The 203,810-nt window shown below is 43.2% G+C and overlaps 4 protein-coding genes, 1 non-coding gene and 1 pseudogene across 9 annotated transcripts; 1 reads left to right on the top strand and 5 right to left on the bottom strand.

Moving 5' to 3' along the window:
* Positions 1 to 11,009: 11,009 nt before the first annotated feature.
* On the bottom strand, positions 11,010 to 17,242 carry ponzr1 (plac8 onzin related protein 1). The gene is made up of 4 exons (XM_086166492.1): positions 16,998 to 17,242; positions 15,599 to 15,940; positions 13,430 to 13,575; positions 11,010 to 11,402 (listed from the first exon to the last, which is right to left on the bottom strand). Exons 2-4 carry the CDS (start codon positions 15,936 to 15,938, stop codon positions 11,268 to 11,270), a joined length of 621 nt encoding a protein of 206 aa, XP_086022618.1. The 5' UTR covers positions 15,939 to 15,940; positions 16,998 to 17,242; the 3' UTR covers positions 11,010 to 11,267.
* A 1,143-nt stretch (positions 17,243 to 18,385) lies between these two features.
* ankrd46b (ankyrin repeat domain 46b) lies at positions 18,386 to 23,800 on the bottom strand. Its single transcript, XM_086166256.1, has 4 exons — positions 23,680 to 23,800; positions 21,669 to 22,011; positions 20,782 to 20,940; positions 18,386 to 19,549 (listed from the first exon to the last, which is right to left on the bottom strand). Exons 2-4 carry the CDS (start codon positions 21,977 to 21,979, stop codon positions 19,333 to 19,335), a joined length of 687 nt encoding a protein of 228 aa, XP_086022382.1. The 5' UTR covers positions 21,980 to 22,011; positions 23,680 to 23,800; the 3' UTR covers positions 18,386 to 19,332.
* Positions 23,801 to 26,128: 2,328 nt separating this feature from the next.
* Positions 26,129 to 27,186, bottom strand: LOC147223469 (homeodomain-interacting protein kinase 3-like; annotated as a pseudogene).
* Positions 27,187 to 30,595: 3,409 nt separating this feature from the next.
* col4a6 (collagen, type IV, alpha 6) lies at positions 30,596 to 148,885 on the bottom strand. Of its 5 annotated transcripts, none has more exons than XM_086165364.1 (49): positions 148,855 to 148,885; positions 148,475 to 148,626; positions 148,263 to 148,308; positions 81,689 to 81,766; positions 62,639 to 62,773; positions 62,232 to 62,276; positions 61,807 to 61,926; positions 61,643 to 61,705; positions 61,232 to 61,267; positions 60,987 to 61,049; positions 60,396 to 60,431; positions 60,209 to 60,250; positions 57,466 to 57,555; positions 55,336 to 55,389; positions 55,155 to 55,214; positions 54,956 to 55,000; positions 54,816 to 54,869; positions 54,031 to 54,100; positions 53,824 to 53,934; positions 52,716 to 52,862; positions 51,961 to 52,008; positions 50,891 to 50,980; positions 49,711 to 49,868; positions 49,447 to 49,629; positions 49,180 to 49,363; positions 47,851 to 47,895; positions 46,141 to 46,212; positions 45,715 to 45,822; positions 44,083 to 44,301; positions 43,843 to 44,001; positions 40,830 to 40,997; positions 40,612 to 40,755; positions 40,408 to 40,530; positions 40,015 to 40,196; positions 39,879 to 39,942; positions 39,720 to 39,794; positions 37,703 to 37,810; positions 37,502 to 37,609; positions 37,341 to 37,412; positions 37,045 to 37,164; positions 36,839 to 36,955; positions 36,510 to 36,671; positions 36,284 to 36,382; positions 36,062 to 36,208; positions 34,773 to 34,889; positions 34,499 to 34,690; positions 33,471 to 33,642; positions 33,272 to 33,386; positions 30,596 to 33,161 (listed from the first exon to the last, which is right to left on the bottom strand). In XM_086165364.1, the coding sequence occupies exons 2-49, from the start codon at positions 148,483 to 148,485 to the stop codon at positions 32,901 to 32,903; spliced, it is 5,118 nt and encodes a 1,705-aa protein (XP_086021490.1). In that variant the 5' UTR covers positions 148,486 to 148,626; positions 148,855 to 148,885; the 3' UTR covers positions 30,596 to 32,900. The 5 variants fall into 5 exon arrangements, with proteins under 5 accessions (XP_086021490.1, XP_086021488.1, XP_086021489.1 ...); XM_086165362.1 differs by lacking the exon at positions 57,466 to 57,555 and adding an exon at positions 56,000 to 56,092; XM_086165363.1 differs by lacking the exon at positions 57,466 to 57,555 and adding an exon at positions 56,000 to 56,092 and having other exon boundaries at positions 148,475 to 148,587; positions 148,855 to 148,884.
* A 1,838-nt stretch (positions 148,886 to 150,723) lies between these two features.
* col4a5 (collagen, type IV, alpha 5 (Alport syndrome)) lies at positions 150,724 to 191,030 on the top strand. Its single transcript, XM_086165361.1, has 49 exons — positions 150,724 to 151,009; positions 169,733 to 169,789; positions 170,234 to 170,323; positions 170,766 to 170,810; positions 171,134 to 171,178; positions 171,305 to 171,367; positions 171,483 to 171,536; positions 171,638 to 171,664; positions 172,061 to 172,141; positions 172,381 to 172,443; positions 172,528 to 172,563; positions 172,654 to 172,695; positions 172,816 to 172,908; positions 175,828 to 175,881; positions 176,071 to 176,127; positions 176,484 to 176,528; positions 176,631 to 176,684; positions 176,769 to 176,810; positions 177,073 to 177,166; positions 177,268 to 177,549; positions 177,726 to 177,815; positions 177,918 to 177,988; positions 178,152 to 178,343; positions 178,422 to 178,590; positions 178,670 to 178,762; positions 178,864 to 178,968; positions 179,158 to 179,255; positions 179,365 to 179,515; positions 179,597 to 179,710; positions 179,826 to 179,993; positions 180,136 to 180,225; positions 180,315 to 180,461; positions 180,540 to 180,638; positions 180,719 to 180,808; positions 180,978 to 181,117; positions 181,192 to 181,318; positions 181,651 to 181,830; positions 181,949 to 181,999; positions 182,074 to 182,259; positions 186,481 to 186,614; positions 186,698 to 186,770; positions 186,864 to 186,935; positions 187,009 to 187,137; positions 187,691 to 187,789; positions 187,881 to 188,093; positions 188,181 to 188,358; positions 188,458 to 188,572; positions 189,035 to 189,207; positions 190,467 to 191,030. Exons 1-49 carry the CDS (start codon positions 150,920 to 150,922, stop codon positions 190,546 to 190,548), a joined length of 5,043 nt encoding a protein of 1,680 aa, XP_086021487.1. The 5' UTR covers positions 150,724 to 150,919; the 3' UTR covers positions 190,549 to 191,030.
* Positions 181,498 to 181,580, bottom strand: trnal-uaa (transfer RNA leucine (anticodon UAA)). The gene has a single exon. It is a non-coding gene; the product is annotated as a tRNA-Leu (tRNA).
* Positions 191,031 to 203,810: the final 12,780 nt, after the last annotated feature.

The raw sequence follows: 203,810 nt of genomic DNA, 5'->3' as shown, positions 1-203,810 counted from the left end.
ACACACACATTGTCTTTCCACACCGTAAAATATTTGGGGGAAACTGACACTATCTGCAATCTGCTTTCTCCGGCCAGCTGACACAGAGACCGAACCAGGCCGTTTCCTAATCGTAAAAGAATCCTCCGACAAACGGCCAGGAGCCCAGATTCGGATCTCCGAAAGCGCCGGCCCGACGGGTCCTCATTACTTTCGCTTCCATTTGGGAGCCGAGGCGTCGCGTCTCGTGGGGGGGGAAACCCTCCAGGACAGATGCGAGAGCTTCTATTTGTCGGGTGATCGTGTTTTGGTTGAAGCCGAGTCGCCGGTTGGCTGTTAGAGCCGGCGATTGGGAAAAATGGAGGGAGAAAGAGACTTGCTGAGTGATGACCTCTCAGTGGGACTGATCATATACTGCTCACTCTGTGTGTGTGTGTGTGTGTGTGTGTGTGTGTGTGTAATGCTTGAGGCCCCTCATATTCCTTTTTTTTTTCTGTTTGTCTTTTCAACAATGACCCCCTGACCTCGAGAAATCCATTTCGAGTCGACTGCTTAGGGACTCGCGCTAATAGGACCAGAGGAATGAAGATTATCTTGTAAAACTTTTGAGGCAAAAGTAAAACAAAAGCGATCGTGGGAAAAGTCTGACCGGGATGGAGCACTGCAAGAAATGATCTCTTTTCCTGTTTTCGTTAAATGTATCTTTACCTCGGAGATAAAGTGGATAAGAAAAAAAACAAAAAAAAAACATTTCCAATCTTGAAAGATGACCGATATTCAGGTGACATTGCGGAACCGGCAGAACCAATGAGAGACGTTCTTATTGGGATGTGGGAAGCAGGGTTACACGTCCAGCCTCACGTCCGCGCAAGTATAACCCTCAAAAAAACAGTATTACCCAAAAAGTGCGGGGGGGGACAATGAGAGTATACATGTCATGCTTTGGAGACAAAGTATCTGCCCGTGTGTGTGCGTGTGTGTGTGTGTTTGTGTGTGTGTGTGTGTGTGTGAGAGAGAGAACGAGAATGTGAAGCACCTGCTACACGCTGCAGGAAGCACCTGTCAGCAGTCGTCTCAGCTCGCTGCCTCTGTCGACATGAGGGTTTGATCCCAAAACTCCCCTAACACACACACTTACATTCACACTAACAGACAACTTAAGCTGGAGGCCGCTCGCGCTCCGGCTCCGCGAGCGACGGGTCTGCAGCTTTTTTTTCTGTCGCATTTGTTCACACACACACACACACTCGCTTAACCGCAGCTGAACGAAGGCAGGACTACTGTTTTACTGTTTTTGATGGAAAACAGAGCTGGCGAGCTTCTTCTTCGGTTTGTATGTGTGTGTTTTTGGGTGTGTTTACAACCTGCTGACGGGGTATTTTATGAGAAGACGGCGCTTCTGTGCTGTTCCAAAGTCAGCTAGACCTCTTATCACACACACACACACATACACACAAACACACACACACGCATCAAATTCTAATTCTGTTATCCCGTGAGGCTTTTTTTTAATTTTTCTTCACACACACACGCACACTTTCACATTCAAACCCTTTTGTCCACCGCTGTAGTCCAAGTTCAGCAGGTTACCCCGTGACGCACACACACACACACACCAACATACACACACGTGCATACACACACGTGCATACACACACACACACACACACACACACACACACAGACACGCACACATCAAATTGCGCTTTTATCAACCTGTGAGGCTTTTTAAAATTTTTCTTCCCACACACACACTTTCACACTCAAACCCTTCAGCAGGTTTTCCCATGATCCACACACACATACACACACACGCATACATACACACACACACACATGCATCAATTTGCGCTTTTATTAACCAGTGAGGCTTTTTTGAATTTTTCTTCACAAACACTGTTGTTTCACAGTCAGACCCTTTTGTCCAGAGCTGAAGTCCAAGTTCAGCAGGTTTCCCCATGATACACACACACACACACACACACACACACACACACACAGGGCTTCTGTTAACCTGAGAGGCTGAGGGTCAATCCTTGCGATCCGCTGCCTGCATGCCTTCCATACAGACACGCTGCCGACACCGGCAACCCTACTCCCGGCTAGATTAGGACTAATCAAGCATAGCGCAGCTCTGGGCAGCGACGCCATCCCATAACACACACAGTCTCAACACAACACCGACATGCAGCGAAAATGCAAAATGCCTGTCAATTACTGCGGGGGGGAGGGTTATTTTTACTGGTCGTCCAGAAGTTAGTCGTCCAGAGTGTCACAGCTGGCGGCCGCGTGAATCTCATGGTTCTATAACGGCGGATTAACGGCATCATTTATACGCGGGGCGGGAAAAACGTTCATCCAGCACTTTACTTCTAATCTGCATCTGTAGGATTCTACTGTTACATAAACATTTGTTTGAGTCGCTCCGTTTTCTGCTCAATGGTATTTGGGTTAAAATAATATATTTTACGTGCCTGTTTGCTGGCATTTTTTTTGTGAGCGAAAAAAAATGAATGGGAGTCAATGTGAGTTTGGTTGTTTTCAGCAGAGTTGGGTCTTTTATCCCGTGTTTTTCTTTTTTTTTTTTTTTTTTTTTTAGAGGCTTTTTTATTGCATTTTGGAATTAACGTCGCAATGGCTAGCGCGACGGTTAGCGCTTCGGGCTCACAGCGGGTTCGATTCTGACGAGGGGGGAACTTTTCTGTGTGGAGTTTGCATGGTTCTCTCTGTGTCTGCATGGATTTCCAAAAAGATGCAGGTTAATTGGAAAAAATTGGGAAAAATTGCCCCGAATGAGTGAGTGGCGGCTGGACTCTGAGTGCAGGACAAGCGGCGGAGAATCGACCGATGGATGTTTTCACAGAACAGGTATAGGGAATATAGCGGGCTGAAGGATGATAAGATAAGATAAGATAAGAACAACTTTATTAATCCCGAAGGAAATTGTTGTGCCAGAATTACAGAAAATATAACAGTAATAAATAATAAAAAGAAAAGGGCAGAATTAGAAATAAAAATAAACTATAAACTATAAAGTGTCTCAGTGAAACTATAAAGTGTCTTAGTAAACAAGTGATAAAACTATAAGTGTCTTAGTAACAAGTGAGGTAAGGAGTGCACAATAGTATGATAAAAGGAAAAATTGTAGTGTAGCTGTTATGAAATGAAATATTGCACAGTTCTGAATATCGCACAGTGAAATGGAATATTGCACAGTTTTTGTTTTTTTTTTTAGGTTAAAGATAAGTTTGATGCTGAGGTCGGAACACCACGGAGCCGGATGTCGAACCGTCAGATCCGATCTGCTTTTATAATTGAGACAATTTCGGCACGATTTCGATCGTTTCAAATGCGAAATGACGGCGGCGAAGTCGTTTGAGAGACAGACAGTTTTTCCTTATGACATCCACTGGCGAGGCGGGTCACGGGCGCCAACGAGTAGGAAGTCCGGGCTCGGCAAAGACCGTCTGGTTTGCGGGAATCGTCTTTTTTTTTTAACGCGAGTCGTCGTCCCGTCTCTGACACTCGGAGATTCTTATCCATCATGTGCGCGTCCGTCCGCAGACCCGCTCCGTCACACAGCCGGAATCTGAGCGCTAACACGTTCCGCAGGTGTCCGTTCGGGGGCCTTCCTCGGCTCTGCGATGGGAATCTCATTTAGTCTCCGCTGTCGCCGGGCGGAACCTTATTTTGGCAGCGACCGTGTTGGAGGGGACGGGTGATTTATGACAGCTGGGGGCACCGGGGTGATCCCGAGGTTTTTTTTTTTTTTTTTTTTTTTTTAAAGGGGGGGCTTGTTCTGGACGCTGTTATGGCACACAGTGTGTGAGGAGCGAGAGAGCCGGGCCAGGATTAGCGATCAAAAGAGCGAGGCGGGGGGGGTAAAAGGTTGGAGGTAACACTAACCCGGCCATTCCAGGTGGTGTGTTTGAAAAGAGACTCCCATATGGTGCAGATGGGTCGATCATGGGTGGTGTGTGTGTGTGTGTGTGTGAGCTCGTATGACATTTATAGAGTGTACACTGGGCAGTGAACTCCGTCTTGTTGGATCTGAACCGTAACCAATCTGATTTCAGGCTCAGGATGCTGACCCTTGACCTTTTTACAACATCTGCAGGGTTGACTTTTTAATCACATTACTCTCTGTGACACCGACCGAATAATAAGACAAAAATGCTAAAATAACCTTTATGGCTTTTCTTCGGAAATAATCTTTCACCCGGGTAATGAAGCGGGTCTGGATTACTCGCTCGGTTTACCGCAATGTTAGTTTTTTGGTATTAATGATCTACCTGGTTAAGTGTTAATGAACCATAACAACAAAATGTGGAATGTGTTTACAACACACCAAAATATTAATTCAAATCTCTCCAGCCCTTATATGATGTACCGGATCAATTCATGTTATCTAAAGCTTGCTCCACTTACTCACATATGAATATATTTCATTTTCTGATAGATGAATACAATTTTGCCGTAATTTATTATCTATGCGTATGAATTTAGTATAAGATGGACGCAGATGGTGGTCTGAAATGCGGGTGGTCTCATCTTCAGCATCTGTGTCATGTGGCAGAGAGATCAGGGCTTTGGGGGGAGGCTGTTACAGGTAGCAGGAAATTAAGTGAACCTGAACACACACACACACACACTGAAAACACACACTTCTCTTACACCGCACATGAATCTGTGTTAAAGAAATGCTGTGAATCAAAAGAGAGTATTTTAAGAAACAGCGCCCCCTGTAGGTGTGAGGCAACACTGCACTTTACTCAAAAGCGCAAAGTTTTGACGTGAACGACCGTTTTTGAAAAGGAGAACATGGAAGAAACACGTTGAAACTTGCAGCGCATGTTCCTCAGAGACGTGTCCTTCCTGCAGTGTGATTCATTGCATCCAACGCCCGTTCCTCAGGCCGCCCGAGTACTCAAAGACATAGAGAGAGGAACTATTTCTGTTTTTTTAAATATCACAGTGTAATATATGTTTGTGAACGAGAGGAACTGGAGATCAAGAAGCTGGAGGATTTCAGGTACTTTGGGTCAACAGTCCAGAGCAACGGAGAGTGCGGAAAAGAGGTGAAGAGACGGGTCCAAGCAGGTTGGAATGGGTGGAGAAAAGTGTCAGGGGTACGAAGGGATAGAAGACTATCGGCCAGAATAAAAGGAAAGGTGTACAAGACAGTGGTGAGACCAGCGATGATGTATGGACTAGAAACTGTTACAATGACCAAAAGACAGGAGGCAGAACTAGAGGTTGCAGAAATGAAGATGTTGAGGTTCTCTTTGGGAGTGACCAGGATGGAGAGGATCAGGAATGAGTCTATCAGAGGGACGGCACATGTTCGATGTTTTGGAGAGAAGGTCAGAGAAGAAGCCAGACTGAGATGGTTGGGTCATGGACAGAGAAGAGATAGTGAATATATTGGTAGACGGATGCTGGAATTGGAGCTGCCAGGCAAGAGGTCTCGAGGAAGACCAAAGAGAAGATTTATGGACGTAGTGAGAGAGGATATGAAGGTAGCTGGTGTGAGAGAGGAAGATACAGAGAATAGGGTTAGATGGAGAAAGGTGACTCGCTGTGGCGATCCCCTAACGGGAAAAGCCGAAACCAGATTTTTTTTTTTTTTTTAATTTACATTTTGACAGAATATTTGGTTGGCAATCCTGATTTCAAATTCAATGTTCATGTATAAATTATTCAATTTTAAAACAAAGATTTTGTGTTTATATTCCAATAAGGCAGCATCCTACTGAAAAACAAACAAGACTTCATTGTTTCAGACAGTAACTCTTTGCTTTCAGTTATGTTTCTCATAGGTTTCTGAATTGCCTCCCAACGGCCCGGCTCTATTATTAGCACATGAATTTTCTGCAATTTAACCGTTTTCAAAACCCAAGGTGATTATTTTCATAACCGGTCAAGCCGTCCTTCCGCTCTTCACCACAGGGCGGCGTGATACCGCACATGATGAGCATCATCAAGTACTTCTTGAATCCTACAGTGTTCAAAAAATGGAAAAAAAAAAGAATAAACATTATTAATGTACATGATATAAAAAGTTTTTTTTACTTAAAAAATGCTGACACAACAAAAAAGCCAAACTCAAGTTTCTCGACTACACTTGAAAGGAAGAACGTCCAAAAACATCACAAGGTTTTTCAAAGCTCCAACAGTCAGTGTCTACTGTCTAAGCCTGTCGTCCCCGGCAACCGCTTGGCCGTCGTATCAGTTTTATTGCTGCCGATCATGTTCAAAGTAGGGTGTGATTTGGATCTGTGGCTTCTTTGAGTTGAAACACAAAGACAGACATGGAGGATGCCGTCTAGACGAGTCATTAGCACTCCATTGTGCACATCCGGTCATGTCTGCTGTGTGTGTGTGTGTGTGTGTGTGTGCTGGTCATGGACAGTTTTCATCACTATCCCTGTTAAAAAGAAATGTTCTGAGATTCGGGACTTTACCTGAATTGGTCGCCTGTCGATCACAGAGTCACATGTAAGACATACAACTTTACTCAAAATCTAATCACCTATTTCACCAAATTTTTTTTTTTTTGCTATTTCAAAAATATTTTTTCTGTTTCTTCTCCTCATTTTTGGCACTACTGTTGCTTTTGTGGTATTTCTTTTTTTCTGTATATTTACATTCTTCCCTGTTTACTGATGCTCCGTTCTGCCTGAAAATTACAGTAATTTGTTGAAAATATCATGTTGAGGAAGTTTGTAATACAATGGACGGATAATGGCCGCATTGATTTTTGTCCCTTGGTTATCTGTGACAAAAAGTTTGTTTTTGCTTTAAACTTAAATCAACATTATTCTATATTTTGGGAGGAAACAAAACAATCCCATTAGCTTCTGCTACTCCTTCAATTCATTTTGAGGAATTTCATACATTTTTTTGGTGTGTTTCTGGTCAATGTTTTGTTTATTCTCACAGTAATTTAGATGTATTTTCCTGTGGCTTTGAAATAACTTTCTGCTGACTTTTAACGCAATGCCTTGTTTTACCAATGCTCCTGAAACGTGAGGAAAAAGGTCAAATGGTTTGTTTTTGATTACCGTATTTTTCGAACTGTAAGTCACTTTTTTCATGGTTTGGCTGGTCCTGCGATTATACTCTGGTGTGACTTATATATTGAAATATATCATTCCACATGTTGGTGATTTTCACATTGACAGCCACGAAAGTGCTCTCAGGGCTTGTTTCCCAATATCTGCTACTCCTATAACACTGAAAATTTTTAAATTTAAACATCAACATATAAAGACAACACAAATTCCCCCAAAAGGAAAATCATATTCTGCAGATTACAAGCTGCAAGTAGTGAAAAATGCGAGAAACTAGTGAGGGACTGGTGAAAAGCGAGGGATACTATAACTGCAATGAAGTAAACAAAAAAAGCTAGTCGTGGGCTAAAAGCTAGATGGCTGCCAAGGCGCCGAATAGAAATGACTTATTGTTCTTATAAAGTCGAACTGGGAAATCCCTAATGTTGGGCACGTTCGCTCGGACAGTGCGCTTATTATAACTTGCCTGTCAGGGTGAAATGTCTGTTCTTGGGCTCTGATTTTATAAAATAAATTTCCCCCAAAAAATTGGACTTATAGTCCAGTGCGACTTATATTTGTTTTTTTTTTTCTTCTTCGTAATGCATTTTTGGCTGGTGAGACTTATACTCCGGAACACTTTTTTTTTTTTTTTTAACCACATCTCAGAATTTAAAATCCTCCAGTGTCTTTTTCTCCTCTTCATGCACTTAATATACGCTGAGCTAAATACTACGAACAGTCTTAAAGTTAACAAGCATAGTTTTAGCGAGAGGGATAAAGAACAGAAAGAGAAATGCAGGATGTGGCAAGTAAGCTGCAGCTGCAAGCGTGTATGAGTTTGAGAGAAAATATAAACAGGAAATGAGATTCGGTCAAAAACATGATTTATTGTAAAGCTTGTCTTTGCAGCATCATTTCTATCTGATATTTAAATCAGTCGCTTTGGTCGTTTGGTCATCCTGTTGAAAACGTTTCAAGGATTTTATGATTTAGGTTGCCCTTGCTTTGTTTATTATTTGGGATATTTTAAAATTGTTTTTACTTGCTGACTTTATGTAAACATTTGAATGGTTGGGGAGGATTCAGAGACCTTTGGGTTTTTACCCCATTATTTTTACTATGATTATTATGATAATTATCATTACTATCATTATACAGAAATTATTATTGCTGATTTTATTTTCAAGCTTTAATGGTAATTTACAACCATCCTGTGAATATCAAATCAGAGTTCAGTAAAAAAAACAAAACAAAAAATTCAGATGTTTCACATTTTATACAATTCATGGGTATCTCAGCTTCAAAACATAAAAATAATAAAGGCTAATTTCTGGAATTCAACATTATTTTGTTATTGTTTTTAATACAATAAAATATATTCATAAGATATATTCAATTATTACTTATTTAGGGGAATTTCTTATAATATTTTAGTTTTCTATCTAATTTTGAGGATAATTCTTTCAATTTCTTATAAATGTTTTGTTCTGTTATCTGCTGTTACATTATTTTTCAAATTACCGTTAAGGAATTTATGTGATATTAATTTGTTATTATTATAATTAACCTTAGTTTTTGGATAATGTCTCCCTACTAAAACTAACGTCATAAATCTAGTGTCTTGTTTCTCCTTTGAATTTGAAGAAAATGCAATTTTGTTTTTTATGTCAGACACATATTAGAAATACATATATTTAAATTTTTATCCAATTTATTTTTATTTCAGGTAAGCAACAAATATAAGACAGGGAGAGAAAGGACAGGAGTTCTTATTGTCATGAAATATTAGTCACTAACAGATACATAGTGAGAAACATAGTGAGGAAATAGAAGACCGCAGGCACAGTTCTAGCTAAGGCCCGGAGTGGCAGGCCAAGAAAAATCTCAGATAAGCAGAGGCGAAGGATGGTGAGAACAGTCAAACTCAACCCACAGACCAGCTCCAAAGACCTACAACATGATCTTGCTGCAGACGGTGTCACCGTGCATCGTTCAACTATTCAGCGCACTTTGCACAAGGACATGCTGTATGGGAGAGTAATGCGGCAGAAGCCTTTTCTGCGCACACGCCACAAACAGAGTCGCTTGAGGTATGCTAAAGCAAATTTGGACAAGCCAGCTTGATTTTAGAATAAGGTGCTGTGGACTGATGAAACTAAAATTGAGTTATTTGGACATAACAAGGGGCGGTATGCATGGCGGAAGAAGAACACAGCATTCCAAGAAAAACACTTGCTACCCACAGTAAAATTTGGTGGTGGTTCCATCATGGTGCCGGGCTGTGTGGCCAGTGCAGGGACTGGCAACCTTGTTAAAGTTGAAGGTCGCATGGATTCCAGTCAGTATCAGCGGATACTTACGAACAACGTTCAAGAGTCAGTGACAAAGTTGAAGTTGCGCCGGGGCTGGATACTTCAACAAGACAAAGACCCTAAACACTGCTCAAATTCTACTAAGGCATTCATGCAGAGGAACAAGTACAACATTCTGGAATGGCCATCTCAGTCCCTAGACCTGAATATTATTGAAAATCTGTGGTGTGATTTAAAGCGGGCCGTACGTAATTGGAAATCATCAAACCTGACTGAACGGGAGATGTTCTGTAAAGAAGAATGGCCAAAAATACCTTCAACCAGAATCCAGACCCTCATTGGAAGTTATAGGAAGCGTTTAGAGGCTGTTATTTTAGCAAAAGGAGGATCTACTAAATATTGATGTAATTTTTCCCAAATTAGTACCCAAATTTATGCACCTGCCAACTTTTGTTTAAATAATTATTGCTCACTTTCTGTAAATCCTATAAACTTCATTTCACTTCTCAAATATCACTATGTTTGTCACTATGATATATGAAACTGAAATTGCTGAGACGAACAACCAATGACTTATAAAGGAAAATCTTGAAAATGATCAGGGGTGCCCAAACTTTTTCATACCACTGTATATCTGAATAACTGTATATACACAGACAGATTAGACATTTAGAAATTGAACTCCTATTTTAGAGAAGAAACACTCTAAAACTGATCTTTAATAAAGGCGGCTGTTTGTTTTCTGTCCCTGGAAGAAATCATAACCTTTACACATCCAGGGTCTTGCCAAGTCAAATCCAGGATATATTGATTCAGCCAAAGTTTATTTCAGTGTTTAGATCCATAGCCAAATACCGCGTTTAGTCACAGATTGATATTCATGTTTTAAAAAACAGCAGGTATTATGCCGCTATAGCATGTTAGCATGCTATTAAGCTAGATAGTTGACTTAATACCGCAAACACCTGACTTAGGAACTTTAATGTTACTAGAAAGTATCATCCCCTGAAAGAACTTGCTCTTTATTTTTAAGGAAATCATTTTCAGGAAATCAATTACATAGCGGACAAGGTCACCTTTGTTTCTGGCAACAATTATGCCTCACAGAGGATATTCAAATCAAAATTTCATTTCGGCCACCTGTCCGACGCGTGCGAGCAGAATGTGTGCTTCTGTCGAGCACGTTTAAACTCGATTAGCATAAAAACCCCGGTGAAGGATGTAGGATCGGAAGAACGAATGTCCTCTGTAGTTGTTGACAGTTTCTGAGCCCAACTGAAAACCCGAAACCATCAGCTTTCAAATTATAACAACAAAAAAGAGCAGTTGCAAGGTGGTAAAGAAGCGGTAAGCCACGCACCGTTGTTACACTTTTACTAGAGCTGCAATGGAAAAAAGCAAAGGGAATATCCCTTTCTCAAATAAACAAAAGAACAGAGGGGAATAAGCTCGCTTTTACAAAAGAAAAACATCCTCTCACCATTACTTACAAAAAAACAATTGAAATGAAAAATAGTTCACATGAGACTGAGATCAAGTGGATGTCGTGAACGAGTATTGACGGCAGCTCCCCGGATAATTTACACGAGAAGCCACCAGCACTCTCGTGACAGAATATCGGCTAAGTTGCAACTCAGCAAATAAGGAGTCTGAGGACGAGACCTTTTTTTACTGAGCAAATTTTATTTGAAAACTTGACTTGGTTTGAAAGTATTGAATTGAGTTGAATTACAAAAAAAGCTAACTTGCTAACTTGACAATGACATGCTAAAGACCAGGACAGAGTTGTTTATAGAAGAACGTCAAGGGACCAGCAAACTATATATTCTAAAGGAACAAAGGCCTTTTTTTTTTGAGTAAAAAATGTTTCATATACGAACTTGAGATTGTAACTAGAGGGTCCTCGCTCAGCGACCCAAATCTATCCGCTGATGACTTGCGTGGTGACGACGGTGCCGCTGAGCTGCCTGCTGCGCATCTTGACCTCTCGGTTCATCCGGCACCAAGACAGCTGATAGCACCAAATGACCTCGCAGCAATCGTCGCAGCACGACCCCTGGCAGATGACACAAAACATTGAATTGAATTAATCGTTCCACAGCGGCGTAATTTCAAGAAATTTCCGCTGCCTGTGTCGCGACATCTTAGCATCCCACACCCTCCCCCCTCCCACGCGTGCAAGTCTTCAAGTAAAATGTCTTTTTATGATGTAACGTCTTGCTTGTAATCATGTTGCTTATGTGCTTTTTGCTCAGCTCCATATTGTGCCCCCCAGTGGATTTTTTCCCTTCTTATTCCCCCTTGTTCTCCTTCCTATTTCTTGTCATTTCCTCACCATGGGATGATTCAAGGTGAATTTAGTTTGATTCAAAAGTGGAGGTTTGTAAAGGGAGGCGCTCATTAATTCTTTTTCTGCTCTCTTTATGTGTTTGCACACGAATTAATAACCAATTTCAAGGCTGCTCTTTGCTATCAAATTAAAAAAAGCAACCTTAAAATCAAAGGAAACCTGCCTGTGAGGACTAATTGGCATAAATACACTATAATGTTTGTCTCATACCAGAATGTGTTGTTCAATCACAATTTATAACACGTATTTTAACCTACGGGTGCAGCCGTTATTTTCCCAGTGCAATACATGCTGGGTTGATGACGTGTCGAGGTTGCTCGTGCTAACTTTGCCTTACCGCTAGCGTTACCTTTCACTTGGTACGGTAAAGTATATACTGCAATAATGCCACATTGTGCTGCTTTCCAGTCCAAGGGAAACAAAGGGACTGATACTAGTCTATACAACTTTCCAAGGGACAAGAAGGAAGAAAGGAGTGGGAAAAACCATGTGGACTCCAAAGGATTCGCGTCCGTGTTCTTGCTGCTTCTCACCAAGTGTATTTGACGCATCCAGCTGAAAAGTTGCTGAAAGAGCTCACAGGTGCTGCTAGTTTTAAACAGACACTAAAGTTGAACGATGTGCCAATAGTTTTCTTTCACAAGCAGGTAAAAGGACCTCTGGAAAGGCCGCAGGAAGGAGATGTTCTCCTGCGAGGATGTCAACAAACCGCTACTGCAGAAGTAGCATCTGATGACAAAAGACCACGCAAAATCATGGAGGAAGCCAGTCAGTCCGTCGGTAAGTCTACAGTGAACACCAGATTACAAATAAAGGCGGTCCTGACAACAGTCGCATAGCTGTTCACATGGCAACGCAGTGACTTTGGCCGTCTATTGCATCTTCGGGTCTTTGCTCGTCGTCATTCTGAATCTTATTTTGACTTCTGTGTTCATCGTTATCCATCCTCGCTTCCGTCTCTCTTGGCTTCTAATGGGAAGGGTTGCGCAGATAAACCTTTCAGCGCCGTACAATGAAATGGACAGGACCAAGACCAGGGGCCGACACTGTCACGTCACTACCCAGACAGCATTGCGCCATAAACAACAATGGCGGCCTATGAGTAAAACTTTTTTTTTTTTTTTTTACAATTTTATACAAACTAAGGTATGTTGAGAGTTTTTATTATCGCTTTTATGTAGCTGGCACAAATATTGATCAAATAGGACAATAAGATCTCAGTAACTGAATCCCTTTAGCGCTTTTTCTTTGTGCAGGAGGACAAGCGGGAGGACAAGCGGAAGACCGAAGAGGAGAATTATCGATGGAGTGAAGGAGGACATGAAGTAGAGTTGGTGTAAAGCAGAGGAGAGGAACAGGTGGCAAAAGATGATTTGCAGTAGCAACGCCTGAAAGGAGCCGCCAAAAGGAAAATGTGTCGCATAAAAACATTATTCGACAGGCGTGGTCTTTTAAGTGATTCTTTTGCACCTTTGAATTGGTGAGGACGGGTAAAGACGAGAGCCCTGATTTTGCACGTTTAATCGTCTGAGGTACAATAACTTGTTTTCGAAAGTGACAGTTAGATTCTGGCTTCTAGCAGAAGCCAGAAGCAAAGTGTGGGGCGCGGCAACAGCAAGGCAGAATTCCATCAGTGCGGTTACGCAACATCCAAAGCAGTCTATTCAACAGAAATTAGCAGTGAAACCAACTTCCTCTATCTGTATCCCCGACCCGCCCTGAACCATCCTTACAGGGATGCCATGGCGTTCTCTGATGGATGACCGCAGCGAGCACGACACAAGGCAGCAGAAGTCCAGGAGCGGCATGCAGCAGCACCAGCCATGTCTGCTGGCCGTCTGACACTGCATACAGGGGAAACAAAATAGACCACAGCAACCTTGGGAGAGGGGAGAGAGGAGAAAGAGAGGAAAAAACAGTCAGTCCTGACCCTGAATGCAACTGGAGCCTACATTTCACCAGTTCTACACAGATAAATCAGTTTGCAATGACTGTGCAGCTTTTAACACAATGGATCAGTTACGCATCACAACCCCTGAGGGTAACAGGAAAGTACAGTCATTACTTCTTTGTTAATTGATCCAGCGCATTGTACTGCACGCTATCTGCATTACGTTCATTGACAATTTGTTGACATATATCTCTAACCCGAGTTGATGTGATTTGTTTTTTCCCACCTGAGAGACAGAGGCAGAGATGACCCCAAATACATGAACTGTTGCGGTTTGTGCTCAGGCCGAGAACAAGAACGAGGGCAGGCCACTGACACCCCATGGTGCTGAAGGCTGGAGAAAGTTACTTCCTGTTTGAGTCTACATCTGCTTCGGCCAGTGATTCTCAATTATTTCCTGTTATGCTCCCCCAGGAAGAAGAAAATATGTGCCCACTCTTCGCCGTAACTATAAATAATATCACTTGTCTATAAAATTGTTACATGTACACCTGTTCACAGCATTGTATCCTTATTAACATTAAAGAAAAGAAAAAGAAATATAGATCAACTTGCAACAAAGAATAACTTCATTAACATTTATCAACATAACGGTGCCCACTGATTTACTGAAGTAGCTTTAACAGAGCGGGATGATTGTTGGCAAAATTCGGCATGTCTTAGCTGAAAAAACTCAAGCGGCTTATCAGTGTAACAGGGATATAATGTCTTTAGGTGACACCCTCATTTATTTGGCTTCCTGCTGTCCGCTGCCAACATTTTTAGACGATAAACACACCGGTCTTTCTCGTTTCTCATCGTAGTTACAGTGAAGCCAAGCCCTACGTACGTTTTGTCATAATTCCTCGTCCTAGCTTTCCGGTTCCTTTCATTTGTCTTGTTATCTCTGTCTCTCACCGCCTTTCCTATCATGCCTGTTTAATATTTTCCATGGTGTCTCTGAGGGTTTGTTCACAGCACCTCATATCTCCTGCTCTGTGCTGTGTGTACACATGCTTGGTGCAAAAAAAACGACACCATAGAGCTAATACTACGCCATTAGCATGTTCCCCAGGGTCACGACCCCCCCTGGCATCACACCGAGGCGTGCCCCTCTATTTGAGAAACAATGGCTTTGGCATAGGAAAGAGTTTTTTGGTTCTACTGTGAAAAATAACTGCTTTCACATTTACACCAGACCGAGATGCGATATTAACAAACAATCAATGCATTCGGATTATATTGATAATTTATCCTTTGTTAATTCCCCATGGGGAAATTCGTTCTCTGCAATTAAGCCAGAGGAGCAGTTAGGGGGTCAGCGTCTTCCTCAAAAACACTTCGACACACAAGAGGAGCCGGAAATCCAGGAATGTTCGGTACCAAAGAGGCTTGCTCTACCCCCAGCGCCACGCTGCCGCCAATTTCGTTATCTCGCTAGACAGATGCATCTGCAGCAGAAGCTTGCAAGATACAACCACGAAAGAGTCGAAGACCAAAAGGCAGAGTGGGATGGTGGAGGTAAGGGGGAAGTTGTTAATTTAATTGTATCAAATAAATCTTAAATTGCCGCTGAAAAAAATGTGCTGCTCCTACATTTCTATTTTCAATTTCTGTTGGAAATTTCAAAAATAGCCAGGCTCCTGCTAATGCCTGGAAGTTTTTTTTTTCAAAAATGCCAGACACTTCTTTACAGTGTTTTGATAATTCCTTGCTTATACACACATACGCTCACGCACATGCCACACACACACACACACACACACACACACATATATCTCATTCATTCATTAACAACTACCACACCTAATCTACACAGAAAGGAGGTTTAAGACTTCTATGTTTTGTTGCCAATGAAGAAAAATTTAGGACTGCGGGGCATCTCGAGAGGGTGATGTAGACTGTCAGCCAAACATAGTGCGATACAGTGTTAGTGCCAGAGAAGTCTGTTTCATTTTAAAATTCCACTCACAAGTCTCCATGTCGCTGCAGCAATCACACAGGTCGGTGCTCCATCCTGAAGGACCATGGGTGGATGACACCTGGGTGATCACCTGGGTTGGCTGCTGGGACAGGACCGGCATACCTTGGGGCGGCTGACCGTAAGGGCCCGGCATGCCCTGATGGGGCTGACCGTAAGGGCCCGGCATGCCCGGAGGGGGCTGACCGTAAGGGCCCGGCATGCCTGGTTGGTAATAGGGGCCCGGCATGCCCTGAGGGGGCTGATCGTAGGGGTCTGGCATGGCCTTGGAGGGACTGCTGTATGGAGGTGGGTCAATGGCCTGGGCTACAGGTGGCTGGTAGGCAGCCATGTCTAGAAAACACAAGTGGATAATGATTTGTTTGGAGACAATTTGTAAAAAAAAACAAAACAAAACAAGATAAAAGTTATGCCAGCTATGCCTCTATTATCGTTCCATTAAAAATATGAATAATAAAATATGATTTCACCTTGTTGTCATTTGGACAAGAATCCGTTATAGCTTTATAGCTAGCTTTTCCGGTGGCTGCTTCAACATTAGCATGACATTTGCATTCCATTTCACTCATGCTATGCCACCTTTCACGTATGAAAGGTGGCATAGCGTTTGTATTACAAACGTAATACAAACGTTTGTATTACAAACCAAACTGCGTGTAAATCTTTAGCTGACTTTATTTTCGAAATCACTATAACACCCATGCAGGCTTTTGATAATCTTTATATATTTTATCGCTTAAAATAAAGTGACAAATATGTTAATTGTATCTTCTTGCTATTCTGATTTCGACGCCCACCCTGTTTCTTGAATTTAACACAACCTAGATGCTAACTGGCTGACGTCAAGTTTTGGAATTTATTTTTATATATGTACATTTATAAAGATTAAAATGATAAAAATTGACTAAAAAAATGCATTTTCTTGCTCCTCTGAGTTCGACGCCCGCCTTGTTTCTTGAATTTAACACGACATAGATGCTAACTGTCTGACGTCAGGTTAAGGGATTTGTACATTTATAAAGATTAAAACGATGATAAAAATGGTTTATTACTTAAATTTCCATTATCATGATGATGTATCAATTTTTCGGGCTCACACAAGGCATTCTCTTGCTAGCCATTGATAGGTATGATAAGTGATATCATAGATTATAGAATGTTATATCTAGTCAATAAGTTCATATAATTAATTTTATTATCATCATTAATGCAAATGTCTCGTCAAATAATCACTGGATGTCATAAAAACTTTCTATGAGTGAACAGATGAGCTTTATCTCTATAACAACTAACACCAGAGAAGATTAACGCGCCAAAAAAGTGCATTTTTCTATTAAAGTGTAAATCCACAAGTGTAATAAATCAGCAAACAAACAAAAAAATGTCTTACCTGTTAAAAGTCGACTGAAATCTAAAAGCAGAAGTAAAACTCCGACCGACCACCTTGGTAATCCAAAGATTAGTTTCTGTTTTGCAGAAAAGCCAGCCCCCTTTTCGATGCAAACAGATGGTGGAAAGCTCCGATAGTGATTGGATGGGAAAAAAAAAGAAGGGGGGTAAAATTAAGCAATATTTGAACAGAAAAGAATAAAGTTGGAGTAAAATGCTGCGCTGGCGTGAGCTTTTAAAATACGGATCAATGAATAACAGGAAAGTCAAGGCCAGATAATAAAGTCCTGTTGATATTAAGCAGATACCAGAGCTCTTCGCTTTTTAGATTCTGGGACAGGAAATTGCTTTCTCTGACAAAACATCCCATGAGAAAAACATGTCATGCTGTTCCAGCAAACTACTTTTCTCTTGCACTGTTGTGCATTTTTGCTCGATGACGCCGTTGAGATTGTTGTGATCCTGCAGTAATGTTGCGAATAATGTTCGGAGTTCTGGGATTTCCTACGTCAGTGAATGTGTGTTGGGGGTAAGAGAGCGAAGGTAGGTGTGTGTGTGTGTTTGTGTGTGTGTGTGTGAGAGAGAGAGAGAGAGAGAGAGAGCAGGAGAGGAGCAGAGGTTAAATACAGCTGCTGTTGCAGTTGTTTTTGGCATAACTGTTCTATTAAACGAAAGGTTTGTCTGCATCTACCCTTTTTGCACTGTTATCACCTTAAAAACCACTTGCACCTTTTTTTTTAACTTTGCGATAACATGTCTTCCTTATCATAACTTCCTGTTGTCTGTGATATTATTTAGAATTTTTGTATTATTGCACCATGGGTCTATTTCTATTTCACGCCTCTTTATGTGTGAAAATATGGCAGTACGGCAGAATTGACTTCACCAACAACTCCTTGAACACGTCTGGTCAGATGTTACAATATTGTCACCTTGCACATTACATGATTATTATGATCATCATTATTGAAGAAAAATCGTTGATCCCTCTGAGGTTGCGCTGAGATATGAATTGCAGGAAACGAAAGTGAACCTGTGTGAAGACTGTGTCCTGGCAAGTCACTTTATTGAAACACTGAGAAAACAAGGATACAACATTCCCACTGCTGTTCTCAGAGCCAGTGAATGGGGGTTAGTTCCCTTCTAATAATAGTAGATGGTTGCTTAAAAATATAAGATAGAAAAACATCTTACTGAATTGTTTTAGTGCAGCTGATCATGGGTACTTGATTTCACTGTACTTGTAGCTAGGGTTGTACTGCTGCAGTGGAAGTACGACACAACAGAAGTGTAAACAAAAACAGGAGTGGGCGTGTAACGGAAGCTGAGCAGCAGTAGAGCTGATTTTTGAGTACCTAACTTAAATCAGTTAAAGTGACACTGTGATTAGGGTCATACATAAACAAGGTTTTATTCATTTGCCGCAGTCGTACAGGTTTTACGTCAAATGTATTATTGTACAAAGAAAATTGACTGTGGAAAGAGCTACAACGGATAATATCTACAAAATGGTTTACAAATGACTTGTAAAGGGGGGGGGAAGTCATGAATTTGCTGCCATAGTCTTAGTTATTGTATTGTGTCAACATGTGAGCGAAACCGACAAAGCTGCATGCTCAAGGGGGAATGTCTTTTCCATTTTGTAAATAACGAAGCTTTTTCTTGTAAGATAAAAGAGGGCAGTCACAGCACTTTTCTTATTTATATGCAAGCAGGAAAAGCCTCCACAAAATAACAGCTCCCGTTCAAAATTCAATATTCAAAGACACGGTTCTAAAAAAGGTGAGCGATTAAGGGGGAGTTTGACATAACATAAAGGAAGGAGAAATTACACATAATACACAAGTAAAATAATACAAAAGGGGCTTCAGAGAAATGACAAAATCAAAGATACAAAACATGAGCAATGTACAGCTTGTAACAGAAAAGACAGTGAATGAAATGAGAAGGCGTTCAACAGAGAACAGCATTAAACAGAACAGGTGGGCTATTCTCACACGGATTAAAAGTGACTCCAGTTGTCCATCTACTTAAAGAGGGATATGTTAAAATAAAATAACATTGAAATGATATCAGAAAAGGACTTTTCCTGGGCATCACTTTAATATTCGTTAAGCGACTTGATATCTACAAATAGGAACTTTATTTGGTCTTTTTTTTATGCTTTGATCTTTATTGTTAATGCTCCGTTTCCCTCGGACAAGAAAGAAAGAATTGACGAGAAAAGAATTGAACAGGGGCTGCTAAGAATCAAAAATCTGAATGAACGCTCTGGAATAACCACAGCCAAAAGAAGAACGGTGACGGCTGAGCTGTTCTCACCACACACACCCCCCTCAGTGCACCAGCTCCAGCTGGTTGGTGGAGAAAGGCAAAACCCCGCTGACGTAGTAAGCGATGCCCAGGGAGAGCAGGGCAATGACCACAAGCAGCAGCAGGACCCTCCAGAAGCCCAGGTCCTCCACAAACTCTTGCCAGGTGGTCCTGAAGCTAGACAGGACTCCCTCACTGCTCTGCAGGTTGGGGTTGAGTAAGGAGTGGCTCTCCATTGCACTGGGAGATAAAACATCAAGGTCACATCAAATCAACTTTGTCATGAAAAAAGGAACGGTGCGAATATGAAGTCAGATGATATCTTTTTTTTTTTGCCTCGCACCTCAAGGGCTGACATTCTCTGTCAACATGCAATCCAGTGTGGAGCACTGTGTTCCATGAATGGGGATCACCTTTCAATATTAAAAATTTACTTTTGCTTTCTGCAGCTATACACATAGAGCCCAAAAGTCTCTTTTTTTCCCCCAATTTTCATCCCCCAATTCACTTGCTTGTGTTCGACAACACTGGGACGAAAGAAAAAAAGTATGCAATTTGCTGCCTGAAAAGTACATATAAAAAGCTGCTGCGGGTGTAATTGTTGATGAAATTTCCAGGGAAATATCAACAAGAAAATGTCTAAAAATGTGTGAAAAATTGATTGAAATTGCATAAGTATTTGGAAATTTATCACCAGGACATTCTAAGCTAATTAGGAACACATATAATCCCATCATACTTATATATTTGATACACGAGAGTAATTACCATATCTCAAATATAATGGGTAGTTAGTATTCTCCATTCTCCAAAGAATTTACTCTATATTTTGATATACATAGATGTTAAGTAATTTCCATTACAGCTCCCATTTCACAACCTATCAGGATTGAAACAACATTCTCCATGCTGTGCAAGACACACACACACACACAACCTACACAACCCACACCCATACACAGATACATACAGAAAAAAACATCAATTCAACTTTCAGATGTGGCAGCAATATCTTTTTTTCCAACATGCTAAAGTTTAATGCAAACTGTTTTCGGGAAGGTGAGCGAGGTCGGCTACTCTGCTCTCCATCACCTCATTTCATGTGAAATTCATGCGCTGACATTTGTTCATCTTTTATAGGAAATAAAAACTCTAGGTTGCTCAGTTCTAATGTGGCCATCATGAAATTATGAAAAATTCCCAACCTTTGGTGTCACTTCCCACTTTTCAAGTTGCTGGTGGCCGACGCTCACATCCAACCTACAACCTCAAACCTACAACTTATGAGGTAACAAGTTACCGCTGGCTGATGAAGCTGATGAAGAGTTCTGCAGACTCCTTTGGTTTCCAGAAGTGTAAAAATGCTCAACACTTTCAAACATTTGGTTCATGTGGAAGAACAAAACCTGTTCCTTGTTGGAGGAAAAAGGACCCACATTTGTTGCCTATTTTACCATTCCTTCAGTGCGTACCTCTCGCTATCGGCCATCTGCATACTCTCCAGTTTGGAGTGGGGCCCCCTATTGAAGCCTTTCACTTCCTGCTCTTCCAGTCCCTCCAACAGACGAATAGCATCCTTGTTAACACCGCGTCTCTTTGCCAGGACCAGAGGAGTGGATCCATTGTGGTTACTGATGTGCAAAGTGAATAAACATAAGGGGAACAATTTTGTCAATAGTCAAAACCAACAAATCACATGAACCATATTTAGCTAACATGGAAAAGATAACATGAATTTTCAGTCTAGATTCCATCAGATTGCAATTACTGACATGGTGCAGATAAGCCGAGAGTATTGAGTTTGATAAAACGAAACAGGTTACAATAACTCAGTCACACCTGTATGCCGAAATAACTTCTTGATGCAAATTTGAGGTTTCGAATGCTAAGTTCCACATTTGACATGCTCAAAAAAGGATGTGACGGTGTTTGTGGCTGGATTAGCATGGGATGTGCAACGACCGTGGTGACTAAAGGGAAAAAAAAACAAAAATAGAAGTGAAACTATTTGGACTGAATGATCTTGAATTTCAGGTGCAAAGTCGTCATTACTTGGCAGCCCAATTTCTTTAACACCAACAAAGAGCAGGTTAGACATCAATCTGTCAGGTGTTGAACTCAAAAATCAAATCACCTGAAGTCAAAAGTCCAATTTTCTTCTCAGATTTCTGAAGAATATTTCAAAGAATATCAAAATTGTTAAAAAAGTTTAATAAAGTTATTAAATTGGGGAGAAAAAAAGAAAACATTGGATCGCTTTGTGTAATTTTTACATGAAATCATGAAAACACTCTCATGTTTCCATAAGAATGGTCCAGAAAACCATATTGAATCCCCCTGACAGCTTTTATTTCCTTACCAGATATCGATCTTCAGCCCGTTTGACACCAGGAACTGGATGGTATCCACATGTCCACACAGATGAAGTGCCGTATTCCCTTGATAATCCGTCGCCAACAGATCAGCGCCAAACTTGTGCAGGAGACGGCATATGTCCACGTTCCCCCGGGCGGCAGCTAGGTGTAGCCCAGTTCGGCCCCGGTTGTCACGGATGTTTGGGTCGCAGCCGGTCTCGAGGAGCCTCTTCGCAAAGGGAAGGTCTCCATCTATGCAGGATTGCAGTAGAGGCACACTAGTCTGCGACGAATCGTTGATGAAGACATAGGACATGTCCGAGTGGGTATCAGAAAATTCCAGCGTACCTGCATTGAGAAAACGTAAACAAGAATTTATCTTTTAGTCTAAGGTTCAAAAAAGCATGAGCTGAGACATGTTTAGATTTGTGCGAAAGGGAAAGTCCAGTCTTGAAATTTTACCTTTTACATCTACAAATGATCTCCATTATCCAAATACACTGCTCAAAAAAATAAAGGGAACACTTAAAAAACCCATCCAAGATCTAAATGAATGAAATATTCTTATGAAATACTTTTCTCTTTACACAGTTGAATGTGCTGACAACATAATCACACAAAAATGATCAATGGAAATCAAGTGTATCAACCCATGGAGGTCTGATTAGGAATCACACTCAAAATTAAAGTGTAAAAACAAACTCCAGGCTGATCCAACTTTGATGTAATGTCCTTAAAACAAGTCAAAATGAATCTGTGTTGCTTCCTGAGTGGACACTATGATTTCACACAAGTGTGATTGACTTGGAGTTACATTGTGTTGTTCAAGCGTTCCCTTTATTTTTTTGAGCAGTACATAATGTGATGTTATCCACTGACATGATGAGTGGATCTGAAATTGAGGTTTTGAATAAAGCAATAGATGATAAGGGAAATCTGGAAACTCACTTTTAGCAAATCGTGGTAAATCACAATGCATGCCGAATTGTGCGTAATCATGCACCAGACATGGTGCATGATCCGCTCCAGCACACTGAGTAGAAGAATGCCATTTCAAAATAAATGGCCGCTGACACAACTGTAAGAATGGGGTTTAAACACATAGTTGTTTTTATATAGCTTGCAGTTTACTTGTTCTTGGCCGATAAAAAGTCAGAGGCCAGACCGAGATGGTTTGAACATACACAGAGGAGGACAGTGAATATCTGGGTGGAAGGATAGAGGCCTTGAGGTCGGTGAAGAGAATTATGGATGTATTGCAAGACAACATGAATTTTGTTAGTGTGAAAGGGGAGGATGCAGAAGTTAGATGATGGGGACAGCCAACACAAGGAACAAGGAGGGACGCTGTTTTCTACTTTTACTTACTAAAATTTTGCTGACATGATTACAGGGAATTGTGCATGCATTGAGCAATATCATCGGGTATTATTGTCGCAATGATTGACATGTAAGGAGGATTATGGTGCAACCCACGAAAAACCGTGTTCTGGAAAAATCAAAACACCGTGAGACTTGTCCTGTTTTCTCTGGGGTTGTTAATAAGAAGCCTCAACAGTACCGTGTAACTTGCAACGTCTCATCTCTCATATGAAGTTATTTCAAGTATTTTGTGTAATTTTATAAAGTAACATATTGGTACTAAGCCCTTGTGTTTTGAAGAGGAATTTCACACGAACGCTTCTCTCGAGTTGAGGAGGGGGTTAATATCGTTGCGCATTCAACATCTGACCCGTTCAAACGGCCAAACGGGGGTAATTTCTGCCACACAAGGTCAAGTCTCCGTCACTTGGGCTATTTATTTATAAATGTATTAAACTTCGTAAAGCGCTGCTGCAGCCCAGTTTCTTTTTTTTTGGTTGTTTTCGTGCTAGGACGCCGGAGCTCTAGCGCTAGCTTAGATGCTAACGCTAGCCCCGTCCAAACTATCCGACGGTCGTTTACACTTCCGCGGGGACGGACACGAAACAACCTCACGGTTAAATCCACGCCGTGGCAGCCAGTCACGTTACCGACCTGCTAATGTGTCCCAAATTTGCAGAGAAAATAAAAAACACTCCGTGACCAAAAGCCTGACACCGTTGCTTGAGATGCGCCGACGTCCGGGCTTCTTCCTCTGCTGAACTGCCGGTGCTTTGTCGCCCCCTAGCGGTCGGGAAAGTCGCAGCAACTGTCAATCATTAATTGATAAAGTCTTCACACCAGTGCAGTTAGTAGAGGCAGGGGGAGGCCGGGCCTCACCTGGCATCATGGAAAGAAAAAAATGTAAAATGAAAAAAGAAATTAAATGGTTATATATATTCATCAATTTTTACTATAAAGTTATTTTCCACCAAACTTACCACATTTAGTGTTTAAATATGAAGAAGAGACTTGCGGTGAGGAGCCCACTATGGAGCGCGCAATGATTCTGCTCACTGCGCTGCCATGCTATGCGGCTGAGACCATATTGCTGTCTATGTGGGTATCACTATTATAGTTTTCAAACACATATAAGCACTAATATATGACCTAAATTTCCATACTTTAGCTGATTAAGGCTACAGGGAGTGGAGATCAAGAAGCTGGAGGACTTCAGGTACTTAGGGTCGACAGTCCAGAGCAACGGAGAGTGTGGAAAAGAGGTGAAGAGACGGGTCCAGGCAGGTTGGAATGGGTGGAGAAAAGTGTCAGGGGTACTATGTGATAGAAGACTATCTGCCAGAATAAAAGGAAAGGTGTACAAGACAGGGGTGAGACCAGCGATGATGTATGGACTAGAAACTGTTACAATGACCAAAAGACAGCAGGCAGAACTAGAGGTTGCAGAAATGAAGATGTTGAGGTTCTCTTTGGGAGTGACCAGGATGGATTGGATCAGGAATGAGTCTATCAGAGGAACAGCACATGTTAGATGTTTTGGAGAGAAGGCCAGAGAAGCCAGACTGAGATGGTTCTGTCATGTACAGAGGAGGGATTGAGAATATATTGGTAGACGGATGCTGGAATTGGAGCTGCCTCAAGCTGCCAGTCTTGAGGAAGACCAAAGAGAAGATTTATGGATGTAGTTAGAGAGGATATGAAGGTAGTTGGTGTGAGAGAGGAGGATACAGAGAATAGGGTTAGATGGAGAAAGTTGACTCGCTGTGGCGACCCCTGACGGGAAAAGCCGAAAGAAGAAGAAGAACAAGCTGATATGTATTATTTTTTTCCGTCAACAACTGTAATGTGTTTCTTGTGCCGAAAGATCGTACAGCGGTAGCGAAGACACTCTAAGTGAGGCACGCAGTGACGCTGCCTCATGGTAGGGGGCATTGGTGATCTCAGGGATCCTTTTTACCACTCGGCTAAAGAATAATAGAATTTGCAATAGCAAGCTACAGTAAACAGTTAGCCAGTAAAATGCAGCCATCCAGTTATTTTATCCTCTTGCTTGGCTTTATTTCCAAAATGAACTGAAAGAATTTTCTAAACTGGACTCTCAGGCGAAGCAGGAGATGATAAGTACGGGAAGATCGACGCCGGCGCTAACAGATCTGCTCAGACTCGGTCTTTTCAAACGGAGTGGTGCACACCGAAAGGCTGGCTGTGTGGATGTCCAGTAAGAAAGCGCCTTTTCTGCTTTTCCTGCATTCTTTTCTCAACTTCTGACAATGTCAGGAGTCAAATGAGATATTGTGACCTGAGGAATCTGCCGAAGGAGCCTAATCAAACATGAGCGGTCGGCCACTCACATTCAAAGTCAAATCGCGCTAAAAACATTTGGGATGTTTAGGATAGATTTGGCTTTGAATGAACAGCGAAGACTCAACATCAGCATCCACAATGCTAAGGTAAAGGAAAACCGAGAGATTTATTCTCCGCACTGAAAAGACTATAAACATACTGTCTTCACTGGCAGTGATTACTATTGAGACAGACAGACTTTTAAAAATAAGGAAAGATAAGGACGACTTATGCAAGCAAGTTCTCTGAAGGAGCGGCGCATGGAATTCATTTACAAGTAAAGGCAAGAGATGATAATGTTTTTTTTAAATGTGCTTTTTTCTATGCTACAGTTTATATATGTAAAGAATGCTGATATGATATTTTAAACAAAACACGTTAACTGCAGCCAATAAAATGGTGAATAAGCTACTCCGTAGGGTTCATATGTTTGTAAATCTGACTGTGATGACGTCAGTGCCTGACCAGCCATGAACCTCACCGCACGTCACTGCTTCACGCACATGTTTATTTTTATTTTTATTTTTTTTTAAATGAAGGAATTTATTGTATGCTCTTATCCAATTTAATCCTCAATTAACCAAAAACATGGATTTTGGCCTGATACAACAGAGGAATTTAGATTGCACTTCTTTGAATAGTTTTAGAACATGCTTTAAATTTTTGCAGCCCGAGTCAAAACCGTCGGTCTCCCTGGCTTCAGTGGAGCGAGAATCGAAGCGATGTTTCTGTTGCCATTCTTCCCCTGAACAGAAATTCATCATGAGCGTTGAGCTGCTGTCGGAGTCCGAGCCCTGCCGGGAGAAAAGGTGATGCGGGCCGAGATCCTCTGACTCCCATGGACATGCAGCAGCTGCTTCAGGAGCTCCACGAAGGCCTTCTTGTCCTCCAGCTCGGCTGCATCGCCATCGGGACGGACACGGACGAGGTCGTCCAGAGAGCTGGGTTGTTCAAAAGTGCTCACCCGGTCCTTCGGCCGCAAGTTGTTGACTGCGGCGTATTCTTCGGCCGATAGCCGCCGCCACTTTTACCCTTCGTGGGTGGCTTCCAAACAAAAGAATAACTCCGTGTACTCTCCTTCGCAAAGCAGATGGCTCCCCGGCTGGCCCAACATCTCCACCACGCTCTTCATCATCTGATAATCGCAGTCCACGGAGAAGAGGTTGTCGGCCAGGTAGAGGAGGGCCAGCACGCAGCCGACGCCCCAGACGTCGATGGTCTCGGTGACGGGGAGGCCGAGGGTGACCTCCGGAGCTCTGAATCCCAGAGGCTGTAACTACATCTCCGCCTCCGAGGCGAAAACGCTCATGCCGAAGTCGATCAGTTTCACCCTGAGGGGCCGGTCGTGTCGACAGACGACCGTGACGTTGTCCGGTTTGATATCTGTGTGCAGGATGCCGAGACGTCCCAGGGCTTCCAAGGCCGCGAGGAGCTGCTGAGCGACGGGGCGGATTTCGCTGACGGACAGGGGCTTCAAGCCTCGGTGCTCCAGCAGCTGGTAAAGATCCTGATCCAGCAGCTCGAAGACAAGGCAGAATTGTCCATCGTGGTAAAACGTTTCATAGAAGTGGATCACGTTGGTTCGGGCAGGATCCAGGACGCCGGGGGCCTTTGGGATGGCCGCCTCCTTCTCAACTTCTTCTTCTTCTTCTTCAAGATCTTTACGGCAACACCCTCCTTTGTGCTCGTATTTCTGCATTTTACAACCTTACCGAAGAGACCTTCACCAATAAACTCCAGCACGAAGTAAGAAGAGGAACCGCAGAGCACGTCTCCGACATCGATCGCAGGCAGGATTACTATGGAGGAAGGAAACATGTTCAACGCAACATCTCAAAGCATGCCCTTCAGGATTTGATTTTCTTTTCAAGAGCTCGCAATGAAGACGGATTGTCACTTGTCTGTTTGTTTGGGTGTTCGAAGGATGACTCAAAAAGCTTCACAATTTTGGTCAAATCTGTATAACATGGTAGAAACTATAAGATAAGATAAAGGAAGATAAGACTTTATTGATCTCCATAGGGGAAATTCATTGTTGCAGCTCAACAATAACAATATAAATAAATATGTATATAAATATAAATAGAAGAAACAATTGAAAAGGACAAAGACAGTAACAAGGATAGGAGCAGATAACAAAATGGTAAGGATAAAAATAGATAGGATGAGAATGGAATGACAACAACAACAAGGATAAAATAAATAGGATGAGAATGGAATGACAACAACAAGGATAAAAAATAAATAGGAGGAGAATGGAATGACAACAAAAAGGAAAAAAAAATAGTAGATAACAGAATGATAGGACCAAGGATAAGAATAAACAGGACGAAAATGGAATGACAACAATAGGGATAAAAAGACATAGTTAACAGAATGATAAAAGGATAAAAAATCAGGACATGACATTTGGACATGACATGTATGAATGAGTGAGATAGGGAGGTATTGATAGCACAGATAAAAAATTCACCCTCAGTAAAAGGTTTGCAGTGCTTTGGAATCAGCGTTGCTACCTCATAGCTTGCCCTTGTGGCATTTTAATTTCATTTCTCTTGATGTTGAATTTCTTGAAAAGAGCCACGGCCTTCTGGTATGTTCGGCAGACACAGTTGTTTTATATTTTGGTGGAAAAAATACTCCAATTTCCAGTTGTCCTGAAAGCAGCAACCCTTGCTGTCAGCTTCCCTTTTTTTTGTCACCACGGTCACCATTTTTGTAATGGGCGTGGCCACAGGTCTAGAGCCATCCTCTGGGGAAATACATCATAGTTTTTTGTGCAGTGTTTTATACTGAGATCAACAATGCCGGCGACGGCATATTATTCATTTTATGACAGAGGCTGCGGGCAGGTTTCAATTTGAACATGGGACGCTTTTGGCCCGCGGGCCGGACATTGGACGTGCCTATGATAGATGTTCTGGAGATAAAGTCAGACTGAAACGTTTTAGACATAGACACAGGAGGGGTGCTGAGGTTAGAACTGTCAGGCCGGGGGCTTAGAAGAAGACCGAAGAGGACATGAAGTTAGTTGGTGTGAGAGAAAACGATGCAGATGATTCGCGGTCGAAAGGAAAAGAAGAAGACAGCTAAACTGCGGGCCTCTTTACCTGGTGTGCCCGGAGAGTCGTTGCTCTTGCGCAACATCGTCCTCCCACGTCAACCTCCTCCCCGCCCGGCCGATACGAACATCAGGATCCAACTCCCAAATCCGGGATGAGGGTTTTTGTTTCTTTCCCTTGCGGTTGACATCCAGAGGGCTTCTTGAAAGCTCTTCAGATGAAAGGAGGAAACAAAGGACACCAGACGCAGGACTTTAAAGTGGCTACTGGCCCGAACTCCCTGGCAACTACTACTTAAAGTAAATATAACTGCTTTAAACTCCTTAGCAACCCGCTAATGTAGCTGAAAGGAAGAAGGTATTTCTAACAACAATGAAACGATGAAAGATTTTATCCTATTGTTCGTGCTAAAATAGAGGGCTCATTATTCCGGTTGCATCGAAATACAATTTAAGATTGAAAGCTTATTATTCATTTCGTGGCGGTCATCCTCTTGCTTTCTATCGCTTTCTACTTCAACCGGTCAAGGCAGAAGGCCGCCCACATTGAGCTGGGATCTGTCATTACATTACATTACATTTCAGTTATTTGGCAGACGCTTTTATCCAAAGGGACTCACAAGAAGTGCAATTCAGTCACAGAAGATCCGAAGTACCAGTAGTTGGAAGTCAGAAGTGACCACTCAACCAAATAGCCATCTCAGAACTATATACATACATATATACATTTAATTTTTTTTTTTTTTTGGTTTGGGGGTTGGGGGCTAAGTGCGATTAGAAGGGTAGTGCTTGTTGAAGAGGTATGTTTTCAGCTAAAAGGGAAAGATAGGCAGCGACCCCCAGCTGTTGTGACCTTTTTTGGGAGCTCTCGAAGAACCAAGACCGAGAAGAGCCAAGACCGGTTGGATCGGCTCTGAGTGATGGGGTGGACGGTCGCCCGGTGGTGGCAGATCGGAGGGGACGGGTAGGGACATGTGGCTCAACCACAACCCGGAGATAAGACAGGGCTGTACCATTCACCGCCCGGTAGCCGAGCACCAGGGACTTGAACTTGATGCGGGCGGCTAACGGGAGCCAGTGAAGGGACATAAGAAGGGGAGTTGTGTGGGAGACTTTGGGACGGTTGAACACCAGGCGGGCTGCCGCTTTCTGAATAAGTTCCAGAGGCCTGATGGTCACCGCCGGGAGGGAGTCGCAGTAGTCCAGACGAGAGATGACTAGAGCCTTGATGGGTATCTGCGCCGTTTCCTCCGTGAGGAATCTGCGGATTTTCCTGATGTCGCGAAGGAGAAATCTGTGCGACCGCTGCAACGTTCGCTGAGAATGACGGTTGGTCGTCTTGGACCTCACCCAGGTTTCTTGCAGTCGGGGTTGGCTTTACCACGGGGTAAAGCCAGCTCAGTCTTGTCTACGCCAAAAATGTTTTTGCCCGTAAAAGGCAGTCGTTTGCTCGCCGGCGTCGTCACGCAACTGTGTTATGATTTCACAATATTGACTTGTGGGATTGTGAGAAGCATCCTTTCCATTTCTCTGTATGTCCAGTAAATGTGGAGAAATAAAGCTGACTTGGACTTGGTGCAACTGATGGCTTGGGTGGAAATATAGCGAGCTTTTATTTTGTCACTTTTGCTGCATAGCTGAGTCTGTGCCCTGGTTAAGCAATTTATTTCACATATATATGAATATATAAAACTAACCCCTACGAGTGAATGTGAGCCAGGTAGGTAGTGTTTCAGTGTTGGTTCTCGGTCCTCCAGGTCAGTGTTTCCCAACATTTTTTGGGCAACGGAACATATTTTACATTAAAAAAATCACACGGCATATCGTCAAATAAATATATCAAAAACATTTTGAATGACATTTAATGAAACTGTAGTCTTGGGCTATTTTTTTAACAGCGGCAGGGCCGAGCAGATTTGCAGGCAGGTAGCATTCATGTCAGCTTTTCAAGAAATGAACCAAAATGGAGAAACAAATCAATTTTCCACCATGAGATTGTTCCCCAACGCAGCGTACGTGGTTTGTATTTTTCTTTTTTAAAGAAACACACGAAACCCTCAGCGATCCGCGATATTTATCGCCGAATCCGTGCCATCCCTGCAGGAACAGTTCCCTCTGACTCATCCTGTAACTGCCTCGCAGGCAATAAATCGGGTATTCGGAAAACCTGTTTGGAAAACTTTTATTTCAAAGTGTGTGAGCGCAGAAGTAGACATTACATGAACAGACATGTTATTGCTTTTATTTAGGTCCTCTTTGAGGAAAACGTTTCTGTCACTCCAGATCTGTGAAAGATTCCAACTCTTGAACACGGGGTAAAGACTGACCGGACAGAAAAACAGCTGTTATATCTGCTAAATCATCAGAGCGAATATATTTCTTTTTCCATATTAAACATAATCCTAAAGGCTTTTCTCGTAATATTAAATGTACACTTTATCTCCCCATCCCTTCCCATTTCAGTAAGTAAAACCAGGGCATAGTAGCATGACTTAAGTAAAATAATTACAATCTAGATTACAAAACAGGAAATGCAGACAAAAACAAACGCGACAAAAAAAAAAAAAAAAAAAAAAAAGAAAGAAAAAACTACAATGTGACATAAAATCAAGGCTACCAGCAGAGCGACAGAGCTATGTGCTGGACACGACGGTCATAGTGGTTACAAGTCACCCAGTTGCTCTCATTGTCCAGGGATGAGGCCATCGTTGGAGAATCATCTAAAAATGGAGGTAAAAATGAAAAAAAAAAGGCGCAACTCGGTTTTTATTTGTTCTACAGGTAAAGGTATGTAAAGGCAGAACACGCTTTCTTTTTTTTTTTTTTTTTTTTTTCAAATCCAAGGACAATGAAATGACAAAGAGACTGGAATATTGTTTTAAAAAAAAAAAAAATCAAAAAGGTGGAAACAGCTTAATAGATTTCACTCTGGCGTTCTTGCTGGGAAACACAGGCACAAGCACTATGTACAGCAATAATTAACATTCTATCAGACAGTGTGTGTGTATGTGTGTGTGTGTCGTGTTTCGTTCACTTGATGTTGGAAATGAAGAGAATGAAAAGTGTGTCGGGAATTAAATTGAAAAATTGTTAAATCCGGGAATGTTTGGGATAAATGCGCGCGGCTCTTAACTGGTTGAGGGGATTCACATCAGTGCAATACATTTGAAGTCATTCGTCGCTGCAGCTTTTTGGGAGCTTCATGAAAGAAAGTGCTGCTTTTTAATTTTATTTTTTAATTCACTGCAGTTTAAGACAAAGTTAATTTCACTTTTTATCTTCCAAATGGCACCGAGGAACACGTAGGATGTTGGCCCTGGAGGATTTCAGCCAGAAAGTCTTTCTAACGCCGCTGTGACGTCGATAAAGGCACATGCTAAGGTTTATGAGATTTGCCTATTTTCTATAACGCCTATGGTTAGATTAGAAGATTAAAACAATAAGACAAATGTCGGCAAGGACCAAAATCATGAAACGAGCGGGAAAGTGGTGAAAGTGTGAATTCCTGCTTTGTCATGTTTGTACACAATACGATGAACAACATTCTAAAATGTTTATATTCAGGATCAAAACATAATAAGAGTGGGAATGAATACATTTCTGCGATCTCATCATTTTCCACGATTTAAAATTCAGATTCTTTTTCGTTGAATTCAAAAAGATGAATGTAACAATTTCAACAATCTAATAAGTTTTAAAGGAATGACTTTGAGCCCTGTTTGGACGATGATTTTATTTCTTTTCACCGCTGCAAGAGAGAATTCTTCCAAAAGTCAAGCAGAGAACGGCACAGGGGTCGCAAGGGTTTAATTAATGCTCAAGTTAAATAACTGCGCTGGTTAATTCACAAGTATGGTAAATACCGAGGGTAAAAGAAACGCTGATGGTGTTAAGACAATACTATTCGCAAGCTAACTGCAGCTGTCGAGGGCAGGGGTTCGTCGCACAAGCAAAGAAACGCGTGTGCTATTTCACGACGTGAACCGGGATGGGGTTTACATCTACTGCGGCTGAATCAGTTCAGATAAGAACCCAACGCGTGCTCTGCGAACTGATTCGGCCGGAGGCGACGCGTAAAGCAGTCGGTGCTGTCCGGAAGGGGCGGCACTCTCCGAGGTAGCCGAGAATGATTCCCGCCAACATCGTCACACGGAAAAGACGTAGAACACACAAAGAACATAAACAATAGCACCATTGTCAGTGATAATGTAGAGGAGCGATCGCGCGAGGACTCCTCTCTTGCGAATTTCCTTGCTCCTACTCTTTTTTGCGTCTTTTTCAATAAGCCATTCATTCTCAAAACAAGCTGGACATACCACCAGTCGAGCCGAGGAGGGGCTCGTTTTCAGTCAGGTTCTTGTTTTTTTTTTTTTTTTTTTTATAGATTTTTAAAATCAACTCCGTCACGAACACTTCTTTATCTTTTCTTTGAGGTGTCGACCCACCGCCGTCCTCCATTCTTCACCTCCTCCTACAAGAGCTTGCTGCACACTTGGCAGCGGCTGACTTTGGAGCGCTCTTGGCCTCCCTTTAGGGTCTCCTGCGCTGGCGAATAGACAAACTCCTGGCCGGGATCCACGGTGGTCAGCCAGAAGCTGTACTTGTTGGCGAAGTAATGGCAGGTACCCTTGGCCCCGTTGCACTCGATGAAGGGCGTCGCGCGGAAATCCTCCAGACAGGAGCCGGGAGACACCAGGGACTGACCGCCGCCCTCAGCGCCAGCTGCTGTGTGCTGAATTGCGGGACACGCGGGAATTAGTCACGCTTGAACCTCAAACTGAAGCATACAACTTCTGCGCCCGAAAAAACTGGGGATCCGCCATCTGTTTATTGGTTTCCTACCATGAGGAAGGAGTATCCTATCCAAAGACTCCTCCAGCCAGGGGGGCAGTTGGGGATGGTCAGGTCCTGACTGTGGACCGCGACGGCCTGAGAAGGAGCTTCGCACACCGCACACCTGGATCGGAAAGGGCGCGAAATTAGACCTTCATCGTTCCATGTTTGGTCATCGAACCCGACGAGCCAAAACAGCGCTCAGCACCTGCTGATGTAGGGTCGAATCTGGTTCTGGGCCACGGGCATCATCGGTATGGGCGCGGTTGTGGAGAGCCAGTAGGATTTGTCGTTGCGGCTGGCATAATAACAGACCTCATTGGGGGAGCAGTAGAGGAAGGGGATGGTGCTGAACCTGGGGAGGCAGGACCCCGGTTGACCTGGAGAAACGTAGATGTAGATGTTAAAACAGCAAAACGGTGATTTTGCATTGTTATATTTGGAAAACCGACATTATTTTACATAGACTTAACAACAGCAGCCTGGACGGCACACAACTCTGACCGGCCTGAGGTGCACCTGAGCTACTTTTACAATCTCATGACCTCAACCATCCATGTCGTGCCCCAACTCCTTATTGGTCCCAGCCCGCACATACCCTGCCTTTTTCTTCTCCTTTCGGCTTTTCCCTTCAGGGGTCGCCACAGCGAAACAACCTTCTCCATCTAACCCTGTTCTCTGTATCCTCCTCTCTCACTCCGACAACCTTCATATCCTCTCTCACTATGTCCATAAATCTTCTCTTGGTCTTCCTCAAGACCTCCTGCCCGGCAGCTCCTTATCCAAAATTGCATTCCGCACACATCCTGCCTATTTTTGTTAATCAATTTTATTGTCATTGCTACTGTCACTCTATCTATATCGTCATTTTGTTCTGGTTGTGTATTTTGCACCCTTACCGTTCCTTTATGTTGTCCGTTATTATCCCTGATGTTGTTACTGTTGTTGTTGTTGCTGCTGTTTACTTATTCATGGATGTCTCACTCTCTTCTGTCTCTCTATGTATATTTATATTCATATTTATTTTACTTTTTTGACGTAACTGTGATAAAGGAATTTCCACCGATGGGGATCAATAAAGTTTACCATAGCAAGATAACAAAGGTGCACTGACTGCCAAATGAAAATTGACAAAAGTAAATTTGAAGGGTTGAAAACAGGCACGAGAACCAATTGCAATAGATAAATGGGAAAAAAACCAAAACATCAGAGACTGAAAAATAAATGTTCTCGTACCGAGGTCCTGGTTGTGAGCCTTCTCCTGTCCCTCAACGTACAGCAAGCTGTATCCGTCCCACAGCTTTGCCATGCCCTGAGGACACATGGGAACCTGAGAGTTCTGGCTGTGCTTCACCAGAGTGTAGCCGATGCTGATGCTGCGGCCGACGCCGCCGGGGCTACCCTGACGCCCCACCGCACCCGGGAGACCTGAGCGGGAATCGACGTCTGTGAGATCACTTATCTTTTTTTTTTTTTTTCCACACAACGGATGACTTTTTAAAGGACTTGCCTTGCTCTCCGTTAGGTCCGGGGAAACCGGGGGGTCCGGGGTCACCGGCTGCCCCAGGGAGGCCAGGAGAGCCGGTCCTGCCAAGTTTACCCACAGAGCCGGGACGACCCTTGGCACCTGAGGCCGAAGAGCAAATACAGACTTAAAATCCAGTTACGGTATTTTCACGACTGTAAGGCGCACATAAAAGATTTTCTTCAAAATGTGCGGCGCGCCCTAAAGTGCAGTGCGCCCTGTGTGTGTTGTTGTTGTAAGGCGGACGTAGTAGAGAACACCATGGGAATGCTAAAGGAGGAAGTGTTGGCGCTGATTGTATATAAAAGAACGGGTATGTGCGTTATGCAGAACGTCGTTGTTTTAACAACAAACACATCCAGCCCGGCCACATCGCCGACATGGACGAGGTGCCGCTCACTTTCGACATCCCGGTGAGTCGCGTTGTGGACAAGAAGGGGACCAGCACGGTAGCGATACGCACAACGGGGTACGAAAAGTCTTCTTGTAGACCACAGTTTCACTAAGAGTGGAGGGCAGCGCCGGGTGAGTTACGCCACAATTTGCGAATGGATTGTAGCTGCTCGGGCTAACGTGTCTGCTGGCACTTTTCTTCGAGCTTTCGCAAAAGCCGGCATCAATTCCGAGAAGCCGCGTGGCACGGAAAGTGACTCTGACAGTGAAGAAAGTGAACCTGGCATGTGGGATGGAGATTTAGCGCAGATGTTCAAATCGGAAACAGAGGATGAGGTCTTCCATGGATTGGATTGATGACATTTACCGGTAAAAAAAATGTAAATACCAAACTCAGTTTTGCTCCCGCTCTAGTTTTAAATACGCACACTTGTATGCTTGTGTGTGTGTTGTTGTTGTAAGGCGGACATAGTAGAGGACACCATGAGAACGTTAAAGGGGGAAGTATGGGCGTGGATTGTATATAAAACCTGCGCCCTATAATCAGGTGCGCCTTATAATCAGGTGCGCCTTATGTGTGTGTTAAATACAATAATGCTACACATAACTGAGACTGCGCCTTTTAGTGTGGTGTGCCTTATGGTCGTGAAAATACGGTGATTAAAAAGAGCATCCGATCAACCGCACTGACAGAGATATCAGGTTATTATTTATATTTTATAGGTTATTTGTTTGTGTATGCTGCTGCTACCGAGTTGCACAGGGGTCAATGAACTACCTCTACAGAAATACGTATTTTTGCACAGTTTCAGATACCCATACTTGCCATTGACTGATTTACTTGTCCTCCACATTGTCATATATATCTTAAAAACACTCACCTGGACGTCCAGGCAATCCAGGCTGCCCCGGTTCTCCGGGGGATCCAACAGCTCCAACTTCACCGGGATACCCCGTGTCACCAAAGCTCACCGGCTGCCTTTCGGGTTGCAGAGTGATGCCGCGGCGACCCTTAGGACCAGGTCGGCCTGGAAAAGAGATGCGAGCGATAGTGAAAAAGGCAAAACCAGATTTGTCGGACGCAGGGACTGAAAGTCTCCCACCTTGAGATCCCTTGAGTCCTTTGCTTCCGTAGTAGCCCGGGTCACCGGGATAACCTTTGGGACCAGTAATTCCGCCAAAGCCGGACTCTCCATTTGCTCCTGAGAATCAGCCAAGACACATTGTATATAATTATTTCCAGTCTTCCTTGTTCATGTTCAATTTTCCTCAAAACGCGTCAAAATTTTCGTCAGAACACTCATGAGTCTCATGGAGGATCTACTTCACCTTTGAATCCGGGGCTACCCGGGAGTCCGGGGCCTCCGGAGAAACCGGGTTCTCCTTTCCTGCCAGGAGATCCGGGGAAGCCCGGCAGTCCAGAATCACCTCGGTCTCCCTGGGCTGTGCCCGGACCAGGGGGGCCTGGAGGGCCTGGAGGACCACTGAACCCTGAAAGGAAGACAGCACAAGTTGAAGAATGGAATTGGAAGTTGACATTAAAGAAAGCTAAAGGTGACCAAGCTGGGCTAAGATAAACTAAGATTAAATTGGGTATTCTAATATGAGTTCAAGTCATGAAAAACAGAGGTGAGGAAGGTAACACAAAGAGCATTTACCATACTCTCCATCCAGTCCAGGCAGGCCAGGGTCTCCCAAAGGTCCGGGAGTACTTGATGTGAGGGCCGAACCAGGAGGTCCGGTGGGACCGGGAAGTCCCGGATATCCCGGACCACCTGACACGCATGCACAAATTATGATTATTTTCTTAAACTTTGATGAAATGTATTTGACAAAAAACTTGTGTCTCTTCGACATTTGTCACCTGAGTTGCCTCTCTCCCCCTTCGGGCCGGGATAGCCCGGTCCCCCCGGATAGGAAGAACCTCTCTCTCCCTTCAGTCCTGGAATACCAGGGGCCCCAGGGCGACCATCAACACCTCCACCTAGAACATAATGCATCAAGCCCTTTTTATTATTTGAAGAAACTTTTTGTTGAACCGCAATTTTTTTGAGACCCATGGTTAGCCTCACACAAGCAAGGGGGGTTAGTGTGCAATATTTCCCAAATGGTTCAAGCCATGAGGAGGACCTACTTGGAGATAATATTTGAAATTATTACCTGGGGTTCCAGGGAGGCCTTTAGCGCCAGCAAGGCCATTAAGTCCGTCCAACCCAGGGGCTCCAGACAGACCTGAACAAAAAAAAAAACAGAATGAGTGTCCCGAGGACTTCATTATCGTCCCGTCGAAACGCGCGATCGTGATGTTTTTTATTCTTCACCTTTGCCTCCAGGACCTCCGGGTCCTCCAGGCAGACCAGGAGTCCCATCCTGTCCTCTATTTCCCGGGTAGCCAACCTGACCCTTTTGCCCAGGGAAGCCAGGAGAGCCTGAGGAGGGAACAAGACAAGTAGGTTCATGGTTATCGGGTCAAAAACAGGCAGCCGGCATCGCCATGTCTTCGGCGCGATAATCTCTCTCACCCATTAATCCGGGTCGTCCGGGTTCACCAGGAAGTCCCTTGGTTCCAGAGAAACCCGGGCTTCCCGGAAAGCCGTTGTCACCAGGAGCTCCATCATTGGCACGTCCGCCTGGAGAAAGACAAAACAGGTCGGCAACGTATCCGTTTAGGGCAGGGACAACAAACTCAAAATACACAGAGGGCCAAAATTTAAAAATGGGTACAAGCCGAGGGCTGGGGTGGTTCAATGTTTCTTGAAAAATGACCTTATTCACCCTGAAAGTAACAAAGCTTTTAAAATGATTACCTCTTAAAACAACATTAAATCAATTAAAAATCAGTTGCAACAATCTCTTAAGGCTCTGTCAGCAGCATTTCCAGGGTTAATTTCTAATGAAAATATTTTTCCACAGCCCAAAAAAAAAATTCTTTTCAATACAAAACCAACATGCCTTGTGGTAACAAGAAAAAAGTACAAAAAGGAAACTTATTGCAGCTCAGTTTTCTGCTCTCTGACGTTCTCTAGTCAAAGCCAGAAACTTGAACCTGGAACTGACAAAGCTTATACGTTCTTACCTATAAATGATAACATGAAATACAAGACAAATCTCTTACGTTTATTTCTTTTGGCTCTACAAGCAACGCATTCTCAATCCCCTGACGAATAGCGAAGCTTCCCTCCGTGGCGCCTCTTATCCCTCATTTTTTGACCAACCTGTAGAAGCGTCTAATTTTTTTGTTAATTTTTCGAAGAAGCATCGCCATGCGTCAGGTGCCCCTTCCTTGCGATTTCTCATTTAGAACACAAATGTGCAGAATCCTAACTCTGCCTTTATTTTCGTCAGGTTTAGAGAGAAATACACGCGTGGATGTGAACATGATGCTTCAGGTACGTCGAAAAATGATGAGACAGCGTTTCCAAATGCGTCGGTGTGTGGCGCAAAAGGAAGCCGTCAGTTTCCGTCAGGCGTTTGACGCACTGGGATGAGGATGGGCTGCGAAAAGAAGCTTTTCCTGAGAAATTTCCTGAGTAATTCCTCACGCATTTTCTCCCGGATTCTGTCCACCAGTCCAGTTTATCCCAAAGCAGTGCCATTTCATTTGGGCATACCGCTTCAACGATAGTTGCCTCTCCCGTAGTTGAGCTTAACCCCAAAAGTTCCTGTGTTACACAACATCTCAGTCCGATCCACGGATAAAAATCGACAGTACCGCTGCTCTCTCCATGAACGTATACTCTGCCTCTCACTTGTCTTGAAACCCCCGTTTTCAAAGTCCAACTTTTGGGATTTGATTGACGCGCCACAACACATGCAGTGCATTGTGGGACTTGTATTAATTGTGCTTGCAATGTATCGACGGACCAGCTCTAATAGAAATTAAATATCCCGCGGACCAAAGGTAATCCCGCTGCGGGTTGGATTTTGCCCGCGGGCTTTGAGTTTGACATATGTGGTTTAGGATTTGAGAAGTTGAATAGCGGTTGGCTTAAAAAAAAGACAAGATCAGATGCTAATAGGACTGAGCCTGCCTTGGGGGGGAACGAAGCAGTATCTCCACGAGCCGGTCCAAAGCCCGGATAAATGCAGAGGGTTGCGTCCGGAAGGGCATCTGGCTTAACACTTTTCCGAAAACCAAACATGCAAATCAACCATAATAACCAGATCACATGGGATCGGTCGAGGACCGGGTTAACAACGACCGTCGTTGGTACAGATGACCTGCGGGGTACCTGTGGAAATTAGGCTACGGTGGGTCGAAGGTAGGATATGAAGGTAGTTGGTGTGAGAGAGGAGGATACTGAGAATAGGGTTAAATGGAGAAAGTTGATTCGCTGTGGCGAGCCCTGAAGGGAAAAGCCGGAAGAAGAAGAAGAGGATCAAGATCAGATGCTGTCCAACTGCCTCAGGTGAGCTGTTTTGACCAAATTATGCAGGAACCCAGGAAACTGCGGTGAGTCTCATGAAAGGACATCCACCCCATCCATCCATCCAGTGCCTTGGAACAAGTCTAAGTGTATTGACACATGATATGATTACCTGGAAATCCTGAATCTCCTGGCAGACCCTTGGCTCCGGGACGTCCGGGATACCCGTAGCTGTCTCCAGGTATACCTGGGGGAGAAAACACAAGTCAGCAAATAACATTAGCTCCCAACCGATTTGATTTGATACTTGTAATTTGAAATTTTGACGTACCTTTTGGACCAGAACGACCAGCGGGTCCAGGGTCACCAGAGAAACCGGGTGCGCCGTCATCACCCTGAAAAATCAGAGCGACTCACTGTGTTGACTTGTCGGCTACATTAATTTGTTTTTGTGAGCGTTTGCTTACCCTTGGTCCAGACATGCCGGGGAATCCCATTATTCCAGGTTCCCCTTTCGGACCAGGGAGGCCCGGAGCCCCCGGCGACCCAGGATACCCGGGTGTTCCCGGCTGTCCTTTACTCTGCTCCGCGAAACCAGGGAGTCCGGACAGACCCTGGCGACCAGGCTGGCCAGGCAGGCCCTTGTCACCTGTGACACAACAGAATGGACTTTTAGGAAAAAATGTTGCCGATATCGGAGCAAAATCTGTGAGGAAAGTACAGATTCCGCAGAAAAATACCCTTTGCTGAAGAGGAGGCTACCTTGTTTTTTTAATGGCTTCCGCCAAAGAATCAGCCTCAGTTGTATTCTAGACTCGAATGACACTCAAATAGCGATAAACATAAAAGAAGCACGTCACCTCTGGGTCCAGGGAAGCCAGGAAGACCACTGGATCCAGGGGTTCCGGGGTCTCCTTTCTCCACAGTGGATTGAGGATAAGGTGGAGCAGGCAAACCTTGCGGGCCAGGGCTTCCTCTCTCGCCTACGGAGGAACGTTGGAATAAGTCCGACTCTCAGGCAGAAGACCTCCGTACTCGTCCATCGACCAAAACCAAAACTCTACCTTTCTGCCCGGGGTAGCCTGTGCCTCCGGAGAGTCCATTTCGACCAGGCCCTCCGGACAATCCCTTTCCTCCGGTTGACCCCGGAGCACCAGGGCGACCCGGTAGTCCAGGGAAACCCATCAGGCCTTGGAAACCTCTCTCGCCTGTGAATAGAGAATAATATTGGAGTCCCCTTAGTGTTGGAATTGAACTGAAGCGATGCCTCGCGGCAACCTACCCTTCCGTCCTGGTATCCCTGGGACTCCCCTGGTTCCTGGACCTGCGCGTCCTGGAGGTCCGCTCGGCCCCGGGTTACCAGGGATACCAGCTAGACCTGGAGTTCCCTTCATACCAGCGGGTCCTGGAAAACCTGGGTCTCCACGTTCTCCCTTTCTACCAGGAAACCCTGGCGGTGGACGGTTGACGCAGGAGATCATTGACCAGAAAGACACACACGCACGCACGCACAGGCACACACACACACACACACACACACACACACACACAAAAAAAAAGACGGAAATTCAGTCAGATGATTTAAATATCCAACTGAAAATGAAAGACAGGAAAATAGCACTGATAACAATTTCGCTTTAAAAAATAAAGAGCAAAAAAAACAACAAATAAAAGTATCGCATAAAGGCTTCGTAATTGGCAACACAGATTATTAAGTGATAATCAAAAAAATTATTATTTTTTTTAATTAAAAATAGATTTCTTCTCTTCGTCAGCTGAATCAAACTTACCTTTCGACTTACCTCTGACAAAAAAAAAAAAAAAATCATATAAGGACTTATTAACCTATCTACTTCTATACATACACAGCTCACACGTTGGGGCAAAAGTAATCTATGAAAACACACTTTCTATTATATTGGTTCATTGCAAAGATCTGGCTGCAATTGCACTTTGATTTGGGATACGATATTTATCGATAAATGGACACATCCACGATGTGGCTTTTGAAAAATTCATGTCCAGAAACCAAAATGAATCCCTGGATCAATATTAAAAAATATCACTACATTTTTTAAAACCTATGCCAAATTCTGTATTCGCATAAAAAAATAAAAATAAAAAAAAAAACGGGAAACCCAAGTGCAATTCCAGACTTAATTAGCATTTTTCAACCACATTAGGTTTGTATGCGCAAGCTGCATTCTACCATAGCGTTCTTAAAAAGACGGCCTGTTTTCAACACACCCAGGGCAATTTGTCACACGTCTCTCTTATCGGGAAACAGGGAGGGATATGGTGAAAATGGCGGGTCCTTTTTAAGAGCGTGGAAAAAGCTTCTAAATTGAGAGAAGCAGATTGTTAAATTGCATTTGTATCGCGACCGGCTGCCACACAAGCCTCTTGGTATCAATCCATCTAGCGTTTACATGGAACGGGTAAATGGACTACGGGAGTTAGTGCTGCATAAACAAAAACCAAACAACAAATCGTGGCTAAAACGTCCATCTCGAGCGGTTACGTCGCATCTTTTTCGAGTAGCGCGCTCTCCTGCCGTGTTTCTAGCCCAGGGGTCGGCAACCCGCGGCTCTTTCACCTTTACACTGCGGCTCCGAGTGGCTTGAGAAAATAAATTATAAATATTTAATTGAAGAATATTTCATTTGTGTTAATTCCTTTTTTTAACTTTTAGTTCTAAGTTGGAAGATTATTGTGATCTTGAAATATTAAATATTAAATATTGAATATTGAATATTGAATATTGAATATTGAATATTGAATATTAAATATTAAATATTAAATATTAAATATTTGCAGATGCTGTGCGCGGAAGTTCAGGAGCAGAAGTCCCATAAACCAGGTAAAAGAAATATTTATGAAGATATTTTGCAAATACTTACTTTTTATTGTTCACTGACACAGTGATTTTTTTTCCCGATTTATTTTTAAAATTCTGGTCAAGGCTCCGCTAAACGCTCTGAAAGCCCAAAGCTCAAAATGAGTTCATTACATAAATAAAATTTAATTTTATCTGTAATACTTTGTGAATTTCAGAAGCAACACACTACACACTTATTTCTACACAGTGTAGAGGTAATAAAAAGCAATATACACAGTGGTACCTTTATTTTAGACGTCAAAAAGCAATTGCGGCTCCCAGTGTTTTCTTTTCCGAGGAAACCGGGTCTAAATGGCTCTTTGGGTGTTACGGGTTGCCGACCCCTGGACTGGTCAGTTTCTCCGCCGATAAGACGACACGATTCGGTGTGTCGCTTAGCGACGACAATGTTCAGAAATAAGGAAGCGCGTAGACAACGCGCATTCATCTGGCCAACAATGGCAATAGCGGTTTATTCATACAACGTCACGAGATGCGTTGTGCTGTGAGGAAATTCGTCTCGCGGCCATTGCGCGTACGTTGGGTTCACGTGTTGAGCGAGCTGGCGAAGCTGTTTTTTAAATATTATTGTTTCAACGATGGACCCCGCTTTGCGCGTGTCGATGACAACAAGAGTGACCTTTAACCTCCATGTAGACATCCTTCTTTTCAGTGAATCAGTCTAAAAATAAAAGCAAAATAAACGGGATTTTCGTTTGATACTTAACCAGCGGATCTTTCACACCCTGAGACAATCATCTAATTATGAACACGGCCTTTTTTTTTTTTTTTTTTTTTTTTTTGTGCAGCAGCAGGTGGAAGAAAACTGGCGAAGACTTGGAGAGACGTGAAGCGTTTGATGAAATGCACGTAGCGCGAGGATGGAGGGATTGGAGAAAGGATGGATGGTGGGGGAGAGGAGTGTCTCACCTTGGCAGCCTATCGAGAATGACCCGACACCAAGAAGAAATAAATGGTGGGATCAAAGGATGGAGATGATGACGGTGGTATGTGGGAAGGAGGGAAAGAGAGGAGGAGGAAGAGGATGAGGAAACAAGGAGAAATACAAAACAGGAGAAGAGGAGATTCTTTGTGTGATGCAGAGTTTAAATACACAACAAGAACAAAACAGGCAATGTCATGGCTACTTCATAAATGGAGGCTCGGGAAAGAAATACAGTGGAAAGGGGAGCGACTGACCCAAAATGGTAAATAAAAAAAAAAAAAAAAAAAAAAAGAAGGGATGGAAGATCAAGAGCCAAGGATAAAAATAATGTTTCATCTTCTTTTACAGTAAATCGGCTGCAAGATATCTACGATGAGACACAAACGCTTCTGGTGAGAGAATCTAAAATATCACATTTGCATCGACATTGATTCTGGGTACGACGGATCCAGTAGGAAGCTGTTCCCTCACCTGGTGGGCCCATCAGTCCTTTGCTGCCGGGAAGTCCAGGTAGGCCGGGAAAGACTTGACCGGGCTCACCTGGAATCCCGGGGAGGCCGACGGCGCCGGGGTAACCGTCCACTCCGCGCTCACCCTTGCGTCCGGGAACACCTGTGCGACCGTCGAAACCTAAAAGCGTAAAGAAAACGTTCAGGAAAATGAACGCGCCCGCCCCTTGCCGTTGTTGCCGGCGGCGACGCGTTCACCCACCGGGTGAGCCGAGCCCTCCCGGCGTCCCCGGCTGGCCCTTGTCTCCGGGGAGACCCGGGAAACCGTCCTGCCCTGGAGTTCCGGGCGTCGCTCCCAGAATGTCCCCGGGCTGGCCTTTGGCTCCGGGACCTCCAGGACTACCGTCCTTCCCTCTGCTTCCATCGAAACCCGCTCCAGGTCCACCAGGGAGCCCGGCGTCCCCTCGGGGTCCCGGGAAACCTGCAAGCGGGGGGCGAAACCATAGAAGGGATGAGCTGGAGGCCCTTGATTTAACATTTCCACATTTAATTGACTATTTTCTGAAGTAAAGAGAGGCCAAAAATGTCACAGTTTTCCCCTGAAATATGTGAAGAAATTCAAGTCCAGTTGCCACAAAAAAGTACAATTACATTTAAAAAAAGACAAAAAAAAACAAAAAAACATATATATAATATAATATATAAAAAATAATAATACATATGATATAATATAACATAATATATATAAAAAACAATAATATAATAAAAAATATATAAAAAATAATATATATATACACACACACACACATATATATATATATGAGCAGTATATATATATATATATATACTGCTCAAAAAAATAAAGGAATACTTAAACAACACAATCACACTTGTGTGAAATTAAACTGCCCCCTTAGGAAGCAACACTGATTCAGTTTGACTTGTTTTAAGGACGTTATGTCAAAGTTGGATCAGCCTGTAGTGTGTTGTTCAACTTTAATTTACTTTAATTTACAACTTTAACTCCAAACCCAGACCTCCATGGGTTAACACATTTGATTTCCATCGATCATTTTTGACTGATTTTGTGGTCGGTACATTCAACTGTGTAAAGAATATTTCATTCATTCAGATCTAGGATGTGTTATTTTAGTGTTCCCTTTATTTTTTTGCGCAATGTACACATAAATATATGTGTGTATATATATATATATATGTGTGTGATTGGACATTATTATAGACTCTATAGACATGTTTCATTATGAATCAATGAATCAATGCGTGTGTATATATAGGTATGTATATATACACACATATATGTTCATTCGGATCTAGGATGTGTTATTATTGTGTTCCCATTTTTTGAGCAGTGTCTATATATATATATATATATATATATGTGTGTGTGTGTGTGTGTGTGTGTGTGTGATCAGATATTCTTATAGATTATATATACATATTTCACTATGAATCAATGCGTGTATATATAGGCACACACATACATATATGTGTATATACACACAAACACAGGTATTTGTCCCAAAAAAATTGTATATTTAATAAAACTTTGTTCTCTGAATTCTTGTGTGTTTGATCAGATATTCTTATAGATTATATACACATATTTCATTATAAATGGATGTGTGTATATATAGGCACACACATGCATATGTGTATATATACACAGCAGATCGGGGCTCGGTAGCTTTTTCTCGGTAGCTTCCTCTCGGAAGACTTCGGCAAAAATTGTACGACTGAGACTCGGGGACTATCTTCACTGAATTATTCCGTGAGGAAAATAATGACGTCTATTTCATAAAGGGCAAAAGAAGCCGGCGCTTTGAGTAACCGATAAGAGCGGCGGTTTTCGCGGTCTTGATTCTGAACCCTTTACCTTGTGGTCCGAGCTGGCCTCCAAAGCCGGGCTCTCCTTTCTCTCCCTTGGCGCCGCCGTACCCCGGACCCCCGGGACCCCCTGGCCGACCGGGCTCCCCTTTAACACCTGAGGGCCATGATGTGGTGCGTTTAAAAAGAAAACATTGACTCACTTGCTGAAGAGAGAAAATGGGTGGTTGCAGAAAGGGGTAAAACTCCTCGGATCCGCGATATCGCCTTGCAGAAAAAAGTGAAAATGCTATCTAAGTTGCACGCTCCTGCATCGGGGCGTACGCTACACATTACAAACTCCTGTATTCAAATAAACCAGAGAAGAAACAGCCACAATCTGCTCCAGAGGTCCCATGCAAAGATCTCGTTTGCAAAAAAAAAAAAAACAAACAAAAAAAAGGACTAAGACATCGTAAAACACGTTGAAAGTTACCTGGATTTCCAGGCACGCCGGGCAAACCAGGATCCCCGGCCTCACCGGTAGTGGTGCAAGGCCGCACGTCGCCTGGTAGCATTCACAAACAGGTTAGCCAACAAGTTCACTTCGATGGATCCCCGAACAAACTCTTATTATTTATATGCTCATATTAGACTGATGTCTGATTTGCACACGGAAAAATAAAATACAAATACCCACCAATACAATACAATACACGCTGTCATATATAAGTAAACGTTTGTAATCCGTCGCCAGGCCATTGCAGATTATAATTCCAGGTTAATTCGTGAATAATTTTCTCAGTTCTACTACCTCAGTGGTGGAACAAACTTCCAGAAGCAACAAGACTAGCATCATCTATCTCAACCTTCAAGAAACAGGTAAAAACTGTTCTCTTTCAGGACTTTTTACTGTGCTGATGATGCCCCAGATTAGGTTAGGCAGCAAGTTAGGGTATGCAGTGTGTGTGTGTGTACGTTTGTGTATGTCTTTGTCAAAAAAAAAAAAAAAAAAAAACTAATCAACCCAAGCTTACTGTTCTGTATATTTCCTGTGCATCATATATTTGCAGTCTCTATGTCCTCTATTGCAAGTCGCTTTGGATAAAAGCGTCTGCCAAATGCAATGCAATGTAATGTAATGTAATGAATCATTTTTGTGTTGATTATCTATCATAACAAATGAATGGCATTTCAAATAACCCCCCCCACCTCCCTCCCGTCCCCGCACTGGTTAAAAGCGCTGCGGCAGAGCTTGAAGACATGCGGCAGGTTTTTTTTTTAGCAGCTTTGATCGGAGGAAGGGAGGAGAATCGATCCAGCGGGGCCGATGTTTCCGTACGTGGAGGAGGGAGGCCGACCTCGGAGCCGTCGATCATCGTCTGACTCGGCCACAATGGAAGCCCTGAGAGGCAGGGAGCGAGGGCCTTCCATCGGCTCCGTCACGAGCGAATGATTGACAGCGAGCCTGGTTTTATTTTATTTTCTCGGGATGTTATAAACCCCTTCAGGCATCCCTTATGGCTGGATACTATATTATTATATTTCATGGTATTTTATCCCTCACAGTCCCGTTCACTGTCTCTTACGTGTCAGCTACTTATTTCCACCAATTTGATTTTTTTTTTTTCACTTTCACATATATTTTCAGGTATAAATTTGCCATATATTTGTTATTATGTCATTAGGGGCATGCAATCATTTGGGGAAATTTACGATTTCTTTTAAACATAATGCACGCAAACTCCGCACGGAAAAGACCCGTGTCGGAATTGAACCGGGGACCTTCTTGCTGCAAGGAGGAAGTGCTAAAAAACTAAAAAATTGTTACATTAGTTGAATTTACCTTCTCGTGTTTTGGATGTCGGATCAACTACAGGTCAAAGGGACATAAATTTCAGAGGACTTTTTGCAATATTGGTAAAAATTATTTAATATCATTTAAAATCATTGAAATAGCAAAAAATAACTTTGACAGGCTGTGCTTTTCTGACAAAAAAAAAAAAAAAATTCTATTTGACTTTCATATGGGGGCAAATCACCTCGCAGGGGTTAATTTGGCTCTTAGGTCACCTGGAAACATTTTTTTTTTTTTTTTTTTTTTTTTTTACGTGTCCACCAGTTGCTGGAACACCTGAAACTAAAGCGTCAGATTCTGTCCCAGACGCGTTACTCTGACTGGTGGCTGAGAAACTTATTTACCCACCCGTTCCCTCTCCGGCGTCATTAACCCCTCCACAGCTGTTTTCACCTGGACAGATACAACATGCACAAGGAGGATCAGAGATGGAGCCATGGGAGGATGGACAGAGGAGATAGATAGATAGATAGATAGATAGATAGATAGATAGATGGATGGATAGATGGATAGATGGATAGATGGATAGATAGATAGATAGATAGATAGATAGATAGATAGATAGATAGATAGATAGATAGATAGAGGGGGGGGTAGAAGATGGCAGCACACAAAGCCAGTCAGGGTCATTTGCATGCGCCGATCAAGCAATTTAAATATTGTTCATCAAACAAGTATCAGCAAAATCAGCAATCACTTCCATTTACTCGGGAGGCTCATTCAAGTTAAGGCAAATAGCAAAATTAAAATGCTTGTTTTTAATGTAGAGGTGCTTAAAAAAAACGGGTTATTCCACGCCGCGAGAGGAGAGAGAGAGAGATGGAGGGTTCGTCCGATGCCAGGCAAAGGGATGGAGATCTCCAGCTTTCTCTCGGCTCCCGCGGGTGAAAATAACCGTTGTATTAAAGAGCGGAAAAAACAAAACAAAAGACATAACGGATCAGTCGTTTAGCATTAGCGTCACCGTACGAGAGCGCTCATTCACACTCTGTGTCGTTTAGTCTCAGAGAGGAAGAGACGTTCGCAAGAGGTGGTCGGCATCGTTTTTTTTTTGTTTTTTTTTTTCAACCGTCAACAAAATCGCAGGATGTTCCCTCCGGCTGGAGTGAACCGTGGAAACTTGGTCAGAAACCGCTAAAATAACAGGCAGATTTAAGAATCGTAAAAATAAATGCCGACGTTTCTAGCTGAACGTCGTTTTTGGGATTCGCCGACGTTGCGATGTTGCAGAATAAAATCTCAGCATCGCCCTCTGAGACTAAAGAATCACAGCAGGCTGTCGCACAATCGGCAATCATGAATTCTCGTCATTGTGCGTCAATCAGTCAACTACTGAAGCGGCTTGTGCGTCGTAGATCACAGAGGAAGTGTGGAAGCGCATTAATGGAGACCATTAATCATGTAGTTAACAGTTTGCGGCTGCAGCCGAGGCATGAAGGGGCGAGGAAGCTGCTTGGCGAGGGAAATTCGAAGGAGGCGTCCTCCTGAGTCCGCGGGAGCTCGGCGTGCTGAGCGTCCCCGGATATGTTAGGACGCGTTCGCTACGGTAACCGGAATATGGAACGAGACGGATGCTGCGGGATGATAAACGGCTAGTACGCGTTTTTTGACTTGGTCTATCTAGCGGAGTCGCTTACACGCACTCAAACGCACTCCCCGTACGCCGTCGCCACTTACCTCTCGGTCCTGGTAAACCCGGTTGCCCCGGCAATCCAGGTATGCCAGGTTCTCCGGGCTCGCCCCGAAACCCGGGCGCTCCCCCGTAGCCGGCGCCGGGCTCCCCGCCGGCACCGGGACGACCTTTAGATCCCGGGTATCCGGGGAAACCCTTCTCCCCGATGGTGCCGAAACCACCGTCGCCCTGGGTGGGAAACGGCCCCGATGACTTCCCTCCTTCCTTCGAGGAACGATTATAAAAAACCAGGATTGATCGATTTTACTCACCGGAGGCCCGGGGGGGCCGGGGAAGCCGGGACGTCCGTCCCTGCCGGGTTTTCCGGTTTCCCCCGTCGGTCCTCTCGGGCCGGGGTTACCGAGCACCCCTTTGATTCCCAAGCCGATGTTGGGGTAATAAGACGCCCCCTTTTCGCCCTTGCGGCCAAAGAAGCCCCTCTCGCCAGCTCTGCCCTGGTAAGGGGAGAAAACTGAGCTGGACGAGTCCCGAAGATGGCGCCGCAGAGCACGGGGGCGGCGGCGGGGTGTACTCACGGGGGGACCCCGAACCGCACCGAAGCCGGGCACACCGGTGTCACCGGGTTCACCCTTCGGTCCGGGTGAGCCGGGGTTGCCGTTGAATCCCGGGGATCCGGGGGGCCCCGAAAACCCCGAGGTGCCGCCTCCGAGACAGGCGCAATCGCCAGGATCCCCTGGTGGACAAAGAGATGGAGGAGATACGAGAAGGGAAGTTGTGGAAGAGGAGACGTTTAGAACAGAGGGAGTTTCGGATGTCACAAGACTTCATTTCTTCTTCTTTTCCCAAACTAACTTCATGTTCTCTTTCACTCCATCCAGAAATGTCCTCTTTGGTCTTCATCTCGACCTCCTGCCTTGCCTTTCCAACTTCAGCATCCTTCTACCAATATATTCACTATCCCGCCTCCTCCCGCCTTCTGACCTTCTCTCCGAAACGTCTGACATATGCTATCCCTCTGATGGACTCATTCCTGATTCTATCCTATCCTTCTAAAGAGAAACTCAACATCTCCATCTCTGTGACCTCCAGCTCTGCTTCCTGTCTTTTCTTCAGTGCCATTGTTTGTAGTCCATTGAGCATCGCTGGTCTCACTACTGTCATGTACACCCGTCCTTTCATTCTGGCTGATAGTCTTCTGTCTCTTCGTAACCCTGACATTTTTTTCCATCCATTCCAACCAGCTTGAACTCATTTCTTCACCTCTTTTCCACACTCTCGATTACTCTGGACTGTTGACCCTGAGTACTTAACATTCTCCACCTTCTTTATCTCCATTCCCTGTAGCCTCACCACTACACTTTGGTCCCTCCCTTTCACATTCATATGTTCATTTCTACCCTTTCCAGAGCATACTTCCATCTCTCCAGATTTTCCTCCACCTGTTCCCTGCTCGCACTACAGATCACTATGTCATCTGCAAACATCATGGTCCATGAAGATTCCTGTCTAACCTCATCCGCCAGCCTGTCCATCACTACTACAAACAAGAGGGGGAGTCAGGGCTGATCCCTGAAGTACTTCCACCTCTACCTTGAACTCCTCTGTCACACCTACAGCACCTCTCATCCCTGTATCACAGCTGGCATACATGTCCTGCACCAGACAAGAAAAATGTAACTCTTTGCTGTGATACAAACAGGTGTTGTTGCTTATGTCAATATGGTTCGAATCAAGAGTGAAAGGGTGCGTGGATACCTCTGGTTCCTTTGTAGCCTGGGGTGCCCGTCTGTCCTCTGGGGCCTGGCGATCCAGTAATCCCGATGCCGCTGGAGGGCTCGCGGGAATCTTCAAAAACACAGAGAATGAATCAACAAATAGTATATCACTCTAAGTGGCGCAAGCAGCCCTTAAAAGCGAAACAATATAGAAATTCTGTGGATTTTTTTTTTTTTTTTTTTTAGATTTCACACTGATTCTTTTTAGAGCTGGACTGCACCGACCACCTCGAAGAGATCATGTTTTTAAAAAAAATGTCATCAACAAGCAAATTGTTTTGTTTCAAATCATTGATTCGTTTCATTGTGACTTTTGAGCTCCCTTGCTATCCACGCAGCTCGGTGCAAGCGCAGCTCGGTGTCACAGTGTGAAATCAGGGTTAGTTTGCTCTGCTTGTCATTAGATTTGACAGATTTGAGCTGCTGCTGCTGCTGCTGCAAGATGACAGATGCTTGTTATCTTATCGAAATATAAAACAGCTTTATATTCGGCATGAACCGTTTCATTGATTTTACATGAACGCATACGGAGTAAGCGAGACGATGGTGGTGAATTTAGAAAATATACAGCTACATTTTTTTCCCCTCGCTGCTGGCAAACAAAACTAAAAAAAAAATTAGATTTGTATTTTCTTCAACAGTTATTTATGGAGATTTTTTTTTTTTTTTTTTTTAATATGTCGATTTCACACATTGTTTTGAGTGTACCTCCGCTATTTCTTTAACAGAATTCCTTTGAGTTTTTGTCAAAAACAAAAAGAATTCTGCTAGCTCCATGCCTCCATGCAAAATCAGTGAATCAATGTTCACAGGCGACACCTTGTGGCCAAAGATGGGAAAAGCAGCTTGGAGTAGAGAGGCCCTCCTATCCAAGTGTCAGGCTTTCAGCTGCAGTCCTCTCAGCGATACTTACCACCACAGCTCGCACAGAGTGAAAAAAAGAGCATTCTGGCAGTTTGATGTTGCCCACTGAAAGTTGTGTTTGTCGATTTTAATCTGCTTTAGAAAGCTGAATATTGCCTCGTCGCAATACAGCCACCTTAATGATACCTGGGTCGGGAGGCTCGGGGTGGATGACGCAGGGTTCAACGGACAAGCCTTGGAGAACAGTAAAGTCAGTCAACCATGATGCTGAAAAGCCAGTTTTCTATGTTGAAACTGTACCTCAAACTGGTTTTCATGGCTGATTAAACGATAAAATCCATTTTTAATATCGAGACTATCTTTTATGCCACCGCTCTACAGGTTATGTTACAACGGATCCCACTCTTTTTGATGGAAAAACACTCCCAAAAAAAATCAAAAAAAAAAAAAACTCCTCACTCTTCATTTCTGACCTCAAAGGGGAAGTAAACCGAAAAATAAATAAAAAAAATTAAAAAAAAAAAAAGTATTCAAAACTCTTTCTTGTAATCTCCCAGGGATTATCAGAGATGTAGGATTATAAAATGTTTATTCGGTATTTTTGGCTTGGTAAGGGTTGGTAAACAACAACATCTGGATGTGTTTTTCCAAGAAAAGCAGTGGGAGTCTGATGAAGAGGTTTTAATAAACTAACTATTCATTAAAATTAGTTTAGTAGTTAACTTTTTTTTTTTTTTAATGGAAGACAAAGAAATAGCAAACTACAGAAATGACATGGTTACTAGAGGTTATGAATGGTACATGTATTATTAAGGAGTTTAATACATCGCTATCGTCCCTCTCGGATTTTTATATTCTCATCTCAGAAAAAACACGGACGGCCACCCATCGAGGTCCGAGTGATCAGACGGCTTCACTCGCTCGGGTCTTCGTCTACATACCCGTGGGTCCTTGAGGTCCTGGAGGCCCCGGAGCTCCTGGAGATCCAGGGGAACCTGGGCTTCCTTCCAAGCCGTAGCCCGGGATGCCCGGGTTACCTTTCTCTCCCTTTGGGCCCGAGGTTCCTGGAAAACCCGGGGCGCCGCGACCTGCGTAATGCGTTAGAAACGTAAATATATCAAAATAGTCACATTTACAGGACTGTCTCAGAAAATTAGAATATTGTGATAAAGTTCTTTATCTTCTGTAATGCACTTAACCCTCATATTACATTGCATTACATTACATTGCATTTGGCAGACGCTTTTATCCAAAGCGACTTACAATAGAGGACATAGGGACTGCAAACACACTTGCAAATACACGATGCACAGGAAATATACAGAACAGTAAGCTTGGGTTAGTAAGTTTTTTTTTCGTTTTTTTTTTTTTTTTTGACAAAGACATACACAAACGTGCACACACACACACACACTGCATCGCTCATATTATGTTAAGGGTCAATATGACCCATTTCACCAATTGACCCAATGGGTCAAATTGACCCCTTAACAGAATGAGGGTTAAAAAAACAAAACTTACTTTTTTGTGATATTCTAATATTTTGAGATAGAATTTTTGAGTTTTCTTAAGATGTAAGCCATAATCAGCAACATTGAAATAACAAAAGGCTTGCAATATTTCAGTGAATGAATCCAGAATGTATGACATTTTTGTTTTTGTAATTACATTACAGAAGATAAAGAACTTTATCACATTATTCTAATTTTAATTTATTATTTAACTTATTATTATTTATTTATTATTATTTCATTTATTCTAATTTTAATTCTAATAAGGTCTCGAGGAAGACCAAAGAGAAGATATATGGACGTAGTGAGAGAGGATATGAAGGTAGTTGGTGTGAGACGAGGAGGATACAGAGAATAGATGGAGAAAGTTGACTCGCTGTGGCGACCCCTGAAAAGCCGAAAGCCGAAGCAGAAGAAGAAGAAGAAGAAGAAGAAGAAGAAGAAGAAGAAGAAGATCACAATATTCTAATCTTCTGAGACAGTCCTGTATGTTGTGTGTTATGGAGAATGGTGACACAAGCTCATCTCTGTGACTTACCTGTACCAGAACCACCGATTCCCGGTTGGCCTTGTGGGCCCGGAAACCCTGGAGATCCCTGGTCGCCGGTGGAGCCCGGCAGCCCGTTCAGACCCGGGTCACCCTGCGGCCCTGCGGCAAATCCCAAGACCAGGCGGTCAACACCGGAGCGACGGACGTTTCGACCTCTGCAGCGGATGAACCGCTACCAGCGTGACGTTGTTCTACCTTGCACGGTTACCGCTTGGTTGGACACGTAAGCTGGAGGTCCCGGGAGTCCCGGTTCTCCTTGGTCTCCCTGGAATCACACACACATAGACAAAAAATGTCTTCAAATCTATATAGCTTGATTTTGCTAAATTCCCAGCAATGCTAACGGATAGACGGTGAGATCAGATAAACCTTTATGAATATAAATATAAATAGAGACAATTAGAAGATTGCAAAAGACATCCACAAATAAACAGACGGCGGAGAAAACAACAACAACAACATTGAGAATAAGAATGGAAAATAGAATGGAGGGAAAAAAACAACCAAAAAAAAACAGGAAGGGTGAAAATAGACAACAAGCAACAAGAATAAGAATAAGAATAAGAATAACTTTAATTATCCTGAAGGAAATTGTTGTACCTGAGTTACAAGAAAAACATAACAATAATAAATAATAATAGTAGAAAATTGTATTAACAGTTAAAAAAAAAAAAAAAAAAAAAAAAAGGGGGTGGGGGAGAATAAGAAATACCAATAAAAATACAAATAAACTATAAAGTGTCTTAAGTAACAAGTGAAGATTATAAAGTGTCTTAAGGTCTTAAGTGAAAGATAAGGAGTGCACAAGAATATGGAAAAATATTGCTCATGAAGCTGTTATGAAATGTAATATTGCACAGTTAACAAAGATAGGAGCATAAACAGTGACGATAGCAATGACAAAAATAAACAAAAATAATCATGATGCGAAACGGGCCGAGACCAACAAGGATAGAAAAAGGACAAAAGAGCCTCCGTACCTTCGGTCCTATGTATCCTGGTTGGCCGGAAATACCCGGAGTACCCGCCATCCCCTAAATCAGAGCAGACGGTTGAAATAGCTTGACAGCAAACAAAATATAAAATTATACAATCTATGAATGACATTGGCATAAAGCACCTGTAGTCCTGGTACTCCAGGTCCTCCATTTAAACCTGGAGGGCCCTGTTTTAGGATGGCAACAAGTCAGTACAGAGAAAACGGACAACGCTAGGAGGTGCAGGCGGTGCGGTACGGATCAGCACTGCAGGACCCGGAAATGGTGAAAAACACAATTTGGACGATTCTATCGTTGCGTTGAGAATGCGTCTCCTCTTACTCTGGCCCCCGGGTACCCAGGGATGCCCTTCTCTCCGTATTCGCCGTATCCAAAACCTCCCTGGAAAAGCGAGAGAGCGAGAGTTGAATGCGACGACGTCCCAGCGTATATTTTAGTCCAACACTTGTCCACCGGCAAAAAAACAGCCTCATTTGCGAACGCGCCGACAGAAAGTACTTACACGACCGCCGGGGTTTCCGGGGAAGCCTCGGATCCCCTTCGGTCCCGGTTCGCCCTTTCGGGGATAGACAAGAGAGCAGGGGATTAGAAAAGAGAGCCGAATCTCCAAAGACGGTGTGAAGGCAACAATTTTTTTTCCAATTGTGAGCGGCATCTTGCGAACTTAAGGCTTTCCGGGGGATTCTCCCGCGATGCCTTTCAGTGTTAACTTACCTTTTGGGGGGAAGAACCAATCAGAACAGAACGAGGTGGCGTGAAAATCTGGAGGGATTGTTCGATTTAAAAAGCCGTGACCGCGGCGAGCCGGAAGCAAGGCATCCGCCGATTCCAGGGGGGGGGGTTGAACACGAGGTACAAGCGAGAGCAACTCGAGACGTGAGGCGTGTCGTCGGATACTGTCTAGACGAGCGGCGAACGGCGGATTCTCCCGACTTCTGATCGGAATCCGTTCTCTTACGACGATCCGAAGGCCGTCGCGTGTGCAAAAAAACAAGTAGCCTGACAGGTAAAACTATCATTTCTGAGAGGAAAAATGGGGATCTTTAGGAGGTGGGCCTTAAAAAGAATTATCAGGGATAACTGATGGTAACTAGTCCACTGGTCACGTGATGATCCGGCTACGAGAGATTTTCTTTTTTTTTTTTTTTTTTTTTTTTCCAACAAACCTGCATTCCTTTGTCTCCTTTGGGAATACCCACAAACTCCACAACTCCATTGATCATTGGCTGGCCGGGTTCACCGGGCAAGCCCACGTCGCCCTGGGTACCGTAACCAAGGAGGAAAGAACTGTTTATACCGAGGCGTCGGGAGAATACAGGACGATGGAGAGGGGTTGGGGAAGGAGGGGCTTCCGGGAGGAAGCGGGAAAGAGTTTCGGGAAAGACGTTCCTTTTTTTTTTTTTTTTTTTTTGTTATTATTATTCTGCAGGAACAGGAGGAGCATTCGGAGGTTGACAACGAGAGGGTGGTCTTTAAAAAGACAATGGCTGCATCTCTGGAGTCAAAAATAATGCGGTCCATTTTTGCATCGGTCACAAAGCATGAGATGTGAAATTATAAAAAAATATTATTTTTTTAAATTAATTATTAAAAATTATTAAATAGTCAAAATTATTTTTTAAAAGCAGTTGCTTAATGGGACCCATTGATCGGTCCATTTGCAAATATAGGCATTTATATCCACTGCTAATTTTAATATACTGCTCAAAAAAATAAAGGGAACACTTGAACAACACAATGTAACTCCAAGTCAATCACACTTGTGTGAAATCAAAGTGTCCACTCAGGAAGCAACACAGATTCATTTTGACTTGTTTTAAGGACATTACATCAAAGTTGGATCAGCCTGGAGTTTGTTTTTACACTTTAATTTTGAGTGTGATTCCTAATCCAGACCTCCATGGGTTAATGCATTTGATTTCCATTGATCATTTTTGTGTGATTTTGTTGTCAGCACATTCAACTGTGTAAAGAGCAAAGTATTTCATAAGAATATTTCATTCATTTAGATCTTGGATGTGTTTTTTAAGTGTTCCCTTTATGTTTTTTGAGCAGTGTATATCGGTGCGCTATTTGTCAGCAAAAGCCTTTTTAATCCCAAAAAATAAATCACGCACTGACTGAATTTAAATTGTTTCACTACTTTTCAGATGTACTTGCACATGGAATATAATTCGTTATCACACGCGATGTTACGGTTTTTGACCGAATCCACGGACGAGTTTATTTCTGCAAACCAGAGCGGCTCGGCCGTTCCGGAGGGGCTTCCGTGGGCCGGATATTATTTTTTGCAATTGAGACCATCCTCTCGTCCGCCGCCCCCCCCGAAGCCTCCCGGCCCCCCCGCCCTGCAGAACGTCCTCCCCCCCGCCGCCGCGGCCGCACAGTTTGCTGCAATCACTGCTCCTCTTCCTGATTTCATCTTTCAAACTGCCTCTCGTTGTGGCTTCAGGACGCTTTTGGACCCGTTTTTTTTTGTTATTTTACTTCGTTATTATTATTTTTTTTTAATCAAACCCCACCGCATCCACGTGTGTGTCCACGCCTGTGTGTGCGTGTGTGTGTGTGTGTGTGTGTGTGTGTGTGGTGGAAGCGCTACAACCTCGGCTCCTTTTCCTTCCCCTGCTGTTACCTTATCTCCTTTGTAGATAGTGAGAGTTTGTTCGCTTCTTAGCGACCCGTCGCCGGGAGTACCACTGGGTCCGGGAAGACCCACGTCGCCCTGGAGTCCGAAATACATACAACACACCGTTAGCCAATCAGGAGGAGGGAGCGAGAAACAGGGACGAGGTCAGAGGTCAGAGGTCACGATGGGGAAGTGCATGAGAAGAGAGAGGGTGAGAGATGGAGATGGTAGAATTCAGGGTCAGCAAACGATGAACGTGGTAAGAAAGAAGAAATATTAGGAAATATTAAAATTAAATCCGATTGCAGCATGCTTTTGGGATTTTATGAGCAAAAGTAATTCTCATATCTTGGTTTTTAATTTACGGTTCACAAAGAGCATAAATTTCCTGGGGCGTCAATTTGAACCATCGATTACGCGCGAACATGCTAACACCTCACATGAAGCTCCTTGCAATAGCCAGTAGCTTCTAAGTAATATTTCTAGGTGTCTTTTTTATTTATCAATAAAATATTAACTAATTATTGATATTAATTAATTATTAAGTATATTGATAATGCTAAACAGCGTAAGTAGGACCTTAATACTGACTAGCAAACACTTACTACAAGAACCTGATTCATATAATAGATAGATAGATAGATAGATAGATAGATAGATAGATAGATAGATAGATAGATAGATAGATAGATAGATAGATAGATAGATAGATAGATAGATAGATTTGTAAATCAATAATTAAGAAATCCGTATCCCCTCCTAACCCTTCCGACAGGTTTTCCGACAGGCCAAACAGTGTGTCCAGCTGTTTCCACATCCTGCGTGAATCTGAGCGGTAGATCAGTGTGTGAGGATTTGGGCCGAGCATGCAGTGTGTGAGGGGGATGACTGTTAGTAACCCATGTGTGAGCGCTCCGATGGAACAGGTGGATGGGGGGGTGAGGAGTCAAAAGAGCGGGCTAGCGACTACAAATCCCAGAGTTCACCACCAAAATGCCCAAAAATGTGATTAAGGAGGGAGGAGGGGGGGAATAGATCACCACAGGAAGTGAGAGCGATTGATTCCAGCACCCAGTCACAGTCCACAGGTTCCCCTCCAAAGTGACAGCTCGCTTGAACGTGGTTGATTTATTTTTATTTTTAATCTAATTTTTTTTTTTCTTTTTTTTTTTTTTTCGCCACGAGAAGAGCAAATACAAATGAACAGAGATATAACAATTTTCAGGTAAAAAGGCGTAACCGCGTTCAATCTGTGAGCTGTCACTAAGCAGAGAAGAGGGGGAGGGAGAAAAAAAAAAGGATGTAACGCCACAGATGAACTCGCAGACCATGTTTTAATTTTTTTTTTGGGAAAAAAATAAAATAAAAAAAATTTGTATGCACTTGTATGGTTCCGCAAAACTGCGGATTGAGAATTTTGTCCGATCGTCATCAAATAAAAAAAAAAAAAAAAAAAAAAAAACTGTCGCCGCACAAGTTTGCGAGTTCTCCCGGTGGCGGAACACGTTGGACAATTCAAAGAACAAACCAGACTGAATCAAGTAGAGGTTCATGTGATCTTTATATATTTACAGGACACGGATGCAACACACAGTTTGGCAGTTGTGTCAATCTTGGATCGGAGGATGGAGCGGGGGATGGACGGGGTTAAGGGCGGAGGGGAAGGGGTTTCGGGTGGGAGGGAGTGGGAGGGAGGAGGGAGGGTTATTGTGCTGGACGGAGGAGATGCGGGTTTTCAAACCACCGACGGGATTTCGACATGCACAGCATTGTTTCTAACCAACCCTGTTTCCCGACCGCGTTCGAGCGAACACGCAAGTGAGCACATATCGTCCCACACACACACACACACACACACACACACACACACGCGCGGACACACACACTCTTACAAACCCAGGACCCAGCTAGAGCACTCTAAGCCTGTTTTTATTTTTGAGTCGGAATAAGAGAAAGGGTATAATCCACAACATCTTACCAATCGTGCACGGAGAGCCACAATGAGTATCGCTGTCAGTGCACGGTGTTATTAAATTAAATTACCCACTCTTGGTTTTTACTGCATTTTCTTTTAACTGCAGTACAATTTGAATCTGATCTGAAGTATCTAAACCAGGGGTGTCAAACTCAAGGCCTGCGGGCCGGATCGGGCCAACAAACGGGTTTGAAATTTATTTACAGCTAAAAGATCCCACGTTTTAGGGATAAAGTGAACAATAGTTATATAAACAGTAGTTAATGTGTCATGATTTTACCCGTCTGACCCATTTGAGAGTAGATTTTCCCCCATGCGGCCCCTGAACTGACATGACTTTGACATCCCTGATCCAAATAAAGCCACAGATGCGATTAAATCGTGTGTCGTTCTTCGCTTTAAATGAACACAAACGAGACGATTTTGAATCTGACGCTGACGAAAATGAAATATTCATCCGTGTTGTGGGTTTTACACTTGCTCCGGCAACCGGAGGTCGTACGGTGCGATTAGTGCTGCTTTATGTCGCAGGGCCGAAAAAAAAAAAAGTGCTTTAGTGGGTGTGAGTGGCACACAACTCACACAACAACCGTTTAGCGTCTACACTCTTTTTGTGTCATTTTAACCCCTTATCGTTAAAATCCTCGGGGTGCAGAGAAGAACGTAAGGATATTCGGATATTTGGATCCGTCGCCTGGACGTCCATGTGCGAGGATGACATGCATGAATTAATCTCTACTGTTTTAAACGGGCTTTTCACGTAACGGTGCGTACCTTGTCTCCTTTCTCTCCTTGATATCCGTCACTACGGCTCCCCTAAAAATAACGGTGGTTAACAGATCGCATTCGGAGGGCGTAGAGCAAAAACATTAATTTATGCAGAGATGTTCAGACGTGGAACAAATATAAAAACTTTTTTTTTTTAAATTTTCTCACTTTATGTATATCAAATTTTACTTACCATCGGGCCCGGTGGACCAGGGAGACCAGGTGGGCCCTGAAGACAGACGGAAGAAATGGACTCAAAATCAGTAACCATATCTAATTTATTGTTAAAAAAACAACAAAGAAAGATAAATGGATGACTCCCTTTTACACAAAATATATTTACATGAATGTTTTTAATGTAAAAGAATATTCTAATAGCCACACTGATGTAAATTGGATATATAATAAATAATAAGTATGATAAAAACATGTATGTAAATTGGAAATGTTATAACTATGGAAGGACTTAATTCATAACAAATTTGATTATATATTGGGAGAATTAACACACTGCCTTAATCAGTTATCATTTTGGAAAGATCTACCTCTTATCGGTGCATCCGTGGCATGTTTGAACACACATGCACAAAGCTAAAGCTAAAAAGATTTTCCTTTAGTATCCCACCGCAAGACATATTTACAAATAAAAAATGCATGCTAATCTCCGCGTATAGCAGCAAAGTCCGTAAAGGAATCACAGAAACTGCAGCTGTGAAAACAAAAATTAACATGAACTTTCTAATAAAAATAAATGAAATAAAGCATGCCAAATTTTTTAACGTACAGGGTAGCCTTCCGGCCCTGGAGGTCCGGGATATCCGACAGGACCGTCGGGACCTCTGATACCCTGCAGGAAAACATACAAAAAAAGACTGAATTATCCCCATCTTTCACGGTTCTGTGTGAGCAAGCTTATTAATATTTTAGATTGAAAATTATTTGAACAGTTTTACATAAAGCTATAACAGTCTCCTCTTCTAATGCTCAAAACTATTGCCACTCAGCCAACAGACAAAGTAAAACTCTTACGGGTTCACCGTCTCGTCCTGGAAAACCGGGCAGACCCTGCAAAACAGACAATGTAAAAAAAAAAAAAAAGGTTTTGAAACATTTTTATTAAATATCCTCAGCCACATTTATATTAATCCTCTTTTGGTATACTTTCTATTGGATTAATACCAGTTCATATTTTACTTTGTCACCCCCTGGTGGCCAAATGTTATACTGATGGATAGGTTGAGAACTACATTGCTACCATTGGAGTTTGGAACCATTTAAAATTACCATCAAATACATGAATACAAAAATCATAATTGATTTGAATTGCAATTAATTAAAAAATAAAATCCAGCAAAACAGCAGGGGATGAAAACAACCCGAGTCAAAAACAAAACAAAAACGGTGGTACTAGATATCCAGATAGGTGACTTATCGTCTTACCGTGACGTCGCCGTCCGAGATGTATCGAGGCTCTCCTTTCTGACCCTTCGGCCCAAAAGGACCCTGATGGAGGAACCAGCGCAGCCGTTACTCGTCCGTCTTCGAAGTAATCGCGAAAAATACCAAAAATCTAGAGAACTGGGAAAAGAAAATGTGAGTCTTACAGGTAGTCCTTGGGGTCCAGGTCCTCCTGTCCCGTATCCAGGTACACCAGGTTCCCCTCTGGTCCCATTACAACCATCCAGTCCCGGTGGCCCCCTGGCGCCTTCCAGGCCCGGGTGGCCCTACGGGGAAACAGGAGAAAAAAAAACCCAGATGGACAACGTCATAGAATTTTGCGGTGATTTATTTTTAAATCTGTGGACAGACTACACTTAAAAAAAATCAAGGGAAAGCAATCGATTGCAGTTGTTTGCAGCAAAACAATAAACCTAATCGATTGCCTTTTACGGCAGCCGTCGTCAATCAGTGGATGAATATTTTGTTTGAATGAGCGGGATTTCTGTAAAAGTAGAAGTGTCACGACTGAAAATACAGACAGAAAGCTCACAGCCCCTTTTATTTCTAATGTGTCTAGGTATATACTCACAGGTACGCCGTCGGTTCCTGGGAATCCTGGCACTCCCATTGGCCCCTGTATACACAGAAAATTAGTCAAGTCACCCTTTCTTGACACGGGGTGAAAACAGGTTAGAAGAAAATTTCTGCAAACTGTTCTGATAAATGCTGGTTAAAGCCAAGTGTAAGTTTTATCCAGATAATGCATCTTGCAGGTGAAAATACTGCAAACACAGGGGAGAATTAAAGAGAATTTTTTTTCAATTAAAAAAAAAAAATTAAAAAGTCAAAAATCGGGATGTCAAAAAAAAATAAAAAAAAATTTGCAAATATTTTGATTATTTTTAATGTGGATTCTGGATATCAAGCAGCCTTTTCTCGACCCTTCAATTCCGTGATAATGATGATACGATGTGTACTATGACCTACTAAACACACCTTGTCTCCTTTCGGGCCGGACGGGCCTTTCAGTCCAATGTGGCCCTTCTCTCCTTTGGGCCCCGAAGGCCCGTAGCCTCCACGGGGCCCCTCGGGGCCGCCTTGGCCGACTTCACCAAGAGGACCCGGACGACCCTGGAGAAAGGAGAAAAAATATTAGATTAGATTCAACTTTATTGTCATTGCACGTGTAAGGATAGAGAGTAAAGAAACGCAGCTAGCATCTGATCAGAAGTGCAAAAAATAGAAATGCTTATGTACAGAATGTGCAGTATTTTATTTACAGATAAATGCAGTATTAAAGAATAAATGCAATTTCCCTTTTTTTAATTTTTTTTTTAATTTTTATTATACACATGGTCTCATTACAGTCCCAGAAACCAAAACCCTGTGAGAGTTTAGTGATGACGATTTTTCAAAATGATAAATATGTAGATGGGTTGAAAAGAGCATTAAATTATTTGTAAGGCCTTTATGGCATCAAATTTCACTTGATTTAGGTATTAAACTGCATTACCACAATCTACCACACTGTGGCAGTAAAATCACAGAAGCAAAGTTACCAGGTCGAGTTGTACTGCAGATTCTACAATCAATACATAGGCAGAAAACACACATGCACACATGTACACACACACACACAGACACACACACAGACACACACACACACACCGGGAAATAATTAAGAGAGTGGAGAAGGATTGAGGGGTGCAAGGGCAGAGGTCAAATGAATTATCCTTTCATTCTTGAGCTGCAAATTTAATTTAATGCCATGGTACTTGCAGACAATGTAAATCAGACTACACACACACACACACACACACACACACACACACATGCACACAAAGACACAGGCTACACTGCATGCATCATTGCACGTGCACAGGAGAAAAACACCTTAAAATATTTAGCTATTTAATTCATTTTTAAAAGCATATAAAAGCTATAGCGCTCTGACAATAAATCGCAATGTTACCGCTTTTTTTGCAATAACACTTTTTTTGCACTGTCACAGAAAAAACATCATGCCGCTATTGTATCATATACTATTATGGTATTACTAACTGACCTCTTGGGCTAAACTGTACAAAACTGTACTGCTGCTACTCTATTATTTAAATCTCTAAATTCAAATAACATATTTATGCGCTTCAGTTTTCATACCGTCAAATATCTGTCATCATGTCACCAGCAGTTTGTATCTGCATGCACCTTGTATCCTATACCCCATGGCTTAATCTTTACTGATGAATGTAATAGTGCGCTTTATTGTTTCATTTCAACTCCATTATTATCATTTCATCTTGTTCATTTCATGTCACTGTGGGATTGTGAGAAACATCTTCTCGCTTCCTCTCTGTGTCCAGTACATGCAGAGAAAATGACAATAAAGCTGACTTTGATAGCGCATCCTTGTGGCTAATGCTAGCCTCGCTCTTCTAGTCACTCCTGGCTTTCCGGATTCCAGTCGTTTAAACCGGTGATTCTTAACCATAGAACCAAACTCGGGCCCCGAGCGCCACCGAGTGGGCTGCAAAAAAAATCTGTTTCGTACGTGTAGGCCGCGAGGGCTGTGGGACGCAATAACAACTCCCGACCATGTAGTGGCGCTAGTGCATCAGTCAGTTGTTACTTTAACCGGCTCCATAAATGAGAAGATACTCAGCTAGCTGTTAACAAACAAGATGGAGAAATATTTAAAACGAAAAAATGAAGACGACCCCCCACCAAAAAGTATATTTTCGCGCAAGTACTATCCCGACTTCATTAAGAACGGCTTCGTAAACGGAGGTAGCGAGGCAGTGCCGAGAGCCCAGTGTGTGGAGTGTGTGTTAACACTGTCTAACGAAGCACTTACGCCGTCAAAACTACAGCATCACCTAGAGACCAAGCGTCCGACGCTTGTGGGAAAGCCGGTGGAATTTTTCAAGAGAAAAGAAGATGGGCTGCGGATGCAGAAAAGATCGATCTGGCAACTTTAAAAGTGCACTGAAAGCTAGCTACCTCGTAGCCAGACGTGTGGCACAAAGTAAGAAACCGTTCACCGTAGCGGAGGAGTCGGTTCTGCCTGCTGCTGTTGATATGTGACGTGAGATGATCGGAGAGGTCGTTGCAAAGAAGCTGCTGACCATTGAATTGAATACAAATCAAACCAAGAGTGAGATAATTATAAACCTATACAGTGTATATATATACTGCTCAAAAAAATAAAGGGAACACTTGAACAACACAATGTAACTCCAAGTCAATCACACTTGTGTGAAATCATAGTGTCCACTCAGGAAGCGACACAGATTCATTTTGACTTGTTTTAAGGACATTACATCAAAGTTGGATCAGTCTGGAGTTTGTTTTTACACTTTAATTTGGAGTGTGATTCCTAATCCAGACCTCCATGGGTTGATACAATTGATTTCCATTGATCATTTTTGTGTGATTTTGTTGTCAGCACATTCAACTGTGCAAAGAGCAAAGTATTTCATAAGAATATTTCATTCATTTAGATCTAGGATGTGTTTTTTAAGTGTTCCCTTTATTTTTTTGAGCAGTATATATATGAAATAATACAAATTAAATAATATATAAATAATATAATTAATAATAATAAATGATATATATTAAAATTATATTTAATGAGCCCTGGGCCACTCTGTACTGAAAAAAAATGGGCTTCAGGGTCGGAAAAGTTAAGAACCCCTGGTTTAAACTACCCGTGCAAACCCTTTTTTGGTACGCTCACAATCGGAATTTTCCCTCAATTATCTTTTTAATACAAACTGTTTTGAACTGTATTGAGTTGCAATAATAATCTAGCTAAAATAAGACACAAACAACCAGATATGCTCGGTTGGCATTTACAGCTAACCTTCTCCATTGACCTTTGGTTTGCCGATGATCCCGGCCGGCCTTGACCGGTGCGTCTGGTTTCGGCTTCTGCTCGGCCTCCCGCCTCGGGGCAGGCAGGTAAGTGTGATGACAGGGCTTTGCCACGTAAAGGCCGCCTGCTGGAGCCGTCTGGCTCGCAGCTCGGGCTCACACCTGGTTTCGCCCAGGGAAAATATGTGGGGGTCCCACGGGGAGCCACTTTCTCCGACTCCTCGGGTCCCATCGATTACATCCCATCAACCACATCCCTTGTTTTGTATCAGACATGTCTTGTTTTTCGAGTTGCGGATTTTCCTCCCAACTCCTTCGGCCGAACGGCCAAAGGTCGAGTTTTTCAGATCTCCTCCACGGGGTGAAGGGGGTCATCTCCTCAAAAGGCACCGGCGTCTGTCTAGCATCTCATTTCAAATCACAGAGGCCTCTTTCAAACACCTGCCAGGAGTCGGGCTTGCCGTTGTGCGAGAGGTGAGAGGTGAGAGGTGAAAGGTCGCGAAAAAGTGGAAGGATGGTTTCCATCTCGGCGGCGCGGCTTTTCAAATACAAGAGGTTGACGCCGTCCTCAAAGAATAAAAACTTGAACGTCGCCGGTTAAACAAAAAAAAGAGAGAAAACCACTAGAATGAATTTGAGAGTGCTAAAATCTAATCTTCGGAGAATCTCTTTGATCGGATCCGAGCGGGTGTCTTTGTGTCTCTCGAGGAGGAAGTGAGTTGAGTTTTTGAAGGTTTAACCCATCTCTATTTATTCCCAAACATGGGATGGAATTAGAAAATGCAGTCAGCAGAAGAGATCACAGAGGGCGAGGATAAAAGAAGCGCAGAAGGGAGATAAAAGGGAGACGACTAAAGGGAACAAGAAAGTGGAAAAGCACACAAAACCTATAAAGATCAAATCGGAGTGCAACAAAATGTAACCAAGACTCTGACTCATCAGTAGACGCTTAGACAACAACTTTGTTATCATCTCTTTTCAGTTATTACACGCCGAAAAGAGACAAAACACTGCGTCAATAGCGTATCCTTGCAGTTTACATTTACGCTAAATGAGTCGATCGCTCTCAATTGAACATTTATCATAAATTATAAAGCGCAATGTTTATAATTCCAAATATCTTCCGTCACTCCGGTGTTCTCTTTCAAAGACACAAATTCAAATTCAAAACCTGTATTTGTATTTAAATGTACACAAAATAGCACATTGAATGATAAGTTGGTAACATAATGCTAAAACAGGTAATCGTACCTTGAAGATTGCTTACAGATGCTATTTGCTAACCATATGAACATCCTGCTAGTTAGTGCAAAAGCATGATTAACACGGATATATATGTAGCTTATAAATAATAAGTGCTAGTTGTTTTCTGTAAGTTCGCATCGAAGGCCAACACATCGCCATTCGTACATTAAGCTAATTAACCCTCGTGCGATCTTAACATTGTGTTTACTCCCCTTGTCCTACGGGTCAAAAATGACCCATAAGACAAACTTTGTACCCTAGTGGTGTACAGCCCACATGAAAACATAAACAAAAAAGAAGAATCAGTTTTTCTAATTATGGGGTCTCTTTAGGACAAATCATAAAATTTCAAGTCGGAAAAAAATAGATTAAGGTGTATTTTCTACAGCTAAACATGGTAGTGGGTCACTTTTGACCCGCGAGACAACACAAGGGTTAAGCTGGTTTAATGTTTTGTATTCTAAGCTTGCACTCTGAGGAGGCTAAAAGATGCAAGGAAGGTGTTGACCTCGTATGTTGCTCAGGGGTGACAACTAAGTTGAGAAGATTTGTAGCACATTTCCCAACAAAAAGTTGCTTTAGTCTGTACTTTAAAACACCTATCTGTATTTCATCTATATATAACACAGATATATACATAGCTAAGAAATGCATACATGATAAGTGCTAGTAGTTGTCAGCAAGTTCTCATCAAATGCCAACACATCAACATTTGTACATCAAGCTAAAAAGGTGGTTTAAAGTTGCGTACTCTAAGGTAACACTCAAAAGAGGCTAAAAGATGCAAAGAAGGTTTTGGCCGATTATGAGCAGATATGTAGCACTTCCCCCCCCGCCCAAATAGTTGCTTTAGTCTGTACATTAAAACATCTATCTATATTTCATGTTTACTTGAAAATAGCACATTTAATAATAAGTTGGTAATACAATGCTAAAGGTAACCGTACCTTAAAGATGGCTTACAGATAATATGTGAGACCATTTGGTAAACTAAGGATGCTAGTAGCTAGATAACATATACAAAACCCCATTATTAGCACATTAAGCTAAAAAGGTGGTTTAAAGTTGCGTATTCTGTAATAATTTATTTGTATATATGTTCATAATTGTGCAACATTTCATTTCATAACAGCTCCATGTACAATTTTTTTTTCATACTCTTGTGCACTCCTTATCTTTCACTTTCACTTATCTTTCACTTTTTTACTGTTTATACAATTTTCTTCTATTATTTATTATTGTTATGTGTTTCTTGTAACTCTGGCACAACAATTTCGGGATAAATAATGTATTCTTATTATTCTACTATTCTATTATTCTTATTCTAAGGTAACACTCAAAAGAGGCAAAAAGATACAAAAAAACATGTTGACTTAGTTCATAGCTGAGGGTTGATAACAAAAGCAAGCAGATATGTAACAGTTGTCCAAAAAAAAAAAAAAAAAAAATCAGTGAACACATCCCTCATCTGATTTGCAATAACCATAAAAATATGTGTTCTTCTGTACATGCTGGCGCTTTTCATCTGTCATCGGTATCTCCCTTCCAGCATCTCGCTGTGTCCCAACACCATCTCGCCAGTTGGCATCCCCGTCTGTTTTCATGCCGGAGCGTCGGGTCTCCACCCAGCTCTTCCAGACCTTCCATCCTCATCACCTTCCAGCAGACTGGTCAGTTTATAGGCCCAAATCCCCTCTTGGACAAAAGACACAATGGCTCCTATTCTGGGCCGCTAAGCTCTCTGGACTTACAGCTCCCATCAAGCCTACCTCACTTCCTGATAGAGGAGAGTGCTTGGACAGACAGATTCTAGCCACCGTGTGTGTGTGTGTGTTGTCGTGGACGTCGTGCGCACACAAACACGGACGCGCACACGCCCTCGGGCTCTCTGAGGGGGGTTTAGCGGGATGTATTGTCCGGCGGGCCCGGTGTGCTCGGGAGAAGATTTAACTGTCACACCGAATGCTCACTGCGGGATGGTGATGCGAGGGGTTGGACGGGCGGGCGGGGAGGGTTTGGCAAAGGGGTGCGTTGGGTCTTCGGGTGCAAGTTCAATCAGCGGTCTGGTCTGATAACACGATTAGAACCACGTGAAATGCACACATGAATCGGCAGAACCTCTAAAAGCTTTCGGGCAAAATGGGGCTTTTTCAGCGCGGGGGTTTTGGGGGGCGGGGGCGCCGCGGTGCAGCCGAGTCACGATTCCGATCGATGAGACTATACAAGGCCATCTGCGATAACAAAAGGAAGAAAAAAAAAAGAATAAAAAGTTGGGTTTTTATGTCTGCGTGAATTTAAAAACGTAAGAAAAACCGAATATTATACGAAGGGCGCGTCGGCTTGCGGCCGAAAAGTCGGTTCCAAGTGAGATGTTGCTGTTTTGGAGGAAAAACGATGAAGACTTCGCTATCCAAGCATTGCGAACCGGTTGGAAAACTGGGAGGAATTTTGTCTCTGATAGATGATCCGTTCCGACGACCACGTTGGGAAGCGAATTCGTCGTTAAGCAAAGGCAACTCAAATCATCATATACTGCTCAAAAAAATAAAGGGAACGCTTGAACAACACAATGTAACTCCAAGTCAATCACACTTGTGTGAAATCATAGTGTCCACTCAGGAAGCAACACAGATTCATTTTGACTTGTTTTAAGGACATTACATCAAAGTTGGATCAGCCTGGAGTTTGTTTTTACACTTTAATTTGGAGTGTGATTCCTAATCCAGACCTCCATGGGTTGATACAATTGATTTCCATTGATCATTTTTGTGTGATTTTGTTGTCAGCACATTCAACTGTGTAAAGAGCAAAGTATTTCATAAGAATATTTCATTCATTCAGATCTAGGATGTGTTTTTTAAGTGTTCCCTTTATTTTTTTGAGCAGTGTATATGAGAAGTATACCGTATTGCCTTATGGTAGGCTAGCCTACCATAGCCCAAAAGTTAACCTTCTGTCGGTTAAAGTTACAAGTTAACCGAGCCCAGCGGTCGGCAACCCGCGGCTCCGGAGCCGCATCTTTTGTCTTTACACTGCGGCTCCGAGTGGCTTGGGAAAATAGATTATAAATGTTTAATTGAAGTATATTTCATTTGTGTTAATTCCTTTTTTTAACTTTTAGTTCTAAGTTGGAAGATTATTGTGATCTTAAAAAATATCAAATAAAATTACATTTTTATTATTTTTCGCCGCTCAAAATAACATCACACTCGCGGAAGCCGGTATCCCCGCCGGCCGGTAAAGTCCCGATTTGCAGGTGCGGTTCTGGAGCAGAAGTCCCATAAACCAGGTAAAATAAGTATTTATGAAGATATTTTGCAAATATTTATTTTTTATTGTTTACTGACACAGTGATTTTTTTCCTGATTTATTTTTAAAAATCAGGTCAAGGCTTCGCTAAACGCTCTGAAAGCCCAAAGCTCAAAATGAGTTCATTACATGAATAAAATTTTATTTTCTCCGTAATACTTTGTGAATTTCAGAAGCAACACACGACACACTTGCTTATACAAAGCGTAAAGGTAATAAAAAGCAATATATACAGTGGTACCTTTATTTTAGACGTCAAAAAGTAATTGCGGCTCCCGGTGTTTTCTTTTCCGAGGAAACCGGGTCCAAATGGCTCTTTAGGTGTTACGGGTTGCCGACCCCTGGACTAGCCTACTGTTGGCAATAGAGTTGGTGTTATTGTTATCGCTAGAGATTTTTAATTATACCGTTATCTTATTGTACATAGTTACGTTTTGGCACATTCTTGACTGTGCTGCCACTGTACTCTGACCATATACATCGACGTCGCGACTTATTTTCGTTAAATGAAAATTGGTCCGTCGTAACTCTGAGTTGTCATGAAGCCAGATCGTCGTCGAGCGACAGGTGACCGCAATCGAAAGATAAACAGAGAACGCTGGATCTTCATGTATCGATTTGAAATTCTTTGCTTTTTTTTTGTCACCTCTCGTGACTGCAATAGCCAGTCCCGGTATCTAAATCCGAATTCTCTTTCAGATGATCGGTTTTGAAGTCTTCCTCCCTTTGAGAAAATCCCCTTTTTTTGAAGTTTTCACTCAAAAGGCCCGTTTTGGTATGCGAGCATCACGAGCATCACTCCGGGGAATCACGAGTCTGTCGCGCCGCCGTTTTCAGAGTCGCGTCCTTAAAGATGCCGGCTTACAAATCGCTTCTCCGGTCAATCTTTCCTCTCCTTGCGGGCTGAGTTTGTTTGCTCCCGCCGATATTCCCAGCCTTCCCTCCACCCCCCGACTGGCGCTGATGGCCGCCATTAAAACCAACAACCTGTTGCCTCCTTTCATCCAGGTGCTTTCCCTTCCAATAAAAACCCCATTAGGGGTCCGAGGCCTCACTGTCCCACGGTGACGATGACATAAAGCGGCGGAGTTTGGTTTAGTTTTTTTTCCCAAGCGAAACAGTAGGTGAGTGACGATATGATGAGGAGCAAACATAATTATTACTAGCATGAAACTTTTCCCCTTGAATTTTGCTTTTAGATCTGGTGCAAAACTGGGCCCTGAATACTTCGACCTCCCTAACGCCAGGTAGCAGAGATGTGGATCCTCTAAATTTTGTTGCCCGGGGCGACAATAAAACCCGGGGAGTGCAAAACAGCCGATGTAACGACACCTTTTAAAGGGCGGGGGACATTTAAAACAAATGTGCAGATGTAACTGCTGAGGTAAATATAGAAAGAATTAGGTCGTAATGAAAAAAAAAAGAGTTTGAAAAAACAATAGAATTAAAAAATTAGAGTTTGCACTCAGGAAATTACTCAATTACTCAGCTTGGTCCATTATACATGTGTGTTTGAGATGATTATTTGTATTTTTTGTCTTTTTTTTTAATCTATTCTCTTGAAAATAATTTTTTGGGTCATGATATAACAGGGAAAAATACAATAGATATGATTTGAGCCTATGGGTTAACTCTATGGTTTATGAGTCTACACACACACACATACACACATCCACACACACACTGCGTTTAAAGGTGAGGAGCATCGACATGTTCAGGTTAACTCCAAGGATCGCTGTATCTGCATGATGAGCAGCAACGGTTATAATAACCGTTGCAACGGGATAAAAAAATCTCGTAAATGACGGTTTGAATGGGTGCGTTTGTAAAAAAAAAAAAAATGGAAATGTCATAAATAAAAGCAGCATCGTCACACATCAAATCACACAAGCCCGTAAAATCGGTAATAACCACTTATGCGCATTCCTGTGTGCTTTCCCTTTGTCTCCTCGCGCTCGGAGAATCAGACATTAGATCACCCAGGGAGCGTCTAATTTCTGCAGGGACGACAAAGGAGATAATAAATCAAACACTCGCTCCCTCCCCCACCCGTCGTCCCTCTGGCACTTTTCCCATTTAAATGACTTGTATTCTTTCAAAACTGTAATTAAGAGCGGATGAGTGAGAAGGGTCACATGCATATGTGGAAAAAAAAAAAAAAAAAAAATCGTATTTTAACTATAACTTTAGCTCTGCACCGACGCACCTGGATGTAAATCTCGAGAAAAGCGTGCGCTTTTAAAAGCTATTTAATGCATATTTTCAATCGCCCTGCAGGGTAAAACACACCCTTTTACACTGGAGTTTTTGCACCCGGGCAAAAATTCATTAGATAATTGAAACATACCAAAGATATAAAGATTCTCAAACTGTGAAGTGTCTTAAAATTAGTTGCTTCTGGTTGAAGTTCCCAAAATGGACAAAAGGGGGCAGTAAAATGCACTGAAAGCAGGGCTTCTCCAGCTCTGGCTGAGGCGAGAAGCTCCCATTATCTCATTACATTTGACGAAATGAAGTCAATAAAAGTCTGTTAGTTTCTTGTTGTTTACTTTTTTTTGTCCTCTTTTACTTCAGTTGTTTTGTCTTTGCTTTCCTAATTCTTCCCGATCTATCTTCATCGCGACGGTTTGAGATGGCGGTTGGACACTCGGAAGGAGTTTTAACCTTTAATTCAATGGTGAGTCCCATGAATAATAGATGTGATGGAATACACATGCATGCAACACACACACACACACACACACACACACACAAACCTAAAAACTGTTTCCCCAATAACCCTGACCTTCTGGTCCAACAATGTCTTTTCGAAGGGTGTGACCTCTGACCCTCCCCCGAATTAAACGGCATGTCTGACAAGACGACGAGATGACCATGAGTGCGACAGTGTGTGTGTGTGTGTGTGCATGTGTGGGTGGGTGCGTGCGCTAATGTGTGTAAGGCGGAGAGAAGTTCAAAGCTGCGCCGCAAAACTCCATTGTGTCGGTTCAATATCGTGCTTTTGTTTGTCGACTCATTTGGGACAAAAGGAGGTAAAATGGCTGCTTTGACGCCATTTTACAAGTTATGTGGTCATGTGTGTGTACATGTGTGTGTGTGTGTGTGTCTACGTGTGTATATGCATGGGTGTGTGTATCCCTGTGAAGATGAAGCCTAAACAAAGCGCACCACCATTTCTAGACTGGTGGAGTTCCTGCCTTTAAAGGACAGAGAGGCTGATAAAATGCCATGTAGGGGCCCCAACACCTTGTGTGTGTGTGTGTGTGTGTGTGTGTGTGTGTGTGTGTGTGTGTGTGTGTGTGTGTGTCACAATGGTAGAGTGAGAGAGAGAAAGATGAAAAATGTTTGGATGACAGGACAAGATGATAAGATGGTCCTGTGCATTAGTCCCTCCTGTAGGAACGTCATAATACACAACACACGGAGGGATGTAACCAAGCAAACACACACACACTCACACACACACACACAAATGGTGACTCCCAAAAACCCTGACGAGTTTTATAATCACGACCTTTGACCGTATAGAGAAAGTTCAAAGAGAAGATGCTGCAGATGTTAGTGAAAGACAAGGCGAAGCCTCGGGAGTTCAAAGTCATCAGTCATGCTTGTTGCCAGCGGCGGCGGCTATCTGCCTGCAATCTGAGCCCATCCGAGTGTGTGTGTGTGTGTGTGTACGTGTGTGTGGACAAAATATATACAGCCTTCAATCTGATTCCGCGCGGCTCCACCGAGAACTGGAATCAGCTTTTGGGTTCTGACGGAGCTCGGCCGGCCGAAAAACGTCATTTTTTAAACGGGCGTAAAATCGAACCGCCAGGGGCTCCCGCTTGGAGAATTGTTTATTTCAAGATTTTTATTGAATGATTAAATATAGACCGCTTTTGTTTAAGTTAGCTCTTATTTTGTCTTGGAGCAGGATGTGATTCTTTATGAACAAATGTAATAAAAAGCACGTAAACTAAGGACAACATGGCACTGAAGCTGTGTTGAGGTACATTTAGATGACATAGAAGTACAAGTTAGCGAATATAGGATCAAATATGACCCCCAAGTTTTATACTTTTTTAGGATGGAAAGCATGTCAATTGAAACAAAAAGCACAGAAATCTGTGTCACGGAATGACTTTTAATTATACGTACCTTGTAGAGCCTTGACTTACAAGTTCTACAAGGTTCTTGTTGAAATCTTTATGTCTTTATGTCTTGGACTTGAATTTCTTCACTTGAATGAAGAAATTCTTGACTTACAAGTGCCGCGATTTACAAGTTTTCAGTACATAAAGTACGTTTTTCGTATTTAAAAACACAAAACAAAAACAGAACCAAAAAAAAACCCTAGTGGTTTTGGACTGTATGGAACGGAAACATTTAATGGGGAATTTATGGGATTCTTTTTGCCATTTTGTTGACGCAATTCGAGTTCGGAGCGAGTGGGATGAGGAAGCCCAGAGAAAATCCTGGAAAATCCATCATCTGTGAGAAGGCGGGAGACATTTACGGGGATTTGGTGCAGCAGACGGAGGGAACGTCAGTAAAAGCTAGTTAGGGATTGTTTTAAAAGTATGCATTTACTTTGTTGCTAATTAAGTTTAGCAATAAAATACAAGTTACATTTGGCAATAGAGTGTAGCATTAAGATTGTAGCAAGTAAGTTAAGCACTAAAGCACGAAATGCCGCTGCCGGAATCGTCAGCCGATCTTCAAGGAAAATACACTTAATAAAACCAGTTTAATTCCTCACATTCTCGCTTATTATATATTATTACTTTTTAGATGTTATTTGTTATTTCTAAAGTACATTTTTCTTGTTTAGAAACAGCTAACAAAAAAAAATGGTTTGATTTCTAGGGGTCTGGAACAGAATAATAGCATTTCCATTCATTTCAATGGGGAAATTTAATTTGAGCATAAACTCGGAAGTCAAGGTTCCACATTATTTGCAATGTCATAAACTTGCATGATTATTTTTAACATATTTTATTTTCAAGATACAAAAGACTCACTTCAAGAAATAAAATGAACAAATCAAGAGTTTCAGGGAGAAAAGTGGGTTTCAAGTTCACACTATATCAATATTATGATTTTTTTTTTTTTTTATCAAATACATTACATTACTCACTTTCTTTGTCACTGAAATTGTTTCCATGGCAATGCTACCTTTGATTGTCTGGTTTGGCCCCAAAAAACTTTTGTCGTCTCGAAATTGCGCTCCTTTTTTCACCTGCTCGCCCGGCTCGGGATAAAAGTGCAGGAATTCGGGGCCGGGGAGGCGTCGGCTGTCATCGGGAGGCCCGGTAGTCGCCGCTCATTCCTCGTTTCATATCTTCCCATCCCATGAGACACAGATCCGCTATCACTTTACCCTTATCTTACTTTTAAAGGAGAAACGTGCATGCCTGTGCGTGCATGTGTGTGTGTGTGTGTGTGTGTGTTTGGTAGGCTGGGGGTTGCCTTTGTATCTTTCTCTTTCTGTCTTGCTCACAGTTACATATTTTCAGTTTCAATTACAGTCGTCCTGGATGCAACTAGTCTGTGAATGAACCAACTAATCTATGAATGAACGGAAACAAAAAAAAATAAAGTATCTCTGCGGATACGGATGTTTATTGAGGTTATTTATAGAGGAATTGCCTGATATATTCTTTTACAAAAACGAATGCAAAGCCGTCAATGCCCGTTGTGGAAAAAAGGACTTTCCGCAAATAAATAAATGAATAACTTAATAAAAAAAGGATTAATCCTTTTATAAGTTGTGTCACGACCAACATCACAAATCGCAATCATTTGCGCGTGTGTATAATCTTATTTTTAATTTCATTAAGGCCGGCGGTGTTGTTTACATTGGTGTAAGGGGGACACAGCGCCACCTAGTGGCCACAGCCGGAAGTGCACACAGTGACAACTCATTCATTATGGCTTGAATGTATGTGTCAAAGAGTGCAAAGTGATATAATATAATGAAAATATAATCATATATTATCATTTATGTTCCTTTTTATGCATTTCAAAGGGTCCTGATATGTATTAGCTTGGCTGAATAAATGCCTGATTACGCTGAAAAAAAAAAAGTTGAAACCAATGGACGCTGAAGGAATCCTGACGTCTTTCTTACTCTAAACCCTTAATTCTTGACGACAGCCTGAAGGCAGCCGGCAGTCGAACCGCCTTCTCTAAGCTCCTGTTTTTCAGCCCCGCAGATCTCCGAGCGCGGTCCTCATTTGTACCGGGATCAAGGGGTAAAGCTCCGATTGGGATGGTGAAGTTCGGCGTCCTGAGCCGAGCCCGCTGGCGGCGTGCCGGAACCAGGAAGCCCCTTTTTTTTTCTTTTCCTGATTGAGTCCGGGAAAACGAAATAAAGCTTAAACTCCCGGAGCCCTTTTTTTTTCCCCCCCCAACATGAAAAGATCAGCGTTGACCTGCTCTTTGCTTGAACACCACCCCGACACTACCCTTTGACACCGGGGTCCGCCCTGTGGGAGCGGATGTTATTGACTCTAATTGATTCAATGCGGCTCCCATATTAAAACCGGGGACTCGGAACTAAACACACGTGCGAATGAAGGTTTGAGGGCGATCGCTCCGCCTTTTCTGCAAGAGAAACTGAAAGCCTTAGGCTATTAATAATGAAAACCAACTAAAGGACACATAAAGGCAACACCCGGCGTCTGGAGTGTGTTTGTGTTGGGGTTGGAAGGGATGCGAGGGGGGATCCGTGGATGCAAGAGCCGCAGACGACGGCGAAGATATTGCAGCGGCTCATTCGTCTATTCATTTATTGACTTGAGAAAACATTTCGAGTTGGCGCTTTCATGTCTAAGCATGCTCCCCGACAGAACACACAAACACACACACACACACATACAAGCACACACACGGTCTTGCTGCGAGGCAGTGCCGTCTGAGTTTCTGCGAGAAAACTGTAAAATTCACATTTTTACTTTTACTCTGGGTGACAGATTGATGGGTTTAGAAGGTTAGGGTTCTTTACAGGTAAGGTGAAAAAAAAAGTAATAAAAAAAAAAAAATCCTCATAACAGCTGAAAAAGGCCAATAAATCAGTTGAATGAAAAAATGGATTGAATACATAAAGTAAAAAAATAAATAAATTAAAATAAATTAAATTAAGCAATAAATCTAATAAATATAAATAGATAAATACATGGCGTCAGGTTTTCTGGTTGTGTCAGCAGTAAAGGAACACACCCCGACATTTTTTTTTTTCTTTTGCACATTTACTTACTTTGCATTGTTACGCTTAAACAGATGCCTGTTAAATGCTTACACAGACTAATATTCTTTATACATGTACATTTAGAATGGAAAAACATGAACGTAAAATAAGCAAGATTTTATACACCACTGCAATATCACCTCATTTCTATCTCCTCAATAATCCAGTTAACTTGATGGACACGTTTATTTGCATTAAAATTTACCACCAGCAGGCTAGCGCAAAATTCTGATTTCGAATCTGATATCTGAGAAAAGACGGTATTTTACACGTGATGCATTTTAGGTTGTGCCAACCTTTCATATGAGCACTATCAAGATTCATCTATCTCTTTTATATTTTTGTATTCCATTGTGCATATTTTAAAAGTCTTTGCCTTAATTTAAATAGTCATTCCATGACAACTATTTACACACTTTTCTACCCTGTCCGGCTGCAACAACTGGATTTCCCCGATCTTATGCCGATCTTTATATAATCTTAAAGTAAATAAATGACAAAACACTCTTTTGAATTTAAATTTAAATGGTGTACACACAAAAAAAAAGTAAACAATTCGCATATTTTGTCCATCTGGGGCGAATTTCACTGGGAAACCCGGGACGGCGATATCACATGGAGACCAAAGGGAGGATATCATCTTACGACGGTCACAAAGGCAAACGTGATGTCACAATGGGGGAAGCTGTGATCTGACACGGGGGGAAAACACCCCGAGAAAAGGCTCGTCCTGCTGCGTGTGTGTGTGTGTGAGATGCTAGTTAGGAGTCCTGCCCGTGTGTGTTTGTGAGCATCAGGCCCGACGATGCAAAACACTCAAAATGACCCAAAGCGAATCCCATTAAATCATCAATAACATCTAGTCATACATTTGCAAAAGACCTCAAAATGCTTTCAAATATACAAAAGTCCAAGACTACAATTGCGCCCCTTGCGCTAAAGTAAAACTTGAAAATAAGCACCTCTCCGCTTTAAACGGCTCTCGACGATAACAGTTAAGCGAGGTAATGTGACGGCGGCCGTGTCATTTCGGTAGGTGCTAATACGCGTCATTTCGCTGCGGGTACCCGGGTGGAAGTGCGGTGGTCGTCGCCGTGTTATTTAGGCCGAACGCTGCGCGGCGGCCCGCCAGTAAGTGCAGGCTTCGGTGTCAGACGGTAATTGTTGTTTGTGGGCGGGCGGCGTGAGCGCAAAGCGTGCAGTTAGTCTGGTTGTGTCAGCAGTAACGCTCAAAGACATCCCCTTTGTTTATATATTATTTTTTTTTGCTTTTGCGCATTTATTTACTTTGTATTATTACGCTTCAACAGATGCCTGTTAAATGCATACACGGGCTAATATTCTCTATACGTGTACATTTAAAATGGAAAAAACATGAAAGCAAAAATAAGGAAGGTATTGGACTACTTAACTTTAAGCACATGCTAATTTGCATTAAAATGCGCTGGACAGCTTGAGCAAATTTAAAAGTGATGCTATTTTACACGGGTGCATTTTAGGCACTACAAAATTTGCATATGAATGCTGTCAAGTCATTTATTTCTTTTACATTCTTGCATTCTGTTGTGTTTATTTTGCAAAGTCTTTGTTTATTTGTATCCATATCCTTTATGTACATAGTCTTTCCTAATATGATTTACACATTTTTCTGCCCTTTACGGCTGCTGCGACAGTTGAATTATCCTTATTTTATGTAATCTTATCTTAACAATCTCTTTGTGAAAGCACTTTTTGATAAAATAAATAAATAAATAAAAAATAATATGGCAATATAATGATGCTATTACAGTTTACTATTGTTTTTGAAACAAATATACAAAATAATAAAAATCTGAATAAAATACAAGATGGAAGCAAAATATAAAAAGGTGATTTTAAATATGGGCAGAAAATACAAATATACATACAAGTGTAAATTTTTCAATATTATCATAACGCCTCTGTTCAAAATGAAATTGCATGTGTGTGTGTGTGTGTGTGTGTGTGTGTGTGTTGCTTAGGAACGGATGGTTAAAAGTCGTAGCCTTTCTAATGTTTGGTTTTGGGGCATGAAAACAATACGGCGTAACTTTGAAACTTCCTGCACCTCAGGATTTAACTGTATATTATACTTCATTTAGACAACCATAATTTCTGAGCTATAAGCCGCTATTTTATCGCACACTCTTAACACGGCTAATTTATGGATTTTTTTGAGCTTCACACCTTCAAACCATTTAGCAAGAAGATCTGAGGGAGTTCAAGGAGGCATAGAAAATGGATGGATGGACTTTTCCTTGTGTTATTTATTATTAATCTTTTTCCTCAGCCGTGTTATAGTCGCTGTTCGGAAAAAAGCCCTTCCAGTACGTATTTGTGGATGTTACCGGGACATATTTAATTAAAAGTAAAAGAAAAAAAAATGATTTGGAACATCTTTCAGTATAAATATCTCATCATGCCGCGACACATTAGTGTGCCGTGAGAGATCATCAGGTGTGCCGTGAAAAAATGCCCACTTTCACCTGATTGGTCCAAATATTATTTATCCAACGCAAATAATGTGTCTTCCGATGTCTATGTGGGCAGCGTGTCCCATTCGATGGCAACTGGTGGTGAATTAACCTGTGCATCTGTGTATCAGAGTGATTAGTGACGCTTCGCGTGATACATTTTTAAAATAAAAAGTACTTGTATCTGCGTAAACAAACAGGCAGCGTTGTTGAAAACTACCAAGACGATTGAGAAAGCATTGAAAGCTACTATAAAGTTGCTAAACTCATCTCTAAATCCAAACAGCCGCACACCGAAGCAAAACATTGATACTACCTGCCGGCAAAATCATTGGAGAAGAAATGCTCGGCTCTGGCGTTGATAAAGAAATAGCCAGAGTTCTCTTAATTAATACCATTTTCAGACATTGAGAAAAGTGTTCACATCAGAGGGAAATTTGGATTGCAACTTGACGAATCGACAGATATTAGATATATTAGATTTCAAAATAAGTAAATTGAAACTACGGTTTCATTCTAAGTCGTTAAAAATTGTTTTTGAGAGATGAGATGAGAACAACTTTATTTATCCCGAAGGATACATAGCGGCCACATATATCGACGTGCATCATTCCACTCTCTCACTTATACGTCATATAGAGACGTACAATTATTCACGCGTTTATTCACATTTCATGTAGGGACACGCCGCTATTCTATCTTTCATTCGGACATCATATAGAGCAGGGGAACCTTTTTGACTGGGAGAGCCATAAAAGACAAATATTTCTAAATATATTTCATTGAGAGCCATATAGTATTTTTGACGTATAATAAATTACTTTTAATGCGACCTCTGGTGCTGCACGGTTTTGTTCAAAGTGCTGCTTTATATTTGCCCGTTTCATCGATGTAATTTTTTTATCATTGCATATTAGAAATACTGCAGATCCAAATGCAAATTCCTCCATCCATCTTTTCACCATCTTTTCCGTTACAAGGGTTGAAGCGGATAAACTAGCTGGCTATCTGATAAAATTAATTTCTTCACCTTTGCAACGACCCGGACGTGCTCGGAAGCCAACGGTTCCCGACCCGTGAAATGTATCTTCAAAAGTAATTTCTGTTTACTTGAAAATGACACGGTAAGATGAAAAAATATCACAAGTGTTTTAAAATCGGTTTCAAACTGTTTTTTTTTTTAACTCAAAATTATCTGGGAGCCTTTTGCCGTCATCGGAAGAGCCATGAGTTCCCGTCCGCTGATATATAGACATGCAACCATTCACTTTTTCATTCACAAATAATGCATGTGTTAACAGTACGTATTAGACTCGTCTGACATTTGTCTGGACGTTGTTTCTGCTTTGAAAATAAAACCAGCTTGGTTTTGAAGGCTCTGGCGTTTGCTTGCATTTCATGCACACGTTTTTTTTCCCTTGTAGCTTCACGTCCAGCTCATTCATGTGTGTCAGTATGTCCACAGTAAAGGCTTAATCACAAAGCTAATCTGAGTCATTCAGCTGAGGAAAATCCCCAAATGTTCTCAAGTAGCTCCAAATAAATGAAAAAAATCTCCTTTTTAAGCTCCCACATTCATTGATCCAATCATTCAATCATTCACATCAAGTATGAATTCTGTACCGATCTTTGGCGGACCGGATTAAAAAGACCAACGGGCCGAAAGTGGCCCGCGGGCCGTAGTTTGCCCACCCCTGGTCCGATGGATCTCCGGCATGTTTTTTTGGACTGTGGGAGGAAACAGGAGAAGCCGGAGCTCCACACAGAAAGGCGCCGCTGTCGGAATCCCACCTTCTTGCCGCGAGGCGGTAGCGCTAACCGCCGCCGGCCGAAAAGCAAACATCCTCTCCGAGGACGAGGAGACGGAATCGGAATTGAAGGTGCGTTACTCACCCTGCTGCCCTTCTCGGGGTTGCACCTGCATCCCTGGCTGCAGTCCTGGCCGGAGCACGGCTCGTCTAACTTGGTACCCTGCGGAGACGGGGAGGAAGACAGCCAGACGTTACGGCTGACGCTACGGATACAAGGAGGAAGGCTTTAAAATAAAAAAAATAAAAAAAAATCAACCTGACTTTGCCAGACGAAGTTAATAATCCCCAAGCACCCAGTCGTGAATAGAGTCATTTATTTATGTCTTGTTTTGCTTGTGACTTTTTTCCCCGACACCACCGCGGTGCGTCTGGAGCGCGGTAAACAACACACCCGCTCCGGTCGGCGCCTTAAACTCCGCGTGAACCGTGACCCGACCCCTCCGCGCGGGCATTCCTGAGATACCCGAGAAACATCGGGGCGCGCTTTCGGAGTTCAGGAGCCGCATAAAGAGAGCATTTATAAGCTGACGTGTGAGTGGCGTAAGCTCATATGTGCCTCTTTAAACACCAAATGCCATCTATTCACATGTCGGGTCTCATGGTGGGATGTTGACGGGCCGCGGAGACGGATAGCGCTGTACATCTCGCACACATTCTGGACGGACAGTGAAGGTAACGCTGACACCTCACGTGTTTTTTTGGGAGATTCATTAATATCCGCATGGATATACGGGAGAATGCGTTCGGGGGCCGAAGTCCTGGGGTCACCCCGGGTTCAACCTCAGGGGTCAACGTTGGTATTTCAATGTGATTAGCGGATGAAAGCGGGGGTTGCGGCGGGGGGGGGGACGAGGGCGGACAAAAGGGCGCGGGCCGGGGTCTCCGGGGGGGTTTTAAGGGAACGACGTCGGACGAGGACGCCGGCGTGTAGAGGTGAGAAAATGCGCAGGTCAAACCCGCGCCCGAGTTCGTCTGGAGACGGCGTGTGAACGTATTAAGTGAGGTCAGGGACCCCAAGGCGCGAGTAATAAGCAGCCAGTCTGGTCACGCTAACCTCAATATTAACAGGTCCTGGGAACTACGGTCGTTGTCGTATCGGCCTGTAACTCATATGATCTATCACTCATACGAAGGTTGGACGCGACGTAAACATGATTCGCTGCACGGAAGGGCGTTATATCCTCCATTTTTTAATTAATGCATTCCAGCAGTAGCTTGTTTATCGCAGGGGTTACGTTCCAGAGCCATCGGCTGCAACTGAAAATCTGCGAAATAGCAACTGTAATATCTTGATAACGCCATTAGCCTGAATTGATGTTAAAAGTACAAGCCATAAATATCACAGCAACCACATTTTTATTTTATTACCATCATTTCCGGACTATTGAGAGCACTAGTATACAAGCCTCACGGGCTAAAATACCCACATAAATAAATATATGTGCCCATATATAGGCCGGCCTGGTGTATAAATTGTTACATGAGACATTTACAGAGAAAACTTTTTTTTTTTTTAACTTTTAATTACATACTGTTAGCATCCACATCTATGTACTGGAAATGTTTTTTTTCCAAACAGTTTGTGCACATTGAAACCATTAAAAGTCGTCTTCTTCAGTGTCGGCCTCAGAATAATTTCATTGGTCCGATGTGACGAGGCTAAATGTTTTAGCGGCATGAAGCTAATTAGCCCGCCAAAAAATCCATAAATTAGCCACACAGTTGTCTAAGCTGCAGTGTTCAAAGCGTGTGAAAAAGTAGCGGCTTATAGTTTTAGAATTACAATATTGACATAAAATTAAAGCTTTATGACCCTCCTCACACACTTATTAAACTCTCTTTTCTCTACTCGTAGCGATTGCACAGTGCATGCTAAGTGCAAAAGATGCTGAGCCAATCAAAGCCCAGAATACAGAACAATGTGTTCTGGTTGGTCGCCACCCTAGAAAATGCTTATTTTACACTAGAAATAATTGAAACAATACATAAATACTAATTCATTTATGATGCGGAATCTGTGACATACATTAAATTAAATTAAATTCAATTAAATTAAATTAAATTAGAAATCTTAAAAAATACAATTTTTACATTACAAACATTAAAATATACAATTTTTAATCGCAGATTTTTTGCTATACGGCATGTTTTTGCAATTCTATAAAAAAAATCAGTGATATATTCAGACCGCGGAAGATGAATCTGGCGATGAACTACTGTATCGTACCGACGATGAACGGATTCCGGCAACGGTTCGTGATGAGGTCAAAGGTCACAGAGCCGCGGCGTCCATTACAGCCGGGAAATAGGTGAAGAAATCAACGGGGGAAAGAAGATGTGAAAAGGCATAAGGGCTCGGAGAAAGCAAACTTGGCACGGGGAAAGAGAGAGAGAGGGAAAAGAAAGAGAGAGCAGGGGAAAGGTCAACAGTCCCGGTCCTGCTTTCTTCCCTCTGATCTCTTCAACCTCTGTAATTGCGCTGACAGAAGGAGGGCAGGGGAAAGAGCAGAGCGAGCGGGGAAACTGCGAAGTTCGGGGATGTTGAAACAGATCGACTGAGAAGAAAATGTAGGTAAGAACAGCCTCTCTGGCTCTGTGGGAACTTTTTTTGCAGAACTTTTTCAGGAACTACGTCGATTGGTGGAACTCGCCCACACCCAGAACTGGATACCATCATTTCCGAACAATGAGCCGCTACTTTTGCCATTTGCGTTGAACACTGCGGCTTGAACATCAAGACGGCTGATTTATTGTTTTTTTTAACCCTTTTTAACCCTAAAAAAATACAGATTTTTAATTTAATATATGTCACAGATTCCTCATCATAAATGAATTTTTATCTATTTAATGTTTCAATTATTTCTGTTGTAAAATAAGTATTTTCTAGGGTGGCGACCAACCAGAACACAGTGTTCTGTCGTCGGTACGATACAGTGGTCCCTTGCCAGATTCATCTTTCGCGGTCTGAATATATCACTGATTTTTTTATACAATTGCAAAAACATGCGGAATAGCGAAAAATCTGTGATATAAAATGGTGTATTTTAATGTTTGTTATGTAAAAAATTGTATTTTTAATATGTTTTTTTTTTAAAGATTTTTTTTATTTAATTTAATTTATGTCACAGATTCCGCATCATAAATGAATTTGTACTTATTTATTGTTTCAATTATTTCTGTTGTAAAATATGCATTTTCTAGGGAGGCAACCAACCAGAACACGGTGTTCTGTATTCTGGGCTCTGATTGGCTCAGCATCTCTTGCGCTTAGCATGCGCTGTGCTATCGCTACGAGTAGAGAAAAGAGTTTAATAAGAGTGTGAGGAGGTTTAGATATATAATATATATAAATGTATCTAAATATTGTAATTCCCAGACTATAAGCCACTACTTTTTTCACCTGCTTGGAACACAGCAGCTTGGATAACCATGTGGCTAATTTATGGATTTTTGGGGGCTAATTAGCTTCACGCCGCCAAAACATTTAGCCTCTTCACATCGGACAGATGAAATTACCGTAGAATTTTTAGGCCGTTCAATCCCGACTCTGAAAAAGATGACTTAAATGGTTTTACTGCTCGGGAGGAAGACGAAGATAGCGATCAGCTGGACTAGGACGGTTTCCAGTAGGTATTTGTGGACGTTACCGGTATGTTTTTAATTAAAAGTAAACAAAAAAAAGGTTCTGTGTAAATATCTGTGGACACCTGCAGCTTATACACAAGTACAGCTGCGCTCAATAGTCAGGAAATTACGTTTGCCATTTTTAAAAACTACTCCAGTCACTTGCCGGCTGTTTTATTGCGACAAAATGTTCATAACTGGAGAGAAATGTACCATCGAGAAGGTCCAAGACCTTCTGGCCTGCTCTGGCCTGCAAAGTGAAGAAATTCAAGTCCAGTTACAACGACAAGAAGATTTCAAAGAAAGAATCCATCTGATAGTTTTAATTTCCGCCATGTAGAACATGAACGCTAGACATGAATGTTTTGTTTTAGGTATTTGGACAAAGACAATGTTAAGCCTAGCATTTACTTACTTCTCTAGATAACTGCTTTTGGAAAAAAAAAAAAAAAAAAAAAGATAAATATATTTTTTTTTCTCTTTTTTTTAATTTTCTCTGATAAATTATGTCCATAGTTTCCGCTCATAGTTTTTACCACATTTAATGTTCATACAGGACTGTCTCAGAAAATTAGAGTATTGTGATAAAGTTCTTTATCTTCTGTAATGCAATTAAAAAAACAAAAATTACTTTTTCATGATATTCTAATATTTTGAAATAGGATTTTTGAGTTTTCTTAAGATGTAAGCCATAATCATCAATATTAAAATAATAAAAGGCTTACAAAATTTCAGTTGATTTGCAATGAATCCAGAATGTATGACATTTTGGTTTTTGTAATTGCATAACAGAAGATAAAGAACTTTATCACAATATTTTAATTTTCTGAGACAGTCCTGTATAATGTATATAGCCACCTGGAAAATATGTACATAATAAATCTGTGACTCACCGGTACATCACTGACATAACACACCATGTCAGACTGTTCATTTATTTAATTGAATTATTCTATCCGCACCTGCTGCTTTTTTGCACTTTGTATTCGATGCTGAACTGCATTTCGTTGCCCCATACAGTGTAATGACAATAAAGTTGAATTTAATCTAATTTAATATGGAGGTTGTATCCCCATCCGTGCTGGATTTTTGAGGCGTTTAGCCTCTCGGATCGCTTGTTTTCCCCGTCGTACGACACCCATTGTTCTGGGACAATGAACGCCCGTTCAGATTTGTGTTCTCCAAACCCGGAGGCAAAATCCAGGGATCTTATGGGCGAACGGGAGGCCGAGAGCCGGCGCCCGGAGGGAAACACTCGGCCTCAGAGAGCCGGAGACGGAGCAAGAAAGAAATTTTAGAGGTTATCTGACACTGGCTGTGCTTGTGAGTCAAAACACACTGAAGCAAACTTCGAAAAAAACAACAAGTCTCCAAACAAAAAGGCGTCGCCTCGCAGTTTGAGCCCCATTTTTTGTCACAGCGCGTCCAATGTCGCCGATCACAGCGACGTGTGATCGTATCTTTAACGTGGCCGAGGCCGGATGGGTTTTTCTCGCTCTACACGTTGTTTACTTGTCGTCGTCTTCTCGAGGCGCAAGCCGAACCGGCTTAAGCTAAGATAAACCGCTAATCCTTGATATGAGATCCGATATCTAAGCTAAGATAAATGAATGTGGGTGGGCGGTGATGTCAGAACACTGCCGTATCACCGCGGGGGCGGCGCGGGGGATGATTTCATCGCCGCCACCTCATAACCTGAGAAGCTCGGCGATGAGCTCATAAACCGCAGCGCTAACGCGTCAGATTCACCGATTGAGTCCAAGATGAGGAAGATCTACCTGCTCGCTGGGCTTCTGCTGGTTCTACATCTGTCGACGAAGGTCAGACCACTTAGGACGGCGTGGTTTTTTTTACGGTCGAGCCAATCGTTTCCAGAGAAACGTCGGTCGTGCTACTAAACCTCCATCGCCAGCTTCTGATCCCGGGCACGACTGCCTAACGCAAGCATTTTCTCTCGCAGTTGGTCTGGTGCAGCACGCCAGCGCAGGCAACCACGGAGGATGACCGCAGGAACCTGGAGGGCGAGGATTTGAGCATAACCGACGAGCTGAAGGACTACGACGGGGGTCAGACGCCTCGCCTCCTTCCACTGCTGCTAATTGTGGCGTTGCTAACTTCGCTCTTCGGCTGATCCCGACAACTGCCGGGATTCGGCTCATCAATACCAGTCAATAAAGTCAATAAAGATTGCTGTTTTGAGACGCTTCCTTTGTGGTTGCTTCCCGGCGACATTACAACGCCAGCGATACCGTTCTGATGCTAATGGCTAACGCCATTTATCGGAGGACGGCATTAGCGCCCCTTCCATTCCTTGTCCATGAGTTCTGTCTTCGACAAACGAAAGCTGTGATGTTAAAAAATGTTTCAAAGCTGATCGTTTGGATTTCGAAGAGGCGTCAGAAAGTTGAGCTGTGATGTCACACAGGGGGATGTGTGATGTCACAAAAGGGTCAGGGGGGGAAGCTGTAGAGCAGGGGTGTCAAACTCATTTTAGCTTAGGGGCTAAAATGGGCCGTATGGGTAAAATCATGACATATTGTTACGTACCTATTGTTCAATTCACTCCTCAAACCTGGTATTTTTTAGTTTTGGGAGCCGGATTAAACCTGATCGTTGTCCTGATCCGGCCCACGGGCCTTGAGTTTGACACCCCTGCTGTAGAGGGAGACGTCCTGCGCCGTGAATTAGCGAACCCGGGACAGATCAAGGAACCGCGAGGCCGACCAATATGCGTCCGCATGGCAGCCAGTGCTTTTGAGCATATTTTGCGGCATTGGTACACTTTTATTTATAAGGTCATGCTCGCGCTGCTGCACTCTTACATCTGTGACTTAGTAACAAGGCGGACTTGATTCTCACCTGCTGCGATCACATGATCAACTGTTGCTTTATGTCCCTTTTGCACGCACAGAACTAGGAAAAAGGCCTTTTGCAACAGTCTCTTGGAACAGACTTCAAAAAGACTGGAAGCTCCCTAATTTTATCTCACTAAATGCTTTTAAAACCAAACTGAGAACACTAGAGGTCAACTTATCAAAAAGTAATTGCTTGTTTTAACTGTTTGTAATATTGTTCTGTCTGTAACTTATTGCTGCCTCTTGGCCAGGACTCCCTTGTAAAAGAGGTTTTTACTGTCAACGGGACTTTTTTTCCTGGTTAAATAAAGGTTAAATAAAAAAAAAAATTAAAAAATTATTATCGGAGCGATTATACTAAATAAGCTGAAAGTTAATTATGTGATTGACAGGCGCCAATCATCACCTGATGCTACTGCTCAGTTATATGTCACTGAACCGATGCTAGTGCAAATCATTAAATGTGACCAACGTTTTCACATTTTACCAATTTTCGCCATTCATTTTCAATTTTTTGGTGCATTTATTAGAACTCAAATAGACTTATTTATTGGTGTTTGAATTATTTGGAGCTCTCTCTCCATGGTACGGAATTCATTTCATGAAAATTCTCATTTTCGTTTACTTGGTTCCAACTGTACTCTTTGTCGCGATGCATTTAAATAAAAATAATTTGCCGGCGTGTTTTCCCGCTACCGACAATAATACATTTTATTTCAGGACCAAAGAAATAACTTTTAATTTTCTCTTTTATGTCGGTTATGGTCTGGGCTGTTTTTTTTTCCTAAAACTGTCTGGTCTACCCGGCAACAGCGAGCGGCGTCAGGAGACCGTTCTTTCTCAGGGGTGCGTTAATTCAAAACGCACCCCCATTATGCTTGTCTGCGTTACCGTCCTGCGAGCGTGAGTGGCAGCTCGCGGGCGAGAGCCGACGCCTGGACTTGCCCCATCATTCCTATAGGCTCCGCTGATGTTATCCGGATGAGGGGTGAGTCTAGGGTTACCGAGACTCCGCAACGCTGCTGGGATATTGACGGAATCTCCGGCTTATATGCAAAACGCATATTACGTATGTTTGCCAAATCCTGCAAAATATGGAATTTCGGTTCTTGTGACAAAACGAGTGGTGAAAAGAAAAGGAATGGGATGTCTTGGGAAACAAAGAACACAAAAAGAAAAAAAAAAAAAAGAGAAAGGGAGTCTCAGATGTCCTCCCTTATCTGCTCTTTTCTCAGATCTCCTTCCTGTTTTGTCTTCCCGTTTTCCTCTGAACCTCTATCTCGGCCTTCTCCCTCCACCGTCCGCCTTCGCCGGACCTCTTATCGGGCCTCCCTCCTTTCCCAAATCTCCGCCATCGTTCCCCCTTCCCTCTTCCGCCGGCTTGTTGCTCTCGCCCTCCATCCCGGCCGTCCTCTTCCATCTGTGACCCTGACATCCACCGCAGGAGACTAACCAGCTGTGTTTGGGCCTCCAACGTTTACTGTTTATTCCATGCTGAGTGTGTTTGCGTGTGTTTGCATGCGTGCAACATGGGTATTATAGAAACAGAGAGTTAGGGGATTTTGTTAATTCATAAAGATCCACGATTTGGATTCTGTGATTTGAAGCTTTCTAGACAGGAAACCAATTTTCAAGACATTTCAAGAAATATAAGATCTGTGTGTGTGTGTGTGTGTGTGTGTGTGTGTGTGCGTGCATGCATTTCTTTATGTCCTCCCCCTCCGTCAGGCCACCCAGCTGGAGTTGGATCTGTGACGCAGCAGCCAACAAATTCGAGTCTCAAACAGACGCAGGAAACAGGCATAAATAAAACAGACTGACAAGAACCGGAGACCTTTTAACTACACCTCATTTTATTCCTGAAATAAGTGACTGTGTGTGTGTGTGTGTGTGGGTGTGTATATGTGAGTGTGTGTGTGTGAGTGTGTGTGTGTGGATCTATGGATTCGCGATATGAACCAAAACATAGAACCTTTTGCCGCGACTCCACATCCTGTTCTCATCAATCAGTATCATGAAAATATTGTCAATATTTGCCAATATTTCATTAGTTTTGTTTTATTTTTATGCCAATTTTATGCCTATTTAATCTCCATTTTTATCCCCATTTTATTTAATTTCTTTTTAAATATTTTTCTTTAATTTTGAATCTTAATTTTTAGATCATGTATTTTATTTTAGATCATGTCACACGATCTAAAAATTAAGATTCAAAATTAAAAAATATATATTTAAAAAGAAATTAAATAAAATGGGGATAAAACAAGAGATTAAATAGGCATAAAATTGGCATAGAAAAAAAATTAAAAAATAATTAAATGTTGGCGCATCACAAAAAACAGCAGACATATCACTAAATATTATAAAATCATTAGACATCCCACGCACAGAGGGAGGTTGAAATGTAATGGTTGCGGATGCTAAATCAGTGTCTGATAATTCGATGATAACAGATAAGAATAAGAATTCCTTTCGAACATTAGAATATTTGATATTAACATGAAATCAGCCTGTTACCCAGCCAAGACTCTAAAGGAAAAAACAGCAGACAGTGAACGGAATCGCGCGGTTAAAGCCTCACGTCTCCAAACCGCCCATCGTGTTCTGACCGACTTAACAATGTGAAGTAATGTTTCGTGCAGGGATCTGACGCCAAAGTCAATTTAAGAAGACAAAGATCTCTACACATGTTTTGGACACATTGTACTGCAGGGGCGTTGGGAGCGCTGCTTGGAGATATCCTGAAAACCGAGAGCGAACGTGATTTTCGTGTCGCGGATCTGCCAAGGAGAACGGCGAAATGCACTTTTCACTTCTCTGGTCGGTTCCAGAACAAAATATCAGATAGGAAAAGCGTAACTTTGGAATAGGTATTTAATTTGACCTATCAGCTGGACTGCGATGGGTTCACATCGCCGCAAAACCCAATCCATTCATTATTTACACACAATTAGCCTTTGGGTGCAGATATATGTGCACGTGCACAGATTTGAAGCAAACACACACACACACACACACACACACATGTTTTGGTATTACTTAGTGATTTTTTTTTTGCACGAAACTGTTCACATTACTCTGCTGCCACTCTCATATCCCATTTATCTTTATTTATACATTTCAGGGTTTGTTTTTATGCCGTTAAATCATTATCATCCTTTCACCTGCGCGCGCTATACAATATTTGTTTGTTTATTGTGCACTTTACCAATCTCATGTCACGCTGGGAACGTGACAAACGTCTTCTGGATTCTTCTGTATGTCTAAAAATTGTCATTAAAGCTGACTTTGACACACACACAGTTCTATCCGCTGGCGAAGTATTCATGATGAGACATTGCTATTAGACAGGATTAGGCCTCTGCTTGCCCGGCCTTGTCTCTCTCGCTCTCTTTTTTTTATTCCTTTGCGAACATAATTAAAGACTTAACCGGGAACTTTAGCAATTTTATCACTTTTTTTTTTTTTTTTTTTTTTTTTAAATGAAGCAGGGCAAGAACGGGCGCGCACGCCCAACGGTGACGCTGAAACATGTTTTTACCGACACCACTCGCTCACGTTTTTGCAGGCTATTACAGTCCGACGTCATAAAAATGTCAGACTGCAGCGACGGAGAAGACTTTTCTCCCGAGGATTTCCGTGAATCTGTCGCAGACTCGCCAATTACACGCCAAATTTAGGTAACCGACCCATAAAACGGACGTCTTGTAACACAACGGGTGAATCTCGTGACGGCAGGTGGCGGTAATCCACTAAATCCAGAACACAGATCCGGTTCATGTTGTTAGCCACGCATGCTAATGTTTTGCACCCCCTCCCAAAAAAAGGAAAAAAAAACTCTGAAGCTAATACAGTTAGACATTAAGCCGAATTGGTAGACGGACCAAAATATTTCCTGGCGACTTTCCGAAAGCATAACGTAATCCTTTGCTGTATCCCTGCGTGGGCAGAAATACTGTTGCCCCGATGACTAATACCAACACAGTTGCTTCCCGAGGGGACGATTCCTGTTCCGAGTTTAGATTTGCATCTCGGCCCCGTTGACAGTTTTTTGAGCGTCGGCTATCCGGCGCGTCGCGTCGGGGTATGCGCTTCCGTTGCGGGTTATGTGTCTCTTAATGCTCACTCCCTATAAATACACACTGCGTCGACGTCGGCGGCGAAAATAGAGCCGCGGCGGCAAGTGTAAACACTTTCAAAAGTTCAACCGGGGTCGGCGGTCACCGGAGAATTAACATTGCTTTAAAAGTGGCATCCAGAAGTACTCCGGCTCCTTCACTTATGCAAATACTGAAATATTGAAATACCCCTGACTGACAAAACTACGACACAACTGAGAGGAACTAAAGGAGTAACGTCATTTCTGGACTATTGGGCGCACCTGAATATAAGCCGCACTGGTTAACAAAAAAAAATATATACTATACAGTATGTGTACATATATGGGCTACACTTTTCTATAAGTTGCAGGTGTCCACGTTGTAGCATGAGGTATTTACACAGGAACATTTTATTTTAAACTTTTAATTAAATACATACTTCCGGAAATATGTACTGGAAATGCTTTTTTCTGAACAGTGCCTAAACACAGCGGATGAAAAATATATAATTTTATTATATTAATAGGTTTATGTATATTTGGTGAATGAGAGGATGAGTGGGCCTGTGCTCAATCCAGGGTGACCCCTTGATACCTGAGGTTTTTTAAAACATCTTTTAAACGTCAAACTGTTTTTTCAAACATACCGTAGTTTCTGGACTATTGAGCGCACCTGAATAGAAGCCGCACTGACTAAAAATAAATTAATCTATGTATACATATATAGGCCGCACTTGTCTAAATGCCGCGGGTGTCCACATTGTAAAATGAGATATTTACAGGAAGATGTTCCACAGAAACGTTTTTTTTTTTACTATTAAATATATACATACCGGTAACATCAACAAATACCTCGTGGAAATGCTTCTTTTTTTTCAAACAGCGCCTGTAACATGGCTGATGAAAAAGAGGAATTTTATTGGTCCGATGTGACAAGGCTAAATGTTTTGGCGACGTGAAGCTTGTTAGCCAAAAAAAAAATCTATAAATTAGCCGCATCAGTGTTTAAGCCACAGTGTTCAAAGTGTGTGTGTGGAAATGACGGTATTACCTACTAACAATGACTTTTTAAATATCCTTCTGCAATGAAATATAGGTTTAGGCAGACTTCTTCAATTTCACCCGAAAATGATTAAAAATGGGATTTTATCAAGAAAAATATACAATTTGAAGTGAAGTGGACGTCGCTTGGATTTAAAATTACCAAGCTACTTTCAATCACTGATGGTGGCAGGTGAAGGAAGTATAACTGCGATTACTTCATAATAAAAAACCCGAAACATTCACGGACGATCCCGCATTCCTGATTTCAGTCGTCGCTGCGGAAATTAAAAGAACGCCGAGAGTCCCTTCGCTTTCAAAGTCTGTTTCATTGTTTCGATGAGTGACGAATGGCATGTGGAAACAGCCAGTCGTCACTTTTGTCCCGGCTGGAGATGAAAATAATAGCCTAAAGTGAGAAACTAAATTTATCTGCCGATGCCCCGCCTTGGGTCCTTGAGCGCAGACGCACTTGGAACGGGAGAGGCGAGCGCTCGCCAAGCCAACGCCGCTCGCTGCCAAAACCTTCCGTCGGAACGCGGACGAGTCGACGTCTGTTTTACGGCGTCGACAATTAGCAATAAAAAACGTACAGGAAGGGAGCGAAAATGAGCCGTTCGGGCGATAAACAAAACGTCGGTTGTTGAGCATCAACGAACCTGCGAGGGGGGGGGGGTTGCCACGGAGACGATGAGGCCAACGTTCAAAATTAGACACGACAGAGGGATCCCGAACTCACCGGGGAAGCAATCTCGTCGCTATTGCTATAGTTAGCGGTTAGCTACTTGATAAAATCCGGGTTGTTGAGCGTGAACGAACCTCCGAGGGAAGATAAGGGGGGTTGCCATGGAGACGATGAGGCCAACGTTCAAAATTAGACACGAGAGAGGGATCCCGAACTCACCGGGGAAGCAATCTCGTCGCTATTGCTATAGTTAGCGGTTAGCTACTTGATAAAATCCGGGTTGTTGAGCGTGAACGAACCTCCGAGGGAAGATAAGGGGGGTTGCCATGGAGACGATGAGGCCAACGTTCAAAATTAGACACGAGAGAGGGATCCTGAACACACCGGGGAGGAAATCTCGTCGCTATTGCTGTAGTTAGCGGTTAGCTAGAAGACAAAATCCGGGTTGTTAAGAGTGATCGAACCTCAGAGGGGGGAGGAGGGAGGTTGCCACGGAGACGATGAGGCCAACATTCAAAATTAGACACGACGGAGGGATCCTGAACAGACCGGGGAGGAAATCTCGTCGCTATTGCTATAGTTAGCGGTTAGCTACGAGACAAAATCCGGATCCTGCAAGGAACCCCTGCCCAGTAACAACAGCATCTGTAGCTCCCGGGGTGGATCTCGGTTGTTATCATTATTACACTGCCAGTTAATCGACCGGATATTATCATTGGTTACATCCATTACGTCCGGAATAAACCAAACATACTTAAAGTTAAACCCGCTGTTATGTTTTATCCAAGTGTATTGGTTTTGGCCGCGGAGACGTAAACGAACCCCCGGGGGGCTCAGACTCGGGATCCGAGCGGCGGCAGGTGGACGGGTTTTTCCTGAAGAAAAACATCCTGCTTCTGTCCGAGCGTCCGCAACAGCTCAAAACTATATCAAACGAAACGGACCACGTTTGTTTGAAAAATGTTTTTAAAACAATACATGTTTTGGGTCGCGGTGGATGCAAAAATAAAAAGTGATGCATTTCGTAGTTGCTGGAATTGCAACGGCAATGCAATCAGGATCATATTTATGTAACGGCACGTTAATAAGCAGTGAGAACGGCGGTCGTTTACCACTTTTAGCGCGGGCGGCTAAAATCCAAGAGGCGAATCACACAGACGTTCATGGTCTTCTATGTGAAATCACAAAACACTCCAGATGGGTGGAAGACGAAAGAGGAGGCAAAGTTTGGAGGAGGATGAGTATTTGGGTGGGAGGAAGACAAACACAGGAAACCTGATCCGGTGTCACCTGCTCTCATTTCTCTTATGCGCCTTCGTACCCGGGCGACATGAGACGAAAAAAAAAAACAACAGAGAAAACACGTGGAAAAAGTGTGTGAAAAGTGTGTGTGTGTGTGTGTGTGTATCCACAATGGGACGACAATTACAGCTCATGTATTGGAGGGCAGAAATTTGAGATAAGGCTAATGTGCCTCGGTAAAGTAAAGAAAGTTGTCACATTGCTATGTCCTTTCCCCGAGGCTGACACACACACACACACACACACACACACACACACACACACAGTAGTTTAGGATTTCGTCTGAAAAAGGGAGTGTAAACCGATCGTTGTGTCCCACTGGATCAACATGAAAGAATAAATGTCCCATTTGCGGGCATGTGTGTATTGTGTGTGTGTATTGTGTGTATGTGTGTATGTGTGTGTGTGTGTGTGTGTGTGTGTGTGTGTGTGTGTGTGTGTGAATTCCATGTGTCTATCAGAAAGAAAGGAAAGGGTGGGGGTTAGAAGTGAGAGAACACCTTGCATCAATTTAGATAGAAAAGAAGAATATTAGAAATAATTCAAAGGTAAACATATTTATCAGCACATTATCATCCACAATTGGAATAATATATTTTGATTTTTAATTTTTTTTCTTTCTTTTTCTCATGCTTTCACCTCAGGCCTAATGCAGACCCCTCCCTCCGAGCATCTATTTTAAGCAGCGGAAGTTACGCTAACAGAGGTGGATCTCCACTCCTTCCATCTTTCACTTTTTTTTCTCCCTTCTCTCCTCTTTGTCAAAGTGGTGCGAATCCAGAAGAAGTGGCAACAATCTGGACACACAAGTCAGCTGACTGGATATGCGTGTGTGTGTGTGTGTGTGTGTGTGTGTACATTGCGAGCAGCAGCATACCCTGATATCTGGATCCAGAGATTAATTCCAGTGTGTGCAATAATGCACATCTCTGATGCAATATGTGTGTGCGTCCATGTGTGTGTGTGTGTGTGTGTGTGTGTGTGTGTGTGTGTGTGTTGCCTTCGTGTTTGCTCACTGCTGAATTCCACACCTGCTGATGCAGAGCAAACACTGCACTCACACACACACATGTTCTACCTCAGGCCGCTGTCTGTCATTTTTGTTTGATTTAAGTTTTGGAAACTATATAAATTAACATTTATATCTAAATAAAAACAGTATTTAGATTTATATTTCACATGCAACGACTCCCCCCTTTCCATTTCTTTATTTTTTTTCTCATTTTATACAATTACAGCTAAAGCGCAGCGCAGTTTTATCATGTTCGCGTAATCCTGAGCTGGAATTTTTGTCAAAGCACACAAGATAGTTTTGAATAATTCTGTAAACAATGACTCTCGTTTTCAGAGTAAACTAATTGCGATCATGTGAATAATGTGATTTCGGCACATCGTTCACAGGAGTGCATTACAAAGGGTTTCTACGACGACACCTACGATTTATACTGATATTATTGTTATTATGAAAAAGGATCATTTCCTTTATCAGCACCGTTCCAGTTGGTCGATAGCCATCGGAAAAATCACCGCCGACCACAGTTTATGACTAATGTTTGGCTGCGGAAACTCCAAATTTCCACCTATTTAACTTTCTCCACCCAACATAAACCAGCTGGTCCTCCTTTGAAACCGGATTGCTCAATATCGGATTATTGACGTGAATTTTTCTTCCTCTGCTGAGTCACTGGCTCGTTTGTCCGTCGGCTTACGTCTACCTTGTCTGGCTTTTTTTGCTGATTGCGGCTAAATTGCCTGTTTAAACACTTAAAACCACATTAATAATAATAATAATAACGCACCCGGGATTTTGCCGTCACGCGGCGACTCTTGATGCCGAGCCTGCCAGACGATTACCGAAACCGCAAAAGCTAAATGCGGAGTGCTGATTCATTGCTTTTTGTCTCGCTGTCTCCATCCCAAACTTCCCCCCCCCGAAAAACACAATTAAAACAGAAAGCCCGTGTTGATTTGCTAAAACCCTTCCCAAATCTTTGTGTTAGTTGTTTTTTTTTCTCATATGCATCTGGGGATTTTATATAGTGGGTTTAAAAAAAAACAGGCAAGGAAAAATTAAAAAGTAACTAAATTTGAAAAAAAAAAAGTTTTTTTTGATGAAAAAACATTGATTGAAATTGTTACAACGAACTTTTCTTTTGTTATTTCTATTAAAAAAAAAACACAAAAACAATAGCAAAAAAAAAAAAAAAAGTCAAAATTAAAAAGATTGATTTAATAACCAGAATAGCCTAGAAAATTAGCCTTGGAAACCTCATACCTCCTTTTATACTTGCTAACAATCAAATTTCTAATAAATTCTAGTGGAAAATTTTCCCACTGTGACAAGATTTTCTAACTCAGCCATAATTTTAGGGTGTAATTTCATCAACTCTTTTTTAATGTTCATTTTTAATATTAATTCGCCATGTATTTTTTAGAGGAACAGTTCACTACATATAAAGATTTTTATTATTTAAGCGTTTACCTCGTTTTAACTGAAACAAAGGAAAAATTTGGACTTAGTGTTACTTCTGGGTAATGATTTTAGCAGGTAAAATAAGCCGTATGTGGCCCCCCGGACCAAAATGCCCTGTACAATAACTCACTCAAATAAGTTACTTCACTATATCACATTACCACTCTGCTCATTATTTATTCCTGTATAAAGGTAAATATGGAGAAACTTTTTATTTATTTTTATGTATCTATTTTTTAATTATTTTTTTAGATTATACTTATACAACTCAGAGTTCATAAATGTTATTTATTTTCTATGTGTATTTTTTAGCTTATCCTGTCTTGTCCATCTCATCGCTCTTCACTACCTCACTCATTCACATGTTATGCCCTAATTCTCTTCTCTATTTCAGTGGCCCCCAGCCCCAGGGCCACAGAAGAAATAATCAATTATTTCAGTTGGATTTATTATCTGAGACTGAACAATCTTTATTTTGAAAAATGTTTTATTTTGAAAAATGACCGGAATCTCTCGGTTTCATCTCGGTCACTTGAGCGCCAAAAATGTAGCTAGCACACAAGCTAGCAAAATGAGTTAAAAAAACAGACGTCGGACGGAAAGTTTCTTTTCGAAGGGGAAAAGGTGGATCCACGCAATGGATTCACGTTTATTATTATAGTTGTCAAGCGTTGCCCGGTCCGCGGTAATAAAAAAGTTGGGGACCACTGGTCTATTTTATCCAAGTTGGTCTCAGCCCATTCACATCCTGCTTATTTTTGTTTATTTTTGTCATTGCTATCGTCGCTGTTTATGTTACTATCCGTGCTGTAGTCGTTTTGGGTATCTATTTTCTATTAATGTCTTTTTTTTACCCCATTCTGTTGTCAATTCTCACCCTCGATGTTGTTATGGTTATTCGCTCAGCTGTCTATTTATTTGTGGATATCTTCTAAATGTCTCTCTAGTCCAGATGTGTCAAACTCAAGGCCCGCGGGCCAAATATGGCCCGCAACGTCATTTTAAGTGGCCCGCGAGAATGTCTTAAAAGGTCTGATTGTCTCAAAATAAATAAGTCAAACGTACAATTAATGTTTCCTCTGTTAGATTGCAGGGAATCCACGGCATTTTCAACAAGTGGAATTGAGAAATACAAATGATCCCTAAATGTCCAGGAAGAATAAAAGTTGCTGCTGATGGAAGGCTGTTTCAAGGAAGACGGGGGTTCATTTTGGCATTTTGGATTGGAACGACTCGTACATTCAGAGTTATTTAACTTTAGGGAATGGTTACATATTATTTTACATTACTTTTAGTTCCATTGATACCGTTACCGTTCCATGTGGCCCTTTGAGGGCAACCATTGTGTTAATCAACCCCTCAATGAAAATGAGTTTGACACCCCTGCTCTAGTCATATTTATTAACATTATAAATGTTATGCTGCTTGCCAAACGAATTTAGAGTTGATCTTATCTTATCTTATTCCTTCCCACTACCTGGTGTAATTCCTCTGCTGTCCACCGGGGGCAGTAGAGAGGCGCAGAGCTGACGAGAGCAGTGTTTCTTAGCAGAAGGGAAATTCCACTCAGTGCTTCTACACACAAACACACACACACACACACACACACACACACACACACCTGCGTGAGCCTGCGGGGACCACAGAATTCTTTTTCAGCCTAAGTCTTGTTACATTTTCCCGACGACGGCGACTAGCTGGATATCTGTTCGAGCCACAGGGTGATTTTTTTTTTTAGATTTAAAATGCCAGATGGTGGAGACGGATATCTCGGGGGCAAAATGAAAAGATTATTTTCAAGATGGGGCGGCTGCGAAGGGGCGGCTTACTTTTCACGTTTTCGCTACTTCACGGATTTGCATCATGCATTGTGTTCTGCATTCAGATTGGCTAAAAAGTCACTCCGCTTCTTCGCTACCTGTGCGTCAATAACAGCTTGCCAAATTTACATTACGTATGTGCAAATTCTCTTGCAATTTTGAGTTTCTCTAAAACCCATAATGTTGACAAAACGCTCTGGACTGACAAAAGCACCTGCGGCAGGGCCCAAAAGGCAGCGGAAGATGCTATCTATCGCAGATAAAGTTAAAATTCTGGACATGCTAAGGGAAGGTAAAAGCTATGCGGCTGTAGGTCGGCATTACGGAATTAATGAATCTTCCGTTCGTTCCATAAAGAAGGAAGAAAAAAAACATGAGGACGACAGCGGAATTAAGTTTTAATAAGGATGCAAAAAGGGTTGCAACTGTCCGCAACAAGACCATGGTAAGGATGGAGTCTGCATTAGCTAGCATAATCATTTTTATTTTTCTCCCGTTTAATCCAATTACTCGGGTCGCAGTGGGCGGCGCTAATCTCCGCAATTTGAAGCCTTCTGTTCACATTGATGATTAAAATTATTATTTGACAGTACCGTACAGAAGTTATTTGTGGAAAAAGATGTTTCTAGAGTACAGTACTTTTATTTGTGAAACAAATGATTGAGCCTGTAAAATGGTTTGTTCTTTTTTTTCAATGTATAATAGAGTATTTAATTGTATAATAATTGCAAAAAAAAAAAATAAAGGTTTCTCCTTCACGGATTTTGCCTATCACGGGTTCTTTTTGGAACGTAACCCCCGCCAAAAACAAGGGTATACTGTACATCGGAACTTGAGGACGCTAGCCTAGATTAGCACGAACACAGGAAAGAGTCGATCCACAGATTAGCAGCCGAATAAAACGACAGCAAAGTCTGAACGCATCATCCGCGCCGCTAAACCACATTGCGTAACGCCTCGTGAAATGAAAGTGCGTCCGACGCGGGTAGAGTTCTATCCCGGGAGGCCGTCCGGCGTGGAATCGAGACGGCGAACGCCATTCAAAACGTTTCCCATCGGACGAGGCGCCTTTAGCCCGCCCTGGAGAGAGTCGGGTTATGTGAGCGTCGCCGTATCCTCTGCCTCCGGAACAATCGAACGGGTGTCAGAGGGTGAACTTCGCCGATAAAGCCTTTGTCACGCTATGAATCCTCCAGACGCCGGGTCCGGTGCCGACGGGTTTTTTGAAACCAATGACGGAAGCGAGGGTGACAACGATTCTACGCTCTCTCTCTCAGGACTGTTGACGGAAGTTGAAAAAATCTGACCGATGTGTCGCTTGGATGTGTTTGGAGAATACCTCCGGCACGGCAAAACGCCCATATCAGGGAAAAAAAGTTGCCAAAAAAAGGAAAGTTGGGGAGGGTTAACGCCTAGCTACGATTGCATTTCCCTGTGGATTCCACCCGTGGACGTGTCAAGGATGCGGCGCACGGCCGGGAAAACACGCGATCGCCGCGTAACCCGGGCGCGGTTACGTATAAATTGCTGAGATATAAGCCAGGCTGAGCCGCGGGCTCGCTCTCGCCCCCTCCGGCCAGACGACACTCAGCTTTTCGGCAGCTCGAGGTTAAAATATCACCCCGGCTCTTTTGTGTTGGACACAACTATCTGTTCCCCCTAAAACACACAGTCCTGCTACACGAGGCGTCCATGTGTGTGTGTGTGTGTGTGAAGCTGTCCCTCCATCTTTTCTCACAAAGGGAAATTTAAGGGTGATTTTATGTTTTTGGAATCCTGGCGCCCATGTGACTAAAGGGGAACTGGTTCTGCTCTCGGGGGGGCGGATCGCCGACGGTCAAGCGGAGACAATTTGACGTTGAAAGCGGATGAAAAACTCATACGGGCGCAAAGTTTTTGCCTCCGGGTCGCGGCTTAGAGAGAAATGAAAGGGGAATGAGAAAGAGGAGACACCCGGACTTTAGACAATAAGGGGGAGAGATCCTTTTACACGACGGCCGGCAGAGGAGGCGAGCGAAGTGGAAATGAGCTCCCTTCCTTTTTCCCTCCTCGAAGGTCTTTCCTCTAAATCACTGAGCCTTTGACTCCCGTCTGAAGTGAAGACACGCACCAATACACAAAATCAAAAAAAAAAACAAAACACAAAATAATGAGAGGGAGGCGTCACAGATGTCTTTCCATCTTGCAGGGGGTCCTCGGGGCGATGTGTGTATTTTTAAACCGGCCGTGCATATGTGTGTGTGTGTGTGTGTGTGTATGTGATGCAGATAAATACATGCGGAAGCCGCAGTTGCGGTTAGCGATGATGAAAGTGAAGCGCGGTAGGTGACATGGGTTTGAGGCGGCGCGGCTCCTTCCTGTGGATCTGCAAGTCACGCATGGAGGCGGGGGAAAAAAAAAAAACTTTTTTTTTTTTAAATCACTAATTATGGGACAAAACTCCCAAAAAAAAGTCACTTTTAATGGACCAAAAATTTCCTCTATAGGACGTGTGAATGCCATCACAGCTGGGATGGGCTTTCATTGGGCGATAAGCCGTATAAATAATCAATGAATGAAAAGAAAACATAAACCGACAGGTTTAAGATGATCCCATGCGATTTCTATGGAGAATTTTCTGAAATTTGATATAATCTAAAAAAAAAAATTGCAAGAAATATATGTAAATATATGAACAGATGTAAACGTATCTTTGCTTGAAACGTCGTGCTAAAATAATTTTTCTTTTCTCTATGTAAAATAATTTTTTTTTTTTTTGGAACACTCTCGGAATGCTGATTTTTTTTTTATTTATTTAATCAATACTTTTCGGATGTGTGTGTTTTTTCCTTTCTTCCCAATTTTATATCAACATTTCACAAGTTGCTGATGCAGCGTTGACAAACACTCGCTTTAGTGGGAGACCATGAATATATCACGTTTCTGCAGAAGCAAATGTGTTATTCATTATTTATTCCTGTTTATTGGTAAACATGGAAAAACTTTTATCTATAAATTTATTTATTTTGATTTTTTTTTTTTTTTTTTTTTTTACAAAATATCACCTGAACGTACATGCGCCGCTTGAAATGAACGTTTGCAAGCAGTTCATATTGACGGAAATCAAGGATTTTTTTTATTTTATTTGGCATAATAAAAAAAAAATTGTATCACAGTTTCTGAGTCTCCTTCACCCCGATTGTCGAACGAGATCTCCTCGCCTTTTCAACTGAATGGTTTCCGCTTGGAAACGCACGTCCCCACTCCGATGGATGCTAAGAACGAAACATACGTGCGCCGAAAATGTTTTTTCACGCATATTCAAGCATGCCGCAACAGAGATGGAGCAACACACACACACACACACACACACACACACACATACACAGGAGATGGAAGCAGGTTGGTATCTCGTAGCCGGAGGCTAGACTCTGTTGGCATATTTTTATTATTAAAAAACATCAATCTGGATACCGTAGACACTGGCACGCCTGCAGTAACGTTCAGAATAACAGAAAATCATAGTAGAGATTAGACTCGGGGGCTGCTTTTCTTTTATCTGAGGGAAGGTTGGAAGGCTTGGCATGTTGAAGCAAGATGAGCATTTTGACAATATCTCGCTGCAGAAGAGGGGACCGGGGGCGCTCGCACGCCAGGCCGACACACCGGCGAGGTAAAAGAATTCAGACATCGGTTTCTTAACAGAAAAAGGGGGGGCCTTAAACGTCTCGCCGGGTCGGTGGGCCTTCGGCAGAAGAATCTCAAACACTCCTGAATAACGCGACCTCATAGGTAGAGGAGGATTTATCCCCCCGCGCCGGTTCCCACTATACAGCGACGGCTGAAAATCACCCTGTTTAAGTCCGTTTTATTTACATCCCGCCTGGTCTTCCTTTATACGCGCAGATTTACCGTCAGCGCCTTCTGGTTTCCAAGCGCGCCGCCATGCAGACGGCTCCCGACTATTTCATTCACACATACCGAACGGGAATCGGACAAACTGTGAGCCCGTCGGGAGCCATACGTTAAATTAAATGTCTCGCCGCCGCATAGCGAGCCGTCGTCTACAGTATCCATGCGAGAGGCGACATTTAGGACGCTTGGCAGAAATCGGGACTGGATACCGACCAAGACATTCCCAGAGGTAGACAGGATTTGAGATCGTAATTATCGTAATTACGGGCGGTGTTTCGCCTTTCGGTTGCGAGGCATCGGAGAAGCTACGAGCGCTTCTGTCGATTTCAACCTTCAACCGCAAAACCGATGTATAAACTTGTGTGAGACGTCAACGTGACATCCATTGCATGGAAAGCCGTGATTAATTTGAATTTTAATCAACGCTCAACGCTTTAATCAAGTTGACTTTGACTGAATGGGAGGGTGAACGGTCTCTTTACGAAATGAGCCAGCTTATTATTTTGTCAAAGTCAAATTTTATTGTCAAACTCTCCGCATGTACTGGATTTACAGAGGAATCAGGAAGACGTGTCTCGCAATCCCACGGTGACCTGAAATTAACAAAATAATAATATAATAATGGATTATAAATTAGCAGTAAAGCGCACTTTTACATTAAACCAGGGGTGGGCAAACCTTTTGGCTAAAAGGGCCGCATTGACTTTTATAATTTGACAGACGGACCGGGTCGGCAAAAGATGCAATACTTAAATCCTAAAATCCTAAAAAAAATAAAATAAAAAAAATACCTCCATCACTTACTGTATATAATTTATCTGGATTTACGTTCATAACTGTGCAATATTTCATAACAGCTACATGTACAATATTTTTTCATACTCTTTTGCACTCCTTATCTGTCACTTGTTACACTTAAGACACTTTATAGTTCATTTGTATTTCTTATTCTCCTTTTTTTTTTAACTGTTTATACAATTTTCCATTATTATCTATTATTATTATATTTTTCTTGTAACACTGGCACAACAATTTCCTTCGGGATAAATATATTTGTTCTTATTATTCTTATTCTTAATCTTAGTTTTAAAATGCATTTATTAACAGTGCATATCAGACATTTGTCTGAATGTTTTCTGACGTTTGCTTTGAAAATAAAACCAGCTTGGTTTTAAAGGCTCTTACGTTTGCTTGCATTTCATGCACAAACTGTTTTTTCCCTTGTGTTTTTCCCATGTGTGTCAATATGTCCGGGGTAAAAGCTGAATCACAAAGCCAATCTGTGTCTTTCAGCTCAGGAGAATTCTCAAGTAGCTCCAAAAAATGAAATAACCTCCTGTTTGAAAAAGACCAACGGGCCGGATGTGGCCCGCGGACCGTGGTTTGGCCTCCCCTGCATTAAACCATGAGGTGTAAAGTATAACATAGGTGTCAAACTCTGGCCCGCGGGCCAAATTTGGCCCGCACTGTGATTATATTTGGCCCGCAAAGCCAAACCAAATAACTATTAGCGCTGGCTCACCGGTATAGTTTGCAGTGCACGTACCGCTAATTCTACAATTCCCAGAATTTTCTGCAGGTGTTTTTGTACAAAAATCACAACAGGACACATAAACCCCCTCTCCTCTGTGTACAGTAGTCATAGCGACCTCATGCTAATACTCGCACCCTGCTACTTAGGCAGAAAACAGGATTTTGCATGTGTGCAATATCAAGTTATATATGAGTAGCTTCAGGCTGCTCACTGATGTTATTAATTGTATGTTTGTTTCCCTCCTCCCATCGGCCCATCTATAAATTGATGAAAACTGTATTTTATCCAGGATATTGCATTGGGTAAAATATAGTGATGGCGTTACTTATTTTAATGTTAGTGTTTTGGGTTAAGCTATGTTTGTTCCGTATTTCGTTTTTCAGCAAAACTTGTTTGGGTCCCAATGAAAAGGTTCATTGTTGTATCTGGAGGAAGATTTTTATCAATAAATATCAATGTCGGCCCGTTACTTTGTCCCAGTTTTGAATTTTAGCCCACTGTATATTTGAATTTGACACCCCTGAAGTATAAAGCGCACGCAGATACAGACTGATATGAGAGAGTAGCAGCGCAGGTTTTTTCCTTTTTTAATTTTTTTTTGTACAGTTTCATGCAAAGGTCATTAGGTGGCATCATAAGGGTATAGCACAAAGTAGCAGTAGCGCAAAAAAAGAAAAAAAGTAATGTTTCCATCAAAAAAAATAAAGGGAACACTAAAAATAACACATCCTAGATCTGAATGATGGAAATATTCCTATTAAATACTTTGTTCTATACATAGTTGAATGTGCTGACAACAAAATGACGGTAAAAAAACGACCGTGATTTGTTTGTTTGTTTATTTTTTTCCTCACGACGAGAACGTGCAGAATAGTTTGTTTTCTTCCTCCCGAGAAGCTACCTGACAGCGGCGAGGATCCATCACGTGGATCCGCATGATTTTTGTGCACCAGGTGTGCACTTCTGTCAGAGAGCGGGGGTTGCAAAGGTGGGCCGAGTGAAGACACCCGTAAAAAGGAGGAGACAAACGGATGATGGGACCCAGGAAGTGGAAGGCACCTCCAGAACAGGTGTGTTTGCAGCGCGCGCCCTTCAGGAACGTCGCCTGCACTGTGTTTAAAATGATCGAGGCGGTTGAACTTTGAGCGCCCAGACACATTTGTCTTCCTGCTTCCCCCGGCGGCCATTGTCCCTCCCGGGTGGGGGGGGGGGGGGGGGAAGTGTTCAGACATCCGGGCGATGCGGCGCAAAACAAGGGGGAAGTGAAGAAACGGCGGAGCGATCTGATTGGACGGTTACTTCCCATTAAAAAAATGTCTGCATCCGACATTGAGAGTTTTGGCGTTTTTTTTGCGACCAGCCAGTTATTCCCCCAAGTCTTCTTACAATCTTTTTCATCTCACCTGCTGCCCTCCGTGTGTGTGTGTGTGTGTGTGTGTGTGTGTGTGTGTGTGTGTGCCATACATTCCTCTATCTTGCTCGCCCTCTTGATCTCCCCAAGCTACACAACAAGACAAGAGACAGGCATAGCTGTCCTTCAGCACTGTGCAAATGTATGGAAAAAAAAGTGTGTGTGCGGGCCTGTGCACTTGTGTGTGTGTGTTTTTCGCACGCTCCATAAGCTTGAAAGAATTTGATGCCTGTCACTGGAATCAAAATCAAAATATTTGCTCGGGGGGAGATTGATTTAAAAAAAAAAAAAAATAATAATAATAATAATACATTCTGGAAGCACCTGGATATGTAAACATTAATGTCAGGTGGATTTCGCCCCGATATCGCGTTCGCCCCGGTCTCCGCCTCCTCCTTTCCGAAAGGAATTCCAGCGGCGAGCGGCGGCCGTCCAGCCGGGTGGATCAAAGTGGATCCCGGAGGTCAGGAATGTTGCGTCGCTGGCGGCGGGAGTCGGGATCAGTCGACTTAATGGCCCGCGGAGACCTCATACGGCCATGCGAATATTCAAAAATCGCAGAATTTGAGGAATCCCACGGGACCGCGCCTCCGTCACGGCTGACGTGACCCATCTGGGAACGGCCTTATTGGATTTCGGCGTTTCCGACCGGGCGCGGGGAAATGTAAACGATCGGGACGTCCGGGTCGAACGCGACGATAACCGATTCTGGAGCTTCATTGTGTTCATGCTACGTTTTTAGCCGTTGAGAAACGACGGCGGGGTGTTTTAAGCGCGGAGGCCGAGGAGCCGGTCATCTGGACGCTTCTCCACGCAGCTGCTTCGGCGTGTTTGTTTTACCCCCCCCCCCCCCCCCCCCCCCCCCGCCAATAAAAGTCGGAATCTCGGACGCATACGGCGAATTTCCTGTTTGCGCGTCCGCGTTTCATCACTCTGTTTTTTATCAAAGTGGGAATGCGACTTGCTTTTTTCTTGACAAAAAAATTTCCTGTTCTTCACGAAAACCTATTACGCCGCCGCCGCCGCCGCCGCGGAGCACGCCAGACACGGTTTCAGACAGCATCTGCGAATACCTCTCGCGGTTTGCTTTATCTTCACCTGGAATAGCACAAACCGAGGAACGATCACAAAAAAAAAAATATGTTTTTTCTGGATGTTTAGCAATCCAGCGGACTGTGTCTGAATCGGCACCCTGAACTGGAACTGCGGGAGGGTTAAAGCAAACAAAAGGATGATTTCTGCAAATATTGCGCAGCGCGTTCCGTACATCATCTGCAGTCATCACCAGCTGAGCGCTGCGCGGGCATGCCCGGGTTCGTCCAAACACCCGGACGCCTTTTTTTTTTTTTTTTTCTTTTGCGTTCTTCACCCCTCCGCCCCTCGCCGTTCCGCATCGCCGCAGTTCAATAGTAGCGCATGTGTCGAACCCAAAAGTGTTTCACCAACCGCGTCAGCTTGTTTGCGCTCGATTATATTCGTGCATTTTCAAGCTCTGTCGAGACGTACCTTTTCAGATGTCGGGGTTCGGTCGAGAAACGCCGTTCGCAAGACGGGCGTTTCCTTTTTCGGGGTCGCCGAAAGGCGCGTTCGTGCGAAGGAGCAAATAGAACGCCGTGCGTTTTACATTACATTACATTACATTTGGCAGACGCTTTTATCCAAAGCGACTTGCAATAGAGGACAAAGGGACTGCAAATACACTTGCAAATACACGATGCACAGGAAATATACAGAACAGTAAGCTTGGGTTAGTGAGTTGTTTTTTTTTTTTTTTTGACAGAGACACACAAACGTACACACACACACACACTGCATAGCCTAACTTGCTGCCTAACCTGATCTGGGGCATCAGCGCAGTAAAAAGTCCTGAAGGAGAACAGTTTTTACCTGTTTCTTGAAGGTTGAGAGAGATGATGCTAGTCTTGTTGCTTCCGGAAGTTTGTTCCACCGCTGAGGTAGTAGAACTGAGAACAGTTTTGCCTGAGATCGCTTAGAGCGAGCAAAAGGTACTGCTAGTAGGTTTGAATTAGAGGAACGCAGCTCTCTGCCGGGAACATAAGGACTTATCAATTCGGTCAGATATGCTGGACCTGTTCCTGAGGTGGTTTTGAATGCCAGGGTCAGGACCTTGTGCTTGATCCTGGCAGCTACTGGTAGCCGGTGCAACTGGATGAACAGAGGTGTAACATGAGCCCTTTTGGGTTGAGTGAATACCAACCGTGCTGCAGCATTCTGTACCATCTGCAGCGGTTTTATTGCACAAGCAGGTCGTCCAGCTAGGAGGGAATTGCAGTAGTCCAGGCGGGAGACGACCGTGGCCTGAACCAATAGCTGTGCCGACTGTTGGGTCAGGTAGGGTTTTGACCGAAAGAAGCTCCAGCTCGAGGCCGTCGAGCGGCGACACGTCGCTTCCGAGGCTCTAAATTGTGTTTTTCACACGAGATTTAATCTGTTCGTTGCAGACAAATCACGGATGCATAAACAGAACCAGATACGCCGAATGATTCGATCTCCCTTGTAGACATTACAAATGGGTATCAGATTGTAGCCTTGCAGTTGTAAATCTAAATTCCCCAGATAAACTACCGAGGTTGCACATCTCTTTATGACAGGATCAACCAGCTAATTTTTTAGCTTTTTAATTTTATTTTTAATTTTTTTTTTTTAATTTTTTAATAGAGGACATAGGGACTGCAAATACACTTGCAAATACACGATGCACAGGAAATGTACAGAACAGTAAGCTTGGGTTAGTGAGGGTTTTTTTTTTTTTTTTTGACAGAGACACACAAACGTACACACACACACACACACACTGCATAGCCTAACTTGCTGCAAGTTTTCACTCTTTTTTCACTCTATTCCTTATCTGAATATTACAAACTTTCTTACCCGCGAGCTGTTTTTTCTTTTTTTTCTTTACACATTTCTTCAAAGCGTGCACTGCAACTTTGACGACACTTTTATTCATCCGTTCATTCTTTAGCGATACCGCTTAGCTTGCAACCGGGGTTGTGATTGGCCGAGAGGCGGCGCCCCCCCGCCCCGAGGATCGATTTAGGATGTTTTTCGGAGGAAAACACCCGGCGGGGATCGAACGACGTCTCTCATTTCGATTGCGTTTCCATCTTTAACAACGTGATTTATTCATCTATTTATTTAATTCCCATCCTACCGCTTTCTTCGGCCCTTTCTTTTCTTTTCTTCTCCAAAACTTTCATTTTTGCCCCCTTTTATGCTCCTGTCGGGGCCCTCTGCCCCGGCCGCCCTCCGCCAGATGAAGAAAGAGAGGCGGAGCTAAAGAGACGGACAGCCGGCGAGGAGAAGAAAAGAAAGAGGGAGGAAGGCGGAGGGAGGGACGGGGGCGCTGATCAGGATCGCCTCAGTAATTTACGGCCGTTCATAGTGATGCAAAAAAGTCAATAAATTGAGTTGATGTGAGGCCTTTGACTCCCTCACCCATGAACACACACACACACACACACACACACACACACAAGCAGGCACAGAAGCATCAGGGGAAAGCATCATAAACAGCTGACTGCAGCAGGGATTTCCGCACCCGTTCTGAAGACAAAGTAATCGAGCGTGTGTGTGTGTGTGTGTGTGTGTGTGTGTGTGTGAGGGGACAGTGCGGATCCGTGACCTTTTCGGATAAAGACCCTCCACACGGCACAGACAGATATACGGCCGTCTTTTTTTATATCTCTTTTCGAGTCTGCGGCCACAATAACTGCGACTCTCCGTCTGCTTCTCCTTTTATTTTTCTTTCTTCCTCCCCCTCTTCTACTCGCACTTCCTCTAAATCAATCTCTTCTCCGCAGCGTCCGAGGGGTTTAAACGCCACGGAGGCGACGGGTTTTCTAAAGCGGCGTCGGACGGCGCGCTATCGCACAGCGTGTGGTAAAACATTAAATACCCGTTTACCGCGCCCGACTGTCTCCTCGCAGAAAACGCCGTTTGATCGCATTGTCCGGTGGTATTTATGTGCATCTTATATATTGCGATGTGGGGTGCAAAGCGGCGGCGCCGGCGTGAGAGCGATGCTAGATTGCTAGACGTGGCGCCCTGCGGGAGCTGGGAGATGACCTTTGACCCCGACGGGCGGCTTCCATCGCGACGTCCGCGATCGAGTTTTCCACGCGGATGTAACGTTTACGTCAAAATACTGAAAATACCGCGTGATTCGCAGACGTTAGCATTATGGGATGTGTCTGGAAAACGTGCGCAGCGAAGCTGAGAGCGCTAAGACACTTATAGTTTTATCACTTGTTTACTAAGACACTTTATAGTTTCACTGAGACACTTTATAGCTTATAGTTTATTTTATTTCTAATTCTGCCTTTTTTCTTTTTATTATTTATTACTGTTATATTTTCTGTAACTCTGGCACAACAATTTCCTTCGGGATTAATAAAGTTGTTCTTATCTTATCTTATCTTAAAAACCTTTTTCCACCCCCTTCAATCAGCGCCGCAGGCCTTTTGAATGGTAATGCCGTTCGGCCGAAGCGCCACATCACAATGCTCTGCTCATCTTCTCCATCACAGTCCAATCCACAGGGGGTCCAACACACACACACACACACACACACACACACACACACACACATGCGTATATATACATAAATATGCATTCACAAAAGAGCGGGTGGGTTCTCCGTTGAGGTAGCGGCAGCTTGAAGACACAGACGAAGTGAGATGGCTTGAACCTGCTGCAGATTTTTACTGCAGCAGAGGCCACACACACACACACACACACACACACACACACACACACACACACACATGCGTATATATACATAAATATGCATTCACAAAGGAGCGGGTGGGTTCTCCGTTGAGGTAGCGGCAGCTTGAAGACACAGACGAAGTGAGATGGCTTGAACCTGCTGCAGATTTTTACTGCAGCAGAGGCCACACACACACACACACACACACACACACACACATACTCGCACGCATGCACACAGACTCAATGTCTATATGTCACTCGTATTTCTATCACTTCAGAGAACATCGCGTTAACTTATACGACTACATGTGGAGTCTCTCACTCTCTCGCACACACACACACACACACACACACACACACGTGGTGGTAGCCTTTGAGGTTTTTTAACAGGCCAGTCCCCAGACACCACTTTACTTCATGTAAGGGGCTTAAGGGGCCCCTGAGGAGCCCGGTGACTTTGTAGGTCATGGAACCCGCTGGTGGCCGGAGACTGAGCTCGACTGCAGCGTTTAATGAAGACCGTTCATGAGGCGGATGAAAGCTGGATTCCAGCCGGAGAACTCGCGTGTTTTTTTTTTGTTTTTTTTTTTTCGGATGAGAATCGCAGGAGGCGCGGGAGCGTGACCGTTGCACAACAAGGTTGACGGGGGAGGAAGCCAAAAAAAAAAAAAAAAAAAAAATTTTTCGTGAAGAGCTAAAGCTGCTATTCTTGACACCTAGCTGATTCCGCGCGCTTCTTAAATCTAACCTCCCCCCCCGACTCGGGTTTCCTTTTTTAGGCCCTTTTTTTGGCTCGAATCTTCCCAGCGCCGCGATCGGCTTCGGATCGTGTTTCAGCGAATATCGGCGTTAGCAACGCAAGGCGTTAGCATGAGCGACACGGGTCGGGTTACAGGTATAAATTGGTTTAACATCGGATGCGAGGCGGCTTGAATGGCGGTATTGTAGTCATAAAGGGAAAGAGGGGGAGCTCGGGGGCATTGTGAGGGGCCGGGCTGAGCGAGGCAGAAAAGAGTTAACTGGCCCCTTCTTTTTACAAAGCCTCGCTATCTGTGACCCAGTGTCAGGTTCCTTTAAATCTGCGGTTTTATAATCTAGATTCCTTTAAGAACTTTGTGAGACAGGGATCTGTTGGGGGGAAGGGGAAAAAAAAAAAGAAAACTTCAATAAGAACATTTACATACAGCGGCCTGCTGAAAGGTTGGGTCAGGAGCTGAAAGGGGTCCCCGGGTTGCTTAACCTTCGAGTAAGATAATCTAAACCCGCGGAGGAATCGAGAGATTTTGATGCTCGGTATCTGAAAAAAAAAAAAAAAAAAGGAAAATCACGGCTCGGATCCAGAGTCGGCGTTGGCGCTAATCCCAGAACATCCGTGTTGCCAAAACAGAAGCGGCACCTTCCTGACCTCGACGTAAACATCGATTCTATGGCTCGCGAAAGAGAGAGAGAGAGAGAGAGATCTCTCCCGAGCCAAAACCCGACCGCGACGAAAACACGGAAGCGGAAACGTTCTCATTCATCCGATCACACCTGATTAAAATGCTACGTTTTCAAGAGGAAGTAGCGATTTTCACCTGCTTTCCATCGGCCCAACCAAGTGGTGTTGCACCAAAGACTATTGGTTCCAGTACCCATCAGGAGAGGGAATCTTGTATGTGTGTGTGTGTGTGTGTGTGTGTGTGTCCAGTCTCCACGTGTTAGCTTGTTTTTTCCGTCTGCGCCCGCGTCCCCCCTTAGCGTGAACGGGGTCACTAGCGCACATCGCAGATCTGGGACACAAAGCGAGACGCGCTATTATCACCGCCGTCACCGGCGTCATCGACGGGATAAAGACGCCGTTTTTATTCCGAACTCCTCTCCTCGCTTCTCCGCTTCTTCTCCCTCTGCAGGATTCGTCATGAGAGAAATCTCTGCCAAAGCTTTCGCGAATCAAGGGAGGCCCCCGAGACGCCGGGCGCTCCTCTGCGTGCAACCGCTGGGCCAAAAAACCTGCAGGATCGGAGATCCGGGCAGCCGATCAGAGGGAGGAATCTGTTCTCACACACCTAAAAGTAGGTGCTCTATTTATCCCGCATTAGTGTGAGACTTAATGGAGCAAAAGGAATTACAGCCCAACCACACCTGCCTCCGCAAATACGTGTCCGCCAGGCGTATTCATGTTCAAAACATCCGAGGTTACCGAGGTTCATATGCTCTGCGAGGCCTCCACACCCTCTGGAATTTTGAAAGAGCGAATAAATAAATACATGATAATATAAAACAAAAATAAGATGATAATAACAAATAAATACATCTCTTTGGTCTTCCTCTATTATATTTTCATAATATAATAATAATAATAACATTTAATAATAATAATGATAATAATAATAACATTTTATGATATAATAATAATAATAATAACATTTAATGATATGATAATAATAATAATAACATTTAATAATGATAATAATAACAATAATATAACATATAATAATAATAATAATAATAAGACGAAGAAGAAGAAGAAGAAGAATTATTTTTATCATTATTATAACTCGAAAAAATAATTGTAAGTCAAAATTTACACCTGGGAATCAAAAGTAACAGTGAAAATTTAGCAAAATGTAGTGATATTGTTTGTTATTAAGGCACTATATAAACTATATATTCATTGAGTCATTAATTATCTATAGTGGAAATTATTTTTGCTGGAGAGCCCAGAGGAAACCCTTGACTGTGGCACTAAACTAATTACAATCCATCACAACGTGTATTTTAAGATCGAAATATCTGAAAAACGTTTTGGGTTGACGGTCGGTTACAAGCCTCGGTCCGAACCTGACACGACATTTAATGTCTCCAGCTGACAATTGAAGGATTTCAAAGATTGAATTCACTTAAGATACAATAATATTGCATATCGAAGCCTCTTTCTGGAATTGAACATTCCTTTCGATGCAGCCTGTGCCCTCAATAAGAGACAGAGAGTATCATGCCTTCAAGAATGTAGCTACAAATTGTTATCAGGTCCAAACACCTCCAGCTAATGTACACAAGTCGAGCATTTGAGCGCCGGAGTCAAGTCCGCGCTTGCCCGGATAAACTCGGCTCCGTGCGTCGGTATATGTTCTTGCAAGAGTATAAAAGCGGCACACGAAGTGCACGCCAGAGTTTTACCGTTACAAGTGCGTTTATAGAGTCTGAATTCCTTCCTGATCTATTTCTTGATGCTAACTTCTAGCGTGTGGTTGCCAGGCCTCTCTGCCGCCGTCCCGTCCAATCCGATAATCCGAACTAAGACCATTCCTGATAAATACGGGTGTCGCTTCCCCGCGAAGGCGACCGGCGACCGTTTATCATCTCAATGTAAACACTTGCAGGTTTTCCGTCATTTCCATTTGTCGCCTATCGAAAAGGTGTCAAAACACAGGGGTGGCGCAGTGCGCAGCTGTTTTTCTTTTTTTTTTTTCTCACAGCTTCTCTCAGCAGCATGTTAGAAGTGGCACCCACACAAGACAGGTCATCCAAAACAGATCGCTGTCCAGCCCGGCGAATCAGTCACCTTAGCGAAAGAATCATCATCCTCCCCGGGCGAGAATCTGAGCGGGGGCGGCTCGCCATAAGCCGATAGCTAATGATTAATTCTTTATGACTTGTTCAAACCTTGCAGGGGCATGTCTTTCCTTATGGCTGCGTAGCCAAATGCGGAAAACGGATGCAATACCGCCGGGAGCCATGGGATGGCGCTGTTGCGCAGTTTGCCCAAAGCAGAGAAAAAAGAAATGGAGAAAAAGCATCCGACACCCATTGGTATAACCTGGGAGAGGAATTCTCCGTCCGCGTGCCGCCATGTATTAGTGGACGCCTCTTTCTTAAAATGTAAATAATCACAAGCTCCTCCCCCGTTGCCATGTTCGCTATCATCTCTGAAGTGAACTCCCTCTAGTGGACACAGTGCTTGGCGGCCATTGCAACGTAGAGCGTGGGAAGTATGCGGGCAACCACGTTCGAATCGGATTTGGGTACATAAAATGTGCACGAACACACAAAATCATTTTAACAAACTTCGGGGGCCCCTTAAGACATGAAGCACTTTATATAAAAATTTTTTTTAAGATTCAAGCGATTCAAGTGAATTTAATCGTCGAAATACGAAAAAAATTCACGACATGAAAATGAGAGCGAGAAAAGCAAAATTCGAAATTTGCAAGCAACTCATGTATGCTTCATGACGCCGCCAATTGAGATTACTCGCTGCTCTCAACTTGAAGAACGCCTAGCAGCTTCCAGCATCCCTCGAACACTTCGTCCGGGTTGTTCTTGGAATCGGCATTTCTTGTGTCGTATTCCTATCTCTTGTGTGGCATCATTTTATATCTTTGCGCTTTTTTTTTTTGCATTTTTTTTTTTAACAATCATGACGGACCCTAAGAAAGGTAGTGGTATTATATATGAAAAAATAGCGAAGCACGAACGTGGTGTACTGGTCGGTAGAATGAATTTGTTTTCTGTTATTTGAAATGGGGAAAACGAATTTAAGCTACGAAAAATCAACGTACGAACTCCAGAAACACATTTGTGTCTTAAGGGACCACTGTAGAAGCCTTAGATCACACTCAGGGTTCTAGAAAGGTCTAGAATTCCGCCTACGGGCCACATATCCCGCGTTAGCTAGCTCCGAATCGAATCCGTTTATCGATGACGACATGTCGACCGACGCAAGGCACGCGTACGTCCTTAGCGAAAAAGTCTGATGTCAATAAAAAGGCTAGCAGCCGCGCGCGTTCAGGAAACGTGGAGGAGCCGCCATGACGCGGGACAAAAAGAAAAGTATTGCAGAAGAGCGGGGAAGGAAGGCGTAGGAGTGACTTCATCGAGAATGTCAAACCGTCGGGTTTGGAGAAGCTTGAAGGGGGGATTTATCCAACAGGGACAGGGAGCGATGCCTCCTAATCTATCTCTGAGCCGGTCCGGGGCTTGTATAAACCTGCGGTTGACAGTGTGCGGAGGCCCCGCCGAGTATCGACAAGCATAACCTCTGGTTACATGTCAAAATGTGGCCGGCAGATACACAATGTATAGAAAATTCCTGTCAGTGCCGGCTGTTTGTTTCTTGAGGCTAATCCTCGTCAAGCCGGAGCCCGAGGGGCTCACCCTCGCAAGTTTCTAGGAAAGAAGGGGACAAAGAGAAGAGGAAACCCATCGTGAAAGGGATAGAACGTGGAGATTCCTCTCTGGTTAATATGAGCGGTTAGCAGCCGTTAGCGACTCGGTATCTTGCTCAACTTTAGCATACTAGCAGGAGCCGGGGATCGAACCAGCAATGTTCGGTTCCAAGGATTATCACTCTACCAAACTGTCATTTTTTTGTTTTAAAGAAACAGCAGTAATCGGGGATTACTTTTGTATCGTAATTTCCAGATTATTGAGCGCACCTCGATTTAAGCTACACCGGCTAGCCGATCGCTAACTTGGGCTTCCTCCTGCGCACTAAAACCGTCAAAATCGTCGTCTTCGGTGTCAGAGTTGAACAGACTAAGAATTTTTCGGTCGCTTCATCGGTCCGATGTGACATGGGTAAATGTTTTAGTGGCGTGAAGCTATATATGAAATATATGAAAAATTAGCCGTATTGTTGTTTAGGTGAAAAAAGTCACGGCTTATTGTCCGAAAATGACGGTCATCGGGTATTCTTTTTACTTATTCCATTGATGAACTGGAATACGATCAGTCCAAGAAGCTAAAAGACAAGATCCAACCATCAACCTTTCCATTCTACCAACTTTTCTTTTAATTTCTAAACATCTTTAAAATGATTAACATGACGATTTGATTTGTTGAAAAAAGAGGATTGTTATAAAAAAGAGTTTGGCTAAAAGGGAAAGAGATCGAGAGAGAAGCAGGTGGAGACAGCGAAGAATGATGGATTGCGTGAGGGACATTTGTTTACCGACCCTCCATCGTCATCGCAGCTGCTTCTTTTCCGCGAGGCGAACTCCACCCGCATGGCTGGAATTCAAAAGCGCCAACACCGCCGGCTGTCGCTCAGCGGCGTGACATGCGTACGACCGACGATCGCGGGTGGTAAGTTCAACCCGTCAATCACGATCGATCACGTATTGGGCGAGGCCCAATATGCCCGAAGGTGGATTGCAGGTATAAAGACGAACCGGGATTGACAAGCGGCTGCTTTAAATGCTGCGCCGATTATAATCTTACAACAGCGTTTCTGCAAAGAGGAGGATTTTTTTTTTTTTTTATACGTGTGTCGTAAATCATTTGTTTCATATCAATTAATCACCAAAATCAATCATCATTACCGAGTCAAGTCGAGTTCAAATATCTTGAGAAAGGTGACTTTTTTTTTTTTTTTTTTCCTGAAAATGGCTCCAGGGAAAATGATTCAAGGTTCCCCGGTTCGGATCCTCTAAAAGTAAAAAAAAAAAACTAAATTGTGTGAATGTGTTTTTGCAGATTTTTTTGTAATTAATTTCTTCTGATTTATCGTCCTTTAGCGGTTTTTTTTTTTTGCAGTATTTAAACATTTTTTTCTCGATGAAATAGCCATATTCTAGCATTAATAGTAATTTTAAAAAAACAGTGAAAAATATAGAAATATTAAACTAAAATTTATTTTATAATATAAATAAAATACAACATCTCCTTTGCTGGGATGCATTCTTGGAGGAGAGGAAGAAATGGAAGACGCTGGTCTCACGCTCCAACCACTTGCAGCTATGAAAAACACCGAAAGAGCAAAATATGTCAAAAGATCGGGATGACGAAATGATTCAGCCGGTCCGGTTTTGTACCTTGATCAACCATTTTCGACTGGAAAAAAAGCCGATGTTTTTGAAGAAAAACAGGGAGGTTCGTAAAAGGTTTCGTGAGGTCCGTTAAAGGTTAATATATCTGTAAATACCATTAAAATGATCACGTGTCTACTTTGCAGAAATTCACTTTTTCGCGGGGGGGAAGGGAGTCTTTGAACGTTGATAATTTATATAAAATCAAACAAAATCCAACAATCAATTCAAGAGATAAAATCATTAAAATCCTCGATAAGCTTTAAATGCATTTGAAAATAAAAGCTACGATGTAGGTAATTCACTTATTCAAATGAAAAAAAAACATCCTTTCATTCTCTTCTTTTTAACCCCCACTAGCATAAAAGAGAGCGGTTCTTACTTATGATGGAATCCATGATAAGACCGGCTTTCCTGTGGGAGTTTAAACGCCTGGATTTTTTATTTTATTTTAATTTTTTTGTCAGAAACGCCGATGTAGATCACTGGAGGGGAAATAAACTGCATTCTGAGTGAATGGGTTTGATTCGGTCCTGTCGGGTCAAAAGACGCTGTTTCTTTTTTTTTTTCGGATGAGGCCTTGCGTGCTACGCGGAAAAAATTCTGGTGGTTTCCAAATGTGGCGTGATCTTTGCAGCAGTGCACGGTGTCCAAATCGTAACGGCGAAAACGATAAACGCACGTGAATATTTGGATTCCTTTTAAACAAAATTTGCGACGTGAAAGTCGTTCGCTGTGCGTCAAAGTCAAGTCAAAGTCAACTTTATTGTCAGTACTACCCTATGTTCACATATACATTGAAATAGCATTACTGCAAAAAAAAACAAAAAACAAATTACAAATAATTTGTCCCAAAAAACAAGTTATGCTGAGGTTGTTATGGTTAAATTGCAATTTTCTTTTGATTTGTTTTTAAAATGACAGTAGAACTAAGTTGCAGTTGTAAGAATAAAAGAAAAGTGATAGCTGCACGTTCAAGCTTTTTTCCTTATAAATGTCCTTATATTTTTTACTTTTATATATATATATATATATATATATATATTAGATAAAAATATAAGATATAAAAATAAGATGAGGTAGTGCTTTATTGATACCCAAAGGGAAAATTCGTTGTCACAGCAGCGCAAGAATAACGATACCAATAATACGAGTAGAAATATAAAATAAAAGAGACATAGATATGAATATAAATATAAAATAGGGGATTTAAAAAGTGACAACAACAACAGCAAGGATAAAAAAATAGATAATGAAAAAAAAGAGGGAAAAATTGGATAAGCATATTTTTTTTTTCAATATGTTTTCTGATTCTCGGTTTGCTAACATTTTTAATATTTACAACCAAACTAGCTCTCCTGTGCTTTATTTTATTGTATTCTATTCCATGAAGAACAGATGAACGGCAGATACTGGAAAACAAATTATAAAAAATATACCGTAATTTCCAGACAACAACCTGCTACTTTTTTCCACACATTTTGATTGCAGCTTAAACTTAATTTATGGATTTTTTATGCTAATGAGCTTCACGCCAGCAAAACTCAGCCTTGTCACATCGGATCAATAAAATTACTTCCCAAAATGTATTTGTGGATGTTACCGGTATGTATTTAATCAAGTAAAAAAAAAAAAAATCCTGCATAACATCTTTCCGTGTAAAAATCTCCTGTTCCGTGGAGAACTGCAGCTTATGGACTATATATGTACACATATATTAAATTAGTAATTTTATCCGGTGCAGCTTTTATTCTGGTGCGCTAAATAGTCCGTAAATAACGGTAGACCTGATATATTGATGAGAAACAGAAAATAATCCCAACATGGCTGCAATCTCAAACCCTGACGTCTTCTAATCTCCACATGTTATTAGTTCTTTGAATGTAAATCGGACGATTTCCCCATTCTCCCACAAGAAACGAGATCGTGAGACCACACACACACACACACACACACACACACTCGCTGGAAGGTTCCAACCACTGACAAAGAGCAGATTACCCGAGTGTGGGTGTCTCTCAATCCATCTCCATCCATCTTTCCGCGCTCACCCGTCCATCCATCTATTTGTTCGTGACACACAACACCCTAATTCCGAGTAATCCCCCGGCCACCTGCGCCGGTACCACCTGGATTGTGACAAATAAAAGGAGGAAAAACAAAACAAAACAAAAAAACGCCAGCAATCTTCATTGGCGCTAATTTTTATCCGACGGTGCTGCCCCCTGCAGGCTCCAGCCGAAATGTCATATTTGACGGATTACACCTGGTAGTTTTCGCTTTTTTGTGCTAGATGTGTGTGTGTGTGTGTGTGTGTGTGTGCAAGCATGAATGAGTGAGTGTTTCAAAGCTATCGCTGACATTTAAATACTCATTCTTCTTTTTGTTCCCGGTTTCCCCCACAGCAACCGCCGCGGTAAGAGCTGAGCCATAAACTGTCTGAATCATTAAAACTGATTTATTTCCCGCTCCGGCCACGCAGGACAGGGTCCAGTCTGGATCGCGATTATGTCTTAAAATGTGAAAATCCTAAAAAAAATGAGAAAAAAGAAAATCACGCAGATCCGCTGCCCAGTTAGGGATGGGTGCTGGAAGAGAAAAACTGAAAAAAAGATTAAAAAAAAAGTTCATCTCGAATGTCTTCACATAAAATAAGAGTATCTATTATGTTCGTATTTCTGAAAAGAAGAATATTGTTGTATTTTTATGGCAAGTGATGACTTTTCCTTACATGGGCAAATACAAATACCTATTCAAGATGTTTTTGTGATATATTTATATCTTTTTTTGATGCTTGACAACTTATGGTAGTAGGAACATTTAATTTCCATTGATATTTTTTGTGTGATTCTGTTGTCAGCACAAAGTGTTTAATAAGAATATTTCAATCATTCAGATCTCAGATCTGTTATTTTAGTGTTCCTTCATTTTTTTGAGCAGTGTATACATGCTGTATTTTCTGGAGCATAAGGCGCACCTCATTATAAGGCGCATGATAAAACATACGGTACATAAAGCGAAACAAAGCAGCACACAAATGTACAATACTATTATGTTGAAGCACAGAACATAACGCTATTACAAAAAGTGGCGGATGCAAGCGTACCGCTCTCTGATTGGTTTATCGTTGCTAGCGATAGCGGACAGCTGAAGTTAGCAACGTCGCAACCCTTATTCAGCCAACAGTCCGACAATCATTCAGGTGGCGCAGCTTGGTCGCTTACCAAAGTCGCACTAAAACATTTTGACAGACTTTTTAACACGGTGTACCACATATTGGCTCGGGGTCAGTAAACACAACAAGATTCATACATAAGGTGCCGATTTTTGAGAGCATTTAAAGATTTCAAGTGGGCCTTATAGTGCGAAAAATACAGTATATCTTTCTTTATATTTTTTTGATGTACGATGACTCGTCTACCGTTATAAATGCCTATACCATGCCTGTACCATTGATGTGTCTTATTGACCTTTCTTTTTGTCACAATATTTCCTATTTTTTTTAACGGTGTGGGAAATCACATGTTCAACCCTTTAAAAATTGCAGCGCTGAATATTCTTGAAGAAGAGCTAATGTGGCTCGAAAAGCGATGCTAAAGTAAATTATCTTTGCATTGGAGGCCTTTAGGTGTGCAGACTTTTTTTGAATCTTTTTGAATAGTTCCATATTTTCACAAAGTCATACGCTGGTGAAGGTTTTGCCTTATTAATGCCAGACAACAATCTTAATCTGATTAAAAGGAATCTGGTTAGCCTTTGTTTTTAGCTCAATGTTAGCCTGGATCGACCCAAAACGCTGGTAGCCACTCGAGGAGGCGCTATTTTAGCGACGGTGACGACCCCCGAATACGGAGACCTGGGAATGCTGCAGCAGTGTGTCTATTCTGAGGTTGCAGGCAGCTGCTAAGAAACCCTGCAGCAGAAGAAGTTTATTTTAGAGTAAATTGAATGTTTTTCATGAAATAAAGTTCCAATGTTTTGGAACCCTGCATGACATTCAGGGCTGTTCTCGCATTTTAAGATACCTTATTGTTAGTAATTTGAATTTTTTTTTTTTTTTTTTTGTGAGTTATTTCAATTTTTCAAATTATTTCAGCAAACGTCTCTGTGCGTATTTGGCAGATTCCTTTTTTTTTTAAATATTCTATATACATATATATATCATATAGATATATTCTTATCGATTTAATTCATGTTTGCATATAGCATCGCATAGAGCGACACTAGAAAACCTTTACTTGAGCATACCGATGTGGAAAAATTCATGTTTTGCTGCTTTGTGATCTTATGGAAACGCGTAAACACATAAAGGGAAAATTGCAATCTTTTATTTTCGTTTCTAAAATCGGAAACGGCGGTGGGTCAGATGTCGAGGCGGTAGCCTCCCTTCTCCTGCTCCTGCATCAGCAAAATTCAGAGGTGACGGCGGAGGCGAGTCAACTATAATTAGGTGGAAAGAGATGACGTACAAAGCTTTTGACGGTTTTAAGCGAGAAAAATAAGATGAAATCAGGTTCTGTACGCGGTGTAACGGTTCAATGATATCAAGGTAACAGTGTCACATCCCTGTATTTTTGTAGAAAATGCATTATTTCCCTATTTTAACCTGCGAAACTTGGCTAACAGTTTCTTGTTTACGATGACATCATCCCACTGGTGGTTGAATTAAGGTTAGCATCAACTTTCATGCCATTTTTACACCAAACAATCAAATATTATATCACCTTCCTCCCCACATGCGTCCCTTTACTTTTTTTATTTTACTTTCCGCCCCCTCGCCCAGCCTCCCTCCTCCCCGCCTCCCCGAGGAATTCCCGTCTTGGGTCACTTGCGGCCTTTGAATGCGGTTACAGGCGACTGTAAAAGCCGTGTTTACCTCCGAGAAAAGAAGGGGTGAAATTCATTAAACATCTTTTGTTGACAGTAAAAAAAAAAAAAAAAAAAAAAGCACGGCTACGCTCGGGGGAGCGCTAGCTGACAAACGTCAGGTTAGGGGCGCGGGAGAAGTGTGTGTGTGTGTGTGTGTGTGTGTGTTTGGGTGGATGAGGAATGCACGGACGCACAGGGTTGAAACCCTGCGAGAGGGAAAACACAGAAATGAAAATGAAAAGGCAAGAGGTGATGGATGAAGTGCGAGGAGAAAATGATAGAGGACGGAGAAAGGAGTGTTTACCTCCTTTCTCCACCTGACCCCCCAAACCCCTCCTCACACACACACACACACACACACACACACACACACTCCATCCCTTCTTCAGCGCCCCCCCTATCTCTTTCTCTTTTGTCCTCACATTCCTCCCATCAGCAGCCGGGGCGCCGCCGCCGTCGGCTCCGGCCCCGGAGGCGAAGGGGTGAAAATAAAAACAACGCCGGCTCGCGAACGGAAGGCAGCGAGATGCGTTTTAGGTCCCGCTTTGTCAATAATCATAAAATAAGGCTGGGAATAATCTTTTATAATTAATAAATCGCCACCTATTGTCTGCATCCTCCTCTCTCACACCGACTAACTTCATATCCTCTCTCGCTGCCTCCACAAGGCTGGAAGAAATATCAATAATAATATTTATCGATCACTGATGCGCCGACCCGCGACTCATTCAAATTCAGATCAAAGAAGCGTCATTTACGGCTACTTTTTTCCACGCGTTTTGAACACTGAGGTTCATTTATGGATTTTTTTTTTTTTTGTGCAAATCAGCTTCATGCCACCAAAACATTTAGCCTCGTCACATCGGAACGATGAAATTCTGAGGCCGTTCAATTCCGACAATGAAGAAGAAGACGACTAACGGTTTTAGATCTTGTGTTCTTCATCGGCCGTGTTACAGATGTTACCGGTATGTATTTAATTAAAAGTTAAAAAAAAATGTAGATCTTTCTGTTATATCTCATGTTACAATGTCGACACCTGCGTCTTATACACGGCCTCTATATGCACACATATTTATTTTGTTATTTTAGCCGCCGTGGCTTATATTCTCAATAGCACAATTTCAATTTCAAGACTTTTCCAGAAACGGCGCTGCTTCTCGCAGGAAGGACGCTTCCACTCAAGCACGGGAAATCTGCGGGTGTTGACATCCGAGCGCAGCGGAATCGCCGACAAAGCCTCTTTGTGAAAAGGACGCTAGCTAAAGCGACGGCCCGTCCGTCGTCGCCGCAAACGGATTAACGTCAGCGCGGTATCCTTTTCCTTTTTTCGCCGTTTATCCGGGAGGCTCGTCGTCACCCACTCGAAAAACCACGTTTGGATTCATTCATTATTTTAGAATCCGCCCGAAACAACATAAATACACGACTGTAAAAGCAAACAACAGATCCCGAGTTGTTTCATGTACGCCTTCGGTGTTTTACTGCCGCACAGAAAAACTAACGTTGCGCCTCGACATGAAGGGATTCTTAAAAATAACATCGGCGTAACACAGCTGCGGAGCGACTTTAAAATATCGTTTCAGATGTTTTAAGGAATTACCGATGTTCGTCCGAACCCGATCCCCCTAAACCAAACATTTTTTGGAGATCAAAAAAAAAAATGTCCGCTTTTGCCGTTTTTTGAAACTCACCCCTCTGTTTGCTCTATACACCCAAAAACAATGTCATTATTTTGACATCCCGGGACGCCCGCCGGGCCCGAATCCAACTTTATTTGCGTATCTGTGTTTACAAAGTCATCCGTCAGCGCGTACTTAACTGGCATTCCACAGGCCTGGTCCGTCACGACGCCGCAAATCTCAGGTAAACTTACAGTGTACAAACTCTGCAGTCCCGCGCCGAGACCCGTTTACGGTCGCTTTTCCAGGAAAAAAAAAACCCTCCGGCAACATAAAGCTAACACGTCTAAAAGTGACGACGGGACCACCAACGTCAGCCGAATGAGGTGACGCGGCTGTGTTTGCAATTCTATGCGCTTCCATCGATATACACTCTTGTCGTTTTTATGGCGGAAGACGGGTGGGCGGCGGGTCGGCTGTAGTCAAGGACTATCATAAATATTTTCACTGCTTGCATGAGAAAAATGGCAGCGGCGTTAAAATGAAGGATTTAAACGCCGCTCGTATGGTAAATGTTTGGAAAATCGCACATGGGATAAATAAGAGTTGTATATATGAGTGTCTCCCTGCGTCATCACCTTCATTTCCTATTTCAATTATCTTATTTTTTTAGTTTCTAACTCTAACTTGCTATTTCTGCATTTTTATTTGAACGAATTTTTTTTTAAGGTGAAAATAAATTCATGGAATTTACCCGATATCGGGTAAATGATATCAGGAATAATAATATTGATTTTGTAGCCGTGTACTGCCTGACCTTTTTTAATTTTTTTTTTGTCCCCACAGCAGTGGATTCCGAGTCATCGAAATATGCGACACACACACACAAACACACACACACACACACACGCACAAAGAGGGGGTGAGTTATATGCCTTCATTTCCTATTTCAATTATTTATTTTTTTTAGTTTCAAACTCTAACTTGCTATTTCTGCATAATATTTTTATTTGAACTAATTTTTTTTTTTTTTTTTTTTTTTTAAGGTGAAAATAAATTCATGGAATTGAAAACAATCGATATCGGGTAAATGATATCAGGAATAATAATATTGATTTTGTAGCCATGTACTGCCCGACCTTTTTTTTTTTTTTTTTTGTCCCCACAGCAGTGGATTCCGAGTCATCGAAATATGCGACACACACACACACACACACACACACACACACACAAAGAGGGGGTGAGTTATGTGCCGTGGAAGTTGGCTGGGCGGTGTGAAGCCTGGACATGAAAAGCCACAGCAATGTCACGGCAGCGCGTCAAGGAAGAGGACGGCCGAGTGACAGAGAGACACCGAGTGGGAATGGAGAGAGAGAGACGGCGTCCGCTGAACCTGCCTCACCGTGTGTGTGTGTGTGTGTGTGTGTGTGTGCAGACAGCTGGTGGGAATCTCTCAAACGTCAGCCCTGCTTGTTCACCTTGTGGTGGGCAGCGGTTGGCATGGCAACCGTGTACATAAAGCCGAGAAAATTGTTTCGGCGAAAGAATCGTCGCGCGTAAAAAGAAAAATCTTAAAACACTGAATAAGAGACGTTTCCTTCGGAGTAGCGACAAACAAACGGCTACTCGACTCGCTCAAGTTGAAAGCGTAAACGAATAGCAGAAATAAGAACGGATCCCTTTCCACCGTTGTAATTCGGTGGCGCACGCCATATGTGCGCATCGCACGTTTCTCCCGGTGCGACACACAAATCCTTTTTTTTGTTCAGACCTGTCCCACCCGCCTCCCCCCCAACCACCAAACACATCCATTTTTAGTCCTGGCGAGGACGAGACACACAGACACACACTCAGGATGTGCCAAGAAGCCGTCACGTCGGAATGCAGGGCCAACCTTGTTCCAGAAGCAACAGGTACTCTGCAGATAAAGGTAAGGAAGATGGCCGGTCTTTGCCTTGGACACACACACACACACACACACACACACACACACACACACACAGTACCTCCATAATACACCTCATTTTAAATTTTATATTAATTTTATATTCATTTATAGCCTTGACTTGTTTCTTTGACGCTAATTCTTACTCTCCTCCCTTTTTTATACTGTTTATACAATTTCCTACTATTATTTATGATTGTTATTGTTGTCCTTCGGGATAAATATACTGCTCAAAAAAATAAAGGGAACACTTGAACGACACAATGTAACTCCAAGTCGATCACACTTCTGTGAAATCATAGTGTCCACTCAGGAAGCAACACAGATTCATTTTGACTTGTTTTAAGGACATTAAATCAAAGTTGGATCAGCCTGGAGTTTGTTTTTACACTTTAATTTTGAGTGTGATTCCTAATCCAGACCTCCATGGGTTGATACAATTGATTTCCATCGATCATTTTTGTGTGATTTTGTTGTCAGCACATTCAACTGTGTAAAGAGCAAAGTATTTCATAAGAATATTTCATTCATTTAGATCAAGGATGTGTTTTTTAAGTGCTCCCTTTATTTTTTTGAGCAGTGTAGTTATTCTTATTCTTAAATCAAATCGTGCGTAAAACTATTTTTCATTTCAGATTCAAATGCAATTTATGGTACTGAATGAAACGCACAAATACACGAGTCTGCGGACGCAACTGGCTGTCGGTCAGAAGAGTTGGTGTTCTTCCCATCGGGTGATTTCCAATCGATTTCTGGATGCTGGAGTTCTTTTGGGCCACTGAGACAACCTGCAGTCAGATACCAGGACAGAAAATTTGGCTAACTTTACCGAAAGAGCCAAGGCTGGTTCACTTATTGGAGGGTTCGATTTTGGACTTTCCTCAAGGGAAAAACCGACGGCGGAAATCTGACTCCCGAAGAAAAGCCGCCCGTGAGAAGGTCAGCCGGGGAGTCATCCTGCTCCCAGAGGAATGGCCGGTTAACATCTAGACAATGTTTACAGACTCGGGGGCTAAGTGACCATAAGGATGCTGGGATAGCGGCGGAGCGACGGGCCGCTCGCCAAACCCCGAAGCACCTGCATCCACCGACAGCTTAATGGTTGCACGTAAACAAAGTGTCTGGACGAAGGGGAGGACGCGCTGCAAATATCGACGGTATCGTCATCGCTTGTGAAAGGAGTTGTAACGTGGAAAGCAAAAGGAGGAGGAGGAACTTTATAAATCAACGGCGACTAAGAACAGCTGGCTTTTAAGAGATGTTTACATCCCAGTGCTGGAGATTTGTAAACAATGTTTTTTTTTTTTTTTCCCGAATCCAAGTTAAATGATAACTAATCACGAAATTTCAGTCATTTTCCGATACAATATTAGGCGATATTGGCTCAATTCTACGCCGATGATATTTGAGGGATCGGGATCCGATTCAGACTCCGATGGGCGGAATCTGATTTCGCTCATCAAAAATGAATCGGTCTCTTTGTAAGGATGCAAATAAAGTCTAATTTTATGGATTTTAAAGTATCTTTTCAGACAACAGAGGAGAAAGATAAGATAAGATAAGAACAACTTTATTAATCCCGAAGGAAATTGTTGTACCAGAGTTACAGAAAATATAACAGTAATAAATAATAAAAAGAAAAGGCAGAATTAGAAATAAAATAAACTATAAACTACAAAGTGTCTCAGTGAAACTATAAAGTGTCTTAGTAAACAAGTGATAAAACTATAAGTGTCTTAGTAACAAGTGAGGTAAGGAGTGCACAATAGTATGATAAAAGGAAAAATTGTAGTGTACTGTTATGAAATGAAATATTGCACAGTTCTGAATATTGCACAGTGAAATAAAATATTGCACGTTTTTTGTTTTTTTTTAGGTTAAAGATAGGTTTTTAGGGTTGCCGGCGGCTGAATGGAGAGATATCGTCGCCCTGTTTCCGGGACATTCCTCAAGCGAGTGAAACTAAAACACGAGGCGATGTGCAGATCGCGTACTCCCGAATTCTGAATCGACGGTATCATCTCTTTTTCTTTATTCTATGTTTATAAGGAAAAAAAGCAGGGACTTAAATGAGCTTTACACAGCTGGCAGGTATCGCCGTTTCACACGCCGCGGGCGTCCTGCCCGAAACCGGCCGCCCGCCGCCTTCCCCTCGACTCCCTCTTCCCTCGCAGGAAACCACCACTCCGCTGTGAAGCGCAAACCGGCGGGGGGGTTTGTGGGGGTGCTTGAGTGACCCCCCGCTTTTCGGATCAAACCGCACTGAAAAAATACAAGCCGGCTGCGGGTTAAGCGTCCCGCTGGGGAGCCATCGCGTCTCACTCATCATCACAGCAAGGTACAGAGGGACTTAAAGATGGCGCGTCGACACAAACGTTATAAAATACTGCCCGCTGCTAGGATAATATTTTCAGGCGGGGTAGGGTACTCAAATCCCCGTCGGGAGGGCGTCACGCGGCAGATAAATCACCGATCTTAAGAGGAGCAACTGGCCGGGTGGGTGCCAGTTTTGAGCGTCGCCGTATCGACCAAAGAATTGCTTTCTAAAGAAGTACGCGGTTGGGGAAAGAGGGAAGATCTGGTTCTTTGCATACTAGAAAGGCCAGTTTGATCAAGGTCCAGACACATCTGTTGCTAATCAATAAGTGATCAAATCATGCTCGACAGGTTCGGTTATCCCGCCCTCCCGGGTTTTGGTTTTTTATCGGAAATTAGCGCAAAGATCCGTCATCATTTCGTGTTACAGTCCAGTTGTCGCAAAGTCACTATAGTCCACTATAGTCCAAAACGCCTGCCTTGCGATCGTGTTACCAAATGCGGTTCACAACTGTTATCAAGAGATTACACACAAACATTTTTTTGGGGGGGGATGAGATGAGATGAGATGAGAACTACTTTATTTATCCCGAAGGAAATTGTTGTGCCAGAGTTTCAAGCAAAAACATAACAGTTTGGTGGCCGTTATTTGTGGTACTGTTCTGTATATGCTGATGACACACTAATATGTATTTTAAATCTATGAATTCCCCCCTAGACACGTAAAATAAAGAAATGAGTCGTTTGAAAATTTCTACAGTTTGAACAAATAATGAAAATTAGGGTCTGGTTTAAAGTACCAAAGGATATTTTGTGTTCTGCCAGAGATTTTGGTGCAACTAGAGACTACAGTGCAAGTGAGAAGGGGTTGTTTTGAAATTCCAAAATGCGTCTCCTTGTCTTTTCCGGTGAACTTGACTGAAAAACCTCAATGGAAATCCTAAACAGAGGCCAATCAGTAACGCAACCACCTGCCTACGTTAATTACCCATGAAGTCTGAACTCCGGGGGGGCAAATCTATCCAGAAAAAAAGGGGATACATCGAGTCTTTCGGCCTTTGTGTTTTTTCTTTGTCCGCCACCTTTGTCAAGATGTTCTGATGAATTCGGGAAAAGATAGAAAAACAAATGAGACTAAACCAACAAATAAAACGTGCTAAAAAAAAAAACGCAAGGCCGGGACAATGGAGGGCACTCCCTGCCAACCACCGTCGCCCCTCATTCGCCCCCCTCCTCTCTTCTTCTGGTTAACCTTTGACCTTTTCAACAGAGAAGTCGAGAGCGGTGGAAGGAATGGAATGTCCAACATTAGGTCAGAGTAGCCCGAAAGAGACGAGGCGGGTAAATGAACAACTACGGCTCGCTGCTTCGGTTTAACCCGCTCTGTTAAAAATAACAGGATTTAAACGGAGTCATGAGAGAACTTGCCCTTTTGCCGGGACATAAAAATATTTTTTTCGAGACGCTAATCTCGTATCTCTTCCCAATTTCTCCGGCCACCTACATCGCCTGCTCTTCCACGCGATACATCGACAGGCTACCGGCAGATAAATTGGATCTTAGAGCTTCTTTAAATAACATACCTTCCGACCGTTCGCGATTCAATTCGTTTCGTCCGAAAACGCGCGCGCGCCAAGCCCGATGATTTACACTGAGAACAGGAAGCAGGAATGTCGGCCATCTTGGAGCGGCCGTGGCGTCTCTTGGAGGCGTAAACAAAGAGTGTGTGGTGTGAAAGAACGTCATGGGAAAGTCTGTTAAGAAGAAGACGCGCCGGGAAGCGTTGGTTTAATTTGGTCGTAAACAACGGCTGAGTTATGGCGAAGAGGCCCCGTCCCCGTTTTTCTTTTCTTTTTGCTGTCGTTCCGTCGTCGTGATTACAGAGCTTAAAGAATGAAGGGTTAAAAGCGGGAATCTGCCCTATTTTTTTCCATCCGTTTTAAATCTATACACTTTCCAAGCGCATTCTCTTTCGACTCACTTGTTCGAACGTCTTACTCAATCTTGAGTTTGTCTTATTTTTAAGCGTCCAAGATGGCGACGACCCGTCAAGGTCACGCAGAGTTTACCACTGAGGGGTCGTAAAGCTCAGCGGACCATCAGCGAGCCTGCTTTTCAGAAGAAACACCTTCCAGACCAAAATACGCTCTAATTTCACAGATTATTATTCTTTATTCCATTATTCCATTATCAGGTCCGATGTTAAAACAGTAAGATATTTGTGTTTTGGGACTTCACGTTGAAAGTTCTGATAATGTAGTAGATGAAATCCCAATTGTATTTAGAATTGTAAGTAAATAATGTGCACGGATCAGTTGACGCTTAATACACTTTATACTCTTCACTTGTTACTTAAGACACTTTATCGTTTATTAGTATTTCTTTTTTTTTTCTTTTTTTACTGTTCCTACAATTTTCTACTATTATTTATTATTGTTATGTTTTTCTTGTAACTCCAGCACAACAATTTCCTTCGGGATGAATAAAGTTGTTTTTATTCTTATTCTTATTCACAAAGCAATATTAGCATGCCGCCATTTTGGCTCAAAATGGCGAGCAGCTGCAAAACACTTGAATTTGTTCTGCAATGGGCTTTTTCTTTAACGTTTCAGTATCGAGAACTTCAGTGTTGTCGCCAGTCGAGAGTGTAATGACACAAAAAAAAAAAAAATTTTTGTACTAAAACTTTTATAAATTTAACCTACAATATAATTTAACCTTTGCTGAGTTCCCCTCCTCACTGAAAAGTCATTTCTGGAGGTCAGAAGATTTCATCCAGGTGCTTGGTTGCGACAGCCGTGACTCAGCCACACGTTAACCTCCTTGTCTCGAGGTCATCCGTGAAAACGTTAACCTTTCCAAAGCAGCTATTAACTTTGTTTCAACCCTCCATCGACTTTCGGGCTTGAACATTTCTGAGTCCGACGACTGAGATCAAGTTTGGACAGGAACTCCTGCACCGCGGTGAACCCTCTCTCTACGACAGCGTCACCATTTGCATTAAAAGGAGAAGAAGAAATAGCCAAAAGCTAACGTTTTGGGATCGTCCGATGGCGAGATTTACTGCCTTTCTTATCTGTCAAATCAACGACTGACTCTGCGGTCACTTCCTCTTACGCCGCCGAAAAAACCCAAGAGGGAACTCCGGCACCTCGGTGTCCATCCGTCATCTCCGCGCTTATCAGTGACAATTCAAAGAAAACACACTTCCAAGTCCATAAAGAGATAAAACGATGACCCCGGCAAAAGGTCAACAAAGGTCATTTACAGGCTGTTTACCTTTTATGACACGCTTCGAGCGAATCAGCCTGATCATTTCGATTTGCAAACATAAGCGCGCACTTGTCTCGCTTGTTTTTCTAGCGAATTCCTGAACGCGACATGTAACATTACAAAACTGATGTCGCCATTTTTTTTTTTTTTTTTTTTCTGTTTTATTGCAGCTCATTTACACTTACAAATCATGCCGTCTACCTGCAGGAGCTCCTTGACCTTTGACCCCCAGCTGCTACCCCGACCCTCGCAGCTCCTCTCTGTGACCCGAGAATCGGGTTCCCACACACACACACACACACACACACACACACACACACACGAGGATTTATAGATACATTCGCAACTCTGCGCTGCAATTGGATCACCGGTAGACGAAAGGGGAAGAAGGGAGCGAAACTTGAAGAGGAGACGATTCGGTATAGTTGTCGAGATCACCGGACATCTAGAAAAGTGTCGAGAACTTGTTGAGGAGTGGAGTTTATCTTTAAGAATATAAATAACCATCGCCGGAAGCGGACGGCGAAGTCTTTATATAATTCTTATCACACCGATTGTTTTTTTTTTTGTGTTGTGTTGCGCCCCTGCACATCTCAGAAGTTGAAGAAACAGAAGATTCATAAAGTTCAGATGTGAATTAAAGGCTGGGGGGATGGGATGGGGTTGGGGGGGGGGCAAGGGAGTGAAAAAGAAAAAAAAAACAGAGAAGGGAGGAGGGAAGGAAAAGCCAAGGAAAGGAAAGAAGAGGTGCAGACAGGTGTTTGACCTCTTTAAGGAGCTGGAGGGCAGCGGGGGTAGGAGTTGGCCAAGAGAGAGGGTAGCGAAGGGTGGGGGGAAGAGTAGCTATGGCGATGACATGGAATGTTCATGTCGCCCCTGGCAACGGTTCATTAGCTATTAGCCTTCACAAGCTGATGGGTACTAAGCCCAGACCTGTCCCCCCTCGGTCTGTCACGGATTCCAAGATCCTAAATGTCATCTGGAATGCCAGTTGGATCGGGAATGCCTGAACATTCCAGAAGGAGAAGGTGCAACGCTCGCCTGCAGGTTGCCCCCGACGCAACAACGCTGAATCCGCCATTTAGGATTTGTCCTTCCGAACGCTAGGGAACATATTCTTCCACGTACGACGCACTCAGACAAGTCTGAAATCGATTCCAGCTGAATTCCAACGTGCCTCCCCCTTGATCTTGCGATTGAGCTTAAAGGGAATCCTGGAACTTTACATCGGGACGTGTTCCGAAGAAAGAAAGCAAATATACTTTGTGCTCAAGACGGCGCAATCGAAATCCTGACCACATGAATTCCAAAACAGGGAATTTCACAGAACAGAACAAAATATAAGGCTGTATGTATGTACTGTATGTATGCATGTATGTGTGTATTGAAATATACTGCTCAAAAAAATAAAGGGAACACTTGAACAACACAATGTAACTCCAAGTCAATCCCACTTCTGTGAAATCATAGTGTCCACGAAGGAAGCAACACAGATTCATTTTGACTTGTTTTAAGGACATTACATCAAAGTTGGATCAGCCTGGAGTTTGTTTTTACACTTTAATTTTGAGTGCGATTCCTAATCCAGACCTCCATGGGTTGATACGATTGATCTCCATTGATCATTTTTGTGTGATTTTGTTGTCAGCACACTCAACTGTGTAAAGAGCAAAGTATTTCATAAGAATATTTCATTCATTTAGATCTAGGATGTGTTTCCCTTTATTTTTTTGAGCAGTGTATAAATGTATGCAGCTGTATCTATATATGTATGTCCATGTGTATGCGTGTATGTATATGCATCAGTGTGTATATATGCGTGTATGTTTTCATGAATGCATGCATGTATGCATCTACGTATGCATGTATGCAGCTTTATGTGCTAAAAATATGAAACTGTATGTATGTATTTAAGTATAAATGTATAGTAGATATATATGCGTGCAGCTGCGCGTCTGTATGTGTGTATGCATAAATGTAAGCAGCTTTATGTATGCATACATGGAAGTAGATATGCATACATGTATGTAGCTGTATTTTTGTATGTATCTATACATGTATGTATTTTTTGATGCTGTATGTATGCATGTTTTAAGGTATATAAAAGTTGTACGTAAGTACATATGCGTGCATGTATGTATGAATCTATGTATGCTTATTTGTATACATATATGCAGCTCAGCTGTATCTCTATATGTGTATATATACTGCTCAAAAAAATAAAGGGAACACTTGAACAACACAATGTAACTCCAAGTCAATCACACTTGTGTGAAATCATAGTGTCCACTCAGGAAGCAACACAGATTCATTTTGACTTGTTTTAAGGACATTACATCAAAGTTGGATGAACCTGGAGTTTGTTTTTACATTTTAATTTTGAGTGCGATTCCTAATCCAGACCTCCATGGGTTGATACAATAGATTTCCATTGATCATTTTTGTGTGATTTTGTTGTCAGCACATTCAACTGGGTAAAGAGCAAAGTATTTCATAAGAATATTTCATTCATTTAGATCTAGGATGTGTTTTTTAAGTGTTCCCTTTATTTTTTTGAGCAGTGTATATATATATATATATATATGTATGCAAATGTATGTATGCAGACTAATGACACTGCATTTCATTGGAATTGTGAACATTTCCAAATTTAAAAAACAAGAATTAAACAATTGCAAATAATTATTTTAATTTATCTATTTTTTTTTTTACATTTATCTCTTGAGCTCTTAAAAAAATGTGAGCAAATGGATGAACTTGTTTTCAGCTCAGCCGCCCGCAGGCAAAGGATGTATCTGCGCAGAGCTCCTTCACCTAAAACAAGGCTGATTCTACAGCGTGGAGTTTACATGTCCAACTAAAACACCAGGCTTCATCTCATGTAGAAAATTAAGAGGGCCATCTAATCACACTGCTGGTTAAATGTTCCCCTGTAGTACCAACCAGAAGGGGGGGTAATGATAAACAATGTCCTGAGTTAGCAAAGTGCAAATCATTGCCAAGTTGACTCCACCACAATATGATGAATAAAATATTAACTTTCTGTCCAGGGGAGAGGAAAAGTAAACGGGAGGATGTTTAATCTATCGGACGTCATGGTTACGGTGTATATATAAAAAAAAAAAAACATATCCAACCGTGGACTGAATACTGATGTGCATGGACTAATTCACCCAGTCAATCTGTTACTCGGCGGATGAAAGATTTGCATTTTTTTCGGAGCAAAATCGCTAATTGCAAAGCTATTTGCAATGACATTCATACGATAAATAATGTTTGCAGATGACGCAAGTCTCCGCTCGCTAATATGAACAACGGCAAGGGATTTAAGAGAAAAATAACTCAAAACCAGGAATCCCAATACAAAAGCCCTCAATAACCCTTTACATAAAATCTGACTTTAGCCTCTCAAAGCTCCTTATCGGTCTATCTACCCCGCAGAAAGAAAAAAATACAACCATCCCCTTTCTGAGACGTTTGGCCCGGCGGGTTATTCAATCCCAAGTTATACCTCAAACTTGTCAAAACTGTGTGTGTGTGTGTGTGTGTGTGTGTGTGTGTTTGTTTTAGCGTCTTTCGCCGCTCCAGTGTTCAAACGGCGGGCCTCAAGCGATAAATCTTCAAGCAAAGTCAAACAGCTAATAAGGTCAACAAGATTTGTGACAGGCTCTTTAGCGAGTCGTTCCCCCGCATACACCAGATGGCGTTACGCCCGCCTTCGCCCGTTCCACCCCGTGGGTACCTTACGTGATTAACCTCACGCGCTCTAAAACAAATAAAATAACAAATCACGACGGCGAACAGCAATTCATTATCCCGAGAGGAAGTCACCCGGCGCAGTCGCTGGGATCAGCTTCTGTCAATCATACCTGCAGCTGCAAGTCTAAAACGCGGCCGCTTGCCAGAAGCAGGAGTATCGAACCGTGTCCTTGCTTGAAATGCACATACCTCCGAGCTGCCGTCAGGCCTCGCGACCGAGCCGACACCGTACGTATTAATAAAAGGGGCAATAAATGTCTCCGACATTCACTAACTGATCCGCTCTCTGCAATGGAGCTCCGCCAGCCTTCTCTTTTAATAAGGTCAATTACATTCACGCCTCAGATCCAACACGTATCATTACATCCTGGTCACATCCAAGCCGCTCGGAGAACGCGGATATGATGCATGACGCCATGTTGTTTTACTTGCTTGAAATTAAAAGGACGAATGGCGAGACGGATGGATGGATAGTGTGTATTTCAGTGGCTGGTGGGCCGTGCATTTCACACCCAGGCCTTAAGTAGTGCTCCATTTGTCACTCCACTCCTCAAAAACTCTTTTGTGGCCGTAAAAGTGACCTTTCTTAACGTTTTCTTGAAAAGTCCATCTTGAAAATGGCTCCTTCGGCCATCATGGGTTGACAAATTAGCTATTACATCAACACAACTATATTTGTGTTCCTGCAGCGTGCTTTCGATGCGGCCTGCTAGCTCCGGCTAATACACTCTCTGACTTTCCAATCAAAAGTGGCATGCTGACATTAGCATAGCCTTCTAGAAGGCCTCAGTGTCACAACTCATTATCGGATTGGTTGAAGCAACATTTCACAGACACTAGTTTTTGCCCGAGCGCCTGTGAATCCGATTCTGAAGGCCTCCAGGCAGATTTCTGTGACTTTGCCCCTGCCTGGCAACAAGTGATGGCTGAAATGTGATTGGCTAAATGCTCTCAAATGAAAATGCATGTCTAGAAGCAACACAGACGGGGAAAAAGCTAATGATGGAAAAATTATAATTAAAGTCAGTCTTTCATTATGATATTTTTTAGGCCAGCAGAGAAGGCCTTGCAGGCCCTGATGGCCCACTACTGATGTATTTACATATAAATGTATGCAGTTGCATGTATGTATGTTTAAATGTATTTCTTGTGTGTACAGCAAAAATTATGCCTACAGTTCCACCCTTAAATGTGCCAGATATTTACAAACAATATACCGTTGCACTTTCATACAGACACACACACACACACACGGTACAAGCAGCTCCCCGCTCAGCACGTGAACAAGAGAGTGCACTATTTAAAGAACAAGAGCAGCCGGCTAAAAAAAAAAAAAAAAAAAAAAAAAATGTGGGACAACTGCGCTCTATTGACAAACACACTGACCCCCCCGGTCACTGCGGCCGAAGCGGGGAACCAAACGAGAGCGCCGAGCCTCGGGATGAACTTTGCCACGACGTGCGAGGTATTTCACGGCGGCGCTCCTGCCAGATCAAATGTAAAAAGAAATCTCCCCCGGAAAACTTGCGTATTGGCACAATGGTCATCTGTCCCCCCTCATTAGCGGCCCGTTTGGGGCCGTGGCGGGCGGCGGGGAACGGAGCCAGAGGACTGGCGGAGGCCCGTCCCTCCGTAATGAATGGAGTTAAAGCTAAGAGCACGAGGCTCAGGGTGAAGTTGAAGGGAACGGTGCCAGGTAGCGCTGAGCCGCTGCAAGGCACTCCGGTCGAGTGGACCGCCGCCCGCTGACACACAACGCATGTTTTCAAACTCAGAAATGAGTGAAGACAAAGCCCTGAAAAAAAAAAAAAAAAAAAAAAAAAAAATGCCTGCAGTCCATGCAGCCTGGATGTGGAACTGCTTATCGCCAATTTATTCGCAGTCAAGACAGAAAACAGTTAAAATGCATGGATCAAATCTTTGTACTTAAGACCCTAAAACACTTGATAGCCTTAACCTTGACAATTTATATTTCATTGTATTTCTTATTCACCCTCCTTCCTACTATTATCTATAACTGTTATGTTTTTGCTTGAAACTCTGGCAGGGAAAAAGCTAATCATGGAAAAATTGTAATTAAATTCAGTATTTAAGTCAATTCAGTCTTCAGTCAATTTCCTTCGGGATAAATAAAGTTGTTCTCATCTCATCTCTCATCTCATTTCAGTTTTATTTGATAGATTAAATGGTATTTCATCTGAAATGAGTGAAAAAAAATTTGCACTGCATTTGAATAAAACCATTTTTGTGGAGTTCGTCCAGGGGATAAACAAAGCCGGAAAATTCACGTTCAATTGAATCAAGAATAAAATAAGCATTTATTGCAACATTAAATGAGACAAAATAGCACCTGTATGGCACTATTTTGCTTTATTAAACATTGCTTTTTATTTCACATTGCTAACTGTATGGCAGGAAAAAATATCTCTATTTATATATACTGTATATACATATACACCCACACCCTAAAATAAACTAAAATAACTCATCCTAGATCTAAATGACTGAAATATTCCTCATTAATACTTTGTTCTTTACATAGTTGAATTTGCTGACGACAAAATCACACAAAAGTGATTCATGGAAATCCAACGTATGAACCCACGGAGGTCTGGATTTGGAGTCACACTCAAAATTAAGATTGAAAAACACACATCCAACTTTGATGTCACGTCCTTAAAACACGTCAAAACGAACGAGTGCTGCTTCCTAAGTGGACAGTTTGATTTCACACACGTATGATCGACTTGGAGTTGCACTGCGTTGTTTACGTGTTCCCTTTTCTTGAGCAGCATATAGATATATTTATATGAAACAGATTTTACGACCGGGAATAAACGTTCGCGTGTGACGCTATTCACCCTGAATCACCGTCACGATTTGGCGCCCTTTAAATTACCCTTCCCGACATCCGACTCCGCCCTTCCCTTCCTTCCCTCCTCCCGACCCGGCCTTCGCGTTCACGGCGACGGCATCCTCGGCGAGGGAAACGCGGGTCACGGCCGCCCGACGTTAGGAACGCCATCACGGTCGCATGCGCGGGTTATCGTGCCAGACTCCGTCGCCTCCCTGTCATTAAAGATGCTGTTTTTCCACCCCTCCCTCTCTAATCTCAACTTCTCATGAATGACATAACTTCGGCACATCGGGTTTTATTGGATCCCTCCTGGATGCCGTGTCTGTGTTTGCCTTCTGAACTCACTCCTGAAGCTGCTGCCAAAGCAAGCGTCGTGACAGCTTTGAGAAACGCGGGCCTCCGGCGGCGGAAGTGCCACGGCGTTTTCAAATGTATTCTTTTTAATTCACCTAAATGCCCGGCGTTGCGTTTCAACGGAGGTTTTTTATGTTCGGCTTATCAAGCACGTTGACCTCTGTCGGTCGAAGCTCGTCTGGCGAATGGCCGTAAATCAGCGAGGATTCCCAATTTGTCTCCTAGGCCTATCCAGAGGGGGGGGAAATACCACGTCAATCACGCGCCGCGCTTTGTTGCCGAGTGTGAAGCCGTCACCGCTGCCCCGCGTCTGAACCCACGCCTCGCACCGCCCGCCACCCGCAACGACGCTATCAGCCGGTCGTAACGGCGCGGTTTAACTTTACGGGTTACGACTCCCCCCCCTGGGGCGCGGCGGTCTTTGCTAACTCTTCGCTAACTCTTTGCTAACTCTTCGCTAACTACCTGAAGTCGAGTCGTTTATACAAAGGAGCAGTGTCTCTCCGCCGAGGTCGAGGAGGGTGTATTTTGACAGTCTAGGCCGCCGTGTCCTCCGGTACTATCTCATCAAACAGCTTACTGTCTTAACCTGTTGCTGGCAGAAATCCACGATTCTCCCCGCAAACCTTTGCTTTTTGTTTTCTTTGGCATTAACTCAGGGATAGTTACCTGCTCATAAAGAAGCGCAGCAAAGATCCTTACATCTGCTTTCGCCCGATCAAATTGTCGGCACATGTTTCGCATTGTCTCGCACGCGTCGTGTCGGCGCGTCGGTCGGCCCCGAAGGGAAAATACACCATCAATTACCGTTTGTGCGTTTTTTTTTTTTTTGTTTTTTTTTTCCGCAGCACAAGTGCTGGCAGGGGCTTCGCCAGCAGGTGACCCGCTAACGGCTAAGAGCGCGGGGTCGGGCTGGCACGGGGAAGCAGGCGCGACGCGTCCGCAAATCCCCCAAATTCCAAATCCGTACTTATAGGTTTTAAAAAAAAACAAAAAAAAAAAACAAGTAGCTACACGTGCGACACGATCAAGCGGTCGACACCCTCCGCGATTGGTGGCGTCTTTAGCGGAAAAAAAGCGGCACAGGAAACTGCGCCTAAAGCCGCCATGAGGAACCCCTGAGCTCGAACCTGTTGTTTACGTTCTGGTCGGGAGCTACGTTTTGGAGACGAGGTCTTCGGCCGGCCGGAATAGCGTTTGTGTTGGGTTTTTCCAAAACGCCGTCGCACGTATTTCTTCTTTCGGTGTCAAAACAGCCAAGCTTTCTGCAGACGAACGTCTCCGGGCCTCAGAGTTTAAGTTAACACTTGTCACGGCGGAATTGATGTTGAGCGCCGGCGTCACAGTTGTGTTTTGGTTTCGACCGGACACCGTGACGCGGGAGGACATCTAACACTGTGATGTTCATGTTAAACACACCAACGGTAATTAAAAATAAACCCCTACACACACACACACACACACACTCGGCGGGGGCGATTTCCACCGCCGCGGTAAAACCAAACAAAAGGAGGTGTCGCCCCCCCCTCCCGACTGCACAGGCATGCTATCATAACTGCTGCGTGCTAGTGAGGGGTGGAAAAAAAAAAAAAAAAAAGAAAAATATTTGACTTAAACGTCTGGTGTTGTCAAACGGCAAAGTAGCCGAGCATCAAAGCAAAGTTCGAAATGAACCTGTCAGGCGTCTTCACTTCAAAACAAACTGGGGTCTCCCCCCCCCGGGGAAGGGGAAGGAGCTGGTTCACCGCCTTCCTCTCTCGTCTCGAGACGTCTCGCCTTCATCCGCGGCGAAATCCGTCCGATTCCGACCTGCGAGGTTTTACCGCGCCGCCGCTTTTGGCCGATCTGGCATCGGAAGAGTTTGGGAAATTTTAAAAAAGAGCAGCGGCGTCGCTAAATGAAGTGTAGCGATAAAGTGTAGCAACGTGTGCGACATACATTATGCAAAAGTGTTGCAATCAAATGTATAGCGAATAAGATAGAGCCTAAAATTAAAATCATAAATGCACGGAAAAATACACATTTCTTGATAATATTTTTTATTACTTATTATTTTAAAAAAAAATTCTTTTATTATTTTAAGTACAATTCCCTTATTTAAAACCACCAAGGGTCTGGAGCTGATTAATAGCAGGGTAATTTGATTCTCGAGTAAACTGGGTTACGAGCTCAGTCACGAAATGAATTAAAATCAAAAGTCAAGATATAATCGGATATAAAACTGTTGCCCATTTACTGCCACTTATCGAGCTACGAAAACACGATGAAACCCTGGGAATCGAACCGACAACCGATTCGACCCGACGCTCGGGCTGATCTTTGCATTTTAGCGAATAGCATTGTTAAGAAAAGGAATTATAATCATAACTGCAACAGAAATAAGAAAAATCTGCATTTGCATGTCAGCTCCATTCGTATTTCTGGTCTCCGGGCAAACACTGTGGCACATTTTTATTTAAAATCAAAAACTCCAGAGACGCCGCCTCAATCTTAATCTGTGACGTGTAAGATTTTAGAAAAAAAAAAAAAAAAAAAAAAAAAAAGGTGATTCAGGGGAAGAAAAGGATGGAGCAACAAGGGCCGGGGGGGGGGGGGGCGGGTTTAAAAAGGACGAGACGAATAAAAAAAAATTTTTTTTAAATGAAACGAGAAAAGACAGAATGAAAGACAGACGGGAGACGTAATGGGGAGAAGCAGATCGGAGGTCTAATCCTCGGGAGGAGGCGTGCTCGGTGCAGAAAGCCCCCGAGGGGAGATCTGGCATTAAGCAGGAGGAACCGGGCACGTCCAACAAGCTAAGACAGCGCTCCCACCGAGCAGCCAGCCAGCCAAACACGGCCCCACCTCAGCCGCTCCATGACAAGAAGATCTTCACAAACACACCCCAGGGGCCCGCGGATGGATAGAATCCCCCCCACACACACACACACACACACCGACCGCCCCCCTTTTCCATATATTTCTGCTCATCTCTCGCTCATGAAAGACGCAACGGGTGGGTGGGGTGCGGGGACAAAGTGCGATAAACAAATCTGGAGAGCAGCTTGGCGGAATGTTAAGCGGTCGCCGCGGCGGCGAGCCCCTCGTCGCCTTTGTGTCCCGGTGACCTCCGACCTCCGGATCTCACCGCGACCAATCGAGGGGCAAAAACAGCGTGTGCTTCGGAGGGGGGAAAAAAAAAAAAAAAAAAAAAAAAAAGAGGGAGGGGACGATATGTGAAAAGCGGCCTGGGACGGCGGCTAACTCGGAACAGAGCTTTTCACTTCCTCGCCACCTCCTGCCATTTGCCGCCGCGCATTTCCGTCCCGACGTTTCCGAAAGAGCGGTGTCGGCGGCGTCCCCGAGAGACGGAGAAAATGAAATTTCAAGGGATTATTTGACGTCAATGTTTCACAAAAAAAACGTTTACATCGCACCTGCAGACCCCCGTGCGTGTATCGACCAATGGTGCGACCTCTAGAGGCGTCCAAGTGCTATCCGACTGCGAAATACGTGATTTAAATAAACTGATTTCTCTTGTAAAAGCCCCTTTTGTGCACTGTGGGAACTTTTTCCAGTTAGCAGAACCTCTCAGGATCCAGACGGGACCTCAGCTCACGTAGGCGCTGGTGATTAGCAGGTGTCTTAGGCTTTGTCCATGACCAAATACCTCTGGCAGACTGTGAACCGGCTTTTTTAAAAACTATCCTGGTCGCTGTTTTCTTGACGAAGATGTCCAGGATCTTCCGGGATTTAGACTCATGGAGGAACATCGACATTTTCAAGAACGGTTAGCTAACGGTTAGGGTTCTTCACACAGGGAAGCAGCGCAGAGGGAAGATAAAACCACCTAAACGCATCTGAAAGGCGGTGGTTTTCATTCCCGCCATGAAGAACATGAATGCTGACGCAACTCTGCTCCCCGCGTTGTCCTTGTCGTCGTCCTCTTGGCGCTGTTTTTGGGTTCGGTGCCTAAGGTAGCCTACCGCTGTCCCTTAACCACCTGCGCGAAGGCAAAACTTGGAGGGTGGGTCCTGGAACCGAACTCGAGCCGAGCACTTCTCAAAAAACGCGTCTTTGCAGTTTTTCTGTCGGAAAGCGGCTCCGGTCGCCCCCTTTTTACGCGCAAATATAACACATTTCTTAAAAACCAACTTGTTTCATCGGAGGGCCGGATGGAGGCGGGGCGGAAAGGGAGCTCCAGTTTTCAACGCTCGCGTCCAGGGCTGAACTTAAACAAGTGAGGGATTAACCCGACATGGAGACGGAAGAAACCCCGCGCTTTCTCACAGAGAAATATCGGTTCACCGAGATACTCAAGAGACTGCAAAGATTCTCAATGAACAGATAAACAAAAAAAAGAGAAGCTACAATTTGCTCTTCCCAGGAGGAGCGGGTCGAGACGAGACATCCGAGTGGAAGGATGCGCGCAGGAAAAGCCATAAACAACAAACGAACTCATAAGTGAGGGTTCGGGTGGGTTCGACGTCTTAAAAAGCGTATCGGAGCTCTGCAGACACGTCGCACGTGACGGGCCGTTCATCAAAAGACACGAAACGCAAACAAGCTCCGTCTTGCGCTCGGCGGCGCCCTTTTATTCCCTCCCGGGTTTGTGTTTAAGGAAACGTTTGCCTTCGCAGCTGGTCATTTTAGCGTACTCTCCTCGCCCGGACGATTCCAGTTTGTCCAAACGTCGACCTGCCGAAATGCAGAAAAGCACCACACAGGTAGATGAGTGTTAAAGGTGGGCGTGGGAGACGAGCAGCAGGTGCTTTGCAAGGGGGGGGAACTTTATGGGTTTTCCTAAAGCGCTCGCGGAGAAGGTTAACCTGCCTGCGGGGGGGAAATATCAAGGAGGAATGAGTCATTCCAGCTCTCCGGCTGTCAAAAAATAACCAACGACTGATTTTTTTTTTTTTTTTACGCGTGAACTTTAAACCCGGCGCCGTCCTCGGCCGTCGGGGGGTGTTTTCCGCGCGAAATCCCCCACGGAATGCGAAACAGGAGTCACATCCGCGCGTCGGCCCGTAGCTCGGGACGCGAAAAACAGAAATACCTCGACCTCGGGTTCCGAAGCGTTTTTCCGCGCGATTACCGCCTCTTACGTATCTCGCGGCTCGATCGGGGATATTTCTCAGACGGTGACACACGTAGAACGAATCAATTATGCGATTAAGAGGAGGTTCTGACAAGGCAGCGAACCCCACGCGACTTGTAATCCCACCCGCTCGTTCCCCCCCGCCCTTTTCGGTTTCGACACTTCGCGCTCACGTCGGCACAAGTCGGACCGCGCCGTAAATATTTCCAAGGATATCTGGAGGCTCCGACTGAACTATAACGTCATCCCGCGAAAAAAGCGGGCAGCTGCAGAAATTCACAAGTGCCAAGCTGGTGGGGGCGGGGGGGAGGGGAAGGAACCCTCGAATTAACCGACGCTCTCTTGTAATCGGGATAAAAATTACATTTACGCCAAAGGTCAACCCCAAGACCGATTGCAAAAAAAGGTAGAAAAAGAGCGAGAGAGAGGTTACGGGAGGGATCGCAAATCAAACCGCAATTCAACTAATGAATTGAAGCAGAGATTTCGGGGAGGGAGGGCTAATTATCGGGCAAAAGGGAGGGAGGAAGAGGGGGCCCTATTAAAGGTGAAGGGGCCGGGGGGGAGTCGGGGCTGCAGGTAGAGGGGGGGGGGGCTTGCAACCACAAATCAAGTCGCGATCAGTGTCCTCACTTAGCGTTTCTGGAATGTTCCAGCCTATAGCACCTGCAGGGAACGGGAGACAGCATGACAAGTCCTGCCAAGCTTTGAAAGAATTCTGCAGAAGGAGAGAGAGAGAGAGAGAGGAGGTGGAGAAGAAAAGAGAGGAGGAACAAACCCACCAGAAAGCGTGGAGACCAGAACATGTGGAGAAGGAAAGAAAGAAAAACACTTTTAATGATGTCATGGTCGAACAGATAGGTGCTATTTTTGGTAAATGAACACAAATCGGGCAAAATTCTGCAGACGTCACCGAAAATATCATGAAATTCAAACAAACTAATGCTTCCGCCCCCGGCCCGCTGACACGCTCCTTATTCGACGGCCAACTAGCACAGAGTTCTAAATGCGCTGGCGGTAAACAGGCCGACGGGCCTCTGTATGAAATCCAAAACCGATATCAGACTTGGATTGCAAAGACGCGCCTGCGGGATGTTATTTAAGGATGCTGGATACAAGGTTGCACGGTGGCCAAACTGTCACGTGATGCAAACGCGACGTGCGCCAGAGCTGATGTAAGACCAACAGGTTCACACTCAGAATAAACCCGATGGAAAACCCCCATTGCACCCACACAGTTGGGACTATCTTCCTTTCAGAGGAACATTAAGAATAAGAACAACTTTATTTATCCCGAAGGAAATTGTTGTGCCGGAGATACAAGAAAAACATAACAATAATAAGTAATGGTAGAAAATTGTATAAACAGAAAAAAAAAAAAAGAAAAAAAAAATTTTGCATGGACGCCTAAATCTGGGATTATTGTAATTAGATTATTTTTAAGGCGTTATTTTTGATCAATTAATCAGTAAAAATAAGATAAAAATGCGTTATGAAAATGAACACATTTTAATCATAATTTAATTTTCCAAAGTGGAAGCTTTGTTAGCGCACGTGTTCCAGGGGGACGGATTTAACCGACGCACAGTTAGCATGAATGACACGGCAGAAACGGTAACGCTGGAAGAAGGGATATTTAAATTACAAGAACTTTACAGACAGAAATACAAACAAACAAAAAAATCCTGTTTTTAAGCACTTTATGTGGGAAGACACTTTTTGTATGTCGCTTTGAATAAAAGCATCTGCCAAATGACAGAAATGTAATGTAATGTAAAAGGGGGACTCCACCCTCCGTTAGCACCTCGACGCTAAGCATGTCGGAGTTAGCACGCGTGTCGCTAATGCTAAGTTTGTCAGTGAAGCTAAACTGCTGCGGAAGATAAAAATATTACTAACGCGAGCAAAACAGAGGATCAGACGTTCATTTAAAACAATCATAATAACAACTGTGAAAGTCAGAATAGTAATTGTTGATACGTCTCAGGTGAACCCTACATGCTCAGCTGTTGCGTGTTAGCATAACAACATGACGGGTGATAACTAGGTCGTGATTTGATTTTTAGCAATTTCCCATGCGTGCTGAGTGACAGCCCAGCCAGACTTTAAATGCTTTTGGATTTTCATTTTATTTCTATTTTTTTAACTCTTAAAAAAAGGGTTGATGTAGGAGTGGTGGGTGAGCATTTAAACAGAATTTTAACTCCAAGCAAAGCCTCTGCTAATTCTGTCAAATATGTCTATGCTTGTGTTTTAACTGAACATAAACATTTACAATAATCCCAGATATAGGCGTCCGTGTAAAGAGTTACAAGACGGCCGTCTTGCTTTGCAAAATATTCCAACTAAGGCCGTTTTTATGGATGATTTGGGGTGATTTCAGCCTCATCTGCTGACAGATAAGGAACACCTCCACGTGCGCGCAGACCGGCACGAGCCGAGGACGTCCTGATGAACTTCACGTTCAGCTCATCCGAACCACGCGACCAAACGGCGAAGTTTCTTTTTTTTTTTTTTGTTTTTGTCGAGGTCACGGCAGCCCCGGACCACCCAATGAACTCATCTGTCACTGGGTGAAAGCACGCACACACACACCCACACACACACACACATAATCGGGCGCCAAACACTGCTGAGAGGTGGGAAGGGGGCGGAGAAGTCAATTCAGAGTCAATACAGCTCGATCGGCTGAGGCCTATTGAGACCCGGGAAGCTTTTAGCCGTTGATTTGTGTCGCGACAGTTGGTGTTTTACCGTCGCCGCGATAGCGTACCGAGCTGCGAGGGCTGACGGCGCCTCTGCGAACTACGAGCGCGTTGGGATTCTCTCAGATTTTGCATCCAAAAAGTGTCATTGTTGCGTGATGGAGGTGCTTTTCTCGGGATAAACTCGTATCCCTTTAGCAGTTGCCTCGTCTACTTCCTCCCCGTGCTTTGGCGGTTGACCTGACTTGTTTATGATATGAAGAAAGCGACAGAATTACGTTATTCGGGTCAAGTCATCCTATCAATACGGCCGGGCAGAAATGCTTCCACCGCAGGGCTGCGTTCGAGGAAGCCTCGTGGTGGATTCTTATTTTCAGGGCCGCCGAATCACCGTTTCTGATGCAAAACAAGCGGGAGATTGATAGGATTCAAGTAAAAACTCAAGGTCCGATTTTGCCAAATCTATCTAAATACGACAGGGTGGAAAAGTTTCCGCCATCTTATCACTTTCGACTTCCTCGCCGTGCATTTGCAGGTGACCTGAGTTGTTTATTATATGAAGCAAGAGGCGGAATTATGTGATTCTGGTAAAAATAAATAAAATAAATTTTGGGAAAGTGTGTTATGTCAGTACAACCAGATGGAAAAGCTTCCAGGAAAGGGAAAAAAAACAGCTTTTTGTTTCAACTGCACTCGAGATGCAATGCGACGGGTGCGATTCCGAAAAAAATGGCTTTATTTAATGTATATTTTAGTTGTAATTTACTCAAATTGACACAATTGCGTAGAATCGCCGCCCCCAACACGATCCAAACAACTGTTGCCTCTTTACGTCTCGAAAAATCAAATATATCGCATTTTTTTCCATGATACTGCATTTTAATGTAATATTTGACCTCCCACCCCCTGCCCCACGCTGCAGATGTAACTCCAAACTCTCTTGGCTACTGATTTGGCTTCAGATCCCTAAAAAACAACTGGATACCCCCCTGAAGGGAGCTATAAACTTTGACTTAAGAAAAAAAAAAAGTGTTCATTTCACATTAGGTTGCTGGGATTCCAGATGTGTGGGTGGGAGGCTGCCTGCTGCCTCCCTCTGCAGCCGAGCAGCGTGGAGACTTTTTCTTTTTTTTTTTCGGGGGGGGGGGGGGAGAAGGAGGGTGTGGCCAAGAGAAAGGGGGCAGTTGACCCGATTATTATCCTAAATATTCATAAACCGGGCGGGGTTTGAATCGCAAATGAGACCAAGCGGGCCCACTCAAACACGGGGGACTAGTTTGTTCTGTGCGTCACAAAAATAAAATAAAAAAAACTAGACATATACATCATTTGTATAATATTCCCATAGAAAAAAAAAAAATACAAACAATGCAATCGGTGAGTTTGGCGTAATATCTGGATGTGTTAGATGTCATACAAAAGTAAAATAAATAAAAAGAAGCTGCGCAGGGAGAAAACGTGGAAGGCGGACGCGACCGTGCACAGGCGCCGGGGACGCAGAAGCGTGCAAAGAGACGCTTTGAAAAACCTTTTTTTTTTTGTCAAATAAAAATAAATAAAAAGCGCAGAAACGAGTGTCAATCTGAAGGAGTCGTATAGTGAACAGATGGGGGACTTACTCCGTGCGTAGATCTCACCGCCAAGGCGACTGCAACCACGCAAATCCTGCGGGAGATACAAACATTTCTGTTTTTTTCTTTAATTTTAAGTTAAATCCCCCCCTCCGAGCAGGTATATGCGGGGAGAGGTGCACCGCAAAGCAACGCAACGCGACGGAAAACAGTTCCCAAACTTTTTTTTTTCTCTCTTTTTTTATTCTTTTTCAGCTTACAGGATTTTCATTTTGATCCACCGGCAGAGGGGAGCGGCGCTGGGGGGACCGCGGCTCGGCTCTGGACTCCCTCGTCTTCAGCAGCAGGGCTCTCGGAAGGCGTTCATCGACGGCTTCCCCCGGAAAAACACACACACAAACCCCCCTGTCATCTAAGCACACACACACACACACACACACACACACACACACACACACACACACACAGGAGAGAGAGGAGAGAATATAGTCCCGCCGCTCAACACACACACACATGCAAATCCCCGCAGCTTGCAAAGAATCGGGGTGACTTCCTTCATATTTTTTTTTTATAAAACTTTAAAAAAGCGGTTTATCAGGGGGGTGGAAATGTAAAATAACGAAAGGTTTATCCGACTCACCAGAGTTGCAGCGGTGAAGTCGCTGCTGCGCTCTCCGGGCTGCCGCGCTCCGACTCAGCAGCGCAGGCACAGCGGCGGCGGGAGGAGGGGCCAACGCCTGTCACTCATGCCTCCCCGCACCTTTCACGCCGTGCAACAGGAGCTCTCACCCACGGACAAAAAAACCACGAGGAACACTTCTTTGGAAGTGTGAGAAGAAGATGCTCTATTTGTATTTTTATTTATTTTTTTTGCATGCATGCATGCATGGTTGCTGCTGCAGACACTGCGGAGTCACATCACGCCTGTGTTGAGATTACCGTGCATCTGGTTAGATTACATTCAACTTTATTGGCGTGACACATGCACGATGTAATCTGAGGTGCAGAAAAATAATAAATAAGTTCACAGTGTGCATATCATTTAAAGATAGGGTGCTATGAGTTGAGTATGAGTATTATTTCCTGTATTTGCAGTCCCTATGTCCTCTATTGTAAGTCGCTTTGGATAAAAGCGTCTGCCAAATGCAATGTAATGTTATGTAATGTAAAGTATGAGTGTAACTATGGGCATCTTTTACAAGTAGAAATGTCCAGGTGATAACAAAAATACAGCAGAAATGGATGTTAAATAGCACTTAAATGAATATGGGCCGTAGCTGCCAAGGGTTACCAGGTTTGAGTTGTTTTTTTGAAGTTATTAGTTTAAGAAACCATCCTTTAATTAGCTCACCGGAGCCTCTTCGCTGAGTTGCAAGCGTTCAAGAAAGATTACAACTCCATGCCAACAAAGACTCCGTCTCTTTTCTTTTTCGTAGCTCTGTAATGATAATAAAAGTAATAATAATAATCAAAACATTTGTATTTTTCTATTAATATCTTTGTGTTTTCTCTGGAATTAGTTGGTGTTTGACCCCCGGGGACCTTTTGGTGATTTCGAGGTGTCCTCTAAGCTGACGGGCAAATAAGCATTCGGTTTGTGCAAATATGTCTCCAAAGGGACTCTGAGAAGCCACGGGACGAAACATGGAGTTAATATTGATACATATATCGATAGGGAACTTTGCATTTAAATGTGAATGCATCTATTCTTTACTCTGACATAACTGGACTCCAAGGCTTCCGCCGAACCGACCGCGTGTTTTGCAAACGCCCGAAGATGCCTCGGTGCTTTTGCACCGAACCTCCGATGTTCTTCCTCAGAAAGCGTGGATGAAGGTGAGGGTGTTTTATCAGAAACTAATCCCCCTCCTCTTCCTCCTCCCTGCTCTTTCCAGCGGCATCCCCGAGTCAAATGCGAGAATTTGACCTTTTTTAATAATCTGGGTGGAATGCAACAGGCCCGGGCAAATGGAAAATGCCAAATAAAGGTTTAATGTCAGACCTTTTTTTTTTTTTTTTTTTTTTTTTAAGTGTGTGTGTCTGTGTGTGTGTGTGTGTGCAGCCTCGGGCTCAGCACAAGCACGCAAAAGGGGGGGGGGGCTCTGTATCCATCCGCCCTCTCCGGGCACTAACATATCCAAACAGCTGTTTCATTCACTAACCTTCGGGAAGAAAATGGGAAAATAAAAAAGAAAAGTAAAATAAACACAATTTCCCATCATGTGGATTAAATCCGTGCGGGGAATGCGCTGCGGGATTTTTTTTTTTTTTTTGCATTTATTGTGGAAGGTGCAAAGGGGAGGAGGAGGAGGAGGAGGAGGAGGAGGAGGGGTGGTATCCTTCCGCGCAGGGTGCAGGAAGTAGATCCGGCTGGGCAGGTTTGCAAGTCGAGGGGAGAGCGCAGTCAGAGAGGGACTAGAGAGGCGCAGGGCGTCAGAGCCGGGACCAGCGGACCCGACCAGCGCCTCTGGGGTCCGATTCTCCAGGTTTCACTCAGAGCCGATGTGCAGGGGGGGGTGGCGCAGAGCCATGGCAAGGGAGTAGAGAGCCCGTAGAGTTTGTCAGTGTTAACGCAAGGAGGATTCTGCTTTCATTCCCCCCCCCCTCTCTCTCTCCCTCCCTCTCTCTCTCTCTCTCTCTCTCTCGCCCCCCCCCAAACACACACACACACACACACGCACACACGCACACACACACACTCGAAGATGAACACAGATCCGAGGAGCCTGCGACAGCTCGCCGTGCCGCTGCTCCTCCTCGGCCTGAGCGTCGCGGTGCGGCAGACCGACTCAGCGGTAAGTCCGTGTTATTGCTTCTTTATTATTATTATTATTTATCTATTTATTCTTTTTTTTTTTTTTTTTTTTTTTTTTTAAGAATGAACGAACAAACGCTCCTCCTTCTCCTCCCCTCAACCTTCGGCTTCCGTGCAGGAAAAGTTCCGGCTCTCCGGTTTATAAATAGAGAGGTTGCTTATCCCGCTGCTCTAATAATAATAATAATAATAATAATCCGTGCATGTTCTTTTCTTTTTAAAAACCTGTGGCACATTTTTAAAGTTGTACTTTGCACCCCCTCCCCTTCCTCCACCTGGAGCGTCATGTTTTCTGTCACCGACCGCCAACTTTGCGGGACTCTGAAGCGCGGTGCGGTGCTGTGCGGGGCTGTGCGGTGCGCTTCAAACGCTTATGTCCACTAATTGAAATGTTTATATAAAAAACGTTCAATAAGTCCGTTTCGGTGCTTCCCCCTGGTCTGGGTGGGAGGGGGTGCGTTTCATCTAAGTGTGTGTGTGTGTTTGTGTTTGCGTGTGCAAGTGACAGTCTTTCACGCACGCTGCGAGCCGAACCACGCAAATCTGTGTTTTTTTCATTGCCCAGTGCAGCCACAGCTGCAGCGGTGTAATTTTTGCGGGTGTCGCCTGCACCTTGGAAGTATTGCGGGATGGAGTGTGCGTGTTTTTTTTACTTTTCTCTGTCTATATATATATTTGCGTTTGCCATCGACTTTGCATTAGTGCCTCAGACATGCACCACTTCCGTGCAGGAAACTCATGGAATATTCCAGTAGGTGCTGAATATTCACGCTCATTAATAACCAATGAGAAGCCTCTTGCATGCAGATGCGTGGGGTCCCGCCCACGCATCTGGCCCGTCCAATCAGGCGTGGTTTCACGTGGACGTGGAGAAAAATAAAACAACCCACAAGGCCTAGCATCACCTTCCAAAAAAAGAAAAATTAAAAAAGAAATTCAAATCCAAAGTGGTGCAAAAAAGAAATAAAAAGGATCTGGAGGTGACGTTCAAAGTCTCCTCCTAAGAACTATGGGAATTTTTTTGCACGTCTAAATAAATGAATCTCTGAACGATGAGCTTCTCATCCGCCGAGGCCGGTGGAAGCCGTGGTTTGATATCATCTTGTGAAATCAGACGGACGGATGCGGTAGGTAGGCGGGGTTGGAGGGGGATCTGCGGGAACGGTTTTACAAGCCCTAAATGTAAATAATGAGAGGAATTAAGAACGACGGGAGGACGAGGCGACGGAGGAACCACGCGGGCTTTGATCGCGAGAGGAAGGCCGACGAGCGAAGGCCGACACGATACGAGACGCGCCGACCTCGGGGATCCGGTATTTGACCGAAAAATAATATTGTGAATTCAAGAGCCATTCGAGTTTTATCAGGCCGGAGACGCTGGAGAGCCGAGCTCGGGTCAAGGATATCTTGTCAAAACAAGTTTAATGAAAGGGATGCTGATGGAAGGAGGTTCCTTGTGAGGGGAATCTCTCCCTCTCTCTCTCTCTCTCACACACACACACACACACACACACACATTGAGAAAACACCTTCCTTCATCTCAGCTTATATTGTTTTCTCTGCCCTCCTCTTGCTCACTGAGGCCCCCTGGTGGAGAAACCTGTGTGATTCGGGGAAATTATTAAATTTTGGCGAATGTCGGTCTTCGGATGAGCGTAAGATCCTGTAATCCCACATTTCATTTTGATTCGGTTAAAAAAAAATTGGTTAAAAAGAGCGACTCGGGTGAATCGCACACACATCTATTGCGGAGGCGGGCAATTATTTTGGCCACATTTCTTATTTAATTTTTATGCGCGAGCCAACTAGGTATCATGTACGTTGAAGAAAATGAAAATCGCTATTTAAATATTTCAATTTTTTGGGGGTATTTTATTTCTACTTCAAAATCATGAATGATCATATAAATGTGCCGACATAATTTTGCATGAAATTATCCATACAAAATTAAACAAAAGGAAAAAATAAGGAGTTTCTAAATTCAATATTGATTGAAAATACTTATTAAAATAACATAAAATTATAAAATTATACAATTAAGATAGAAAATACTTTGGTGGGCCGGATAAAAAAGCTGTAAAATGCCCAGGTCTGGTTTATTGCAAGCACCGTGACTCGATGCTTAGCCTGAGCTGAGCTGAGTGACGGGTTTAAGCCACGAAATCGAACTCCCAACCGAAATTTAGAGACGTCAATCATCCCGGCCGACCTTTTACCGGAGATTTTGTGAGATTTAAATGAAACGCACAGCAAATATTTCTGGATCAGAATCAGGGAAACTTTATTTTGGCCCTGAGGGACAATTTGGAGGGCAGGAGAAGTAGCATAGCAACCGAGAGCAGATCCAACAACTAGAAATATATCAAATTAAAAAGAATATACCGTAAATTCCAGCATATAAGCCGTTACAGTGGACCGATGAAACTGTTTCGGCAAACCCGTTCGCATTTACGATAATTCTTCATATCAGCCGTTTTGCGCTTTTTGCACTCGCGAGCATCATGAAAGAGACGCGCAGAAATACATTTGAATGCGGCGGTCTGGCTGTCGGAGAAGGAAATCGAGCTGCCGCATGTAAGTTCTGCAAAAACGCATTTGCGTTAAGCACCGGTAGTTGTATATGTTACCGTCATTTAATTCAAATTTTATAAAAAAAAAAAAAGCTTTCCTGTAACATCTTGCTGGGTTAATATCTTCTCACCTGCGGCTTATAGACAAGTGTGGCTTATTTATGTACAATTCATTTTTTCCTTTAAAAATGAGTAGGTGCGGCCTATAGTCCAGAATTTACAGTATATTTCAGGGGTCGGCAAACTTTAACACACAAAGAGCCATTTGGACCCGGTTTCCACGGAAAAGAAAACACTGGGAGCCGCAAATAATTTTTGACGTCTAAAATAAAGGTACCACTGTACTTATTGCTTTTTATTACCTTTACACTTTGTATAAAAAAGTGTGTCGTGTGTTGCTTATGAAGTCTACAAAGTGCTACAGAGAAAATAAAATTTTATGAATGGAATGAACACATTTTGAACATTTTGAGCTTTGGGCTTTCAGAGCGTGTAGTGGAGCCTTGACCTGAATTTTAAAAATAAATTGGGAAAAAAATCACAGTTAGTAAACAATAAAAAATAAATATTTGGAAAATATCTTCATAAATATTTCTTTTACCTGGTTAATGGGACTTCTGCTCCTGATCTTCTGCGCACAGCATCTACAAATCGCGACTTTACCAGCTTCTGTGAGTGTGACGTTTATTTTGAGCGTCGAAAAATAATAGATATAATAATAGAAAGGAACTAACACAAATAAAATACACTTCAATTCAATATTTATAATTTAAGCCACTCGGAGCCGCAGTGTAAGGATGAAAGAACCGACCCCTGGTATATAGTGACGTCAAGATCTGTAAATAAGATCATTTTTTTACTTGATTATCTTGTTTTCACCAAATTGCAATTGTAATTTAAAAAAAAATTAAATTTACCCCCCTTCCCCCCCACGTGCACGGCAAACCTTCACATGACCCACATCCCAGGTGGTGCGTACTTGTCGTGAATAGCGGGTTGTAGCCACAACATCCTCGGCTGCAGAGATGAATGTGTGATATTTCCCGATACAGGCAGCAGTATTGAAAGTATTCAAGCAAAGGCAAGAGCCGGCGTCCTCTCAGGCGGGTTAGTTGTCGGTCAAATCGTTTTTTTTTTTTTTTTTGTGGATTTAAAAGAGTGAACAACATCCCTGAACACGCGAGTCCCGTGGAGAGGAGTTCCATCGGTGCAGGATGCGACTCGGAGAGGACAAACACATGAACAGCATAATGCATTAAAAACATGAGGTGGTGTGTGTGTGTGTGTGTGTGTGTGTGTGTGTGTGTGTGTGTGTGTGTGTCAAGTCACTAAGTGTTTCCTGGTAGAAGTGGCGCCACGGTGTCAATGAGACAAAGATGCCGTTGGGGTTAACAAGTGGACAAAAGCCAAGGAAAGCTAATACCAAATGTTTAGACAGCTAATTAGCCCTATCCAGGTCACACACACACACACACGCTCCTAATTTACTTTCTCGCTAATTCTCTTCATTGAAAGATGTGGATTATAAGTCACGGCGTTGCAAGGGTACGTTGTTGGAACATGAAAATATGTCTTGTATTAATAGTTTTCGCGGGGATCAAACCGCCAACCTGCCCATCTTCATTCGCAGTAGTGGGTAGATGATGGTCGTCATGGCGATAGCGGTAAGAGTAGAATCAGTTGTTGCACAGGGTGAGTTTGTAGTGGTGCAGACTAGTTTTTATATTTGCTTATTGGAAGTTTCTGGCTCCAACCTGGTCGGGTTTTTTAGGAGGTTCCTCCGGTTTAATGGCCAAACACGACACCTGCAGGGGCCGGCTAGAACTGCAGCGCTAGTCGTGCTAGTAGCCACAACCTGGTTAAGAAATTGGGTAGTCGGTGGAAAGGAACATCACCGAGTGGTCGGTTTTTTTTTGGGTATCAGCCCAGGGTTGAGCCGCCGAGAATGTGTGTGTGTGTGTCTGTGTGTGTGTGTAGCGAGTGTAAACGTAAGACAGTTATCAGAAATGAAGCACAATGAAGTGCAACTTAGCATTCAGTCGCATTCGAGGTCCACTAACGCTATCGGACGCCGTCTTTTTCTCGACAGCACGTCAACATTCTGTTTGAGAAAGAAATCAGCGCTTTTTGTTTGTTTGTTAGTCAGGACAGACAGCTATCTGTGCCGGGGATTCACGTGCACGCCCGTCATGTCGCGCACAAAGAAACCCCTAGACTTGGACTCTGTAGATACAACTTGACTGCAACGCTTGCTAGCGGCGTGAACATCGCTAAATAAGTTGTTCGATTAATAGCCGGAGTTTTTAATCGATGTTATCTGAGAGGAAATAGCAGGAACGATGGCTCTTCTTTGCACGAGGTGGCTTTTTCTGTCACTTAAACTCAACCCTGCCCTCCTCTGCACCGCCACCCCTTCCACTCAGCCTTAATAGCAGCGCAAACATAGTGCGTCTGCTAGACTTCTTTATTTACCCCGTCCCTCCTTGTTTGGTTTTAAGCTTTTTAAAGGTCAGCCGTCTCCTACCGCCTCGTCCCTCTCTCGTTTTTTTTTTTCCCGACATTCCCGAAAACCCATCGCGTTGTTCGGAAGCCCCCCTGACACGTGGTGCCGCTTCTCCCGAATCAGAATCGGAATTGTTTTATTTCCCGAATTATTTTACGACTACAAGGAGTTTGCTTCGGTTAAAAACGCAAAATAACACGTTACAGGAATAAGTTTCTCCAGTCTGGCAAAAAAAGCAAAAAAAAATAGATATATAGATATAGATATAGATATAGATATAGATATAGATATAGATATATTTGTTCCAGAACTTCAACTATCCAAATTATTCATCAATAATTGCTTGATTTTTTGGTGTTAATAAATATATGTATTAATATATAGATATATGGAATATATGAATAGATGTAAGGAGTGCTTTTATTTTGAAATGTCATCACACTCCTGAGTGCAGTGGAGGAAATACTGCAGTTATGAATGAACACATCTGCAAATGGAAATAATTTGGGATTCTCCAATCCGACCTTCGGGGGAAACGTTGAGCTTCCGGCCTCTCGATCCATCCGCGCTCGCTTTTTTTTTTTTTGTTTTCCCTTTTCGTTTCGTGATTTCGCCGACGATTACGCGGGCGTACGACCGCGCTGATGGAGAAATCAGGTATCTGGACCGACGTTCGGTCACAAGACCGGTTGGACTGTTTGGATCCAGAAAAGGAAAGCGGATGAAAGAAATGAGTGGGATCGTAACGAGTGTGTGTGTGTGTTTGCGCACTCCAGTGGGCTACCTGACAAAACCACCTACACACAGCAGTCACAAGACACACACTCCTCTGTTTTTCTTGAACTTTCCTTTTTCTCTCCCCCCGCCACGCCTTTGCTCCGCCGTGCGGCGGCAACAAGGCTCGCCGCTCGAGGGTGAACGAACAAAAAAGAGGTAAAGCGGATCTGTGACAGAAACAGATGTACGGCGTCAGGTGGGAAGGGAAAATTCAATAAAGAACAGCGGAAGGCGAGTTATTGAGGAAAGAAAATAACGCCATATCGGGCCCGATCTTATTCGCCGTCTCCGTCCTGAAGCGGGACCCTTTTATTGTTTTGCATTCTTTCTTCGGAGTTTTAATCTGTCTGAAAATCGCAGATGTCTGTAGATCTCGTGTTAACCCACCTCAGCTTGCAGCCGAGTCGGAGTCTGGTTTAATTTACACAGATAGACTCTTAAAGAAATCCTTCAAGAGATCCAGATGGGACGAACCGGACTTTCCTAGCTGAGCTTCATCACTATACAAAGTTGAGTAATACCTTGACTTAAGAGTTTAACGCAATTTGCTCTTATGTCAAAATAAAGTTCCCCATTAAAATGAATTAAAACACTATTAATCTGTTCGCCCCACAGCCCTCCTGGATTTGTTATGTAAAATATACAACATAAATAACAAATACTGTATAAGAAAATACATCTTAAAAGAGAATGTCAAGAAATCATTTTTCCTAAGTGACCAATTCACCTTTCATGGTCTTTTAACTCTTACATATCTAATTTTATGTTGTGTATTTTTCCCTATACTGTGGAGGTATAAATGCGGTATAATGTATTTTAATGTAGTCATCATTTCAATTGATTTTATCGCAAAATAAGCATTTTCTTGGGTGCCAACCAACCAGAGCTCGGTGTTCTGTATTCTGGGTTCTGATTGGCTCGCTGCACGTAGCAGCCGTTTAGCATCTCACCTTGCTGTCGCTACTCCCAGTGTTTGTTTGTGTGAATTACATAGAAAGTGTTTATATGAATATGACCATGGTTAATAGGAGTGTGGGGAGGGTCGATTATATTTGATATATATGTAAATAATTAAACTAAAATATGGTCCCGACTGTGGATTTTCATTTGCGCGTATGGTTCAGGAGCTGAATTATTTATGTTTTCCATCTCAGGCTCTATCGTTTAACTTAGCGTACTCGCTATACAACTAATGCTCCAATGTGTTGCTAAGTGCAGCTTGCAACCTTTGCAATACCTGATCGCTAATCTTCAGTTAGCGACAGAGTGCTTTTTTTCAAAACGCTCAGACTGGCACCGAATCTCTGTAAATGTCTCCCGCCTTCTCGCAGACGATGCTTGCGATCATCCCGCACACCACAACTTCTCCATGTCTATTGACAACTCATGTTTTTTTTCTCTAGGCTACCTAGCGGCGCCACTTTTTTTGAAATGCCGCTTCACGGACGTCGGCGTCAAACGCTCATCCCGGTCGCGTAGAAGAAAAATCGCCCGAGCAATTTTGGTGGACTCCAAAATCGAGGCTGCGCTGCGCTAAGCTAAAGAGTTAACCTCGGGAACGGTCGCTTCCTCCCGTTTCCCTCCATCATCTCTCCCCATCTCGTCCTCTCCCTATCTGTCGCATCTTCCCTATCTCCCCTCGTCCCGTCTGCGTACCTCACGCGTCCGAAACGGCCCCCATGGTTGCCCCGAGGGGCCGATGGCGAGGAGCGATAACCCCCTCCGTGCACGGCCTCCAGACGCACGCTTTCCAGAACGTCTGGAGAAGGAATGAAGTCACCAGAGCTCCTCCAGACGGGGGGCAGGACGCTGTTTCGGCCGCCGCCTGTAACCGAACGCACAAAAGCCCGGCGGCGAAACAAGCGCGGGGCCGAATGTGTGTTCTCGCCGAGGACGTCTGCTTCTCCGCTCATCGCTGTTTTCTTTTCTTCTTCTCACTCCCTTGCCGATTTCGGGGCTCCGCTTTCTCGCTTTCTCGTTCTCTCTCAACCTTGCCACCTGTTTCTTCCATCACCCCGCGGAGGAGGAAACAGGACTTCCCGACAACCACATGGGAATCCACGCAGGCCAACAATTGTGTGCGTGCGTGTGTGTTTCTGCGGCGGCCATTTTTTTTTTACACACACACACACACACACACACACACTCACACGGAGTTACTCTACTTTGATATACGTTGCAGTGGGACCCGTATTTCGCGTCGGTTTCCACTCTTTCTCGCAACCACATCCTCATCCCTCGCCTGAAATCCATGTTTACGTCTTCACGGCGAGGACCTCTCGCGTTTTAAAGACAAGTTATTGGAATCCTGCTGACAATCTAAAATCCTCCTCCGCCTCGGCGCAATGCGAGGTCCGAGCGCGGTTTTATCTGCGATGTGGAAGTTTCCCAAACGACTGCATCTAATAGTGACGGCTGTGCTAAGTAGGCACCAACACTGTTTGCACTTTAAACTATACTGCGGCTCAAAGCGTGTGTGTGTGTGTGTGTGTGTGTGTGTGGTGTGTGTGTGTGTGTGTGTGTGCATCTCAGGTGGAGCTTGGACTTGGTTAATCCAAGTTCAGTGTGGCTGCTGGAATGCAACTAAGCCGTTTGCATGCAGTCCGAGGATAATGTTCGTACAAGGTGCTTGGTGTTTGTCTCAGTGTGTGTGTGTGTGTGTGTGTGTGTGTGTGAGTGTGTGTGTTTAACTGAGGTCTCTGTTGCAGGGTTTTCAGAATGCTGAATGGCCGAGCAGGAGAGACGAAGTCACTCATTCGTCCGCCTGGTGTTGCTCTTCTCTTCTACGTTCTCCTCCGGTCTCTTCCTAGAGGATTGTCAAATGCTAACGCTAACGCTAACGTGTCGTCCCAATGTCATTTGGAAGAGGATTTATTCATTTTCAATTTGAACTTATTCCAATCGTTTCCACCAAAAGTGATACCATCGGCTGTCGCCAAACAGCCGATCGATCCCGATTGCCGAAAATATCGAAAATATCTGGGCGCGTGAGAGCGAGAAGACCATCAGTGCTTTTCTCGTGCGCTTTTGTTTTTCTATCTTTATTGTCAATATCGCGAGGGTCAACGTGAAATTGGAAAAATACAAAGTCAAGACATGCCTGAGGTGTGTGTCTGTGTGTGTGTGTGTGTGAGACGCTGGGTATGAATGAGTGTGTTTTGCTTGTCAACACCAAAAGCATGACATTCCTTCTCTCTCCCCTCTTACACCCCCTGGAAAAACAGAGCCCCCCACTGCACGGAACAAAGGGAAATATTAAACATCTGTCACAGAGGAGGGTGCAAGGAATGGGGGGGTGGCGGTGGAGTCGGAGGCCCCGAGAGGGCGGAGGGGAAGTCGATGAAATTTGGGATGCTTTAGAGGGTAAAATGTCAAAGACGCATAAAAAAAGCCAGTACTTGCTAACTCGTAGACAGACATATAAGTAAATATGTAAAATGTAATACATATGATTGCAGGATCAGGTTAGGAAGTGAGTGGTGGTGAAGACGAGAAATATAAATATTATATATCTTACAGTGGAATTATAACAACAATGCATTTCCTGCAGGGAAGAAATGTTGCTGTTAGAATTAAACCCCCTTTTTTTTTTTTTTTTGGCCAAATTAAAGTTAATGTGTGTGTTCTTATACCACTGTGGTAATAGGTTTATTTGATATTAATGAATAAAAAAAAAAAAGGTATCAGCATTTTGCCAAGAATTTGAAAAAAAAAAAAAAAAAAATCTATATCATTTTAAAAATGAAAATTATTAATTCATATATATATATATATATATATATATATATATATTTATTTTATTTTTTTTTACAAAATAAAATTATCTTTCATCTATCCACCGTCTGCCGTTCATGGTCATGGGGATAATATTAACAATAGTATTAAAATTATTAATTTATATTAAAATGAAAATTATTTTTTACAAAATAATGTCAACTAATATAATATAATATAATATAATATAATATAATATATGAGGTGTAGAAGTAAATAAGGTTAAAGTATCCTAGTCAGTATTTGGTGGCTGCAGTCTCGGCACTGACGCTGTACTTCAGCCCTCCTGCAGGGGATGCGTGGAACTGCAGGTCGTCCGGCGGAGGCTCGGGCCAAGCGTAACGTGTCTGCGAGCCTTTATCGTGGATATCGAATTCAAATCTGCAGCATCTTTGGAACCCTTTCCACGGTTTTACCCCCCCGGTCAGGTCCCATGATGTTACGCTCTTCCATAGGAGAAAAGAGGAACCCTCCTTCGACAGATACGGCGCAGATGTTTTGGTTAATCACGCCGGCGCAAACGTTATCTCCCTCCCGATGGAATTTCCTCTTAACTTTCGAAGAAATTTCCGCTGCAGTTGGAAGATAAACCAAGTGATGCTCGATGGAGGCTGTTAATCCCCCTTTGGATCACAAACTGACCTCAATCTCGCAAATTGCGGCACGGGGACGTAGTTTGTTTTGTCTTGTTTTGTCTTCGGCCGGAGCTACCGGGTAAATGACACACCCTGAAAGGTTTATGGAAGCCGAGAGCGGAACGGTGTTTACGCCGAGGTTCTTCACTTTTTCTCCAGACGTGTTAACAGCAATAAATCCACTTAGTTTCTAAAAGCATCTTTGGACGCAGATGGAGATGTGTCGGATTCAGATGGAGCCGTCGCCACATCGTGCACCTGTCGGCATCGCCGAACAGAAACGATGGCGCTTTTTCTCCAACGACCTCCGAATTCCTCGTATTAGTTCAATAACAGGGATTATGACGATGACGACAGCCATACTTAGCAAGACTATGGAAATAGGGAGTGCCATCCAGGCAACCTTTTTTTTTTTGCTAAATGGGCCTCATTGTCGGCAACTTTCCTTCTTTCTATTTGGCTTTTTTTTCACCCTTCCATCAGCCATTATCCCCTTTCCGCGCTCCCTCCTTTTTTCCCCGGGCTACGCGTATCCAGGTATTCGGCTGGCAGGCCTCGCCTCGCCACTCTCTAATTTCTGGTTGCCAGTAGCTACGCCGTAGCAGTGCCAAGTAGTGATGTATGCGGAGCGGCTCGGAGGAAGCTAGACGTGCAAGTCGAGGCTCGCGCTAGGCAGGGCCGGGCAGAGCCGGGCTGGGCTGGGTCAGCCAGGGTTCTCGCGTCTCCCAAGGGATGGAATTCCAGCCCGAACTGTCTCCACTCATGGACATTTTTTTTTTTCTCGAAGCAAGTAGCGACAGGGGTAGCTGATAGATCACGAAGAGCTATAAAACGCAGACATTAAATATTTGCGCGTCCGGAGTTGCTCTGGCGCAATTTTTTCCGCGGGTGTGTGCAAAATTGTTTAAAAAAAAAAAAAGACGTGGAAAGATTGCTAAATCAAATATTAACACGTCTAAGTGCAGATATAGGGTATCTGACAGAAATTTCAGCCATTACAACTCTTTCTGCTCAAAGCTACCGTTTTCCTTCATTTCTGACAAAGAACAGATACTGCATGAGTTAATATTATGCTTGCCCAGTAGAACGTTGGCCCCTAATCATGAACAAATCAACCTACAAACAGAATTTTTGATCAAATTTTGAATCGACAAACTCACGGGCGTTGAGGCATTGTAGCGTAGCGGCGGTTGTGTGTGCTACTCCATGTTGTTTACATTGTTCATCGTTGTGTTTTCCTTTTATAACGCCAATTTTCAGGACGCTACCCCTCATTATGGCTCGCAAAAAAGCGCTAGTGATAGCATTGGTAAGAGGAAATTAAGAAATACAGTTGATCTCAAGAAGGAGATAATAGCTAAACTAGCGAGGTGTTCGCGTGACAGATTTCGCCAAGCACTATGACATGGCTAAATCAACCAACTATACAATCCTAGCGAACAAATATGCGCTAAATGTGGCTAAAGGGGCGACTACGTTAACAAAGCAAAGGTCTCAAGTCTAAGAAGGAGTAGAAAAGTTATGGTTAGCTTGGATTAATGGAAGGCAGCTAGCTGGAGACAGACTGTATCTGTATTTATTAGCTAGGAACGGCAGCTAATCTACTTTAGCGGTAGCGTTGCAGCCACGGATCAGTTGGTAGCGCCCATCCAGTCGTAGGGTTGGCGGTTCAATCCTCGATGCCTCCCTCGGGGCAAGACACCGAACCTCCAGCTGCTCCCGTTTAGCGAGCGCTAACCATTTGGTCAGGTTAGCGCACGTTTAGCATTCAGTATATAAGCAGCGGGGTAACCTAAAAGTCATCGTATTCTGATCCTGAAGTCTCCCTGTAGCTCTCCCTCAGACCCATTCAACCAAAAAAAAAAAAGAAACGTGCAACAGGACGTGTTTATTTATTGCTAATGCTTCATCAGGAGCCGGGGGATTCGGCCTGGCTGCCGTTTTAACAGGTCAGCATGTGTTATTACGATGTTACTATGATGAAGTCCGATGCATAAGCCTGCAATGACAGCAGAAACAGATTGATGCCATATTTTTAAAAATACACTTGTCCTCCTTTTGAAAGCACTGCTGGAGTTATGTACAAGTAAATACAGCTGATATTGTATTTCCTCGGCTCTGCTCCGGGCTGCAGAGACCACCCAGCGGGCCTCTCGCCGACGTGAGAGAGGCCTTTATTTCCAATTCCCTCAGTTTGATAACTGTATTGGCTCACAATTCAGCAGGAAAACAAACCCTTTTGTTCGCTGCTAGCCTGAAATAGCAACGGGTGGGCTAATCTGCTCTCACTCAATCCAATACATTGCCAGTGTGTGTGTGTGGCAGGTTTTCTCCACCAATTTATTACGTTTTCAACCGATTGATTTGTAGCGTCACTCCCGATGATAGAGGCCGGACGAGTGGCGCAAAATGGGAAATGCTTTTTTGAGTCTGTAAATGGTTATATGACGAACGTGTGCGAGAATTTGTCGCTTTATGTCAAATCATTACATTAGATTACATTACATTGCATTTGGCAGACGCTTTTATCCAAAGCGACTTACAATAGAGGACATAGGGACTGCAAATACACTTGCAAATACACGATGCACAGGAAATATACAGAACAGTAAGCTTGGGTTAGTACGTTTTTTTTTTTTTTACAAAGATATACACGAACGTACACACACACACACACACTGCATAGCCTTACTGCATAGCCTAACTGTAGCCTGCATAGCCTGCATAGCCTAATCAGAGATCATGCGTTACTTTGTTTATCGATCGTTCCCGGAGAGTCGAGCTGCAGTTTATGCCTTCCTGGGGTTTCTTCAGTGGAAATTGAAGCGACGTTCCCTCCACCCAAGGTTTAAGTTCATCATCAACCCGCCTTGTTTTGAAATCCTAAAGCCCCCAAAACCAGATCTGGTGTAAAACAGGTAATCTGATGTATCTGTCTGCTGCTTTCTTTCCAATCTAAGTGTAATCAGGATGGTATTCAACCGCTGAACAAACAGCGATAATCCACAAAGAAGACCGAAGCGCCGCTCAAAACCCCTGTTTCTTGAGTACGTTTCTCGCCAGCCGGCATGAAAGCGACCTCTCGGCGGGACGGGGGGGGAGGGGGAGGGGTCACGGGGGTCAACGTTCGTTTGTCCAAATCTAAAGGGAAATGCGTGTCGAGAGGAGGCAGCGCAAACATCATCGCACACGTGTGTGTGAATGTGTGAGGACACTCGGGTCCATCGGCCGGGGGTCTTCCTCCTCCTGAGATCCGGCGAGTCAAAACACACATGCGGTCAGATTTTTTGCGGAAATGAAAATATTTGGTTTGGTGGTCTCTCTCTCGGGACGTCATCGCCTTGAAGTGTTCGACGTCCAGCGGCGATGAAAAGGGAATGGGCGGATTGATGCCGCAGTCCGGAGCTCGGAGTGTGACGGGGCAGGAAGAACACGCACAAACAAAACACACGTATTTATCATTTAGTCAAGGCGGCACACACACACACACACACACACACACACACACAGGAAGTGAAATGGCTCAAAAATCTCATTTCTCACAATGCAAACAGAAGCTCATCCTTCATTCAGCAACCATTAGATAAAGGGAGGAGGCTCTAAATAAAAGTTTTAATTGAGTGTAAAGTCTTTTTTTTTTTATTTAGTAACCTTCTCAACTCAAAATCGAACGCAAAATCGAGTGTGTGAGTTTGTTGACATGTTCCCGATCACGGGTCTCTGGTACTTCCCCCGAAAGTAAATTTCATCCACTCCACTTTGTTGTGTTCGGATTTGGCCGAGCTCTGATTCTACCTCCTGTAATAATGTTGAGCGCTCACGTGCGCCGGTGTAAGTTTTTGATATTAGCTGCCGCTTATCTTTTATCTAATAGCTCGGGGGAAGTCATGCAGAAACCGCCTCCTTGTTCAGCGCGCTTCTCTTCCCCCCATGAGTTTTACCCCCTCAGATTTTCCGTGCATGCAAAGCTAACACACACAATGCGCAATATATTGTTTTAATAGACAAATATTAGTCCCTGCATCATTTTTATGCAATTCAAATTGAATGTGTTGAACCCAAACATGCATATCTGCCTCTGTGTGTGTGTGTGTGTGTGTGTGTGTGTGTGTGTGTGTGTGTGTGCACAAGGCAGTCACTTTCAGACTGGGTGCAGCTAACATGTCAGCTCTGGTTTCAGATTGCGGTTAGTGGGTTAGGTGGACTCCTGAGCCACGATCAGGGCGGGAAGGCAGGAGTTATTAGTTGTGTTTTCATCAGACTGGGGTTTATGCATTGTGAGTGTGTGTGTGTGTGTGTGTGTGTGTGTGTGTGTGTGGGTGGGTGGGTGCGCGTGCATGTGTAGCTTGTATTTGCAGCTGTGTGTTATGAGAGTATTTGTCTATCTTGCAAGGGCGCGCTGTACAGTGTGTGACTCGTGTATGTGTGTGATCCAGGGTAGGGCGGTGTATATGTGAGTGTGTGTGTGTGTGTGTGTGTGTAGATGTCTAATCATCAGTCTTTGATGAGCGGGGGAATTCCAGTCTCGCCAGTCTAATCCCTGGGTGCATGCCTTCCGCTCATTTGCCCACCGCCCCCCTCCTCACCTCACCTGTCCTCACTTGGCTCACCTCTCCGTCCCTCCCTGTCTGTTTTTCCACAGCGGCCCGGCGCGTTCAGACGCTCAAAAACCCGGTTTTGAAATCGGGCCAGATGCCGTCGCCAAATCCCGAACGCTACCAGACTCGGCGGCTGCTTCCCCCGACCGCAAAAATAATGAGACGTTAGCGGAGAGGAGCGACTCCGAGCCACCGGGGGGCGGCAGAGTGCGGCGTTTGTTTATGTTAGCTTAGCAAAATGATACAAACGATAGCGCGCTAGTAATATTTCAGGTGATGCAATTTGACTCTTCGCTCCGCGAGCGTCATCGTCGTACCTGTCAGGCTCGTCGGTGCAAAGTGCTGGCGGGAGGGAGCGCCATACAGACAGAGTGACCAGAGCAAATATCTAGCGCTCACTGACCTTTCTAAGGGGATTACATGCCCCTTCGGTGGCGTGGGGGTAAACCAGAGGGTAGAGCGAGGGGAGCACGGAGACGGAGAGAGAGATGCCCACCTCCAACTCCACTTCCAACAACGTGCACCCTAACCGAACCGGACGAACACGCGGAAACCCGCACCCGCATAAATAATCCGCGAGTGTTTCATCGCTATTTCCTGGAAATGTAAGCAGGTATATTGACCACAGCGTGGGAATCCCCGGTGTGATGCATCAGTATATGGCAGGAAAATGTGAAGCTGCGGGATGTTATATGCAGAACGATGAGCACGGAGGCGATATGGAAAAAGTTGGATGGAGAGAGAGAGAGAGATGGCAGTGAAAGGAGAGTGAGCTGCAGGTCGGGGCGTGGGAGAGTAGACTGCATTGAGCTGAAGCAGACCAGAGGCTAATCTGGAGATCCAGGGCTTGTAAAAACACACACACACACACACACTCTCATGTGTGAGTGTGTGTGTGTGTGTGTGGATAACCCATCTACCCTCCGGTCCAGATAAGGGTTTGCACACGTTTTCTGTTTACTGCTAACTTGCAAGTTTCCCCCTGCGGATCCTTTTAATCCGAATTGCAACGGCGGTGACGTCTTTCTCCGACGCGGCGGGGAGTCGAACCCGCAACCCTCACCAGTACGCGCTCCGTGTGTGTTCGCGCAGACGCGAGTGGATGGCCTCCCGCCACCGATCTCGCACCGGGAGTCGATGAGTCACTTTGCATCTCGAGGCATCACCCAAAAAATCCCAATGTATGGAGAATATCTGTGACTTTCCATATCTCCATCTGAAGTGTTGAGATTAGTTAAAACTAGAAGGAAGCTACATAGAAGTGGCTGGAAATTGCTTTTAAATTTGGGAAAAACAAGGCAGCCAAGTACATGAATTGATTTCCTTTAAGCATTATTACTAGAGATCGTTAAAATCATAATAAAGTCCAATTGTACTGTTTCACTTGTTTTTATATGACTTTTATTGTATTATATAATGCTTTACGCTGCTTCTAAACTTGAATTAAGAAGTCTTTTACCCCTAGGAATTTTTCTTTCCTGAATAACTTAAGCATAACGGTGCTCCTGCACGTTAAAAGCACCAGGGTCGCTAGCTTGGCTAGCTTGGCTAGCTTGGTCTTCATCAACTCCACAACTAGGTTCCTGGAAGTTAGAGAGAAAGGATATGAGTACAGACGGACGAGTGAGGCAGAAATCTGAATACAGCAAGTAACTAAGTAAAATATATCAATTAGCGTCTCGTAATAAGTATATTTCCCATGTTCCCTGCTTGCCTGGTCTATGAAAGAGAAAACACAGGTAACCTTTGTTTATTGCAGGGGCTGCGTTACAGAAGCAACAAACGAAACAAACAAAACTCCGCAAATATTTTCATTTTCAAACTTTATCACGCTCCTCAAACTCTCTTTAACATTTCCCACACTCTTAGAAACGCGTCCTGTACTCTTATTCCTCGGTTCTTTGTCCAGAAGTTGCTTAGCATCTTCCTCTACCCGAGGAGGGGTTGGAATAAATACAGGACTGTCTCAGAAAATTAGAATATTGTGATAAATTCTTTATCTTCTGTAATGCAATTACAAAAACAAAAATTCCATGCATTCTGGATTCATTACAAATCCACTGAAATATTGCAAGCCTTTTATTACTTTAATATTGCTGATTATGGCTTACATCTTAAGAAAACTCAAAAATCCTATCACAAAATATTACAATATCATGACAAAGTAATTTTTGTTTTTTTAATTGCATTACAGAAGATAAAGAACTTTATCACAATATTCTAATTGTCTGAGACAGTCCTGTATAAAACTAATAATTCACAAAAATACAACAGCGTTGGCTAAACAATACGAGCAGCAATTGCACGGTAATGTCAGAAGACCAGCATTCGCTCCGTCGCTAAATGCAATCGTGCTAAAGTGTAACATAGTATGCAAGTTACATGGTGCAACACATTGAAGCACTGAGTTTGTAGCGAGTAAGTTAAGTGATAGAGCCCCAAATGAAAAACACAGATAACGTAGTCGGTCATTTATTGCGGGGGGTTACATTCCAGAACCGGCAGCGATAAAACGAAAATCGGCATGGCAGCGACCATATTCTCATTGGATTATTTATGTATATTTTAAAGCTTTATGACCCCCCACACACTCTTATTAACATTTGCCATGTTCTTATTAACACTTCAGAAAATGCTTATTTTACCCTAAAAGCATTTATTGTCACATGTACAGTGTAGAAACGTGTCTCACTGTACAATGAAATTCCTCATCTATATAAAAATACATTTATATCGCAAAAACCCGCGGAATGGTGAAAAATCTGCGATAGAAAATATGATTAAAAAAAATTGCAATACACAAAAAAAACCCCGCGGAATGGCGAAAAATCTGCGATAGAAAATTTGATTAAAAAAAATTGTAATACACAAAAAAAAAAAAAAAAAAACGCGGAATGACGAAAAATCTGCGATCGAAAATTTGATTTAAAAAAATTGCAATACAGTGCAAAAGGTGCACCGTGACATGTTGAGGGACTCGTCTATATCGATGGCATATTTTGATAATCATAGATTCATCAAGCGATGTTTGGACTCCCCCGGGAAAAAGATGTAACACGGCGGTCTACAAGTCTTCGGTTTCGGCCTTTTCGATCGTGCAAACATGGCTATTTTAAGACGGCAACAACACGGTTATAATCGCCAGCGCACTCACGGACACGGCGGGTTTGCAGACACAGAGGAATGCTGACTTGTCTGTCCTCCCTGCCCCTCCGTCTTTCTCACAGCCTGGCTGCCCGGCATGCGTGCAGCCGATGCTCGTCTGGCATCCCCTTGTGTCAACAGGCATGGGAAAAGTTAATCAACATCTTGGCACTCCCGCCGCCGCTCCGTCCCTCCCCGTCTTGGACCCTCTCCGAAAATCATCCCTGGGTGTTTGGCGGGACGGTTATCTTTCCTGAGAAAAACTGAGGCGTTACGGGAGGGGAGTGGGGGGGATTTGGCTCAAAAAAAACAGGTGTTGCAGATAAGTGTGTTGTTGGTTCACGCTGATCTTGCGTGTGTTACCCCATCATCAGATGCACCTGCAGAATCTTCTTTATTTTAGTTTTCTGTGGGAAAAAAAAAAAAAAAAAAAAAAAAAATCACATGTGGTTGTGCGACAGCGTTACAGCGCCCCCTAGTGGTGAAGGGGTGTCATTTCAGCTGCATTTCTCACTTACATAGAGCAATTTTACCCCAAAACTGAAGGCATCAATATACTCCAAGCATTCCACACTTGGATGTTTTATAAAAAAAGAAACACCGGCCACTCTGAAATGTTTACATCGCGCTGACTCATGGCTAACTTGTGTCAAACACGAGTCATCGCAGGCTCTTCATCGCTTCCTGTTTGTGTTCCGACAGGCCTGCCATGGATGTGTGGGATCCAAATGCGACTGCAGTGGAGTCAAAGGTGCCAAGGTACGGTCCTCTCAGGGCATACCTGGATTACAAGCATTGTAGCAAATAATTTCAAAATAATGACTCGTGAATTACTTCTTTATATGCATCATATTTCTGTAAGTGCAACTTTTTTGGCCTTAGCAAATCTTATAAATAAGGACATTATTCCCAAGTGTATTTGTGAGTATGTTTGATTTTTGTTGGGGGGGAGGGATTAAATCAAATTACATTTTCAAATTTTTTTCCATTTGATTTTCAATTAGTGGAATCATTTTTTCTCTCTTTACTGCAACAGTTTTTTTGTTTACTTAAACTTCCCGTGATTATGAATTCAGTCATTTGAATTCACAGAGTCGTAAAAAATAAAAAAAAAATGGAAAAAAATGTCCTGAAAGCAGCAAATAAATATGTACTTTTTGTGTGTGTGTGTGTGTGTGTGTGTGTGTGTGTGTGTGTGTGCAGGGCGACCGGGGATTCCCAGGTCTCACTGGGCAGCCGGGAGTCCCGGGGTTCCCTGGACCCGAGGGGCCGATTGGAGTGAGAGGGGAGAAGGTACGTTTATTATTCAGTTGGTGTTCTCCACCGCCACCGTACAGGTTCATTCGGGGCAATTACAGATATTGACTGAATAATTTACAAAATTTGCAGTTTACTTTGCAAGGCATAGCGCCATCAGGCCTTGGAAAAGAGAAAATTCTCCATTTAATATTAATGAAAGAAGGAATGGAAGGATATGCTGTTATAATCTGGTGGAAAATGGCTATTGCGCTTACTGTTACCAAGTAATAAGCATGAATTCACGCTATTCCATCATCTTAATACCATATTAAATGTACATAGAATATAATGATATACATATATTAAATAAACTGCATTACGGTGGAACAAAACACTTGAATTTATTCGATAGACACAACATGTGCGTTGTGTGTGTGTGTGTGTGTGTGTGTGTGTGTGTGTGTGTGTGTGTGTGTGTGTGTGTTCTCCCTCTCAGGGCAGTGACGGACCTGTCGGACCATCAGGCCCAAAAGGAATAAGAGTAAGTGTAATTTGTGTAAAAGTCCCACAAACCTGTACATTTAAGTGTCTTCTTATTTGTGAACATTTGTGTGTTCAATTTAATCGTTAAACTAACATTACACTTATAGATAAAAAGCTATTCTTCAATTTTCATCTCTTAATTCCCCTCAGATCTTTAATCATCATGGGATTGTCCTCTTGATCGGTCATTTGATATCTGAAAGCGACTGCTATTGCAGTACCGCATCTGGCCACTAGATGTCGCCATATCTCAGATTTACTAATTCCTTACACTGTTTGTGAAGAAAGTTGCAGCATTAAGGTGCTGTTTATTCTCCCCAGGGACCTCCTGGGTTGCCCGGATTTCCAGGAACACCAGGACTTCCAGTGAGTGTCTGCTCGTAAAAACAAAACAAAAAAGAAAGCAGAACCCGAGCATCCGCTGTGACGCTCTGCTCCGACGCACCGAAGCATTTCGTGATTCAATTCAAACATTTTCCTTTCCTTCTTCAGGGTCTGCCGGGGCAGGACGGACCCCCGGGCCCGAGAGGAACGTCGGGTTGCAATGGGACGAAGGTGCGTGGTTAAGAGTAATTCAACGTTTAATCATTATGGCTTTTGAATGATTCAAGTTTATTTTGCCATGAGCTTTTTGCGGGTGCCATGTTAAATGTGTTTCACGCCCTCGCAGGGCGAGAGAGGTTTTCCTGGAACTTCAGGATACTCTGGACCGCAAGGACTGCAAGTGAGTTCACGTATCTGAAAAAGAAGTTGCTTATCATGATATTTTGATACTTGCAATTTGTGTTTTTTTAATCTGCTACTCCTCGTTTCTCAAATTTACAGGGTCCGCCAGGTCTGCCAGGACAAAAGGTATGTGTGAAATCTCAATTTCCATTTCCTTTTAAAAACAAAATCAAACTGCTCAGCGTAGTTTACAGGTCATCTACATTCATTTTTGTTTTTTGTTTTTTTTTGGTTTGTTCGATTTGATCGCAGATTTTTTTCGCTCGGAAAATAAATGAAAGAAAGAAATACACAATGAATTAAATAAAAACACCTTAAAATCAAAAAATAAACTCTCATAAAAATGAACCAACCTTACAAATGTTGTGAAATTGTAAGCTTGTGTTTTGCAGAAAAAGCAGTTAGAAAAGTGGTTATTCTCTCTTTTAACCACATGGTGGTGCTGTTTTCACTAGAAATTACAACGTAAAGATTTAAAGCTCGGCTTTAACGCTTTAGCTAACAGTCTTTTCTCCTCCACAGGGAGAACCTGGCGACGTGATCTCCACCAATCGTTATGGGGAGAAAGGAGCAGTGGGGCTTCCTGGATTGCCTGGTGTTCCCGTGAGTGTTTGGATTCAGACCTGCAGTAGCGGCGATATAAGTACACAAATATTTAAATGCCTGGTGGATCCGCTATCATCAATACAACCGCGCGTGACGTGAATCCAATACACACCCACCGCCTTTGTGCCTTTTTTTATCAAGTACGCAGTCTGTTGACAGCAAAAGTACCTCGAAAAGAGTAAACTCTGCATGTGTTTAATGTCGAGCACCTGCTAGCATGTTTGTAAATTTTACAGGGTTCTCCTGGGGCTCCTGGCTATCAAGGTCCAGTCGGTCCTCCCGGACCCGGCGGCATAGAGGTAACATTTAATCCACTCTTACGTTTTTACCCAGCGTCTCTTTTCAATCTATTAACGTGATACAATCCTGATATTGTGTTGCAGGGTCGCCCAGGTCCTCCCGGTCCCCCGGGACCAAAGGTGAATTCAAAACCGAGCTGAATTTAATCACTAAAACCTTTTTTTTTTTACTTTTATCTCACATGATTTTCTTGTACTGTTTTCCCAAAGGGAAACATGGGGCTGAACTTCCAAGGGCCCAAAGGAGAGAAGGTCAGCGAGCAGATCGAGTGTTGACATTTTTAATGAATAAAGACTGTCGGTTTGCTTTGCACGCCTTTTCTTTTGTGATATTTAATCCGACTTTGCGCGCTTGTCTGGCTGTGAGCGCAGGGTGAACCGGGCCTGCCTGGACCTCCCGGGCCTCCGGGCCAGGTTGGGGAACAGAAGAAGCCGCCTGAGACAGAGATTCAGAGGGGAGACAAGGTAAAGCTTCCTATAGAAAAACAACCTGGAGTGTTTTCATCACAAACACCAGCAAGTGGGTCACAGAATACACTGCGCTATCCAGAAAAATGAATTTTAGAACGTTCAATGTGCAAAAGTTCACAAGAGTACAAAGTATCAAACATTTGTTTCAGGTTAAGGCTATTAGTTGCATTATCTGGCACTTTTAATATCTTTATTTCCTTGTGAGCATTTACCTGATATAGTCAATAGATTCTCCTCGGTCTCTAAGGTCACTAAAATGATTTGAACTTGTCAATCCTTATAAAACCCTGACACGCAAGAATTCAAGACTCGCTACTTCTATTAGGATTATTGCAAAGATCTTAGCAGGTTTCGTGAAGTCTGATGGAGACAGAATGTATGATAATAATTATAGTTCCCATGGGGCGAAAGAATTCTAATAATCTAAATACAAAATTATTAATAATACGTTTTTTTTCAATTGGCATTTCTTGACACTCAAGGACACACACATGGGCATACAAAGAAATATTTTTGTCAAAGCAATGATATATGCTGCTCAAAAAATAAAGGGAACACTTAAACAACACAATATAACTCGCAGTTAATCACACGTTTGTGAAATCAAACTGTCCCCTGATTCATTTGGACTTGTTTTAAGGACTTTACATCAATGTTGGATCAGCCTGTTGTGTGTTTTTCCATTTTAATTTTGAGCGTGACTCCAAATCCAGACCTTTGTGGGTTCCTACATTTGATTTCCATTGATCATTTTTGTGTGATTTTGTTGTCATCACATTCAACTATGTAAAGACCAAAGTATTTAATAAGAATATTTCATTAATTCGGATGTAGGATGTGTTATTTTAGTGTTCCCTTCCTTTTTTTGAGCAGAGTAGATTGTGCATTGTTGCACATGCTAAATCAGGGCTCTCAGACTCGCGGGCCAATGGTGGCCCTCGGAACAATATTTTGTGGCCCTCTGCCTGAAAGTCAAATCTTTGTGTCAGTGCTTCCGGCGCGTTTTTTCTCACATGCATCTGGGGGTTTTATACAGTGGGTTTCAAAAAAGCCGGGCAAGGAAAAAATGAAAAGTAATTTTGCAATGTATTTTTTGCTTCAAAATTTGAAAAAACAAGATGATTTTTTGATGAAAAAACGTCTGGTGACATTGTTAAAGCGATTCTTTTCTTATTTCTTTAAAAAAAAAAAAAAAACACAAAATTTTATTTTAGTGTTCCCTCAATTTTTTTGAGCAGTGTCTTTACATGTTACTATGTTACTGATATTTTTAAAGTAGTTTTTGATGATGTATCCTTATCAAATAACAGCGATCATAGGGTTTTGTTTTGTTTTGTTTTGTTTTGTTTTGTTTTGTTTTGTTTTGTTTTGTTTTGTTTTGTTTTGTTAGACCCTTGTGTTAAATCTCTGCTGAAACTATAAAGTGCAATGCAATACCGGGGCGGTTACACTCAAAGTCCTGCCACTGCGCTTTTTTGCGCAGGCAGGTTTGGAGTTGGAGGGGGATCCTTAATGAGCCACTAACTTACACCTTCCAAACATATGTTAATGCTGCATGTATTTCACTTACTCATCTTCCAAACATATGTTAATGCTGCATGCAGTCCCCATTTTAAAGAAAGACACATCCTCAAGTCCAGTAAGTCAAGCAAGAAAACCGAACGTGATCACAGACTAGACCGCTTGAAATGTGGTGTTGATGTGCTCGACCAAAAACTGCGGGCTTACAAAGTGCAGTATTCTACAATATTCTGGACATGGCTGCTGTAAATGCACATGAACTGTATAAGAAATGTACAGGATCAAACGAGTCAAGGTGAACATTCCAGTTCAATCTTGGTTATTGAGCAGGAAAAACAGAGAAAGCAGGCGCTACGTGAAATGAAAAGGGTCTCTGAAGGTAAAACAACAACATGCCAAGTGCGTCGCAACAGAAATCATTCTACACAAAAATGTGGCATTTGCCACAAGTACACCGGTAGGAAATGTAGAAAAGGACCTCCATTTGTGTTTAAAAATTGGCTAAATAATGCTAAAAACTAAAAAAAAGTGTGGAATATGCTTTTCAATGCAATTTATTTGGAATAGTTTTAATTACAAAGTGCCGTAATTTCCGGACGATAAGCCGCGACTTTTTTCACGTAAACAACGATGCGGCTAATATATGGACGTTTTTTTGGGGGGGCTAACAAGCTTCACACCGCTAAAACATTTATCCTCGTCACATCGGACCAATGAAATGACCGGGAAATTCTGAGTCCGTTCAACTCCGACACCGAAGAAGACGACTTTGACGGTTTTAGTGCGCAGGAGGAAGCCCGAGATAGCGATGGGCTAGCCGGTGCGGCTTATATTGAGGTGCGCTCAATAGTCCAGAAATTACGGTAAATGTTTTTCTTATTCACTCACGTCCTTTGTTTGCTTTCTCATTACTTTTACCCGTTTTCTCTTTCGACCAGAGAGGGGGGGAGGGGGGAAAGGTACCGATCGAATTTGCAATCGCAACGACCGGGTGATAACATTAACACTTCTTGGAAGGGGAGGGGCGTCTGCAGAAGAAGCAGGAATCTCCAGGACTTCTAGTGTTAAATTGCGGAAGCCTGCAAGCTGTCACTTTGGCCGCTGGATGGAGGCAGACGCCTCATTCGCTTGCGTCCTCTCCCTCACAGGACAAACTTCTACTTGATTTAATCCACATTTGAACCCTATTTTATTGATTCAGAAAGACCAGCTGGATAAAAAGTTCAGTTGGATCTTTTTCCATAGTTCGGTTCTCAGAAGATTATGTTCAAAACCAACTCATTATTTCATCGCAAGTGATATCATGCCCAATATGAACTGAAGAAAACTTTTTCCGACTGAATTTTGGTCCTGTCGGACTGGGTTTTTCATATTTTTTCTGTGTTTTCTAAGGGTGACCCAGGACTGCCCGGCCCCCGAGGTGATCAAGGCTACCCAGGACCTCCTGTACGCTTTCATTTCTACCCGTAAACATCATTCTGTAAAAGCAAAGCTAAATCTTTGTAAAAATTTCTGAGCTGGAGGACGTTATGATCTATTTAACACCTGCTTTATTCTCACTGTAAACCCATTTCGAGCAATCCTCACGATTAATGAACCTTATTTCCTTGTGGGGGTTCCTTGCGGCGGCCTTAGGGTCCCCCCGGCGGCCAGAAAGGAGAGAAGGGAGAACCGGGAGAGGCTGGAAAACGAGTGAGTACAAAAGTCCATTTACAGTCTTAAAATATACATTTCCAGAGCACATTTTCTATCAAAATGCTTTAGACGGAGACGTGTTAAGAGTTTATTAAGGTTATGTTAAACGTGACCAAATAATGGGATGTTTTTGTCCTCTGCATATTACACGATTTCCATCATGTGACATTTACACCAACAGGATCTTTTTCTGTGTTTAAACATCAACAACAGTTTCCAAACCCAAACCGTATCGTGGGATTAATCCTGAATGAATTCCACGAATCAGCAAATACATTAAAATGTATCATCTATTCCGGTATTTAAATCTTCTTGATACATCTAAACCACCATCACGTCTTCCTTCCTTTCAGGGGAAACCAGGCAAAGACGGCGAACTGGGGACTCCCGGGTTCTCGGTGAGTTCTCCACGAGATACAAATCCTTTTTCACTGACGGTTTGATACCAATTCGGCTCTGTGTGAACCTCCACGTCCTTTCTTTCCCCCGTCCCGTCTCAGGGAATCAAAGGAGAGCCGGGGCTTCCTGGTCCTCCCGGCCGCGACGGAGAGAGAGTGGGTTACGGTCGTATCTTGAGACATTTCAATCATGTAAATTTAAGTTTCCATAACCACCGTTTGTCTTTATGTTCTACCAAGGGGTTCAAAGGTGAACGTGGATTCCCAGGCCCGCCAGGAGTGGTGTGTAGTCTTTTTACACGCTTTTTTTTGTCGATATTTTTTACCCCGAAAAATACGCGTTGAAATGAAACCAAATCTGTGTGTTGTTTTTTGGCCACTAGGTGGCAGCGTTTCCCCTATTTTGTTCTCACGATTAAAAAGTTAATGTAAAATGTATTTCACTGTACCCTAAAATGTGCAAAAAAAAACTGTATAGCATTTTTGAGTAAATCGGTTCAAGCCTTTTTTGTGAGATTAGTCTAATTTCTCCTCATCCCATTAGGTGATTGGTTCGTCCACAGGAGGTCGGGTGGGCCCGAAAGGTGAGCCTGGTTTTCCCGGCTCACCAGGAATCAAAGGAGAGAGGGGGCCATCAGGTGGGCAATAGACACTTACACACACACACACACACACACACACACACACACACTCATGAAATAACTCTGTTTATATTCGCTATGACTTGTTTCCCCATCAGGTTTATCAGGTCCTCCGGGACCCCCTGGTGTTCCAGGATTTGGTACCGGTGGTCAACCCGGGCTTCCAGGCTACCCAGGAGAGAGAGGTCAAAAGGGAGACATTGGGTCCCCGGGCTTGTCTCTGCCAGGTATCCCGGGACGTGTGGGTGGTCCTGGGCTCCCGGGTCCTCCGGGTCCTCCCGGACCTCCGGGCTTTTCCTCTGGACAATGTACCACTGGCCAGCCCGGGCGTCCTGGCGTGCAGGGCGAGAGAGGTTACCCCGGCGCCACAGGGCAGAAAGGTGAGATAACTGAGAGGTCACTGCTCAAGCCTAGTTTGAATGGATGATCCCCAACCCCTCAAGTACTAATATATATAAATATAATGTAAACAAAACAGTAAGGACTCATCAAGCCGGATGACAAAGACATCTTGAATGTGTTTCCGCTGATGCAAGCTCTTTTTTTGGGGTTCCAGGAGAGAAGGGTGACACCTGTGTGAACTGCTTTACCGGCACCACTGGCATACCTGGACCCCCCGGACCACCAGGACAGCCTGGATTCCCAGGTGACTAAATTGTTAAATGATTACCTTCAGGTGCAGAAAAAAACGAGACTAAATCTCTATGTGTTTGCGTCATTTGTCGGCATTCGTCGTTTCCCTCGGCAGGAGCGCCTGGCTCATCGGGTATCAAAGGAGAGAGAGGATTCCCAGGATCCCCCGGAGGAGTCGGCGCTGCCGTGAGTAGCCGTACTCGAGAACTCACTTCTGACTCGTGTCTTCGTAGTATCTCAAGAGCCTTACCAGCTCTGATTCCGAAAGCGGATTCCCGTCAAAATCCCGCCAAAATCAATCAAGTTTGGTATATTCCAGAATTATGGAGGATCTCCTCTCCATCTGCAGGGTCCCCCCGGTCCCCAAGGTCCCCCAGGATACCCCGGAGAGAAGGGAGACCCAGGAGACGCCATCACTGTCAGTGGTGTGTCGGGAGACAAGGGTGACCCCGGTTTCCCCGGAACCCCCGGTCTGCCGGGTCTGGACGGCCGACCCGGCCGTGACGGACAGCCCGGTGCTCCAGGACAAAAAGGAGCTCCTGTAAGTGTCCCTTCAGTAAGTCACGCTCAAACGGTTCATCATCCAATTCCCGACTGTACGATGTATTTCAATTCAAAGGGCTCTCTGCTGGTGAAAGGAGAGCGAGGACCCCCTGGTGACTCGGGTGCTCCAGGAATTCCAGGTGACAGAGGCCCCCCTGGAAGCCCAGGGTTCGGACCTCCAGGGTCTTCAGGAGAAAAGGGCACCCAGGGCGTCTCGGGAAGACCCGGAGCTCCCGGTGTACCCGGTAAGATCATTCGAGTATCTCAAGGTGTCTTCCCTTCGCCTTTCGCCACCTTTGACCTTTGCTGTCTCTCACCTCCCAGGTGCTAAAGGCGAACCGGGCCTGGCGTCGGCTGAGAAGGGCTTGCCGGGACCCCGAGGGCAGGACGGCGGCCCAGGACTGCCCGGCGCACCAGGTACATAATGGTTAAGCAAAGATTTGAAAGCGTCCCGGAAGAAGACGAGTGCATCTCAATGCCCAGCCTCTAACATGGAACACCTCTTTTGTCGCTTCCAGGAAGCCCCGGACAACCCGGCCAGCCAGGTTTCCCTGGAATTCCGGGAGCAAAGGGTGAACCTGGACTCCCAGGAATTGGATTCCCCGGACCCCCGGGAGTTAAAGGTTAATATATTTTGAGGGGGATACATGCAGATGTTCCCCTTTTTACATTTCACGCGGCATCAGGTTAATTTTTCTCAGAGCTAAAGGGAAAATCAGGGCATTTTGCTGCTCGAGGAAATGTTTAGGAGAATTCTGTCGATGAAGTGCACAGAAAGCGGCATCTATTGATCACATCTGCATCTTCTCCAGGATTCCCAGGTATTCCCGGACAGCCAGGAACTCCAGGAGGACCAGGAAGACCAGGAGTGGACGGCCTCCCCGGCCAGCCCGGACTTCCAGGATCCAAGGTACCAGCTGACACTTTGAGGAGTCAAATCTTGGCCGCAATAGTCTTCATATGTACAAAGAGGGTGGTGATGGACCTTCACCTTTCTGTCCTGTGTGTTTCCACGACAGGGGGAACCTGGCTTCGGTCTCCCAGGTCCTCCAGGTTTACCCGGAGTGCCAGGTGGCAAAGGTGTACCGGGCCTCAAAGGAGACCCCGGTTTCCCCGGCAGCTCAGGGTCACCCGGACGACCTGGACTCGATGGCGCTCCCGGAGCCAAAGGTATGTTCCGTGGGAGAACAATTGGGGGGACTCGAATTTAGACACAAACGGACCTGACATTCCTCATCCCTGTCTTCTCAGGTGAGCCTGGTACGCCTGGTATCCCTGGAGCTCGCGGACCACCTGGAAGTTCCTCAATTGGCCCAGGTGGACCCCAAGGTGCACCTGGTCCACCAGGCCCAATGGGACCACCTGGTAAGAAGCGTCGGACGTGATCCCACCAATCCCCTCGACAGCCCTCAGAAGGCATTCGAGAAACTCCAAAACAACCGTGCCCTGGAAATTTCAAGTCTGTCTGTCACCATCGCAGGGTTCTCGGGAGCAAACGGAGAGAAGGGAGACCCGGGCCCTCCTGGTTTGGATATCCCAGGTCTGCCAGGAGATAGAGGATCCCCAGGTTTCCCAGGCTCCCCAGGAGCAAGTGGAGCCCCAGGACCCCCTGGAGAGCCTGGACAAGATGGCCTCCCTGGATTGCCAGGTATACTTAGCATATGCGATCCCAACTTTAACTATATTCCATGATAACTTGGCTGGATATGTAATGAGATTACTAAACATAAGCTACAACTTGCCTTGGTTAATCGATTCCCATGTTAAAAAAGTGACTGCTCTGCCTGCAGGCGCCAAAGGAGACATGGGTCCAATGGGACCCCCTGGACCTGGTGGAGGACCCGGTGGCCCCGGAGGACCTGGCGCCCCAGGATTCAAAGGTACCATTCAACAATTCAAGGACAGAAAGTACTGTGTGACATAGCGGAGACCGCCTCCCAAGCAACGAGTATCTTTTTCCTCCCTACAGGTGAGCCTGGGTTCCCAGGTAGAGATGGTCTCCCCGGTGTTCCTGGAACCAAAGGAGAGAGGGGTGACCCTGGCCTCCAAGGACCTCCGGGAATCTCCGAGCCCACACAGACTGTAAAGGGAGCCAAGGGAGACTCGGGATTTCCAGGTAACATCTAAAAATGCTTTCTCCAACGTGGTGGACCATAAGGATCTGCGATTTTAAGAAATGTTTGTACGATCACAGGCTCGCCAGGTCTCCCAGGACAGAAAGGCATCGCCGGCATCCCCGGCGACCCCGGACTGCCAGGATCAGATGGGCGTCCCGGGCTTCCCGGACCAGCAGGTGTGCCATCACCTACTTTGCATACACATCCAACGCTGATCGGACAGACTGTCGGACAATGCCGTTTCCACTTTGTCCAGGTTCCAAGGGAGAGTCTGGCATCCCCGGCGGCCCAGGTGGTCCCGGAGGTCCAGGACCGAAAGGAAGCATGGGAGAGATGGGCTTCCCAGGTGGGTTTATGTCCTTTGATTCGTTTTTGGGAAGTCGATCCTTCAACAAAGAGTACTGTTTTTTGCAAAGAAAACTGTGTCTCTATGATTTCAGGGTCTACTATGATTTCTTTAGACCCCGAATAAACCTTCAATGCTACTTTTACCTCTATTACTGTTATTATCACAGGACCTTTGGGCCAGAAGGGTCTACCAGGTCAGCCAGGTCGCCCGGGAACCCCGGGACAGCCTGGAGCTCCAGGTTACTCAGGACCCAAAGGCGAACCAGGCACTGCTGGAGTTGGACCACCCGGGCCAGCCGGGCTCAAAGTAAGGGCGGCACCACAGACACGTTCTTATTCGCGAAAACACAAAGCTGACATGGGTTTATTTTTTTCTTGCAGGGTGAGCCAGGCCAGCCAGGATTCCCAGGAAGTCCAGGACTAAAGGGAACTCCAGGGTCACCCGGGCTCCCAGGTTTACCGGGCGGAGCAGGCGCCAAAGGTGACCCCGGCCTCCCAGGATTCCAAGGTACAAAGTGGTTTTTAACAGTCGATATTTTCATTTCCATGGACAACAACCTCACCAAAGCACCAACTAAGACAGATTTAGTCTAAGACTTATTTAGTCACAAAACATAATCTCTGCATTTACCTAATTGGGACTCATGAAGAGAGCCAGGGTTCCAAAATGACCTATCTAGAGTCTTCTACCAGGAGTGGGGTTCGAACCCACGCAGACATACGTCCATTGGATCTTAAGTCCAACGCCTTAACCACTCGGCCATCCTGGTTGGATGATCGTACGAAAACTGCCAATGAAAAAAAAACGATTGATTTCTACGTATCCTGTTGTCCTGTTAGGCACTCCCGGCATACCCGGTCCCAAGGGACTAGACGGTGGACCCGGCGCCCCGGGTCTCACCGGAGCCCCAGGGAGACCAGGAGAGCCCGGTCGCCCCGGAGCGTCAGGGTTGCCCGGAGAGAAGGGTCAGCCAGGTCGGGATGGAATCCCAGGTCCGGCTGGAGTCAAAGGAGAGCCAGGTAATCTGCCTTCAATTTCTCTTTAAAATGGAAACCTGCCACATGGTGATCTGTGTTTGAACATATTTTGTCATTTTGTAGTTTCTTACGTTGGTCTTGTTTCACATCCCCCCACCAGGACTACCTGGTTACGGCAGCCCCGGAGCATCTGGACTCCCTGGATTGCCTGGTTGGTTTATATGCCAAATATACACACTGTGATATTTTTCTCCGCCGCCAACTCCTGTTTAACCTTCCCATCAGGTGCGAAGGGAGACCCCGGTCTTCCCGGCCCATCAGGCAGTCCCGGTTTCCCCGGCCTAAAAGGAGACAGTGGCAGCCCCGGCCCCTCCGGCATTCAAGGTCCTCCCGGCCCCCCCGGACCCGTAGGACTTTCTCTGCAAGGCCCCAAAGGCCTCCAGGGACCCCCAGGACCTCCCGGACGAGCAGGTCAGGGAACCTAGATAATCAGCCGAGTTCTGCCCAAGTTACTGCCTGGTTTACTCTTCACCTCAGATGACGGATTTTGGGTATTACAACAAATCCATCCAATATTGTCTTTCTGGGCCAGAGACACTTGCTCTAGGTCTGCCATTTAACAAAACTACCAAAGCAAAGTACTTTGTGTTTCAAGATTTGTGTCACCCGCGACCCGCAATCCAAGTAAACCAAGCAGCAACAGGGAACAAATCAACTTCAACTGACTGATTTGCATGACGTGTTTGTCCGATCAAAACCACCGACGTTCGTCCTTCGTCCGAGCACCGGGGCACCCGAGCACAGACGCTAGGCGTGTTTGCAAACGCCCGTGCGGGAACCTGTACGTTTCCTGTCACAAAGTTTCCAGCCACATGCCCGAATCCGCATGAGTCACTGATGTCACTGATGTAAACGTGTCCAGCAGTCCTTGTGTCTCCTCACTCCCCGATCCTCTTCCTCTAAACCCCAAAATGGGGGAGGAAGGAGAGACCTAATCTATCCGTCCTCCCACAGCTGTGACGCCCTTGTGTCTGTGTGTGTTTTGTTTTTGTTTTTTTGTCGGATCGTTTCCGAAGAATGTCAGTGTGAAACAGCGAAGCCAGACGCCAAACTCAACCTCGCACAAAAAACATATATGGATATCAATATCATTTTAGTTTATGGGGTAGTTTTAGTAACCCTTACAGACAGTTGGAACTTTAGTGACCACTAGTTGAGTGTTGGGGTTTCGTCTGGGTTTGCTGTGCTGCGTTTGTTCACCAGTCGCTCACCTGCATGGACGCCGTCCGTCCCGACACATGCCTCAAAAACACACAAAAACACACACAAGTGATACAGCTGCTATGACGCACACCTCGCATCTCGTACACTCTGAGCTTAAAACTGAATCGGGCATTAAATATGTCTGAGTTTGGCGTGCAGGACTAGGCTAATTTACTTGTTAACTTCATCACTTAATAGCTTTTTTAGCTTAGCATTTAGCATTTTTATTCACTCATTTTATTTTGTCTCTTCGATGTGAAACTCATTTTCCCGTTGCTGCTCAGCAGTGACCCCTTGTTGTGCTTAATGATTAAAAAAAGAATTGGACGCACATGTTGGAAAATGATCACAAGAAGGGTTGCAACTGCTTGGAAATGAGAAAAAACAAAAACAAGATTTTCAAAATAATCTGGGCAGCAGAACCACTGCTGTTCTTAGTAATGAAAAGAAATTTGTCATTCTAATTGATCGTAACAATAAACCGTCAACGTCCTTGCACGGTCAACTATGTCGATATACTGTCGATAAAGGAGCTTACAATTATACGTAAAAAACATTTTTACATTTTAACATTTTTAGGGTGGCTGCATGCAGGCCCCCTGCCCAACTTCACAACACATGTTTTTTTTTTAATTTTTTTTGTTTGTGTGTTTGTTAGTTTTGTTTTTACAATAACATTTTATACCTCCTCTCCCTCGCGGGACCACAACCACGCGCCGCCGGCCACCACAGGTCCCACAGGTCAGACTGACAGTGTCCTGACTGTCTGCACGTTTCTTTTTACGGCTACGGCCGTCGCACTGACTGAAACTTAACCCCACCGTGATCGACTAGGAGCAGAGTTTCACACGAGAAACCGATGGGAAAATCACTTATTTGTTACCGTACTGACCCTTGATTCTCCGCTCTGTCTTCTTTCCACTTTCCACGCACACTGATGATAACTAGAACGCACCGTTAACAAGTAAGCACCTTTAAGAACGTATTATTTGGTGGTGACAGCGAAGAGGAAAATCACGCACTCCTTTCGCTGAACTGGCATGTTATATTGATCACATGTAGACACGCTTGTGATAAATTCACCACGACGTGATTTTAGCATCCCGATAGCCGTGCACAGATGCTGTGTCACTAACTCACCTGGAACACAAAATCGTTGTTTGTCAAATTGTGTTGGATTCACTGAAATGATTTTTTATGTACTGGTATGAGCATTGAATTCAATACCTTAAATGTCGCAGGCTCCCCCAGCAATCCCCCCAAAATCTCAGATTTACCCCGACTCACTTTTGAGCTTCGCATTTAAACAAATTTCAGCAGCCTGCGTGACGGGTGACAGTCAGTCAGCAGACGTCTTGGTTAAACACCCCCATTATTCATTGCGGTATTGTACGTGGAAGTCCAGAGTGGCAGAGAAGTATCTTTAACTGGGGCAGGACTTGTATGCCAGCTGTGAGAAAATGGCGAGGTGTGCTGCAGGTGTGACAGCGAGGTTCAAAATTGAGGTGGAGGTTAACTCGCAATGGAGATCGTGGAAAAGAGGTAAAGAAACAAAGTCCAGCAAGGTGGAACAGCTGGAGAAAGTGTCAGGGGTAATACAGAATGTAAGGAAAGGCGTACAAGACAGTGACGAGACCAGCGATACTGTGGAGACAGTGGCATTGAGGAGAAGACAAGTGAGCAGAGCTGGATAGGATCAGGAATGAGTCCATCAGAGGGACAGCACATGCTAGATGTTTTGGAGAGAAGGTCAGACTGAGATAGGTCGTGTACAGCCAGGCAGGAAGCCGAGGGGAAGTCCAAAGAGAAGATTTATGGAAGGAGTGAAGGGGACATGAAGTTAGTTGGTGTGAGAGAAGGAGGATACGGAGAATAGGGTTAAGCGGAGTTCTTCGCAGCGATCTGCGATGAACCGGGTGTGAAATCTGAGATTCTGGTGCGTTGGGTGTTGCACACGTTACGGTTTGATTCAATTTGGACACGTATATTCCAAGAAAACCCAAACGACGGACTCTTTGAGCGATTCTTTATCGGATAGCGCGCTGTTTTGTCGAGACCTGACTTTATATCTGTACTGAAACCTGCCTCTGACTAAACCTCCTCTTCTCTTGTTCCCTCCGTAAAACGTCAACCCTGCTCCACTTTACCCCGGCGATTCTGGGAACCGTAGGTCCTCCAGGTTAGACTCCAGTGGTTTGATGGTTGTGATCAAATGCCAATGCTCACAAATGACATTATGGGGGAGGGGGGGAAGCAAAGGGAGTGTAAATGGTTACGGTGATCCCTCGCGATAACGCGGTTTACTTTTCACGGTTTCGCTACTTCACGGATTTGCATCGTGTTCTGCATTCTGATTGGCTAAAAAGTCACTCCGCTTCTTCTCTACCCCTGCGTCAAAAACGTTGCAGTTTAATATGTACACGTACGTAAAACAGCTTGCCAAATTTACATTACGTACGTGCAAATTCTCTTGCAATTTCGAGTTTCTCTAAAACCCATAATGTTGACAAAACGCTCTGGACCGACAAAAGGGCCCAAAAGGCAGCGGAAGATGCTATCTATCGCAGATAAAGTTAAACTTCTGGACATGCTAAGGGAAGGTAAAAGCTATGCGGCTGTCGGTCGGCATTACGGAATTAAGGAATCTTCCGTTCGTTCCATAAAGAAGGAAGAAAAAAAAAACATAGGGACGACAGCAGCGATGTATAATAGAGTATTAAAAAAAATAAAGGTTTCTACTTCACGGATTTTGCCAATCACGGGTTCTTTTTGGAACGTAACGCCCGCGAAAAACAAGGGTATACTGTATTTCGCTTCAAGTTGGTTCTCCGTCGTGAAAATGGAGTCATCCTCACTCCCCTTCATCTCGCCGAGGTGTATTTGTCTGCTTTTACTGACAAGCAAGAAGAGGGCGGTCAGATTTATTAAAGAAGATGCATCTAAGTGACTGTTTTTTTTTTTCACAGGAAGAGGAACAACATGAGCGTTTGTCACTTCCTGTTGTTTACAAAATAAAAGCATAAAGGACTCCATGTCGACTTGATTGCAGCTAAATCTGCTTGCTGTTAAAACGTTTTATCTGTAGTCTCGTTTTTTTTTTTGTTGTTTACATATTTTTTTTTCAAGTTTTGTTGATTTTTAGTCATTTGTGTCCTTATGCGTGCTTCACGCGTTCTATATCTCCTTCTGGTCGTCCATGACAAGTATCTCAAAGGCTGATTTATAATCAATAACAGTCGAGTCTACCATGTTTTTTTTCATCGCATTCCTCATAAGAACTCCCACGTGATATTTTTCCCTGCAAAAAAAGAAACAACTGAAGGTTGCTGACGTGAACCCCCGTGTAGTATTTAGACCAGAAACGGCGTGTTTTTTGTGTTATTTTTGTTATTTAACATGATAATTGACCCCTGCCATCTGTGCACAAAGGTCCACCTGGCCCGGAGGGTCCTCGCGGGCCTGCAGGAAGCGGCGGCATCAAGGGAGAGAAGGGAATCTCCGGCGCTCCCGGCGCACCGGGTTTCACCGGCCAGAAAGGAGACCCCGGTGTTCCCGGATTCTCGGTAAAAAGCCGTTCCGTTTTTCGCAAATACGTGTTGTACGGATCTCACGCGTGATGTGAACGTCCGGAGCGCTTTCTCACCAGGGCGCCAGCGGTTCCCCCGGCAGCCCCGGCCCGAAGGGAGACACAGGACTACCCGGCGTTCCCGGTTTCCCCGGTGAGTCCAAAAAAACGAAGCCGTCGTTAAAACACACCGGGTATTAATCCGAACCTCCCGTCTTAAGATGTTACATTCTCGCATCTTTACCAGGACCCAAGGGAGACCCAGGACTTCCCGGCGGTAACGGCCTTCCCGGTGACCCCGGAGATGTCGGCGCTCCCGGTGGGTGAACAATTTTGTCGGTAAGTTCTGAAACTGATCGCAAAACTCATCCTCATCGCGCTTCGTGCTGCAGGACTTCCTGGTGAACCTGGAATATCGCACACTCCCATCTTGGTTAAGGGCGAACCGGGACCCCCTGGTCCTCCAGGCCAGCCGGGCTCCCGGGGGTCACCAGGCAACCCAGGACGCGAGGGACTTCCAGGTGGGTGTATTAGCGCTATACGGGGTTGGAAATGCGCTAAAAAATGGAAATAATTCCAAAAAAAATTCCACAACCAAAAGTGCTCCAAAAAAAATAAAATGTATTTTACATACAGTACAAAAAAATTATTCTTGCACGACATTTCAGGCTTTAAACATGAATGTTTTAGTTTCCATATCTGTACAGATGTGGAAAAAGTATCCGCTTCCAGGATCTGGTGTTAGAAAACAGTGAAAATAATGATATAATGTTAAAATGTTTATATGACGTGGTATATCTGAATAAGAGGCGCCAACAAAAAAGGAGGGAATCAATCACTTTAAAAATGGCGTCACAATGTGCGAGAATACCTTTTTTTTACTATTTTTAAGATAGATTATCTTTATTTTTGGAGCACTTTTTGTAGCAAAGATCCTCTCCTTTTTGGATCCTAACCGGGCAGCGGATGTGCGTGGTTTTTTTTTTTTCCTTTTTCTAGCTCTTTCATAATTTACGATTTCACAAGAAAACTGACCTTTGAAAAAGATAAAACCTCTTCTCCCGTGGCTCTCAGGTCAGCCGGGGGATCCCGGGGATTCGGGTTTAGAGGGCCCCCCCGGTTTCAGCGGCCCCCCCGGCAGGAAGGGAGACGGCGGGCCCGCCGGTCAGCCTGGTGAGCGCGACTCGACCCGGAAATCCACATTTAACATCCCGACGCCGGCGTTTTTTCGCGGGAATTCACGGGATCGCCTCGCGATTCGCAGGTCAGCGCGGATTCCCGGGTCCCCCCGGTTCCGACGGCCCTCAGGGTCCCCCCGGCCTCCCGGGATCCGTCTCCGCAGCCCACGGCTTCCTGATCACCCGACACAGCCAGATCCAAGAAGTGCCCGCTTGTCCCCTGGGGACCAATCTCATCTACAACGGGTACTCCCTGCTGTACGTGCAGGGCAACGAGCGCGCCCACGGCCAGGACCTGGGTACGACGCTTTTCTTCGAAAACCTCCGTCCGATTTCTCGGCTTCGGAACGCGCCGTGACTTTGAGCCGACGTTTCCCCGTCCGCAGGCACGGCCGGCAGCTGTCTGCGCAGGTTCAGCACCATGCCCTTCATGTTCTGCAACATCAACAACGTCTGCAACTTCGCTTCCCGCAACGACTACTCCTATTGGCTGTCCACGCCCGAGCCCATGCCCATGTCCATGGCGCCCATCACCGGGGAGAGCATCAAGCCTTTCATCAGCAGGTAGGGAGGGCGTCATCGAGGAGCCGCCGTGAGAAAGAGAACGCCGGCTTCTCACGTCCCGGCCGTGTGTGTGTGTGCGTGTGTGTGTGTGTGTCGCAGGTGCTCAGTGTGTGAAGCCCCAGCTATGGTGATCGCGGTCCACAGCCAAACCATTCAGATTCCCAACTGCCCTGCAAACTGGGAGGCTCTTTGGATTGGATACTCCTTCATGATGGTAAGTATTCACCTTGTGTGTGTGTGTGTGTGTGTGTGTGTGTAATCAATTCGATGCTTTTCATGTTTTTATTTTGTAGCCGTTATGTTTTCTTTTTGTTTTTGCTTTTGTTTTCGAGTCTTTATCACCTAGGCTGCATGTCTGTGGAGATACTCTGTCGTCTTTTTCGGGATTTCTCTTGGAAATCTTTTTGTCTTCTCCGACGGGAAGAAATTCAAGTCCGGTCGCCGCGATACGAAGATTTCGACCGATTCGTGCACGCGGCGACCGATTTTCACGAAGCGGTCGGTTAAAGATCGACATGTTTTCGTCAAATAAAACCGATTCGTGAAAATCGGTCGACGCGTGCACGAATCGGTCGAAATCTTCGAATCGCGGCGACCGATTTTCACGAAGCGGTCGGTTAAAGATCGACATGTTTTCGTCAAATAAAACCGATTCGGTCGACGTCTTGCCCCGCAGCACACCAGCGCCGGCGCGGAGGGCTCCGGCCAGGCCCTGGCTTCCCCCGGCTCCTGCCTGGAGGAGTTCCGCAGCGCCCCCTTCATCGAGTGCCACGGCAGGGGGACGTGCAACTACTACGGCAACTCCTACAGCTTCTGGCTGGCCACCGTGGACGACAGCGAGATGTTCAGGTGCGGGCTCGATTTTTTTTTTACGAGTTGTCGCTTTAAACGACGGCCCCGAGATTTAATGTGTTAGACTTTTAATATGTTGCTCAAAAAAATTAAGGGAACGCTTAAACAACACGATTATCTCCAAGTCAATCACACTTATGTGAAATCAAAGTGTCCACAATGACTTGTTTTAAGGACATTACATCAACGTTGGATCAACTGTGTGTTTTTCCACTTTAATTTTGAGTAAGACTCCAAATCCAGACCTCCATGGGTTAATAAATTTAATTTCCATTAATAATTTTTGTCTGATTTTATTGTCAGCACATTCAACTATGTAAAGAACAAAGGATTTGATAAGAATATTTCATTCATTCAGATCTAGGATGTGTTATTTTAGTGCTCCCTTCCTTTTTTTGATCAGTGTATATTGTGCATTTTTATGTATTAAAACATGATTCCAGTGGATATTTTATAGATTCCTTAAAATATGCACATGCTAAATCAGGGCTCTCAGACTCGCGGGCCGATTACGGCCCTTGGAACAATATTTTGTGGCCCCTGCATGAAATCAGATCTTTATGTTTTTTTTTCTCACATAGGGTTTTAGACAGTGGGTTTAAAAAAAAAATCAGGCAAGGAAAAAATGAAAAAAAAAAATTGCAATGTATTTTTTGCTTCAAAATTTGAATACAACATTATTTTTTGATGAAAAAAAACGTCTAGGGACATAGTTAAAACGTTTCTTTTCTTATTTCTTTAAAAAAAAAATGATAGCAAAAAAATAAATAAACAGTCAAAATTAAAAAGATTGTTTTAATAACCAGAATAGCCACCATTAGCCTTGTAAACATCATACTTCCTCTTATACATGCTACCAATCAATTTTCTAATAAATTTTAATGGCAAATTTTCTCACAGTGACAAGATTTTCTCTTTTAACTCAACAATATTTTTAAGGTGTCATTTCATCAATTCTTTTTTAATATTAATTCGTCATGTATTTTTTTTAGAGGAACAGTTCATTACATCAAAAGACTTTTATAATTTACCTCCTTTACACTAAAACAAAGGAAACATTTGGACTTAGTGTAACTTCTAGATAATGATTTTACTGGTAATTTGACATCAAATTAGGCCTCATGTAGCCCCCGGACCAAAATGAGCTTGACACCCCTGCGCTAAATTTACAATTAATATCTGTTTATAATTTTTTTTGCAGCTACGTGCATGCAATTATTACACGGTACCTCTTCCCTGCTGTTTGTCCCTCACAGTAAGCCCCAGTCAGAGACCCTCAAGGCGGGTAACCTGCGAACGCGCGTCAGCCGCTGCGTGGTCTGCATGAAGAGGACGTAACGGCGCGGCGCAGCGAAAGCACCGCCGGCTGCCAAGGGAAGGCCCGTTTTTTTTCCATGAAAGGAGATGGATGTATGGATGACGGGTGGGGGGGGGGGACGAGCGAGGGGGAGCACTGGTCGCGGTGACGGATAAACCCGGTGTCGAGGTGACACCTTGGAATTCCAATGGTGAAATGTCTTCCGGCAAAAAAAAAAACAAACAAAAACAACAAAAAAAAAATGTTAAAAAAAAAAAAAAAAACCTTATGGTGCTACTGTGCGACACAGCTTAAAAAACTGACATAATTGAATCTTACATTTTTGCTTTGTTTTTTTCTTAAGAAGTACCTCAAAGTGAAAGCAGAAAAATACCCACAAAATGGTGCCACGACGGATGTGTGACAACACAAGTGCGTTTTTTTTTTTTTTTTTTCTCCTCTCTTTTCCCCTCTCTGTTTTTTAAGGATCACATTTCCTCTCCTCTTTAAAAAAAAAAAAAATCACTTTAGACATCGGTGCAACAGAAATCCATTTCCAAACACAAGTTTTTTTTTTCTTCTTTTTTTCCATCTTTTTTTTTTTTTTTTTTTTTGGCCCTATTGATGAGGAGCGAATTGTCTCCACGGTTACCAAATCGGCACTTTGACTTGAGAACATCCAAGATGAGAGATGCACTGAGCTTTCCTTAGTGAGACTGACTGCCTTTTTTTTATTAGTCACCCTTCATTTACACTCTTCCTCCCTCTTTCTCTTTCTTCCACTCTTTCTCCCTTGTTGTTTTACGTTAAATTTGGTGGTACTAACCCCTGCCGCAGCCCGCCTGCTAACCATCGGCCTTCGCCTCCTTTCTCTTTATTTTTTTTTCTCATTGTAAGTAATAAAATGTGTATATTGTGTAAAACACCTTTTATTTTTAGTGTACTAGGTTTTGAATCGGTACCAGCTGTTTGTTACATTTCCAGGTTCTTTCTAGCTCGCTTACACACACCACACACACACACATAAACACAGACTCTCACACACACACACACGTCATTGTTCACTTGACACACTTTGACTCAGATATTGTACAAAGTAAGGCTTTTATGAATGAAACAGTATTTTATATATAATAAATATATATTTGAAAAAAAGAGGATAAAAAAGGTATATAGAGCTTATTCGGCTGTGGGAAGACTGTTCACTGTTTTCAACCACAAACTTACGGTCATTCATTTCACCAAATGATAAAGCTAACTACTGAGGACAGACAGAGCCATTTTCCCTTAAAATAATAAAAATAATAATAGCTGGCTTGTATGATATTAATGATGCCAATCACTTAAACTTTTTATATTCAATTTGTAGAATTAATAAATGTCGGACTGAATTAAAAGGGGGATTTGCTTTTAGATAGTCTAATGATCGGGGGAATGTTAGAGATATTTCTGCAACACAGGATATTCATTCAATCTTGGCTTTGGCTCCTTGATAAGAAAACCACAATAATTTTTATGTGCTTTTTTTTTTTTTTTTAATAAAAAAAAACATTTCCAGGTGTTGGGCTTTGCTGTAAAAAGAGGGCCTGAGGTTTTTTTTGTTGTTTTTTTTTTCGCACCCACTTCCTATTTCACTGGCTTGAATTTGTATCCATGTTTGGTACAAATGTTCACAGACACAATGAAATGGGGTGGAACAGTGTTTGATGCGAAGCTTCTCAGACACACACACTCCTGATGTACCACGAGTCAGAGTGGGAGGGGTACGATTTTTCCTGTGATTTTATTGTTATTGTTTTCTTTTGTTTGTTTGTTTTTTTTTTTTTTTCAAAAGTGCTATTATGAATTCTAATTTTTGTCAACCTGGGGTGCGATTAAAATGTTTATTTTTTCCCTGTTTGTTTTGTTTTCATGTTATCCAGAAGTTGTTATAAACTTTTAAGACTGAAATAAACACTATGTCTAAAAGTTTTTGTCTCCCAAGATATTCAATCAGAAGCAGGAAACCTGGAGAGCAAAGGTCTTATCAGATCAGTTATCCAATTCATAAAATAATGGAAAGGTAGTAATCATAGTGCTTTAGTTTATTTCCCACTGTTTCATTGTGAGTAAAGTTGCAAACCCACAGAAGTGCAGCTCTCGTTGCACATGCAGCACATGATGCATTTTCCCCGAGGGTGAACGCTGAATTACAGAAAAGAAATGAAAAAAATAAAAGCCACTTTTAAAAAAAGTATCCCATTGGATAAACCAACATAGTGCATGATTTTATGTGCATATATTTACAACACCAGGCGCAGTTTGCGCGTCACATTAGACAGTCAGTGACGAAATGTGTCCAGCAGGTGGCGGTAAACACAAAGGAAGTGGAGCCACAGTTCCAATAAACTCTTTAAAAAAATCTTTTTTTAAGTAACTGCAGGCTATCTATACTTTTAACTCTTTGAAAAATAAACCTTGGGTCAGGTAAGATGATAATAATAAGAATAATACTTATTATTATTATTCTTATTATTATTATTATTGCTGTTGTTGTTATTATAATAATTATATTATAACAATTTTTCTATTCTTATTATTATTGTCATTATTATTAGTAGTATTATTATTGCTGTTGTTGTTATTATAATAATTATATTATAATAATCTATTCTATTCTTATCATTATTGTCATTATCATTATTATTACTATAACAATGCTATAATGTTTTGATATTGACTTCAGAGAACTCAAGATAAATGGCAGCTGCAGTAACTGTTTGGTTTCTTATTCTATATTCGGAGAACACTTAAAAGTTCGAATAATTCCCGTACTCTGCAAACTATCATCCCCACCGATGGATAGTCCCTTGCGACAATATAGTTCCTCCTCAACTTTGCCTCCTAGGCCATGAGCTCAGATAACACCATAGGTAAACAAACACCAAATCGACGCTCAGCTAACCGCTAGTAATTTCCCCACAGCAGAATGAGGAACGGTCAGACTTTTTTTTGCTTTTCTTCCGACGCTTTGGCAGAAATTCACCATTGATTTTCAGGCAAAGTGCCCGTAAACATCAAGCAACTTTCTCTATTTTAGATCCCTATTTTTAAAAGCGACTGCTATTTTACTCGTGACCTTTACCCATGACCCCGAGATTGTGATAACGCATCAGATTTTAACGGTGCATTTTTCCCCCCCAAATCTGTTGTATTAAAAATCCACAGCGCCGATTAGAAAATCACGAGCTATTTATTGATACGTCAATATCCGAGGAGAGAAAACAGAACACAACTTCAGCTCTTGCATGTGACAGCTGTTACTTCAATGCGGGCTATTATTTTGTAAGGGTAGGCACTCTCGTGTCCAAATCTAATTACTAAATGTCTTTAGCATCTCATCTGACCCGGGAAGATTCCTGAAAAGCTGCCTCACTCGGTACCTAAATAGGAAACTTTCGAGGATGCGAGGAGGCGGATCGGAGGGGTCACTGCTGTCATCGGGCTCTCTGTTGAAGACAGATGCTGTTGTTGCGCGTCAGTGAGGTCGGGTCTCCCGTCGGGCCGCATGGAAACAAGATGCGGTCAGGTGAAACTCTGACGCATCCGCTCTCATTAGGCAAAAATTCCATGTGTTTTGGTGTGTGTCATAGGATAAACAGGGGGGAACCCAGGGCCTTCACACACACACACACACACACTCGGCGATCGAGATGCTAGGAGCTGCTCTAATAGTGGCGCATATTGGATCCGACCAGCATACTGGCAAAGTGGGCTGTAAACTTTGGCCCACATTGCACACATAGACACAGATGTTCAAACACACACACACACACACACAAACACACACACACTGGGTGTTGTTTTGAAACTCTAGTCTAGTCTACATCCCCAGTGAGCCCTCTGGTTCGTCCATCAGTAATGAAACACTACCGGGTCTGATGGTGGTGTTGAAATGCCTCCCGCTTGGACCACTGGCCTCGCCTTCATCACACACACACACACACACACACACACACACACACACACAAACACACGCGCGCGCCTGCTTCTATACATCAACATATCCTCAGTGCATTGCACTGGCCTTCCAGTCAACAGAGAGGTTGCTCCTGGCCGTCGTTCCCTCAGGCGAACGGCGAGGTTCACTGGGTGAAAACATCCAGGGCTTCATCTGCAGGATTAGAGTCTATGTTTGTGAGCATCCCATTACTCAAAGGTCACGGTTTTGGTCGCTTCAACAGCCAAGACTACTCCGTCAACTCCCGACCCTTGTCCCGAGAGACACTCAACACCTTAAATGCAAAGCCCATTCTCTTGCCTTATACGACCGATGCATCCCATCCTTCTGTGGTCGTGTTTGCAGGTAATAGCCTGGGTGTCCGTGCACTGGCCGAAACTTCACGTCTCGATGTTGTTTACCTTCTGATAGTAGGCGAGGCCTCAGGAGCCTAAACAGTGCAGTAAAAAAAGCTAGCGACACAGTGTACGGTAATACAATGGAGTTTCAGCGATTTGCTTGATTCGGTGGGAAGCACTATAGAGAAAATGAATATATCCATTCCAGTATTAAGATACAATTTCCAAAACAATTTCTTACAAACACTTAAGCTAGTGTGACTTCTCAGATGTTGCTTGGATGTATAATGAATAAGTATGTGTATATATATCTATATAAGTGTGTTTATAAGTGTGTCCCCCTCTCTCTCTATATGTAGAGAGAGAAAGAACTTAATCACTCATTTCACTTTAATGAAAACACCCAGAATACAGAAGTTCTTTCCCCAATGACATTTGGATTATTTTCATGCACACTGGACCTTTAAATTTCCATTTAATAGGATGTTAATTAGCGTGGCTAACTGGATCCAGGCAACACAGGTGTCCCTTCAATAAGAGGTACTATTAGCACAACCACCATTTGCTTTGGAGAATAGCAGCTAGCTGCGATGGTAATGGCCAACGAATCTGTAAACCAACAAGATAAAGTTATAATTATTTCCCCATTTTCCTCAGACGAAGACTTACTTTTGATAGCTATATCTTAATCATATTGAGAAAAAAGTGCTGGGACAAGGCAAGAGCAAAACATCCTGGAACAGTTAGCTTACCGGCTGGATAGCTAAATAGCTAGCTGTTTATGCTAGCGCTAGCCATTTATGCTGGCACTAGCCGTTTAAGCTAGCGGCACGAGGAGGTTGAGTCTGAGCTATTACTTTGTTTTCAGCAAATGGACACTTTTTAAGCAGGCGAATGGCTGGTGAGGCCATGTTTTAAAATGTGTTTTACCACATTTAAAATTAGTACAAGATTAAAAAAAAGAATGGAGAATTCAAGCTTTGAAAAGACATAAACTGCCACAGGACAGCTAATGCTAATGCTAATTTGTTCAGGCCAAGGGGGGGGTGGTAACGCAAGCTGTGTTGCATTGATAATTCATCTGCATTCTTTTTCAGCAAATATTTTAAAAATAACTTTTTACTCATTATAGTTTTCATTTAACTAAACTTCCAAGCAAAACAAGCTCATGACCTACAAAACAAAACCCAGTATTTGCCAGTCAATATGCAGCAGGTGGCAGAAAAAAGCTCTTGAGGTGCTTGAAAAAAATGTAAAAAAGACATTAACCTGTTGCCAGTAGAAGAGTATGTTTTGCACCACAGTTGCCATCAGTTTTTTCTGATAATGTGCCTCAAAAATCACTAAAGGAATAAAAGGAAAATGTGAACATAGCAAAAAAAAAGGTTTCATATCTGGAACAATGTTGACGCATTAAGGAGGCGAGACAGCGGGAGTGTTTCTTCATCAGTTGGGGGCACTTAACTCAAGAGATATTGTTATATACACAATGATTTGAGCAAAAAAAAAAAAAAAGAAAAAAAGAAATAAGCCTGACTAATATCTGATAACGTATGGGCTTTTCAATTCAACAGCTTTTATTTTAATACTTAGTTTGACCAACATTTGACCTTTCGTTACACAGCGAACCAAAAATATCTTGTGGTTCCCCTGAAGTTAATTCCAGATAATCAAATTAGATGATCTGATTTCTGATTCTTGTAGGGATCAGCATCATGCACTTTATCACTTAACCCCAGATTAACATTAGTTTATACGTGGACTGTTCACAGTTTTTATTTCATTTATTTTTTTGCCCAAGTGTTATTAAGCCCACTTGGCCCACATGAGCTTAAATAATAAGAATAGACAGAAGGGTGTCGACAGCTCTCAGTTACATCAGGGTAAATTTCAGCCGACAAAAACAGGCTTGCTTACAGCCTCCGAAGCAGAATTGGCTGATTTGCCTATCGTGGTTTCCTATTCCGCCAGTTGTGAACTATCGACTTTCTCCTCGGCTCCATCGTCCGGTGTGACAGTCCGTGATAAGACAACAAAAGCATTTTAAGACATGTATAGAATGTGAAAGAGTTTTTTCGACAGTGCCTGATCTTTTGGCTGCTCTGAAACAGTCAGTAATGACAAATAAAAGGACTTGTTTCAGGCGATGGGAGTTTTAAAATAACCAATCAGTGCAAACAAATGTGTTACCAAACTGTTGATCAATCCATTTATGAATTATTATTCAAATGGAAGCATTTAAACAGTATTTCAACTATTCTATGTATTTAACAAGTCATATTCTGGGTCAACACAAGATGAAATATATTATAAAATACCTAATAATAGATGGATGAGAATACAAGGATAAAACTTGGGGTAATGTTGAGCTCTGAATACATTTAAAAAAGAATTTCAAGTCATATTATAATGTTACTAAACGTTATCAGAAGTGTAGTGTGATTTTACAGCCAATATAATTTGTAACTTTCTCACCAGATTAATTCTGTTATTGGAAAAAAAAAAAAAAAAAATGGAAAGAAAAAATAAAAGTTTTTTTTTTTGATTGTTTTATAATTCCTACTCTTCTGTATTTAATTCAACTTTTTCTTTGAGCTTTCTAGAGCTGGATAGATCAGCCATCCTGGCGCGAGGTGGATGAAAGTCTCTGCTCAGCTGACCGGCTCTTGTGACCAAACTGGACTTTGGATTGTTTTGACAGTTGGACTTTGGGATGCTGGGTAGGTCACCTGAGCTGGATAAACACCGTGTCATAAGCTGAATACCACTCATTAACAAAAAAAAAAAAAAACACTCAGAAATGAGGAAACAAAGTGCTTGTTTTCTGGTTGACACCCTACTTTTAACTGGTTTCGGAGGCCCAAGGGTCATAATCCGGTAGGGCAAATCAGTTTGGTTGGGGGAGGAAATGACAGATCCTCAGTCATGTGGTGCAATGACAACAAACAAGAGACTCATATGTTCGTAATGCAATCAGGATTTTGTTTGAAGTGTAATTGTGTTTACATCAGTGATCTGAATCCACCTCCAAATAAACCCCAGAGGTCAGAGTTCACAGCGAGGGCAGTGTTACTGAGTAAATCACAAGCGCACTTATAGAGCAATTTAAGAGTAACTTACAAGAGCAATTTCTTGTTTTCATTCAGGAAAAATGAAAGAGGGTCATGTTCTGTTAATTTTTTTTAATTTAAATTAAATGAATTCCCTTAGTTTTTGTCTGAATTCTTGTACTAGTTGAATATTCAAATAGTATCAAATAATCTACACTTACCATAAAAGAATATTGTCAACTAGTTGATTAGACACATAATTTTTCTGCTTCATGCATCGAACCGTCATCAGGATTTCCCTGAATAACTGTCAGCGATTTTTTTTTTTTTCAAGTGTTTTGGATTTATGTGTGAGTCAGCTTTGAATATTTCAAACATTTGGTGTCGGAAGTACATTTGCCTGAGCACACACACACACACACACACACACACACACACAACCTCTGCTCTAAAACACACACAAGACTGCAATGTCTAATGATCAGATTTTTTTTTTATCTACATTGACGTAAAACCCTTAAGCTTCATTGAAATGTTTCTGGTGAAATATTCACTTGTGAAATGTTGGGTTTGACACACACAGATGTGCATACACAATGACGATCCTGAGACATGGCAAGGGGAAAAAAAGAAGACCTCTGAGGCCACAGCGGTTACATGAACACATTTTTATTGCAATAGCTCTATCGAAAGCAAAAAAGTTTTGATAAATATAAACACTATGCCGATGCTCAAATCGCCTCCGAGTACCCCTCCTACCCCCCTTTCCCACCGCTGGGAAAAAAACAGGAGGAAATAAAACAAAACAAAGGGGGAGGGGGCGACTGCTGAGGCGCCAATCATAACATGAAAAAAGCAACAACTTGAGTTTTCCTTATTTACAGGAGGATCCACCACTTTTCTTTTTTTTTTTTTCTCCACTCTTTTTGTATTTAGGACGTACGTCGCTGAAAAATAATGCACATACGAAGGATCAACACCTCCACAGTATTTTTTTTTTTTTTTTAAAACTCTCTTTCCTGTAAAGCTAATAAACAACAGCATTCAACTCGGGGGGGAAATAAGAACACAGGTAGCAGGGCAGGGAGAGGGGATTATCTGTTCCCCCCCCTCCCCCACCAACACCGGTAGGTTTCGGAGTTGGCGTAAACTGCACCTGATAGCAGGCAATGAATATCACCTTCATTGTCATCCTCATTGTTATGGTTACCACCGACAGCATTTCCAACTGTTAACTGAACTACACAGCAGCAAATAAACTGTAATATAGTTACAAAAAAATAAACATTAGGCAGAGGTTGTAACCCATTTCTTTATACAAATAACTGCAAAATGTCTATGTCTAAAAAAAAAAAAAAAGACTAGCCTTGCAGCACTGTTTCCAGAGAAACAAGGTTGCCCCAAATATGATAATTTTCCCTCTGTAAATTAAAACACAAATAAATCATAAGATTAGAGGAAAAAAAAAAGAGAAACACAAATTTGCATAATGATGCAGTACCCTACATCTTCTCTGCCAGGATATATATGTATATATATTTATATTAAATATCGTAGGTTCATCCTTTATCATTTCTCCGACCCGAACAAGAAAAAAAAATCCTAACAGTTGATTTTAGACACGAGGACACTTTTGAGGTTGGTTTGTTGCAAATAACAAAAAAAAAAAAAAAAAAAAAGGAAAAAAAAAAGGAAATTCTGAGCCAAAACTGAAAAATTAAACTGGGTGTAAAGTTCGACATGAAGGCAATCAGACATAAAAATTAATGTTTGAATACTGTGTCAAATAAATTAAGGGGAGGGTCCTTCCAAAATCCCCTAAACTCTAGCTCTACTATTTTTGCCATTGCATTTAAAACCCAAAGCAACACGTTGCTGTAGCATAGGAAGTACACAAAACATTACCAAACATAAGAAACAATAGCTCTTTTTGTCAGCGGCAGCAGCCTTAATGTCGTATTCAATTCTTTGTTCGCTGGAGGATATGAGGGGCAAATAATAATAATAATTCAAATTGTTCATCATGTACAAAAGACACGTCACAGGCTTAAAAAAAAAAAAAAAAAAAAAAATATACAGCTTTGTTTGACAATCAACACTGAGCAGACCATTTAAAACAGGGATCTGCTGTGGAACAAAGGTTAGCTGTCCCTCCAGGGGGCGTCACAGGGGTAAAAGGGGTGTTTTTCCCTCCCGGCTCAATCTCGCCTGTTTCTCTAGCGCAGCGGTGTCCAAACTACGGCCTGAGGGCCAACTGCGGCCCGCAATCTATTTTAAATTGGCCCGTATCAAAATAAAAAAATATAATAGTCTATGGCCCACACACAAAATTTGCGCTTAACCGTATTGTAATTCTTAGTTTTGACACTAGATGAAGCTACCGCCTTGGACAAGGTCGTGTCTCCATAAAGCAAGCAAAGAAAATAATTGCTCAGGGTAACTAGAAACGGCAGAACCAAAGAGAAGCAAGATTCCAAGTGAGCGCTGAAAATTTCCGACTCGGCGGAAATATTTTTTCATAGAAACCGAGGGAAAGTGCGTTTGTTTGATTTTCAAACAGTCGCTGCGCCGAAAGAGCGCAATGTACGACGACAATGTGAAATGAAACATATCGTCGCTGTCACAACTGCGCAAATCAAATAAGCATTTCCAAATGCCAAAATCTCTGCTAAAACGGGAGAATGTGTGTTCTCTAGCTTAGGAATTCAGTAAGCGCTTTCAAGATTTTTCTGTCGCTGAGAAAGAATCCACACTGTTGCCGCCTCCGTCTCGAAATGGATGCAGAAGAAGTGATTCTGCGATTAGAAGTGATCGAATTGCAGCGTGATGATTCCCTGAAGAATCAACATCAGCTTCTCTCCTACCTGACTTCTACCAGAGCTTAGAAAAGAGCAAGTTTCCTCTGAAAACAAATGCTGAGTCTGTTCGGCTCAACACACATCGTCTCCGTGATCGCTCGACAAAAGCGGCCCACGATGACCGGCGGCCATCTTCGTCACACAACCACCAAACTTACTCCTAACCTGCAAGCTATCCTTCAGACCAAAGCGACGCATCAACCTTCTCACTGAGCGCAACGTTCTTCCCGTTACAGGCGAGTTAAAAATAAGCACGTGAGTTTTCATCTGTTAATAATCCCAATTACTTAATGCATTCAGTTAATTAAAGTTGATGACAATTTTTTTCAATAAACACTGGTCGATGTGTAACAAGCCCGAAATAACCAGAGCCTTTATTCTCTTCATACAGGACAATGAAGAGGGATCAGCATCCTGTGAACCCGAGGCTGTCGCCTTTTTGTAAAAATAAAGGAAAAAAACCTACTGATGAGAACCATGATTGGAAGCCTTTTTTTTTCTTCTTCGAACATGTTATGAAAATTATGAAACAGAATTTTCCTCCATTTGATTGATTTTGCCAACATTAGTGCATTCGAAATGAGGCAGTATAACTCACATCTCGTAAGTGGCCTCGTCCCTCGAGGCCCACAGGGAAAAAAAAGTTTGGACACCCCTGCTCTAGCAATATTAGCAAAAATGTCATGCAGACAGGATAAACAGCTCTCTATTCTTGCCTCCTAAAGTTTTACCTGTCTTGTAGGAACCTTTTTATTTTCCTTATTGCTGCAGACATCACTAGGAATGATAAAACGGGATTGTAGGATGGAGGGTAAAGGTGCAGCAGCTTACAGATATGCCTGATTACAGCTCTGTTTTGACAGTCTGAATTGGTCTGATGCAGTAAAATCCCATTTGGTGCGAAAACGTCAGTAATAATTATCCGGTTAGGCAGAAAATTAGCAAAAAAAAGTTTTTTTACTCTAATTTTACCAGTTGCTAAATATCAAACGAGCAATTGTTCTTTAAATGCTGCAGGCTTCTATCTGCTGCAGGTCTCTACCATAACTAGTTCTTAAAATGTTCTTCTCAAATGCATTTTCAGATTTGCATCTGGGATTCAATTGTTGAAATCATGGAAAGCCTCTAAATAACCTGACAATTTAAAAGTGTCATACGTCATCAAAATCACCAGTTGCGAGCAAACAGACATCCAACAAACACCTAGAATATGGAGCACCAGACATTCAGAGTTCACTGCATCTGCACAGTTCAGACCGTTCCTGCAAAATTGACCTTGGTTTTTGGCATCTTTCCTCGAGGTCAGTGGAGCAAAAAAAAAAAAAAAACAAAACAAACATTTAATTTAGGAGAAAACCTAGGCTCCGTCCCTCCGTCCCTGCCTCATCATCCCTGCTGTGCGGGGCTCTGAAAGGATGACAATGATGCATCCCACACAAAAGCTAAGTGAGAGTGACAAGCCTTCATCTGTCCGAACTCATTAAGAACAAACAAAAAAAAGAGGGTAGATATAAAAGAAATCAAAAATAGACACATGGATGATTGTAGATGGGATACTGATGTACAACAAAAATTGAAATGCTCCGGGCTATGCAAGCAGTCAGTCCTTTTGTGATCGAGCACATTTGTTCCTTTGAAAATGGGTTGGTAATAGTCACGGGAGAGTAGCGCGGGCAGAAATGCTAAATATGGGCGTATCTGTGTGGGAAAGTGTGAGAGGGAGGCGGCGGCTGTGGCCGTGATGTCGGTGTTCACCGCCTGTCCCTGCCTGTGTTCTGTATGTGTGTGTGTGTGTGTGTGTGTGTGTGTGTGTGTGTGTGTGGGAGAGGTTGTAACAGGGCAAGTATGTCCAGCGCGCTGCACCTGGGGCTGCAGCTCAGGTTACTGGAAACCTCTTTACGTCACTTGGAGCCACTGACGAACACCCCAGCATGTGTGTCTATGTGTCTGTGAAAAATCCAAACGTCATCAAGAGCTGCTGACAAAGAGATGAAATGGGTGTACGGAGGAGTTATCCTCACCTTACTGGGGCTGCATAACCACTCTGTGTGCGTTCAAGTGGGTTGTAAAAGCGGGCATGGGAGCGACTGCATGATCAAGACATGTTCCCATAACGCACTTGTGCATGTGTGTGATCTGCATACATACGGCAGCGTAAAAAAATACAGCATGCTTTCAGAGAATGTAATGTGCGCACTTTTGTGTTTGCATCCCAGTGTCAAAGTGTGTACTTTGTGCTTTCACCTTTCACAGTACGAGTGCATATGTGTTTGTGTTGGCGCCACTCTCCCCGCTATCCTGAACTGTGCTACGGATCATATGAGGTAAAACAGAAAAACAAAAAATAAAAACAAAACAAAAAATAAAAATAAAAATGCATGACACTTTTCATCGTGAACAGCAGGGCAGGAAAACAACATCTGTCTGAGGGATAAATCAGCTACTCCACTCTTTTTACTTTTGGATGACTAATTGGACATTTTCAAAAGAATTATACGAGAGGATCCATGCATTCATATCTGTTTGCTTCATTAGGCCAGCTCAGTCCAAATACAATTTCTACCTGCCAGTACCTATAGTAAAAGGTATAGCATGTTTTGCTGCTTGAATACTCACAGATTTATCAGACTGCAAAAAAGAGAAACTTTTTTAAAATAAATTGCAAACCCCATAAAACCAGATAATCCTTTTTTTTTTTTCAATATGCATACAAGGCAAACACATAGTTCTTGTGAACCAATACTGTTGAATAGTGCAGCTAGCTGGATTATTATAGTTTTGAAGTGACAGGACAACTCTAAAGTGCTTGCCAAACAAAAAATGTGATAATTGATCCCTTTTTATAATGTTTTTCAAGTCCTATGACAATGTATTTAGTCAACTGTAAGTTATTAATATTTCTTATTAATAAGTAATAAGAATAAGTGGCATCCTCTTTCAGATAACCAAATCACAACATGGTGAACATTTTAGAAGTAATACTTTTGCAATGAAAAAAAGGCAAAAATGTAAAATGGCCATAACACACCACTATTATACATGTGTTTTTAACATTTT

Source organism: Fistularia commersonii, chromosome 19 (assembly GCF_037954325.1).
Source record: "Fistularia commersonii isolate RoL2024-O1a breed Wild chromosome 19, RoL_Fcom_v1.0, whole genome shotgun sequence".
Taxonomy (NCBI): Eukaryota; Metazoa; Chordata; class Actinopteri; order Syngnathiformes; family Fistulariidae; genus Fistularia; species Fistularia commersonii.
The sequence above is the reverse complement of the archived record's forward strand: the minus strand, read 5'-3'. Positions and strand labels throughout refer to the sequence as shown.

Excerpts from the sequence above, each read along its gene's own strand:
- ponzr1 (XM_086166492.1), bottom strand. The coding sequence starts at position 15,938 with ATGGCTGCCTACCAGCCACCTGTAGCCCAGGCCATTGACCCACCTCCA. Across the intron at positions 13,576-15,598 it reads CTGCAGCGACATGGAGACTT|GTTGCTGTGGTCTATTTTGT; the intron begins GTGAGTGGAATT and ends CCCTCTCCCAAG. Across the intron at positions 11,403-13,429 it reads GAGAACGCCATGGCATCCCT|GGGTCGTGCTGCGACGATTG; the intron begins GTAAGGATGGTT and ends GTCATCTGCCAG.
- ankrd46b (XM_086166256.1), bottom strand. The coding sequence starts at position 21,979 with ATGTCCTATGTCTTCATCAACGATTCGTCGCAGACTAGTGTGCCTCTA. Across the intron at positions 20,941-21,668 it reads GGGCTGAAGATCGATATCTG|TAACCACAATGGATCCACTC; the intron begins GTAAGGAAATAA and ends TTTGCACATCAG. Across the intron at positions 19,550-20,781 it reads CAGATGGCCGATAGCGAGAG|TGCAATGGAGAGCCACTCCT; the intron begins GTACGCACTGAA and ends TTTATCTCCCAG.
- col4a6 (XM_086165362.1), bottom strand. Across the intron at positions 61,268-61,642 it reads TCTCGGACGGCGACGTCACG|GGTCTGCCCGGTTTTCCAGG; the intron begins GTAAGACGATAA and ends TCTGTTTTGCAG. Across the intron at positions 44,002-44,082 it reads GGGAGGGCTCGGCTCACCCG|GTTTCGACGGTCGCACAGGT; the intron begins GTGGGTGAACGC and ends TTACGCTTTTAG.
- col4a5 (XM_086165361.1), top strand. The coding sequence starts at position 150,920 with ATGAACACAGATCCGAGGAGCCTGCGACAGCTCGCCGTGCCGCTGCTC. Across the intron at positions 179,711-179,825 it reads AGGCCCAATGGGACCACCTG|GGTTCTCGGGAGCAAACGGA; the intron begins GTAAGAAGCGTC and ends TCACCATCGCAG. Across the intron at positions 187,138-187,690 it reads AGGACGCGAGGGACTTCCAG|GTCAGCCGGGGGATCCCGGG; the intron begins GTGGGTGTATTA and ends CGTGGCTCTCAG.